The 243,793-nt window shown below is 36.2% G+C and overlaps 3 long non-coding RNA genes across 14 annotated transcripts; all 3 read left to right on the top strand.

The window, feature by feature from the left end:
* The first annotated feature begins 666 nt into the window (after positions 1-666).
* LOC135294981 (uncharacterized) lies at positions 667-167,164 on the top strand. Of its 7 annotated transcripts, XR_010357020.1 has the most exons (9): positions 667-849; positions 73,345-73,464; positions 74,337-74,483; positions 112,262-112,390; positions 116,579-116,655; positions 130,958-131,051; positions 138,097-138,180; positions 164,493-164,860; positions 165,706-167,164. It is a non-coding gene; the product is annotated as an uncharacterized LOC135294981 (long non-coding RNA). The 7 variants fall into 7 exon arrangements; XR_010357021.1 differs by lacking the exons at positions 138,097-138,180; positions 164,493-164,860; positions 165,706-167,164 and adding an exon at positions 135,865-136,190; XR_010357019.1 differs by lacking the exons at positions 138,097-138,180; positions 164,493-164,860; positions 165,706-167,164 and adding an exon at positions 131,570-132,807.
* LOC135294982 (uncharacterized) lies at positions 90,176-92,044 on the top strand. Its single transcript, XR_010357026.1, has 3 exons — positions 90,176-90,266; positions 90,751-91,042; positions 91,219-92,044. It is a non-coding gene; the product is annotated as an uncharacterized LOC135294982 (long non-coding RNA).
* Positions 167,165-222,284: 55,120 nt separating the features above from the next.
* Positions 222,285-235,075, top strand: LOC135295640 (uncharacterized). Of its 6 annotated transcripts, none has more exons than XR_010357776.1 (8): positions 222,285-222,423; positions 224,570-224,630; positions 226,124-226,229; positions 226,920-226,960; positions 227,068-227,142; positions 229,997-230,062; positions 231,830-231,956; positions 234,953-235,075. It is a non-coding gene; the product is annotated as an uncharacterized LOC135295640 (long non-coding RNA). The 6 variants fall into 6 exon arrangements; XR_010357775.1 differs by adding an exon at positions 222,530-222,627 and having other exon boundaries at positions 224,573-224,630; positions 226,920-227,142; XR_010357774.1 differs by adding an exon at positions 222,530-222,627 and having other exon boundaries at positions 226,920-227,142.
* The last annotated feature ends 8,718 nt before the right edge of the window (positions 235,076-243,793 follow it).

The raw sequence follows: 243,793 nt of genomic DNA, 5'->3' as shown, positions 1-243,793 counted from the left end.
AGATGAATATCAGACATAATAAAGTAATTCCAATTCAGATTATTCATCTGGGCCCAATCACAATTTGGCCAGAAGATCTGTTCTGAGGTAGGAAAGAAAAAAAAAGGACATAAGGGAGTTAGGCACTTAACATCAGGATTTTAAGAGTATTTAGCTTCTGTCTGTCATGACAGTATGACTGAGTCATCTAGCAACCCGTGAAAAAACCCAATTTACACTGTATTTCACAGAGCCATCACTCCCTTCTCCAAAAGATCTCATTTTTTCACTTGGATCACCTGCCACGTATCAAAGTACCCTAGCTATCAGCTAATCTTTATCAGCACCCACTGTTCCTGCTCTAAAACTTCAAATATAACAACCTCCCTAAATTCATTCTTGAGCACCTACTATTTTGTCAAATATTCAGACCTATGAATCCTAGAGGTCCTACTACTTTCCACATGTAAAGCCTTTTTTTTTTTAACTTAGTATGTCCTCTCTTTTCTTAACATCCCTGCATGAGCCTTCCCCATTTGCAGTGTGAGTTTCTTATGTTCAATTAATTTTAACTCATTTCACCTTGAAAGGGCATCTGCTCCCTACTAGGCCATGTAGTGCTCTGCTTCTGGTACAGCTGTATTTAATCAGAGAGTGTGAATTAAAACTCAGGGGAAGGGTGGAGCATTTTCACAGCCAGCCTTCTCCAGAAAAGTCTTTGACTCCTTCTCCCTGGGATTGGTTAATGGGCATGTGCTATATAGCAAAGGCTGGAGGTTAAGTTTTATCTCTATTTGCTTGGTGTTCTTGCTGGGATTAAAGCACCTGGAGTTCTGCTACTAGTGGCTTGCAGCACTGCTTCATCTTCATGTAAGTGTTTATGTCCTTTATAACTGCATAGAATCTCTGGCTTGCTGACAGCATAGTATTCTCTTCTTGCTTTCAAAACAGTTTTAAAGGATTGTTGTTGTGGCTTCTTTTTATCTTCAGGTTTCTTATGTGAAACACTTAATCCAGGAGATGGGATAACTAGCCTAAAGCTTGGAGTGTGTATTTGAGTTTATGGCTCTCATTGTGTAGGTGTCTATGTTAAGCATGAAACTGTACATTCATTTGAGAGAAAAGAAGACAGTTATTCCTTTCATGTATTTTATTTTATCTTCTTCCATTGCCTTAAGAAATTCTATGAGGTTTGGATCTGCATGTGGTTGAGCATGGATGTCTTTTGAAGAGAGGAAAGTAATGAGTTTTAGGCTTTCATTTTGGAAGTAGTTGTGCTTTTGGCTACTGACGGAGGACTGGCCTTTTAGGGTGTTAGAACAGTTTTTAAGGTGATGCAGTGACTTCACTCTTAGTAAGTGTTTCATATTTACCACCTACATGTCCTAGCTGAATTGCACTTTCTGTCCTTGCAGTTTTTGTCCATCTCTGTGTGCATCTGTACCTTTTATACTTGATATAAAGTGACAACTGATACCAAATGATATTGACAGGCCTTTATTGAACTTAATTACTCTTCAGAGACTGGCATGAATCAATCCTCATAAAATTCATCTGTCACTTTGTGATGTGCCAGCTTTAACATGGAGGAAATGAAGGTAAAAGTCTCTGAGAAAGAAGCCCATTTTAACAGCAAGTTATTTCTTTCTAAATTTTTGATGGACTCTGTTCAAGTGAAAATTGTCATAAACATTTTTCAGTTAACAGTGAATATAAAGATGAGAAAATTCATCAGTGACATTCAGTTTGGTTGTATTCTGCAGTGTAGTAAATACCAAGAACTTCCGTTAAAATTAGTCAATGCCCTGAAAATGCACTCGCCACTATGGCAGATGAAATTTTTTACCAGTATAAAGTTAACCACTTAGTGATGTAGCAAATATCTTATACTGCTTTGTGTGTTTTGTTGTAGTTTGTTTGTTTTGGTTACACAAAGCTATAGAATTATAACAGGAATATCATGGTTGAATCTGAAAATAAGTTATGAGCTTCACTGAAAAAAAAGTTAATATGTTCCATGCTAATGATAAACTAGCCATTTTTAAGAAGTGTCTTTAGTGTTTCTTATGAATTCAACCAAAAATTTTCCAGTAGCTTAGGGAAAATAGTATGGCTATAAGCCATTGGCAACTTCAGGACTTTTAGTTAGAATATATTGACATTGCTTAGTATAAGCCACTGTTTCTCAAGCTGAGGATGTTAACTGAAGGCAGATTCTTATTTTTCTTCTTAATTTAATGTGGTGTTCTCTCCACCTGAAGTGCTGATATTTGTCAAAACTTTCTTTCCTCATCTTTATCATTACATCTTTCTGTGATGGAGGAGTTAAACCACTGGTTCTCAATGTGAAAGGAGGTAGGAGTATGACTGAAATTACAAGTAATTTGTTTAAACCAATCTGCTTTATTTTTCTGACACTAGAATAATGGAAGTTTTATACAGGCTGAGCACTTAGGAAGTGTGGCCACTCCAATTTCAATTTCCCTGCAGGGCTTTCAGCCTATGTTTTGTAAGAAGTAGTGGAAGGTAGCTCAAAACTGCATCTAAGAATTCAAAGAAAAGTCAAGCAAAAAGAAGCATAACAATATCATTTGGGGAACCACTACTGCTTGGCCTAGCCAAGTAAATGTGTCAGCTGGCATGTAGTCAGCATTAAAGCTATTCATTTGGAGTAGTCTTGTAAAATGGCTGACATGTTTGTCTGCTCCCCTCTGTTCTTACTGAAAGGCTGTTCTAATTCTCATTCCAGTCTTCTAAATACTGTTAAATTTGTGACTTTTTCCACAGACAATATGCTCCCAGTTTTTTCTATTGTCTGTCTTCTTCTTTTGTCCTCTGCAAGTTGGTCTCATTGGGTGGTTTTCTTGGGGTTTTTTTGTGTAGTTAGTCCTCCTACAACTTCCATGCTAAAGAGAAGTATCCTCTCTTGTTTCCTGTTGCTAGGCTACATGACTCATGTTCATTTAAGACACATTTCTATGGCATAAAATTGTACCATGTAGAAATGCCCAGGTTTGATTGCTGTGAGATATTTTGGAGTATTGGAAGCACTGTTTGCCACAACACTGTAATGTTCTATTCAAACTGAATTACCCCACAGAGTAACAATTTCTTTTAGCTAATGTAACTACCTTTATGAGTCATAACAGTTCATATCTTAAGATATCCTTGTGGGTCTGTATCTGTAGATACTCTGCGCATCTTTGAGTAGACCTTCTTGGAACTTGTTCTAATTTGATGACTTTTGTCTTGGACTTAATTAACAACTTTCAATATACTGGGAGCTGCTTCTTAGCCTATTTTCCTGCTAGAGATTAAAGCTCTTTCAACCAGGGGTTAAAGCCTTTAAAGCTTTCATGTGTTTGGCTTCCTTGAAGTGAGGTTCCTTTTCAGAGTTAGCCCATTTTTTATGAAAATACTAGTACAATTTCCTCCAAGATTTTTTTTCTTTCAGGAATTTGGAGTATATGTGGATGGATTAATCCCCTCTGAGTCTTTTCAATAATGCATCCAATAGAATTCAAAATCATGGCCAGGATTTTAAAAAATTGTTTATGTTCCCCAGCCTGATTAGCTACTATCTATTACTGCTCATTCAAGCAATGCATTAAGCAGCACAAGTATTTGGAATTGTGTAATTTGGCCATTCTCTTCACAGCTGGAAAACATGAAAAGTGTCTCTTCAGTAATATTTTGGGCTATTACTTTTTAAAATGTATTAATACTGATTTATGTACTTAATTACAAAGTGAGGAGATGCAGTTTGCACTTGAAGAACAATGGGATTTGTGATGTTCTGATTTCTTAAGGAAGGTTTATATTGCTTTTTCAAATTTGCTCCTGAGAAAACTGTCTACTAGTTCAGGCAATGAAGAACTATGAAAATAAAAGCAGGTTTTGAAATAATTCTAGATTTTCTGAGCAGCACACCTATGAGAAGATAATAAAAGTAGTAAAGAATGTTATGTAACCCTAATTGAGTTCTCTTTGTGATCCAGTGTGGCACAATGTTACCTTCATATGTGATGCAATTACTTGTATCTATTTGACTACAAACAAACTCAATATCAACAAAATCCCATCCAGCTGAGTACATGGAACATATATTGCTAATATAAAGTTGATTTGAATTAAATTGCCATATAAATGAGGATTAGTGGCCTGAAATGGGCCTTATGTGCTTTGACAAAAAGCATGTTCGAGTGCTGTAAGCACAGCAAGTCCCCATCTACAATTGGACAATGCTGTCCATAAATTCAAGCTTTTAAATCTTGTACTACTGCACAGCTCTCAAAGGATTTTTCCACTAATAGTGCTGACTTGCCAGCAAACTTCTGGCATCTCAGCATGGCAGGACCTGAGTCAATTGCTAGTTTCTCATCTGGATAACAGCAAAAACCTGTTGTGCATTCAAGCAGGGAGCTTGCTGGGGTCTGAGAAGGCCAGATAGCAAAGAATCTTAGCAGAAATCCTGTGAAATAAACTTGGAAGAAATTTTGGAGAGGTAATTTTTCACTTTCAGCCCCAAGGTAGAATTGGGTCTTCCTATGTTATTCCTGATGCATATTTATCTAGCTTGTTCTAAATATAATAATGGAAATTTGGCTGCCTCCATAGGCACTCTCTTCCAGTACTTAGCCATCTGTAGTGCTACACACTTCACCTGAAAGTCTCTTGCTGCTATTAAACCCACTACTGCTTTCCTTATCTTCATCAGATGTGAAGAACAGTTTATTCTCTACTAATTAATAAAGTTTAAAAGATAAAAATGTTGTTGGTCACATCTTCCTTCAGTCTTTGTTAGACCAAATAATATAATTTCTTTTCAATCTTGATCATGCTTGTTACTCTTAAAATTCTTTCCCCCTCCAATCCCAACTGTTTTGCATTTTTCTTGAATCATGGTGCCCAGAAACAGAATGGTGATTGCTTTGGAGCTTTACCAGGAAGTAATGCCACTAAAAAATGTCTTCACGTGTCTTACAGCCTATAATTGTACTTTATATTTTGCAGTATATCAATTGAAAAGAGGAGAGATTATCTTGGACTAGCAAGTAGTAAAGTTTCTTATCTGTTTTCTGGGACATCATTCTGACAATATTAAATGGAAGATTTTACTTCCAATTAACTTGAGACAATGCTTTCTGAAAAATAGGTTATTCCAGGTTGTTGCTAAATTTAGACTAAATTTTTGGACACTTGTGATCAACAGAATGTATCTGTTTAATTTATGATGCTGCTGATATGCTGCTTAATTCATCTTGAGCAAAAGTATTTTATAAGAGATCTGAGACCACAGTCTTAGAATTTTTTTTCCTTAATGGGTTTTCAGGTTAGCCTAAATTGCTCTATCTCCGAAAGGTATGGATGATGTTTGGAAAACAGGTTCCCCTATAACAATATAGGTAGCATGGATGCCCTATAAAAATTCCCAAAATATCATGTGGCATGATGGGCTTCACCACATGATTAGTTGTACTGTGGATTACCATCACTAAATAGTTAAATAATTCCACAGCGCCTGCAGTATTCCAGGTTGAAAAACTGGGGCACTTCACAAACTGACACCTTGACTGAGCCCTTCATGTGCCATCTTTCTTGTTGCATTGGTCTTTTGAGTTGGTCATCAACAAGATGTAGGGAGGAAAAAACCCCAATAGGATGGAGGTAGCAAAAACTCCACGGTAATTCACTTGCACAACATGATACAAGATGCTTTGTGCTGGAAACCAATATTCTGCTTCTGTAAACAGTATCTCAAAGTAAAAGCCTACATTGTTTTCCTCTTCCTTTTAGCCCTCCTCACCCCTTCTAATGGGATGACAGAAATAATGACTTGATGTTTGGCTTTGGTGGATCATGGCCTTGGTAGCAGAAGTGCTATAATTATCTCATTGCTACTATCACAGCATTGTAAATATTAAATGCAAAAAACAATGTTTCAATAGCTTTGAGGTTTTGACACTTATTGAGAAAAGCCATGGAGTTCACAGCTAGTATTTCCCCTCTTTCAGTTAATCCCTTGAGTATTTTTAGTACAGTCCTGCTTTACAAGCCACAGATTGTCATTATTAGTAGAACAAGCTCCTGGAAGTCCATCTCTGTGCTGCTGATTTCACTCTATTGTCAACCATGAGCCAGGATTCACTTAGCAGAAAGGATCCTCTGATTAGGTTTCCCTGCATGCCACCTATCTAATCAAGCTTCCAAGAACTGCAATAAGCTTTCCCATCTGCTCGGGTAATGAGATAAGGTGCACACACCCCCCAGCTTCAGCAGCAATGGGAGGAGAGATGGCATTCTGGTTGAGCCTCTATTATCTGTTTCTTAGAAAGGTGGATCTCCATAGCTGTATTAATGCATGGAAATTAGGAAATTAAATGAGAAGTTGAGAAAAGAGGAAGTTTTCAGGCTTATCTGAGTTTTATCTGTCGATATTTGGAATGAAAGATTATATTTGTAATCATCTTAGAAAAGCTTTGTGGTACCATTATTTTATGCTTGGCTTTTGTTCCGTGCTTACTTAAGAAGACTTGTTTCTGGCCTACTCTGAAGAAACCCCTCCCTAATCCATGCCGCTTGAATCACTTTTTCCTCCCAATTTAAGTGGCTTCAGAACTTGTTCCCTCTAAACATGATTATTTCCATTCAGAAATATTCATTGTGATGACTAAAGTCAGGCATGGAGACATCTGTGGTGGTATATTAGGAACAACTTTTGGCACCTAGGGTTTTTAGGGCACACATCTCTGCTTCCTCCGTTTTTATGCTGAAGAATGGGGGCTACTCCCTGGTATGTTTTTATTGAGAAGAGCTTGGAATAGTATGCGTCTTTGAGTCTAAACTAAATTTAAAAAAACCTGCTAAATGATACCCTAAGGCAAGGAAAATGAGCTGAGAAAGAGCTACTCCTTTTTACTGAGTACTTGTATTTGATCTGAAGGTTAAGTCTGAAGGATTATGTTGTCTTTGTGTGTTTATTTAGAATAAGATTAGGACAAATGTTTAGTTTATTATTGAAATGTTCTACATAGAATTTTCCAAAGGACACTTCATAGTTGACCTCCTAAATATTTGTAAACCAAGTGCTGCATCTGACTGAGGCAAAATTGCTAAAATTAACCACAGCATAAGGTCCTAAATGTGTTTATTGGTCTATCAAAATGTTTTCATCTGTGGTGTTCTGACATTTGCAGTTAGTCTTAGTCCTAAACTGCATTTTCTATTCAAGACTAACCAGATGATTCATATTTTGCAGTTCAGTACAGTGGAAGTAAACTTAGATTTTTTTTGTGGATGTTCCTCCTTCCATTTATATTGTGCATATTTATTTACTTTTTACTATTACCCTGGTATTTAAAATCCAGCAGGAACATACCCAGACATCCCCCCTTTACAACATGCAAGAGAATGGGACTTTGATTGAAGAATCTAGCTGACAAAATGACAGTGATGTATCCTGTTGCCTACCTATATCTGCAGGACATTTTTTGAAACACTAGGTTAATTAAAAAGGAAATGTATACTTGTGAATGCTTTTTATGAATATCCCCCCCAAAATTATTTAGTAATGACTTTATATAATTGAAAAAAAATCACAGGTCTCAGAAGAAAAACATCTTTATTCCTCTTTTCAGGGCCTGCTCTGAAATCGGTATGAGATATTCCCCCCCCCCGACCCCCCCCTATATCTTCTTAGTTGCAGCTTAATAGACTTGCTTTCATTCTGTGGCCTAAAAAAAGGACAAATGTCCGTGCATGGGCAGAGAGAGGGGAGGCAAACACCAAATCAAACACTTACTTAGCACTTAATGGCAGAGCTGTGGTTTCAGAGGGGCTCAGGCTATTAAGCAGCTGAAAGCAGTGGGCAGGTATGAACGTCAAAGTTCTAACAATATTTCAAATGTATGAAACTTCTGTTTAGAGCTAAGTTAAGGATGGTTGTTCATGGAAAAGCTAGGAATAAACCTGTTAGGCTTATTGTAGAATCATGAGGCAGTATATTTTGAAAATCAGTATTCATAGCATGCTGATTAATCTCTTAGTTATTTCAGAATAATTCTGCAGAATAACAGAGGAATAAACCATTAAATATAAAGCAGAGAACAAATGTGGAAGCCATGTCAGGTTGCTGGGTTTGGCAATGTCTAGTTTAAAGTGGGGCTTCCATACATCTTGAAACATAAAGGAGTACCACACTATACCTCTTTTGTGTGAATCTCTATGGCTACGTTATTTATTGAAAAAAAAAATTAACATTCAAAATTAATGTATAATATTTAATGGAAAGAAAAAATCCCTCACCTAGACTACTAAATACACGAGAACTGGCCAGGACATTGTGGGAATTAATAGAATCTGCCTTCCCCTGCCTTTAGTGTGGCAGTAGCAGGAAGTGGAGGAAAACTCCTTTGCAGGCTGAGAACTGCATAGGTGAGGCTGAAGCATGGAACTCTAGCAGCTGCCAGGCTTGGATCTCCTCGGTGATGGTCACATAAGAACTTCAGAGAATTGTAAATGTTGTGCTCAGAGACACAGTTTAGTGGTGGGCATGGCAGTGTTAGGTTAACAGTTGGTCTCAATAATCTTATGGGTCTTTTCCAGCATTAATGATTGTTTGATTCCTGACCTGGATGTGTGAATGTGGGTGTGTTACTTCTCTGCAGTTAATAGGTAAAAAAAGTGGGAGCTCATAAAGTGATGATGCTTTGGCGGGTGGGCCTGCAAGACTTGTGCACCTCAGTGGACAAAAAGGTCCTGCCTAAATTTCCCTGCCGTACTTCTCCCCCATTATCCACTAGCTCCAAAGTACTTGGCTAGAATTTCTAATGTGGGAACTTCATTTTTTCTGGCCTTGGATACAACCTTTTTCTGTAATGACTGAGGACTTGACCAGGGTTTGAGTTATAACATGATGTTTGAAGGGGAAACAGCAGAAAAAATTATGGGAGGTGTCAGAGAAGGAACTCTTGTTCCTCTTTATTCTCCCAGGTTTAGTGTAAGAGAAATCTTCATCTAACCTGCATTTTCAGTTCAGTTACTCTAAAAATGGAATCTTGTTTCATATTTGGTCTCGTTTTTTTTTCTTTGGCAAATCAATATGCTTAAGTCCATTTGTGTTTTCCTCCCACTTACTTCCTTTGCATACACACTACAAAAATAGCATGCAGAAATCATCCTTCTGTTGCTTCACTTACCCATGAAGACTGTAATTCTGCTTTAGAAGACCCTCCATGGCCAGAACTGCTACACTACTGACTTAAAAGGGCTTGTAAGAGCTTTTCTTGTAAATGAAATTTATAAAAATGATGCCTGGTTTGATATTCACTTTCTACTTAGGCTGGATAGGACACTATAAAATACATGATAGATTTAATGGTATTTTGCAAGAAAAAGATCATTTGGATAAAGTGCTCCTAGCTCCTCTTAGGCTTACACAGTTGTAATTCCTAGTTACTGCTATTTAAATTTATACAAATTATCCTTTGCTTTGTAGCACAGGATATTCCAGTCTCAGATTCTTTACTGGAATAAAGATTCTACCTCTAAGATCTAATCCTCTAGAATTTTATCTATGTGAGTGCTTATTCAATGAGTCCAAGAAGATCAGAACACACGAAAATTCTATTAAGCTAAAGTCCTCTAGAACTGAGAGAAGATTTTTTTTTTTGCAATACCCTTATAGTTACTTTGTAGAGTTCTTAGCTTAATTTTAGTATTCTAAAATAAGTATTAATAACCCATCTGATTAAAAATAATTTTTATTTATTCTTTCCTATTTTTATCTGCTCTGATGAAGCTCAGTACTTTACCTCATTTCCAAGAGAAAAATTGGATCATTTTAGGGCTGTGTTTTTTTTAACTCTATTACTATAAAACAGATAATTCTCTACAAGATGATAGCACTCTGTCCTGTATTCCCTAATGTCTCACTCAGATTTAGTGCAGGTAGTAAAGGCAGAAATTTAGGGATACACCAAGAGCCTGGACAGTGCTGTAGTTTAACCCCAGGCAGCAGCTCTCTCTCTCCCACACCAATGGGAACAGGGAGAAAACTGAATGGCTTTCCAGTTTTTAGCCTATGATTTGAGGTAGTTTAAGAGGGAAAGCAAAAGTCATGCACACAAGCAAAGCAGAAAATGAATTTTTTGTTTCCCATGAGCACCCCCAGGAGAGCAGGCCCTATTGCATGTCATGGTTACTTTTGAAAGTAAATGCCATCACTCAAACTCATAAGTGCCCTTATTCACTCCAGTTTATATACTGAGCATGATGTCACGTGGTCTGAAATTTCCCTTTGGTCAGTTTGGGTCACCTGTCCTGGCTTTGTCTCCTCCCAGGCACTCCCAGGGCCCCTCCCAAAATGGCAGTATGAAAAACAGGAAAGGATTTGGCTCTGTGCAAGCTCTGCTCAGAAATAACACAAACATCTCTCTATTATCAAACCTGTGTTCAGCACAAATCCAAAACACAGCCCCATGGCAGACGCACTAAAGAAAACTAACTCAGCCTCAGCCCAAACCACCAAAACTGATGTCAATTCAATAACAGAGCATGTCAGATTTTTGTTATGTTGGGTGCTGAAAACAGCTTCCAAAATCAAGGCGAATACGTATTACTTATGCCACAGTGCTTTCCTAATTTTCACATTGATATCCTTGGCCTAATTCTATCAGTAAATAGCCTATTTATAACTAGTTTTATTTTTCCATTTGAAAGTTTTACTTTGGCAGCACTAGCATGGTTAGGAGGGTGTTCCTTTGCTCAGTGGTTTTAGTCTCAGTCCCTAAGATGGTGGCACCCTTCTGGCACATGCTGGTAGAGTGTTTGAGGCAGGAGCTGGTGTGCCCTGGTCCTTCAAATTTTACACAATGGAGCCACTGAGAGCAGACAGTGAGCCAGGATCTACCACAAGCTGCAGGCCCTAAGTGAGGCACTTAGCAACTCAGCCGGAGTTAATCAAACCATCATTTTCTGCAGTAAAAGGTCAATTTTAGCTGAATTGGATGCTTCTCTCTGCTTGCAGGAAAATGTGAGATGACTGTAGTAAATTGAGGCTTGTGGTTAAATGTGCAAAACTTTTGACTTTGGTGTTTCACTCTGTAGCTACTTTTTTTTTTTTTCTGATTTTATTGTTTTGTGGAAACTTGTCCCTGAGTCATGTTTTCTGTTACTCAGCATTAGCTTATTTATGTCTCTTATCCTTTCTGTTACAGAAGATTTCTTGCAGGCTATAAAAAAAAAAATGGGGCAGGGAAAAGTATCTGCAGAAATGTAACGTATTGCTTTCCATTCTCTCTAGTTCCTTTGCAGTAGTGCACAATAAAACTCATAACTGAAGTATGTTCTTGTAAGCTGAGGGTGATTTAGTCTTCATGTTTAAAAAATAAAAAAACCCTAATAAATCTTCTTGGTAGGAGAGCAAGAAAATGAACAGGGGAGCAAGATTTATCTGCTCAAAGAATGTGGGACAACTGATGTCTTTCAAGCAAAGGCAGATGACAAAGACCCTATAGAACTCAAATAGGGCTCTGATCATTCACCCATCTAATATTTAAAAAAATTGTAAGTACTCATCTGAAGAGTTTAGATTGGACATATAACAACACTAAAAATACTCCATTCACTGACTAACAAGCAGAGAGCCTTGACATTTAGATTAATTTGAAAATTACAGCTCAGGATTTATCTTGTGTATGCTTAAAACATTAGCAAACCAAATTTATCCAGACCTGGTAAAGAAATTGGGAAACTGGGGAAAGGGTTTTCACATTTTATATTTGATTAACTTTGCCTCTGACAGTGTTAAGGCAAATCCATCTTTAAGTACATAATTAAATATGTACCAGAAGTCACTTTCTGACAATCAGAAAATCAGATTTTATGTCATCACAACTAATATTAGCAAAATGTCATTTAATATGATAGTATTCAAGAATAAGTTTCACCTCTTACATTTCATATAATGTAAAATCATCCCCTCACCCATTGCACCTTTTAATCTCTTTTTCTTTATTTTACCTACAAAAGCATCTTTATTAATAGTGCTATAGAAGTTGAGCCAGCAGGATTTCTTAGATCTTTTAATAACCCTCTGAATTTCAGCTTTCTTTACCTTCTTTTATGATGTACCAAGTCTAAAAACTTTAAGGTTGATCTAACTTTACTAAAGGCCTTTCTTTTTCATTTTGACCACCATATAGGAATGAATATTTCCTAAGGGGAAAAGGTGTTTCTTTCCTACCTGATGAAGCTGCGCTCAAAATCTGTATTAGAGCAATAGCATCCAAGTGAGGTAGTGTTGCTGACCAGTGGGCTTATTCCTCTTTTGCTCTCAGAAGTTTACTGGAAAACAAAATGAGGATCCTATTTTTAGCTGATGGATCTAGCACCTGCTGCAATGTGATATTTCTTTAGAAGCAGACTTAACAGTCAAAGAAAAGTAAAAATCATCAACAAATATTGGAAGGAAGCAAATATATTTTCACATAAAAAGGTTGTCTTAATTTCAGAGAGCACAAAGGAACATTGAATTCAAATATTTGGTAGTCATGTTTAATATGGTTTTACAACTGAAAACAAGTTGTACACCTTGTCTATAACATTCCCTATAAATGACTTGTCTAATCAAATGGATGCAGGGGCAATAACAGCCTTAGAGGAGAAAAAAAAATCATTGAATGGGAATTGATTTAATGCAATTTTATGAGTAGGTAGAAGATAGAGGCCTGTTCTGCTCTAGGTTGCCTGCCTCACTTGCCCCATATAATAACCCCTGCTGCCTTATCTGTGGCATCAGTGTCTCAGGGGCATTTTGGGCTGTGAGCTTCAGCTAGCTCAAGAGGCCAGCAGGGCTGAAGGGAAAGCCTTGTCCTTGATTTTATTACTGATCTTCCCTCTCATGTAGTAGAAGGACTTGAATCCTCCTGTGATTTCTGGAGTGTCCCTGGTGGGTTAGGGCTCTCCCATGCCTTGGTACAGCTCATCTCTTTTTCCCAAAGCCCTGTTCCCAGCAGCTCTGTCTCTCTGCTGGCAGCACACGCTGTTTGCTGTCTTGCAGCTTCTCACCTGCACCAGGTTCAGGAGGTAGTGCCAGGACAGTGCTTCATCTGTCACATTCAGAGGCGGCTCCACAGGCCCACAAGTCTGCCGTGTCTTTTGCTGTGAAAGCTCCAAAGTGACCCTGGAACAGGCAGAAATTTGTTCTGTTATGCTGTAATGTCACTCTTGGGGTCCTAGGGCTATGTCTGACCTTTTCCTCGTCCTAAAGGCAGCATGTTTTCACATGAAGCTGTGGTTGCCCTCACTGCACTCTATTGTTCAGACTTCTGCATATTGTGGGGAGCCAGCACGGGAAGTGAAGGTTTAAGGTAAAAATTGTCAAAGGTTATGTCAAAATTGCTTACAGCCATATTAGAAAATAAAAAGCTGCAGATGGGAGAGATGATACTGCAGCTGAACTGAGAGTAGTATTTATCAAGTTGTTCTCTTATCTTGAATGAGTGTTGGAGTCTGTGAAGTGGCCATTAAGGACCCATGGCAGGAACAGTGGGATAATAATCCTCTTTACAGATTGCAATTTAACTTAAGTCATGGTGTGCTAAATGGTATTGTAGGTTTTAATGAAAGTAGAACAAAAACCTTGGTTTTCAAACTCCATACTGAGTATGTTACTCTGATTTTTTTTTTTTCCTTGTTATTGAGAAATAGGATTTGGACTCTTCTTTGAGTGCTTGGAATTATCCAAACAGGTGAACTAGTTTATTGAAATTGATAAATTTAATATGTTGAGTTGATAATGTTATCTGTGATAATATTATCTTATTTCTTATATGTTATTTCTCTTAAGAATGAATAACATTTATTTTTAACTTTTTACTTCTGTATACCTGTATAGTTAAATTTTGACCAAATTTATATAAATCCATAGGAATATGTGACTATTTTTATGTATCTTATCTCACAAAAAAATATAGCTTTTCCTTAAAATACTGGAATCACTAGAACTGTTTCAACTATGCCAGAAAGAGATCATCTACTGATATGTCTGCAGTGAAATGGCTGTGGATAATGGCTTCTAAAAATGGTCTCAATATGTGCAGCGATATTTTGCAGGCTTCCTGGTACACAACAATTTACAAAAAGAAATACTATCATATTTGCTAGGTATGTTATAACAACAATAAGAAAATAAGCACGGCTTGGATCCTTGCTAGACTAGCAAGACTTGAGATATTTCAACTGTTAGGAACTATAGGAAAAACCAACAAAATACCAGGCAGGCTTTTCCTTTCAGTTATAAAATATTTACACTGTGGCTGCAGTCAAAAAAGCTACTGCTCATACTCTCTCAACACATCATTCAGCACACAAAAGTTAAAACCACTTTTCATTGTTAGACAGTGAAAGATTTGGGGGGAGGGTGTTTTATTTTGAGGTTTTTTGTTTTGTGGGGTTTTTTTGTTGTTATTGTTTGTTCTTTTTTTTTTGTTTGGGGTTTGGGTTTTTTTTGTTGTTGTTGTTGGTTTGGTGTTGTTTTTTTCCTTTTCTCTTCAGAGTTAGGTAAGGGAAATGACCAAGTTTTGCTTGGGGTGCTTGTGCCAAGCATCCTGGATGAAGAGGCTTCAGGGACATAGAGTGAGCAAATTAAATAATGTAAAAGTTCTGAAGCTGAGACAGTTTTGACCACAATACATGCTGATGGTTAAACATTTTGACTTGTTGGACTTTGATTCCTTTATGTATAAAACAGAATTGGAAACTTGGTCAACAAATTAAATGTTTTGTCTGCAGTTGGACTCTTACCTCAGGTCACTTAGGAAACAAAAATGTGTTATAGTTACAGAAGTATTTAGAAGAGTGGATGTTTAATTGAAAAACTGCAATTAATAGGTCCTCGTTTCATTTTGTAAATGGATGGGCTACTTCTACCTATTATTTATTGTAACTGAATAATTATGTCAGTATTGTTGGAGGAAGTTCATTTTCATGAGCAGATAAAATCTTCATGAGTTCTGTCATATTTTTCTCTGCTTTTGTGATTTTTTTGTTAAGCTACATAGGAAAGTTAAGTGAAAATGTTTCCTCTTTCAAGAATTTGAAGCAGCCTTGCTTCTTTGCAAATTTTGTTGTAAAATTCTTTGTGAGGATCAAGACTAAATTGTCAAAACTTTTAATAAAGGGAGGGGATTATACCACCATACATCACGAGCTTAAAAGCAAATTTCTGGTATCTTTGAATTTATGGCATGAACCTACTGCTTTTCAGCAGACAAGTTTAGTCTACCACTTCTATATTTTTTTATTGCCTCCCCTTAGGTGCACTCAACACTATACACACACACACACCCCTTTAATATCCAACAGATCTTTAAAGTTGGGAATGAAGGAGGAGAAGTGCACTCGCTTGTTGGGCAATGCTGCTTTCAGCTTAGACAGGTAGTGATGTGACATTAAACTATCCTGTGACTGACTGGAGAATCCACTCTGAAGTGTTAATAGATGGCTTCAAAATGAGAGAAAGTTGATTGTAGGGATGGAAATCCTAAATGATATCTACCAATGCGGTTTACTGTGAAATGCCTTTTTTCCTGAAATATTACCTAGAGATTGTGGTCCAGTTTTCAAACCTCCACAATAAAATGCCCCAGAAGAAAACTCTTCCCAAATTTGTCAGTCTTCCCCTGTTTTAACGTGACTGTGTTGCTCTTCATGGAATCATAAATAGTAATGGACTCCAGAAATAACATTACAAAAGAAAAATAGTCAAATGAGACAGTAACCTAGGGTTGCGTTACTTGGGGCACAAATTTTGCACAATTTCTATACCAGTTTGAGACAGAGACCTTGTTTGCCTGCATATCTGTGATTTCAGCTGTACAAAGTGCTCTTACCTAAAACTTCATTTCTATTAAGGAATGGGTGTTTGAGAAAACTTAACTTTGCTCCTTAAGTAAATTTCAGTTTAATAATGAACCAAACTAAAAGACTTTGTCCTGTCTGTTTCACCTCCTGATTTTGTCTTTTAAAAGACTGGGGGCTATATTAACATGGGAAATATTTCTGTGATATAGTTACAGTAAAAGATAAATAATTTCACTTTCTGAAATACTAAAGTCAAGTGAGATACTTTTTAGTTTCTCATCTCTCTTCTGTCTTTAGATGAGTGCATGTCTGTTTTATTTACATAAATTATGCAAGCTTATGGCTGTTTTGGGTTGATTTTCTACATTTTTCTTTAGGAACTCAGGGAGAAATAAGTTAATCAAGCTACATGCTGGAATAAATAGCAATATCAGCAAAGTGTTATATGGCAGCCATGACTAAGCAGCCTGCATTATTTTGCTCATGGAATACTTAGAGATAATTCAAAAGCAAAAAAATAACTAGACCTTAAAAATTGTTATGATTAGGTGTAAAGCTTTCTACTGAAAATTTTTGACCCAACAAAAGCAACTTTTGGATATGTTCTTCAAAGCTCCAAAGTCAGTACAAAGCTCTTGCTGGAAAGTTACTATGAGTAAAAAAAGAAAGCAGGTTTAAAACAGCCCTTAAAAACTAATGTATCTGTCTTGAAAATGGCAAAACAATAATCCAAATTGGCAGTAATCCAAAAGGCTTTGCTTGGTAGTAGAAAGCTCAAAGGCTATCACAACATGAAAACTTTAGTGATGGTTTTTGAGAAGTAATTGTTTAGTACAGTGTGTGATCCTGAAAACTTACAGTAAGAAGCAGCAGTAATAGTTGAGAAAATGTATTATGCATTTCCAAGTAGAATTCTGAAACATCTGAGATTACTGCAAGGAAGGGTGGTGGTTTTTTTTCCCCCTTCCTCCCTGACAGTCCCCTTAAAATTACCGTATTTTAAAGAGGATTGTCAAAATCATCCTCTACTCTAATGAAATATTTACATGAGCTCAGATACCAAATAAACAATTCAAGAGAACTTAAACATTCACTTGGGTGAAGGAAGATATAAACCAAACTTTATCATAGCCTCAGTACAACACCACAAAATAAATATGCATAATGAACATCCTTTATATTAGCGTTATGAGAATTAGTAAAATGTAATGGAGCAAGACAATTTATTTTTTTTTTGCCACTACTTTCCAGGACTTGGGAGACATTTCTGAAGTGGAAAAAATTTTATGTTTTGGGATCTGTTTTGAAGGCCTGTGAGATTACAGGGTATAGCAGGGAAAGGTGAGAGACTGAGCAGAAAAATTTAGAGTAGTAGGTAGTAATTTGTATGTTTCCTTGATTTAAGGTCTTGCTAAGTCTACTCACCTGACTCCAAACACATTCATCATCTAAACTTTTTTGCATTCATAATAATAAATAAAATGTGTTTATAGTTACCTATTAAAAGAACAAATTTATGCTGGCATTTGGTTTTGATGCTTTAATTGATGGTGCTGGGGCTGCTGGTAGTACAACTGAGATGGTCTGAAACCCTAAAATGTTTCTTTGCTGAAATTTTGGGAAAGTTATAGTGCACACATGCTGCTACGTGCACACATGCTGCTACCCACACACAGACAGAGTGAAAATGTTTTGCCAGTAATGGCAGCATATTTTTGAATTTGAGGAGGCACTTGCAAAGTTGGGGTTTTTGTCTCCTCTTGCCAACCAAACTTCAAGTCTTTAATAACTCTTTGAGGGGGATCATCTTTTACATATAAAGTAGCAAGGAAATGTATTGTTCTAAAGGTATTGCATAAACTACTCTTGCATCACCATCCCTCCCCATCCTCCATGTACTGAATTGTTCCTTTTTGGTGATAAAAAGTATTCTCCATTGAGCAGTTTATTAATTTTGATCCTTTTTAACACTAGCAGGTAAAATAGAACTCTGCTCCCAAGCCAGCAGGTAGAGGTGAATGTGGTTTTTGGGGGTTTTGTGCTGAATGCTGAAGTGGAGGCAGGATGCTTTGTTATATATTGATGCCTCTATTAGGCTAGAATGTGCTTCTCACTGTGGGGAGTTATGTGGTTTAAGGAGAAGATCACTGCTTTAAATTATGAAGCTTTTTATACCTTACTTAGGTATACCTACTTCCATAAGTTAGTGTTTGCCTTTTGCATATTTTATAAAAAGAAGGAAAGCACTTTGCAGCAGGAATTCCTTGTGAGATATTGTCCAGTATATTACATAGTGATGACCTGGTCCCTAGGTAAAGCTTTCTGTGGTTACTGCAGTATCAGTAATACTGTGGTGATGTGGAAAACCCCCATGTATTGGCCAAGTCTGGCTTGTCAGATAGGATGCGTTCTGTATGTAACTTCAAATTTTTTCCAAACTTTCAATTGTTTGAGATACCACTCTTCCTTCATCTTTGGTAACTGAGATAGTAAGAAGCCAGAAGGAAGTTCCTCAAAAATTGAAATGTGTGTTAATTAAATCAAGTCCCTGTAAAAGACAGGGACAGTCTCTATGGCTGAAACACTCTGTGTGTCAAGCAAGAAGTCTTTTGAGTTCTGTGTTCTATCCTGATTAAATGAACTGGTCTGTGTGCCATCCATCCCACCCTTTTCTATGAACAGCATATCCCTGTTGCCTCAAGTACAATTAGATGCTCAAAGGAGCTCTTAATCTACGAAAGAAGGACTTGTATTTGTCCCTGTATTCTGTTTGTACTTCAGTAATCTGCCATTTAGCATCTTCTGATGCTGGTATGAACTACTGATTTTCCCATCTGGCTAGAAGAATGCACTCCCTTATCCAATGTTCATTTTTGGGTTACAGCGTCCTTATTATCTTGTGACTCTCCCTTCTCTCTCCCACTTGCCTATTCAGGATAGAAGTTAATGTTCATTAATCAGAAACAAGAGCCTGCATTTTCAGTGCGATGTTCAGTTGTCTGAAGACCAAAGAAGAAAAATAAGCCTCTTTTCACCAGCCAAAAATGTCATGGGGAGCAACAAATGAATCCATACAAAACTTCTCTGCAATGCAGTAATATAGTATCTGAATTTAATAATATGTGAATTGTTTCCAAGCAATAACATAAGAAACATATCTTATCCTATTACCTAAACAAGTTTAGTCCGTGCTATCCTGTTGTAACTTATTGTGTGCCCTTGCAGTTTTCCAGTGGTTTGGTCAGCTTTAAACTAAGAAAGCTGCTGGAAAGAGCCAACAGAGTATCCTTTTTTTCTGTGCTTGTTTGTATGTACAATCAGTAAGAGATCTGGAGACTATTAGATGTGTTGAAATCAAATTGGCAACCAAAATTATGTCTATAAGCCACTGAAAAGACTTTGTACCAAATGAGGTCCAAATGTCACAATGATTAAGTGGTGAATGAACATTGTCAGAGATGCGAGGAAGAGGAGGGAAGGTTTTCTTGTGTCATTATTCACGTTGGATTAATCAATTAATGCAGCTCAAAGGATAAAAAGGATGCATTTTGGCCATAGTGACTGATAAAGTATGAAGTGGAGGATAGAGAGGCTACATTTATTTGGGTCTGCAGCTCTTCCTACCAGAATTGTATTCCAGTGTGTAAGTTAATTGAATTTTGCATTCCCTTAAGACCTCTATTATCCTATTAAAGTGAAAAAAGTTATCAAAATTTCCAGACCATTATTCTAGTATGTAACCTTCAAAAAATTTTATTTTCACTTCTGCTGTGCCTCAGCTAAAAGTGACAAGATTTTCTTATGCAAACCATTGTCTACTTGGTGTGTTGCTCTCAGGAAAATACACTGTTAATGTCAGTACTTGCCTGTATTTGCAAGGGTGCTGTTCTCTTGAATAACAGCAGCCACAAAATTTAATTCTTTTTACCTTGTGTGAATTTGCACAGTTAGTTTATGAAATGCACATTAAAAAAGAAAAAAAAAATCAAGGAGAAAGCTTATCACCAAAATATTTAATATAAACAGGTATTATTTATTATTTTGGTTTTTTTTCCCCTGACAGTTTAAATGCCACAGTTTGTGTAACATAATTTTCACTTTAGACCTCTGAAGTGCTGTTTTTTATCTTGCTGCCTGTGAATACCAGACTATTACTGTTTGGTTCAATTTGAAGGAATGGTTGTGCACTGTTTTCAGGTACATAGTGGAATTCCTGTGATGGTTAGACAGGGATGCCAATGTCGATCTTTTTCAGGATTGGAATGTCAGGTTTTCTGTTAGCATGCAGTTGGGCTGCTGACCCCTTTCACAGAAGTAAACCCAAATGAACTCTTCCACACAAGTTCCTTGCCATAGCAAGGTACGACTAAGACTTAGGATTAAAAAAAAAAAAAAGAAAAAAAAAGGAAAGAGTAGTAACTTCCTCAAGAATTTGATCCTGTCTTCAGTTTGGGTATAAATATGTAGAAGCACATCTGTGCATGTAAAGCTGATTCTGACTGTAAGAACATCATTCAGGTGTCTCTAATTAGGAAGATTTATATGGAAAAAAATGTTGACTTCAAGAATAGCCTACTTTGAGGATAAATTTTTAGAATGGTACAAGAATACTTAGCTGAAGTCATTGTACTAATCTGGGGGATTTTTGAAGTGTTTTAGTGCTTCTTTGGTTTCAAAATATGTGCTTGTAGCCTGATGTATAATCCAAAATGGGAGGTAAAAATAAAAGAGCAGCACAACAGATGGATGGTGAAAGTCAGAAGAGCCTGACTATTATCTTCTTTCCACCTTTCTAACAGAAATTGGAGGGATTGATGTAGTGAATTTGTAATTGCTCTATCTGATTTTTCACTGATAGGGCTCCAAACCCCTATCTGCTTTGTTCTGAACTGAAGAATGGCTTCTCCTCCCTGAACAGTTTTCCTACTGTTCAGTCAAAAGAGAACTGAAAACCAAACCATGTTTAGCTGAGGAGATCTAGATACATCAGGCAAGCATCCTGAAAATACTGCAGAGCTTCTTTTTGAGCATGCTCTTGAGAATATTCATTTGGAGAAACTCTGGAGCATCTGACAGATGCTACACATTCTCATCACACACACATTCTGTGAAGGTTGCCTGCTATCATGGGCACAAATGTGGGAGTAGAGATGCAGGGACATATGCATCATATTTAGATTTCTACATGTGCAAATCTAATTATAATCAGAGAAGCACAGTACATTTTAAACTGGATTTTTTCCCCCTTTGCTATTACATTCCCATCAGATACATCTGTTAGAAGGAGATGTCTGTGGGCAGTTACTTAACCACAGCACAGAGAGCAAGAGAATTGGAAGGCAAACAAAACTTCTGACTCTATAATATTATGGCAAGTTCCTAAATGTTGGTCTACTACATGGTGCCTTAGCAGGCTGTTTCTCAGGAGATGGCTAAACAGACCAGAGGATTAGATGGCTAAACAAATATTTCAAAGACCTTTAAAATCTGACACAAGTGTAAGTGGGGGAAAAAAAAAATCATTATCTAAAAAATAAAAAAAATTTCAGTTGTAACTTAATACTGCAACAGTTAGAAGGAAGGAAGAGGAGATAGGTTTCCCTATTTATTTAAAGAATAACAGTGATGAGCAAAAGGTGATTATTTAAGAAACAACATGCTATCTGACATATTTTGCTTTAATATCCTTGTCCTGCTTTGACTTTTTTGCTTGCTCTGTTCAATGTGTTTCTATTTTGTTCATATTCATTTCTGTATTATTTACCGCCAAACTTAAAATATTTTTCTACCTTCTCTTGCCATTAGTATGGGTTAATGGTCTCAATTTCTTGTTTCTACTTGGAATTTTTTATTTCTTAAATAGTGGTTTCCTCTAGATGTCAGGACTACTGTCATTTTTGTGATGAGGTTATATCACATGACTTAAATATTGTCCTTTTGTTCTACTAACTTTGAAACTTCAAATTTGACTCCTTTTTCTGTTAATAGTGTTAAAAAACCCAAACAAACAAAAAAAATGCAAAAAACCCCAAAAAACCTAGAAAACAACAATCAAAAAAAACCCACATGATTCATTAGTCTCCTACTTTGTATTTGGTAAACATATTCAGATTAAAGTTTCATAGATTTGTGTTTGCAATCCTGATATTAATTTGAATTCTCACATTTTATTCTGGTTTCTTAAGCAGAGTCTATTCTGTGAATAACTATATCTTTTAATCAATTTCTCATAATCTTTTAAAACTCTTCAGAGTTTCACATTACTTTATCCCCTGTAGGACTCACCTCATCTCTTTGAAAAGGCATTTCTGTATTTAAACCATGACAAATTGGCTATGCTTGCACTTCTAGAGCACCTGAAGCCATGGAAATATCTTTCTTAATTCGTTTTGGTTTTTTTTGCTTTTTTTTCCACCCTCTATTTTAAAAGGAAAAAAGGAAAATCATCTTGTAGTGTAACAAGCGGCTGTCCTGAACTAGCACTGTGTCCTTAGCCTGGCTTTGCTGTGTGCTTTGCAGCATTTGCTCTGAAGCCTGCAGACAAAAAAGTAGCAGCTGCCTGGTGCTCTGCTCCCAGTGAATGGGCTCCCTTGACAGCCTGCAGTACATCCTGTACCCCTGGGCTTCTTCAGGCCCGCTGTTCTCCAGGACAATCCGTACAAAATCCATAGTGTGACAGCATCTCGGTGTGGGAAAATCCTTCAGCCAAGCTGAGCGTGTTCCTGCCCCTGCAGGAAAGTTCTGGAATGATGAAAGCTTAATAAATTCAGTTTTGTACTGCAGAACGCTGTGAAACAGAATTGGAATTTGATCAGATATATTCTGAGTGTAGTAAGATAGCAATTGGCTTGAAACTCATCCGCCAAAGCTGTTAATGTAATTAATTGAGTAATTGAACAGTTTAAGATGAAAGAAATTTTTTTTTGTGCTGCCCGTTATTATCACACTAGAAAATGTGTTCACCTTTCTAAACAAAAGAATGCTCTATGATGGGTAGACTGAGTTTGTTTTCATGAAGCAAGGGACAAAACATTGAAAGTATGGTTAAACAGAGAGAAAAGCCTTTCTTCAATGTTTATTTCTTTTTGTTCAGTACTCCTAGTAACACTTTCAGATGTAGTATGAAAGGGAAGTGTGGCATCTCTTATTACCAGTTGTTTGCTGAAGAAGACAATACAAGAAGGCAATTTCAAAGAGGGTGTTCAGCATACCCAAGTTGATAGGAGGAAATGCAGATAAAATTCAAAATCCTCTTCAGAAACACACCACAGACATTGTGCCCTCCGCAGAAGCTAAACTTCAATGTGAGTACCCCAGCTGCAAAAATAACAAGTGTATTCACATGTAAAATGGAAAAAAAAACCCATCACCTGTTGATTACAAATTTCTTTTTAATGCAACATTGAATGTCTCGTGGCCAACTCTTAGCTAAACTAATAAGAACTGGTTTGGCATACTGGGCTCTTCTGTGTCACTTACAAATTGCTGAAGTTGTGACCAAACTGGTTAATAGGTCTCACCCATATCACAGCATGATGGAGAAATGCCTGCCCTTCCTTAGGAAACTGTTGTCTTTTCTCTGTAAACCTGTTTTAGCTGCTACATTTTATTAGATAAACTGAATATTAATGAACATTGTGACAAACTAGCTGGGCTTCCATATTTTTTGTGTGTTGGGGTTTGACTTTCTTTTGGTTTAAGTCTTGAGTCGTACAGTGTTTAGCCTTTTAACCTCATTACTCAGATCAGGACAAGATTTTAGCCTGTTTCTCTGCTAGTGTCTCTGAGTCAACACAGGCACCCAGAACACCCACAACCCCATAGCAAGAACACAAACAGTCAATTTATTTCTGTTGCCTTGCTAGCAGGGGCATCCCTGAGGCAGCACCTGGTCAGAGGAACATCAGCTGAGACACGGGCACTATTGCACTCAGTCCATGCTAGAAGTCACTGTCCTGCTGTTCCCACAGATTTATCCATGGTTATTCCCAGCTGCAAGGCCACTTAAGCCATTTACAACCCTCCTGACCAGACTTGTGCTTTTTAATCCTTCCCAACAATGTCTAATAGCACAGCCAGTGGTGTTGCACAAAGAAAGACTGAATAAAGAATGAGAGGGGGGAAACTTTTTCCACCTCAGCTTTAAAGATGACTGCAGAGATGGAGTAGCTTTTAAAATGTGCCTGCAGAACTGGAGAAGCCTGGTTGATTCTATCATGAGATAAAATGTCATGTTGATACGTTTGACGTGTTTAGAATGATGTCACACTGAGATGAAGTAGCAGCACATTTGAGGTTCCACTTGCAAGCTTCCATTAATGCTTTAGCATTTGGGCCAGCAGCTGCTTCTAGTTTCAGTTCATGTCTTTTATTACTGGAATAAGATGGCTCCCTTGGAGAATGAACAGGCACCCTGGGCTTCCTTTTCACAGCACAGTGATGGCTTTTGGAAAGGGCAGTAAAGAGTTTTTCTCTGCCATTCCAAGCAGGGCTGCCTGGTCACACCCTTGCCCTACTGTGAAACTTCAGTTATTTTTCAATAATAATGTATCTCAGAAACTGGATGCTTTGTCTGAGCTGACTTAGTGATGTTTTCTGTAGTTTTGGTTGCATACACCTGCATCCTTTTTTCCTTTTCCCTTTTTCAGCCTTTTTTAGACTGATTTCTCACCCCCTGCTGTAGCATTCTGAAAATGTTTGCTTGCATTTAGCAATTAATAAAGGCAGGATAGTGATCAGTCTAGAAAACTTTGTTTTATCCTTCATTGTTCCAGGTATCATCTGAAGATTTTCCATGTGCTGTATGGGAATTTGGGAATTTCCATTCCATATTCGGGAATTGGACTATTAAGCATTTTCTTCCCCCTTTTCCATACTTGATTATGTAAGCTGCTTTAGGGGGGCTCTGTCACAGTAATATAAGCTAATTTAGGACTCAAGTTGAAACACATTCCCTTTATTGAATAAGGATCTAGATGTAGGTATTTTTAATAGATGTCTTCTAATTCACATTTTGAATTTTCCATTTCTAATTTCATTATCTCGCACTTAAACAGTCATAAGTATAATGTTTATTCCTCAGAGTACTGCTAAATCATCCTCAGTGTGCTCTAAATCTTATTTCATTTCGAAGTCCCATTTTTGAAATGTTAAACTATTATCTAGAACACAATATAAGTATTCCCTGCATGAAGATGGTAGTCTTTTTCAAAAGAATTGTTCCTGAGATTGCTAGTTGTCAATTCTAATGTTGCAGCTCTGAATCTTGAGGCTAAAACTGGATTTACTATTAGCCTAAATTTCCAAAAACCTCCACTGCTTTGGCTTCTGTAGGTGTGGAGGAGGAAGAGAAGAAAAAGAGGGCAATGTGTTGCAATCAGGAATTGCAAGTAATTATAAAATGCTCATCTTGATCTGTTATCTTTGGATTTATTGATGCTTTTGCTTTCTTGCTGCAAGGGACAGACAAGTATTTTCTTTTGCATACCTTCTACTATATATTATTGTCCTTCTGTGTGGCGGTGGAAGTGGCCATACTTTATACACAAGCTAATAAATTTCAGGCTGCAAAATTGATTCTGCCTGAAAATCTGAATCTGTGCCATTGCCTGACTGGATAGTAAGTGCCAAGTCACAAAACACGTGTTTATCCCTGCTAGAGGCTGACAGCACAATTGTCAAAAAGACAGAATGTTACTAGCAAATTGATAAAAGTACATATGTGTGTATTAATGCATGGCATGACTTCTTACCTTAAATAAAAATTGGCTAGGAATGGGGAAAATTATGAACAGCTAAAACAGGTTAATTATATTTCACATTCATTATGTATAAATGAAAAGCCCAGCATTATTCAAAAGCTTCACTCAATTAAATCTTCATGAACTTAAAATTCTTATTGGTCCCTAATTAAATTAGGGGAATTACTGGCAAACTGAATTGGAGTTGATCTGTATTTAGGGACCTCTTGAACAAGGTCCCTCATCAATATAGTATCTCGCATATCGCTGCCTTAAATCTACCCCTGTGATACCTCCATCTCAGCTGATCTAATTCACGATTTTAATTTTGTTTCCTTCTCATGAATTCTGTATCTGTGGGTCCCAAAGAAGGAATGATTGTTAGTTGCTTAAGTAAATCTTTCATTTTTGTGGCACTGCTAGGGTCTTAATGTGGGACTCTCTAGGCTTCTTGGTTGTTGAGTGAAAATGTAGTGTTTTCTAAGCTAGGCAAACACTTAGAAGACATTAATAAGCAAGCCAAGAGAAACTCGCTATTCAAAGGTGATTAAATAGGAATTTGGCAACTATATCTAACAGTGGAATGCCAGGGTTTTTTTTCCTAAAGTAATTGTCTCCTAAGTTCTGAATACACATACACTAACAAAAGAATATACTCCCATAACAAGATATTAACACTTATCATTGCCTTTAGGCCAATCTGTAGAATAAAATTTAGAGTTCTGCTAAATAAGGTAATTCATACTTCTCTCTGGATTTAATAGCAGCTCTTGAGTATTTCCTATATGGATTTATTCCCTCTTTCATAAGAAAGCAATTAACATGGAGTTATATTCCAGGATCAAAAAATATATAACTTAATGCTTGATATTTATAATTTAAATTATAAGGCAGTTTAGTTTAAATGTTGATGAGATAGCTAAGCAGTCATGATTGTTGCCATTGGGTGTCTCTTAGAATAAGGAGACAAAGACTCCAGAAATATCCCTTCATTCCAACACCCAAGTTGCTCTTTTTTTGTACCTGCTGCTATAATATCAGAGGTGCAAGCCTGCATTTGAAAAGCTGACATATGGCTCTCTTCCAACATTTCCTGCCAATATAAATTAATGCTTACTATAAGACATACTTGGATGGTACAAAAGGATAGTCCTGTGAGAAATGCTTGAGGAACAACTGAGTAGTTCTGGCTCTTACACATCAAATCTAAGGGTATATATTAATTAATTACAAAACAATCCTGTATTGTTCCTTGCCAGACCTTGTGTTTTGCATGTCCACAGTGATAGCATCATATTTGTTTAGGAGGGAATATCTGTCTCACAGGACCTGGTGTCTAGAGGAAGATTAATCACTCTGCTAGCTAATTAAAGTAATGACACTTAATGCTGTATAGTTTATTTCATTTGTAAAGTTAAATGGATATTATTACTCTCTTTTTATCCCCTACCATTTTCAAACCACAAAAGAGACATACTATCATTTATTTAGTTATTTAATTTTTCTTTTCTTTGACTAGGAAGATATTAGGGTTTACCAATGTAAAAATGTGGGATTTACAGAGCTTAAGTGGATATTACTCCATCTCTTGAGTGCCTGGATGTTAAACGTCAGCTACTTCATGTCAAATAGAAACCAAATAAAGAGCTGATGCCAAAACCTGTCCTTCACAAAGTTTTTCTTGGTAAATGAGATGATTGTGCTAAGCAGAGGACTGTCTAGGAGTAGAAAGTAGGTGTCAGAAGCAGGTACCTAATAATTACAGATCTCCTGTTTGTAGCTTGTTTGTCAGCTGAAGGAAGTAAAAAAAAAAATCCTTTCTTAAGAGGAGGTGCTGAAACAATGAAGCAGAGAAGACTCAGTAGGTTGGTGAGATGAGAAATGGGGATTTGTACTGCAGTCACGTACTCAGCAATAAAAAGGGCCTAAGTGTTAATTTCACTAAAATCAGAAAATCACTAATATTTCAAGCAGATGTGTCAGATGACATTTGGTGCTGGATTTCTTGCATGTGTAAGACTGTGCTGTATACCTATGATCAGTGGTATAACATGTGTGTAAAACTGAATCATGATTACTTTTGGACTCAAAGACCTTTTAAATGTACATAGTATTAACTTGATTTTTAATAGTAATAAATGTTTCTGAAAGGAAAACAGTAAACATTTGTTTAATTCATCTGTCAGATATTATGGAGATCTCTGACAGAGTCTGATAGAGGTGTCTCTACAGGAAAAAGGAAAAAACTGTGCTGCAGGATATTTTAGGTCTCATGTCCATGATTTTTTTTTGTTAATATTCTAGGGATTACTATTATTTTGATGGTGAATATTTCTTTTGCTTTCCTTATTTCAATTTTTTTACATTTGGTAACAGACTACACCTTTCTCATCCATAAAGGTTATATTCACATTGAAAATATTATCAGTGTCAGTAATTTTCAGGAAGTATGACTTTGTGCTCTTCCTATGGGTCAGAGACATCCAGTTATAGAACAGAACTGATACTCTAAGTATCAGTCATACATGTGAATGAAAACACTTAGAGGAAATTGTAGAGTTGAAATCCATCCATGTTCAGAAGGCCAATGTGTAATTTTTCCTCCATTTCAAGTTCAACTTCTGTCATTTTAACCGTTCTCTGTGATATAATGCTTTATTCTCAGAGAAAAAGGGAAGCAATCGTGAGATGCTTTCACAGTACTATTTTTTTCCATAGCATTCTTCTATACTTGAATTAGTATCACAATGTGCCAATAAAAAACCCCAACCAAACCCCCAAAAAGCTACTTATATCTACAGATGAGTGAGAGAGAATATATTTAGCTCGTTTTAACTTCTGAATCAGCAAAAACTTAAAACCTTTGTCTTTTTCCCCATGTCCACAAAGTCTTTGGGCCCTTGTCAGAAATGTGTGTTGGTACAAAATTTTGATTTGCATATCTGGCTTTGTTGGCATGGCTTCTCTCTGCTATCTGTGTAGCTTATGTGCTGTATTAGCTCTGAAAATAAATGTCAGGGGCTGGGATATTGAACATGGGATGAACTTGGAAAATATTGCTGGGGTTTTTTTCAGTGCTTCCCGTCGTACCCAACAGTACAACAGCCTGTGTGATTTTTGGATGCTGAGACTGCGATTGGAACACAAAACAAGCAAATAGGTATTAAAATCATAAGGATTTGGACCTTTTGGGTTTAAACATGCTTTCTAAAAAACCCAATATATTTATAAAAACAAAATATTACAGTGATACTAAATAATCAATGTAGAAATGGTAAAGGAACAGAACTGAACATGGTTCCAAATTTCCATAGCCAATTATTCCAATGGCTGCTGACAGGCTTGGGACTTCCTTGCCCCTGTTGAGCAAAGGTGGCAGTGGCCCTCCAAATGTTATCACCACATGATCAAAAGATAGAATGAAACTGATCCCTGGATGCCTTTGTTATCAGTCTTGTCTGACCTTTCTGGGTGACTTGCTCAGACCACTGCACTGGTGAATTGCCAGTCCAGACATGGCTCTTGTGCTGGTTACGTGGTGGGAGACCAGCTTAGAAAATTCTTCAAATTGTTAAATTACATCTGTCTCTTGAGCAATAGGTTGGCAGACACAGACCTAATTAGAACTGTAAAATGCTTTTAACAAATTTGGAAGTTTTTGAATACAGAAAATGAACCTGGGCATGCTTTGATGTGCCCAGAAGATACGTGCCAAGTCAGTGGCCATGATTTTGCAAACCAATTTCCTATGGAAAAATTAATGAAGAGGGGTTATTTTTCAGGTGTTGGTGACAAGGCTCTGTGCTATGTGATAACATGTGGTAAATGACAGGTATTGGATGAAAATATTTCCACTATGAAGGACTCCAGAAGGAATTGGTTCATGTATTAGTACTTGTATTGTAGTTGAGACTTGTCAAAACTGCTGTGGAAAAGGCACCAAGTTTTGCACTATTGTTGCTTGTTACTGGGATTGCTGCCTCTCTGAGCAGGGCCGTCACTCTCAGGCTTCTTTTTGCTGGCAGTATGCATGCAGAAACTCTTCTTTCTGCCCATCTTCTCTTTTGCTAGTTTGAACTCCAGCTATGCATAGCATCCTACTCCCACCTATGCAGCCAGTATCTGTATTTCTCTCAAGCAGCTGTCCCTGCTTTTGGATTCTGTGTCCTTTTGTTTTGTGCCTGAACTTGTCCAGGAGCTCTCCTTTTTATCTGTGCTGGCCTTGCTGGATTTCTGCCAAGTGGGATGAACTGTCCTCCTGCTCTGATAAGGCTGACCTTGAACTTTAGCCAGCTGAGTTCCTTTGCCCTGGCAGGCAGTTTCCCATGGGATCCTTCCAAGCAGATCCCTGCAGAGGCTGAAATTTTCTATTTGCATTCCAGGACCACAATACTGTTGATTCTACTCATTCCTTTTGGTATCTTGACCATCTGGATTTCCTCTGACCTAGAGCTAGTATTGACCAGCAGATACCAGAGGCTCATGAGACACAGATCCTGTGACAGACTTTTCCCAGCTGCCTCAGGAAGGCTTTATCTGCCCCTCCTTCTTGATTATCAGTCTGGTATTTACCTGGAGCTCTGAAAGACTGCTTTTGCTCAACAACAGGCTTGAGAAATTTACTACCTGGGACCCCATATTTCACCCTTGCCAACAGTGTGTCCTGCTTTTTAGTACAGTGCACATGGGCCTTGTCTACTTATTTGATTCTGGTGTAAGCAATGGGGATGGGAGTGAATTTACAATTTCATAGTACGTTTTTGTGGGACAGGTTTGATATTGGTACTCATATGTGGTGGTCTTTTTCTTTCTTTTTTTCTCTGCCTTGAGAAAGATGGCTTCTCCTGTGCACTGTATGCCAGGAGTTCGTGTACCTGTATGTCCCAGAGTATTCTTAGATAAGTGCTTAGGGGCAAGGGAGCGAAGCAGCAGGTAATCTCCAAGTTTCTCATCACAGAAGCCCTAGAGGATCCCTTTAACATAAAACTACTTGTACTTAACATAAAACAGAGTAAATGAAATGTTCCTTCAGGTAAAAAGTGTGACCATTTAGGAAACTTACCTCATTCTATCACTTAGCCAGTTGCTCTACTGAAGAGGAAGGAATTGAAGGGGGAGTTGGTGTGATTAGCACATCAACTTGAAATCTTGAACAGTAAAATCCTCATTTTCTCAGTCTTGTCTTTTCTTGTCTTACTTGACAAGTCTATATGAGATTATCTTTATAACATTTTAAATAGTAGTAATCTTCCTTGATTCTGAATATTTGCTTCAGCTGCAGAATGTACAAATAAGCTCTGCCTTAATGTGCTTGAATAGACTTCTTTAGCTTAATGTTCCCTTCAGGGATTCAGATTCACAACTTTCAATCTTTTCTTCTTCCTACTTCTCTCTCTGGAAACATGAGCATCTCTTTAAGTATCTCCACTTCCTCCTCATGCAGTTTGTTGTGAGGTATTTCTTTGGGTCTGTGAATTCCCTTTAAGCTGACTTTATTTCTTTGCCTCTTTTAGTTGTGGTGGTGGTTTTTTGTTTGTTTTTTTTTTAGTGGAGGCGTGGGATGGGTTTTTCTTTTATTTCATTTTATTCTTGGTTCCATGTGACTACAGCATTGCCCCTTTTGTGATGCTGCTGTTTGAAAAAAAAAGTGTTCGCTGTTCCTAACAATTGTCTCTTCTATCAGTTCAGAAATTGAGCATGTATAAAGAAAGAAACTTTTTAGAGGCTGAGGCTCTGCTTTGCAGATAGCTCTTTCCAGTCTGTAACTTAAACCATGATAGTGGTATCGCTGACATGCTGATGTTGGGCATATGTCCAGTGCTTGCAGGGTGAGGAGCCTTCAAGTTCTCTTGAAAAAACTTGTCAGAACTTTTCTAATTGCTCATAATCAGAAAAAACAGATACAGAAGAAATTGCGCAAACTGTAGGGTTTTCCTAGGAAATTGATAGGTTCAGTCAAGTTGTGCTGGTGTAATTTTAGATGTCCTTCAGGATTTCAAGCCATTTTCTTTGGGTCAGGAAAGATTTCTCTGTCTGTACATTGGTAACTAGAAATAAAGAGCACTATTCTAGTGTTCCATGAGCATTAGTCTATGTGCTCATTTGTTTCAGTAATAAAGAGTATAAAACTATTTTATTCATATGGCTGATGTAAATGACAAAGTAAAATCTGGTAATAATTAGTTTTTTTAGTACACCTGTCTTTATTTTTCCAGATCACCTTTGTCTGTCACTCCTTAGAGTCTTTGTTCCACTCTCTCTGTCTTATACCAGCATCAGAAAATATTGCCAACAATTTGGAACTTCTTTCTTAGTTTCAGGAGTATTTCAGTACAGTTCTTTTCCATCACTAAGCATGATAAAATGCTGTAGTAATACCAAAATTACTGGTTTATATTTGCATTGTCTTATTTACACTCGTTTCTCATGTATGTTAGGCTACTGTTTTGGCTTGAAAAGACAGGTGTCTGCTAAGCAAGGCAGGAGCCTCTCTTGAATGGAAAATGGAAACCCCCTCACTCTGAATTGTTATAATGAAATTAAGGGGGCTCTCAGGCGAAGATATGGGAGTAGGAATAACAGTTTTTTATTAGGAAAAATAAAAAATGCAGTAATACAAAACAACACTGACAGAGTCAGAAATATGACCTGACACACTGTGGGTCAGGGTGTTGGTAGCAGTCCCATTAAATGGTGGCTGGAGTGACAGATGTGATTCTGTTGGAGCAGTGATCCTGTAGAAGGGTGGAGTTTTCTTCTGAAGGTGCAGTGGTGGTGTAGATGGGCCTGGTCTTCCTCTGGGAATCCAGTGTAAAAGAAAGCTGCTCTTCTGACAATCCAGTGGGAAAAGGCTGCCTGTTGTATTCCAAGTCTCAGATTTTATCCAGGTAGGAAAGCTTGGCTCCTCCCCCTGGGTGGAGCTTCTCCCAATGGGATGCTGTAATTTTTATTGGTCATGCAGTGACACTGGATGGCCCGTTAACAGAAGACATTTCTTGAGGGAGGATGGGTTGTGAAAGAGATAAAGAAAAACTGCCCCACCTGATTTTAGCAGCTGGCCCAATTAGCAGGAGATAACTGCCCCACCTCTAAGAGGTGGTAATAGAATGCACACCCCTGGCCCCATCTTGCATTTGTAACCTAAGACGGCTCCTGTTCCTGGAAATGAAGTCAACAAATGTTGTTACCCAAACCATTAGTGAGTAAGTATTTTGGAATAATTTTTTAAGTATCAAATACCAAATGACATATTTTAGGGAATGTTGAGGAGCAGAAAATGGTTGGTGTTCTTTACTTGAGAGTTGGTTGTTTGCTTTTACTCCAAAACCACCTGCTTGCTGACTTTTTCGATCCAGTATTAAAAAGTATTGAGTTCATTATGATCAGATCAAAACAATTTTGACTGTCACAAGTAGCATCTTAGAAGGAGCTAGGTATCATAACACTGGTTTAACATTATAATTAAAGTACTGAGTTTTTCAGTGGTGGTAGTAGAGAATTTTATGCTTCTGACTTGGCTTATCGATGATAAGAAGTGCTGTTTGCCATTTGTTGGTTTTCTGCTTGGTCAAAGAAAACTGTCTACTTCTGTCCATCCTCTTTTCCTTGAATTAATGTCTAGTTTCTCAGAGTTGTGCTTTTGCTGATGCTGAGCACCCTCTTTGTAAAACACAAACTAAATAATGGTTCTGAAGTAAACAGGCAGTATCTGCAAATTTGCCTCTAGGCAAAAGATGTACCCATGGAAATTTAGAAGCTTGAGGGGACTGGAGATAAGACTAGAATGTTACATGAACCAGGTACACAGCATGCTCAGCCAAAGGTGAGGAGGTGGCTCTTCAGACAAAGGGTTGGAAGCAAGGAGCACAGAGAGTGCTCTGAATGCTCAAGTTAGCAATGAGCCAAGCAGGAGAAACGGGGAACTTGTGGGATGAGAGAATCCATCAAAGGTTCTCAATACAGAGATGCCACCTTCAGTTGAGGAAGTCTCTCTGTTGCAAGCTGAGGGAGTACTTGAGGAAACTAATTTCTCACAGCTGTTGTTTCTTTTTTTGCTTCCCCAGCTAGTCTCTACAGTTTGCTATGAGAGGCAGTATGCTGTGCTGGATAGATTTTTGAACTGACCCTTATGGCTATTCTTGTGTGTATTTATTTTCCTATTTGCATTTTAGTAACCTCACTCTGAGACAATTAGCTTCCACCAGCTTCTCCTGTTGCCGGTGAAAGGAGAGGCTACAGCTCTGGTGAAGTTTGGTGTTACTTCCAGAGTAGGAGGGGATTTTAAACCATTTTTACCTTTTCACTGACAACAGGGGAAACATAGAGGGTTTAGTTTCCTTATGCTAATGTACTCTGTGAATATCCACTGTGCTACTTCCCCAAATTGCTTACAATTTAATTTGAAGCAATGCGTAACAATCGACTGTAACCAACAAATAAGAGGAATGATGAGAACTGCAAGAACAGAAGTGCCTGTAATAAAATCATTACATGGTTCCAAGTGACTTCTGTCATTGGACTTGGGAACAGAATGAGGCATTAAAAACTAAGCAGTATGAAATGTAACCTTCTAGCAAATTTGAAAGCACTGTGGGAATACTGACTCTCTCATTCAGACATTGACTTTATGAAGGGTGGTTATTTCTGCACTGAAACTCATAAAACAAAATGTTTTAAAATATTTGTCTGTTTTAGTCTTTTTATATTGCGAGGTCAATGTGTTGGTCTAAAACGTTAACAAAATAGCCATTTAGCTCTGAAAGCTCCTTTTTACTAGAACAATTCACAACTTTATTGTGTGGTCCTGCTCTCTGTGCTGCAGACCTCCAAAGACAAAAAAAAAATACTGAGAAAAGAGAAACTACTGGAATAAAGGAATTGTCTCATGTATTGCCAGATGGAGTCACTCATAACCTGAATAAAATAGTCCACTAGTTGATAGAGCAGAGCTGCCATCCTATGTTTTTGGGGTTTTTTTTCTCTGTGTGTATATATACATACACACTGATCCCTCAAATTGTTTGGGCTACTCTTTCTAATATGGAAATGAGAATATTCTTTCCTTATAGCCTCAGTGTGAAAGTAATTACTTCCAAATCTTCAAATTGCACCTAATTCACCCAAAGGAACTACGTCAAGATATCCCTTTAGGTTCTTTTTATGTTGTTCAAATGTTGTGCAAACTTGGAGTGGTTCTTAACTGTCCATTTGTGTTGAAGTTACATAGAGGAACTTCAGGAAATGAGAAGTTGGAATGTGTTCCTTCTCCCTCACTGTGGACAAAACAAGCCCAAAAGATTTAAATGAAACTGAGTTCTAATACTCAATCAGACAAAATATGGTATATGCAGATCTGTATATATGCAGTTAGATATATAGACGAATGCACAAGAAATCTGGAGTGGATTTCATAGCTCTTGGGAACAAGGGGAAACAGCTGAGGCTTTATTGCTGCAGTTGAGCTTTGCTGAGCATTGCAAATATAGAATGTTGAAAGAAAAGCTAATAAGAGGATAGCTGTTAGCAGAGGAGGCTCACATTTATCAGCAGTTTCAATTAGAGTTAGGTACTGCACTTAGAGAAGCCATAGCAAATGTGAGGATCAAAGAAGTGATTTGATTTACAATTACCTCTGTGCCACTGATGTGTTTATCAAACAATTCAGATAGAGTAATGAGCAAAAATACTAATGTGAAAAGAGAAGCCCGATCAAATCTATCTCCCAAGTGTAGTGTACAAATGTTGAATGAGAGAGGAAAGAAATAATGAGGAAGAATGGAAAACTTGTGGAAGCTGAAACCACATCATAATTTAACATCAGTGTTAAGATTCACAATGCAGGAGATGATTGAAAGAGTGCCATAGTTAAATGACATTAGGTCTTTACTTCTAGAAGTTAATCATAACCAGATCTCTGTTCTTAAATAGTAATCTAAATAGAGAAAAAATTGTTGGTACCAGTAAGAAATATTGGAACAGTAGCAGTGTATTTCCAACACCTGATTCTATGAAGATCAGAGAAAGTTTGACAGGGAGTAACTTAGAGCATTTGTGCCCATTTTGTTCAGAATATGAAAGATCATTCATCCATCTCTGTTGAAAATGTCATTAGAGTCTATGGCAGGTGGCAGAGAAATCTGAATGTCTGTGAAATAAAGCATAAGAGATTTTCCTGGTGAGGCATGAAGGTTGTCATCTGCAAGTCCTGTTTCTTTGAGCTTCTTCCTTTAGCTGGAAGAGAGGGGAGGATAAAAAAAAATCTAATGGAATCAAAGACACTGTTATTTCCAAAGATCTTATGTAAATATTACACTATTGATACTTGAAAAAAATAATTCTTCTGTGGATCTTGTTGTTACTTTTTCAAGAGTCACAGAGGTCTGTCAGGAGAGACTGATCTGCAGCTCTGAGGTTTCAGCAGACTTTCTGGCAACTCCCCTTTGCTACAGTGTGTTATTATCTGTTTATTACCTTGTTTGGATGGCACTTCCAACTGGCTTCCCCTCAGCAATGTCTTTAATGCCAGAACACTTCTGAAAGAGACTTTCAGGCTGTGTCAGGCTTGCCTGGGTTTCTTGGCCATGCCTATGGTATGATGGTTTCCAACACAGCTAAAAATGAATGCAGTAACTACCTGCTGTTTGAGATGTTCCCAGCAAGTTGGACTGGCTGTAAGAGAGGAAATGTGAATTTGAATTACAGCAGATAAAACTTTAAGGTTGCATAATTCACAAATGGTGCTCATCTGAAATTGAACAAGTCTTAAGAGATGGTTTGGGGGCAAAAAAATAATATTAGAAAATGATGTGGGGTAGAACGTTTTGTGAGTGAAAGCAAATCAAATAGCTCAACTTTGCTGTGTAGTACCAGTGTGGAAACTCCAGGGTAAAAGGCTAAGTCCAAGCTCCTTGCCTCAAAAGTGAATAGTTGTGCTATAGCTCCTTTGCCACCTGCAACTGTCCTGTGAGCCTTGTTCTGAATACAGAGTACACCTAAAATTCCATTATTAGTCCTAGCCATTAACAACAGAATATAAGAGTGAACACAGAATCAGGAATACAAAAGAACTTCATAGAAAGTTATTGTAGTTTTTTTATGTTTTGGTTTGGTTTTTTTAGTGAAGGACTTTCATAAACTCTTTTAGAAATTTGACATAAAAGTATATCTTGGAGGCTGTTTTGTATTTTTTTTTTTTCCATGAGACTGTTAGCACCCAAACCTGCTTTTATAGGTTTACTGAGATTTTTGCCTCTGCCTAAGCAAGCTATTTGTGATTATACTGCATTCAAAGAAGATTGTGATGAAATTGTTAAATATTGTTTCTCTTGTCTGTAAAGAATCAGTTTAAACAGTTCAGTAGTTCATTGGAGTTTATGGACCTTAGTCACTTAGGTGTTCTTGTCATCTTTTTACATCTGAAATAGAAAAAAATATCAACTGTCATAAGTAAATATTGAGGAAAGATAACACACTTTTTTTAATTCATGTAAAAATATATGAAGTTTATAAGTGGGAAAAAATCTATATTTTTAAAATTCTTTCCAATTTGATCCCAAATTAAGGCACCTTCAGTATTCTGTAATGCTATATGTGCTTTGCTGATTGATTCATCAATGCATTAATAAGCTCTTTCTTCTCCTCCTTAATAAGTTTTTAGTCTGCTTACTTAAAACAGATTATTTTATTTTCTTTTTCAGGGTTCTCAGCAGTGAATGGTGCAAAAAAATATTTAATGCTTACCCATGGCAGGGACTTTAGAACTAGATGACTTTTAATGTCCTTTTGAACAGAAACCATTCTGAGATTCTATGGGTCATGTCAGCTGAAGTGTTAGGTGCCATTGGCTGTTCCATCAAAGACTGAAATACTCACTACAAGAATGAGGATTTTGTTTTCAGGAATATTTGATCTATGTTCTATAGAAGTGAGTTTTAGAACAATACTTCTCACTATGATTGTGTCTCTTAGTTCTGGAGGTGAAAGTGAATTTGTGGAGGCAAATTAAATTTGGGTAGGTAAATTAAGCAAAATATTTTAGTGAAACAGAGTAAATCGACTATTAATCCCATTTGTTGGCCTAAAATATTTTTATTCAACTCTATGATATATACTACCATTTATCTGTTTTATTTTCCTCTGAAATATTCTTTACAGAGATGGAGTATTGAACTATACTTGCTATATTTATAGCTCTTTGAATTCTAGAAGTGTTCTGTAGTATTTTGATCTTTCAGGATTCTCCTGTTTAACTGATAGACTCTTTCTCTGATGATTGTTAGAAAGTTATTCTAGTTTCCCAGTTACAGTTGTTATAGTAATCTTTGCATGGCCAAATTACATTCAATTACATGGAATTACATCCCAATACCTCATTCTTGCAATAAAAGTTATAATAGAATTGAAAAATAATGTAATACTTGGGTATTTTTTGATGTTTGTTTGTTTTCTTTGTTTTGGTTTTGGAGGGGTTGGTTGTTTGGTTTGGTTCTTCCTTCTTTTTAAGTTTGAAGAGCCAGCTGTAAAGAGAAGTGGAGGGAGTACTTGCAAGAATAAGAGCAGGATCTCTTATGGCAGCTTTCTTGTATGGTACTATTTGTTGCTGCAGAAATGAGGCAAGAAGACAGCTGTTTATGCAAATAAAATGTCTGACAAATCCACATGAGAAGGTGTGCACAACATTTATAAGAAAGAAATGTTCCCTCATGCTCATATGGCGTCTGTTTCCTGAATAAATCCCACACCAGCCTAAATTCCTGTCTGCCAGCTTGTGTTAATGAATATGGAACTTGCTGAAGAGCCAAAGCATAATGAAAAAAAAAGAGCATAAACATTGCTTTTATTTTGGGATGGATGCATGACTAATCCAAATTAGACATACAGCACTGTCCATTTCAAAGGGCAGGCTCTCTGGCTGGCTTTGCTTGTTCACTTGCTCTAAAGAGAAAAAAATACACTGAGAACTTGGTCAAATATAATAGCAAGAGAAAAGGATAGAACTGGATTATAAAAGTTGAGGGGAAAAAAAAGGAAAAAACTTTACTACAGAAGTGCAGTGTATGTTGTTTTAATGTACAACTGAAATATTATTTTTATTAGAAAGCACACTATTCCTCCTGGCAGAAGAAGTGTAGCATATGGCATGAGGAATTTGGTGAGGTTTGGGGTGGTGTTGTTTTTTTTGGGTTTTTTTGGGGTTTTTTTTTTGTTGTTGTTTGTTTTGGGGTTTTTTTTTCCCCCAAGAACTGGTTATAATGTCTAACCATTTAATTTGTAAGAGGTACAACACAACTGTCTCACTCAACTTCAAGTACTGTTAAATATAAATTATTAAATAACAAGTTGAATTTCTTCTAACTGGCTTCCATACAAATATTTCTGTGAGAAAAGAGCCCAAATGGTTGGACACCTTATGATGGTAAAGCGTGTAGAAACTTCAGTGTTGCCATGGCTGCATTGCTTGTTGTGCCTATTAAGTTCCCAGTTTTATCAAAGTTAGACTAATTAGTTGGACTTGGGCAGATCTGCTGGATCTTTATAGTTTTAAGTACTCCATTTCACCATGCTGGCTTCCAGATGTGAAGGAAATAGAAGAGGAGCTGTTGCTCCTCTGACTTTGAATGAATCCTAGTTTTCATTTGCATATTGAAATTACAGGGCTGATTATTAGGTCTTGGTTCCTGAAATCTGTCTGTAGCATGGATGGTTAGTTTATGGTGCTTTGGTAGTGTCTGTCTTTTTTATTTATGGCAACAGCTAAGGAATCTGATATTTTATCATTTCATGTTAATCTGTTGGTAAGCTGAGCTGCATGGCAAATAAGACTGCAATTTACAAATAAAAAATTATTTGTAAAATTTCATTGTGACTTGGTATTTTTGAATACATGGAGTTGGCCAGTAGTGACTCTTGTAGCAGAATTTCTTACAGGTAGGAATATAGAAAAATGTTACTAATCTTACATAGTATTGAAACTTTCTATAAGTTGTCTTTAGTTTTCCTAGTTTCCTAACAGTGGCTAAAAAAAGGCAAAAAATATCCATCTTGACGGAGAAGTAGATACATAGGAGAAAAAACAGCTTTGAGCTCCAAGTGTAAGACTTTCTTTGTACACTCAAATATGTGTTATTTCATTGCTTAGGAAAGCAAACTAATCCCTCCTAGAAATTCTATTATGTGGAACTGTATTGCTACTGATACAAGTCAACAGCAATTTTGTAACTGTGGAAACCAATCATATTTATTTCTGTCACCTACAGTATGTTCCAACTGACTGATGATAGTAGTACTCAGTCCTTTGCGAGGACTAGCTGCTGTAATAAGGGTGAGAGATAAACCTCTGAAACCTATTGACAAAGTATTTGTAACAAGAAGATGATAAAACTCAAGAATTTGGGTTTCGTTCCAACTTGCTCTGGGAAGGTGCTCTTGTGACCCACACTCTACATCTTCCTTCTGTAGAGGGGACTGTTTCTAAAAGATGTGGTGGTGATTATGCCTTTTTCACTGCAGTGAAATGAGGGGAAAAGCACATGTGAAGAATAACAGAGTTGGTTTTCTTGTTAAGTTCCATTGCAGGTGTTGCAGAAGTGACAGCATCAGTCTCTTTTAATTTGAAAGGTAGTCCTACTGAGATGCTACAGATCTGGGATAGAACAGATACAAAATCTGACAGGATTTAAAGTGACTTGCATTTTTTTTCTGCTAAGTTCAGTAAATGTCATCTCCTTAGCATGTAAAAATGGAATTTTTTCAGTCTTGATTTCATCAACTGTGGCGAACAAATCTGTGCTGAATTTAGAAAGTGATCCAATCTTAATATTAAAGAAAATTATGCTAAAACACTTCCAAGCTTATTACAACTGGAAAATGAATTTTAAAAATCTAGAAATTCAATGTTATTGTGATTTTGGAAGACATAATAATTCAGCCCACAAAGATAAGGGCTAAATAACAAAAAAAATCACTAAGGGGGGGGGTGGGGTGGGGAAACAAACAACAAAAAACTTCCAACACAAACAACCTCAATACCCCTGTGGCTTTAATTTCTATTGCTAATGTATTGATGAAATGACACACTCATGAAATAAATCCATCCCCTCTGACAGCTGCCAAACTTCTACCCATGATTTGCTGCTAAAGATACTACTTTTAGGAGAGTTTCTGGTCACCTGCTCCTAGAAGGCCTTTTAAATATAGCTTCAGGAAATCTTTCATAGTACAGAATATCTAAGAGAGTGACTAAGAAGGATGTATGTGGTAGGACTTGCTACCTGGAGGAGAGGAAGATTTATTAGATTACAGTTGCTGCTAATTTCTGCTTCAGAAGAAAGTCTAATTAAAAAAAAAATCACCAAAACAACAAAACCAACCAAAAGAACCCCTGACTTCCTTATATAAAAGAAGTTTATGACAAGTCTACAGCAGCTATCAGCTAAGGATAATCAAAGATTAATGTTGCCAGGGGTTTGTATTTCTTCCTTTCTCCCACTTTGACATCAAAACCTGTTATTCCTTTGCTCATTTATTTGGGAAAATGATTATTGTCTGCTGCTTCTCTATAAGGAGAACTAAGTTTAGCACTGTCAGGAAAAATCACAAAGTCTTCATGAATTGGTGAAAAGGCTCCCCTTCCCCCCTCAAAGGAGACACTTTAGACTCCAAGCAGTAGTAAAATACTCATTCAGAAACCAAATTAATTTGGCAGCAGAAGTTATCCTGGCATAAGAACCCTGACAAAGAATCCTGAAGAACTAGAGTTTATGAATGCCTCGCATCAAATGGTGACTTGTACAGCTTGAACCAGGGTCTTAGGGAGGAGTTTTTTGTTTCTTTAGTTAGGAATAACTTTGTGGCAATATTGACCAACAGGCATTTTTTTTTTCTTTTTTTCTCTAAACCCATCTGGTAGCAGTGCATTTATTTCAGTTCCCTCAGTGATGCTGCAAAGGACTTGTGTACACTGTCCTCAGAATCATGGATTAGTAGTGAGATTCAATCAAGTCCTCATATTAATGATTTTCTGCTCTGGAACAGCTGCTGCCACCCATGGAAATGCGATGGATTTCTTCCCCAATAATTTTTTTTTTTTTTTTTTGTGTAAAGCCTCCTGCTTTCTCTTGGAAAAGAAAAAAAAAATTACACAGATGGCATGGTGACCACTGATATTTTAAGACGTTCCTTGTACTTAGGACTGTCTAAATCCCGAAGAGTGGATTGTAACTCACTAAATAAACCCCTACAATGGGAGAAGGCTCAGTGGAGAGGGATAGGGTAAGGTGCCCACTAAACTCGGGAATAAGGTTAAGAAGCTGAGTATCCCAACAGCAAGGAGATCAGAGGGTGGCCTTTGTTTTAGATAAACAGCTATCAACATCTGAATGGATCACCTAGTGATGGAATTGTCTGGCTGAATCAGCCAGACCGGCAGGGGGGTTGTAAAGCTCTGCTGAAAAACAAATTCTTCTGAAAAGAATAAAATAAATAGATGAGAGAGGAAATGTTTGGTTTTTTGTGGGTTTTTTTGGTTGGTTTGGTTTTTTTGTTTGTTTTTTTTGTTTGTTTTTGTTTGTTTGTTTTTGTTTGTTTTTCTTTTGTTGTTTGTTTTTTTTTGTTTGTTTCTTTTTGTTTGGTTTTTTTTGTTTGTTTTTTTTTTTTTGTTTTTTTTTGGTTTTTTTTGTTTGGTTTTTTGTTTGTTTGTTTTTGTTTGGTTTTTGTTTGGTTTTTGTTTGTTTTTTTTGTTTGTTTTTTTTTGTTTGGTTTTTTTTTGTTTGGTTTTTTGTTTGTTTGGTTTTTTGTTTGTTTGTTGTTTTGTTTGTTTGTTGTTTTGTTTGTTTGTTGTTTTGTTTGTTGTTTTGTTTGTTGTTTTGTTTGTTGTTTTGTTTGTTGTTTTGTTTGTTGTTTTGTTTGTTGTTTTGTTTGTTGTTTTGTTTGTTGTTTTGTTTGTTGTTTTGTTTGTGGTTTTGTTTGTGGTTTTGTTTGTGGTTTTGTTTGTGGTTTTGTTTGTGGTTTTGTTTGTGGTTTTGTTTGTGGTTTTGTTTGTGGTTTTGTTTGTGGTTTTGTTTGTGGTTTTGTTTGTGGTTTTGTTTGTGGTTTTGTTTGTGGTTTTGTTTGTGGTTTTGTTTGTGGTTTTGTTTGTTGTTTTGTTTGTTGTTTTGTTTGTTGTTTTGTTTGTTGTTTTTTGGGTTTTGTTTGTTGTTTTGTTTGTTGTTTTTTGGGTTTTGTTTGTTGTTTTGTTTGTTGTTTTTTGGGTTTTGTTTGTTTGTTGTTTTTTGGGTTTTGTTTGTTTGTTGTTTTTTGGGTTTTGTTTGTTTGTTGTTTTTTGGGTTTTGTTTGTTTGTTGTTTTTTGGGGTTTTTTTTGGATTTTTGTTTGTTGTTGTTTTTTTTGTTGTTGTTTTTTTTGTGGTTGTTGGTGGTTGTTGGTGGTTGTTGGTGGTTGTTGGTGGTTGTTGTTTGTTTGGTTTGTTTGGTTTTTTTGGGGTTTTTTTTGGAAGAAGGATCTTTCCAAAGAAATAGCTGTTTCTTGCTTCAACCTAACAAATGGCTCAATTTAGACAGGGATAATAAAGATGCTGAGCTAAGTATGTTGCTCTTGAAGGAGGTGTGTAGGAAAAAAAGACAGTAAACTGGGTCTTTTTAATATAGTAGTCACAAAGAATAGAATATTTTAACCATTAAGAGAATTTAGCAGTTAAACACCTGGGTATCACTTACTAGATATTGGATGACTTACTTGTGGTTATCCAGGTGTATTCAATCTTGGATCCATTTGCAAAGAAGGATATCTGAGCCTATGTTGGATACTGTGCTCTCAAATTATTTGATTGGTCAAACCTAACTGCTAACACACCAGAGCTGATCTATTGATTTCTATTCCAATACCTATTTTCTTCAATAGCTTGCAACACTGTCCAGGAGTGGCACGTATAAATATATGTAGCAATTCAGGCATTGTATTGCAACTCTTTTCAGACTTTTGTAAGGACTTTCATATAAGAGACTGAACTAGACAGGTGCTGCTCTGACCATTTAGAACCTACGATTTTCTACAACAGCTGTGGCAGATATTTCATTCTCCTCTCTCCCCTTTATTATATTTACTTGATAGTTAGGGAAGGATTTGTACTTGGAATATTGGATAGTGATGCATTTTTATCTCTGAAGAAGTCCTTTAATGAGAATAAGCTTTTAACAGAAAATCATTACTTAAACAATTTTAGAGCCTTTTGCTATCTGTTGGAACTGAAATCGATGTGCCAGGACATAGATACTGAAATTAAGTGCAAACTTGATTTGAGTATCATATTAGTTTCCAGACTAACACTTCAGAGCTATTTAGCTAACAAACTATTTTAACTAAGTGTTTTTCATTGATATTTTCATAATGCGTTTTCCATGTATTTTCATTACATTTATGTATTGGCTTCACTCAGAAAACTTGTATTTTGCAAACATATAACAAGATTAAACTGAAGTGTTGCCTGCCAAAAAAAAAAAAAATTTAAAAATAAAAGATCTTAAACCAGGTCTATTTCTTAAATATGCTATGGGCAACAGTTAAAGCATAAAATAAGCATATAACAAGAACTAATAATGTCATATGGGCTACTGTGATGACTCAAAAGTCTAATTCACTTGCATATTCTGGTGTTAGGCAGATATTTTATGAAGAATTTAGTTCTAAGCTTTTGTGTGACATCTTAAAGGTGACTTAGTCCTCTATTTGTCACATCTTTGCATAATGTAGTTGTGAAAACAAATTTTTCAGTTTTGTCTTAAATAGGTACAGATTTATTTGTCCTGTGTTTTTAGTGTAAATGTAGTGCTCTTGCTTTTTTAAAAATGGTGTAATGGTATTAAGCATGATTTTAAACCACAATGAACAAATTCTAAGATTTCATCCCACTCAATGAAATCATGTCCTAGTTTCTCCTTCTCATCACTTAAGGCAACTTGAAATAGTTCCAATGTGAACGACCTCCAAAAAAGAGGTTCTGCTGAAAAGTCAGGAAGGTGAGGCTGAGGCAGAAAAAGCTAATGGATGGACATATCCAACAAAATGAGACTCGGGATTGAAAATAACTTCATGTATGCATGGTTTTGTTATTTTTTCAGAAAAAAAGGACAAAACAATCTTACACTTAGGTGTGTTATTTCAAAGATATCACTGTTATATTTTATTTTCTTTTTTCCCCAAGATATTATTAATGTTAAATCTGTAATTTAAGAAAGTTACAAAAGAGATTATTTATTTTGCATAGATTGCTTTTGGCATCAGTTTTCGTAATTTGGTCATAGATTAGGTGAAAATTGCATTTTTAGTACATGATTTTTTTTTTTTGATAACTGAACAAAAACTAGTTTGGTTTCCTGAAAGTAATAATAGAAATTTTGACCAATAATATTTCTTATCAATATTTTACCCAAACAGAGACAAAATGAGAACCTTCTCTTTAAGTTATTTTTTATTGTTATTTATAAAATAAGTTTTCATTTTAGGGGGAAAAATGTAGAGGCAGAAAATTTTGTTTAAATTTAGTATTTGCAAATTTATAGACTTTAAGCCTGTTACAATGGTGTTTTTTGTTTTTGTTTTTTTTTGTTTGTTTGTTTGTGGGTTTTTTTGGTTGTTTTTTTTGTTGAGCTTTTTTTTTTTTGAAAATTCTAGAAGAAAGAGTTAGGTTCCTTACAAAGAATTAGTTTTACTAGGAGCTTCAAAATAATGATGAAGTATCTTTTATTCTATTTTAGTATAGCCTTCTTACACTTCCGTTTATTAATTCTGTGTTGGGACTTTTAAAAAATTTTATTTAACCTAGGTAATACTAAAATGTTAGCCCATATCTTATATGGCTGGTGTTTGTATTTCATAAATTCTTATTCCAGGACACAGTTTAGTGCCTTGGCTGTTATTTTTATTGTAAATAACTTCAGTCAATTATCCACGGAATAACTCAAGTTAATGTAGGAACAAGCATTTAAGTTCATGAATAATCTTGTTCTCCAAGTGAGTACATGTTTAATATTTCAGAACACTGTTATAACATTTGTTACAAGCAATTCAAGACGGTCTATGAAATCAGCTCCTTATAAGCACTTCATGCTAGAGAACTAATTTTGGAGGATGTCCTCTCTTGCAAAACGCTCTGTGCATCTTTCCCGGTGTTTACTTTGCACCCAACTGCTAATGGCAGAGTTCCGGTGGATGTTTGAGCTGCCCTTTCTCTGCTCCATTGCCGCTGTGGATGGACCAGACTGGCTTGGAAATTCTCAGAGATAATGAGGTTGTAATTCCACTACAATTATGCTTTCAAGGATGACTCGGAGCTCCTTGCAGTTAGCCATCTAACCTGCCCAGAGGCTGATAAAAGTGCCCCTGGGGCACGGCGGTGTGCAGTGCCTGCCCAAGCCTGCCTGGAAAGCTCCCCAAGAAGCAGTGGCACTGGGCTCTCCCGAGCTCACTGCTCTTGTCTTTCCAGCCATTTCTCTTCAGATGGAGGAAACGTCACTTGGTGCTGGCAGAAGCAGGAACTTTCACCTCTAATATTTATGGATTTTTGCACATGGGTTGCACTTCTGTCACTCTTAGAGAGTTAAAAAGCTGCCTTTCATTTGTGCTTGCTAGCAGAACACCACGTGTGATGCTTCTCACCATAAGACTGGTTCTTCTGATTTGTTTCTTCAGGTTTATTTCTGTTAGATTAAACCTAACAGTTTGCTTGGTCTTGTTAAGATATGTTATAGCCTCCACCTACCTTCCTGCCCCAGAGCTCTGATCAGATGTGCATCACAGCTGCAGGTATTTAAAATTCCCACCTGAAAGGAACTGGAAACCTTGTGTAACTCTGTGCTTATGTGCAAGCATACATGACTGTCATTTAAACATTTTGGGCAAACAAAAGGGAGATGGAGAACTTTAAAATGCAGGTCTATCTTTAGTTGATACATTATCTTAATTATAATAGTATGCACCTTAGGAAAAAACCATCCGGAATTTCACCTGTATGTGTTTTGGAAGCTAAATTTTTTTTGCTTGAGTTGGTGATGATCAGGAAACTAAATATTTCATGTAGAAATCAGTTAATCACAGTACACACTGAGCAAAATTTAGCTAGTCTAGCTGACTGAATGTGAGAGAGCCTGGGTTTGGTAATAGCACCAAGACGAGTATCAAGCTGATTGGAAATTTTTTTTTTCCCCTTGAGAAAGGTAAATCTTGGTATATTTATGACATTAGAGTTTTGGTTGAGTCCTATCTGCCTGCATGGATTTGATGTGCCTTGGGCTCAGTACAGCACATTGGATTTTACTAGTTGATAGGATTTCTAAAGCCTTCAGAAACTCAGGTGATTTAGTGGTAAGGATCTTTCAGTTTGTTTTTGCACTGTCACATTGCACACAAGCCACTGGGAGAGCCCTTCACTTTGTTTAGGTAGAGTTGTTTTCAATAAGAATGAGATTTTCATAAGGTATGATGGTGAAAAAAATTTTTATTGCAAGTCTTATTTTCCACAAGCACAACTTCTTTTATGGTTATATATTTACAGCAAATATCTTTTATTAAATAATTAGTTTTATAATTTTATTACAAAACAAAAGACAAAATTTGAAGAAGTATCTGCATTTTAAATTTAAGCCAGTAAACCTTAATTGTGAAAGGGACTAGCCTAGATTTAGGCTTACTGTGCGCATATTGAAGCTACTACTGATTTGAATGCCTTTTTTGTCTTGATAACTTGCAGTAAATTCTGATAGTTACTAAGAAGTATTTCCTCAGGAGGATACTCAGTGTGAGTAATAATGTCTCATTTTCTTCTGGACATGCTCTACACTTAAATCATGATTCATAAATAGCCTAAAAAATGAGGTCCATTTATTAATGTCTAAGTAATCATAGAAAGAATTGCTATATTGCATCAAATTCAAAACATAACATCAATGTTTATACTAAGTTGCTGATTTTCTTTTTCTTCCCAGAAAGAGCAAATCATTCCTTCAAGTATAACTCTCCTGCCAGTTATTAATGCTAACAATATCAGCTATTTAAAGCTAAAACTTTTGAGCCTCTTCCAGAGCTCTGCTGTCTTTTCCAAATTTTGTATAACTTTCTCTTTTTTTCTTGTTTTACTTTTTTTTTTTACACAAAACTAAGTTAAGCCCATTTTTCCACTTTAGTAACTACCTTTTCTCCTAACAGAAATACACTGCACCCTTTCCATCTTGTGAATCACAGTTCATTATTATTACTACTGTTCCTTTTTTTACTTTAGGCAAAGCACGAGGTGTTCAGAACTGCCATGCATGCACACCAGGGTGGGTGGGTACAGAGAGGGAAGTGCACAATTTGCAGACAAACTCATGAGTCAAATGATTATGGTCATGAAATTGCAAGCAGGGAAGGGAACATCATGCCGTGTCTTTATGCAGATAAATACCTTTATGTATTGCTTTGATGTTGAGGTGCTTGATCTAGTGATCTATTTTCTCTTCCGTTGCTGCTGGGCTGGTGGAGTGAGGGATTTGAAGCCTGTGTCATGCTGCCCATCCAGCAGACTCTCTTGTGATGATGTTCATGCAGCCAAATCTCTCTGTCAGGTGTCTGTCAGGCTTTTACACTGTAGGTCTCAAGCTGGGTGTCAATGGATACTGCTTTCATTGAAATTAAAAGATTGGAGGGATAAAAAAAGGCCTCTTATATAGATGTTTTTGCTTTTCAAACACTTTTATATTATCAAAGTAATTTTCAGATTTTAATTTCAAAGTTCTGGTGTATTAAAATAGCATAAAAATGTGAATTGAAATAAAATGTTTCCCTTTATTAAGTCAATAACACTTTATTGATCAGAAACATATTTTTGTTTCTGAGAATATTGATTTACTATTATGTTGAAATTCAATGCTTGATAAGGATTGGAAATCTCTCTGTACTTTTGGTAGAATTAACCATGAAAAAGAGATGGCAGCTCTCACTAACTCCTAAAACAACTCAAATCAACCTGAACAGGCTGGCTTATAAACCTTCTTTCATTTCATAGATATACATTGCTCCAACTTCCATTCCTAAAGCCTCTTTTTTCTGTGTGCACTTCTTCCATTTCCTAGAATACTAGGGCTGTTCTCACCAAGAAAGGGTGAAGAGTTTTTCCATGCTAATTTTCTATGTGTAAACTCTTGTCACTTAATATAATTTTAACTGGCCACAGCTTTCTGTTGCCTAGTGCTGTGCTGTAATTCAAACCCTACACTATCCTTCAATATCCTTCCCAGGCAAACAAGCCCTTAAAACAATTCACCAGAGGAGAGAAGTCACCAGAAAGGAAGAGGTTGCTATCCTGCAGTCCCCAAGAGGTCACAAACATAAACACCTTGGTGGACATAATCTATGGGGTTTAACTTGGTGAAGGTATATTAATATATATTTTAAAAGCATATAGATTTGTAGGAAGTCACCACATTGACTGTGTTTAGCTCCAGGAATCTTTAGTGAGGTTATTCACTCAGTGGCTAAAAGTCCTTTTCATGTATCTAATCAACATAATGAGCATTTTGTGATGTGCAATTAACTCTGCAGTTGCCCAGGGGTCTGGGGACAATTTTTTTGACAGCTCTGTGTGTATATGTGCATGTTTCTGTGTGTGCAAACAATGAAGGATGTTGTGCTCATTAAACAGTACTTTTAGGAAGTTTCTATGTATTGTTGCAGTACTTGTGTTCACCAAAGCTTTAACTGCAGTGAAGAGTTTTGTAGTCTTTTAGGAAAAATATACAGGCACTTGTCAGTAGAAAAGATCTTTGAGGCAGCCAGCTAGACTTATCCCTATTGCCACAACAGATGGACACACTGTAAATCTTCATTTGTTTTGGGTTTTTTTGTGAAAAACTAATTCTTAGGATGTAGCTTTTTAATCATGGTATGTGGGTGTTGGTCTCATTTATTAATTTTTGTGTGCATATCTTGGAAATAGCAACTTGATGTACAACTATCAGAGAAATTTTGGACTCCAGACACTTAAAAAGGCAAGGTTTTCTCTCACTGTCATGCAGTCACATTATTTTTATATAACATCAGGAATTCTGGGTTAAGCATCATTGTTTTCACTTTGTGGATGCTGGGCAAACAGAACGTTTTTAGTTTTTCTTTCTAGCTTTCTCATCCTATGGAAATGTGAGACCCACGCTCGCGGTAATCGGTAGGAGCGTTTGTTGGTCTTGCCTACCTTGGGTCTCCAACAACCCCTTAAGAGGCCTCCTCTGCGAGCCTATGAGCACAAAATCGATAAGATGAACATTTCAAACAAATAGCTTACCTTTATTTTTGATCCAGCCATCCATTGTGGAGGTGCATTATGCTGCAGCTGGCGGCGAGACAAGCACTGTGGGAGCTGTGGGCAGATCAGGCCTGACTGCTGCCCTGATTAGATCACCGACAGAGCAGCAGTGATTTAAACAAAATTGGCTGGGCAATGGCTGCTGAGGCAGTAATTTTTTTAAAGGCCACAGAAGCATGGTCAGGTGGTCAGAGTGTGAGTGTGGAAACCAAGTGTTTTGGGTTCTGTTCCTGCTTATCGATACGTCTAATTTGTCATCTGCATCAACTAAATTTTCCTCATCTGAAAAATTGAGATAAATCACTTATTTCTCACAACCCTAATGTAGCAAAGTGCTATTTGGAGCAAACTTTGGTTAGATTTTTTGTTTACCAAAATGACTAACTTCTCTAGCATCTCCCAGATGATTTCACTTATGTATTGTTCTCTCCTATTTTATGTTACCTCAGTTTGAAACCTGCAAGTGGAGAAGTGCAGAAAAGGTCATGGAAATAAATGCATTTACATATTACAGATAAGAAAACTTCTTGTTGCTTTCATGTGTAAAGATGTACTAGTTAATAGCAAAACTGGACTACTCGACCTGCTGTAACCTACCTGTTTTATCAATTTACTTTATTCTTCTGAAAATCATTTAGCAATCGAGATGACTAATTTTCTTAAAGATGCCTAGATGATAGGATTAATCCTTAATAAGATGGTTACAAAATTATAAGCAGTGTGCTTATGGAATACTATTATTTCAAGTTTTTTTTTTAATGAGATGTCTATGAAAAAGCATTCCTCTCTAACAGCATCCAGAGCCTCGTAACAGGCTTTTGTCTTAATTGTCTTAATCTTTAAAGTATGGAATTTCCTTCTGAAATTCGTGATTGTTAATTTACACAAATTTAGCATGTTTTACATTTTAAACTGTGTTAGAAAGCAACAATAGGGTTGCTGTTATCTATTTTCTTTCTTGAAGTGTAAAATCTACTTTTCTGTGAATGTGGTACAGCCAGAAATACTTTTTGGAAAGGTACATTTGCTCTCTGCTTTTAAAAAATGAATATTTGGGCAAGGTTTGATTTTAGGGCCCTGTTCTGCATCTATATGCCATACTTGATCCTCCAGGATTTGTGCTTACGATCTCAGCAAATTCTCAGTTTTATTGAGAGGGGTGCATTAAAAAATAATAAATAAATCCTAATTCACGCTCTAAGCCTGAAAAAGTAAATTTCTACCAATAGCTTCTATCAACACTTAAATTCCAAGTTGGTTCAGACCACTATTTACTCATATATTTTTGTATAAATTATGACAGTCTAGAAATTACTTTTTGTTGAACTACTGGGCATTCACTGTTTTTTAGTCCCCCTTTTTTTTTGTGGTTTTTTTTCTTTGTTTTTTTTTTTTTTTTTTTTTTTTTTTTTTGTTAGTTTGAGGTAATAGCAAATATAACTGAAATGCAAAATTCTCTTAGGAACTCCAGATGAATATTTTCTTGCCTAAGGTAGCAATGAGTATTTCTGCCTCAAAACTGAAACAGCCCCTTCTTCCAATCTTGAAGCAAAACATTAGGTGCCATCTCCTTTGTTCCTTCTATAAAGTTTTTCTGTACTATTGCTGTCCAAGATTGGATGCAACTGCTTTGCCTCAAAGGTTGGTTTGTCATATTTGATAACCCTTAGGCTTCATACTTAACCCTGGTACACCTGACTCCTCCATCAGTGTGCTTTCAGCTCAGGAGCTTAAAAATTTAAGGGGGTCCTAGGAGTCATTATGTCACCCTGAGTAAGATATTTTATACTTGGGAAATAAACCAGTTGCTGACATGAACCAGGACCTCAGGTGCCACACAGAACACGATTTCTGTTGCAAGGCTTAAAAGTATCCTGCCAAAAACAGATGGGGAAAAATAAAATCTCTCTTCAACAGCAGTTGGCTTAAATCCTCTGACTCCTCTGTAGCATGTTGTGCTGTAGCACCTTCCTTGCTTTAATAACTATCTGTCACATCTGAAATAGAGCATGTGTTTTGGGGCTGGGATGATGCTAGTGTGGGCAGAGTAAAGGAAGAGGATTGAGAGGAGTTTCTGCAAGACTGCTGGTATTATAGTCCCATGCTGAAGAAAAAAGAAAATAGAGAAAAAAGGATATTTTTTCCTACCGTAGGTACACAAAATAAAGCAGCCGGGAACAGGAGTAGTTTTTGCCACCATATATAATTTTAACCATAGCTTCACCTCTCTAAATCTGCAAGCATAAACCTTTCCAAACAAGTATTTCTATGTACAAACGCTCACACACACAGTCTCAAAATAGGTAAATTATCTTTACAATTACCACAACATTTTGTTGTTGATGTTTCATGATGGTGTAACAAGCAGATTTTCCAACCATTTTGTAAATCAGGGTATTTCATTAGAGCCAAAATCCTCTAAAAGTGAAAATAACTTCTTGTGAACAATCTCAGGGCAGTGTACATGATTTTAATGAGTGCATTATTTTAAACATGGCCTACACCATCTACTCCACCTTTTTCACAATCAGTAAAGAACATAATGCATGACTGGATTCTGAAATGAAAGATAAAAGTGATAGATGGTCCTTAATAAAGTTTTAATCTCTTATGATTTTTTTTTCTTTCAAATTGTGGGAGGACTGGAGGATCGCTGGACCTGGAATGCTTTCTGTTTAGTCTTAAGAGAAATGTGAATTGAGTCATAATTTCTGGGTAAATTCATATATTTTGGCAAGATAGAGGGGGTTTTATGTACGAAATCAAAAAAGTAGTAAAACAAAAGGACTATGTTACAGGAAAGACTGAAGAAGTCAAGTTCTGTGAATCCAACAGGAGGGATTAGGAAGATAACTGTGGTCTGTGAGAACCAAATCCTGCTCAAGCATTTTAACAGTTCTTAGTGTCTCTCTGCTGGTTCTGGTACAGACTATCCATGGGACTTGGTTTGGGAAGAGTAATTCCTGATAAATGTTAGCTCTGCCTTGGTCTAGTGGGCTTTTGGTTTGTCTTTTTTTTTTTTTTTTCCCTCCTAGAACCCAGTTGAGTCCAGATTGGTCAAGTCTGGTCTATGTCCAGGTCTGTCAGGTCCAGCTCTGTTCCTGTTGAGTCCAGGTCTAAGTCTCTCCCTGTGTCTGGGTCAGGTCAAGTGGAGTCAGATTCAGCTCCAGGCTGCCAAGTCCCTCCCCAGTGCCAGCTGCTCAGGGAGAGGAGATAAGCTGGTAAACAGCTATTGGCTGAGATAAGGCAGTTTACTGAAACAAAAGCTAAGTTTACTCATGCACCAGCAAAGAGAAAAAGATGATGTTATTCTCCATTTCCCATCAGCAAGCAATGTGCAGCCATTTCCTGGGGAGCAGGGCTGCAGAAGGGAATTATTATGCACAAGAAATATCCTCCCTTCCTCCTCCTTTACTTTTTTTTTTTAAAATACCTGAGCTGCCATCATACAGTATGGAATATCCCTTAGCTTTTCTCTTGGTGAAAAGGATCTATGTAGTCACTCCAGTCCCATTGATCATATGGAACTTTTAAAAGTACAACCTTAATCATTTCACTGGAGATTATGCTACAAATCCTGAACAGATCTTGAATAGAGATGTAAATTAGGCATTCCTTACCCACAGAAAACTCTAAGGACTCTGTCCAGAGTGGCATCAACATGTTTGGCATTGAAGTTTGAGAGTTTGTATCTAAGCCTTTAGGGTAAATGTGTACTGGGAATGTAAATATGAAAAGGTGAAGAAACTCGCTTTGCAAGGAAAAAAAAATGCATTTGTTTGGGAACCTGACTCTTTGTAAACATCCACACAGTCTGTCTGTGTGCACATGGGCTCAGGGACTCACAAATATTTCTTGAACAAGCTGAGTTTCTCACTTGCAAAAGCACTGCAGAATTGAGTTGTAGAAACACATGACCATTGTTTGCACAAAGGTTCAAGAATACAAAGAGATTAGGTTGAAGTCCAGGACAGTGTGATGGTTTAGTTTGAAAAGAAAAAAGAAGTATGGAAATAGGAGATGAAACCTGTCTAATTACAGCTGCTCACCTCTGCTTTAATAGAAACTTGAGTTTTGGATAGAAGTATGAGTATCAAATATATGCATTTTAAAAAAATCCTTTAAAGAAATTACTACTGTGTTTGTTGAAGGTTGTTTGGATTTTCTTAACTCTCTTGTGCTTGTTTTTTTTTGTTTTTTGGTTTTGTTTTTTTTTTTTTTTTTGTTTGTTTGTTTTATTTTGGTTTGGTTTGGTTTTTTTGGGGTTTTTTTTGTCATGGGTGGCCAGAGGAGTTTAACAGAGCTGGGGGGGAAAGGGTCTGGAGCACAAGTCCAGCAAGGAGCAGTTGAGGGAGATGGGGCTATTGAGCCTGGAGAAAAGGGGGGTCACTAGAAACCTTATTGCTCTCTATAATGACCCTCCCAGGCAGCCAGAAATAGGATAAAAGGAAATGGCCTCAGATTGTGCCTGGGGAGGTTCAGGTTGGACCTTGCAAGGATTGTCTCCATGAAAAGGGCTGTTAAACATCAGAATGGGTGACCAGTTGGGCAAAGAAAGTACAACAGTCTGGAGATCAGGCTGGCAATAGTATGGTGATTGCCTCTCTGTAGAGGACAATATCAAATGTTTCCTACAGACAAAAACGATCTTGTTTCTCTTGGTCTGAATTTGGCCCACATGTTGGTTTACGTTTGTCCCCATCTAATCAAGTGGCTTAACAGAGCCACCATGAACAGGCAATTTCCAAAAACGAATTTATAATTCATTCTTACTTAAGACTTTTGTGGGGGAAGGAGTTAAAAGTGTCGTAAAAACACAGTGTTGTTTTTTAAGGATCACTGTGAAAAGGAAAGAATGAAGAAGTTCACTGAAGGGACAGGGAAGTGATAGATTCATATTGAGGAATTTTTAAGTGTTTCATTGTGCAGGTCCTTATGTATGCATGATTTTTGACTCATTAAATATATTGACCTAAGTCTTCAAATATGTCTTTAGCCAGTTTTATGAAATACACCCTCAGTAAAATCACAAAATTATTTCATCTGACTTGATAAGGCCATGTATGATGCAAGGATAGTGCATACGTTGACTTAATAGAAATGGCTTATCTGTATTTAGTTAACTTGTCTGTTTAAATATGTCTAGATTTTAAAGTTCTGACTAATTTTTCCCTCTTATATAAAAATATGCAAATAAGCAGTCAAAAACTGAACATCAATAGAATCTCCTGTGAACTGCCTGAACAAAAACATGTCACAAATCTGACTCTACACTCAAAGGTGAGGAAATAGCACCACGGATGGATTTACAGGATACCAATAAAAGCCTTTTATATAAGAACATCCCTAGAGACAAATCTTTTATATACTCTCAGAGGTGCATAAATCACTGACAAATCTGTCTGGCAAGCTTGTTTAGTAATTTCATTTATTAACCAAACCAATTTAACAGTTTATAGACTTGTTCATTCAAACTTGTTAGAAGCATTCTCTGTATTTTAAAACGCCACTATGTGTGTGTGCGCCACTAAATTATAACTAAGGATATCATCAGTTTGCACTCCTCCTATTCCCTCACTCTTTATGTAGTGTGATGAAAATGGTAATTGTGTGCTATAGCATCTTCCCTGAGCATTTTATTTAAAAACATCTTAGGGATTATCACAGCCTTAGAAATGTCTTTATTTTCAAGCAAGAAGAGCTTATTCTTTAAAGGGTGTGTTAATATTGTTTCATTCTTTCTCTTAAATTTCTCCCTATCCCTTCTGATATATAGAACAAACAGGTTAGAATTTACAGATGGACATATGTGGTCCTCTCTATCACGTAGCCTTTTCCCATTTTAATAAATCACCCCAATTTAATGATGATTGTCTCTCTCAACTTAGGTTGGCACAAAAAAAAAAAAAAACCTCTTGCCATCCCTTTTCTGAAAGGAGGTATCCTGCTCTGTTAAATATGGCATTAGTAGTCATGTCCAGAAACAGGACATTTCTGTCTAAATAAGATTTTATTAAAGAGGGAGGGGAAAGTGCTCTCAGTTACGGCAGACTGAGACTCCAGCAGTTGGATGGTGTTGAAGGGGGAATGTAAAAGGTGAAGAAAACTGAGCTCTAGAAGTAGTCTGGACAGTAACAGGCTCTGTCAGCTGCACTATTTTTGTAGGAGAGGTGACTGTAGGCATTGTAACAGAATGAATGCACATTAATTTTCTTATTACCCATGCTTGCAGTCACTGTAATTAGGAAGGCAGGTGGAGAAGGGGGCACTTGTCTACCAGCACATACTTACACTTCAGTCTTTAAGTTTATCTGTGTAAACTAAGCATGCAGATAGGAATTCTTGCTCTCAAATTATCAGTTTCTAAGCATCCTCTTCGTTACTCAGAATGCTCTTTCAAAATATGACATAATATGCTGGCCTGGTTTTTATGCTATTAAAATGTATAGATCTTAATTATTGTTTACCTTTTAAATGGTATTCATTGGTATACAGTACTCCAGGTACAAATGGTTATTAGCATCCCTCTTGCTGGTGAATTGTTAGCCTGCCAGTCTGAGGCCTTCCCTAGACAAAAATATCTTGATGATGCAGAGAATTCAGTAAAACTGATTATAAAGATAAAACTGACATGACAGCAACTAGAAATGGGAAATCTGAAAGTAAAAAAAAAAATCTGATTTGTACAACCATTGATATGGTTTGCAGTTTTGGTCTCTTTGTTTACCATGGTGTAACTTAGTATGTGACCCTGAAGGTAAAGTTTACTTTAGCGGACTTTGTTTCACAGCTTGCTATTTGCTCTTAAAGGAATTAGTTCAGAACTAGGATAAAATGTGTGGTCTCATAAAAACTGAGTGGCAAGCTGTAAGAAAGAGGGTAAATTAACACCAGACCTCCGTCTAATAAATCTTCTCTAAATTAATCATAGGCATTAATTAATAGATGGCAAAGTATATCTTTTCTTGTTAATGAATAAGAGAAATGTCTTATAATACCATGCACTTAGGATAATAAGGATAAAGACAGTGATGTTAACAGAAGGCTTTTTCCTCTGCCATGAATTTGGGAAATCCTCTCCTTATTTTGCCACCCACTCCCTAGAAGTGCTGTGACTGTGGCTGGCAGAAGGAAAAGCAAACAGTGCCGAGCCAGCTATTCGCAGCTGTATCTGTGTCTCAGCTGTGCCCATCCATCTGCAGTCGTTGCCATCTGCCAATTGCTGTAGTTGGGGAGCATCTGGAAGGCGAGCAATTTTAAAGGTAATCTGCTGCCCAGCAAAGAAATTATTTCCTCCTTTTTCTTTTTAATCTTACTTGCTTCTCTCTCCTCTCTCATGACTTGTGTGCGTGGCAGTAAGGTACTGAGAAACAGTGTTCCCTCCAGTATCCCACAGAAAAAGGAGACCAGTCAGAGTATCCATGATGGGCACAACACGATGAGATGCTCCTGTCTTCCACATTTTAATCTATGAGTAGATTCTGTGCAGGAATTCTGTGTTATATTAAGTTCTACAGGAGAGGATAGGTCCATGTGTGTGCACTTCCTTATATTTATAAAGAATTAAATAGATTTAGATAAAATAATTATTTAGAAGAATTAGGAAGCTTAGATAGAAGTAGATGATTCAGATAATTAATCATCTTCATAGGTTTGATTTCTAGGGCCTTAGTTTTAACAATCTGACTCTTCTGTTGTATTTTCAGCTAAAAAGGTAGAGACACAGACAAATGTCTTGTGCTCTGGTCATATCTTACAGCTGTACACAGAATAATGCAGAAAGACTTATTATAGGTAAACAAGAATGCTGATTGCTTCATAAGTTTGTGTGAAGAACCCCAAAGAATCATGAATAAAGGATAGACTGAAGTAGAGCTGGAAATATTTGCAAAGAATGATAATCCAGCTACCTTTTCTTACTTATGTTGATATTGTTTGTATCCATTCTGGAATTTTGAAGCTACATTTTTTTGGATATGTTAGGTGCTGTTGCTTTGGAGCTTTTTAATTTTTTGATGAATTGAGAAGAAATTGAAACTGGACTCCTGGCTTGGGGTGGATTTTACCTTGTGCAAGACATTTTTTTTATTGTTTTAATACTAAAACCCTTGGATAACAAAATTATCCATTCCCACAGAAAATATGACTTTTTATTATTAATTTTAATTATTTTTTAAATTTTTTAATTATTTTTTTACCCATATACCCTCCCTTTAAAACTACTGTCCTGCAGAAACAAACTGATAAGCAAAAACCTATTTTCCCCTTCCTCAATTATAATCTCTTATTGGAATCAGTGTTTAACAGTGAAACAGGCAAGAAAGCTCTTTAGATTTGTGCAAGCAACAGGAAACAAATGCACTAAAATGGCTGTTTACTTCTTTGCATCCAGATCTTACCCAGGCTCTGACTGAGGCAATGCCAGAGTGTCACTTTCACAAGGCATCTATATCAGCAGCTTTAAGCAGGAGAAAGGGTTTTGTCAGAATAAAAGAAAAATATTGGGAGCCTCTATCAACTTTATTTACTGGCTCTGTGGGTTTCCCTCAGTTGGAATCCACACTATTTTCTTTAAAAAAAAAAACAAACCTGTAAAATTCTTCTTGCTCATGCATTAGTGTCTTATTTACTGTTGCTTCTGAGCAGGAGGTTGTCATTCCTCCTTTTTTCTTCTTTTCTTTTTTGGTTTGGTTGTTACTTTGTTGTTTTGGTTTCGATTTTTTGGGTTTTTGTTGCTTTTCTTTCAGTCCTCCAGTCATGTGCTTTGAAAATGAACTACTTCTTTTCTATTCAGTTTGTGTTGGTGCAATAAGAATTTATTTCTGGCAACAGGATCTGTAGGACTCTGGTTCTTGGCTGTGAATCTTGGATTCTTACCAATTGCTCCTGTTCTGGGCCTGGTGGCTTTAGCTCATTAATCTAATGTTCTCTAACTTCCTGCTGCTAATCCTGGTTGTTGGGCCCCGTGTTCATTAAGCTTGTTCCTGACTCTCATGTATGACATGGGGTGTGAAATAATCTGTAACAACAAGATACATGGAAGCACAGCCTTGCTCCCCAGGCAGCCCTCCTGGCTTCTGCAGCATCATTTGTGCTCCAAGGACTGGTCAGCGAGGGTAAAACCTGTCCTGTGCAAATGCTAACACTTGTTAGTGTGCACAGAATAAGTGCTCCAAACTTCTTGGGTTATTTTGGTTTTTTTTGGTGTTGTTTTTTTTTTTTTTTTAATTTTCCCTCTTGCTGGATAAAAGCAATGAGGCGATGTCAGTGTGTGATGGGCTGCCAGCTTGAGGCTTGGCCCAGGATTAAGTGGGAAAGAGCAGGTCAAGTTGCAGACAGCCTCCTTTTCTCCACCTAAGATCAAGGCAATTTTTTTGTCCTTGTGATTTGAATGCAGAGTACCTCATGGCTAATGACTCTGAGGCTAATGCCTTAAAATGGGCAAGAATTCCCAAGTATTTTTCCATCTTTCATAAGCTAAAATATCAGTCATTTTTCTGCAACACACAAATGCTCCAGGATGCAACTAAGAGTATAATTTTTACTATTTAAAGTCCTGGGAGGGGGTTTGAATCGTCTTTGAGTTCATAAACTCATGTCATTGTAACTTCAAAATTAAATGTCTAGTTTTTTGTGTTGTCTTAGCCCCTGGTGAATATGGGACTCTTTCATGTGTGTCTGGCTCTGTGACAAGGGGAACAGCCACCCTAATATTTCAGATCTGGGAAGAGTTAGGGTGGTTGACTGTGTAATGCTCCTTTTCATGGACCACCCAGACCTCCAGCTGGTATACAAAGCTAGGAAGCAGCCAGAAGCAGCAAGTTTTCTATACACTCCCTTTGTATTTCACACCAAATTTTTCTGCCTGTCAAGTAGTTTTTTTGTTGTTGGTTTTGGTTTGTTTTTTTTTTTTTTTTTAATAAAATATCATTTCCTCATGAAAGCCAGTGAGTTATTTCCTGGGATATTCTCCTTCTAAATTTTGAGATTGGTAATTAATTTAGTGTAACCTGAGTTTGTGTGGCAGTCTACTACTCTGAAGAGGGAAATCTTCTGACTGATGGTTCTGAAAAAGTTGAAGGTTACAGTAAATCATAATGGCAACTCTGTTAGAGAGTCCATTTGCTGATATTAATTCTAGCAGTGATTAAAGAGCTTGGCTGTGTCACCAAAAGTGAGAGAAAAACAAAAAATATTCTCCAATAACATTTTTAATATTTGAGAATTAAGGCATCATTTTCTTCTAGCCAGGATATGCCACAGAAATAATTTCATCCACAGAGTGCCCGGGTTATGCAGTGAAAATAATTTCATCCCACATAAATTTTACTCAGTTTTTCACATATTTTATACAGTCAAAACCCACAGAAATTCATTGGTTCAATGTTCATTGGTCCCAAGTTGCACACTTCTTAGTATTTGGGTTTCTACTGGTTGTAAATTTCTTAGCCCCTGATGATAATTAGGTCTTTATTCTTATCTCTCTTTTCCCAGACCAGGTGTCTCTGACCATGCCAGGGGGGATGCTTGGAGTTGGTGTTCCTTCGTGGTCATTAATGGTGGTTTGTGGTTCTTCTGTGCTACTCCCAGTCTGTTGGTTAATCTCATTAGACCTCACCTGGTGGAACAGTCCCCTGGAAAGAAGCCTCAGTTCCCTTCCCCTGGGGCAAAAGTGAACAAAACTAACTAAAATTACATTAAAGAAATTAAACTTTGTATAATTCCCAACAGCTGAAGCCTTGCCTTGAGAAAGAAAGTGGCAGCTTATGTAGGTGTGATAGAACTTCTGGTAATTCTCAGGGAAAACTTATGAGCTATGCCAATTTACTGCACAGTGAGAGCCAAAACTGGTCAGAATATTGTGACTGAGACTTTATCTTTTACCTGAACCAATTTAATAGCAAGATTACTTCATAAGTTTTGCTGTAAAAAGGTTTTGCTTATTTGGTTGTTTTTAGTTTTTTTGTTTCTTTTTTCCTATGCTTGTGTTAGGGAGCCTAAGAAGTCTAGGTTTAAAGTACAATAAAGATTCAGCATTGAATACTATGAGGAAAAATAAATAAGTCATGGAAAGGGGACTGGAGCTCTGCATAAGTTTCCTGGAAAATTGCAGTGTCTTTGGTATGATATGTTTCTAAGGGAGGTTTACATAAAACCAGGTCAGATAGGACCAAGGTAGATGAAGTTGCCTTACTGTAGGGGAAGGGGCTGAAGGATTTTTCTAGGTCTCATCTAGTCTTATAATTATCCAGAAAATACTTAGGAAATTAAATCACACTCCTTCACCTCTGCCCTGGGTTTGTGCTATTTTCTTTTTCCTGTAAAGGTGAGCTGCAACCTAAGCCATGTAACAAATCATTCCAAATGTATTTCTGGCCACTGCTATTAAAGAATCCCTTGCAGGAAAAGTCTTGAATTGCATAGTCAGCCCCATTTGTCCCTTCTTACCCCTCAGTGAGATTCTAATGCCCTTGCCTTAAAATACATTGAAAATAATGAATACAATGGTGTTTGTCCATATTTCCCCCTCCTGGCTACAAAATGCTCAAGGCAAGTTTGTGCTGCAAGCTCAAATCATTAAGGGCTGTGAATTTGCTGGAATAAAAATAATGATGATAATAACAAAGCAATACCCTAGTATAGGGAATCATTTCCATTCTGAGCAGTGTGTTGGCAATCAGGGTGTTTGTAACTGCAGTTCATAGTGAGTTTCATGTTTTTATATGTCATTCTTGGCATGAATCCTAGGAATGGTTATAGAGGATAATACGATGTGCACATTGACATGAATAGGTATAACACTTCATCTTAGTGACACCTCATATCTAAAAATTCAGAAGGATTGCTGTACTAGAGGCAGCTGAAAGCAGTTTTTAAAACAACAAATATAATGCTTTAGTTTGCAGAATTCCTCAAGTCTTGTAAGCATGAGTGAAATATTGATGTTTTTGAGAAGTGGGTTTAAATACCTTCATCTCTATCTATGAGTTACTGTGCAAGACAGCTCATTCCCGAAGCTAGGAGTAAAAATTAATTAAAAATTCTGCAAATGCCAAAAATCTTATTTCATATGATACAGAGGCTCAATAATTTTCATTGAAAAGCAATCTACAAACAGATCTGCAGGCATTTTCAACCATGTATGCATAGAACAGGAAAAAACAGAACAAAGTAAATGAAGATACAAGTCTATACTGTAGAATCAAGATTTAATTATTTGCTTTTTGTGTTTAATTATTTGCTTTTTTGTTTTATTTTTCTCAATGCATTCCCTAGCTTTTTTTAACACTTCTTTACCAAGAGAGTGGTCAGACTTTTGGAACACACTTCCTGGAGAGGTGTGGCCCTATCCCTGTCAGTGTTAAGGAGTATTTGGACAATGCCCTTAATAATGTACTTTAACTTCTGGTCCCCTGACTTGTATCAGCTGATCATTGTAGGTCCCTTACATCTGAAATACTTTATTTTATTCTAATTTGTCAGAGACTGTATTAGTATCTCTTTTAAAATAATAACATACTTAAGTGGCATTCAACAGAGAAAGCAATCCAGCTTGCTTTAACAGGAAAGGTGGCTCTGTTGCTTCAAACACGACCACATTTTGAGCTCATATTTGTGCGAGTTCTTGGGAATTCTCCTTGAAGGTTATAAAGTAATCTCACGAGGTAAAAATTGAGCTGAGAAAGCTCATCTTATTAAAACAAACTAAAAAGAGCTGTTTCTGTGTTCCCTGCTCATTTACGTGGAATAGACCTGACATACACATCTTACAGCAGTCTGAAGAGGCTGTTTCCCATCTCCCCGGCTACTTTTTCAAAGTTATTAGCATATCACATATTTCTTAATAAACTATGCATTTTCTTCTCTGCTGCTGATCTGGCACTTTAGTATGTGCTTTGAGAATATAACAGAATCAGTATAAAACCTTATTTATTTACCCTGGCCTTTTATCTTTCCTGAAGTGTCTCTGCAAGACCAGAGGCAGGAATGCAAGTGTCCTGTTCCCCACAGATGTGCCCTGTCTGCCTGACCACTTGAGCCTACTCATCTGCTGACATCTGTTCAATGTGGTCCTGAGCTCACAGACCTTCTTCTTGAGATCTGTAACAAAGGTGGCCATAATTAAAAAACATAAGAACAACCAAATAAGTAATGCACCTCTCCCTTCTTTTCTCCATTTTATCAGAAAAGATTTGTTCAGGAGCAAACAGGGTTGCTCAGAAGCAGAGGGGCTTATTCCAGTTTCAGCAGTTTTTAAACCAAGATAATTAGTGGTTCATAACCTTCTTTTGGTTTTGTTCAATAAAAAAATGGGAAAATTAGGAAGGCTTTTAGCTGACCAGGCTAAACAATGAGGTATAAAGTGACAATCCTGTGCCCTACAGTACAGGAGGGTGGTATATTGTGCTAATTGCCCACTTGCTTGACAATTTTAATGCGCTCTGATTGGTGTAGAGTCTGTGACAATTCTAACAGGCGTCTTGTCCAATTAATGCGAGTCCTTACCTTTTCCCCCTTCTGAAAAACAAACACACTGCTTCACCATCTCTGTGACTTCCCACAGGAGCCTTCTCTACATCTATATGCCCTTCTACATGGTGGGGGTGAGACAGAGGAGAAGAAGCACAAGTAGTAACTTAATTTGTACAGAAGAGATCTGTCTGGAGGGTCATTGCAGAGGGACACAGAGATTGTAACAAAAAATGAAAGAGGTAAATCTACGCTCTGTGAGCTGTTTAAAGTCAATCAGTCTGAGCTTGGATAATTTATATATGCAAAATTAAGTTTGTCCTTAACAGATTTTGAAGAGTAAGAATACAAGATTATAAAAATAAACCCAAACCTCACTGGTAAAATTTTGAATTAGGATTTGGCTTTTATCTTAACTTGGATCAATATTTAATACTCTTTTCATTTGGATTTCTGCCATAGGAAGGGTTTTAGAAATGGGGCCCAAAGTGACGTATATATGTAGGCAGACTGAATAGTTCATACAAGAAATAATTCTTAGCCATGAGATTCTTTTATTTCATTATGGTTCTTTGATACAAAAAGTCAAACTCTGGATTGCAGTTGTTTTTAAAATTAAAGTTGCAGAGCTTAATTTTTTTTTTTTTATGTTTTGTACTAAAATTCTTCTAAATTTCGATAATGTGATTCATGAAAGGGAAGCTGGTAACAGTGAAGAAAACACTATTCTGGAAACAGCTGTAGTGTTTCATGTTGATGTTATTATTGGTAGGGGATTGGTAACACTTTAAAAAAAAGTTGTCAAAAAACTATTAAACTCTGAGTGTCTAATTCCCATTTTATAACTTTTACATTGCATTAGCTGGGCTTTTAGGATAAAGAGCTACAATTTTCTTTACATCATTCTTATTGCTGTCCTAGCACTGTCTCTCTTAATATACAGCATTTGTAGAAACAACAAGTATTTCTGTGTCTGCATTTGTAGAGTGGGATAGCTTTAGGAGAGCCATCACATTCAATAAGACTAAATTTAGTAAGTCCTAAAGACTAAACTAAAAATTTTAAATCTGTGGGGAGGAAAAACAAAATAAAACATTGTCTACTCTGGAGACTAATTTATAAGTTTGTACTCACAAATAGTCTAATCAGTTGCTGGAAGACATGCAGGTCTAAGACAGGTCAATATCTGTTTGGGAGATCTCTTAATCTCAAATTTATATAGCATAACATGGCTGAATAAGCTGTATGTTCATGGTAGAGATTAATGTCTGTGTACAGTTCTCTTTATTAAAGACAACTTAGCAATATCTGCAGAAGTGTGGATGGTACACTAATTTCTGTTTTCTCTCTCTTTGGGGCACGTCAATCTGTCTACATAAATTGGCTCCACCATTTTTGTGGTGGAACTTTCTTCTCATTAATTTTTAAGCTGTTTTGCCAGTGGCTTTGCAGCATAAATACCACTGCCATATTTAATCACAGATGTGCCTCTCACAGCACCTGAGTCATTCTTTCCTTCAGCAGTAGAGCAGAGCACTCAGAGATGCCACATATTAATGCGAAGCATTAGGCTGAAATTGCATTTGAAAGCTTCAATACAATAGAGCTCAGTGGTCTCTTTTTGCCTTAGAGGCAACAGTAGGGAAACCAGCACACATAATAAGAATTTTAACTACAGTTCCACTTTGTATTATCTGCTGCCTTGTAGCATGATGCTGAGAGAGACAGGCATACCTCTGGGAATCAGCCCCCTGGACTGACTAGTAGATAAAATATAGGTGATGATAAACATAAGTTCTTCCAGTCAAAGCCAATAATCTTCTCATCCTTCATCTGTTCGCTTTTTTTTTTATTCAAGATTGATTATATTTGTTTCTCTCTTGCAGTATATTTTCTGATTTTTTTTTTTTAACATCTACTAAGCATCCTCAGGAAGGTTTTAAGTCTACAGTTAGAAATTAATTGTTATCAATTACCTTGTTAAAAGAAAACCAAGGTTTTTTTCCATCCTCTGAATTAATTAGCTTTTCACAGTAGAACAACATTGGCAAAACTATACAGTTCAGTAAATTACATATTATATAGGGAATTAGAAGTGAGGTTTGAAGTTGTACTGAAATATGTGATATACATGATAGGGTTTGTATCATTTTTTCTTACACTTGAAACCTACAGTGTTTAAAAGATAATTGTTGACACTTTAAAAAAAAGTAAAATATTTCTGGTTTTACCCACTAACTGTATTTTTATTGCACTGATGGGAAAATTGTACATTCCTTAACTTGCAGAAGGGAAGACATCTATTTGTGTTTGAAACTATTTATTGATGTATACATAGAATGGATTTTATTTTATTTTCACAGCTCAAGCAGTCCACTGGGAGCAAAGACAAATGCTGTTTAAAAAGAAAAAAAAAAGAACAAAAACAAAAAAAAACCCACCAAATAAACAAACATTACCCTCCCTGTCCCCTGACAACAAAACCTTTAAGGAAGAAATGTTTTGGGATAGAGTAAGTTTATATTTGGTTCTAAGTGGTGTGGCCAATTTAAATTCACTTTGTAACCATAACCTTTTTTTTTCCTTTTATTTTTTTTTTTTGTGAGAAGGGGAAAAAGTTAATAGAAAAAGTGCCCTTAGTTTTCCTTCTGAGTTTCACTTTACTGATCCTATGGCTTCTTTTGAGTTATCCCTTGAACTTAAGAGAACCTTTTAAAAATTTTTCTGGATGTATGAATTTAAGGTGTTTGGAACTCATTTTGTTCTGTAAGGACAGCTACATACTGTAGTGTATTCTTATGATAATTTGGCAAGTCTTGATAGCAAAGGAATAGAGGTTTTTATCCATCACTATTGCAAGGAAGAACAGCAAATGGAGCACAATAAGTCTTCTAGGATTCAAAGATAATTAAAACACGGGGTTTTAGTTGTTGCAGTTTTTTTTCCTGTACGTCAAAAAGACTTGTAAATCCAATGTATATTTGTGTGCTGTTCTCCCATGCATACATTCACACTTCTTTCAGGAAAGATGTAGTGCCACCTTTTTCATTGTGCTTGCAAGAGCACAGTGAGCTCTGTTCCTGACTGAGATGCCCATTTTCAAATATCTAAGAGCAGATGCTGTTCATGGGTAGTGCCTCCGTGTCGGTGTGCAACCAAGTCACATGATTGCCAGCTTGAAAATTATATATAGAGAGAGCCAAGTAAGGGCATGGTGCTTTGTGCCCACTTGAGATGGACGCTGGGTCTCTCATCTTGGCCAAAATGAAACTTTAAAAATAGAGGCAGAGAGAACGAGGAAAGCGTCATGGGCTGGAAAGGGAAAGAAGGATTTTTGTGTTTAGCACTGGGTTTGTGAGCATGGGTCTGTGTGAACACACACAGAGAAACGATCACCTGTGCTCATCAGAAGTACAGCCCCAGCAAGCTACATCCTGAATTATTCTGATGCTCAGTGATATTAACTAAACTACCTCTTAGAGGAGTCAGGTTTTGGCTCAGACATTAAGCCTATTATGGATGAGGATTATTTTGACTACTGTCAATGGTTGTGGACAATAGTATCTCAACAAAACAAATGTGAGGAAATCCACAAATGATCTGGCAGAACTGGCTCCTGGAGAAACACAAACTCAAGCGCTTTTTTGTTCTTTTATTTTTTTTTTTATTTTTTTTTTTTTTGGCTTTTTTTTTTTAATCTCCATCTGTTTTGTCTGTGCCTATCTGCCAAAAGTACATGCTGAATTTCAGTTCATGAATGAATGAGGGTCTGTTTGGTTTCTTTGAAAAGACATTTGAATCTAGGCAAATTATCTACAGAAAGGCTAAGCATAATTTACTAGAGCCTTAAAGAGCACCACTCTTGCATGGTGCAAGTTAACTTGTTAGTTAAATCAAGAAATATGACTAGCAGCTGTGAAGAACAACTAATGAAATGAATTTCTGTGACTGCTAAAGTGGTGGTTCTGAAGTACCATTGTGAAGAAGCATCACCAATAGAGCTGAGAGAGCTCTGAGTTTTAGAGTGGGATTGGTTCATTATTAAATTTTTTACTACAAGTAAGACAGTCAGCTAGCTAGCTAGACACTTCCAGACAGGCAAACAGCACTCCACAGAAAGGCTATTTCTGATGTGGCTTCTGTTTATGTGTAGGGTTTGTTTTTTGTTTTTTGGGGTTTTTTTTTGTTTTTTTTTTGTTTTGTTTTTTTTTTTAATTAACAAGTTATTTGAGTTTAAGCAGAAGAGTGTTTTGTTTGGGGTTTTTTTTTCCCCATAAGGACAATGGAGCAGTAACAAGTATTTTCTACTTCAGCAGAATTCAATATGAAAGTGTACATCTGAAACCTGGAGTTTCTGTAAGCTGAAATGTTAGCCATTAAGATGTATGTCCAAAAGAAATTGGTTTGCAAAACAAGGAAATAAGGTTATATTTAGTATGAAATAAGATGATCATTGAGAAGGTTTTGTGTTTAGCTGTTCAGGAGGTTGCTCTGATGGGAATGTTTGACCTGCTTGGCACAGCACATAGAGCTGAAAACACAGGAACTGGAAAACCAGATGTGTAGGTCAAGGGGGATGGACACAAAAAGAAACCCCCAAAACTTGAAACCTTAGCATTTAAGTGTGAGGATAATGAAAATTGTTATGGAATAGTAATGGTTTGATTTGATATTTTATCCCCAAATGAAACACAATTTATGAGAGCGCTTTGTATAAAAGCTAAAACTCAGGGAACAAAGGAAGGCTGGTCTGGGAAGAATTATTACAAATCTGAGAATGATAAACAGGAGTGCATCAAGGACAACTGAGTCCCTGTTTTCTTCAGTGCAAAATCTTCCTAACACATAATTAGATAGGTAGCTAATATAGCTAGCTAATAATAGTTTTCAAGTTAATCAAGGGGGAATAAATCACTAAGTAGACTTGATAAGAATGTAGAAGACATGGAATTAATAATCACAAATACATACAGTATTTTTAAATCCTTGCCTTTGGCAGAGGAATGCAACAATAATCAGCATCAAGGTCATCAGGCATGTGAGGAAGATGTACATGGGGAGACCCAAATTCAACACATTCTTTACTGTAACATATTTTGCAGATATTAGCCATGTGAAAGTCAATGAAATTGGGAAAAAATTACTGTGGTTTGAGAGACCTCTGTGAATTAGTTGTTACAGTCCGTATTACTTCTTCCAGTAAGTGAAGTTGAATTAAGTTTTGCATGCTAATGAGCATAATGGTGCCTAATTTTTATTTGATACAGGAACTGAGAGTAGCAAGCTTGTGTGTGTGGTGATGTTTTTTAACCAAAGAAGATCTTTAATTACATGTGACTTCACTCTTGGTCCAAATGTGTAAGGTTCCATTTTCATAATTCCACCTCTATCTGTAGCATGGCTTCTTTATAGAGTGGTGCCCAAAGGATTAGCCTTCAAATTTGCTAAAGGGACTAAATATTAATCAGAATATAATGTAACTGAACTGGCCAGAGTGAAAACCCTATGTGCAGTCGGTCTCATGAGGAGAAATGTTGGGATGGAAGAGTAAAGATAGACTCCTGGGACAGGGAATAAAGATTTGGAATATGATTCTTTCAAAGATGAACAGTGGTGCTGGACCTGCTTAGTCAAGGGGAGGAAACTATGTATAACCAGGGGCAGAGCAGAGTCATGGGAGACAGTGCCACGCTGGCAGCTGCATTGAGCCTGGTGGAATTGCTATGTATGGCAAAGTCAGCATTGTGAGCTGATCCAAACTGAGCAGAAACAAGCTGACTACAGCCAGCTGAAGAAAAAATATACAGCAAAAGAGAGTTTAATCTGCTTGACGTAGAAAAAAAAAAGAAGAAAATTTACATTTGATTGAAAGTTAATGAATTGGAAGATGTGCTTTTTGGGTTAAGGATAGGTACAGGTTGTATGCAGCACGACATGTGGGAGATGGAATTCTATAAACTACAGTTTACTTTACTATATTTGCATTTATCTCCCTATCCTAGCCTTCACTCTTCCCCTGGGTCACTGAGAGGTGAACTGGTTGGATGGTCATGGTTCTGGCACTACTTTGTTAGCCTGGAATTATAAAAGCACATTGGAATTATGAAAGCAAACTATGAAGAAAACTGACAAGTTCCATGAAGGAATTTGCAGCTCTAAACAGCAGGATGAAACAGAAGAGTCCTCGCCCAACTGAATGACCTTAGTTTTTCTCAACTGCTTTCCAAATAGTATCAGGTTTTTTTTGATTGATTCTAATTTCTGTCAGAAGTTGCTGCCTTTCACCTTTACCCTTCTGTTTTTTTCTAACTAGCTCAGTTTATTAAATTTTATTTAACTCTGCCCTCCAAGTTTGTCTGCTTGGAATGGTTTCTTGCTAGCTTTGCCACAATAAATAGACAAGGGGAAGAATCAAGGCTGCCATTGTACTGAATCATCATCTAGAGATTTGAATTCCAGAATTTTTATGCCTGCTTTGCAGCTGCTTCTATTTGTGTTTGGTGTCAACCTGCAGAATGGATTAGTTGAGCAAGTTGGCAGAGACATAAGCAGCATTGGTGAGAGTGATAAGAGAGGTGCTCATCTGCTCGCCTTTTCTTTCGTCTTCATTTGTGTTCAACTTGAGCTTATTGGACAAATTTTGCCCATTTTCACCCTTTTGATCTGTCCCTTTTTTTACTCTGTTTGGCATTAACTTTTCCATAGGAAGCAGATCATTGTGGCACGGGAGAGAGTCAGTAGCAGCTTCAGCAGATGTTGCCCAGCATGAAGGAACTGCAAAAGCATTCCCTGTAACAAGAAAAGAGCAAAGTTGATACCTGGTACTTTGTCAGTACTGAGGGGGGTCAGGGATGCTTTGGGACTGCCTGCCTGTACCAAGAAATTTAAAACTCGGCACTTCTCTCTAATGGGACTTGGAAAAAGTTGGTCTTGGTGAGATCAGGGAAATATTTCTTCTGTCATACCTTGGTTGAAGCTCAATTAAGATTAAATGAAAATTTTATGATGCAGCTCTTCCAGCTCCAGAAGATTTAGGGAGAGGGGCAGTTGTACAGAGCACCAGTGTACACTGAGTGCTGCTTTGTGCATCAGATGAAGTGTAGAGTAGTTCTTAAATGTGTGGTTGGGAGCACCCAAACAAAATAGTTGGGAGATTAATGAGTCTTGTGCTGCAAGGCATTCTTCCAAGAGAATAAGGTACTTTGCTATTTTATCTTTTAGCCACAGGTGTATATTTGGTGCTAATAATGCTCTTGAGATCATCAGGAGGAAAATGCCAGAGGCACGGCAGGATTTGGAATGGCTAGTCATTTATTATCCTTGTGTACAGTCACTGTGAGAGAAACATGTTAAATCGTCTAGCGTATAGTGAGGGTGGGGAAGAGCATCTAAAGCTTGTGAGAACTGCCTGCTGTGACAGAAACAACTCGATTTCCTTACAAAGGAATGGGCATATGTCCAGCTCCAGGAGGAGTACAGTTAATAAAGAATTCTGGAAGACTGCTACTCTCAGAATGATTCAGTGACTATCATATAAACTTCTTAAAAGTAGTGCAGCTTTTGAACAGCCTTAGAAAGTGAGAACCTGTTCTTGGAACCAGTACAAACAGCTTATATGAGAGGGAAACCACTTGTTTTTTAAATCATCATGGCTATCTGAAATGATAGCTGCTAATAAGTGCTGTTATTAGGAGGTGAGGATTATGGGATGTCCTACTGCAACAGCATGCCTGGCAGCTGTCGCCATCAGTGGATGACTCAGGATCAGTTCACTCCATCCAGAGAGTGCCTTTTTGCAGTAAAGGTGAAAATTGGGTGTGAGAATTATCATTGAGGTCTTCTAATTACTACAAACCTTGGATCATCAAAAAAAGCGTTGAGAAACACAGGCAGCAGGGAAAGGGGGAAATTAATCAGTTCAGCTTTATGGCACAGTATTGAGGCACGTGTTTTCCAGACTTCTTGATGTTCAACTTGATGAACAACTTGGGAATGCATGTTGATATGAATTTCTGTGACAGATCAGACCTTGATCTCTGTGATTTTTGTGAGGGAAACAGGATCATTGCAGGCAGCATTGATCGAGGGTGATGGAGTCAATAAAAGAACTCTGCATGACTTGAGACTAATACCATAGCAGATCTGTGGGAAGTGACAGATATGTGGTTTTGGTATACTCACGTGGGAGGGAGAGGACTGAGATGTTGTTCTCCAATTGCAGTTGTTAAAAACAAGGTAAAAAGCCCAAATAATTAAACAAACAAAACTCCCGTAAGTTAATAATTTGCACACTGGCAGGAAGAGAGAGTTGAGGAGATAGGGGAGACTGGGTTTCACCACTGGGTCTTCTGGAGAAAAAGGAGGGCAAGAAGGCTGGTGAGGGGCTTGGAACACAAGCCCTGTGAGTAACAACTGAGGGAGCTGGGGCTGTTTAGCCTGGAGAAAAGGAAACTCAGAGGTGACCTTATCACTCTCTTCAACTTCCCGAAAGGTGGTTGCAGTCAGGTGGGGGTTGGTCTATTTCTCCAGGCAGCAAATGACAGAACGAGGAGACACAGTCTTAAGCTGTGCCAAGGGAAATTTAGGTTTGATGTTGCAGAAAAATTTTTTGCAGAAAGAGTGATAAAGCACTGGAATTGTCTGTCTGGGGAGGTGGTGGAGTCACCATCCCTGGATGTGTTCAAGAAAAGACTTCACGTGGCACTCAGTGCCATGGTTTAGTTGAGGTGTTAGGGCATGGGTTGGACCCAGTGACCTTAAAGGTCTCTTCCAACCCAGTGATTCTGTGAAAAGTGAGCAGCACTGTCACTGTCTCCTCAAGGAATATTTAAAAGGGAGTGCCATCATGATGGCTGCACTTCAGGGGGCCTTGCAAAGTGACTCGGAGGCTCATCAGGGAGAATCAAAGCCATGTGTCAGGAATCCTCTTCAGTGACAGTTTGGTCAGCACCATTAAACCCTATCTGCCTCTAGTTGTGCCAGCAAGGAGAACTTCCCAAGAAATGTCCCTGGTAAAATCTTCCCTGTGTTAAGTGTGGCTAGGAAATTAAGATGAGAGCACTGGTGTTTCTCTGGCATAGGCTTGTAAGTGGTTGTGTGGAGTTTTGAATATTTCATTAATCATACAGAAGCTGATAAAGCCTGAGGACTCAATGTATGTGAAATAAAAGGAAGGAAATATTTAGTTGTCAACAGCTTCAGGTACTTAAGAAATAGCTTTGCCACATTTCAACACCCTGAAGACCCAGTACCATAAAAACCTGATGTACAGGAAAGATCTTGGGACAAACATATCAAGGAGTGATATCTACTATGCTCATCTACTTTCTGTCACAAGAGAATATGATTTTTCCATGGATTTTTTTCTGTATTATGATTTGTTCTGTGAACAGGTCTGCACTCAAAAGGATCCAGTTCTAATTCTATTAAACTGTTCAATCATGAATATACTTGAGAATAACTGTTACAACTTTGGCAAATAGCACAGATTAGAGCAAATGAAATTAACTCCCTCTACTTTCCAATTTATTTGTTAATAAATTTATATATAAATACATCAGACAAAACTGAATTGATGCAAAAATGTATACAAAGGCTTTAAAATTTTGTTTGATATATATAATAATAATATTAGCATCTCATTGAAAAACAACAGGATAGAAAATATGCTGCAGAAATTCTTGCAGCATTTTCATAAAGCAGTAAACTTTTCAACATCACAACATTTTTTATAGTAGAGCACACTGTGTATAGCAGGTTCTCTCAATTCTGTTGACACAATTCAGAGATGTACAAGAATCACCAATGCTGCTGGAATGACAGTAAAAAAGACCAATATCTAATCTCTCATTTAAAAGCACTAAAAGCTATTATGTAGGACTTGCTAAATATTAAAAGCTGCTTTATATAAAACTGTTATATAATCTACAGAGCCAGGCAGGAATAACTTTTCCAATTTTTATTTTAGCTATCGGAGCAAAATAAAAACCAAAAAAAGACTGCTTTTTAAAAAGCTTTCTGCTGTTCTCAAATGACAAAAAGTGGATTATAGAAGTTGTCCCCATAGTAGAAGCAGAAGTACTTGGAGGTATTGAAGTTTTTTCTTTCCCATAAAGTAACAGAAGAAAGTAGTTTTCCCCTATTGTGTCTTATAAAATTGTTAAGGCTCAGTTGAATCCAATTCTTGGAAAAATTAGAGGCTGTGAAATGTTTAACTTTTTTTTTTTATGTTTCCTTAGACATTGTATTGAAAAAATGCTTTTAAAGTGAAAGATCTTTCAGAGTATGTCAAAGTCAGAATATAAACTGTCAGAATTTCTTTATAGTTTACATTCTCCACACACTAACCAAATTGCTTTCCACAGCAGGATTGCTGTTATGAAGGGTGTTTTCAAATGCTAAATTTATGACAGAAAACATCTTGGAGGTGGGATAGGTTCAGCTGGCTGATATTTTGTTCAGCAGGACTTTGTGTCCAGACTAATACAGTGGAGGTTTTTTTGTGGCTAGTACTACCAACACATTGCTAGTGATGAAGGCCAAAGTGTCTGCATTGGGAAGAAGGCAGCAGATAGTGTAGAGTGGACGTGTTTAGTTAAGTTTGTAAAAGTTATAAACAAAATTCAAGCAATTTATGACATTGTAGTAGCTTGGTAGCCTCATAAATAATCCTTTATTTTATGAAACTCATTCGCTTTTGGTATCCTTCTTCCATTTCCTCCCTTCTCCACTTGAGAAGGAAGGCTGAAGTGATTAGTTTAAAAATGCAGAGGTAGTGTTAGTTTATTTGTATTATTGAAAATCTAGTAACAAGGTGGATGTTTCATTGGCCTTCATCAAAGGAGTTAAGAAATTATGCTTTATTCATCTTGTTGGGGGGGATTTATTACACTGAGACAAGAACATTCAAAGTGATATTTTCTGCCATGTCCCAGAAATTTATTTCTCTCCTTGGTTTAGATGATACCACGTTCAGCACTGATGAGATGTAAGGTCCAATGTTCATGTCTCAAAATGAGATGGGAGAGAAAGAACTGGGTCGCACAGATGATGTGAGACGAACAGACATAGCAGATGTTGTACATCTATCACACTTACACTCATGCAGTACATATTCCATGACCCTAAGGCTTTTTTTTTTTTACTTGTTCTCTTCAAAGAACTGCATAAGATTTCTGAAACAATGGAATAAAGTGATTCTGTCATGCAATGTGAGGTAATAGGTCTTCAAGATAAAAAAATAGGCAAATAGAAAAAATAGGCAAATTCATATGTCTCATATTGACAGAATAGGAAAGAAATAATTTCAAGAGTTTTTTTAAATGTTATACTGCCTGTAAAACGATGATTTGTTTTAGCAGCAATGTTCTCTGTAGACATTTTATACAAAATCTATACCCACTACAGTGATCCAGACTTTAGGCCTATTTTGCAGTAATCTAGATAGATTGAACACAGCAGACACAATTTGAAAAGGAAGTTTCTCAGCCTTCCTGTGGAAGTTCACTGAAGACTTGAAATTGCATTGATTTCCCATGAAACTTCAATTTCTGGTTGTTCAGTTACTTACCAGAAAAATCTGTTTCTCCCCTCATGCCTTTCTTGTGTGCCATCTTGATATAAATTAAAATACTCTCCACAAGCTGGATAAATCCAACTGTCAGGACTTCCATTAAGTAAACACCTGAAATGAAAAGGATACCATGCACGTTGTTCAGATGTCTTGCTGTGGTTTGACTCTGCCTTCTCAACTACCTCCACCAAACAGCAGTGTAATCTCACTTAGACAGTGAGTGTCTGAAATTAAGGACAAGAGTAGAGGGCTTCTGAGCATAGTGGCAATTTTGGTTTTGCTAGAAAATATTACTGAAATTATTTCAAAATATTGTGGTTGTGATTCTTTTCTTTTTCTCATTGTGCTTCTGTTGTCTTCAGTTGAAGCCCCTGATATTCCCAGGTAAAGAATTCTTAATATTTATAATTTGTAAAATTAGCCTTTATTTTTGTTTGTTTTCAAATAAAATTGGTAGGCTGTGTCTGTGCTATAGCAGTAAGGTTAACCAGTACATGGATTCTGACTTTTCTGTGTTGTGCAACCCATCTCTGCAAATATTATTTTCTGTGATTCTGTGAATTGCTCACAGGTTTTGGTTGATGTCACAGATAAAGGACAGCGTAAAACATTCAGGAGTTTGTTTTTTTTTTTTTTGAACTGAGAACATTGATTTTTAATTCTAAATCAGGATATTTTGGTTATGGTGGTTCTTTCTATTTAGTTAGAAAAAATATATGAAAGTCTTAAACAGTGAACAAAAATAAATTGAAGTGCAGTTTTTTGGCAGTAGAAAATACACTTTTCTTTCTAATACTGGCAAAAATGTGAGTTCAAAGATTCCAAAACCACCCCAAAAGTTAATATAAAAAAATTAATACAAACTGACTTAGGAGTTTCAGCAATGAAAGATCCTCATGTAATGTTCATTTGTACTGAAAAAATGTGCCTGTTGTGCCTCTAGAATTTGATGGGGCAGCCATGGAAACAGTAATAACTTTGTGACTGTTGGCTAATTATATGGAAGTTGTACCAAAAAAGGTTATACATAGCCTAAAGTATTAAAGACTTAATGAAACGGTCATCGCTGTAGTGATAAATATCTGTTCCAGAATGTCTTCTCAGACAGTACTCTAAGCATATCAGACTAAATAGTTGGCCATAATTCTGTAATGCCACCATATTTTTAAAGAAATTATAGGCCTTCAGTAGGCTATAAGTAATAATTAGGGATTTGTAGCAAAGGCAGTTGGAACCAGTTGTAATAAGTAATAATGACATCATTGAATCCTGGAGTTCAAAGCACTGATAATTTTGTCCAGTTACCTCATGGAATAGATTGGAATTCCCTTGAAAGCCTCCAAGTCAAATTCAGCCATTACATAAAGGATGGCTTAAACTGATCATAAAAGTGAGCACATATAGAAATACAGCTTTTATTTGTTCAGCATTCAGTAGGTCTGAAAAATGGATAGAATAGCCAAGGCAGAAACCAGGAAGGAGTAATAATAAATCAGAAACTTCCCTGTTTAGTGCCTATTTCTGCCAATCCTAACAGCCTGACTTGATCTCAAATCACTGGCAGTTGCTATATACTCAATTTAAAGTGTCTACTGTATGCTGAATTGGTGTAATTTCATGTGCACTTGTTACATGACTTGGTTTTCCCTTAAATGCATTGCATATTTAGCATGCAAAGAATAAGAACTAATTTCAGTGATGTATGTTGATTAGGCTCTTGTTAGGCATAAATAAGGGTTATCTTGTGCTATACAGTACATTACATGTGAAAGCACATAGCTTTCTCTGTCTTCTTCCACTTCCACCCACAGACATTTAGACAAAGAGCAGAGGCTGAAGTGTGAATCTCTTAGCTCTGAGCAAAGCCTGATACAAGAAACAGCAATGTTTATTGATTACTTGCAACTTTTTGACACTGCGAAACAAGGAGAAAACAAGGGTATAAAAATGTCAAAACTAGAGATAAAACTACCTCTTCAGAGCAAACACATGAATTTTGCACTAAAATATGGACAATATGTGTGACGATATATAGTTGGTAACTTAAAAGCATGAAAGAAAGTAATTCACCTGGATTTATCAAAGTTTTGTAAGAAGAAAAGACGATGTTGATTTATTGTATTTGACTTGCTGCTGTTGGTAAATTTAGCAACTAAGGGCAAAAAGAAAAGCACTATTAGAAGGCCGATTACCTATGAAAGAGCATTTGTGAGCAGGTCTTCTGATGCTAACACAGTGTTCAAAATGAATGAGATCATATGTTGAAAAAAAAGAGGATGAGAACACTTAGAGGGAAGGAGAAGAAATTTAATCATCTTAAAGAACACCCAGGAAGGTGTTCAAGGAAGATAAAAAGTTGGAGAAGGAAATTTTCCACTCTGTCAAATGGGCTAGATAAAATGAGAGGGTAGGAACAGAGGAGTAAAATTGGGAGTTCAGGAATTAATGTGCGCATAGGTACTCGTGCAAATATAAAAGCTGCTCAAGTAAAGAGGAAAGAGAAATTGGAAGGCATCTGGAGAAGGAGCAGTGGTTAGAAAAATGCTTTTTTCTGGGATCAGTGAAAATTGGATATTTCAAAGAAATAGACTGAACGCAGTCATACTTTCAATCCAAGAAAACCAAATCCTTTCATCAGGACTTCTAACCTAAGAAACAATTGATAACACTAGTTGCTATTGAAGAATTAAAATTCTCCTGGTTCACTCAATAAATATTTGTCTATAATATTTAAGATTATCTTCATGTCTTGAAGACACTGCAAACATGTCTGGAAATGACACACTCCCACAGTTTCTATACAGCAGAATATGATGAAACCAGCCACCAAAAAATATTACATTTTCCACTTGCATTCATATCAGCTAACAGAATAATATCCATGTGATTTAGAACTAGACATTTCAAAAGTCTTTAAAGGATCTGAAAATCAAGTTATAAACTGTGGTGCTTCCTAAAGTTCTCTAATAAATATATTATTTCTGTATGAAGTGCAAAGGAGAGGAAAGAGATGTGGTGACATAGAATATTTTGTTCTTTTATTTTTCACTGTTTTTCATGCATATTTTGTACTTTTTTTTTTTTGGAGAACAACATAAGAAATAGTATTTCTTGTCTAAAATGTGAATACTGAGAGTCTATGTAGAGATTGCTGAGGTGTGATTATTTTTTCTTGAGCAAACTCTAGGTTTCTAACCCAGTTCTGTCACTTGAATATTATTCTGAGACAGGGTCTATGATATCATCGGTGTTTATTTTCATGTTTAAGTTATTATAGTAGCACTTAAAAAATTAATTGTGCCTTTCACAAGTCTCTTCATGGTACTGATTGCCATGTGATTATCAGTTTGGTAATTTTTAGTGAGGCTGGGTTCAGGTAGCTAATACTGATACCCTAAATGCTGTTGAATTTCACTGAAAGCAAATAAGCAACTCAATGGAAACAAGATATAACTCAATGATTAGGATTACTTATTTCGCTTTTTTTTTTCAAAACTACACCACAAAATGATGAATGATAATTTGTGTATGTTCTTCTGATGGACCTGAGAGTTGGAAAATGTTTATTTCCTGTAGACCCATACCTTTATGATTTTATACTTCTTGCACTTGGTTGCAAAGGTGTTACAGGAAAGTACCTAGTAATTTGTGACATCTAATAGAATTATTGCACATACATTAAAAGTATATATATAAAAACTTCTAAAGTGCAATTTTTGATGTGCTAGACGTACCTGGCAACTCTGACACTACTAAAAAACTGACATATCAAAACTTTTCTCTGAAAACAGGAAAACAAATTCCATTAAGTTCAGTAAACAGAAAAAAAGAAAATTAACATGTAAGAGGGATGAAATTAAACCTAAGTAAAGGGTGGGACACATGGAAGAAACAAGCAGGGACATCCTGGGGAAGGATAGCCTATGCCTATATATTATATATTTAGTACTGTACATTCAGTGTCAGTGTAAAGCAAGAAATAGCCAACTGCTTTGAATACAGGCCTTGGGAGGACTGCACCAAAAAAAAACAAACCCAAAAAAGATGAAAAGCCAAAAGAATTTCTCATCTTGTTTCCAGTTAGAACGGACAAAAATATTCTTAGAAAGCTTCCAAACCACTCAAACTGTAGTGATTCACTGAAATAGAACTGAATTGAAAAATATTCCTTGGGAATAGCAATGAACACCTCTCTTGCTGCTTTAAATGAGCACAAATAGCTGAAATGCATGGTGGCGTTATGAAACATCTAAGGATGTATTAATGAGAAAGCTCAAACTGGACTTCAGCTACAGAAGTGCATGCAATGTCTTTGAGAAGGAAGTAAGGAGTAGTGAATTCCTGTACTCTAGATTACTTCATAACTATAAACCCAAATATTTATAATAAGTATAGGTAGAAGTAATTATTTAAGTAGGGATAACATCAGGAGATTTTTTTCCAAGAAATCAAGGTGTGCTGAGAATATAGAAGCCATTGATTTTTCTCTCTTAATCACAAGCCTTTGAAATCTCTTGTAATATGATTAAGAAAAACTGTTTCTTCTCAAGTGCAAGACAGATCTGAATGATCATTTTATCAGTTAAAAATGCCTGGTAGGTCAAGTGCAGTAAACATTGTTGTGTTTGCACACCAGGATTCTGGACTGAGGAAGTGCCATTCAAGGACATGCATAAATGAGATAAAACTCAGCCATAAAATCAGGAACACAGAATGAGGAGGAGGTGTTAGACAATGAGGCAAATTAACAATTGCTTGGGTTAAGTTTGCATTGCAGATACAACTTAAACTTGTACTTACAAGGAGAAACAAGACAGAGAAGTGTGGTGATGCTTGACATCTAAGGCCAAGTGATACTTTTAGAGGGTTTAGCATAAACCTTATATTTAATCATTCCATTTTAACAGTGGTTTATAATAATACAAGGTGAAGAAAAACTGGTAAATGGTTCACCTGCACAGGGAATTTGTTTAGCTGCTACACAATGCTGTATTTTCCTAAAAAGAACTTCTATTTCTAGAGCTACCTGTCTCATAAAGCTTCACATGAGCATTGCTGACCCTCAAGCACTGGAAAATCTTGTGGCTTTTCAAACACTCCTGTTTTGCTCTGGTGGTTTTGTCATTGGCACACTAAGGAAAGTGGGAACTCACATAATTCTCTGACCCTCATCTTGAAGGAAAACCACCATTTACTCTTGCAGCTGTTATAAAGCCATGAGAGTTGGAAACAGTGTGTATATAGTTTTGTCTTCTACCTAGTTAGGCTGGAGAGAGAATTTGATTTAGGTTTTGCCTCAGACAAAATTTTAATTGATAATGACACTAAAAGCAGAAAATATGCTTTTGAGATAATAAAAGCTCTACAAGCCATCACAAACATAACAATGCAAGCTTGCTATACTTCTGTACTTTAATCTGTGCAATTAATATGAAGACCAAATGTAATTCACATTTTTCTTTAGGTAAGAATTCTTTTATTTGCAAAGCTGCATTCAAATCCAAGAAAGCTGTGAAGGACAACTTAATAGTTTATTAAAAATAAAAAGCTAGCATTGTTTTTAACCTGAATGTACTTCTCAACAGTGATTTGCACAAGCCCTTATGGATTCATTAATTCCCACCACTTTAAGTGATTTTCTACTCTCGTACTTAGATTATTAAAAAGTTCATTTCTTTGTAAAGTTGTTGTCACAACAGGACTGTGTTTTTATTAGAGGTTAAGACTTTTCTTACTAAATTACAAAGTTTGGGGTAGCTAACAAATAGAAGCATGAAGATAGTTTGCATGACCATTTCAGTTTGTGATTTTTTTTCCTAAATTGAGAGAGATATTACACAGTGGCCTTTCATATCTGCTGACAATTTGATATTTTGTTTATCTAGAGGAGTAACATGCCCTTTCTAGAAAAATCAACTTATACTGAGAATTAGATGAAGAAAAACTTTCTTGCACATGCAAAGTGTGGCCCTCTTGAATCCAATTTCAGCACTTTATTGATGGTTCTTAATGCATTTCAGGAAGGGAAATAATTTGGCTCTTCTGTAGGTGAAAGTAATGTGAATTCAAAATGAGAACTTAGACTACAGTGGATGGAGTGTTGTTTTTTTTTTTATCAACATGTAGGAGTGCTTTCAACTTTAATGGAGGAGGATTCACCTTCAAAGATGTGGATTTCTCACAACAGAAAGTAGCATATAGTCAGAAGTTATAATTTTATAGTAAGAATGGCACCTATTTTATTTGCCATTTTCAGGCACTAGCATTCAACAGGTTATTCTTTAGCTGAATTAATTTTTAATAGTTTGTCAAAACAGGTATTTGAAAGGTTCTTGTTTTACTTATTTAATATGTCTGTTACTGATATTTGATCAGATTTTTTGTAGGGTTTAGAGTAATTTTATTTTCATTTTCATGTCTAATGCCAGTTCAGAGTTGCTTTGAACTGAACCACAGAGAAGTAAAAATCTGTTAGGACTTAATTCTATATTTCAGTTACTTTATATTTTGGTTTTGCAATTATCATTAACACTTGTTGTGCCTTGACAGGTAGTAGAAATGTATAATCTGTTTTATTAATTGTTCTTGAACAGTTGCTTTATTGGAGTGAGGGCCACGTTGGTTTGATTTTTGAATTTTATCTCTGAAAAAACCCCGTTTGTTTATATATATGTATATTTCCAGTTTGTTTTCATAATGCTTGTATATATTTCCTTTGAGTATTTAGAGATTTTCATCAGAAAATTTTATTTTGGGTAGGAACAATATTAAAGTACTCTGAGGCATGGAAATTAGCCTATAAACTATTTTGAATTTATTTTGTTGCATTCCACTCATTTCAATGAATGTGTTCTCCTTTGTTGGTTTTATTAAACTCGTGTGTCTGAAGCTGTTTGGAAGATATTTATTTACTTACTTCTGAGGTATGGAAAGTTCTTGATAGATTGGAATACAAATCTAAGAAGAGGATTTCTGCCTTACAGTGTTTATAAGTTGTCTTCTAGATCCTCTCATATATTGAAGTACACTTTCTGCTACTAAAAGTGCAATAATACTACGTTGATTGTTAACATTGCAACATGTTAAAAATTCTCAGTTTTGTTTTAAAACTTAACGATAGCATGAATTTTTTTAGAAATAGTTTTTTGTCTCTAATCTCTAAAGTTAAAAGAAACCTTGACCATAATGTATAAAAATGTGTTTCAGGACAACAGTTCACTACAGTGAAGCACTATATTGCTTTGTCTTAGTAAGGAAATTAGTGCCTTTGGTACAATCCATTTTGCTCCCCCCTTGTGCTACCTTGACATATGAAGTTAAGTTAAATAACTTCAAGTTTGACATGGTGAAGATGAAGTGAAAATCTTGCATGCAGTGAAAGTATAGCTGTAAGTGTTATTTCAGGAAAACTGAACATTTGTGTCAGTTGTAAAATGCAAACTTGATTTACTACCAACTAGCTAAGCATTTAGCAGTGTACAGCTCATGTTACTGTTGATAAGCCAATTTATGAAATATAAGGAAGAAATTTTTTTTGCAATCCTTAAAGGATGAAAACTGAATTATTTTCAAGAACATGAGTTAATTTAGAAAATCATAATTTTATTTTTCTTCCCAGAAGAAAAAAGATCCTTATTGTAGTAAATGTTGGAAATGCAACTTTGTCTTTTCAAACAGTAGGTAGATAAACAAATGCCTAACATGGATTTTGATTTTTTTTTTCCCTGCCTAAGTAATGCATCAAATATCCTTGCTCTTCTAGAACTGTCAGTTCTTGAAAGTCAATCCTAACAAAATTGTCACCTTCTGGTGAAAATAAAAGGCAAAGTTAGTAAGAAGATGGTGTAGGAAGTATGATACTTAAAATAACCAGAATGCAAGAAAAATAGATTGCAAGAAATAAGTTGCAGAGGAAGAGTCAGCTCTGAGATAAACATCTCTTCATGTTAGCTCCAAATAATAACAGTGAAAGTGGCTGACAAACCTCATGTGATCAACTCATTCAGCTGATGTTTGACATGTCTTGAATTAGGGAACCACAACATGCGCAGGTGGTCTAGCTAGAAGAAGTGCACAATGCACTTCACTAATGTGCATTATTAATTTATTTATTCATCCCAGTGAAGGTGATCCATTTCCAATTTAAAATCTACAAATAGATCTATAAAATTCAGACATTCTGATTCAACACTCAGCATTTTTTGTGAAAATCAAATAGGTACATATCTGTGGTACAAAAACCAGCAAAGTTCAACATCAAATGAGAAAAATCCACAACTTTTAACTGAAAAAATGGTGCCTCTTTGTGACTGTTTTCCATTAACAGTTGCTGTTTTCTAAACTCGATTACCAACAGGTCATTTTTGGAAGATTCCTTTGAGCTATTATAGATGTACATGGCAACTCTGATGTGTTTGGGGTGTGTGCATTACTTTGGCATCTGATAGCTCGGATGGGACCAGAGCTTCTCAGAGTTATTGGATATTAGTAACAAGAACTTTCCTTAGTGATGGGCCTGTCCAAGAGTCAAATCAATATTGCCATTAATATTAATGTAGTAAATGCACCTGCAACTGAGTGGAGCATATAATAAATGGGTTTAGGTACAAGTGGAATTTAGTGCTTCAGTTCAGAGAATGTGGTATTAAGAGAAATATCTGTAGTTCTCCTAATGCCTTATATTAGTACGTACAATATTTTTCTCTTTCTGAACACTTGACCTCTTTTTTTTTTTTTATGTGAGCTACTGAAGTTTTGAATACTTTCCCAAGTGAGGAATTGGAAATGTATTTGTAACAGCAGACCAAGCTTAATGTAGTGATAATTCTGGTAACAATGTTGAAACAAGGTCTTCTGACAGGGGAAGAGTGAGAAAAAGCATTTTAGAAGAGGCCTAAGGAACTATATGTATAACCTCTTTGCAGCAGCAACCCCAATGAGATCAATGTGTTGTGCTGTATTTATATTACTTCCAGTACAACATTGATATTCTGGTAAAAGATTGTAGGGAAAAGTAGAGCAAATAGCTTTTTAGTGATTATTCTGTATCCCTGAGTATTCTGGGTCATATGTTGTATCCGAAAGCAATTTGTCTGCATTAGAAACATATAATTTTTTACCTCCCTGAAAGCAAATAGTACCAGTAGCAGGATTACATTTATTATGCTGCAGTTAATGAGATTTGGAAGTGCTTAATGTAAAAGTGCGGCATCATATATATTTCACTTAATTTGAAAAATATGTAAGAAAAAGGGCTGAGACTATTTACTGATGAAAACCAAAACCATCCCTTTCACCACTGGAATGAGGACACCAACCAAGAGAAAAGTAATTTAGCCACCTACCATGCAAAACACCACTGAAAGTTATCATGGCAAAACTTAAACCACAGAAATCTGGAGACTTTTGAACTCAGAGGCTGGTAAGAGCAAGTACTAAACAACCACCCTATAAAGTCTGTTTGGTTTGTATCACTGTGTAAAAGAGGATTTGTGCCTTTGCATTTCCCTTCATGTTGTGCATCATGAGCAGAATTTTGATTCTTTGACAGTGCTTAATGCATTTGGACAATGCCCTTAAAAGCAAGCTTTAACTTTTGGTCACCCTGAAGTTGTCAGGCACTTGGACTAGATGATGAGGGGTATCTTCCAACTAAATATATTCTGTACCATTCTAAATACATTGGCAAGTACTATACATTAAAAGGACATCATCTTTAGGAACAGTTTTCTCAGGTATGCTGGGGACTCAACCAACCACTCTTACATTTATATATTCACTTGCTTGGTTGGTTTCAATTTTGTTGGTTGTGTTTTGTTTTTTTGTTTGGTTGGTTGGTTTTTGGGGGTTGTTTGTTTTAACTATTTTTATTTTTATTTATTAGCCCTATTAAGGCTTCATGGACTGAATTAAATCTATTAGAGATGCCTCCAGAGTGCATCTTCCACTTTTTTTTTTAATGTGAAAGGTTCCCAAATCATGTGCTTTGAAACCATTTCAAGAGAAAATCGAAACAGAAAATTGAGATGACAAGTTGTTTTTTTCAAAAGCATCCTTCAGTCAACCTAGAGAAGCTATAGGCTCAACCCATCTAATTTGGCTTATCTTTAGAACTAATGCAGTGTTTCTTGTTTTTACTGTCTGTTTTCCCCTTCATGAATAGATTTGACACTTTTGATTCAAAGTAATACAGCAGTTAATCCCCTGCTATCCCCCCAAATTGTGACAAAAATATTTGTTTGTTTCCTTGACAGAGGGAAAATGAATATATGGCTTTAACACCTGCTCATTTTCTGTTCCCTTAATCTTTTTATTTATAATGAGGTCAAAGTGAAGCAAAAATTACTGCACTTTTCAGTAGGTGTGCAGCTTTTCCCAGTTTTATCTCAATTTTTTTGTATTTTTTTCCTCCTTTTTTTCTTTTCCCTTATACAAAACTAGTATAATTTTATTATAATACCCCTTTCCTAAGAGATGTGTCTTTTTGTATGCATACAAGCTCCTAAATCTTCTTTTTTTAATCCCCCTAATGTGTTGCAAGTCTACCTTATTTAGTGGAACTCAGAAGTTTTTCTGAGGGAGGCGTGCATGCTGGAATATTGCCTTTGTATGGTAATTAATTGAATATGATAATGAGGACATGATGACAAAGTCAAAGCAGAAGCAGAAAACAAGTAATCTGTCTATTTCTTAACAAGGAAACTGGCTTAGCCAGACTGCCTGCAAATTTAGTTTGCTTCATGGGAATTGAGTTTCAGGGTGCAAGTCCCATGGGAAAATCCTAGGGGATAACACTGTGTATGGCTGCTTTTCTGTAATAAAACTGGCACACTTGACTGTAGGAAGGATATTTCTTATGGAGGAGATGTCAGGACAGGCTCTGCTGTGCAGGACTTTATTCTGTGAGGTCTAGACTGAGATCCCACTCTGCCAAGAGTTAGAGGACTTGTATCACCCAGCCTGAAGTGCTCAGAAAGATCCCAGCACTGCCAGGGGTATGTGCCTCAGTCACTTCTGTTTTCCTCCTGCTAAAGACAGCAGTGTGGATCATTGTTGAACGTGACCAAAGGACAGTCTAGGTGGCTATCAAATAACCCAGCCCAGGGAAAGAAGCAGCAAGTGAATGCTCACAAGGCGTTTGCAAGGTTTGTATGAGCTGTAGATTGGAAAATCCTCATATAATAGTAGTAACTCATGTAATTTTGTTAAAGTAAATCCAATTTTTGCACCATTGAGACACTGTTGCTCTCCTGAACTATTTTATGTTTTGGGAACTTTGGAAAATTTTCCCAGACAGCAAAGTTCTACAAAAAGAAGAGCACAAAGATAAATTTTATTCCCCCTTCTAATTTCTACATTTTGTTTACATTTTACGCTGTGTTAATCCTATTCTCCCAGCTGCTTACCAGCATGTTTAGGTTGATAAGAAAATGTCCTGCTTTCTGATTCAATTTTCTCCTCTGCTTGCTGTTGTGTACCACTTCACTTTTATTCTCTTTTTTCTTCTCTCATCCAGTCCAGAAATATTTCCTTTACATTGATAGCGCATAGCTACTGAAACACTTTGGGATGAAAGGTGTCAGCATCACATATTTGCAAAGGACATTCTTATGCCTGTAGACTGCATGTACTGCCTGGAACAGGCACATGGAGCTGTAATTGCCTTGATTTCATTTGTTCTTGCACTTCAATTTTTCAGTAGCAATATAAACTGTATATTTTAGGCAGTCTCAGTTGTACAATTTTATAAACAAAAGGCTTGGTGTTGAAGCTTTAAACCTAACAAAGTTCTTAATCAAGGCTACATATCTGTCATTTTGTTCCCTTTTCATATATGCTAAATAAAAAAAAGGTGTTCCTATTTTAGTCTATAGCTCACACTCTTCTTTGGTAAATGTGAGCTTTACAGACCCCTCTTTTTGCATATAAATACTATTTATATCTCAAGGTAATTACTGTGAGGAAAATGGATGTTGTCTCACCTCTGTGGAATTTGTATGAGATGAAAGAAGTAACATTTTTAGGATGTTGGCTTTTTCTTAGCAAATAACCTCAACAGGGTTTTGTGGTACCAATGACCCTTAAAATTTAACATTTTTGAAATGAGAAAATTACCACTTAGCAATAATGTGACATGACTCAGGCAGCTTGATGTTGTCTGTCAAAATCTACCATCAGCAGAAAGATTTGAAAGAACTGGAGATGATAGGAAGAAAACAACCACTTGCCTTATTTTCTTCCTCTCATAATTTTATGTGGGTAAGCAATTAAAAAATGAAAGGAATTGTATATTGACATAGTTTTAAAATTCAGGCATTTTTTATACTCTCATGTGAACACTTCTAATTTCATTGAAGATAGCCAAATTACAGTCATGTAAGTTGAGAATACTCTTGCCTTGTGCTATAAACATTAATTTGGTAAATAAAGCATAAGACTATGTGCAGTCAGAAATAGAGCATGTAAAAATTTTGCATTTAGGAATTTATTTTCAGCAAATGAAATTTGGCAGGAGTTCTCTTAAACCATTTTCAGTGAAGATTTCTTGATGTTATTCCTGGCTTTTACACACTTTCTCTAAAATATCCACAAGCTGTTCCATTTTTTTTTTCTTTTTTTGTGATTATGGATGCTGAGTTGTATTCCTTAATGCCCCATCTTTGGACTTCTAGAAGGGACATCCCAAGAGGTTTTGCAGAATGGACAGAAACAGAAAGCGGAGAGTATGTGTATGTGTGTATGACTGATAGATGGGTTAGAGTAACATCTAGACAAATTAATAGGAGAAGCAGACCAGTAAATAAAAGAGAAAAATTGAGGGTAACATTTGGGAGGTGTGGAGCTGGAGAATGGAAGGGAAAATGAGCAAAGAGAAAGCAGATGCAATGAGCATTGCAATATAGAGACCACTCTTTTTTGTTTGGAGTTGGATATTTCCATTTGGTGCCAGTGTAGAATATTTTTGATTCAAATAAATGTAAATATCATTACAACTAATGTTGTAACTAAAATATTACAACTCCACTTGTAGCACTTCTCAGAGCTAAGCAGTATCAGCAAAGTGGACTGTTTTTAGAATTATGGTATTAAGTATTTGTAAATGGCTATCTGGTATCAAGCCCAAATAAATAAATATATGAACATCAACATAGGCTTAGGAAGAATTTAATTAAGATTTTTTTCAGAGCTTTCTTTATAGTTAGAAAAGACTCTAGAGTGTTCTCCTAGGGCTACATTCATTCACTTTCTTCACATTTGAGGAGCAAGCCATCACAAACCAAAAAATCTACACTAGACCACAAAATCAATCTTGTTTGTAACACAGCTTGTCAGAGGAAGCATGTTTCACTGGGAGCAGAATCTCATGTTAAATATAATAGTTTTTTTCCAGCTTTGTCTTCCTCACTAACTTCTGTGTACAGCTAGAAATCTTACCCCATTAGCCTGAAAGTACTGATTTCTCTGATGCCTTGTGAAGGCTGACCTAGAACAGAGACTAAACAGAGTTAATGAATAAAGTAGGTATTTATTAGAAGGCCTCAATGGATTTGCCTTGGGCAGCACAAGAGCCAAGCCAGGGGTACATCCAAGATGAACCAAAATGGTCACAGAATGGACAACCGGTCATGAAGTCTCACCCTTTAAGAAGTTCTGGTCCATTTGCATGTTGGAGTTAATTGTCCAATTGCAGCTTTAGGTTATGAGGTCCCATTCTCCTTGTTTTTCTCACTTCAGTCCACATTGTTTATGCTCTTGGTCCTGAAATTTCAATCATTTGTCCTTGGTCCCCAGCTACAGAAGGTATTGTTTTGTCTCCCTACTCTGTGAAGAGAGCTTACCAACACTTTATATGAAGCTCTGAACTACACACTAAAGCAGTACAGAATCTGAAAAATATCAAAGTTAAAATTTTAGGAATCATTTCCCTGTCCTTTTTCTTGCCTTCTTCCTGCCAAGCAGCTGGCAGCCCCTTGGTGGGACACATGCTCAGTTTGGGCTCCTCACTTCCCTCTGGTATGTGACTGTCCCCTTTCATTTAGCTCTAAAAGGTTTTCTCTATTGCCTGCTCTTTTTAAAAAGCTACTGAAGCAAGCTGGCTATGGCCAGCTGCCTGTTGTGAGTCCCCTTCATCAAGGACATAGGGACAGAAAATAAGATGTCAAAGCTCAGGGGTCAAAGGCTCAAGGGCTGCTTCTCAAACTGTTCTCCTCAACACCAGACAGGTTCTGCCCTTCCTTACCTTGATGAGATTTTGATCCTGGCATGCACTTTATGGCCTCAAGAGAAGGATATTAGTAAGACAATTATAATTCTTAAATTTGCTCTATTTTATGGAGTAGCAGCATTGTGTGAATTGCTTTAAAAGGATTACTAGGACTTTGTAGAGGTAAGATTATAAACTGTTCTTTCCCCTTCAAGAGTCAGAGAGTAATTTGCAAATATGAAGCACATTCAGAATAAATAGACATGGAAGTAAAAAAGAATTTCTAACTACAAGAAAAAAGCACGCAGTCCCAGCCATTTTATCAGTGATGGTTTGCAAGGAGTGGCACAGCCCTGTGCCTTTCATTAAAGGGCCTATTTAATTGACCTGGGCATATGTGATATCTGTAACAACCTGCACAAGACACTCAAATCCATTCATTCTAGGAAGCTGTGCATTTTCTAAGGTCAAAATAAAGCAAATCTAGGTGAACGGAAATGATAGCTATACTTCTTTGAGGAAACAGTACAAGTATTTTCTTTTATTCAATCTCCTTAGTTTACCAGGGAGACGGGACTTCTGTACACCTCCTCACCTATAAAGTGTGTATGTGTGTGTGTATATACATTTGTGTTACAATTTCTTGGATTTTGAATGCCTGAGTAAGGCTGAGTAGTATACAGACTTGGTGCCCACTTCCTGTAGTCACACTGCAGAAATCTCTGTGTGTTGATTGATAACGGGTTTTCATCAGCATGCAGGGATTTATTAATAATTTGCTAATAACCACGTATCAATTACACATCTCTCCTCCTTTTTTTCCCCTTTTAAATGGAAGCTTTCTCCAGGACTCTGCCTGTATCTGAACTCTTTAATATCATAGCCTCTGTGTTTGAACCCTGATCTCATTTTATCACTCTAACCAAGTCCAAAGCTCAGGTATGATTTAATTCTGAAAAGAATGGTATTTCTTTGAGAGAGGGAAGTATGACTGAACCCTTACTATCTCATTTAATCTTGTTATGCATGCACCACTGGTATCTGAGATACTTTCTCAGGAGGCTGGAGGGAAGACAGATATGGCCCAGATGCTTAGGAAGAGGGGACAGACAAGGTGAGGACATTACTGGTGCAATGACTACCTGCTGTGGTGTATTTTATGCATGTAGGTGGATAGGAGTTTCTGAGGCCGACATCAACAATAACTAAAATTCACTGTTGTACAGATAACTCACATTTCTCTCTTCTCTACTTCCATGCTCAAAGTTGAGCTGTAAGTGGGGCACAGCCATGAGACTCTAATAATCTGACTATCATTTGAAGTGCTTTGAACTTTGAATTTCAAGATGCTTGGGAGTCTGAAACTGCAACTGCAAGAAACTCTGGCACCATATTTTAGCACTTTTTGTATTCCACAGATACTATTTGATTTTTCTGCTTCTTATAGGCAGTCTTCTTAAAATAAGACGATTTTTTTATTTAATAGAAAAAAGTAGAGAATGTATTTTTAAATAAAAAGTAAAAAAAAATAATCTGTAAAATATTTGACAAAACATATAGGCATGTGATTAATTTAGCTTTTTTTCTTTTTTTTTTAGAGTAAGCTAAGCTTCAACAAGTTATGTGGGGCATGTATTTTAAGAACAAAATCAACTGTAAGGTGAAGCTGAATAATCTTGCAACCACATTTTGGCTGTCAACACAAGTTTGGTTCTCAAATGTTTTTGTGCAAAGAATTTCTTTTGAAAACAGCTTTAGGTTGGCCTCTAACTACAGAGCTTTATAGGCAAATGAAAAAAAAAAAAGTAAAGCATATGGAAGCTGTATAATTCTGTTCTGGCACGTAATGCTGTCCCTGGATTGTAGTAACTTCCTTCTTTATTATTCAAGGTGTGTGTTTAGTTTCCTGGCCAAAATTTTTGTTTCTTTAATTTCACAACTGAATTTCATCCATCCTTACCAACTTCTAACAACTGAATTAATTTTGACTGTTCTTGAAACAATCTCTTTTGCTTTTCTACAATTTGTTAACTGCATCTTACCTTTCATACTGTAATCTTTTTCAGGAGCAGTGTGGTTCAAGAATTGAACAAAAAAACACCTCTGCTAATATATGGGCAAGGACAAGGAAAGCACTGCAATTGCAGTAACTTTTTTTTCACACCATAAAAATGAAGGAGAAAGACAACTTCTCTGGGAAGGCAATTCCACTTGCTCACTCACATAATCACAAAGAAACGACACAGATCAGCCCTGGCTCCAGGGGGATCTTCCTGAAGTTCCAAGTTTTGTAGCATAAACTAAGTATAGTGATCTGGTTTTATATGTAGTAGAATAGATGCTGGGTGTGCAGTTGTTGGGAGGCAACAGAAATTCTGTGAAAAGCAACATGTGACAGGAGTAGCCTGGGAGGACAGATGACAACTTTATGTGCAGCAGCTTTTCTCTGGCTCCTTGTTTCCACATGCCAGGCACAGCTGCCATCCAGAGCTGCATGTGCCAGGTGCCAAGGAGTGTGTTCCCCTCTCCCATGAGAGCTTTGCCCCCTTGCATACTCTGGTGTTCTCTGACCTGTTGCAGGTGTGTTCCTGTCATGTGGTTTTGCTGAAGGGAATGGTTTCATAGCAGTTGGACAATCCCATTGCTTTTGAGTGATACCATCCCTGCTGCATCAGGTGTTATAGAGTTTGCTGGGGAAAAAAGTCACACTAAACCCCCAAATACAAAAAGACAATTCAAACAAATGACTACGTTCAATTTTTTCATACTATAGGAGGAATATTTGTTGGCACTCACTTTTTTGGTAGAAAGATTGGGATTTTTAGCATTATTAGTGGTGCTAATTGAAGCTATGTTTGGGTTATCTAGCTCCCTAAATTCAATACATTATTCCTACAGCCATATTGTATTGGTGCATGCAGGATGTGAAAATGGGAATGAAATTATACTGCCCTGAAGTTAAACAAGCTAAAATAGAACCAAATCAAGACCAAAACAGTATTTTCCATGTAGCTCTGAATGAAGACAATGTCATTGAAAATGAACCTGCCACCTCTAATATGATGCAGCAGCTATTTTACAGGCAAGTCACTTCACAAATTATAATGGTACTTGAAATGGCATATCTAGTGGCTGTATAGATGCCCAAGGACATCCCACACCTCCACCTGGTGCTGCAGAAGAGCAGGAAATCAAGCTCTGTGTTGTACTGTCTTGTATCCACTTGGGCATTTAAAACGGCACCTGATGCTTGTGTTTAGTACATGAATCACTCCCTTGGTATAAGACTCAGTGTTGTGTTTCTAGTTCCAAATCAATAATACAAGAGTTTATTTACCATGTTTTGCCCTCAGCTCTTTTTTCTCAGCTGGGGAATCTTTTATGCTTTATTCTTGTCTTTACAAATTGTATGTAATAATTGTAAAAAGGAGAAGGTGGTATAGTTCCCCCCTTAAGTTTTTACTTTTATTGGGAACAAACAGGTAAATTAAACGATATCTGATGGAAAGAACAGGTAGTTGGACAATGCTACTCATTAAACAGACCTGACTCTGTTAAATTTCTGAGGCAGATGTTCAGTGAATCTCTTTCATTGGGTTTATGCATCTGATGGTGAACATTTACATATAAATGAATCTCCAACATAATTAAAATAAAATTTATTGTTGGTAGCAGCATAGCATAGTAGATTTTGGTAGATGATTTAAATTAAGAAGGCTAAGTTAAACAGCAAACCTCAAAGCTGAATGAATTTTTATAACCTTTTTGCTAGTGACTCCTGCCCTTTCTAAAAGTTTTTGGGGGCTATTTAAAATGAACCTATCGTTCCCCCCTCTGCATTTTTCCTCTTGCTTCTTCCCCATATGTGCACTTCCACTGGTAGTGCACATATACTTCTGTGCTGAAATATTTCTGAGTTTCTGTGACAGTTTGTTTAGGGGTTCTAATGATGATAAGAGGATCGTGAACTTTAGTTCCTATGGCCAGTGTTATCTAGTTTTGCTTCTTACAACTACCTTGTTAAGAACAACTTAACTGTATCTTTCACATTGTCTTTTATAATGTACCTTGCTGAGATTTTATAGTGGAATCATTAATTGCCAAAGACAATTAGATAGAAAGTTTGAAGAAAAATGCGATTTCTTTAGCCTAAAAACAGCGCAGTGGGTTCTAGAACTTAGTGACTGTTTCTAGCATGTGAGGACTATGGCAATTTTTTTCCCCTTTACATATTTCTCTCATTCTTGCAATGTGATTAACATTTCTTTAAACACATCCTGCAGGAAATTTATCATTGGCTTTGAAAATCCTGATAAATTTCTGGTTTGAAATTAGCATTTGGATTTCTTCGGGTCTTAAGTACACTAAGCCTCTATAGGCTGAGATCTGCATGCAAAATTTATGCAGAATAAGAGTTGACTTTCTCACAGGTCCTGCATCCAGAATATTTAATGTGCCACAATGCTTTAAGCATATATATGGATGTTTAAACAAGAAAACATCAAATCTGTATCATCAATGCTGTATCTTGTGATACAGCAAATGCAAGGGCAATTAAACACTAATTTTACTGGAGAATACTCACTTTCCTGTGAAGGCATAAATGCAAGAAGGGTACTTTAATGTACTGGCATTCAGGAAATAGGAAATCTTAATAAGCATACTACAAACCTGTCACAATTATATTCATTATGTTCTTGAGCATTCTTTAATATATTAAAATGTATATTGTACTTAGCCTGTTTGTTTAATTTTTGTCAGTCATGGAGAAAGTGTCTCAATAACTGGTTTTCTAAGGAATAAATAATATATTTGTCCTGGATACACCTTATTATAATTTCTTAAGTTAATCTCTGTACTTCATATTTCTCTGGTTTACTTTCAAGTATCTTGGACCAAGGTGCAGTGAGTTCCATATGGGTCTCCTCTTGGGCTTCACAGTCTTTAAAAAAGACTGGAAAAAATCTCCTTACCTTGTCTTGGCAAATATTTGCTAATAAGGTAACTGTGACCATGCAGCTTACAATTTGTTTCTGTCCTCTGGCAGGGGAACTGTTTGAGGAAAAGTAATTAAAGAATCCCTGCCCACTAACTGCTTATAAAGGTAAACAGTGTCAGAGTGGAATGTTTTTACCTCTATTAAGTGGCAACTTTAAATTATTGCTAATATGGACAGAACATACAGAACAACACCAGGCATTAATTGATACATACAAGGCTGGGCTGCACCACTGTTACATTACACAAGACACAACTAGACTTAAAGTGACTTGGAGAGACCTATATAAGACTTTGAGTCTTGTTTCAGTCTTACATTGAAAGATGAAAAAAGAGTATCTATGGACTGAGTAACTGATTTTCAGGAAGTGTTACTGGGAGGTGCAGTCAATGCAGTTTTATTGATCCACTTGTCTGCCCCCCTCTCTTGATTCCATTTTGTAGTCCTGTAATTCATACACAAGTAAAGAGAATAGTTTTCAATTAAAACTCCTTGCTTGAACACCAAGAAAAAGGTGTTTTAAAATCTTTGTGCAGAAGAGATTGATGAGAGATGGAAAGGGAGGAGAAGAAATTTACTTAGAGTTTCTACATTAGAGAGTCTTTTTGCAGAATACAATTAATGACTGTTAGTAGTGCCAGTATTTATTACTGATATAGGGGTCTTTGCTTATATATTCTATAATTACCAAAAGCAGAAAATACATTATAAGTAGAGAAGACAAGAAGAAAGCTGGAGAGAAAAGAGGGAGAGGGACCTAAGTTAACCTAACAGTAAATGAACATTTAAAATGTAAAGCCAGGACTAAAGTCAAAGAATCACAGAATGGGTCAGGTTGAAAGGGACTGTAGGGGATGATCTGACCCAACCTCTCTGCTCAAGCAAGGCCATCCCAGAGCCCAGGGTATAGGATTGTGTCCAGGTGGTTCTGGAAAATCTCTACTGACAATCATTGATGAGGTTCCCTCTCATGTGTCTCTTCAGGCTGAACAGTCCAGCTCCCTCAGCCTTTCATCACATGAGAGATACTCCATCCCCTTAATCAACTTTGTTGCCCTCCACTGGATTTGCACCAGGATCTCTGTGTCCCTCTTTGACTGAGAAACCCAGAACTGGACACAGCACTCCAGATGTGGAAAAGTAATTAAAGAATTCCTGCCCACACCAGGCTGAGCAGCTCCCCTGTGCTGTTGGCAGTGCTCTTGCTAATACATCCCAGGATACCTTTGGTCCTTCTTTGTCCCCAGGGCTCTTCTGGCTCATGGACAGCTTGGTGTCCACCAGGACCCAGCATTTTCCTTTGTGTTTCAGAAAGTTTTTCTCTGCCTGTGACTCCAGCCTGCCAAGGCCCTTCTGAAGGGCTGCACAGCCCTCTGGGTTATCAGCCACTTCTCCCAGCTTTGTGCTTTCCAATTCCCTGTACCCTCTATCTGAGGTGCTGAAATCCCTGTTTTAACGCCTTATGAGTTGTCGCTATTCAGAAGAAAAAAAAAAATAGAGTAAAGGAAACTCATTAATAAAAAATTAGGAGATGAAATCAGCTGTTTTTTACAAAATTGCTGCATTACCAAATCTGTTTTAAACTTGATCGTCTAACTAGATATGTGAAGGAAAAAAAAAGGTTGTGAGAAAAGTATAAATAATTAACTTGAGAGTATCTCTGATGGAAAAATACAATAAACTAACAGTCTGATTTTTTTAACATACAATATATAGATCAAGCACTTTTTGCACAAATAGGCAGCAGAGATATAAGTATTGCACTTAACAAAACAATAGGGATTAACTGTTAAAAATAAGAAAAATTAATATGACACTGTGAAAACTTCCCTTCCCCAAGAGAAACATACTGAAAAATTAAGGAAATTCTCATTTACCACTTCCCACGTTTAATCTCTGTGGAAATGGAGATACAATAATCCAGAAATAACTGAAAGAAGCATAAAAAATATCTTAAGTAACATAATAAGTTAACAGTTATTAAAAAAAAAAAAGTCTGCATCAACATAGAAGAACCTAATTAAAAATGCCCTTTAAAACTCACAGGAAAACTTAGTCGTGATGAAATCCAGCAAAGCTTTTCCAGGCCAGTGTGGCAGTGGGTCTGGGTTCCTGGAAAGCAGGTTACTGACAACTGACAAAGGAATTTTATCTGTAATGCTTTGCCCCTGAGGCTTCAAAGTGTGGAAGATGCAGCTTATTGTCCCCTTACAATATCAGGAATATCAAAACAAAAATAGTAAGAGGTTTTCATTGTCGTGTTTGATGAAATAAGCTTTGGCATAGCATGCTACTTCAGCATTTATTATTTATGTGATTTTTATCGTGTCAGGCCTAATCTGCAGTATGGCTAATCTTTAATGGATTTAATGCTGCCCGTGAGGTGCTGGGAATGCTCTGTAAAAAGAAGAAAATATGTTGCTGTTGTTACTTCCCTCAAGGATGATGTATCCATAGTTTAAGTATTCCAATGAAGGATATACAGCCCAAGGAGTATGTTAAAATCAGATTGAGAATGGTTGCTCCTCTTGTCACTTAGATGTCCTGGACATTCAGTCAGACCAGATTATGGATGAATTAAAATAATTTTTAGTTGCCTTCTCCATCAGACCACACTACAACTCACCTTACAGAGAAAAGGCACTGTTGCAGTCCACTGCAGCTTCTGTGCAGGGATTTGTCCACATTGTTGCTCTGTAAATGATCTCAGAGGAGGAAGAGAGGAGCAGGTCTGTCTTTGTTTTCCACCTGTCTGCTGAAAGTTTTGGGAAGGGGAGGCTAGGCTGGAAATTATTTGTCTTTCAGCAGTGGGCCCCCTTTAGGTACTGGAAGATTGCCCTGGTGCCTTCTCCAGTCTGAGCAGCCCCAGCCTGTGTCCGTGGAAGAGATGCTCCAAAACCCTGATTTTCTCTGTGGTTCTCCTCTGGACTCACTCCAAAAGGTCCACAGCCCTATACTGGATGCCCCAGAGCTGAATGCAGGTCTGTAAAACTCCTAATTTGCATGTGGTTTGCAATACATTCTGGCATATATTTTACTCTCAGGCAAGTTAAAACTAGCTAATGAAAGTTGATTATGTAAGTGTACTTAGAAGAAAGGAAAGTGAGCATTTTATTTCTGTGTTTGGAAAATATCGGTACTTGTGCTAAGTAACAATAGTTAACCTAACTTCTGTAGATGACTGTGTAGGATTTCCTTTTGATAAATCCCATTTTTACATGGCCATTAACTGCAATGACTGTAATGGAGGTTTTGCCAAAACCAGTTGATTTTGCTAAAGCCAGATTTTGACATATTTGCCTCAGCTGCATAATTTTAACCATCAAGCTAACAATACCAGCCTTTGCTAAGCCTCTACTCAAATAACCAGCAAATTTGCTTGAATAATTTTGTTTGCCTTATTTTTCCTTTTTTTAACTGAATACCTACTGCTGAAATCCAGGCTACTGGATGTCCTGAGGCTGTGCACAGCAGTCTTTGTCTACAACTGCAATCATAGCTCACAATTCAGGTTGATTTTGCTGCTGTTTTTGTTTGTTTGTTTTTTTTGTGGGTTTTGTTTTATGGTTTTGGTATTGTTTTTTTTTTCATGTTTTATTTTGCATTATACTTTAAGCTCCAGGAAGAATGACTGACTGTAACTTGTCCTCAATAGCTGTATATCCATTGTGAGACTAAACTCTGAGAAGAAAACCCAACACCTCAACAAACAAGCAAAGTATTTTTCATGCATTAAATTGGTATTTTTAAATAAGAAATAAGTAAAATCTCTAAATTCTAATGAAATGATAAGATTTCCTTTATTTTACAATTGATAGAAGATATATATATATGTAGATAAATAGATAAAGAGGACAATAGCTACCTGTCTGATGCTGTTTCTTCCTTGAGGGCAGAGGGATAGTGGGTTGAATGTCCATAGGAGCACAAGTATAATTTAGAGTTTGTGTACCAGCTTTGTTCTGCATTTTTCATAAAGATAAATACTTTATACCCTAGACTTGAAGCAAGGGAGAAGGAGAGGGGAATGATTGAAGATTATTATGAACAGCAAACTATCATTTAGAGAGCCATTATTCTAAGCCTTAGCTCTCAAGTGCCTCACTGGAAAGTACAACTTATATAAAATTTGTCTGAATGACTTGGTTATTCCTATGACCCATTCTAAGACCACCAAGTAAACATCCATATATCTATAATATTACTTTCTTTTTGTCATTCTGTTTTAAATCTGCTGCTTGTTAGATTGAGTATGGTACTACTACTAAGACAGTTATTTTTTAGCTGAAAAAATATGTACAAACTAGACAGTCAAAGCCATATTTACTTCTTTGTCTGTAACAAGTCTCAGTGGCTTTTTCTTCCAACATGTTCCTCATCCCTTGAACCCGTACAAACTTGGGTAGCCAAGTGTCCAACAGCCACTGGGGGAGGAAACACGGTTTTGCAGGTCTGGAACATTTCAAACAGTGGAAAAAACCCAGCAACATCCTAATTCGATATTTACTTGCTGATCTTTGGATTTTAATGTGGCTTTCACTACCTTCTTGTGACTTTTAGCTCTTTTTCTTATGACTCTTCTCACTGGAGAGACAGAGTGAACATTTAGACCTCAGCCAGCCTATGCTGTAGACCAGCTCTTAGAAGTGTTATGTGGCAACCACATTTAATATCTCCAACATCTGTTTCTGGATGGTGAATTGATGTATTATGGAAAAATCAACTTGTGCTTGAAGTAACTTTTGCTTAAATGATTGGATTGATTTTATCCAGAAATGCAAACTTCAGAAATTTTGGAGCTACTGAAATCAGAGCAGAAATGTTCATTTCATTAGAACCAGAATTCCTTAGAGAACTCTGTCTGTTTCTTAAAAGTGTAGAGAAAAGAATGGAAGTATAACGGGCCTTCCTTCAACACTGTCAGAGCTAGAGCAAGAAGAATCTTAACACAATATTTTCTTGCTCCTTTTGCATTTAGAAAGTAGCGAAAACAATCTCTGCCTTCCACTTTTGTGGCCACATTAACATAATGTAGGTGAATTAGCCTAAGTGATTTATCTAAGGAGGTGCTATACAACACTACCAAGAACTCTACTCTGCCTAATGAAGTGTCAATATGTCTCAAATGGTCCCTCAAATAATTTAAAGGAATTGTCAGATTTAGTCAAAGAAGCCTCCAATGATTTATGGTATTGTATAAAGCTCTTAATCATTTAACTATAGGAGTGCTTCAAATCACTCATCATTTTTTCAGCTACTTATCCTGATGCATATACTAATGTGTAATTTGCTAATTAGAGGAGGAAGATTGCAGTGCTTTGACAGACAAGGCCAAAAATGTATTCTACCCATAAAAGACGTCACAAAGGTAACAAAGACGATTTGCAAAGGAGGCAATAAGGCGTAAATAAAGCAATCAGTTGCAAGACTGGAAATCTTCAGTTAGATAATTTACTATAAAAGATTAAAATGAATGCAGAATTGTGGTAAATGCATACAAAGCCAGAGGAAAATCCTAATAGGTTTCAAAAAAAAAATCTTCATACAAGTTCCTTTCCACAGCAGTTTTAATAGGTTCACTTGTTAAACAATCTTCAAAAATTGTCCTCATTATATAATCTGTTTTAAGAGGAAATATGAGGAATTCCTTAATCATTAGTTCAGAGTGATGTTAAAACAAAGGACAAGACATCATGAAAGACTGCTAGAAAAACTGTTATTAAAGCAGGAATATAATGGAAGAGAGAAAAGTGATGAAATGTTTGAACAACCTCTGTTTTATAAGGAATCTGACAAATCAGAAATACAATTCATTTAATGGAGATCATGTGACTGTGTTAATTTTGCAAGAGTCCACAGGCTCTGACAGACATGTTTCTATAATTGTAGAAGCAACCATAGCTTTGCATTTCTAATTTTCTTTTGTCACATGTCATATGATCAAACATAAACTTCATGGTGTTAACAGCCCAGATAGAGATGGTGGCTAAATTGCAGAGGAATTATGTGAAAATCAGAAAGTAAAATTTGGGATATTAACATTAGTATTTATCCTATGAGATTAGCTACAAAATAAATTCAAACACCATAGTGTAAGAAAACTTAAATGACAACAAATTACAATATAGATAGTATATCACATTAATTTTAATATGTTGAAATTGTAATCAGAAATAATTGGACTTTGAGTAGAAAAGTTGCTGAAGCAAAAGGAAATTAACATTGATTGCAAGTGGAATAAACTGTGCAGATTTGGAAGGCTCTGATTTATTGAGGTGGGAACTACTTCTAAGGTCATTAACATAAAGATTTAATTAATGTGTCATTATTTTTGCCAGATAGTGCAAGGAGTTAGAAGCCATTAAAAATATAATTTCATTTTGTTAGGGAAAATCAATATGAAAATTGCAGGAGTAGCAATCTCAGATTACCAGACTGGACATTAATAAACTTAGCTATTGAAAACAACTAAGAAACAACGAAAGTTCCTAACAAACATCACAATTTCAAGCATGAAAAGCTGTTCTCTTTCACATTCTAATGAAATCTTTGTCTCTTGGAGAAGGTAACATGTCTAGGAAATATATTCCTTACTTATATGTCTGTTTCTGTGCTTCTCAGTCCCTCATGCTCTCAAATACCTGCCCTTTGAGCAGTATCCAAAATGCTCTAACACTGCTACTTTACATGTTTCATCCTCCTTCTGTGCTCTGCCTAGTTTGTACCATGATTCAGAGAGCATTACATAAACTTAAAACATCTCTGCATAAAATGATACTGCCCTAAAAGCAACCCACTGCTTTTGTAAAAGTGACCATAGGTGATGATGAATTGGGATGATTCTGTGCTACTTTATTTCACCAGTACAAATTAATATTCTGTGAACTAGACAAGGATGAAAAAAGTCTTACTGGGTAAGGACTCTCAAATACAGGTTAATTCCTGACTTGAAAAACTATTCTGTTTGTGACTCGGTGAAAGGGGAATACTTCCTGTGCTGATTGAAGACCTCAAGGATAAAATCCAGTCATGATTTTGTAGCTCTCAAACTGTTTCTGAGGACCCTGTAAGCAGGTAGATAAATAGGAAGAGAGAGATTGATTTTTCTCTATTTATATTCTGTAGACACAAACAGAAAAAAAAAATTCTTACCCTCTCTGCTTTCCCATTAACTTGAAAATATCAGAGACTTTGTAAACTACACTCTTGCTTGCCTTGAGTGGAGAATTCTGTGTTACAAGGCTCCCATCCCCTAGTGATTTCTCAATGATCCTTTTATCATGTATGAATCCTTTAGAAGATAAACCAATCACTCTCTTTCTATTATCTAACCCTTTCTACAGTAAGTGGTGTCTTTTAATTCACTCAGTACTGAAAGAGAATGTGCAATATATGGTACTGAAACATTTTGAGACTCAGTTTGTAAATGAGATGTGAAGGGCCTCCTCGTCACTCCTGATGTCTGTGTTCTGAGCACATTGGCAGTAGAACAGTGCAGCCTCTTTACTTTCACCACTAGAAGGGGAGTAGCCCTTTCCTGTGGGGCTTCCTGGGTAAGAATTCAGAAATTGAAGCAGTCTGTCATGTTGTCCACTGGATTCCCCAGATACCTAAGCAAGACCTATTTGAAAACAAATTTCTTTGTCAGATGAAAAGAAATCCTGTCTTGAAGTGCTGCTGCTCTTGAAGGGAACTCTAAACTTCTAGAAGCTGTCATTTTGCAGTGTTCATTATCAGCCTCATTGCTATTCAACAGACAGTTTGGGACAGCAAAAGGAAAGCTGAGGCTCTGTAGGAGTAGGGAAGTCACTGCATTGTGCCTGGATCCTCTTTTCTGTGTATAACATTATCAGCACTGCAAGAAAAGCTGCTGAGTATAACCATGCTGAGGCCTTTCAAATGTATTTTATCAGATGGTCTCTGTCTCAGGGCACAAAGAGCATATGTTAGGATTACTGAAGATATTTCTTTTCATCCAAAGAATGAAAAAAAAAAAAACCAAACACCACCCAAATAAATCCCCCAAAAAACAACCAAAAAAATCAAGTCACCAAATGAATAAAATATAATCCTAACTTGCTAGCCAGAAAAAAACACATTTAATTCTTTCTTCTCCATTCAGTTTTTTTGTCTGTTTATCACAATGCTTAAGTTACCTGAACCTAGATAGCTTCTGTTTTCTCTCACTTTATTATTGTAGCTAAAAGCAATATATATAGAAACAAGTAGTTCAAATATCAATCCTGCAACTGGAACTCACCTAAATAGTATCAAAAATCTTCTGAGATGCAGTTTTTATTTATTTTTAAGTGTCATCCTTTCTTTCTGCATTGTAAAGCTGAGATTTCCCTATTTCCCTCCTTTAGCATCATAAAATCAGTGCTGTAATGGAAAGGTAGTGGGTTAAAACATAATAAACAACTTGATATTTATAGAATATATATTTTTAAAATTCATAATTTAACCTTAACTGTTGGATTATTGCACCAGTTCCATTGAGTCTTATGGAAAAAAGCACTTTAGGTTCCACTATTAGGTTCAAGATGGTAACAATCCACTGTTGAGGCTCTTTAAGAGTTTCATTAACATATGCAGCTTAGAAGTTGCAATTAGCTTCTGCTTCAGTCAGTCAGAGCCGAGAAACAAAGGATTCTGAGATGGCCAGGGAATTGTTAGAGTAACTTGACCTGGCTTTTTTACCTGTGAGGTTCAGGATGTGTCTAGTGTTGCCGAATGGCAACTGTTTGAGGTGCCCCTTACTGACTGCTTTTACAGTGGAGCCAAATGGCTTCTGGGGATATTTCAGGTGGAATTCATGCCCTTACCCCAGAGTACAGCTGAGGTGGAGACACCAATATCTGAAGGTAATTGCTCAGCTACAGCAGCCAAATGCCACCGACATACAAAATTGTTGATTTATGTCACACAAAGGCAGCATGGAAAGCAAGCACCTGGGTCAAGTGTGCTTTTTCAATTTTTTTTCCTTTACTGTCTTCCTGTGTTCAGTCACAAGAAATGATACAGAGCTAGCCTGAAGAGTGGAACTGAATGTTTGTGGGAAGATTGTCAATTTTAAAGCAGACTCAGGTGTAGCTGTAATGGCCATATCAGAAAAGAAGTTTCACTCCCCTCACAGCTGAACCAACTGTGGCTACTCCAAATAGCCCTAGAGGCAACATAAACACAAAGAGGAAAGGCTGTGTCTTAATTTAATACTTGGGATTGGGAGACTTTACACTTATATTTTCCTTCATCAGAACACTTACTATTCTCTTGATGAAAAGAATGAAAGAAAAAAATTTAAAAGTGTGCATTGGAGTCATCTGTTATGTACACACTGTCACTGCTTATAACATTGAAACTATGAACTTCAAAAAATCTCCTTTCTTACACTTTTCAAATAGCTTCCAGCACAACACAGTGTTGGACCAGCTACAGTCAGCATCTTGTATGATCAGACCCTGATGTGTCAGGCAACTTGCAATGTGTAGCAGAGCTGTTCTGTGTTAGAAGCACAGTATCATCTGCTGTCACACTGTGAGGAAGAATGTAAAAACCCAGACGTGAGAACCTCAAAAAACTCTCGAGAAGGAGGAAAAAACATTTTATAACTTTCTAATTGTGGAATTAAATGTATTCTATTGAAGCAGAGGTAAGGATAGTCTAGCTACCTTCCTAACAAATCAGCACCCTTGTCATCCTCTACAAAGGCTGAGGCATGGCTATTGAGATTTTCCTGTTTGTCCCAAGGATTTAATTGATTACTGAAGAGATACTGCAGTGACTTGGTGTTAGGCTTTTCTGCTCATCAAACTTGTCAGGACAGGTTTTGAAAGGGTAAGGGTAGACAAAATTCTCAGTTGTTATCTGTTGTGACTTCATTTCATTCATTTATAATAAAACTAGTATTTTAAAGTTTACCTAAGATTCTTCATTTTTTTAAAAAAAATGTCACTGTCTACAAGTAAAAAAACTAAAAGCTATGAGGTAAGTTCTTTCTATTTATCTTAAGCATAAGTTAAACTTTTTGCCACATAGAGAACATGAAGGTGCATGTTTTAACTGAGAAGCATTTATATATCCAGAGGATAGAGTGATCATCTGATTAATGCCTGTAACATCACATAACATGAATGTATGTTCCAGGACTTGAGACAGTGTGGATTATTTCTTGCCTTTCATACATGGAATATTAAACACTCAACTTCTTTCTAATGTTCCTTCAACTATAAACAATTTTACTTTTAATTAAAACAGCATATTAAGGATAAAACCAAAGGTGTAGAGATGAGATACAATTTCCCTTCTATAGTTATCTTCCAGGCATTATTACTAGGATTTTGTGAGGAAAGAATTAAATAGAAACTAGGGTTTAGTTTTATTATAAATGTGAATCACATCATTAGGAGATAATACTATATTATTTTTCTGAATTGACAATGAACATGATCACCTTAACAGGCTCCTTTTGATGCAGTATTTAAAATGATAAGTGAAGGATGTGTAAGGAATAGAATAGAACCACAGGTGGTGTTTTGGTTTCCCTGTACCACACTTCAAATACTGAGAATAAATTCACAGATAACATTTTCTACCTGAAGTTTGGAAAGACTTTATTAATTGCTAAAATGTTTAACTTCTTGGTTTGAGTCTGAATTAGAAACTTCAAGTCATAACTCAAATATTTCAAAACAGCTAGATTGTAAGTTAAATGTTAACTATTGTTTAATCATGAATTTGCTTCAAAGTAGCAATAATACTGAGACAGGCTGTGAAGTCTTTCAAATTCCAGCATAAATTAACAGATTTATTTAACTCTTAGATTTAATTTAATAAATAGATTTAATTTAACTTTTTGTCATTCTCAGACTCGGTTCACTTTATTGTTGACACGTACACGGCTGCATCACTTGGAGAGCACAAGTGGGTGGGTGTCGCTCGCACAGCCGCGGCCTCGCCGCGGTGGGGAAGGTCTCAGCCCCAGCGGGGTTCTGCTTGTTTGACAAAGCCACCTCTGTGGGCTCCTCCGTGAAAGGCTGGAGCTAATTTGAAAAGTCAGACAAATGACAGGCAGGGGAGAGCGCTGTCCTCCCGCTGTGCCAGCGTGGCACTGATTCACAAGGAGAACAGATGACTTTGCTGAGGCTGGAAAGAAAATATGTGGCAGAGCTGATCCCTGGCATGAGAGCGGTGCAATGCATCAGCTGCAAAAGCGTCAGTGCTGTGTTTCTGTGGTCTTTGCCTTTGACTGCAAACTATCTGCCTGTCTCCTGTTAGGGCTGAAAGATTGGGATTCTTGCCTTCTGCAGGAATTAGTGTCAGCTGAGCTCCGAGCACTGGCTGGCATTGCCTTCCACATGAGCTGTCAGTCAGACAGTGGAGATCTAACTGATTACCTCCTTAAAAACACATGGTGATCAAAAAACCTGTACAACCCAAGTCCTGACTCAGAATTGCTTGTTTGGAAACTAAAGAGTTGACACTATGCCAGTAGTTTGACGAGACTAGGTCTCATTAAAGTGATTATTGTCATGTAATGATTAGGGTCAATTACATTTTCAGGCACTCTGAGATGTCTAGTTGCTGCTTAGATATAGAAAAACTTGTATAAAGCTAAGCCTTGCTTAATGAAAAAGTAGAGTTCAAAGTAGCATATAGAGGAATAAAAAGGGCATTTATGCAAGAGGCAGTAAATTAAAAGAGCTGAGAAGATATGAAGATAGATGAAAATGAGTATGGGAATTGCTTCTGAAAAAACATTAAGGTATGGTAGCATCTATATCAATTGTAACAACATAAATTATGTTTTCAAAATTCTATTCACATTTATATTCATCTAGTTGTATTTCTTTTTCTAGTATGAAATATTGAATTTTTTTTTACCAACTGTTCCCTGTAATAAGACATTTGCCATGGTATTACAAGATAATAATAGCTTTCTCTGACAATGCCTCTCTCTCACTCTCCATGTTTTGTGGGTGTTTTGTTTGCCCTTTAATATTTTAGGCAGGTGGATTGAGATCAGAATAATAAGTCTGCATAATTCAAATGAGAAGGTCATGTCCTGCTTCCCCAGAGGGGAATCCCCAGAGTGATTGTCCAGCTTGAACTGCATAGAGATTTGAAAACAAGTCCCATTCAGTTGGTTGAAGAACTAAAGGACTTGAACAATGCATAGTCACTTCTTTTTCACCTGTCCTGTAAGGAAAACTTGAAAATATACAGTAACATAATGGTGTGTTACACTTATGTATTTGTATATAGGTGGCAAATTAGGAGGGCAGAGAGAAAGTCAAGGCTTTCATCCTAAAGAAATAGGAAGAATGTCCAAACAAATGGTCCTGACTATTTAAATACATGTTATTACCAGGGTAAAAAGACAAAAAAATATTTCCTTAATTTTGTGAAGAAGGAAGAGATGATGACAGGCTGAGGAGTCAGCACAGCTGGATGGGCCAAATACAACAGCAACATCTGGCAGATACATCTACACTGAGTGCAGGTTCACTGCTGAGCTTCTTAATAGTTCACACTTAGTAACTAACATCTGGGTTATGCCAGCTGTTCCAAGGCTGTTTGTGTCCACCAAAGATGCTGCTGGGTGGCAAAGGCAAATATAGTGTGGGTGGATTAAAGAGCAGGTGCTGCCTTTTCCTCAAATGCAGCAGTATCAGCTGTATGAATGTTTCCTTTTTTGTGCTCCAAGTCAAGCAGGGATTTCCACAATTATTCAAGTAATTTGAGGCAATTCCAAAATATTTCAGATCAGTGTTTGAAAGCGCTGGTGGGTGTGCTGATTGTGTTTTCCATTATTTAAGGGGTCAATTAATTTTCTACTTGGTTACTTGTAGAGAATTGTGTTGTGCCAATGATGGTAAGATGTTGATGATTTCTCAATTCAGACAAAAATATGTTTTGATGCTTGGTTTTGTTAAAAGTCTATTCTTCACTATATCTGGGGCTATGCATGCTTTTGTCTTTATTGTTTCTTTTAAAATGAGAATAAATAATAAATTATCATTAATAAATTAGATGGAGTTGACAAAAGTGTAAGTGCAAATGATGGATTTCTATGTAACCTGTAGGGAATAATTCTGGATCCACTGAAATAAATGACAGAAGTCTGAAACTTGAATGGAAACAGTTTTATAAAAATATTTCATTATCTTAACTAGACATTAAACTAACAATGACTTCAGCCTTCCGTCACTGAGCTGAATTGAAATTAATGTGAGTGAGAATAGAAAAAATCTACTATTGAGGAAAAAGATTCCTTCAGTTGAAATTATAGATGTGGTCTCATGCATTTTATGGGTTATGCTTATGTAACACATTACCAGTAGAAATAGAGGTGATGGAATGGCCATCAAAGTTATTAGGGCGCTGTTTGTTTTATTGCTCTGAGTAGATTGGTTGATTTCAGAATAACCCAAGTTAATGGAGCTGCTAGTGTAAGTACAGTGAGCATGATTTAGTCCTTGAGACATACATATTTATGTATTGTTATGTTGTGGGGCACTTCAAGCTGTGATTATTCTATTAAGCCCTTGCATTCACTTGAATTTTTCACATGCTGCTTCTTATTTACAAAAAGCTATCCAGGCCTTGCAAGACCTAATGAATTTTTAATTGTGACCAAATGATAAAGGTTTCTGCAAACACTCTGAAGTCATCCATCATTAAATACATTTTACAAAACAATTTTCTTTTGCTTACCTGAATGTTGCCACCGTATTTCCATCTTGTCATTTGACTTCATCAAAATATAAGACTATATACAATATAATGGATGTGGATGGATCCAGAATATAAATTACTCAGCTCTTGAATGTCCTCTGTATTATCAAAATTTTGACTGAATGCTTGTTTACATACAGTCAAATCTCAAATTGATTGCCATCTCTTTAGGGGTCTTGAAAAACCTTAACATATGCTTCTTCCTTTACATTGTTTAAATTGTTTAATTTATAATGATAATCCAATCTTCCTTACTGACTTCACCATTCTATTTTTTTTTCTATTGAAATTATCTTTATATGAAAAAATATTGTTGGTGAGCAGTAGTGTTAGAGAATCTACACTTGCACTTTATTGATGTTGTTCTTTTGCTATTACTCAAGTAAGATGTATTTATATTGCATTTTATTCCTCAGATGCTGGGCAGCATATATGAACATCAAACATTCTTCTTACATTTTGAAAGAACAATGAAACCCGACAAATTTAGACTGCGAGATCATCAGGTACATTCATGTTCAGGATTATAAAAGCAGTTTATGAAAAATGAGGTATTACTTCTGAAATTTGGCAAAATGTAAATTAGAGAAAAAAAAGTTATCTTTTTATTTTTTGGCCATGATACATAGTGCAGTGAAAAGTGATACTGTTAACATGTAAGGAAGATTTACCAGTGAAAAATTATAGCTTTTCCATAAAGTTAATTGATTTTTAAGTTTTTATATAGAACCCCCACTCCAATGTCTGTTACATTTTGAAGCCTTCTTCCAATAAGTGAGTGTGAGAATGCAATTTCACTGTTAATCAGCTTTCCTAAATGAAAATATTAGCCTGTGAGTTCTTGGTATTGACAGAAAACAAAACATAATAATTTTGTTCTTTTAATATTTTTGGAAAATTTCATAACTAAAGCAGAGATTAGAAATTGTTTAGTCTTTGAGAAAAAAATTGGTACCAACCATAGTTGCTAAAGGATAAAGAAATATAGTCAGTTATTTTCCTTTTTTATGTGAGTTATGGTGTTTTGATTTTTTGGAATGATGGTACAAAATGCTCTTTGCAACTCAAAGTGTTTGATGCTCATACTTGTAATATTGACTAATAAAAAATAGATTAAGGTGCTTGTAAAACACATCAGCAGTTTGATTTTCCTGAATTGTTATAAAAATTGTGTGAAATAAATGATCCATTGATATTTTGAGGACTAACTTGTAGAGTAACGTGATGGGATATAGAAACTTCAGGGTGAAGGCTTTTTTTTGTAGCTCATATTACCCTTTCAGGGCTGAGTGAAGCAAGCAGATATAATTCTATGGTATAATATATAACGAGGATATAGAATTAAAATGTCATGCTTTGGAATACCTTTGAGAAAACAGTTAAGAAAGTTCAGCAGAGGACCTCAGTGCCTGAAGGGACATTTCCTGTGGGTACCCAGCCAAAAGGATGGCTGTACTCCAAGGCTTTGTCAATCTTTCAAGGGAGAATTCTCATATGTTCTCAGCTGGGTAGAACCTTTGACAGAAAACAAGGGGATAATATGGATTTATACATTAAAAATATATTTGTTTATGCAAAATAAGGGAATAATTTCAGATATTAATTAAAGCTATTTATTTAGACGCTCTCCTTCTTTACTTAGACTAACTGCAATGTCTTCCAAATTTCAGCCTGAACCCAAGATTCAGTTGGGCTTCAGGCTCCAGAGGTTCACTGAGATCTAATTCCTCTTTGTGGACAGCTGTTATATCCTTGGCACTCTGAAAATCTGGCCATGTATCACAAGACATGTTCAAAATGTCTTTTTTTTTCCATGAAATCGAGCATGGACTTCATGCAACTTCTGCATGGACTCATTTCTGCATGAGTCCATGCAGAAAAAGGCTTTTTAATGTGCTATTCAAAATAATTGAAAAGGAATACCTCTCCAATTTACAATGCTGTCTGAATCTGGTTTTGAAGATATCAGCCTTTGAAAAACAAAATTCTTTCTTTTCACAAAATTGGTAACTCACAAAAGCCAACCAACCAATGAAAATCCTTAATGAATTAAAAATCTTTTGTGAGCAAAGGGACTTGCCCATAGAATAGTAGTATTGTTTTTATCCCCTTTGTTTTACACTAGAGATTACCTTTTATTAGCTTGTGCTAATAGATATTTTGGTGAAAATCCACTGAAGTGAGTGGGTTTTTGACTTTTAAATTAGTATTGGAAATATCCAGTATGTACCTAGAAATTTCACTATGGAAATGGCCATTGGGTTCTTGTTTAGATAAGTCAACAAGATTCATAGAAGCAGAAACAGGGTTAATTTTAAAAACCTCTTAACTATTATCTTTCTCTTGAGAAAATACCTTAGACCGTGCCCTTGGGTACAATAGAGAGTGCTACAATATTACATTGAGAAAACCCTGTATTACTTTATATAACATTTAAAGCCAGTTTTTGTAGATATAAAGGTGTAGCAGAAATTCAGTTAAGGTTGAAATATCCTTTGAAATGTGTCCTTTGAAATGTGTCTTCAGCATTTTTGACTAGCTGTAACATTTAATTTTTTTTAAGACTATAAAAAGATGGTATTTTTCAAATGCCTGAAGTATAGGGGGAAAAATTAAAATGGTTCCCTTTTCAGAAAGCTTTCTCCAGCCTTTTCATTTAGCCTTTTAGAAAGGGCAGGGTTATGCAAACTCAAGATACTAATAACAAAGGACAGCAGAAATGATCTTCCAGAAGGTAAAGAGGGGGATATACTCAGTCCTACACTCTTTACTTAATGAGGTGATTATTTGTTTTTCCCTAAATAGGAAAACATATTCCTGAGAAAAAGCTACATTTTAATATATTGGGTAAAAACTTGACTGACACTCTATAATATTTGAGGAACAGTAACTAAAAACTATAAATGACACATTTTTGCCTTGGACAGATTTTCTACTAGATTACTACAAAATTTGGTGTTTATATTGGAGATTTAAAAATATTTATGTAAGTTTTTTGGGTGAGGAGTCTGAAATGAAAGGGAACAAAAAAAAGCTCTGAAGAGAACACTTGATTGCATAATGGCATGAGTAAGTATCTCAATATTATGCAAATAAGGTTTGCTGTAGGTGACTACAGAATAATTATTCTAGTGCTAAAATCGGTGATGACAGCTGTATTTTTCAGGAATTTGACTGCAAACCTTGTTTCTTGGTGCTGACCTTGTGTAAGTGGTGACTAGTGACACAAAAACTTCACCATTAGGTAAATGTTCCGCTATGGAGAGACTCTAAAGCAATAAATTGTGCCAACACAAGTCCATTTCAGAGATTCTGTAAATTAATAGACTGCTTGAGTAATTGAACAACATGGATAAATGTCCATTTGTGGAAAGTTCTTGAAAAATGATGGCAGCATGAATAAAATCTAAAGAACAAGCAGTGCAGCACAAATAATTTGTGATAGGGTCCAGTGTGAATCTCGAAGTATAATCATTTTATTGCAGAAAAGTCTGTGATGCAAATTCTAATAACAAGAGAAATTAAGCTCCAGTAGTAGACACATGAAGATTAAGCAGGTGGAAACCATAATATGCCAAGGGATATTTTTTTGTTTTCAGAATGCCCACACTCCTAGTAACTGATATTAATCTGTATGCAGGAAAATTGTCTTTGAAAGGATTTCACAGAAAATTTATGTTGCCTTTCTGCTGTCTTTTCTGATATTAGTTACATGCTATATTTTGAAAATAAATAGTCTGTGTGACAGAATATGATTTTTTCAATGTAACAGTAATATGTAGCAGTGACACAATGAAAGTAATGGTTTGATGTTTCCATGTTATTAAACTTCAACTTAGTTCTTAAAAGTTATAAAATACTAAAATTCTCCACATATTTAAAGCCTGAACACTTAAAAAGTATCTTATTGATGAATAGCATCAGTGTATTAGACCTTTTAATCAAATTTAACAAAATGTGGAGAAATTCGAGGAATTAATTTTCTCACATTTTAAATTACTCATAAACATTTTTACTATAAATATTTTGTCGTTTCATAAATTATCTTTTATAACATAGCAATATGAATAGATTTCTTAACCTAGACTAAGTGAATGTTTATGCTTGATAGTCCATACCACTTAGCAAAACTCTAAAATCTCAGAATTTTTTTTTTTTGTGGATAGTCCAAAATATTTTTGCAATATACTCTAGCTTGAATTTATATGTTTTGTTGAACACCCACTTTTCTCAACAGGTTTGCAGCTGTTTAAGGTTGCACTCCTGCCGTGCAGTTCCCCTTGAGCTTCAATTTGTGACATTTGATGAGAACTACAGAGATACTCTTTAGGGATGGATTTCCAGATGCATCTTTTCTTTTGTTACATCTCTAGGTATGTGGAACCAGTCCTGTGAAATGCTGTATTTCAGTGGGATTTGACAGTGCAAGCAGGCTCAGAAGTACCTCCTGAAACAATGGATAAAGTAGAAAACATCAAATTACTCCAGAGTTCCTGTGACTTGTGAGTATGACTCAAGTGTTCTAAAAGAAAAAAAAAAAAAAAAAAAAAAATGCATAGCTTTATAGGTAACACCAGGTTCCCCTGGTGTTAAATCATCAAGGTTCCTTTTATCCAAGTGTTGTGTTTCTACTTATCTCACTATGCTGGTACAGATAAGTTATGCTTTTCCTTATTTTTAGTAGTACTCACCATTTTCCCAGGGTTCACTCAAAATGTCTCAAGTCACTACACCTTATAAAAAATCCTTTAGAATGCTTAATTTTATCTTAATTTTTATCCATATTAAATTAAAAAAAATCTGAAAAAATAACAACGACTTAAAATACTCAAAGATTTATTTTAGTGACAACTAGAGAGTCACAAGGACCTTCATGAATCTGCTTAAGTTTCTCAGGGAGATTTACGTTGTTTTCCTCTGTTTTTCATTTTAAAAGTGCATGCTGTGTGCCAGGAGTAGAGAATTTCTTCCAGTTAATTTTAAAACCTTGAGAAGATTTTTGTTGTTTTCTTTTTAGATGCCTGTAAAACTTTCTGTTAGTCTGGGTACTAGACTAGGTACAGCCATGGGATTGAAAATGAGTTTTGATTATGTACACAAAGTAATGTCATGACACAGGGCTGGTGATTGTTTAGTCTTTGTTATGGTATAAAAAAGGATCACCCTCATCAGTGAACTGATGAACGGGGTAATTCAAGGAAGAATTGACATTGCTTGAGGCCAAAATGGTGAAATGTTCTTCACTAGAATTATAACCACATGAGAGAATTTTGGAGAATGAATAAAGGTCATTTTGTCCATCAAGACATATTCTCTGTAGTAAGCTGTTTTCCCAAGGATGATATCTAATTGTTTCTTGAATGACACTGGTGCTTTTTGCCTCCACAACTTTGTCTGCAGGCTATTCTATTTATTATTCTCTGCATAAAAAGGTGGTTTTTGATATATATATATGCTGAATTTATTTTTCAGTTTCTAGTTAATTTCTCTTGTCCTATAATCTGTGTTGGAATGGAAATAATAACCTGAATTAGCATTTTCTGTGGCAGATAAGAATTTATATGCTTGAAAGGAGACAGTTCTACACTGTCCTTAAAATTAGATGCCCAAATTTACAATCTAGGTAACCACAAGTGCATATCAAATGGTGGCAGGGCTCTCCCTTGAAAGATTTCACATCAGAGTTAGTCTTATTTCTCTGAATGCACTTTACTGATGTTGTTGATGCTTCGTCCCTCATTGACTAAAAACCTGTCCAATACAGAACATCTGATGACACTTGATGTCTCTTTTAACATCAGCTAAAGGGAAGACAAATGTGAGATGTACTTTAAACTTATTTCAACAGGCAGAAAAATGAGAGGCAGTAGCTGGGGACATGAGAGTAAGAGCTCACTAACTCCTCCTTTGCTCTTTTTTCAAACAAACTCTCTCTTACTTTAGTTTTGGAAAATTTAAAGATAAATCAGATTGACTACACTGCCTGACTTTAAACAGTATCAAAGCTGGGTTACTGGCCTTAATGGAGGAGTGCCTAATCTTCCTGGATCTTTACAGTTTTTGCCCAGTACTGGCCAGAGGAGCCAAGCATCTGATTAGACAATTCAGTCACAATATATTCATGTGGAGTTTTTTACTCTGTCAGGCTCCAGAAAAGCATCCAAGACAGTGTTTAGCTGGGTGTAGCATAAACTATTTTAGCAACAACAGCATCATGGTCTGCATGCCACATTTCTTTTTTGTCTGGAGACAGAGAAATCAAAGATTTTTTCCCTCTCGCCATTCCCCATCCAACCACCAGGCCCTAGGTCCATCCATAAATATTCTTCAGTTGCAGATTCCTTACTGGGCTTCAGATGGCCCAAGTCTACAACTCCTCAACAAAAACAAGAAGAAAAATTTGTTTTTCTCCCACTTCTGAGAAACTTCTTGAACTTTTGTACTGCAAATAGACACGATATCATCTCATGTGGCAGACCCTGCTAGCACTCTTCTTCCAGCAGCCTGTGTTTCAGATTAGTTGAGGGTCTGTATTATCAACACCTCCACAGATGTGAGAGCCAGGTTTCATAGCTGATAAGCTGCACATGTTTAGGAAAGAAAAACTGACTGCCATCACTTAAGCAGTGAGATGTTACTGTGTACATTATGTGAAAAACTTTATGGAAATGCGACAAGTGCCTCCAATCTGGCTCTGAGACACTGACCCTCTTTGGAAGGTCTATAAATCAAGTCCTGTTACTCATGGACAGCATTGTTTAAAGGGAGCAAACAGGTGTCAAAGTAGTAATAAAACATGTTTATTTAGGGACTTAAAAAATACCAGGCTTTAGAGAGGACTTTGACATTTCTAGGACTTACTCTTTAGAACAGAATGAACATTATACACCCTTGCTTTCTGCTGGATAAACAGCACTCAAAACAATGTCTTCAATTTGTAAAAAAATTAAAAAAATTTAAAAAGGGAAGAAAAAATCATGACAAGTTTCCAGTACTGAAGGAGAATTCCTTCCCTGACTATAAATGCTTGTATTAACTAGTTTTCCAACATGTATTCAAGATAAGACAGTTTCAAGCTATTTCTGAATAACCATTTTATTGAAGTGATTTCAGACACAAAATCTCTATTGAGACTTTCTTATCCCCCATTGAACAGCAAGAACAATCATGATAATTATTTCAAATCACAGTTAAGTGGGAAGAAAAAAGACCCATGAATATATCCATGGCAGAATTTGTGCTGTCTTCAATACTTTAATTATCTGCTTAACCTAGAACGCTCTGCAAAGCATCTTTGTAATGTATAGGTCACAAAATATTCGTCTGAGCAGTGTGAGTCTTGCATATCAGTGCCCATTTCTGGTCGTGGGAATCTGGCCTTACTTCCTTGCCAGTAATGGGTGTGAACATGGGTTAGAGTTTGTGCCAGAACACGTCTGTGGAACAAATTAGTTACAAGTTATAATGGCATCGACTTTAATTTATGCTGCCATCATAATAGGCCTGTGCTTGATGGGAAGATCCTTTATTGCTTAAAACTGAGGGGGATGATGGACAATCTTAACCAGTGTCTTGAAGGAGTTCTCCTTCAGTACTGGAAACTGAGTTGCACCACACAACCTTCTTTCCCCACCCATACTAAGATGTAGGGAGGCCCAGGTACAAAGTAGTGTACAGATACCTTGTAAGAGCTTTCTCGGTGAAACCATTATCGCTAGGTGTGCAACAAAACTAGTGTAAAAAGAGAGAAAAATTGGATGTATAGGACATTGTTCCCTTGTTTAAAATTGGAAAATAATGTGAGATAACAAGAGTAATTATTTTATTCCAGCTAGCGAAATTCAGTGAAATTAAATTTGCAGAAATTTCTTTGCTGTTGCAAGAAAGAAAGAAAAAAATAAATAAAATGAATTATGAAAAATATAGAATGGATAAAACTGTGTAGTGCATTCCAGCAGAGATTAAATACTCAATGTGATTTTTAAACTTACTTTGTTTTATTAGGCTTCAGGTTACTAGAGACTCTTTTATTAAAAAAAAAAACAAACCAAACCTCTATGAAACTGATTTTGTTTAAGCTCTAAATTAGTATCATAGCATGAGACACATGGTTTTAGCTTATAACTATATTTTCAAGATATCTTTATATTTGCTTAGGAGAGGGTAACTGAATTTCAGTAAATAAATATTTCACATATATCTAGAGGCCATGTTTTTACTGAATATGCATTCTGTTTAGCCATATTAACAAAGTGTGCTTTCACAGGTGTAAAACAGGGTCAGTTATGCTAATAAACCCAGAAATTATTCCCCTGTGAAGACCAAAACACTGCCAGAAGCAAAGAAATTGATAAGATTTAGCCAGAAATTGAATATGACATGTTTTTTGCATCCTAAAGTGATGCATTGACCTTACTTGTTCTTCTTGAAGTCTAAATATTTAGAGTCTCTTCATTCACTTAAATGCAATTCCTTATTTTCTTAAATTTTATTTTGTTTTGAGCTAAAGCTAGAAAGGAGATGCTTCAAAATAAGATATTTTTTTTAGTTTATTCAAGAGAATTGTGATTTTACTGTTTTTAATGGCTGCTTTGTTTCATAAAATACATTTATGCTCTCACATCGGAAGGATTTGTAAGGAGTCACCTCACTTAACAATAATCTTTAACTTTGTATCCTTTTACCTTCAGGTAGGGTGGAATGACTAGTGCAGATTTCAGTCTGCCTAAAATAATTTTCTCTGCTGGATGGAGCAGATTATTACAAGGTAATTTAAAATATATATAGAAAGTGGGGAAAAGTTGTTTACAGCAAATGCATTTGTTAACCCTCTGATAATTGCCTACAGTGTTTTGAAGATGTAAACACAAATATGCCATATGAATGTATGCATGAATTTCATCTAAGAATATCTCAGACTTGTCCTAATAACTAGAAATACATTTTCTAAAGCAAATTGTTATCTGGGAATAAATTGCATGTTGTCTACATCTTTCCTCCCACAGTCACTTGCATATCTCCAGTTGCTCGCTCTTTCTGCTATTCCCCCTTTTTCTCTTTTTTACTTTTATTTTTTAATTTTTTTTTTGAGCAAACACATTTAACAGCTGTGGAAACAAACAGGGCATACTTGGCAAAAGTAGGGACCAGATGCCAAACTCTGCAATGCTTGTTCTCACAGCATCAGGCAGGGCTGCTGCTAACTCCTTGGTGTCACCTCTGCTGGCTTCTTTTCCAGTTTCACTGCTGGCAGGCAGCAGAAGGTGCATCTGGAGATGTTGTCGAGGTCCTGCAGCTGTGGGTCCATCTTGGCTCCTGTGTCCGTATTTCTCTTTTATATTTAAATGTTATTTTTGCATGAAATAACATTAATTACTTGAACATAACTAGCATTTCTCTCAGCATTCATGGAGATGGGAGAGAAAAGAACTTTGTTTTCTGTAGGAGTAGAGGTTTTTCTGTGATTAATTAGTGTCTTGAATTTTGGGGGAGATTGGGCTTGTCTTTAATGGGGTGCAAAAATAGCAGTTGGCACTGCTGATGTGCTCTGAGAATTTGTGTCTGGATGTGATATGGGGTCACATCAGTGTGTGGGGAAAGAGAAGGTGAGTGGGCTGTGAGTTCTGCTGTGGCCTTGTTCACTGTTGGTTTTGCTTTAAATTCCAAGCCACCCTGGAGGGGTCTGGAGAGCAACTAATTCCATATGCTATTAATAGCCTGTAAAATAAATCTGGCATCCCAGACAGAGAGAGGGAGCAAAAGTGGAAGCTGAAGGGAGACTACATTATCCTCGTCAACCAGTGATAGGACACAAGGAAATGAAATGAAGTTGCTTCAGGGGAAGTTGAGATGGGACATCAGGAAAAGGTTTTTCACTGAGAGGGTGGCCAGTCATTGCAGCAGACTCCCTGGGAAAGTGGTTATGGTACCAAGCCTGCCTGAGCTCAGGAAGTGTCTGGACAACTCATTTAGTCAAATAGTTTCGTTCTAGTTAGTCCTGTGAGGAGCAGGGAGTTGGGCTTTGTGACCCCTATGTGTCCTTTGCAAATTCAGATGCTCAATGATTGCATGCCAGCTAGAGTGTGTTGGGGAGCATAGCCTTGGCGAAGACTGGACTCTAAATTCAGATAATGCTTCTGTATGCTTCCTCATTTATACTCACATAAATGGAAGTTTAGATCTTTATGGGTTCAGTTTCATGCTATAATTTGCTATTGTTTTGTGACTAATGCTGGATCTTATTTGGGTGCTAATAATCCTTCTCTATGGAGCGTTTGTTCTGACTGGAAGTCTCTTCTTGTTCCAGAAGTTACTTTCTGTTTTTCTATGGCTCCGGTGTCCATGGGGCATGGCTCTTATTTGCAAATTAGCTCTTCATAGTTAATCCTTGCTGCTCTGTGGCTTTTTATCTTCCTCCCCACACCATCAGCACCAGTCCAGACTTCATCAAAGCATTAGGCTCCCAGACTGCCATATCAACTACTGATACATGAGCAGATATAAATTTCATCACTCTCCTGGGTTGTGGTGGTGGTGGTAGGTTCTGTCTACCACGAGGTGAAGCCCAAAACCTTGCCTTCCCTTCAGGTTTTCAGGTTTAGGGAAAATTTGGAACAAATCTGGGGAAAAATGTGAACATAGAAGGTGTGTTCATCAGATGGGTGAGGAGATGAATATATATACTAGGCTTTGTGGTCAGTGAAGGTATCCAGAAAAAAAAAAAGGATGTAGTGCTGGTTCTGAGGAGACTGAATGGACAGTGGGAAGAGGAGTGTCTGATGATCAAGGGGCTTCCATGGCAGAAGGAATTTAGGGACCCCTGTCCTTGACTTGCCCTTCTCACAGCAGCTATTAACCAGAAATTGGTGTGATTACTGGTCCATACCTATCTGAAAGATTTATCTAAGTCACAAGGCTTTGCATATTTGTTTTCACTGCTAATTTTCATTGTTGCAACATTTCTTACATGTTGTTACATTTCTTTTTGCAGTGAGAATGTGATTATTTTTCCATATGCAATCGTTCAAATTGTCAATTTTACTAAAACTCAGCATCGTTTAAAATCAGAAATGGAAAAATACTATTGCTTCATAGTTAACTTTGATGTGTATTAGTATTCTGTCTTTCCCCAATAAAGCAGCCGAAGTTAACATTGTTCTTTTCAGCAGATATTTCTAGTAATTTCAATGACTTCTTTTGCCTAGCATTTTTTCTTATAGACAGATAGTATAATATGAATTTACTTAGGCAGCACAATTTTGTAATGCATTGTTGAAGGTTTTAGACCATTCTCTATATTTTTCCTGTAAAAGGGAAAACACCTGGTTCTCATATAGTGTTTATGACGTGCATCAGCAAGCTACTACAAAGAACTGAGATGCTGTACAACTTAATATGTACATTTGCTGTCATTTTAGGAGCTGTAAGGTGTTGATTTACAATGCATTTGGTTCCAGGTTAGATCTATAAACTGGGGTAATGAATAGAGGGACCATGTCACCTGGGAGACACAAACTTATTCAGGAATGGGTGATTAAAGAGCAAACAAAATACCACCTTACTATATCGCTAAACTCCAAAGCTGTGAACACTAATCAAAACTGTATTTGAAGTATATTCATTTGTAACTTTTCCTTGAGATAATTTCCATTTAAAAATCTAATTCTTACTTCACAACCAACAAGAAGATTGCCTATAATAAATAAGCCCTTTGCCTAAAATCTGAGGACATAGCTGGTACATATCTCATTGATCCTGCCATGCATTCCCTGCTCCTAGCCCATGGTCAGGTACACGTGGATAACTAAGGATAACAGGAACTGGTGCATGCAGCATCTGTTTTCCTCATGGCCTTGCCTCATTCAACCAAATGAGTTTTTATCAAATATGATAAAATTTTCATGAGATGAGGCAAAAAATTTTAAAGTCTATCTTTTCCTGCTGCTTGTGTGCCAGCTAAAGAGACATACTCATTGATAGGCCATATTCTGGCATGCTTTTTGGAGATTTTTTTTTTTTAAATCAGCTTTAGTTATATTTAGGCATAGGGGCTGATCAGGTATAGGTAGTATCTGTCCTGGAAATTTTACAATAGAAACAGACATGGAACATGCAATGTGTTTGAAATGTCTTTTCATTCTTTAGGAGTTCAAGTTTTGCATTTGTCTTTTTATAGTTGGAGTCATTACAATGAATTTCAGAGTTTGTACATCAGAATTTTTAATCATGATTCAAAAAGTTACACAATGAATAAAAAATAAACACATATTTACACATGAGGAAGAGAATATACAAGCATTTTAGGAATTCTGTTTCAAATGTGAAATATGGTGATACTACAGACCAGTGGTGTCCCCTGTGCACAAATGGGTAACTTGTATATCAACTTATTTGTTCTTGTGCAGCTACTGAATTGTGCATGGCAACAAATGTTTCTAAGATTGAGGGGGAAATAAGAAGCTGTTGTAAACTTCTCAATACATGTCCTTGTCATGACAGAAAACCTGTACACCACAGCAAGCAGTCATGTGGCAGTTCTCAAACAGGAATTTAAGTTATCAAATGATTAAGAATTGAATGCTGAGGAATGTAAGCAGGAAGAGCGGATGTATTGGATGTGAAGCCAGTCATATTTGAGAGCTGAAAGCAATTAACAAAATACCCCAGAAATTGTCCAATACCAATAGAGCAAAACTGTGACAGAGTGTATGGATATGAACAGAAAGAAACAAAACTGTTCAGTGTAACCTTATTAAACTTTTTCTTAGTAGGTTACTGCAATAAAGTTTCAGGTTTTGAAATCAGGATTCATACCTGGGTGGAATGTACAGCAGTTGGACAAAATCCTTAATTTTATGTGAATGCTGTGTGTTTGGTATCTTCTTTACAAATAAATATCAACAGATTAGGATAGAAAATCATTCCTTAAATCACTGTGATTATTTTCTGTAAGTGGAGCATCATCTGGAGAAAGCATGCTGTGTAGTGGCTATAGAGTCTGTCTTGTGTAATTTTTAGATAAATTGCTGCAGCACTCTGTATCCTGGTCACAGACCTGCTATGGTCTATCACAGCAGCTATGCCTTACCCAAGTTAAAAAATTGAGACCAGTGCATCACACTCCAGTGACAGTTCTTCCAGCTACTCGTCCTCTTCTACTACATCTTGGCCCACTGAGTAAGAACGTGCCAAGTTCTCCTTCCTCTGTAATCTGTCTACTGGCCTTTCCTCCATGTGATTGCCATGGAGCAAAATATCACACAATTGAATATATTTATACACACAAATATTGTTTTCAGATTTTTTTATGCTGTTGTGAAGGTTATCTGTGTAAAGGAGAGTGGGAGAAATATTTTTTTATTTACATCACTTATCATTTTGACAGTAACCTGCATTTTTTTACAGAAACCGTACTTGTGATCTTCATCTACAGACAACAAATGAAATTAATTGCATTTATGACTTCCTACCTTTTTTGTCTCTTGGTTGGATTGTGTTCTGCATGGAAATGTGAGAATTCCAGCTGGGGTTTGGTTTTTGTGTGGGCAAAGGCATTCTTAATATTTTGTTTGGACGTTGATTCTTTATACCAGGACAAAGCTGAATATATTCTGCTGTATTTTGCTTATGAAGAGGCATTAATTAGGTATTTTTTCTTCACTGCTTTAGTGGAAACAGCAGATCTGTGAGGTCTATCCTGCTGTCTCAAAATTGGTTAAAGTTATTCAAGCAGCTCAAAGTTCAGAGTGAGGAATTAAAGGATTACCAGACTTTTGTATTCCCCAGAGGCGAGAAAAAACACCAAAACAAACAAACAAAAAAAAAAAAACACAAAAAAAGAAGAAAAGGAAACTCAACAACAACCAATCTTCATTAAACATATCTTGTTTTCTTTGAAATTGAGGTAAAAAAAAAAAATCATTCAATTATTTAAGTTACTGTCCATCTCTGCAGACTTTTAAAATGTTGTTTTGCTCAATGTGAAGTGTATCATGCTCCATAGTTCTTCCAGTTCTATGAGGAGAGGACAATGAACCATTGAAGAAATTGGTGTGACTTCCGGTTGCCATTACTGGGGATCTGCTGGTGGTAAATATCTGGCACTGGCAGAGGGATGATTAAAAATACAGTCAATACAAAGAGAGACTTCTTTCAGAAAATCATGCAAGCTCTGTTATCCACAAAACAGCTTCATGATCACAATAGTAGTAAACAGCTGGCTGTAAAGCATCTTGCTTATTATTAGTGCCACTTTTTCTCTGAGTGTATGATCTGATACAGGTAATGTTCTTAAATGCCATTTCTTTTGCATCATCCTCCAGTGAAAGTATGTTCTGCCACAGGTGAGAGTGATGTGATAGAAAATGACAAGGGAAATTTTAGTCATTACAATAGTGTCCAGTGTCAGAACATTAAACTAATTCATCTTGAATATATTCCATGAGATAATTTTTCATTTTCCGTTCTCCATGTTTCTGTTTTGTACTCACCATGGTCAAGGCAATTGGGTAAAAAAATGCAGGGTCTGTTATGCATGACCCTTGGGTAATGTGGTCCATAATCCTATGTTCTACCTTAAATTCATTTAAATTATTTGTATTAATTGCCAACTTGAATTTCAGGTGACTGCAACCACTGCAAAACAGAAGCTCTGACACAGTGAACTGGAATTTCAATAACTTTGGGGCAGTGTAAAAGAGATATTGAAAGTGCTTGGTGGAAATGCAGAGATTTCTAGGGTCTCCATAAAGTAAGGGAGTTACAGAGATTTTTAGGACAGTATCACTTATGCTCAAGAACAGAGTGAAGACATCCATTAGAGGGCAAGACCATATGATTTGTTGACTTTTCTATTAGTTTTAAAGGTATCTTGTGCTGATGTTTCAAATTAATATCTAAAAGTAGTTCTATATGGTAATCAGTAATGAACCAATGATTACTGTACTGAGATCAACACAGCAGTTGAAACATGGTGGAAGTTGTGGTTGATTTGAAACAAATAGGGGGAAAAAAGCAACTGTTAAGTCTTATTTAAGGACTCTTCAGGAGTGTTACTTCAGGATACGTGTAAATTAGTGGCTAAAATTCTGTTACAGGGTTGATGGGGAAGTAGAAAACTTAGGCATTTGCAATTTAATGTCATATTAAACATTTCTGTACACAGAAAATTGTCTGGCTCATTGGTTTATATTATTTTTCAGAGAATGCAAGTGTATACATTTTTGCACACACCGTGTTACAATTGTATTTGTCCAAAGATAATTTACACTGAAAAAAAAAGCAAAGGAAAATATGTAGCTCACTAAAAATTAACTGTTCTGTAGCATGCAAAATCATACGCTGATATAGACATTTATAGAAATGGGTCTTGTTTTAGTTTTGTATTTCTAAGCCACCTGCTAAAAACTGCAAGTGCATTGAGAACTTTTTCAATTATGAATCTGGGCTGAGATCCTTATTGTTATTATGTTCATACATAGAAAATGCTGCTAGAACTCGTGAGATGTTTTCAGTTTTGTTTTGTTGGGGTTTTTTAATGAGGTGTTTGATGGTTTGCAAAACCATTAGATTTGATTTTTTTTTTTTACTGCATTACTTCTACAGCCTCTTGAAGTGAGTGACTGTACTCAGCTTTTTCATATGCAGTATGAAAGGCAAATGAAAATAAGGGAAATAAGATGTAAGCTGAACTTAAGGTAGCAAGTTTGTTTAAAAACAAAACAAAAACCAACTACTTTCATATCTTTTCAGTTTTCCAAGTATTTTTGCTCTTTTTTTTTTTCCTCTTTTAACAGACATGGAAGCACCAAAAGTTTGGAGATGCAGTTTATATTTTTGGAAGGAATACACTGGTTACAGCTCTTGCATCTTTCAATGTCTTTTGTCTTTCAAAGTGTTTCTGAGTTTGCTTTTCAGACTTTCAGGCTGCGAAACCCAGCAAATGGGAGGTGGCATTGCTGGAGCTGAGGACATGGATAATGATCTGAGAGTATTTTACATTTCCTTTTGGAGACATAACTCAGTAACCAGACCCTACCCTTCCTTCTTGTGGTGAGAATTCCCGAAACACTGTGAGTGGTTTGAATCTGTAATGCTTTTAGTAGAAGACAGTGTGACATGGCAATGTTTCACACAGAGAAAATTCAGAGTGAGGCAAACCTGTTTGAAGCCATTGCATTTTTATCTGTGTTTTCCCTCTGCGTCCCTGTAGGACTGAGATGTTTTATTCTCTGACCAGCAGTAATTTTCAACATCTCAGAGCTAAGACATCCCTCTCCAGGCCCTTCAGAGAAAATGTTTTCCGTCCCTCAGCTCTGATGTCTCTCTTACGGGTGGAGTCCTGGCTCCTCTCTGTCCACCTCTGCCACCATCTCTCCCTGCTTTGAAAGCTTTCTTGGGCTCTCCAGTAATTTTTCCCACTTCTGCATGATCAGCTGGGTCCAGATAAGAGGACAAAATCCTGCTTCCTCCAAGGGTTCTCACCTTCTTGTAACAATTTACTTCCATGCTTCCAGACTCTCGGTTTATCCAGAGTAACATGATGCTGGAAGCAAACAAAAACTCTGGCCTGCTTGTTATGGGTTCAAAGAGTGAAGGTAAAGGATTGCCTCTTCCCATGTTACACTCAACATTCAGGCACTAGTCAGCTCTTCAGTAAAAGATTTTCCTTTAAAATTTGAGCTGCAAATAAAGAAAATAAGGAGGTCTTGTAGAGCAGTAAAAAATGAAAATACTGATAGGTGATTGCTATAAGAAATAATTTTTCCTTTATATCTTAATAACTGTCAAGTTATTTTGTATGTAAATAAGGAAAAATATTCCAAATTCTGGACAACTGACTTGATGTTCAAAATCACCTGTTGTGTCCTTTATCAAATTTTATTAGAAATATTTTTACTTGCAAAAGGATGGAACACAATCAAGGTACTGGCAACTGATTGCTGCAAATTGTTGCTATCTCAAAATAAGAAAAATCACAAATTTGTATTTTGTTTGCAGTTTTTTAGATTATGCAAATAAATGCAAATTATTTACTTTTAAAGATACAGAATTGCAGTGTCTTAGGAATTGTAGACAGGAACTGGAAATTAACTGCATAGATTGAGAAGTTATATCTCCCTTTCTAGCAAGTTATTGGCAGTCTAAATTAGTTTAGAAGTATGATTGGAACTGTACCACTATGAAAACCTTGTGTATGGGGAGTTCTTTGTTTTTCTTTTTTGATTATATATATGTACTAATTATTGTTTAAAGCTAATATCAGAGAAAGAGGGAGAAATTGAAAATATTTATGCAAAAAAGGTTGAGTTTGTCTAGGTTCCATTTTCAAAAGCAACTTACAAGAAATATTCATATAACTTTATACATTTTAACAGTAGATTTTGAGAAAGAAATCAAAATCTTTCCATCTTGTTTCCTTGTCCCTTATTCATCTCTGTGCTCCCAGTTTCTTCTTACAGCTTTTTATTACAGTTGACTATTTTTGGAATTGATTGAGGAAGTCCTTTTATTATTATACATTACTTAGTATCTCAGTTTTGTCTACTTTACATAATGATAAAGTAGTTTAGAAATTCAGAAACATCAGTAAATCAAAGTAAGCAAATAATGCTGTATAAGAAATGGGGAAAATGTTAGGAATTTTAAATAGTTGTTTTTACAGAGAGTGGGAGTGAAAAGTTGTGACATGATTTTCTTCTGCAATGATGAAGAACTGATATTGGGCATACAAATACTGTATGATGAATGCTTTCTGTTCAAAATTCTGGTCTGGAACTCTGAGCCTTGCATGTTTAGTAAAACTGGAGTTAAACAGATGCCAAGGAATCAGGAAACATGACTGCATCTAGATCACAAACATTTCTAGGTCAAAAAATGGACTGTATCTTCAGAAAAGAAATGTCATGTATTAAGAGTCCTTCGCAATCCCTGAAAAGGCTGTAAGCATTCAAAGGATTTGTATCCTTGGATACTTTCCACTTCCTTTTCATTTGCTGTATGCTGTTCTTCTGAACACCTCAAAGTAGCTTATAAATAATGAATTAAGCCTTACAGAAAGTTCTATTTTGTATAGACAGTGTTGCAGCCCATTTGCTAGGAAGCAAAGTGAAACAGAGGAAGAGAACACTGGCACTACTGCTTAAGAGGTAGAAAGAGAATGGAAAAATTAGGAATTTGATGACCATTTGCCATGACCACATGACAACTGGTTTTCTTTAACTATCTTTCAGTAATCAAATAAGTAGCATTACCTCTCCTTCCTCCCCAAAAATCACTTAATAACATTTGCTACGTATGCTTTCACAACCCAGCCCATGTTTTGATCTGTAAATGTATGTGGAAAATAATATTTGAACATTCTTTTAAATTATTAAATGCTCTGCTTGTCTGTTATATTCATGTTGATCATTAGCTACTAAAATCTGCGTATCTGTGTATCAGGTATGTGCTTGGGAGAGAACAACATTTCATTTATTCTTTTTATGTTCATAATTGTACTCTTCTGAAGAGATAGCTGAAAATGCAGCATATGGTTTGGGTGAAAGCAGTTGATCTGACTATTTTTAAAAGATGAAATTCCACAACTTTTTGTTCTAGTTTTTTGTGAACTGGAACATATCTTATATTTGAATGTTAAAGAATTTTTTATATAATTGGACTATTTGTTTCAATTTTTTTTTTCTTAACACTGTGGGACATAATTAACTGCTATTTAATGATGAAAATATTTGAAATGTTTATGGACAGTTCTGTGATTTCATTATGGGTGCAATAAGTATTCATAGATTATGACAAATTTCTGTTGTTCCTATTTTTAATGAAATAACCCTCAGTGATGTTTTTTGCTTGTGTTTTTTTAAATTTATGTTGGAGGGACTTATCTAAAACTGTTGGATTTTTTCTTTAAATTGTTGCAAGAGTCCTTGAAAAAGGACTCTTGAAAACAAATCAGTATAGTGAATTCTGCCCATTCAATGAGTAATATATTAGGCCATAGATTTTTCTGAAACAGGAGATTTTGATAATTCAGGCACCATCTTTGTTACTCTGTTCTGAGATTTTGATATTGCAAAAGGTGTGTGCTGCAGCACTTTTAAAGTATTTTATTTGCATTTCAATCAAAACCAATGTTCTTTCTACGTGCCATTAGCTACTTCTCCTGATGTAAAAGTGGGAACAAGATAACATTTATCTTCATTGCAGTGAATGGTCAAAGAGACAAAGCATGAGGGTAGATGTAAATCCTGATCCCCTCCATGGATCACTTAACACTCAGTGCTCCTAAGCCCTGCTTTTGTTCCTTTATTTGCACACATAACATGTGCTTTTCCCACTTGGAATTTGGCTTTGTGTTTTTCAGTGTAGACAATCAGCAAAGAGCTAAAACCTCCTGTGAGCTCCATGTGCCATTATGATAAGAGCCAACAAACCCTTTCCAATACCTTACCATGGCACATTTGTGAGAGGTAATTCAATAAGTAAACTCCTCTCCAGTTGGTGTAGAACAGTGAGAGAGTTTATGCCATTGAGTTTCAAAAGTGCAGGCTTAGGGCCTACGAATTTTTGAAGATGTTAGGGGGTGTATTTTTTTTAATCCCTCTATTTGTAGACTTCTTCCCAATCAGGATGTGCAAACCACCAAGAAATAGTTTACAATGTTATCAAAAAAACCCCTTTAAAACTCTAAGATCCTGTTCTCATGCTAAGTATTTTAGTACCATTAAAAGTTACTATTTTCAACAGATGAAATGGGGTTGATTTCTATTAGAAAGGACTTCCTTTTCTGTCTTCAATTTCTATCCTAACAGGTCAAAAGATATCAGTCTTTGACTTGTCACAGGTGCAGGACTGCATATTGCCATTTCTGGGCTTCAGGCCAGTGTAAATTTCCAAGTAGAGGGAAAAGTGAATGTTTTTCAGGCAGTCTGGCCGTTATGGTTGCTCTTTTGTTTGTTTTCTAATTTTATTAATTCTTGCTTGTCTCAGTTATTTGCATTCCAGTTATTGGTTGATAAAACTTTGAAAGACTTAAGGTAAAGCAGAAAAGTTTATGTGATAAAATTAATTTTATTCTTTGGCACTGATCAATAGTGGGAACAAAAAGTTCATAAATTAATATCTGTATGCACAGAACTGACAAAAAATGCAGTTTTGTTGTTCAATTTCATTTATTTCCTGGATTGTCTCACCCATGCTAATAGTTCTTATAAATTTGCATTTATTTCCTCTCTGTATTACTTAAAGGAGAGTATGCTAATATTTTCTCCTCTTCTCCTACCACTTGTATTATTCAAGCACAATGTGTCCCATTTGTACTTAGCTTTTTAGCTACATGGTGATTTTTATTTTTAGCCAAATTTGACTGCATCAAATAATTTATGTGATTAAATAAAATTTTTTAAATAAATATTTCTTTTTTGTGTGAGTGTGTGTGAGTGTGCATTTTTTGGGGGAACAGCCCCCAAATGTTTTACGTTTATCACTCTTCTCAATTCTACAGAGTTTGTGAAACATAGCAAGGTGAAGTTCTATTAAATTTCTGTCTAGAATTATTTTTATGAAAATATTTGGCTTTCAACCCTAATATTTTCCAGTTGGAAAACAAAAATTACTGGTGGCACTCATGTTTGCAGAGTGTTCAGGAGGGGAGGGAGTGGGGCTTGTGCCAGCTAGGAGAACAGTACATAGCAGAAAGCTGGAATTCCACATCAGCCTAGTCCAATTTGCTCTTGTTTTAGAGGAATCTGGTATTGACTAGACAATTAGCATTGTTTGAAATGCTCATCTATATCGTGCATTGAATACATTATCCTGTGAAAAAGTTATTGTTCCCTCTGAATATTCTGTCTCCGGAGTCTATTTGTGTTTAGATAACCACAATCTGCAACAGATTTTCTGTCTCTTTTGTGTAAGAGATTAATGAGGTATTGGATCAAGTGCAATGTAATAAAGGCTGTTGTTTTTATGCTTTTGGTCAAGCCCGTAGCAAACTGTCTAGAACTAAATTTTCACAAATGTACCTTGACAACTTCTGTCATGTTTTAATCATTAGATCACTCTTTTCAGTACCTTGGGTTTCCTGCTTTTTTTGTTCCCCCCCAGCCCCCAAGATATAAAGTAATGATCCCAGGAGGCAAGCTCTCTTTGTTATATTTCTATATATATTTAAATTATTTTTATGACTCTGCTTCTAAAACATGTTTTACAATTGTTTTGATGCATTTTTTTCCTTTGAACAAAGCATAGCATTTTATGATCACATATATTTTTATCATCAGTTTTTAATTGGTACAGGAACAAGATATTTATTCCTTTCCATATAGAGTAAAACAATATTAGACAGAAATGTACCTATATTCATGCAGTTTTTAATTGTTTTTGACCTAGAGCAAAACACATGCTAAGCAAGTTCTGATTTTTGAAATTGTAATGCCCTGAAATCCAAAACAAAGATTTCCTCTTTCCATAAGTCAAAATATTCCTAATTATCTCTTAACTTAAAGTTTGTGGAAGAAAAAAAGTTTTAAGGAAGATATTATGTGAAACGGTTAAAAAAGTATAGGTAATTATAATCTGTTCATTATATATTTCCTTTTCTGAACCTCTGGATTGTTTGTCACATATATATTTTTGCTATGCTTTTGGTAGTATTTTAATGTGAGAAAAAGACTTCTGTCCTTTTTTTAACACACATACTAATTGCTCAATAGGATTGGAACTTGGAAGGGTGGGATGATGGTCCTCCCCTGTAACTGCCTTTAAGTGTGAGTTATTCCCATTTCATGCATCAGTATAAGGAAATAGCCATTTTTCTCTGACAGAGAAAAATTCTGTTGGATTGCAGTCAGCCTGGGCTGGTGCAGAATGTTCATAGACATTGCAGAGTGTTCGCAGGCATGTTCTCTCCTTTTCCCTCTCAAAGCAGAAGTAATTCACATGAATAGAAGTACAATGTGCCTGAGGCCCACGGAAAGAAAAATTTGAAATATTACTTAAAATATACAGGTGCATTTATATTGTGTCCCTCTATTACTATTATTCAGCCATGTAGCCTGAATTTAACTTTCTTAATATTATCCTAGTCTAAATTTAATGTAGCATACATATTGCCAGATTACAAAGGGGATATCCCTCTGATTGTCCTGTGAGATCAAAATCTAGCCAAGCCTTTGAACTGGACATCATCTGGCAACTTTGGGGAATTCCACATTCTCCCTTGGGGTCATTTGGGGTAAAAATTCAGTCAGTGCGGAAGATGAATAGCATTTAACTTGTGTTTCTAATTTATGTTTCCAATAATACCTTGAGGCTTTGTTCACTTCTTAATCTTCTGGCTCCTCCTCTTATAATATTTTATTTTATTTTAGGAACTGGGCTGGTTTCCCCAGCTGGTTTCCCACATTTAATACTGGGATGTGCTCAAGTTTTGTGCTGCTTCAACAGCAGCTGAAATATTCTAGCTCTCTGCGATACCCATAGTGTAAGGGAAACCCCTGAGTGACATGAAAACCACTGAAGCTTTTCTCAGCTTATTTAAGGCAGGTGAAAAAGTGCATGGCAGGAAGACCATGGTGTGCTGGTGGCTCCTAATTAGCACGCTTGCAGTGAGACCACAGTACATCAACTAGACAGGGCTGGTGAGTGGCCAAAAGCTCACTGTAGCTTATTTTTCCTCATTCACCTTCCAGAACTATGCATTCACTTGAGTTCCGTTTTTTTTCCCCCCTTCAATTTATTAATGAGAGACTTAAAGTCCTGCAACCCTGAGCCATAATTTCTCCTGATGTCACTGGTGGTTAAAGCCTGTCATCAGGTGTTTTAGCCTGACTACACATCAAGATTTGCTGTGTGGGAAAGAGCAGCTCTCAAACAGTAAGATTAATGCTTGATTGGTCTCTTGTCCATCTAAAAACCTTAAAGACAGAAATAAACCACAAGAAATCAGAGAGAAATAGTGTGGTTTATGTGTAGTTTTGAGTTCATAGAATTCCACATGCTGTTTTTTGTGTGTGTTTCCACACAAGCCCTCACAGGTGGGCACAAGCATGCATCAGTGTTTCTTCCCACAGGAAAACCTCTCAAACCCATTGCCATCGTGCCAGTTTCAGTGGGAGAACCTGATGACCTGAACCTCCTGACCAGTCAGGTGTTCCCACCTCTTAGGTAAGTTTTGTCATTCAGTGGATTATTTGAATTGTTGTGAATGCTTTGTTTCACCACTTGTCCTGCTTTGACCAAAAAGGTAATCTTGTTCAGAATCCCTCTCCCAGAGACTGATCATTCCACATGGAGTCATTCCTTACCTCATGTAATAAATGCATTTTCCTATTAATATTGCTTTTTGCTTTTTCAATCAATGAGCAGTTGTTGAGAGAACACCTAATCTAGAGCCTTCAGCAGTTACTGCTTAACAAGTACAAGCCTTCTGGCTGTGTGAAAGATTCACCTCTGAGTCGTTGTCTCAGAAGGAGCCTCAAACTCTTTTATTCTTTAAATTATCATAATTGTGTGTCTTGTAGCTGCAGTATTTTCATACTAATGTTATATTTTTCTCCTTTGTTTTTTGGTTAGTTCACTGAATTGGTTTCAATGCCCTTTGAAGTGTTTCCTGTTAAATAAGATGGGAGTGGTTTTGTTGTGTTTTTTTTCCTCATTTGGTTGTTGGGGTTTTTTCACTCCAGGTGCTAATTTCAGATGACAGCTGAACCAGCTTTGGTGATAAATCTTCGTTTCAGTGTCACACTCAATGGATTGTTAGGAGAATCCTGGTATTTAAATGACTGTTAAGTGATAAAAATCTAAAGGAAAAACTTTCCAGTTTATAACATTTAATAAGCCTATTTCTACTTAACCTCCGAAATTAACACATATATACCTTTCAGTGTTATTGACATTTTTGAGTTGATTTATTTATGAAAATGTATAAGATTTAGCCTCGTGTTTGACTATTTACCTAATAAAAAATACGTAATGATGTTGAGTTAATCTGTCTTAAAAAAAAAATATACTGTGCTGTTTAAAAACTTGGCCAAGGTACAGCAGAAATATTTTGTTTTACAATCCAACTGCTTAGAGGGATTATTCAATTCATATTCACCACTGCTGAAATCTCTCATAATAATTCATTACCTAATAGGATTACCTTAAAAGAGAGCTAGATGGCACAGTTAGTCAATAGAGCACGATACATTTTTGGAGGGTTAGGCTTAAATCTGACCCTGGGACACAAATGCATCATGTTTGCTGGTCTGACTATAAGCCCAAGGAGATGTTTGTTTATGTTGCATACAATCTGGCATAACTTCATGCAGCTGGCAGACTGCTCAGTACAGACCTGAGACTCAACGAGCAGTTTTGGACAGAGGAGCATTGGCACAGCTGTTTGGAGAACCTGATTTAGCACATCTGAACTGTTCTTGGCTTTAGCCAATGGAGGTAGTTTTTAATTTCCCTGACTGCTAAAATTTATAAAATTCATATAATAATTTAGTAGAAAATTGAGAACAACAGTGCCACTTGAACTCATCTTTAGCTGCTGTGTCTAGGTGTTATTCCTAATTATAATCGGGATAGAAAAACTGGCTTACATAAAATTTTGTAATAAAACCCTCTGTTGCAATACTCAGATAGCTTAGCTGTCTCTTAAAATTAGGAAATATCAAAGAATAGACCTCCTATAACAAGAGCCATTTCTGAGTTTTTAGGACATAATCTATAATTACAATAATCAGTTGGTAAAATCTGTGTCACTTTGTGCTGGATAAAGTCTAATTATATTTTACTTCTCTGTTAGTAGCTCAATTAATAGTTATTCCTGAATTAAGTTGTATGTACATTAAAATGAAGTATGTTATCTAGGATAAAAATATCACATCAGTGAAAAGACTAGTTGTGAGAAATAATAAAAATGTCAACTTTTCTTCTGTTTTCATTTTTCCATGTTGCCATACAAAGGAAAAGTTTGTATTGTAGCAGATTTCATGCAAAAAAAATTCAGTGCTTTATTCTGACATTGTGCTACATCTTCTATAGGCTAATATGGGAATACTTTTCCAACACATGCAGATTTCATGTAAAACTGTCTGGAAAATTTTGTTTGTTTGTGCTATATAAGTTTCTTACTCTTTGTTTCTAATACAAGGGTTGTATTATCATTTCCTAGAAGAAATTCTAGTGGAGAAAATTCTCCACTAGAGTAGTGGAGTACATGAGGTAACACTCAGTCTGTTGCTTTTCCTCAGGAACAATAAATACGTATTATTTTGTGCTAAGACAGGCTCTAAGTTTCTATGTTTTGCTTTTAGAGTATCAGAAATCAGGTAAGCTATTTTAGTATTTGTGTCCATTGTCTTTATCAATTCTATTTGAAAATAGCAAATTGATGATAGAGCTGCTGTGTTACTAAAGGAACCACTCTAATTTATTTCTCATATATTGAGAAATTGACTTTCCTTCGTAGCTTCAATTTTCTTTGCTTCCATATGTTGTCTTTGATAGACATGTAACATTAATATGTTTACCATTTCCACCATGGACATCTTTGTGTGAACTAAGACAGGAGATTAAAACTTTGGTTTGTAGCATATAGGTGAGTAGAGCTCTCCATCTTAAAAAGAAAAAATAAAAGGAGTAGAAATGTTTAAATATAGTGCCTTATGATAGATCTGTTGCATGTATGGCATTTGTATTGGAATAATTAAAGAATGCGGCTCTACAAAAGTTTGAAATTTATAGTGATAAGATCTAGAGTGTCATTAACATTCACATATTCCACCACAACTTCAGCTAGTCTTTAATTGAATATGTGGTGCATTTCACAAATCAAATGCCATTAGATATAAAAAATGACAGTGTCTCTGTTGTTGAGAAAACCTCGGATATCTATGAGCAAAAATCAAAAATGCCATACATTGTATCTGATCATACTTTTACTCTGCAACCTAATGAAGTGCATTTTGTAGTGGCTTTAATTGCTATGAATACATAACTTGCTATCTGCGAATGGGAATCATTCAAACTTAATGATGACCATGAAAATCTTGAAATTCTCTAACACTGTTAAGATAAACTTAGAGAGCAACATGTTGTCTGAACAGAACAAGAAGAACTAATTTGAAATTAGTCAATTTTAGAAAAGGAGGCACTGTAAAACTGGGCAGATTGAGTTGTTCCTTATTAGAGGAATTGTTCCTTATTCTTAAATAATATTTCCTATACTCTTTTTGATATATTATTAGGGTTTGGTTTCATCATTTAAGAGAAGTGCAAGTGGATAAAATCACTCATTCAGAACTATTCTTCATCAAAAGCAGACTGGAAAGAGTTCCCTGTATCATTTTGTGTTAACATTGTCCGTGTTGTGTTAACATTATCTGTAAAGAAAAGCATGTGTCTGACTTAATGTTTTACTGAACATTTGAGAGATGTTAAAAATACCTCTTTACCTCTTTGAAGTACGGCCTATATATGAATTTCGTCACCTGATGGGTGCTCCTGACCACTGCTGAATTGAAAGCATAATAGTAAAATTTTTAGGCTGGACATCATGGAAAGTGCTACATATAAGGCACAAAATTCCAAATCATAAAACACTATGGATATTCTAAATTTTAACTACCAGAAATCTCAAATTAAAGTTTGGAGAACAATTCACTAGGTACATTAGGTTATACCAGAAACCAGTGGAGTATAGCCAGGTCTGTATTCTTTACCTGAATGCCTCATGTTGTATGCAGTGACCCAGCTTTTGGCAGCCACAGAAAGCCAATGATTTTCTGCAGCATGCAAGTTCTCCTGGGGTGTCTAAAAAAGTGCAAACACATGTAAAAAAAGATCGTCCTCAAAATTCCACGCTTTTGATCTCAGATGAAAAGTAGAGATACAGAAAAAATTGCAATACCTCCCCTTCGTATTAATGTATGAAAACCTATGAACATGTGGACTTTGACTTACAGCAGCCATACTTCTATGTATCTTTGAGCTTTTGCTGGAATACATATTTATTTGTTATTTCCCAAGTGGCTTTACTTTGTGTGTACCACCAAAATGCCTGTGACTATATGTGCAACTGAGAAATACAGGAAAACCAACTTCAGGTTTGGTGGTTTGGGTGTGGGTTGTTTGTGGTTTTTTTCCATTTGAAAGTATAATTTAGTGTTTGTCTTTGCTGTCATATGTTATCATCTAGGAGATCCAGTCTTGAATCCTGTTATGACAGGTTATGACTATGTTCTATTGACCCTATACTATTTGTAATGCATAATAGGCAGTGTAAAATATCAATTATTAAAAACAATTCAAATACCAGATTCTTTGCAGTAACAGTAGTTGTGAAGATTTTTAGAAAATGTTGTCCATAATTATTGCAAATTTACTTTTGCTGGTTCTGAATTGTGAATTATGTTTTTGAAAATAACCCATAGGTATTAACTCATCAGTGGCTTGGAAGGTTCATCATTTATTTGGAACATGAGGAAATAAGGATATGGTATTGATCAGAGACTGCATGTCTGTGAGGCATCTTCTTGTGGCAGAGAGTATGCATTGCACTAGAAAATGCTAATAGACTATGGCATTCCCCCATCCCATTAAGCCTGAGGGAGTGTCAGGGTTTACCATATGGCTCTCCATGTGCACCACTTTTGTCAAATTCACTCTTCTCACTCATTTTTTTTGTCCTTTTTTAATATTTTTTTTCTTTTATGAAATAGAAAAGAAATAGAAAATTCTTTTCTTAATTTTTTTTTTCTTTTCTTGCCCTGCTACTACCAGTCCTTTCATCCTTCCTCCCGTTCAAACAGAAATCTTCATTTAACTAGGGGTGCTTTTCTCGCTTCTGTTTCTGCCTGCCCACTGTTGCTAATAACAGCTCCTTCTGTAGTCTCTATAGCAATCAGGCAGCAGAAGCACTCAGCACTGAAAAACAGGCAAATCTCGGTAGCAGCCTCCCATTTTTTTCTTTTTATTTTCTCTGCAGCAGTTGCCACCTGCCTTTACCTCTGCAGAAATCTGTGAATATGCTGATATTCATTGAATAGAATGGACCAAGAAGAGGGAAATAGCAGCATATGTATCAGTTTCCTAAAGTAATAAACTGGATTAAAAATTAGTGTATTTTACCACACTTTGTGAAACTAATGAAGCTTCTCAAATGTACATAAATATTCTGCTTCTGTTCAGTGTAACTAAAATATCTCGAGAAAGTGATATAAACAAGGTTAACCTCTTTTGATATTAAACATAGAATAGTGGAATAGTGAATAAAGTGTTACCCTCTATATTTTGAGTGAAAATACAATAAATATTCTAATTCATACAGGAAAAATTCTCAGACTGAAAGAAGAAAAAAATATTTAATTTTCTATGTATGAATGTCTGTGCAATATTCCAGAGAAATGGTGAATTAAGTAAAGTTTGCTTTTATTGCAAAGACAAGGTTTGGGTACTGTATGCTGTGCAGGAAAATCAAATAAGACATTCTGTCAGGAAGGCAAAAAATAAATAGCATTAGTTCTCTAGGCTGATTCTGAGCTATCAAAAATATGTCCAGTCTAACATAGATGGCATTTAGTTATAGTGCAGATGAATATTTATTAATATTCTTCAGAGACTGAAAGGATGGCTTTTGTTTTACTAGACACTTGAAGACATGATATTCAAAATGATTCCTTTGTTTGGAGTCAAAAAGTATTATTATCATTTTGGCAAAGATCATTCAAACAAAGCTATCAGGCAATGCACTGTACTGACAGGCTTTGAGTTAGAAGATTAGTGTTGAATGAACAAAACTTCAAGTAATTTGCAAGGCCTTTCAGTCAAATGTAGGACAGGTGTTTTATAAATAGTGTAACACATAACAATACGTGGCTTTAAAGATTTTCAATAAGGTCAGAGAAAAACCTGTTTTGAGGTCAATTGGCAGGTGACAATAAGTAAAGTATAAATTAAATCTCAAAGCTCTTTTTCAAGACAAAAACAAGGGTGATTTTTATTTGGTAATAAGTGGACAGTGTGGCAGTAGAATTAAAAAGCAGCAGCAATTGTGCATTTTCATAAGCAAGAGAGTGCAACTTTAATTGTTCCTTCACAGTGTCTTTGTTGAATTTGTCAAGAGATGCCAGAATAGGAGAGATTGTCCTTTATAAATGATAGCCACACTGACATGACCCACTTGTGGGAACATGGGGAACCATCTGTGTCAAGGTACCAGAATATTTTGTATCCTCTTATATAGGAATGACTCATCATGTAAAGATGATCCCATTTGCATCTGCACCTGGGGAGTCATTTGCTTTACAGAAGCTCATGTTCAACACAGTTCTTCTGGTGCAACAGAGGCAATGAGTGAAGCAGATTTCTGTCAGAATTCTAGGTACGAGAGAATAGCAAACAGTGCAGGTGATGCTGTGCTGACTGCACCAGCCTGGTTTAAGTGAGGTGACTTTCTAGCAGAGAGAAGGCCTCAGAGTACCCTGCCTGTGCAGTTAATAGTGCAGGGATAGCTCCCTTCCACCTGCTTTATCCCACTGTGCCTTCCAAACACTAAGGGTCAGCAAAGGGTCTGAGCAGAGGATAAACAGACTGTCTGAACTCTTCAGTTCAAAAGCAAAGGGCTGTAGTCTCTGTTGAACCATGGCTGACTGGTGCCACTATGGAAAATTAACTGGCTTTGTTAGCAAATGCAGAGGAGAGATGTTATACCAGCAATGTTGAAAGCAAAATTGACAAAACAGTGGAATAAAAGCTCTTGAAAAATGCCAGCAGGGCATGAACAGGATGGAACACACTTTAAGAAGGAAAAAACTGTTTCTTGAAGTCAAATGATTTGTGCACCAGTCTTAGCATTCATTTAATGGGAAAGTAACTTCCTGTGTGATAAAAATGCAAAGAATAACTTGAAAGCAAGAACTAGCTGGTGAGTGATGTACTTTGTTAGGCTTCAGCAGTAAAGCCTGAAAACTGCAACCTTTGTGTATTCTAATAATCCATTCACTTCCGTGCTGCATTCTTCTGGCTACCAAACAATGACACCTAAAAATGTTCGTCACTGCTGGGCTCTAATTCAGCAGCAGCGAGAAGCAAAAAGATGGCTGATTGCAGTACAGAGGGAGAATGCCTGCAGGGAGTGACTTCTTGGTTGTCACAGAGAAGATGACAGAAAATTTGGCAGCTGAAAAGAATGACCACTGATTTTTTTTTGTTATTTCAGGAGAAACAAAGCCCAAAATTCTCAGTAGGATGAAGATTGTCATTCTGTTCCAATAAGCACACAGGGCAGCACAGAAGCAAAGAGGTAACAACCCAGCATATTAAGTCTGTAAGAACTTACTAATAATACCACTTTTAATATATATATAAATATGTATGTAAGTTGTACTGATTATGGCTACATCTTGGCAGTCAGAGTCAGCAGATCAGGAAAAGTATCCTCAGTATTTTTCTTATCCCATGCCTCATGATAAATATTTAGTTGTATTTTTAATGGAATCTACTTTACTTAACTCTTGTCATCCTTTTACAACACCTATTGTTTAAAAACTATTAGAAGATCTATTAAGAGCTACTCTTGTGTGTCCATGATCCCAAGCTACAGTTATCTGTGTGTGTGGACTATTCCTCTAGATGTGCATTTGCAGAACCAGTACAGAATACAGAGTGAGATGGGCAGGTGGTTGAATGATTAATCTCTAAATTTATTGCAAAATCATGCAGCTTCACACTTTGATCTTCTTGGCTGTTAGGATCTGATTATTAAAAGATGCCTCTGCCCAAATTAAGGTGGAAATGAGACCATATGCCAAAGTCAATAGTACAGATTTTATTAAACACTAAATGAGAGAGAGAGGGAGATTAAGTAGAAAGTCACCACCACATGGATCCCTGTGGTGTCTTCCTGGCCTTTTTCTCCTGGTCTTCTTGGTGCTGGGGATCTCCAAGTGGTTTTCTGGAGGTACCATTTTTATACAGGCCTTTTTTGTATATTCTGTGCTTATCACAATTTCACTCAGCAGAATTTATCCAGTGTGCTCATTCCAAACTCTCACCTTCATTAAGCCCTGGAAATAATACCTTCCTCTTTTCCATCTGCACCTGTTGTAGTGGCTTAACTTAGGGGAAATTGCTTCTTTGACAGTGGTTTGAAACGTTCTTTAAGTTCTCATAATGGTTTAATAATCTGTCTCTGGAAATAACAATCTTTAGAAGCATCAAAGAAGAACCACAAACTTTATAATATTCAGCACTTACTTTCCTACTATAATCTTTTTGATCTTCAATTATTATTGCATTTAATAATATTTGTTTTAGGCTGTGACTTCCAAGCTTTTTTATTGTGGTCCATTTTTTCCCTGTATTTCTATTTGCAACTAGAAATATAAATCAGTGAGCAAGTAGCAGAATTGGGGAGCTAATGTTTTAGGCTCTCAATTTGAATTTGTAGGACTTCTAAAATTATTTGTTACCATTAAATTTTACTGTTCAATTTACAGTATTGTTAAATGAACAAAACTCTCCTGTTTTAACAATATCCTTCAGCAATATGTTCTATCTGAGGAAAAAAAAAAAAACAACCAACAAAAATCCCTACCCTTGGTTATAAGTTTGGAACTGATGTTCTTTCTCTCAGTATGCATTACTGAATTGTAAATCGGGGAGAACAGAAACTCCCAGTCTTCTCACTTTGTTCTAGTCAATATTAATGCTTGTTTTTATTATGCATTCATGTATTTTCCCTTTCTTGGAGGGATTGAAATGCATTGCTGTATATTTTAAGGAGTCTTTTGTGTCTTTTCCTATTCCTCTTACTCCTCTTTGACTTCCTGTGCTTTTTCTTCTCAACTCCTTGCTGATACTCAAAGTTTTTACTCTTGAGTTGGGCAACTTGATATTTCTGTCTTCGAGATTAACATATGGTTTTGTGTTGGGGTATAGCAACTAATATTTTCTTCTTTTTGGAAGCTCACCTGAAGAAAAAATTATTTGAGTCAGTCTGAAGCCAAGAATTTTCCAGATTTTTAAAGAAATCTACAATTTTTTTCTGGATATTTTACTACTAGCATAAAATTATATGAGTAAAGGGTGTTAGATGACTCTCAAAAAGTCCATCAAGTATTAGGACTAATTGTAGTTATCCACAATCTAATTGCATGGTTCCATACCTCTTCCTTCTGGTTTTTACTCTTGTGTATTTTAAGCAATTTTTTAGAAAACAGAATTTCTTTAAAGGGAGGCCTGCTTTCTTGAATATTTATGACAATCTTTAGACAATTAAAGATTACCTTCTTTGCCAAAGCCAAAGATCAAGACTAGGAATTTTCATGTGAATATCCTAGCCACAGGACTTCCATAAAGTGAAGGGCAGAAAAGGGAACATGAAAGAGATGCAAGCTAGAAAAAACTGTCGCCTGAATTTTGCTTCAGTACTTGTTATAAAACTTGTTATTTGAATTTTTTTTGGAAACAAAATTAAATAATGTATTATAACACTTCCCAATTTTTGTTCTCATTGAAAATGTTTGGATTTGGCATAACTACGAACTCATTTTCCAGAAAACTATTACCCAAAAAAGTATGTTTTATCAGTCTGTTCTAGGTTAACATAAAATGCCTCGTGTGTGTACTCATGTGTAAATATGCTTTAAAAAAAAGCTAGGAAATTTTCAGAAGCTTAACACAACTTGTATGTTTTATCATTAATTCATTATGAAATTAATCAAATGTTCATGTGGATATAAATGGGAGATACCTGCAGATTCTTTTGCTATGCCACACTCATGTCAGATTTAGTACACCACAAAAATTGTTCCGATCAGTCTGCAACATTTTCTCTATAACAAGAAAACAAATGAATGGTTTGGAGTACAGTTGAAAGAACAAGCCTGGTGTTGTGTTGCTTTATGATCTGTGCTCAGAGTCTGTGTAATACATTCTTGACCTTTCAAGGAACGGCGTTTTTCTTTCAAATGTAGTTTCCTTTTTTTGAGTCTACGTGTCTTTGGGTCGAGCAGGACAGCGATGGAGCACTGTGGTAAATTGACCAGTACACAATGCCACTGTCCCTGCAATTGAATCAGAGTGGTTCAACATATCCCTTCTGCTAAAATAACTGAGCAGTGTGTTTTGCTTCACGTGGTAGAAAGCTGGATTTCCACAGGGAAAGGTTTCTTATCTCTGTTCTTTCTCCAATTGTATGTCATGATTTTAGTGAATGTTCAAGCGTGCAAACAAACAATTTTATTGGCCAACTTCTTCTGTTTGTAAAAGAGACTCCCATCAAAACCAAAAGGGAAATGGTCAAATGCAAGATTATATTGGAACACTTTTGCATGTAGAAATACAAGGCAGTGGAATGATGATAATGACTGTTAAAGAAATAACTGACAAACTTCAGAGAGGAATAAAAGAGGGTCACTACTTTGGTGTCTACTGCTGCTGCCTTGGCATCTGTGGCTCTTCAGCAAGCGAGTATTAATGTTCACACTGCTTAGGTGTTTGCTTGTCAGTCTGTAGGGTATGTCAAATGATAATTTGGGAAAAAAACTCCTCAGACTAGTTCCTTGGATGTACAAGTTAAGAATTTGAGGTAGTTTTAGAATAAGAATTGGAGGAAATTATTATTCTGGTGGGTAAAGTTGAAGCTCCTGAAGCTGAAAGATCATTTCTTTTTTCCTTATTCAGCAGAACTGGAAGATTTTGTTTCTGATGTTGAAATACTTTAAGTGATGAGAACTAATTTTCTTTAGGTAAACATTAGAAATGATCAGATGAGCTTTTGTTATTTGCCTCCAGTGCAAAGCACAATTTATATAAGGAAGGCTGGTGGGGGTTTTAAGTGATGACTTGTTCTCCTTAAATGCCCATGAAGTTGCAAGTGAGAATATTGATTGTGATATTGATCAGCTCAGTGATGGTGATGAGACATCACTGTATTAATTATAAGGTCCTATATTTACTGAATAACTGTTCATTCCTCTCTCTCTTCTTTTACTTCTTTCTCATAGCTATACAATGTAGGCGGCTAAGAGTGTGTTTTATTTTGTGGTGCTCTTGTTCAGGTGTAATCACAGCACAAAGAGCAAATGAGAAATTGTGAATCCTCATCCAGTAGCCATTTCAAAGGAGAGTTGTTGTAGTTTTCTTTCCTCCTATAAAGTTCAAATGCACTTTGCTTCATAGCCAATGGGAAGCAAGGAAACAGAGTAAGAAGTAATGAAAGGCATGTTTCCTGTATTCTCTGTCAATTCTTCAAATAATTTAAATTATTATTAGTAGCATTATTATTCTATGTCTGTGTGCGCGTGGTAGTTTAATAGCCTGGCCTACAGAAGAAAGGGGAAAAATGCTTTGCTATCATGAAAATGGAGGAAGTGGCTGAATTAAAACTATGAGCTGTCAGAGGGGAAGAAAGGTAACTTCTAAAACATTTTAGTGTCTCATGTAGAAATACAGTATGGTTGGCATGTCACTTTCATTTTGGTTGTTTCAATGGCTCCAGTACTTGAAAAAAATCAGAATTCCTATCACATCGTGTGACTTTTTCTCACTGTTTACTTTTGAGTTCACTTTCCCACTGTGTCCGGCTGAATCATTCAAATTTGTGTTGAAGTCTAGTGGACAAGTGACAGGGAGTGTATAAGCCTAGGGGATACTTATACTAGAAATAACATAGGCAGTGTGAGCAGCTCACTGTATCTTCGGGTCACATTATTTATTGATTTTATTTTAAATGTTGTTCCATAGAAATAACTTTACAAGGTTCACAAAAGATTTTCTTAGGGCTTGAATAGACATCAGTATGATACAAACAAAATAATACAACAGCTGTATGTCATCACTCTGCAAAGATATCACTACCTACAAATCCTTATAAAAAAACTTAAGTGTTTCAGTATTTGAAAACCAGACAGAAGATAGATTGCTGCTTTTATTCCTACTTAGGAGAAAGCCAGGGTACCATCAGACAGTGAGAAGCAGCTGAGGAGATGGAAAGCTGAAATTAGTTTACTTTGTTACTGTTAGACAAATTAGTTAGACTTTGTTACTACACCTCTTTTTTTAAACATTGTTCTACTTTTTAAACTTCTAAGTGTTCTCTTAATGATTGGGAGACACTGAGCATGGATGTCGTCTTCCTGAGGCACTGAGATCACTGTGGGGTAGTGATGGAGCTGATGAATCTTATTGGAATTAGACGATGTCATGTCCAACATTTTTCATCCTTGCCCTTTGTGGAAGTTACCTTCTGTGTAGTACAGTTGTAGTAAAGCTGACAGAAGTAGGTGTTTGCCTCTGCTTTGCTGCATTTTCACGTGGCTCAGTAAAGACACTGGCCTTTGAACTGGAATGACTGAAGAACGAATGAAGAATTGTCCTTTTTACCAACTCTGGCATGTTAAGAAAACGGATAAAAATTGAGAAGCTGGAGAACTAGTAGCTTCTGAATGTTCATGGTTGTGGGCTTCAGGGTTAAGAGTCAATGCCTCTGTGTCATAAATGGTACAATTAATAAATTGTCTGATTTGAAGCTGGCAGCTTCACTGGGTCCTCTCTTGATGGGATGTGAGGCAGCGTCATCTCCCCCAGTCATGGATTTGAGTTGATAGGCAAAATACAGCCACTGATACAAGGCCAGTAAATGAAAAACAAGCTTCCTGATATGCTTTCTTGATATTCAGCTCTAGAAATGCATGTAGTGGAGTTGTGCCATCTTATGTTTGGAACAGTGATAGACTAATAAAAAGTTTAAATTTCCCTTCATATCAGTCCAGAGAGGAGTAATCTGAATCAGGACTTTTCACACACAAATCTTCATCAACCCATCCCTTGTGTGCAAATGAGTACAGTAATAATATGCCTAAGTGTTGATATGACACTGGCATACCTTGTTATAAATTATTTCTTCTTATGTGGCTATCCAATGGATATCTCAGTATAAATTTTTAAATGCCATGTTTGGGGCCTGAGGGAAAATGGGATTTTCTTCATTTTGTTTGCTTTTTTGTTTGCTTGGTTTTGACTTTTTGTAATTTTCTCATATTGGGAAAGAAATAAAAAAGCCAACCAACTATTTCCTGCTTACCAGGAAAAAGCATAGAGCATAGATACAGCATATTGCTGTCCAAACTGAGATCAGAAATGGAGAGTTGGAGTGGTAGTCTTAGAATTGAGGAAAATTCTCATTCAAATCTGTCCTTAGCAAGCTGCATACATTATACATTCAAATATATGTATATACATGAACATATAATTGAGATGGATGTACAGGTGGTATGTTCCAAAAAAGAGTCAGAAAAAGAGATTAAGGTTAAATGTGTATTTAAAAGTAGGGTTTTAAAAATGCTTGCTTTTCTCAAATTCAAATTCACATGTTTTGAAAAGTTAAATAGGATTCAGTTGTTTGAGGATTACTTTGTGTATGACTTGGATTTAAATCACAGGGCATTTCAGATCAGCTACTCTGTTCAAAGTGACTGTTGTTAAAGGATTTATACATGATATTGCTTCCAGGGTATTAGTAAAGCAGGTCTTCTAGCTGGTTTTGAAGTGAAATGTAGATTTTACATTGTCCTTGTCTAATGTGTATTTTTTTGGAGTATTCTTGATCGGCTGTTTAAGGGTATTAACTGCTTGAAAATCATTGGCATCATTTAGAGGATTTTAAATAGAGGAATAGAGTTAAGCTATGTGAAACCATGCTTTCTATTTAACTGTAAAAGTGTAAAAATAAAGTCTCTGGAGTGAAAAAAGTTCTTAGAATCATGCATTCAGTGATTCAGATCCTAAAGAAACACACAGATGACACTTCAGTAAGGGTAATATGAATATCTTGGATTATCATTATATAGCATTCAGCCCAACAGGCTGAAAAGAACATAGAGTATTTATGAGGGAAAAAAAATAGATAAGATTTTTGTAAGCTTTTTAAGCAAAGTCAAAAGAAAATGAAATATGCCTACACTATTTCACCCACAAACAGATGGCCAAACATAACAAACCAATAGTATGTAAATATCAGTGTTAAGAAGATCTGTTGCAATGCATGAAAAATTACTGGTTTCTTGGCTGCTATATTCATACAGACTAAACCTTCACACAGAAGAGTAGGATATATGTTATTTTTTTCACAGAGACAGATGTAGTTGCTCAAAGTTGCCACCTTCATTTAGAAGACCATTTTTTAAGAAGTGCAATGTGGAATCAAGAGATGCCCTTTAGAACTTGTAAAGGTGGTGAAAGAAATACCCAGAATTCAAAAGTCTGAAGATGCAGGCAGTGTTGGAAATGTTGTTCTGTTTTCACAAGGCCTGGGAGTCCCTTGCACCCACGTAAGTCTGTGAGAGAGAACTTGTGAGGGAAATGGAAAATTTGAGCAGAGTTGTTGCAGCAGGCAGGCTGTGAAACAGTGAACTTCTGGTTCTGTGTCACGCAGTCATCAGAATGCTGGCACCAAAGTGTCTCTTCCTGTTTAAATTCACAAGAAAAACAATGATCTAGAATGCATCTTAGTGTGCTGCTCCTGGATGCATGGTTTATTAACTACCATCAAGACCTACAGTTTTTTACCAGGTGTGTTTCAAATAGCATCTCTAGTATTTGAAGACACATTTCTCAACTAAAGTATGCTAAGGGTGTTTGCTTTTTCAAATTGCAGTAAGGGGGGTTTTCATTTAAATTTTAAAAAAGGGCTGCACAAGTGACTGGACTTGTGACCTCAGGCAATTGCTTTAAAATTTCCCTCTGACAATGGTTTGTCTTCTCTGGAATGTGAATGATGCTGCTTTACTCCCCTGCCCTAGTAAAATGTTTTGAGTTCCTTAGATTAGGAACTTTTGTCTGGTCTAGGTTCTGTACAGCATTGTGCAAAGCAGAAGTTAAACATTACAAAATATGGAAGGGGCAGAGATCCCAGTTTTAAACTGAGATTCTTCTTACTATTATTTCAGCAGAATCAGAAAAATGTACTACAGTTTTCTGAAAATAATTAAATATTATGAATTGAGTATTGATAATGTATAGTCTAAATGATTAATCATGAATGAAAGTGCTTAAACAAGCTATTTTTTAAAGAAAGCTACCAGTTTCAAAAGATTACTTTTTGTGCAGTTGATCAAAATATGTTTTTGAATATTCTCTAAAATGAAAATACAAAAATAACATATATATTTTTGAGATGAAAGTCTGTTCTCATTTTTTCCCTATTGTTACTTGTTGCTAATAGAATAAGATTTTCTGGAACCCTCTATTATTGTTTAAGCTTTTATCAGGATCAGGGAAAGAATTCTCTGGTTTGAGATTTTCATGAAGTGCTACTTGTAATATGTCCTTTCCCAAAACAGACTAAAATAGCCCAATATCCTTTCACCTCACCATTTTCAAAATATATTTTCCTGATATTATACATCTTGGAAGCATTAGAAATAATGTGTAGCAACAGGATTTTGGGAATTTGCTGTTGACTATAGGCATGCCTTTGTAAAAAGCAAGTCTAGAGACGTGTTTGCTGCTATGTTTTTATATCAGTGACATGAATTATTTCAGTAATATTGTGACCAAACCAAATTCAAGAACTTCTGAACTTGAAGGTTTAGGTAACAGATGTTAAAATTAAGTGCTAAGGTGTTTAAACTTTCTTTATCTTACTCTATCACCATGTGATGGTTGTTGGGAAAGATGGGTCCTGTCCCTGTCACCAGAGAGCAGTGCCTGCCCTCCTCTTTCCCTCACCAGGAAGCTGTAACTGCAATGAGATCTCTCCTCAGTCTCCTCTTCTCCAGGCTGAACAGAGCAAGGCACCTCTGCTGCTTTTCATATGCTTCTTCTTCAGATGCTGTCTAAGGGAAAATAAAGCTTTTTTATGTGCTACAGATTTATTAATCAGGAACTGTATATAAAAAACACAGGGGAAGAGAACAGGTACTTCTGTATAGGTCACAGAAAGAAAGATCATCTCCGAGCATGCAAAAGTGGCTGTTGTGCAAAGAGAATGCTGGTTCCTGAAATTGTAACAAAATGTTTTTCATGTTTCCTTCCTCCTCTCCCCAAAAAATCATGTATTTTATAAAGGTAATGCATCTTGGAATTCCTGTTGTGTCAGTATTCCTTCTCTTAATCCTAAACCATTTTATCTAGTATGGAAGTGCCATGGAGGGATGTGGGTCAGTAGCCATTAAAAGGTCTAACTGGGTTTCTGATGTAAACAGAAGAGGAATACAATGAATGAAAATATTGTTCTGAAGTAGGAACTGAAGTAGTCTTTCAAATTTGTCAGCATTAGTATGTCAGAGTAAAGCATCAAGTTATTAAAAATGCATTTATAATTTTGTCTCAGTGTTGATACCATATATATTCATTGTTCAATTTGATTCATGTCTTTAGTTCCCTCAGCTCTGTTCTCACTCTGGGTAAGACATTCCCTTGCCTCCATTCTCTTTTCATACTTTGCCAACTTTCCTTGTAGACAGCTGAAAATGTGTTATAGATCATGAACATGACTAATCTCAACATACTTTCACAATAAACATTGCTAGCTCTAGCAAGATAGACCATTTCCCTCTCTATGTTCTGAAATTATAGAAGTTAGCTCTGAATTCTGTTGCTCTCAAATGTTCTCCTATTGCTGCCTCTCCATCTGACTTTCCTGTATGAAATGTATGTTAACTCTGGTATGACCACAGCCTGGTAGCAGAGATTGTTTTGTCTGTCAGTGTGTTATCACCTGGGTTACATGAGAAAGAGCAAAGCTGGTGGTGGGAAAATTGAATTAACAACACAAACATCAGTTTTGTAATGGAAATTATTGTTTACATTTAAAGTGCAAAGTATAGCAAATACAATGCCAGTCTGGTTACATTAATATGAAGAGAAACAGAGAAACATTATTATAATAACAATTTATTACTTGTACAATTTAATAAGGAACATTTTCTGGTGACAAGCTGGTTAATAAGAGCAGGCAGTCAAAACTGAATATGCTTAGGGAGCAAATGATAGTCTTTATTCCTATGGGTTTAGTTTCAAATTCTCCAGGTTTTCTGCAAATGGGAAAATGAGAAACCATCCAGTTGTAATTGTGAAAAATTTCCCTCTCCTGTTTTATTTAATCACTTAATCAGTTTCTTATTGTTGATTCATTTACAACTTTCTCAGGTTTGTATTACAGGAGCAACCATTTAGTTTTTTTCTTAACAGACTTGGGCTTCTGAATTTTTTTTGTTGCAATTCTGACTTTCTGCATTAATATTTTTCCATTCCCCCCTCTTTATTTAGTTTTTTGAAAATAAAAAATCTATCTGTGTTGCATGATATGCACTATTATAAATTTCCCATTTACTTCTACTCATCTTTTTGGTGTCCCATCACACAATGAATATCTTCTGTGATATGGAAATACCCACACGAACTGACAGCTGATCCAGGAAAATATAGATTAACATCAAACCATGCATGTTAATGGAAAGGAATTTATGCTGTTCTCTTAGCAATGACTACTATGATGGAGTGAGAAAATGCCATAGGACAATCTCAATGCTGAACTTGCTAGAAATTGTTGCCAGGGTAGTCTATAAGATGTTTAATTTTTAAATGAGTTCCTATTTGGATTCTTTACTTAGAAGCTGGTTTCATGTTTTCCTGGAAGGACTCAGTTTTCAGCTGTTAGCAGTTTTTATCCAGCTGAATTACAATAACACACAAAATGTGAGTGGTGCATTCCAACCATAAAATGATACATCCTTTGCTCAGAGGGTTTGTGTTCCATATCACTGAATCAGGGGAGCTATGCCAGGTTATGCCATCTGAAGGTTTGGCCTTCAGTAGCACACAACATTCTGTTTCCAAGGACCATTACTCAAATAGAATAACCCAATCACACTACAGGCCAAGTGTCTGCTTTGCCAAACTTTGGGACAGGAACTTCCTTAATCTAATTGTTGTGATAGAAAATGAAAGTACAGATGAGTAAGTAGCACAAAATTTATATGGTATTTCCTTTTCTCTCTTCTAGAATTAATTTGATGTCCTGTGGAAGTAAGATGTGACTTTCAAAATGGAGAATAATTTTGTTTATTCAAATTGCCCCTGTTAAAATTTCTAATTTTAATGGCGGTGGTTAGGGTGTTGGTTTTAAATGTACTGAGGGCTAGACTTGGGCCAGAACTTAAACACTGACATGCAAGCAGCCAGAAACCTCTGGCTCTCTATTGCCTGAACTGTGATAGCTGCATAGGTCAGACTGTGTAGCAGAATTATTTCTAAAATTGCATAATTTCTGTTAGTAATAGTGCCAGGAAATGATATGTAAGTGAGGAAATGAAAAAGTACTTATAGCAAAGTTGAAATAGAGGCTTCAGGAACTGTATTTGGCTTTGAGAAGTCAAGGAAAAGCAGACAGATTTCCTCAGTTTCAATTTATATTTCATTAACACACCCATAACAGCAATAAAAATGATAACAAGGTACCATTTTGATGACTTAGCATTCACATAGAAGTAATTAAGAAAATATTTTGTTGATATAAAAGAATTTCTGGGGCTTTACAGTGAAAGAAATGTGTTACACTTGATAGTGAGGAAGGTTGGCTGGAACTACAGTGTAAGTAAATTCTACTCCATTGTATCTGTGGGTAAAAACAGATTAGAATATACAGGATTGTTACATATAAAGAGGTTATTGTTACTAATGTGCATTCAAATGGTGGGGGATGACCCAAAATCCTAGTTTCAGGCATGGAATAAGTCCCTGATGTTTCTGAAATGAAGGGTTACTGATGGCAGTGGTTTCTATTCACAGGGAGAGCTCAGGTGGCTGCTTGTGCTCAGAGCCTTCCTTTTCCATCTCCTTGGACAGCATGAATGCCTTGCTCAAGGAAGTCCTGGTTGCAGGTGTTCAGCCTGTGAGCCCAAGTCATTCATTGCCTCATGCCAGGCCACAGTGCTGCAACTGCAACTTTGAAGTTTAATTAGAGCTAATGCACAGAGTTACAATCTGCCTGGTTTTGAGTGTTTATGTAAAAGTAACCAAATGTGTCAAACCCAAGAGTTTTTCAGACTGCATGCAAGAGAGTGCATTTTCCCTGTGAATTACTATATTTGGAAAGAGGCGGTTTTTTAAGATCATTAGAATAATATTAAATTGATGAGATGTTGAAAAATAGTTTTTTCTTTATGTATTTGATATGAAATAAGGGAAGATAGCTAAGATTAATTTCATTATAATGCAGCCTTTGTTTTACTCAAAGTCTGTAGAGGATGTTTTTTAGCTGTGTTACCTGAATGAGTGGTTAAGAATGTGCTGAATGTTGTAATCTCGCTTTAAATCCATCTGACACACTGATAACTTTGAAAGCTTTTGGTATCTCAGAATGGTAAGAAGTGCGAAAATAAAAAGGGCATTTTTTTAGGGGAATTTAGCCAAGTGGCAATATACTGGGATGGAGTGAGTTGTCCATGTGTATCTCCTATCTTGCTTACTCTCTTCCCAAGCTGTCAGCTGGTTAAAGCACAAAATGAGAATATAGTTCCCTGATACCACAATGACAGTTTAAGTAGTACCTTTCCCTGACCATATCTTCTATTGCCAAGTCCCTGAAAATTGCTTGCGAGGGTGTGAAGTGCATCAAATCAGATCAGGGAACCGATTTAGATTAAAAATAAAGCCTCCTTCTCCTCACCTTTATTCTTTCATCCCATTTCATTCCCTGGCCCGGGCTGACAGCTGTGCCGGAGGCTGAGTTAGCACAGCACAGAGCAGAGGAGGGAGGCAGCAGTGACAAGGGGTAGGGGGTGGCTGCTGCTGGCCAGAATGAGTATTGAACGCCTCTTCTTATTGACCTGTGGCCTGTGTGCTGGCAGACTGGATGTCTAAGGTCAGGGTTGCCAGCAGAGGAGGGAGTAAAGTTTCTGGACACTTTAATATCTGTGCAGGTGCAATTAGTAAGGAATTGGGGCTTGGTCATACCACGTACCTTGGGAAAGTGTCTGAAACCTGTTGTATGAAACTATTTTAAACTAAACCTCTTAGGAAATCTAAGACTTGTTTGAAGTAGATGCAGGAAGTAGCACTGAATTAAGAATGAATTTTCCAATTTTGTGTTTCCCAACTAATTAGGAGTTGTAAAGCACCTTCTCTTTTTGCAAGAGCCCCTCAAGCACACACAAAGTAGATCTCCAGGGAATTAAAACTTCCGCTGTTTTTCAAGTGACTCTCTTCCTGCAGCAGGGTGCAGCCCTCTTTGATTTGATCAAGTTGGCCAAATAATTTATAATTTTGCATCATTATTAAAATGTTTTGACAATACTTTGCGCATAATTTACTTCTAATAAATATATGTGGGTCTCTCAATTTGGAAATCACCCATAAATCTATTATTGACAACTTCAGAAGGACTAAGTTATCTGATAGCTCAGGTAGGATATTTTAAGACCAATTCAGATAGTGTGCTATGGATTATTTCATTACTACAAGTTCTTATAAATGGCTGTTAGAAATTAGTATGAATATGGATTTTTCTTTCCCTGGTAGTTCCCCACTGTTGCAATATGTGGTCCAAGTTATTTGTACAAAATTATTTATCTGTAAGTTGGGATACTGACATGTCTCCATGTGGTGTTTATAAATGCACTTATATGCAAGCTACATATATACACACATATATTTCATTATTATACTATTATCTGTGAGTGCAAAAGGATTTTGGAATGCATATTTCACATTAATTTTTAAACTGCATAAGTCTAAAAATTTTGAAAGAAACTGTACCATATTTGTTAGCTTGTATCTCTTGCGCAGTATTCAATTAAACACTTAACTTGCCTACTCATTGATCCCATGTATTTATGCAGAGCTGTGCTCACTTTTAAATTCAATTTCCTCAGGGAGAATACAAATATTTTTAATTTTGTTTTGTGAGCCATATGTTCAAGAGCCGCTACTAGTTTGCTGTTTCAACTTTCTTTGCCTTTTTCTGCCTTTACAACATTCCAGACATTCAATAGTACAGTCTAAATAGAGCACTGTAAACATGCCACTAAAAAAAGTTTCTTGTGCAATGTAATTTTATTATGAACTCAGCACTTATTTAGTTTTATCCTAATATCCCCTCAGTTCTTCTCTGAAAAGCCATCCCTCTTTCTGTTTATTTTGTGAGTCAGCTTTTATAAATGTATTGCTCCTCATTCCTTTTATCTTAGCTCCAGCTTTGTGGGTTTGCCACAGGACTACATTAGGGTGGTTTTTATTTGTATTTTTAATGTGTTTCTGACCACCAGACCATAGTAAATGTGTCTTTATTGAATGATGGCTATGCTTTTTTCTTTATGCAATATTAAATTTGTCTCTCTCTTGTGGTCATCTACCCATTTTCATGACTCATCTCTGTTCTTCTGTTTGGTCTTGACAAGGAGGTAGAGCCTCCAGGGATCAGAGGAAGAGCAAGTGAGACCCCAGGAGCAAATGGGCAGGAAAGGGCAGGAGCTAAAATGCTGCAGTCAGACTGGATGTCAGTTTATGCCTGCTGGCAGTGGGGGAAGGCTACAAGGAAAACAGCAAAGAGGCAAAAGTGGCCTTGTTTCATAAAAGTGACAAAAGGTGTAACTAAACCTGTGCAAGAAGAAAAGAAAAGAGACAGAATCTGGCTTTATCTTGAGTGTATTTGTCTTGAGAACTATGTATGCTAAATTTCGGTTTGGGAAATAACCAAAATTACTTAATTGCATCATTAAATTTTGCCATCTGCAGATTTTAATTGATGCTTGATTATTAAAGTGAGATGTCCTGTGAACATTTTGGGTAGTAAATTGAAAACTTGAAAAACAGTTGCTATTCCAGTGATGTGGATTCTTTGCAGGATCGGGTTATAACATATTTGGATGCCATCTAAAAAGTGTATTCTCTCCTTTGCCACATAATTATGTTTCTGTAACCAATGGATTTCCTGTATCAAATTGTGAGGGTTCTACTCTAAAACACTTGCATAGATCACATTTCCTTTCTGTTGAAGTGCTTTTCTGGCCTATAAACTTGACATAGAGGATGAATGGTCTTAATTTCTTATGAACACTAAAGAGCTCCTTTCCATCTTGTAGGATTTTTTTTATCAGGTTCTAGCTATGACAACATATTTTTACTCCAAATAATGCTCTGCTCTGCCTTATCATTAGTCTTGGCATCTTGCTCACTGTAATCTCTCTCTCTTCCCCTACCCCCTATTACTTGGTATTTTAAATCTTCTAAGTGTTTCATATATGCTATTATTCTCAAGATTCAACTCAAAGTTCCATGATATGCTGCTTATCTGTAAAGGTCGATACTGATTTGATATATCTTGGCAAGCATTTTTTGCAGCATGAGGTAGGGGAAAGGGATATCAGAATTCTCAGTCTTTGCATTACAGAGTCCCTGTGGAGCAGCTGCATCAAATTTTTCACATTATTTATGACTGAAGGAAAAGTAACTTTCTGATTGTCCTCATTTTTGTGATTTGTCCCCTACTCAATGTCACACCAGCTTCCCTCTGGAAGAAACGTTTTGGGATCATTAGTCAGATGGAAGATCACATACCTTTGTGTAATTATTTGAGATGGTTAGATGCCATCTAACCATCTAGGTAATTCAGTCGTACACTTTGAGCTAATTTAAATATAAAGTGCACTAAAAATCACTACCCACTTCTGTACCAAAAAAAAAAAATCACCACCTACATTTTAGCTGCTGCTATTGTGAACTCCTGGGATCACTTTGTGTTAAATTTAACTTTGAAATTGCTAACTTCTTTATACTCTTTGTACTGCAGAGTCTTTTCTCATTTGATTATGATTTTTTTTTTCTTTCTAAAATAAGATTGTATCGAAGTGGGGGTTTGTCTCTTTTTGTGAGTAACAGATGATAGGACAAGAGAAAATGGCCTCAGGTTGTACCAGGGGAACTTTAGATTGGCTATTAGGTAAAACTTTTTTCACCAAAAGGATTTTTAAGCATTGGAACAGGCTGTGCAGGGAAGTGGTTGAGTCACCATCCCTGGAGGTGTTTAAAAGGGGTGTAGGTGTGCACTTGTGGACAGGGTTTAGTAAGAAACTTGGCAGTGATGGGTTTAACTGGTTGACCTGAAAGGTCTTTTCCAACCTAAATGATTCTGTGATTCTGTAAGCAATTTTCTCTGCATTGTAGGAGAATGACAGACGTTATGGCTGTTGGTCAGTGGGTGGTAAATTCTATGCCTGAATAATATTGAGGTAGCTGAGGAATATGTCCCCTTTTCTAGAACAGAGACTTCCTAAGCTTAGTCTGAAGAAAAAAATAATGCAGTCCATGAAGAATTTAATGTCTATTCCTGTCAGTGCTAAAGGAGGAAAAAAACCTCCAAAACAGGGCAGTGTGCAAGCCCTATGATCAAGCCTTTTTTAAGAATCACAGAATGACTATGTTGGAAGAGACCTTCAAGATCATCAAGTCCAACCCATGCCCTAAACACCTTAACTAAACCATGGCACCAAGTGCCATAAGCATTCTTTTTTTGAACACATCCAGGGATGGTGACTCCACCACCTCCCCAGGCAGGCCATTCCAATATTTTATCACTCTTTCTGTGAAAAACTTCTTTCTAATAACCAACCTATATTTTCTCCTGACGCAGCTTAAGACTGTGTCCCCTCCTGAATGCAAGCATACAACCAAATAAGGAAATTATTATGTGCCCATAATAAAGAATTGCTGCTGATATTAATTTTTTCCTCCCCTTGAATTGTTCCTCTGTTTCCTGAGATGTATGGTTTGGTTCTTTACTTTTTTCTGGTGACAGATCAGTGTCTTAATCTTTTTCTTCCTAGGTTCATAATTAATTTGAGCATCTTTCTACTTCTATGACTTGGAAAACAATGGCACTTTGTTAAACTCTGCCTTTTAAGAGAGACCATTATTACTGTCTTAAGTTGTGCTCTATTACCATTTTCTAAGCACTTACTGACTCTGTACTAAGCACTTTGAAGGCTTAGTAAACACAGAAATAATAATAATTATATTAAAGCTGAAATTACAGCTGGGGCCATGAACAGGAAATCCATTCCTAAGTGCATTTTCATCCTCGTTTAAAGAAAATGAGTTTTGGGGAATTGGTTCTTAACATAATATTGTAGCATGAAAGTAAGTTATTTGGTGAAATATTTTCAGGCAATTGTTATGCCCACTTAAAACACATTGAAAACATGAGATCAGTGCTATCTTAAACAACTGGGGCTGTTTGATGAAACCAATCTTTTGTTGAAGAAATTGGGAAGCTGAGTAGGAACATTCTATAAAAAGACAAAAGTGAGAATGAGACTAACAGTGGCATAGAAAACTATTTGTTTTAAATCACCTAGTCAAGTAACTACATAATTGAAGTGGAAAACAGAAAATTCATTAAAATATTTAGGGGCATTAATTTAAATATTAGAGGTAATATTGAAAGATAATAAATTCAGACTAAATATGGAGAATATGGTCCAGAGACTGATCAGTGTTGTCACCACTCAAATGAATGTGCTGGCTTAGTGCACCACAACCCTTGCACCTGCTCCATGTGGCTATTTTCATGCATCCTTACTTATTTTGTTTTTTCAGTGGCCTGACATTCACCTCTTATATATCCAAACTGCATGGCTGTAAGATGGGTTCTAAAACTTTACCCCATGAATAACCAAATTTTAGTTTTTCAAATGTGCAGAGGAGGTCACAGAGTAATTTCAATGCAACAGGCTGTATAGATTCCAGCCCCTCAACAATCAAAATCTTAGTGATCCTCCACTCCTTTGTGAATTTAACTGTGTTTTAAAATAGAATTAGGGTGCTGTTTTTAATAGAAAACAATGCAGGATGTATAAACACAAAGTGTCAGATATAAGAAAGTGCAGTTGCTAAATTTTAATGTATGTTTCTCTATACAGCTTCTTTTTTTGGTTTTATTTTTTTCTTTTAAGTTTTATTTGGCTTTCATCATTCAAATAATAACTACTGTTAAGTACATTTGCAAAATAAAATTCTAAAGAGAGAAATTTCATTTGTAAACAATGAAAAAGGGAGTGCTGAATTTTTCCATTTTATACCTAAAAACAGTTATTCAGGAGGCTATTGTATGTATGATTTTTGCTCAAACAGTTTTATTGCTTTAAAATCTTATCATTATTAATAAATTATTATATACTGCTTTAAACACCTTCTCAGCTACTGTGTTCCTGAAATTTCAGGGCTGTATTTAATTTGCTGAATTTCTAGCATGTATGATGTAATGACTTGAAATGTCTCTCTTGTGTACAAAGGTAATGCCAGATAATTGACTTTATGCTCCTGAACCTAATTTTCTTGAAGGAAAATTATTTAGATTAATTCAATAAAGACTAATGGGCCTGTTAAAATTAGTTGCTTTCAAAACAGTGCATTTATTGTCATAAACATCCCTGCTTTCTCCAGAAGCAAGGCTCAAGGTCTTAGTTTTCTCCACAGAAAGAATCTTGGCTGCAAAATTGTTCACATTACACACACAACACCCTAGACAGGTTTTGTAGAACTATATAAAACCATTCTCATTATTTCAATTTATGGTGTAACTGGGTGCCAAAGCCTTTGAGCTTTGGCTCAATGTGAGCACAATGCAGGTTATGAAAGGACAGTATAAATGAAAAATACCTGACCATTACACAAAGGATACTGACACTATTGTGCTCTATCCAGTTGTTTACTGTGCAATACTATGGAAAGTCTATTATACTAGTTTTATAGTTACAGATGCTCTTTTGGGACATTCATCACATGGTCCTGAACAAACATGGGGAAATAACCAGTTGCCTGTTATATACTATATTCTCAAGACAACAGCCCTTTTCCCATCTAGGGGAGTGTATTTTCAAGCAATATTGATTTTTCTTTCATTCTTCTTTCCTCTTCTCTCTCCTTAAGAAGCCAGTTTTAGAATTATCTTTGGTCCTTAAACTTGTTTGTCTCTTGTCTCTACATGGATTTGTGTTTAGTCTTTGTAGTTTTTTGTTTTTTTTTTTTTTTTTTTTTTTTGTTTGTTTGTTTTTTTTTTTTTTGTTTTTGTTTTTTGTTTGGTTTTTTTTTTTGTTTTTTGTTTTTTTTTAAACAACCTTGTATTGGTGGAAGTTATATGCTGGACTGTGATCACCAAAATACAGTACTTTAGTGGGTCAGTCCCCTTCAGGACATGTGTCACCTTTGGCTTATGCCATCAGACAGCTGAAGGGAATCTGTAAAAAGGGATGATTTGTTTTGAAATGTTACTTAAAGGCTGTTAATCAGGCAAAAGCCTTCTGAATTAAAAGTTCTCTCCAACAGGTCCTTGGTTTGATTCGTTGTCACTGATGTACCTCAGACAGATCCCAGTAAAAAACAAACTGAAATGGCTGCCACCATGAAATTGCCAATTAATAGCATTCTATTTGTGACTTTAAGACAAGGAGTAAGAAATTTGGGTTTTTAAAGCCTCTTGTCTGTGCTTTGATGAAAACTCACATGGATGGGATCCCCATGCACAAAAAAGCAACAAGCTTAAAAATTCAAGAGGAGCTAGCAACATGCCCTCAGCAGCCTTCTGTGCAAAGAGACCTTTGACCAAAGTATTGAAGCTCAGTCCCCTTGAAAATGTTTTGATATAAATCTGGCCTTTTCCAGGTAAATGTAGAAGTCTTTTGAACAGTATTGCTGTAAATGTGATTTGTGAGAAGAGCAAACACAGAGTTTTGAGCAACCTGTTTGAAAGGTAGTGATTCATTTGAGGTTTGCTGTTTATGTATTTGAAACATCTTCCTTTATCCCACCCCTTTTCAATCTTTCTCACTTTAAATTTGGAGGAAATCATGCCTACATATATCAATGTGAAAAAAACCTTTGTTTTTCTGCAACGCATACTCATGTAAATTTCACTTTTCTATGAGAACAGTCTGTGTAGATGAAGGCAAGTGTATGTCAAAATAGGATGGAGAAAATGTTTCCTCTTGGTCTCTGTTTCAGCTTTTTTTTTTCAGTTGTTTTTTTTTAATAGTTATTATAAATCTTACCTTTATCATTTGAAGTTTTACCTTCCAAAGTGACTTATGAAATAAATCCCTAAGAACTTAATAGGGTTAATTAGTACGTTCCAGTGATGGATTTAATTTAAAACAAAATATATCCTATGTGAGGTTTCATTTAGCTGTAGACATGGCTTCTTATTTTTAGATGCCAGTTTCATTATCATGTGTTTTGACTAAATGCTCTGACCCCTATATCAAAAGTATAAGTAAAAAGAAATGTTATAGGAACTTCATATGGGTATTCATAGGACAACCTATAATTTATGACTTATGTTTGATCGTAGCCTTTTTAATTAGAAACATATTGCATCTGCTTAACACTGCTACTGTTTTGTTGCAAGAGATTTTCTGTATCAATTAATCTAGTAATATCCCTGAGCAATCTGAAATTGTTGAAGAAGATGGAAATTGGCTGATGAATGTATTGGTCACTTCAAAGGCATGTTCAAATCTATCTTCTTGCTGTCCTAATGAATATGGAAGCCTGCCCAGTGTGTGATTGGATTTTAATGACTTCAAGGTCAGGGACTTTGTAAGGTGTGAATCTGCTTGCAAGGTCACTAGTGGCAAACAGTGCATGGATCTGAAAATAAACAAGGAGCTGTCAGGGATATTAACTTTTTGTAGAAAAACCCTTGGGATGAAAAGGTTAATAGGTGATTGCATTGTAACTTGTTTTGAAACTCAAAACGAGCTGTAAAGTTACGTGCATTATCCTACATTATGCCTTGCATAAGAAACAGTGATAATTTAAAATGTGGGCAGTGTTTGATTGTAATAGTACCCTAGCTTATCAAAAGCTTGCATTTGCCACTATATAAACTGGTCCACATAATCAACATATGCTCTAAATCCAGACCTTTGGAGAAAAAGGTGAAATTACCTGGATGTGTAAGTATATTTTTTCCTGTAGATAACTCAGACTAGCAATTGCCCATAGAAATTTAGGTTGCATGTGCAGCAGTTATACCCCATATTAATTTGCTATTCTGTAGAGATTGTTCAAGATAGAGGAAAAAAATAGGAAATTACTCTGAAAATACTAAGAAGGTTTATAAATTACTTGTCCTAAGGTACTTGACTTCTGAGGGAACAGCACAGAAATGACTCCTACATGAGGAAAATAAAAAAGAAAAAAAACCCCAAACAAACTATGAATGGGGAGAAATTTGGAGGGCTGGTGACATTTTTTTTCTTTTTTTTTTGGTAGGATAAAAAATTAATTTACTAAGAACAAAAACTCAGAGCTGTTGGACAACTTACCCTGCGCTGGTTTGAGGCAGTGAGTAGTTTCAGGCATGGCTACCATAGCTGCAGTTTCTCTCAAGCTGTTTGTACCAATGGGAGGTTTCATCTGATGGGCATGTTCAGATCTCAGCTAACATAATAATGTAGAATAGGGTTCAATATAAACTATTTCCTGTCACTGGAAGTCTACAGACTTAGTGATTAAAAAAAACAGGAAAAAAATACCACAAGTATCCCCCAGCTATGGGGCAAAAATCAGTTTTACTGAAGCCCGAAGGTTCTGTAATTTTCCTTTTTTTTTTTCTTTTCACAGAAAGTATATGTATGTATGTGTGCATGCAGATTTTTGTATGTTTTCTACTCCACATCTGTGGATTTTATGTCTATGTGGAAGTTGCTAACAGTGTTTTGGTCTGTGTGAGTCATGATTAAACTTATCAGTACATCAGCAGTAAATGACCCAAATTTAGTTGCAAATTCAACAGCAAATTCAGTTGCCACAGAAGTTCTACATTTAAAACAAGGACTGAAATTTTTTGCTGTAAATGAAAAATGTTATATCCTTCTCAGAATAATGCTTAGTCTTTGCATTCTTTATGGTGTAACATAACCAGCAGTCATATAAAAAATAAAGCAGAAGAGTTTTGCCAAGATGGAAGACTTCCTTGGTTTTGAATTCATCCTACATATATTCACTGTAGTCTTTTATGGTGTGCCACTGTTTCATTGATTTCAGTCTCCTGAATGAGTAAGCTCAGGTTTCTATTTCCATCTGGTTTTGGAATATAGAGGATGAGAAGAAAGGTGTTTTGTTCTCACTTGCTCACTTATTGATCATCAAGAATTCCTTTTTCTTTCTGCATCCTGCCTTGCTACAAGAAAGAGAGGGCATAAACTGGTTTTTCTCTAAATGTTGTTTTGGGCTGATAATAGGTTGAAAACAAAAATTAACTCAGTTTCAATTTTCTGTCTTTAAGATAAATTGAAAATGTCAGCATTGACATTACAGGATTTTGAAAAAGAATAAACTTGAAAGTAATAGCTTTCTGCAGTTTTTTAGTGAAAACAGTGAAACCTGTTAATAGGATGAATATTAGCTTTGGGAGTGCCTTTGTTTAATGACTCACTCTAATGATTAGAGTAACTGTTTATTCTCAGTGTTGACAAGCATTCTTTGTGTAATCTGTAATGGATTTATAGGAATATGAACTGAATTTGTTTTTTGCGGCCACTTGAAGCTGAAGGCATTTCAGAGGAAGGCATGAAGCCCATTTCTTTAAGGCAAAACAATCTTATACTAATCTCTATTAGTTGTGATTCTATAATGTCAATTTTCAAACCATATATCACATGTTAATATCATTGTATATATGAACTTATTAGCATCCTGTTCTTTTTGTGTTGTTGCTGGTTTTAATTTTTGAGGTTCAAGACTGCAGGCAAGTTTGTCAGTTTCTTCCCTACTGGCAGTTTCTGCTTTGGACCTCTGCATTGCCTATTACATACACACATTGACAGTAATTTTAGTGTCTAAGTTCCCTTCTGTTCTTCTACTCTTCTTGCACTCTCACTAAATTTTCTCATATTCTAGATATGTTTCACTGTAGCTTTAATTTTCACTGATTTGAACAACTAATCAGTCAAAACGATCTCTTTTCACTGGTTGTCTATGCACTTTTTGATTAAGTGATATTTCTGAAATTCCAGCTGTTTAGTCAGCTTTGGTAAAGCAAAATCCTGAGATTGGGAAAAAAAAAAAATCTATCTGCTACACTTTTGGATAATTTTCTGTTTCAGCTTGTCTGATATTGAATTATGCAGTCATTCTTATTTAAATGCTGTGTTTTAGGGACACACATCAGAGCTTCATGAGTGGTTTAATTGAAGTGCTGAGTTATATTTTGGAATTCTATACCACCAAATCTGTGGCTTGTAAAATGGCAATCCTAGAAACAAATGACTTTTCTCATTAAAAATATCTGCTAATTTTCTGCAAATTGCACTAATTGCTCATTCAACAGTGTAGTAATGCACACAGCTTGGTATAAGAGGAAGAACTCATCTTCAGTGGATTTCTGCTCTCTGTACAAACTCCAGTCACACACAGCAGAGCTGAAAACAGTGCCAATGAATCAAAGAAATCACTGGCCTCTTTTATTCTATTTTTAGTGTCCTCCCTGTTGCTAGTAGAGCCTTTGCTGTGAAAACACACTGTTGTATTTTTCTGAAAATATGATGAGTAATTTTTTTTTAAAGCATAGCCAAAAAGGAGAATAATCTAAGGCCATCCAATCCAGAGCCTGTTGGAGTGGGTAATTAGCAAGCCACCATGGGACAGTTCTGCTTGCATGACTATTAAACATTTATGCCACTGACAAGTGATTGAGCTCTCTCCATCCCAGCATGAGAATAAGAGGCCACCAGGTCTCTCCATCAAGAGAAGGCCCAAAATGTTACTGTATCCCTGAGGAAACACAGTGGGAAGGAAAAATGAAGAGAGCTTGGTTTTAGAAAGGACGCCTGCTTCTTTTCTCATTTTCCTTTGATAGCTGAGCCTCCTTAAGAGCAATGAGTGGTGAAGATGTGACAAAGACAGGGTTGGGGGAAGAAGGGAGCTTATTTGAGAAAATCAAATCAGAATGCAGATGCAAGGAAGATTGACACATAAAGCACTGTGGAAAGCAGAATGCGTTGCTGCTAAACTGTGTGACAGGAGAGTTTGTAAAACCTAAAATCAGCTGTGAGAAGAATAGAGGAACATGATCAGTCCTGACTGAGTACGTGACTGAAACATTCAGAGCTTTCCCAAAAATCCTTTAATGTCTCTGCAGTTGTCAAGCCCTTCTCACCTCACACTTCTGAGGTGGTCTTACCTGGTGTAATATAGTATAGTCTCAGCTGATTGCTGGTATGTTGCAGAAAAAGAAGCTTTATTTTTCATTTTGTCTGTAATGAGAGAGTTGTGCTTAGCAGTCACTGCCTTTATGGTTGTCTAAAAATCAAAAGAAGATAAGGGCTGCTTTGTATATACAAGTGGCAAAACAGCAATATTAGGAAATTATTGAAGGTAGCTATGTCAAAAAGTCTCTTCATGTTGAATGTTCTACTGTTGTAAGCTTGACCTGCTTGTTTAAGTTCATAAACTCTGGAGGAACAATACTGTGTTATCCATTTGTTTGTATCCCTGTGCTGTAACCTTCAAACTATTTTTTTTTTTTTTGGTGTTTGAGTACATTTGGAACACAAACTCAAAATATAAATCAAAGGCCATCCAATCCTGCAAGCAGAATACCTTGGGTGAATAGACAAGAGTCTTCTCTGGTAGTGCTTCTGAGGGGTAGAGGACCTTTCCCTGCACCACTGGTAATTTGGTGGCTGAATTAGCACTGCCATATGGGAGGTCTGGGCTTCAGTTGCAGCCAATGCCACAATCATCTACTTGGCTTGTGAAATTCCCAGTGGCAGGTGGATGTTGCCGGAGATTTTTACGGAACATTGCTTTTCTACTTCATAACCAGAAAAGGCTTTTATTTTCCTTTACTTCCCCACCATCCCCACAAGGTTTTCACTAGAAATGAATCACAGTCTCAGGGGGGACGAGTGTGTTCTGTCTATCTTCTGAAAGGTTCAGCAGCCAAGGTTTGTATGAGTTTGTCTTTGATAAGAAAAAAAAAAAGTAAAAGAGAACAAGACATTCCAGAGATTTTAGGAGATGTAAGAGCAAGCTTTCTCTCTGAACTGACTGTCCCATCAATTGCAGAATGAAGAAAACAGGGTTTGATATCTCACCGGACAAATTTATGCTTTTGGAGATCTATTTAACTTTTCTTCCATTCTCCACTGAAAAAAGTAGTTTCAATTTCTGAATGATGAGGGACATTAATATATATTTTTAAATTTACCAGTTTCTCCTAAAGACTAGTGCCACTGATGTTGTCTACGATCAAAGATTTATGAGGACAACTCACTCTATCAAATATGCTTCACTATTAAAGAAAAGTGTTCAGAAGCTTAATGTCAAGGGTCAAGAACATGGGAATTCTGGTCTGGGTCCACCCACTTAATTTGAGATGTTTATTTGTGAGTTTTGATATTTTGACTCCTTTTCTTGCCGATGGAAAGAACCTGGTGCTTTTCAGACATAAATTATGCTGATCTCAACTCTAACTTTTGGGTAAGATATCTGACCTCTAGATGCCTGTTTTCTTTCTCTAGAGTACTCTCTAGCTCAGATGCACTTAAGTAGAAAGAAACTCATCCTGAATCCTAATTGGATTAGGATTGCTGACAGTTTAGGATTTTGTTCAAACATGGGAGCATCTCGGATATGTAAAATATATATCTTGTCATCAAGCTAACACCCCAAATTAGATTTCTTAAATGTTATATTTATATATGACTCAGTTTCCCATCTGTGAAATATTCACAGAGTGCTTCCTCACTTCAAAGACATGCTGTAGATTTTTAGAAAATAGTAAGAGAAGCCTTTTAAGGTGATAAAATATTCTATATAGAGATAAAAAGTGCTGTTTAAACCAGGCTTCAACAAAATAGGGCTTATAAGGAATTAGGCCACGCCATACTTAACAGAGAAATAAAAAAAAAAGGAAGAAAAAGAAAAGAGAAGAAATTAAAGAAACAGAAGAAAATAAACTGAATAAAAATACTATTCACTGAATATCACTCATTTCTCTGCATAAATATGATAAAAGTTCTGTAGATGTCGGAATATGATATCACACTGCTGAACTGTACTATGGTCAAGAGGTTAGAAATCAGATTACATGAGCAATTTAATTATGGAGGTTTTGTCAGGTTGTAGTCTTTGAATTTGTTGCCTTCATGCTATTTTCAGTGAAACATTTAATTTGTGGTTTGATCAAATAATTGGCAAATACTTCTGAATACAATTTCAAAATTTAATTACTCATTAGATTTATGCATAAGTATGTCTCATAATTTTTTTTTAATGAGCATTTGAACAATCTTTTTTTGAACTTGAAGGAATACTGGTGCTCATACAGATCTTCATTTTCTTGGGCAAACAAGTGTATTTATCAGCCAAAAAAAGAATGCTTGTTGTTTGCTATTCAATTAATTAATATTTGCTAAACATTTGACTCATTTTTTCTTATTAACAATATTATGTTGCCCTAGCATACAAAAATAGCTGCTGTGGTAACACTCTTACTTTTATAAACTTGAAATGATAAATTACTTTGGCTCGCACTCTGTCTAGATATTGCAATTCCTAATCCCCTTAAAGCTGATTTAGAGTAATTTTATCATCCCTCTTTTACAGACTGGGGTCTGAGAGTTACACAGACAAAGCAGAGGAAAGGATGTGAGAAAACAGCAGAGCCAGCCACTGAAACCTCACAGACACCTGAAAGGAGGTTGTTTGTAGCCAGGTGAGGGAGAGCCAATTCCCCCTGGCAGCCAGAGACAGGACGAGAGGACATAGCCTTAAATTGTGCAGGTGCTGGTTCAGGTTGGGCATCAGGAGGAATTCCTTCACTGAGATGGCTGCTAAACAGTGGAATGGGCTGGAAGTGTTTAAGGAAAGACTGGACACTGCACATGGTGGTGGTGGTCACTCAAAGATTGGACTTGGTAATCTCAGAGGTTTTTTCCAACCTGATTGATTCTCTGTGGGTGACTGTGTGTAAGGTAAGTGCCACAATGGTCTACCAACTTGTTGCAAAGGCAGCTTTTAAGCAGCCTCAAGCCAGGGAAACTGAGGTAGCTGAGGTTAAGATGAAGCAGTTCCCATAGTTTGTTGTGCCAGCAGCACTGTGGATTTGGCAGAGAACAGCTGGATAATTTCCTCTGCTGGGTTTTTACTGACTCTTGCATGCATGCACACACATGCACTGCTGCTCTGGACTGAGTTTGTGTTGATTTAAAACTCTGGTTTGTGGAAACAAATGTTTTCATTAACATTGTAATAAGAAGAAACAATACTATTTTTTCCTGACTTGCAGATAAGGGCATCATATGTGGTAAACAGCTGGAGTAGAATGAACCAAGTATTACTCAGACTTAAAAGGGTTATTTGTAATTTTCTGCCCAAGGTAGAATTGATTCCAGTTGGAAAGTAGGAGTCATTTTTAATTTTTTTTTCTTTATTAGAATACGGGATATAAGCCAAGGATGTCTTGGGCTGTCAGATGCAGATCTATCATGTCATATTTTAATCATGTTTGCCAAAATTTAAGGATGATAATTTTTTTCCTTTGTTTTTACTGTTTTCTAATAGAAAGGAGTTTTAGAGTCTTCCTTCCCTGAAAGTGTGAAGCCTTTTTTCAATATTCAGCCTGGATTTATTCTCAGCCAGTTCACATGCATTTGTTTCAATGTCAGAGTTGCTAATAACATGGCTAGGGTGAAATAGCTCATTTTCTTGCTTTATATTTAGGGATAGCAGCTTCATGTCTTCCGGCTCTTTATTTTGTTTAGGCAAATACTTCAAGCCTTTTGTTATCCTTTTGTAAAATAAGTTTTTCACTTTTCAGCTTGTGCAAGGCCAGCAAAAAAAGGACTGACTTCATAACTTGAGGCAAAACTAGTATGCCAATAATGTGCATTCCTGCTTGCAGAAACTTCTGTAGCTATTACATCAGGTTGGAGATTGCCATGAGGTGAATGAATTTGGGGTCAGAGGGAATATGGCTACTTAAGTCTCTGAAATACATCATCTTCATCTCTGAATCTGGGAAGATTGCTGTGAGCAGCTTCTATAGAGCAGAGCTGATAGTCATCTCACTGAGTCAATACAAGTTCACCAGTTTAGAGAAGCTGAAGATCAATCTGATACATTTATTTTTCTAAGTTTATCTGTGTTTACCCTCACACCTCTTGCGTACCATATGAATGTCCCAAGTGACAGAAATCGTTGTAACAGAAAATGGAAGAAAAGCTATGGGCAAAATATATGTTGAACTCTTTCTAGTAGGTTTAGGTATACTGTATTCTTGAATAAAGCCACAGTATGTTTTAAACCCAAAATATGACATCTTCACTGAAAAAAAACCCCAAAACTAAGAAAATTCTTCTGTCACTCTCCATATTTTATTTTCAGGAAATAAATACAATAGTCTTCTAATATGCAAGAGTATTATGCATTATGACTATAACTTCATACTGTACCTATATTAGTTCTAGGTGATCTGCTTTCTATCAGCTTCCAGGGCAAAGTGGTTTTGGGTGATTTTTCCCCCCATTAGTATTTCCTAAATTACAGTAATCTAATTCTTGCTAATTGGTATCTCATTTGAAGAATCTTTTCACAGCAGCTCCAGGACTCCTGAAGGTTGCAACTATATAAAATATTTGCTTAAACCAAGTTTTCAAAGTTTTTTTTGTCTAACCTTTTAATTTTTTGTGTCTTGTATTATGATTATGAAAATGCTCTGATTAATTTCTGAGCACTTAGTTTTTTCTCATCCCTGCTGGGTCTTTGGTTTGTCGAAGGAATTTCTGCACAGGAAAAGGTTACATAAGAGGGCAATCCAAATTGTGGATACTTTATCTTACACACAAGTTTATAAACTCAAATTTGGAGACTATGTTTTAATTATAGCCTTTTAAGTTTCTTTACCTTTCTTGAGAAGATTAATGTTTGAGATTGTAATGAATAATATTTGAATTATTCATTTTAATTAAAATTGATCATGAGAACTAATTAAAAGACACGCAACTGGTTACTGGAAGCATAGTTGGACTACTTTTCAAAAATACCATTTGGTGTTCAACATTAGGCTCATGTTGATTTTAGAAATTATATTCTATAAATAATAAGGAGCTATAATTAATTCTGCATAAGAATTTGGAAATCTAATCTTTCATAAAAAGATATTGGGCAGTGCTATATGGTTTTGAAAAATCATGAGTTCTTTTTTCATATAAAGCTTTATGCAGCACTCAAAAATGTCAACTGAAAAAAGATTTAAAATGACCTTTTAATTTCTTTTTCTCTGTATTCTAAAGTGGGATTCAGCAGCCTTCCCATTACCCTTGTTGGAATATTGTGGGAAGGAAGATACATAGAATCATAACAAATAAATCATCTTGCAGAAAAAAAAAATATGAGAGTGATCCACTGGATCACCAAATCCAGAAAATCAATACTTGCTATTATAGCAAATCTGATTACAAAAATCAGGTTTTACCTCAGCAATAAGTAGATTGTTGACTTCATTGTTATTCCTCGGGAAATTCTCGCCATTCTTATAATTAGCAACTCTCAGATTTCCAGTCTAAATGTATTAATTGTCAGTTCATGCTCATTTTCTTTGAAAAGCTCTTACTTGACCTCAGATTGTGACTTGATGACTAATTTTGAGAGCTATGATGGGAATCCATTATCACCTACTCAGTGAGATGTTCTTAATGCATTGCCTAATTTCTACTACATGAAATATAGTTTCACCATTTCTGTTCTGTGTCTGACTGAGGTTGTTGAAAGGAATAGAACCAAAAGAAATACTTTAAAAGACTTTTTAGCCACTTTAGCCTAAGACTTGTGCAGTGATTTCAACAGAATGGAGAGATGCCAGGGACTGTAAAAGTCGAATTTAATAGCTGAAGGTGAACTTAGATGTACTTATTTCTATTTGTGGTGAAAATATTGCACTGAACGGAAACAGATTGTGCAGAGGAATAAATGAGGCATTATCTAGAAAACTTTCCATCCTATGTTTTAATTTCTTTGAAAATTTTCATTTGTCTATTATTCAGAGAAAATTTGAAGGTCTGACTATGCAATTTTTCTTTTTTTCTGAAGTGTCACATGTTCCTGGAACTCTTACATAGCTGTTTTTCCTTTGAAATAAATTCTACTGGTATCAGACAAAAGTTGCATTATTCTACATCCATACTGAGAATCAATTTCTCAAAATAAAAACCTTTCAAAACACAGGAAGGTTTTAGGGCTAAGTTTGACATACTTGTGTTACTCACCTAGGCTGAAAATGATTGAAGAACACTTACAGGAAAGAGTCCTGGGGGTTGCTACTAGGAAAGTGTTACTGGGATTTTGGGATCTTTACGTAAATTTGAATTTAAAAATCTTTGATTGTGATGTTCATGTTCATCACTTTTTTGAAGACCGGATCTGTTCCCAGTAGAACACATAGACTTAAGAATTTTCTTGTCACCCATGTGGCCCATATATTTTTTTTCCCCTCTCTATTGAATGAACTAGGTTGGAAACTTTTCCAAAGCAGGGAAGAACTCTGACCCACATTTCCATGGCATCAAAATATTATTTTTCAGACAGCATGGCAAGGTTCTGCCTTCCAAAAGATGAGCAACCTACTGAAGACTTGTCTCAGGACACTTTCTGCTAGGAGCCAAGGACAGCTGGGTTAGCAGAGTCAAATGCTAAGGATATTTGTAGAGGGAAGAAAACACTGGCTAATATCAGCTCTGTGCTCCCTGACCAGGAAAAGGAAAGGCAGAATGGAAGAAACAGGTTTTCAGATTTAGGCAGTTCTGAGTAAAAGCTCTAAGAGATGAATCAAAGGTCGGCCATCTTTTTATTGAAAGATGAAAGACTCCATAAACAACTGTAGTGGCAACAAATACTGTGTTGAACTGTGAAGATCAAAAAGCTCCAAGCAGGAGTAAAGTCACAACGATCCACAAATTTGAGTAAAGTCAAAATTGATCACAGTGATAAATTGCAAAACGGCCACACTCTTGTGACTCTGAAGAAGATGGAGGTAGAGGATGTTATGCTCCTATGCTTCTGCTGTATTGGAAGAATAGTGAATGATTTATCTTCTGCAATTGTAAATGGATTTGAAGCAGAAACATTCTCTGAAAGGACAGTAACAAATTAAGATGACCAGAAGGCTTTATATTAAAAAAAGAAGGGTAAATTTTCAGGTACCCTAAAGTCTCTAAATTGTCTTTGTGATTTAAATTTCTTACACACAGAGATTCCATTAGTAACTGTTATATTGTCACAGATTAAAAGTACATGTGAACAATTGGAATCTCTCAAGGCATCAGTTACTCTTCAATAACAAATATTTTCACTGACTTGGGAGACAGTTACAGCGGTAGGTTTTAATTTCTAAAGTACCTACAGTAATTATCCATGGTCTGCTGATGGTTATTTATTATTGAATTAAAATGTATTTGGGGATAAAAGCCCATTAGGATAAAGCATTGTGTCAAACCCAAAAAGTTGTGATGAAGTTTGAGTATGGAAATTCCTGCTCCTGGCTCCTGTATATTTATGGCCAGGTAGCAAGCTTCAGAGAAATAGAATATTGTGTTAATCTAACAGTAACCACCTGCTTCTATAAAATTAGAAAAGAATTTGAGTTATTCATCCAGGAAGCCTAACCAGAACAAAGAATATTCATGGACTAGTAAGCTGTGACATTAGGTATCATGCCCTTCTTAAGGAGCAGTTTTCTTTCCAACCTTGATTCAATATCAGTGGGGAAGAACTGATTAGAAAGAAAAGGTTCTTGTAGTTAGAAATGGCAATAAATTTTTCAGGAACTCTATCAGCTCATACATATGCCTAATAAATTAACTCGTCTTTATGGAAAAAACCTGCAAATATATTTTATTCAAAGGTACATTGCTTGTTTTGAATCTTAAATTCATTAATCTCTGTGAATTTTTACACTTGTCTGATATGGTTTGAAATGCTTGTTCTGATATATCAGCTGAGGGTAATAATCTGTTTGAATTTATGGGGAACATTATCACTGTGAGGTGTGGGAATTTTCATGTGTAACTTGAGAAACAAGTAAACTCCTGTGCTCTGGGATGTGTGAGTGAAAACATTCATTTTCTTTAATAAATCATAGTTTTAATTATAGGTGACTTAGTTAAATTCAATTATATGATGCACCTCATAATTTCTGATATTTTATTTTTTTTTACCTTTCCAATATAACAAATCCATTCTTATTGTGTGTCTTTGGAAGGTGCAAAATTTTCTCAGAGGCAAAATCCTTTTACCTACCAATTCCTTTCCCTGGCTGTGTTTCAAATTGGTGATTTTTACATCACCCTTGCACCATCTCTTTTCCAGTAAGAGTTGCATATGGGAAGACTGACTTCAGGACAGTTGCTTTTTTTTTTTTTTTGTGGTTTATTTGTTTGTTTTTACTGTGGTAATCCCTGGATGAAGGTTCCTGGATAAGTTATGACAGCTCAATCACATCTCTAAATTGTGCTAAACTGTGGTGGAAGCAAGGGGGACACTCTGCAGCCAAGAGTTATTGGAGAGCAGCGTGCTCTGATTAGGCCCTGTTTGTCCCTTGGCAAAGCCTGTGCGTTGGTGTTATGTATGTGTATGTCCTTTCTGTCAGCTGGTGCTAGGCTTTCCATGCCAGAAATATTTCTGTTAGGTATCCAGGTCTTCCTGCTGTTGAAATGGCACAGAGGGAGTAGATTTTGACAGGGCAATTTTCTGGACAGCTATTAGAAATTTTTTGGAGGCTGTATCCTGGATGCTGCTTTATTCCAAAGTGTGGTTTTGTTTGTTTGTTTGGTTTTGTTTTGGTTTTTTTTTTAAATTATTCATGACCTGATTGTAAATGCTGTGATACATCTAGAACAGTGGTCAAATTCATATTACCTGAGCAGAGTTGCCTAATTCAGGAGTTGGGGTTTATCCATTGCATCAGGTTGGTGGGGATGGAGGCAAGGAAAGGATGTGCTCCTCAGCAGCATGGGTGCTCAGGGTCTTATGGAAGTTTTATGCAAAAAATCCCCAATTAGTGAAAGGAGCATGTTCTCTGGCAGTGCACTTGACTTTTTCTGCCCTTTTATAACAAATTGTAGTTGTGAACTTGCGACCTCTATTCAAATTTTAAAGTGTGTGTCAAAGTATCATAAGCTGTTAAGTTGCTCACAATCATGCTAATCATAAGTAACTCACACTGAATTGGGTGTGATGGTGCTTTGTGGAGTCTTTAAAATAGACATTTCATTGCATTGCTGTCCTCAGCCATGAGACACTGAGCTCAATGAACTCCCCTGATTGTTCGTAACTCTCTACTGGCACTTCTATAGTGAATGGAGAGAGAAATGGCCATATTCAACCACTCATGTCCTAAATTATCTTCTGAAATTTGCTCCACTGACAGTGCAGAAGGAGAGGGGCTCAAATTTGTGTTAGAGCCTAAAATCAGATGGACTTGGGCATTCAAATGGCATCTTCTTTCCTAAATACTGGATATTTGGCTAAATTGACCTAATGAAATCTTGGTTTCTTGGTGTGAAACATCTGAAGTCTAAATGGCAACCTTGCACACCTAATGTTAGTCTTTTACATTTATCTTTCTGTTTCTGAGTCCACAATGGTGATCTGCGTTATGTACCCAGTTATGCTGCTAAAATTGATACTGAGAAGAATCATGTACCACTCTGTCTCTGAAGTGTCATAACAATATTCTTTGATAACCCTGTTCTCTTCCTTTGGATAAAATGCTTTTACTATGGGATTTTTTTCAGATTTCATTGAAAATCCTAAGGGATTCAAACTAACTGCTGCATGGTACTTCTTTGTAATGCAGCATCTTGAAGCTGGTGTCACAAGTAAGAAGTACCCAGTGACTAATCTCTCAAGTAAACCTGTTGGGTTTTTTTATTTTTAATATGGAAAGCTAGATTGTCATGTTCCTCTTGCCAAATTACAGAAATAGCTGTTTGAAAAAGAACCCACTGTAGAAGGAAGGCATCTGTTCAATTTCCTTTGTACTTTTCCACACTGGATAATGTTGAAAACTAAAGATGTTATTTTCCCCCCTTGTTTGTCATCAGGCAGGATAAAACACACTTTACTTTTCATTCCACCATTCTTTTTCTGTAATCAAAAGAGAAACAATTTTTAAATTAAGAACGTCAATATTCCCATCCTACACAAAATTCTACAAAGCTGGTATTTTGCTGACTAGTTGTTTTCAAGCAAGGAATCACTAGGCTTGCCCATGCACAAATGCTGCTTAGGAAACAAGTTCTCCTAGTATGCAACCACTAGTGAAAATAATGATTGTCTTTCAGGGTTGGCTGGTTTGGGGTTTTTCTTTTATTTCAGTGACAATTCTGTATAGGTTGCCAGGCAATTGTGAGTCACTGTATATTTGCATGTGCTGATATTCCTTTAGAATCACAGAGCAGTAGAATGGTTTGGGTCAGAAGGGACCTTTAGAGATCATCTATTTTAACTTCCTCCCACAGGCAGGGGCAACTAAACTCAGTTGCTCAAAGCCTCATCCAACCTAATCTTGAACACATCCTATGATGGAACATCTTCAGCTTCTCTGTGTAACATGTTCCAGTGTCTTGCTACCCTCATCATAAAATAATTCATTTTTATACCCTACCTACACCTGCCATCTTTGGGTTTAAAATTGTTGCTCTTTGTTCTGTCACTACAGACACTGGTAGAAAATTTGCTTCTTTCTTTCTAAGAAATGCATTTGTATACTGAAAAGCTGCAGTAAAATCTCCCTGGAGACTTCTTAAGGCTGAACAACCCAACATTCCGCCTGTCTTCATAGGAGAGGTGTTCCAGTTTAATGCCTTTACTTTTGATATTTAAACAAGGCAAATGTTCTGGACCATCACCTGCCTTGTAATGAGCTACCAAATACCACCTACCCAACTGCCTTCCACCACGACTTCATTGCTCCCGTGCCCAACCATTAAACCTCTTTTGATTGAATCCCCAGCAATATAGGTCATTCAGAAGATCACATTTATACAAGGGCTGTGAAGCACAAGATGTGACTGAGTACTTTTTTCTGTATTTCATCTTTTATCCTAAAAAATGTATTGAAATAATTTTTCTCCAGCAGTCCTCTACTTCATCGGTCGAAGGTCTCTGCAATCCCAGGATTTGGACTGATTGAATAGTGTTACAGACTTTTGCAAGAGGTGGTAGGGAAGGCTGGAGTTCAGCAGGAAAACTCAGCTTACTTTTTTGTCATATTTTTTTCCCCTACAAAGTTGTCACGTGAAGGAAACAACTATATATTAGGAAAAAACTCCACTGCCATATCAGCGTTACCCATTTAGTTTACAACCTGCTGTGAAATTTCTACCTCCCTTATAAATTACTTTGAAGAAAACCAGAAATTCCTCTCAATTTTTAAATTTATTTTAATGGAAAGCCACACCATTTATACATTAAGTTGACCTGACATTATGCTTTCTGCCTGACTCTGATCAGTACTGGATGCTCAGAAATGAAGATAAGTTATACACAAATTTAGGAAACAACAGAGGAACAGTGATCCTGCTTGGGAATGCAGGTTTTTCTCTGACTGTTTTAACTCTATCTTATTTCCATTTGTTGTCTCCTTGAAGGGCTAACAACTATTTGTGTTTACTGTCATTATTAAGAGGTCATTAAGCACTTCTAATATTTTAATATTTATACCTGCTAAATTATTTATATATTTTATTTTGCTGTATCCTTTTGGAGGTGGGCTGACTAAACTAGTATTTAACACTCAAAAGAGTGGATGCACACTGTGTTTATAAAGCACTAAAGTTACATCTGCTGTTTTTTGTTTGTACCCAGTATTCCTAACATCCTACCTGAACACAGATGAGTGTCAAGTTGGTGTTGTTAGAAAAGTATGTATAGTGACTCTTGGGGGACCTACCCAAATGTTTCTACAGACTTTCTAGAGGTCTCTGCTATTCCCAGCTGTATCTTTTGATAGCTTGGTTGGTACTGTGATTTTACCAACTGGGCTTTAAGTAACAGATTTGTGGGTTGTTAAAGGCTGAAGAAGAACTGAGAAAATATTGCCATGTGCTTGTCCACATACTACTGCCTTCTCCTATTTTCCCATGTTCTACCTCTGGGGCATCCATTGTTAGGTGCCTGGGAGTAGGGTGAGGCTCAAGGTGGATGGGTTCAAGGTCCAGCACTTCAGACTTGTGTGTTTAAAATGTCACACAAGCAGTATCACTTTGGGAAATCTACTTATTGCTGCAAAAAATCCTTTCATGAATTATTTTGTGGATTTAAAATATGCGTTGGTACTATTGTATGTTGACAGAAAATTTCATTTTCCTTCATTTTGGATGCAGTTTTATGATTCTCTCTTCTTGTAGAGGGATCTTCATTCACCTCATTGACTCAATTACATAGTGATACTTTCTTTTCTCCTTAACTAAGTCATTTTTTAAGGTGGATGGCTTCTAAATGTATTCCAATTTATGTGTTAGGAAAGAAATTATTTACTTCCAGACTAACAAGAAACTTGGTCATTGTTAGACTAAGCACAGCAATGCAAGGACCCTGAACTATAAATTTACCAAGCCAGACCAGGCAGCTCATAAGCATACAGTGAATAAGGAAAATTAGATGCCTGTGGCTGAGCTACAGTAGCCACCACACTGATGATTCACACTTCAAGAAACAAGAAGCAATGCTGGACTAGGGGGAGTGCTTGAAATCCTAATTGTGTCTTGGTCCAGAACAGCCAGATTAATCTAGACACTGATCTCAGAAAAGTGGTTGGGTTTTTTTTTTGTTTGGTATACATCTAGGCAGAGCAGTTTGTCTTTGACTAGATTACCTCATAGTGTTGTGTTATGGGAAATGAATTTTGAAAAAGAATGTCAGCATTTCCTTACATCACCAAAAAGATAACTCTACATGACAAGGAAGAAAAGTTAAGAATATATGTACCCGTAACCTGATAACAGTTTGTGTAGACAGATCTGACATAATATTCAGCAGATTGCTGTCAAGTTTGGGTACTGAGAAATTTTTTCTAGGCTCTGTATTTCTGTAGAGCATGTAGGGCTTGATAGCCATGCTTCAGAGGAATTCTTTTGCAAGGGTGTAATATAAGCATTCTTTGTGAGCAGCAAAGGCAAATACTGGTCATAGGTCAGAGCCTTAGAAATCAAGGTGATAACCTTCAAAAGGAACTGCTTCTGCAGCAAATGAACCGGCACTTTATGCTCTATCTAATTAATAAGCTTGCAATGTTCTTCCAGCCCTGATGTTGGAGAGAGATGGCCATTAGCCATACAAATCAGCAATGCGGTGATCAGGGTGACAAGGCAGGTCACCCCCACCACCCTGCACTGTGGTGGAAAATGCATTTTCCTTCAGCCCTCTTGTCAAGCACTGGAAATTCCCCAGTGGATCCAGTTTATGGCCAATTTATCTCATTAATGGGAGATCCCATGACTTTTTGTACCTCATTAGAGTTGCCACACTTTTCTTGGTGTGCTGGGTTTCACTGGGGTACAGTTAATTTTCTTCACAGTGGCTTGTAAGGGTGTGGCTGTGTTTTGGATTTGTGCTGGAAATAGGGTTGATCATACAGAGATATTTTCTGTTATTGCTGAACTGGGCTTATAGAGAGCCAAGGACTTTTCTGCTTCTAGCAGAGACCCACCAATGAGTGGCTCTGGGGGGTTTGGTTACTGGTTGGGTTTAAACCATGACACAGAGGTAGAGTATTTCAGTAGTTGTATTATTATGTATATTTTTAACATTCTTTGTCCTTTCTCATCCCTGTGGCAAATCCCCATTGGACTATTACCAGTAAGATGGGAACAGACTCAGCTCCATTAGATTAATAGAAAGCTGTGATCATTCCAAGTTCCATCAGCATTTTGAGATACAGGTTATTCATTGTTTTGTACATACAAAGTAATTTCACGGAATACTTGCTATAGTTTCTTAACCTTGCTGCAACATTTCTGATACCCTGGAGAAGGAGAATATGCAACCAGTGCTGTATTTGAGATTCTCATAGACATGCAAAGCCTTGAAATACAGCTCCAAAATAGTGTAAATTCCAAAGTAGTAAGGTCAGCTTAATTTTACTCTTTATTTTGCATCTCTTGATAATGTTAACATTTTCTAAATATTGCTCTTGCTGAAGCAGTTTAGTATTTTAAAAAATATTTCACGGAAAAAATTCTCTAGTTTAAATTTGGACTAACCCTTACCAAGACATATATGCACATATATATGTTAAGAAAATTTTCTTGGTTTTAATAATTTAAATCTTTGTTAAGATCATCTTCACTGACTTTTAAAGTTCCTAAAGAGGTGTATTTATAGCTTATTTTTGCCCCATATTTTTACTCACTAGTTTTAGTGAGAAATGGCCTCCCTTCCCCACCAAGAGCATCAGTTGGCAACTGTATGAAAAAAATGGGACAAATTCACCTGTTGTGTTCCTTCACTCTGAAACACTGCAGAGTTTAAATACTTCTGTTGCTTTGTTAATTTTCTCTCTCACTATTGCTGTTCCCCTCTTGTTTTTTCTTTCAGTATCTTTCTTTGGTTCCCTTGCTTCTCTATTCTGCTGGGTTGCAAAAGTGATGGTTTTGTATTTGGGGTTATATTTCTCTGCATGGAATGTTCTAAAACATAACAATTCAGCATGCTGGACAAACACCAGGATTTATTTTTCTCAGTCAGCTGGATCCAAAGCCAGTTGTAATCAATGGAAATAACACAGTATGATCCAGTAGGATTAACTCCAATATGAGTAGAAGCTAGGGAACATAATTAAAAAGCATGGCCATCCCATAAAAGTGGTGATGACTTTCAAAGTCTGTCTCCCTCTTTACTGGGGAGTGGTGAAGGTAAATTGCAAAAGTAGACCTGCTTATTTGTCTTCTCTGAAAGGTGACACTTGAGATGACTTAAAGTGAAGCCCATGGGAGTCTTTTTGTCTATAAAATCAACATTTGAGGAGCAAAAGCCAATGAAGTTTCAAATAATTTGAAGAACAGATACTGAAGAAATTGTTTGTATCATTTTCTCTCTGCTTTTAGCTTAAAGGGTAGTATGAATACTTCTGTCTACCTGAAAATTCCTAGCAAAAGAAAGAATAAAGAATAAAGAATTTTGGTGGAGTCCTACTGAGAGATTTTAGCACAAGATTATGTATGACCCAAGAATAAAGGATAATGAAGAAATTGTTGGGCATCATTAAGTATTACATTGCTGTTTTGCTCTTTAATAGAGGACTGTAACTCATTCTGGATCCTGATTTTTTAAACAGAATGAACATAAAAAACTACTAGCTAAAGAAGTAACTGATATGTAGAGGTACCTATATGCTATTCCTTGCAATTCTGACTAAGCAGGTAAAAGTGTTTGAAATTAATATCTAAACTATTTGACTTTTTGATCCAGCAGTATGACTGATAACTATGGCTGAAATCTAAACTGAGAGGTTAGGAATTCTTAAAATATTGGGTTTTAACTTATTCATGTCTTTTTCCATCATCTCTCCTCTTCATTATGAAAAAAAGCAACACACATGTGCAATGATTTGTGGGTGGCTGTAAGCAATGACTTACTGTAAGCAATGACAATGTTGGATCTGTCACTAATTTGCTTCAGTGCTTCTGGAAAACGAGTCCTTTCACCTCTCTCATGCTTGTTATTTGGGTGCATGTTCTATATCATGTAATCTGCCTAGTCTGGAAAAAAATGTGAAGAAGAGAAGGTAAATGTAAGGCTGATGTAAGCATTTTAGAGAAATCATCCTTCAAACAAGTGGATCAAGAAAAGCTAACGGCACCTCATTATCCCATTCATATATTCCATTGATTTGGGTGTTTGAAAGGCATTTAGCTTGCTGAGTTGGATTTAGATTTGCTATGACAGAAATGGCATTGCCTTTTATTTTGATACTTGCAGACTTCAGTCAGATGGGATAATGTTATATCCATGCTTTCCCCAAATTCCTCAACCTTTAGCTTGGGCAATTAGCCATTGAAATCACTGTTGTTATTATTACATTGTCTTGGTGCTAGAACTGGAGTTTTTCTTTTCCCTATGAATATTATTTCAGTGCTGTCATTTCCAGATATTCCCCACACTTTTGTTAGATAACACATGCTCAGCAGATGGAGGAAAGGACAAAGCCATTGATTCCCTTCAGCAGTATAAGTGAGGAAGAGACAAAACCCAAGTGCCACTGTCACCAGCCATTAAAAATCTGGAGATGGAGATTGCTAACAAAGCACTGAGTGGTGAGTATTAAACTGTACTGCAAATTTTGGCTCTTTTAACTGTGGATGTTTTGGCACCGTGTCCTCTGAAACAAATTCTCAGCAGGATCTTCTCTTTAAGAACAGTTGCCTTTAACTGGGCTCTTACTTTCCGTTGTCTTGTTAATACTGTCCTAAAATTCTTGTTTCTTCTTTAGCTTTATGGATAAATATTTCATATGTGGATGAATTTTGAACAATAACTTCTGCCAAAAGCATAAGATGTCAGTGTTTGCCAGGTTTCAGATTTTTAACAGCATCATCACAACAGCAGACCATGGTCTTTTCCAATATATTCTTTGATTGTCAACAGTATATAAGGAAAAACAATTTCTGGATGCTCTTTAATGTTTTCACTGAGGCTTGCAGACAACACTGACACTTCAGTGTGTTTTCTGAGAATAGAGCTCAGTGACAATTGACAGAAAAACATCTACAAAACTGAGAAGTAATATATTTATCTATTTCTGATATTTCTGGGAACCTTACAGCTCAGTCTCAAGGTCATAAAGTCCAAGCTCTATTTTGGCAAATACAGAACTGACTCCCAGAGTGTAGAGCTCTGCAATAAACTCAAGGCACTCTGCTGTTTGAACAATGCTTTCCAAATTTAGATGGCATGGGTTCTTCTCTTGATAGCAGCCTTCAGGTCTGTGTCAGGCTGTCACACGGAGGCGGTAGCTTGCTTCAATCCCTTCCTGTCCCTTCCCCAAGAGCAATGCCTGGCTCCTGAAAACTTGGGCTGCTCCATAGTTCATACCTGCAGGCTACAGCCACTTAGCTCCTTTTGCATCTGCTGCTTCCCAATACTGCTGCAGAGTCTGCACAAATACCATCCTCTGCAATTTACCTTCCAGCTTCTCCACTCTTCTGTTGCACAGTCACAAACTGGGATCACAAAGCATTTATTTTCCCTGCTTTCAATCCACACATTCGTATTCCTGTAAATCTGGGCTACAATACTGTGCCTACCAACAGAGACTTCATCTCCATGTGGACACACTTCCTATTTCCCAACACCTGGGGCTTGATCCTGCAGACCAGCTGTATTATGGGGGAAATCGTGAAGCCTGCAGGTCTAGGCTCCCATAGTGGCAGAACAGGAACCACCAGGTGAATAGTTTTACCCTGCCTCTGTGGCTTTGTTCCTGTGTTTTGGAATAAACTGAACAAAATGCTGTAGCTAAAGCTCCTGTTTTTGATACTCCTCACCAACCAAGCTGGAGTGATCAGCACTGTCTGTAATGCTTATGGCTAAAATTAAGCAGCATTTGGAGGCAAATGATTGCTAACAGAAAAAAACAACAACAAAAAAAAAAAGGTTAAGAAAAATCATTTGTCCTGGATCTGTTCAAATGTTCAGTCTTAAAACTGACTTGTGGTTTGGTTTTGTTTTTTTTCTTTAGGAATTGGAGCATTTTGTTTCATCATTCTTAGATGAAATGTTTTGATGCTTAGTTTTGAAACAACAAAGACATGTATCTTCCGATTCATGTTTATAATTGGCATAAATGATTTCTTTGTGAAAGAACACTGAGATCTTGACTATATTATTTTCTCTGAGGGTGTCTTCATTCATTGCTAAGTTTTTTAGGAATCTCCTTGAGTTGCACGTCTGCTGTGATACAACACTGAAGCCTCTGTTATTCTGATCTACCATATGCTTATTTCTTCTGAAAAAAATCTGTTACTAACTTCATATTCAGAGACATTCTTTGTCTCCATGCTAATTCACTTTTTGGCTATTTAACTGGCCCACTGAGACTCAGTTGCAATAGATTTTACATAGACTGGAAACAAGACTGAGACCCACATTTCCTTTTGCATAGACCTGTAAAGGAAGTGGAGATCTAATGGTGAATACAATTTTGGACAAAAGTTTTTCTCAATTCTAAGTAATTTTAACACAAGGGGAAATGAAACTTTGGACTTAAAACACTAGCTACACATAGGATTGTGAAGAAATAAATTAGAAATATTAATATCACACTGTCAGAACTAAGCTCATTCTTTTGTCAGACACACATATCACACTCTATCTCATGGTGATCTCACGTTGCACTTAAGGAATATTTCTATGAAGTATTTGTCCTGTCAATTCTGTCAGAGAAATATTAAACTTTATAATTAATAAATTATCTCTTTTGGGCCACCAAAACTAAAGAATTAGGTCTAGGGCTAATAATATTAGCAGAAGTAACCTTCAGACATTGGACTGCGCTACTTTTTGTCTTGCCAGTGTGATGAAATATCTTTTGTTTGGAAGAGATAATTTTAATATCCTCCATCTATTCCACAGATAGAGAAGGCAAGCCAAGAACCCGTTTATCTTGCCTGAAATTTGCTTTCAGTGGAATTATTTATTTTAATAGAAAATTGATCCTAAAGGGGAGATCACTTCTCAGGAAGCAAGAAGTGGGATATCGCTTTACCTGTTTAAAAAACTGGTACTTACCACCTCCTAAGCAACACTTATTTCTCAGCCCACTCCCAATAAATCTAACAATGTGCACTAGCTAGCAGCCTGTTTCCCCCATAAGTGCTGCATGTGATCATGTACTGAAAGGTCTTTTTAAAAAGTATGTGCATAGGGGAACAGAGTTAAAGCTTCTGTGGGATCTATAAATTTAAACATCTTTCCTTTGCAATATTTAAGAAGCCAAGGTACACTTCTTTCACATAGATTTGTCTTAAAAAGTGATAAATATGAGCCATATTGAAGATAGATTTAAATTAACTTTAATATAGCAATGCCATATTTTTCAACATGTGCAAATGCTGAACTTATTTGCCACAAGGCTAAATGATTGTGTCACTTCATTTCCTTTTAAATTTTAGATCTAAGAACTAATTTTAAAATAACACAGACTGAGTTTGGGAAGCAATGTCACCAAGTAAGAATCACACCAAAACCATGTGTGAACAAAGATGACACTGAGGTGTCTTTGTATCACTCTACTCAAATGGTTGTCTGGGCACTGACTCTGCTCCTTTAATTACCAGGACAAGTCTCAGTGCTGACAAAGGATGCAGCTGAGGTTCAAGTAAATCAGTCCAAGAAAGATTTAGTCCTAAATTAGTATAGCTACTGGGAAATAGTAAAGACACAAATACCCAATTAATCTATTTAAAACTCTTCCAGCTCCAGAGCACTGTTTTAAAGCACTCTCTTAAAAATGGATGCTCTATAAGCAGCAAGGAGGAACCAGCTCCCAGTGCTACTCCAAGAGAACTGAGCAAGAACTGTGTCAATCTCTTCAGGTCTTAAAATTTCCAACTGAATTTGAACAGAAATTTTAGATGCTTCTGGGAGGAACTATCATTAACAAAACGTAGACTACATTAAGCATGGCAGGAGCAGTTGATCTCTTTATACAGCCTTGATTATATTCTTGTTAAACGCTTCATGCTGAAGATTTTTCATGCAGAAATGCCTACTATCACAACAGAATGTTCAAACTGATATGCCTCTGAATGTTGCAACAGGAAAAAGCAATTCAATAGTGTGGGTAAGCTTTGAAGTTTTGTAAGAACTCCTGTGAGTTTATAAATACCTGTCTAGATATATTTATACAGAAGTAGCGCAAAGTTGTACTCTTATGCGCATTGTTGATTTAAGACTCAAGACATTTCTAAGTCACCTGGTCACTAGTGCAATCCTCTGTCCAGGGAGAAAAAAAAAAAAAAGATGTGAATGATAGGCCAAAATCATTCAGGAAGATACATGACAAATTCATAAAAATATTTTCTGACTGATTTTTTTTTTACCCTCTGTGGAGAGACACTTTATATGGCTGGAGTTGGTTGTTTGTTTTTGGTTGCAGATGTGTGTGGATTTTTGTGGGGTAGGGTTTTTTTGTTTGGTTGGGTTTTTTTATGTTTGTTTGGTTTGGTTTTTGTTTGTTTTGGTGTTTGTTGTTGTTTTTTGGTATTGTGGGTTTGTGTTTCTAGGAATAAGTGAGACCATGTTGTGAAAATGTGACCTGTTGTGTGAGAGGTAAGCCTGTGCTATTGTCTTTAATCTGAAAGGCAGAGGTGCTCTGATGATGCAGTTGTTTCCAACTTAATTCCACTAGTTCTAATGAAATTGGAGCTAGTGGAGAAGATGTACTGCTGTCCCTTCCCCAGATATGTGGCTGGTCCTAGCTCATGGTACACAGGGGCTCTGCAAGGCAGCTCTGACCTCTCTCTTGGTGCAGTTGGGATGTTGAGACTGAGCATCAGAGTCACCTACTATATCAACCAGGAAAAATGACAGGTTTGAACAGAAGACAATGTCTCCTTCCATCCAAAATAGAAGGTTACAAACAAAAAAAAAATTATTGCATGTCTCATCCCTCTTCATTTCCCTCAGTTCTCTCTCTCCTGCTCATATACACTTTCTTGTTCATTTTCAGAGTTTTCCTTCCTCTCAAATTCTTTGAACTCAAGCAAATTGCCTTTGATTCCAACATGGAAAATGAAATATGGAGTTTCTTAAAACTTTCAACTGCAGCTTCTGGGTTTATCTGTCTAACTCTGTTGTTGTGTTCAATTACATTATTTTCTCTAGGACTTATAACATGATCACATCTTTAGAGCCATTTTGAATAGATTTCAAATGATTTTCAGAAGGTTTGTTTGCTAATACATGGAGCCACCTGCACTTGTGAATGTTCTCCTCCCGTTATGACCAGGGAACAGAATTAACTTCTCTGACATTACTCTTTGCTAGTGGTAGGTTCCTTTGAGTGTGTCTAGGACAAGCATTTCTCCTTTCTGTTAATAGCACACCTGGTCACCTATTGCAAACAACATTCAGCCAATCCTTCATTAAATCTTTAGACATCCATCCTGGTTTTGGCACCTAGCAATTATTCCAGTAGGCAGCTGTTCCTTCAGCATTGTTTTATGCTTTGGAATCACATATGGTGGCAATTTCATGCCATCTGCTAGCACTGCCAACAGGACTGTAACATGCAGTTTTTCATCCCCCCAAGTTTTTTTATGATGACAAATTCTCTGCGTGTTTCTTCAGAGGTGTAACTGGGTGGTGTGTCAAAACAAACTGGAGCCTCATTGGCATTCCCCATTTGGCTCAGCAAGCACTGAAAGGCATTGATTTTTCTGGGGAAGTTGGAAAGTAGGTATGGGTATAATAAAGTTCTTCACTGTAGGCAGAATCCATTGTGCCACATCATTTGTACACATTGACTATGACTTGCCTTGAATTCCCTCTATGCAGCATTTTGTGCTTGTGCTGTTTCTTGATCTTTCAATTTAATGATTTCCTATTTTAAAGGAGTTTCTGTCTTTTCTTGGAGCGTGCAACAATTCTACAACTTGTTCTTCTACTTTGTGAGTGTTCTATTTTAGGTGCACTTACACATATATAAAAATATAGTATGTCCTCCTAACACTATTTTTTTTTTAATAAGAAGTACCACCAAAATTAAAATATGCATTGTATACCTATTGGTTCCTCCACTGTTGCACTCCTTTTTCTCAACTCCATACAGTCTGCTGTTTCACACATAGCTTACAAGATTTGGGGAGACTCAAAACTGTGAAAGATCACCGTGGAGCCTTCTGAGTTACAGTACAACACACAGCTTCACGAGTCAGTGAGAAAAAGAGTTAACATGCTAACACTGTGTTTTATTTAAACTTAAGAGTTGCTTTGGGCTTATTTATGCTCCTTCACTAGGAGACGTCCCACAATGCACACTCACTTTGTCTTCATTAATGCTAAAGGAAGAGGAACTATTTTTTTCAGTTGAACTAACTGGGGGGAAAATTTATATTTTTTTGCTGAGTTTTGCTGCACCACTTTAACACACGAGTCTGCGGCGCAAGATGGGATCCACCCAAGAGTGCCAAAAAAACTTCCAGAACAGGTCACCATGCAAAATTCAATCATTTACCAGCAGCCCTACTCTAGTGGGAGGGGGGTCCCAGTTAATTGGAGGTTAGCAAAAGTAACATACATCCAAAAGAATGGCTGGATGGGGAATCTTGACAGTTGCAGGTCTCAGCTTCATCTTGGTGCCAGGGAAGGTCATGGAGCAGATCATCTCTAGTGCCATCACATCTTGAGTGTACAGGATAATCAGAGCATCGTGCCCAGCCAGCTTGGAATTGTGATCAGCAGCTGAGGCCACACCTAAAATTGTGTGTTCAGTTTTGGGCTCCTCACAACAGGAAAGACACTGAGGTGCTGGAGCAAGTCCAGAGGAGGGAAACAGACCTTGTGAAGGGTCTGGAGCACAAGTTTTATTAGGCTGAGGGACCTGGGAGGGTTTAGCCTGGAGAAAAAGAGGTTCAGTGGAGACCTTATCGCTCTCTACAACTCTTTGAAAGGAGGATTTGTCATATGGGGGTTGGTCTCTTCTCCCAGGTAATCAGCAATAAAAAGAGAGGAAATGGCCTCAAGTTATGCTTAGGAGAAGTTCAGATTGGATATTAGAAAAAAAATTATTCACCTAAAGGATTGTGAAGCATTGGAACATGCAGCCCAGGGCAGTGTTGGAGTTACCAACTTTATATGTATTTTAAAAAAATTAGATGTGGAAGTGAAGGACATGGTTTAGTGGACTAGGCAGTGCTGGGTTAATTGTTGGACTTGATTGTCTTACAAGTCTTTTCAAATGTAAATAATTCTGTAATTCTACTGAGGTGGAGATCAGTCTTCTGGGTAACGAGTGACAGGACGAGAAGAAACAGCCTCAAGTTCCACCAGGGAAAGCTTATTTTGGATATTGGGGAAAATTTCCTCACTGAAAGGGTGGTCAGCCATTGGAACAAGGCGCCCATGGAAGAGGTGGAATCACCATTCCTGAAAGTGTTCAAAAGGTGTGTGGATGTGGCACTTGGTTTACTGGTGAGCATCGTGATTCTGGGTTAGTTGTTGGTTTCAGTGACCTTAGAGGTTTTTTCCAGCTTTCACAATTTTATGCTTTTCCTTCTGCCTTTGTAAAAGGAATAGAGTTTTGGGTAAGAGATCTGGAAATATAAGAATTAAGTGAGAAAATAATGGAATCATTATTCAAGGGAAATTTTAGGGAGTAATTAATATTGAAATGTTAGGATCTCTTCACCCTTTTCCTTTGCTCAAACCTTTGGTTCTTTTCTGTTCCCTGAGTAAATTAATTCAAATGCAAGCCAGGATTTTGTGTCTGTAAATATATGCCAGAGTGTTTATTGTTTTGTTGCCAGTAGGTTTGCCCACTGAGGCCTCCCAGCCCCTGTATTTATACACTTTTCACACTGTAAAGGGATCACAGCTCCTTGAGAGACATAGTGCTAACATTTCTGTGCTGCAGAAAATAGAGAAATAGTGGTAGGCCAGCGCTGATGTATTGTTAAAATTCCTAACTTCATTATGTGGGAGCCTACTAAATCTTTACTTTGCAATCTGAATTCAGAAAGAGGAAAAGTGATGCTGAATTACTTTCTTTCTCACCGGGAGCAGTCTCACGCTTGCTGCCTGTGATTTGTAAGGGCTGCATACATAGTTAAACACCTTTTGCGTTTACAGATGCCTTTACATTTACAAATGCCTTTATCTTCAGAAGCATATTTGACACACTAGGCTGGCTTACAGTCTGAAAAGCCAGTGAATCATTCCGTGAATAGCTGAATACAGAACGTTTGAAACAATCAATGACAACTTGCCAGGGCTTGGGCAGAATGCTCCCTATTGTAAAAAAGAGCTGTAGAGCAGCCTGTGAGACTGGAGTGGTCATCTGATAGGAAAAGAATGCAGCCAATCTCCAAGGACCTAAGCAGATTTTAGCAACACCAGTTGCCTGTAGTCATAATGTAAGTTATCTCCCTGCATTTCACTGAGATTTCATGTTCTGCTTAGGAATGAAAGGATTGCTACTTTTGCCAGTCTTCATATCTTAAATATTTTCATATTTAGCTAAATGTGGTTGGATTTTTTTTGTCTGTTAGTTTATTTAATATTTGATCTGTTTATACAAATGTGCTTTTATTCATGAATTTGTGAAAAGCTACAAATACAGATAATTCCTGAATTGTGTGACGTTATGCAGACTTGAAGGCAAAATCTTATTATGTGAACATTTCACACTTATATTTTCACTATTAGACTCTTAATACCCCACAGCTACTAGAAGAAAACAAAATTAGAAGCTAGTGACTTGACTTTGCCTTTCTTCTTTATTCTGTACATCCAGTTACAAAAGGGTGACATTTGTGTGGGAGGTGTAAAGAGAGAGTATAAATGCATGTGGGGATGGGGTGTAAATATTTTAGCACTGCTAGACAACCTAGTTTATTCCATTTACTGTGAATTGCACTGTTGCATTGCTTAACATTCAGTTGTTCACATCTCAAAAGCTCTCGTTTCTGGCATTCCAGACATATCTACAAGGTTTATGTGGGAGAAAAGTATTTTCCCAAATCTATTGAATATAGATTTTGACTTGCAACCTTGCTGAAATCCAGTGTAAACTATTTCTTTGACAGCAATGCATTTTAGATGAATACCATAAAGAATTAAACCTAAACAAGCCTTCAGATGATCTGTACCATCATTACTCACTGCTTAAATGGAACTGCTTCTCCAGTAAAACAAACAAAAACAACAGTAATCCAAGTTTCCTCTGTAAGTATTACAGACACCCAAAGAAAGTAAGGAGGGTGAGCTCTCTTACACTTTTGAACTTAGAAGCAGAGTAATAGAATTTTGCATACAGTAGGAATGGTATTTGTTATTACCACATATTTTCCTCTTTATTTTCATTGTGCACATAATTATATACTTGGTGTATTTAATAAGTCTTACTGTGCTACAGTGCAATTCAAGAGAGTGCTCAGAGATTCAAAACACAATGTCAATGAAATTAGATGCCAGTGCTAAGGAGCTCTTCTATATTTTATTTCTTTGTGGTTTGTGTGAGTATAATTCTGTGAATACATAGGAAATTATGGCAAATCATAACAAAAGACACACTGTGCCAATGGTGATTATATTTCTCTGTTATCAGTGTGTCTAAAAATGAGTAGTTATTTATTCTACATTTTGCTCTACCACATTGTTTGAATTATAGACATTTGGGGGATATTTTCCTTCTGTGGAAATTGGTCTAAGTCATTGTAGTAGAGGGGGAAGAACTAAATGGATATTTTTTTTTTTTCTGTTCTGGTGTCTTTCCACCTGAGGTCTTGGAAATTCTTTCATGGAACTTATCTAAATTGGCAGTAAATAATGTGCTTTTCTACCAGGTGGATGTTGAATTTATTCGAAGGTGATCAGGTGCTGCATCATCTTTATTTTCACACATCAAAGGTAGGCATATTGCAAGCAATTAATCATGTGCTTGTTTATTGTTTTGGAGTAAATGCATTTTACACACCTTTTATTGCTGATTTTAATTTAATTACAAATCATCCCTATGTGTATCTGTCATTACTGTAGTGAACACAAAAGTGAAAGGATGAGAGAGGAAAAAAAAAGCTTTTGCATCTGTGATACTGGTTACTTTTGAAACAAGAGACATAAAACAAGTTACTCATCACTGGTATTTTTAAAACTAATTAACTATTAGAAGTATTTGCAAACATATTTTGGTACTAACAGTAAAACATTTGTGTTTTACATAAAAACCTTGTCAGTTTTCAGAAACCAAGTAATTTTGTTCTGAGGGCCCAGTTTCATGAGGTGGAATTTATCCAAGATAAGCCAGCATGGTTAGTTGTCATGAGAAACATCATGTAAAAAATAGGAGAACAATAAAATGAATCTTAAAAAACCTGAGTTTTACCCTTTTCATCTTTTCTACCTACTAATGTACACATCAGTCCTTAGTAGGATAAATATTTCTTTTCACAGTCATTCCCCCAAGGCTTTTTGCTAATGGCTCTGGCAATAGGAATTGTAGGATATTTCCAAACCTCTGAAGTTTGTATTTGGTGTATGGATATGATTTTCACTGTAATATATTTAATGTAAATATGTTAAAAAATATATAGGTGTTACTCTGTGAGATCTTTTCAGTTGCCCATTGTGATTTTATTGAGAATAAGGATTGATGCACTTGGGTTTTAAACTTTTAAAATTGTAATAGATAGGAATTCTTTACAAAAACCCACAGGCAGTTGTACAGTTTTCATCTGTTAAGAGTAAAGCAAGGTTTCTATATGAAGTCTGTAAACCCTTGTCTATATAGAGCAACCACACTTGAAGCTCCTATGTCATCCTGTCTTCATAAAAAAGAGTAATTTACAGACAAGGGAAATTTGAAAACATTGAAAGTAATGGTTGTAGGACATGCCAGCATAGGTGTGTCTGTAGTTGCAATTAAAAAGTAGTAAAGTGCCTTTGGGGAACAGTATTAACAAACTGGGCAAACAAACATAATTCCTTCATTTCTCTTTTTCTATACTTCTCATCCCTTCCCAAAATGGCTCTGTTGGTCATGCATGGTAGGAAGTATTAATTATTTACATTTTCTGGTGGATTTAAGTCTGTGGTTTTATTTTGTCACAATTGCAATAATGCAACCCTTTACAAAAGGAATGGTAGGTGGTTTTGGATAACTTCTGGTTTAGAGTGCAGAGACAGGAGGATGCAGTAGTGTGACATCAGCATTCACATTTGCATCTCCCATTATGGAATTTTATTAACTTAATGGGTAAGTCCCATTTCTTGCCATTTTTTATTGTTTCTAAATCCTGTCCTCTATCCTTTGTGCGTTATATACATTCTTTGAACCCCCTTTTAAAAGGCTAATTTCTTTTTAGTTTTAGATGGGTTATGAACAATCTCTGAATTGAATTGGGGCAAACTGATATAACTCAATGTCGAAGCTGGCCCTTGGAGTCTTAATACTAATATTCCCCTTATAAGCCAAGATTAAATTGTTAAATATTCAGAAAGCTTCTAATCAGTAGACACTTTTTTTGGGGCAAGGGAAAAAAATGAAAAAAATCCATACAAACCCCAAAGAACGCCCTTTTTCCCATGTTTTTTTCAACAGTAGTGAAATTTCCATGATGCTTTTGCAGTTTCAGACACTCAAGACTTAAAACCCAAGATCCTTACAAAAATAAAATGGGTAAGACCTTCATTAGTACTTTTGCTCTTTGATTAGAATCACAATGAGTTTCAGATTTTAAAAGTTTTTAAACAAATTCTGCTCTTGGTCTCACACTGTAACATCAGTGAATCTTTGCAACTAAATTCTCTTAGAGAGTAAAATGTAGATTCTTTTCCTCAAAAGACTCATGTTTAGATTGTTGTTTGTAACTGAGAAATCTTGCATTAAATTTATGCAGCATACAAGGAGGAGGATACAAATCCAAAGTAACAACAATGTCAGATGTGCTCAAGCTGCAATGTGTACTATACATGGAATCTTGAGGCTGAAATGTTGGATAATTCTGGGGACTAATTCAGTGAATTAAGTACTTGTATAACATTGCATACATAAGCCTGGTTATAGTACTCAATGGGTCCTTTGCTCTTCATAACACTAGTATATATTATTATACCACAGACTAAAAACAAATTGAAAAAAACACTGATTTTGTTAGTGGCAAAATTCTGCACTCTGGATAAAAATTTTAACAGCTGTTTTCATGTCATAAATGGTGGTTTTAAATAACTGTGAATTGCTGGCCTGAGCAGGCAAAAAAAGAAATAACAACTTCAGTATTTCTTCAACAATGAAATATTTAACAATGCAACAACAAGTATTTCAGAACAATTAAACTCTTTTATAGACAAAGAAAGTTCTTTCACCATCCTGCACACCCTCAGGGCAAGGTGAAGCTCTGTCAAATGTGAACCATTCTCCTAGAGCAAGGATTTGATTGCACCAGATCCTGAGCTTCTGAATTTGGGTTTTAGACATTAAAATGTTTACCCCTGTTTACTCTGTGTTCTTGTTAGCAGAAGAAGGCACCAGAGTGAGGTGGGTCTGGTGCATCACATGGACGAAGAGAACAGCACAGCAGGGAAGGGAGCACTGAGTTTTAGTTTTGTGATAGCTCCACATAAATACAAGTGCAAGGCACCAGCTTTTATGGCAAGGCACCATATCTTGCTCAGAACTGCTAGCACATGCATTTTCACCATAATCAGCTACAGCTGACACTAACTAAATCTTAGCTCATGTCCCTGCTAATCTAGGTGCCAGGCAGAAGACATATCACTGGGCATCACCACACCATCATCTCATAAAATGTCAGACACAGGAAGATGTAACCTGTGGAAACTGATTTGTTTTCTGTAGTGTAGAAGCTATTAAAAGGTTTCCAAAATCCCAGCCCTCAAATCCTTGTTTATAGCATGATCTGACTATACAGGATTTTTTCTTCCTCAGTTTAATGACTGGGAATGTATTTTGGAATTAATTGGATTTAAGAATGGCTATGGAGTTAGCTTAGGATGGAAACTGCAGGCTTCATACACTAAGAGATGAACTCCAAAATTGTGCGTTGTGAAGTATCCTTGAAAAGTGACTCTGTAGAGGAAACAGACTTGTTCTACAGGCCACTTAAATGAGTGAAATAGGGGTAGTATAAATATTGAGCAAGTAAATTGCTAGAATATGGAGCAATACTGTTGACCCAGACCCCTTACCTAGAATAGGAAATAAATTTACTTTATTATTTCAAGATTGATACAGGATATATCCACATGAAAATTTTACCTGATAGCTGGGAAGACCAAGAGGTGTCATAAATCCTGTAAAGATGTTATCTGATTCCTGAAATCTGCAGTGATGTGAATGTTAATCCTCCTTATAACACCTCCAAAAATATGTAGACCATGCGGGCTAAAAGAATTCCAGTCTTATCTTCACTACCCTTCTTCCACCACCTGTAAATACTTTTCCCACCACCATGACCTCCAAAATAGCAAGTTGAGTGCAGTGTTAGTACATAGTATGGGAGGGGATTTTGGGAACACAAAAGAACATCTTTGTACATTACAGACACAGTAATAACAATATCTGGTTACCTTCATTAGAATCTAAATATAAATCAGAGCTTATTTTGCTGAGTCTCAATAAAATCAATGAGGATACAGAATGCTTGTTTTACTGTAAATATGCAGCTGTTGAACTGAAACAAAGTTCGTTCCCCAATGCCAATCTGTGTTTCTAACTACAAACAAGTATTTGCTTAACTGAAGTGGAAGGGCACACACTATTTATTGACCTATAACTGTCTTAAACTTCATCAAGGAATTTGCAGAATTTTTCTGTTTCTCCAAATGACAGATCTGGATCATGAGAATATCATTAAATATGTGCTCAGTCATTTTAACTGCATTGATTCCTTATCTTTGGATTGTTAATTCATTACTCTGCAGTGGACTTTTGCTGCTAGTCAGTGAATAATATATGTATTGAGCATTAGGCATACAAATGTGTGATACTGTACATATTTTGTATGCAAACTCTTACCAGGCAACATCAATTAATGTTGCAAGTAAATTAAAACTCAATTTGTTATAAAGATCGTATTTTATACTTTAACAACAACAACAACAACAAAAAAAACAACAAACCAAAAACCAATTAGGTTGACTTGTATGGATTTTACAGTTCCTATTTCAGAAACAGGAACTTGAAACTCTTTTAGTCTCTGAACAATGTAATATTTGCCAAAAATTGCTTTACTAGTTGGGTTACTAAACTTTACAGAGGTCTATTACAGAAGAGTTTAATCAACACTACTGAGTATTTTGGCAGTACTATCCCAGCTCATAGAATAACACTTTTTTTAAGTTCTAAGATTTGCCCTCATTTATTCCTAAGAACTATTGACTAGCACCAGTCTACTTTAATAGGTGACAAAAGAACAGCAGTGGGATGTTGGGAGAATGAGGATGGTGGGACTGGACCTGTCTCCTACACAGGTTCTCAGAGTGAGCTCGAGGAGTCTGGAATTTTTCATCTACACCTACCATAATTATCTAAACTGGAGTCTTGTCTCATACAGTTCGTGAAACACTCAAGGCAAAGGGAAATTTTAAGCAGTAGAAAAATGTGCTGGATGCAGAGTGAGTAAACCTGAACTCTGATGTGTCTGTAATTGATCTAAGTCATGAACACCACAGAATGAAATACTACTCATAAAGAAAGTAGCAGATATTTTTTTTGTTTTCTCTTTTATACACACCTCAAAGGGAGAGTCTTCTAAAGGAAGTTGTTTTGTGAGCATTGCAACTCATCATTCTGTGTTTCTAAGGTTTTATATCTAATAGGTGCTTTTTTTTTCCTGCTCCTTTTCCTTTTCTTTTTTTTCCCCTCTTTTCCTCTACTCCCTATATTCTTCTACTGTACCTTGACCTTCTCAGGTGTCTGAATCCCCAGATGGATAGAAAAGTACTTTGTGAATTCTTTCAGGCTGCTACAGATCTAATTCATTGAAATGAATATGTATGGCTGTTTGATTGACCAGCTGATGAATGAGAACTCAAACAGTCGCGCATTCTGCAGGGACAAAAAACTTTTTCCTACCTAGAAGCTGATTTTCTCAGACTTAATGTTTCTGATGCAACCAGACTTACATAGTTGGATTTAGGTGATTTATTGTAAAGGTTTTCACTGAGAAGGTAGGCAGCAAGCCTGTGAATAAGCTTTGTTTCTTAGGGTATCCAGGTGCAATTTGAAGGAAGGATATTTATTCTGGGATAAATTTTAGACTTTTTCTGCTTCCCAGAAAATCAGGGAAGATACAACAACACAGTAAGATTTACTTGAGCAATATGTCTTTGTAACACTAAGTCTGATTACTGGATACATTCCCAAGCTATGTAGTAATCTGAAAATTATATTTCCAGAACCAATTTATCCTCGTCCTTTCAGGCTTTTTTCCCCCTGCCCCATAACCTCTATAGCATCTGGTTTCCTAAAGTCTGTCTATCCATCCAGAATTTAATTTTCTCCTGTACCCTTCCAAATTCTATATTTTTTTCTCATATTGATGGAATAGCACCATCTTTACCTGTCAGTCAAAACCATAGTACGACAACTTTCAGTATTAATCTTGTTTATTTTTATTACCTTTTCAATAATATCTGCATTCCTCAAATCCATCTTTTGGCTTCCAGTTCATAGCAATTTCAATTCAGATCACTTTTCCTTATTTTTAAGGTCACCCACAGTTATGGTACTCCCTGCTTATCTGACTTCTGTACCAATGTTTTTCATGTCTTTGTCCATCTCTATCACAACTTTGTTCATGATGTTTCCTAAAGAGATGTAAAGCTTAAAGATTTATGTTTTCTAAATCAGTTTTTCAGGTAAATTTCTCTTATGAGGCCTGTAAGAAATTCAAAGTTAACCATAGCTAGAGAAAACACTATTATTATTTAGAAGGAGAAAAGAAATAATTTACATATTAATAAATACAAGCACATGTGTTTGTGTGTATATATGTGTATAGATATAGAGTGTATGTTGGAGCCTGCTATTTAGGACAAGGATGGTCTCCTAGGTGCAACAGCAATCCATTAAACCATAAAATTGGTGCTCCTCTAATATTGTATACTTGCTAGATCCTCTCAATTTTTTAACCCTGATTCAAACTCATCTTCACTCAAGCACTCAACATGCTTTAGCATTGTGTTTCCATCTGTATATCTGATCATAACTACACAAATGGAATAGCTGACAAAAATCCTTAATATCTATATGTCCCATATATTTTGTCACTTTGCCAGACTTGTATCTCTTTCTTTCATCATGTCCTGAAATGATAGGAGGATCTGTGCTTTCGTTGGAGCATTATCATTCCACAGTTGTTCCCTGCTGCTTATGGAAAAGGTGGTGTTTCCCCTGGGCCCAAACTTGTTCTTTACTATTCCTGAAAATACCAGGAAAAACACGGCAGATTTTTTTTATCAGCTTTGGATTTATAGCAAAAATATTGGTGGTGTTGTGCTTTTTCACTTCACAGGAATGGAGACTTTCAGCATTGACCTAATTTTATCTCATTAAGGATCGTGGGAGTTCTGTTTAGCATTACCTTTAGTAGGAACAATGATGACAATCCTGATTCATTTTACTAATCCATGCTTTGAAAATTTGAATGCTTAGGAATTTTTAAAGTTATTACTTGGCAGTATTGAGGCTGATTTCTTAATATAAAATGCAAAAAGTCAATGTGATAGAAAACAATTCTTTATCTTTTAGAAATAAAAAAGAAAAATGCTCAGAAAAAGTAAAACTATCCATTCAGAGCCTTAAAAATGCTTTGACTTCAATTTGAAAAATCAGCTGTGTTTTTTATCAGATTGCTTGTTATGAAAGGGTTAAGTGACATTAAATTTTCTTGTTCTTGCCGTTCAGTCCTATATGAATAATGTTCATTATGTACCTGTCTATTCAGACATATGGTCGTCTTTGTGTTCATCATGGAATCATATTCCCAGATGCTTTGAAATGTGAGTGCTTGTTGCTTTTGGGGTGTGTGTCTGGATGGGGAGTTTGTTTTCTTTTAGGATCAGGGGTGTTACAGTCAACAAGTCAGGAAAAGCCCCAAGAGGTAATGGTTACACTAGGGTGTGACAGATAGTAAAGATCAAGGAATTATAAAATAAAATGTTATCCTTCGTATCCTTCAGGAGACTGAAAAATGCGGAATTCTCATTGATTTCCCTACTTTCCAGGTGGAAGGGCTATGTGGAGCTTTTGCTGATACGAAAAAAAGAGTGGGACTTTATTCTTTGTTTTGGACATGTATCCTTAAAAGAGTGTGTATGATCTGTATGTACCAGGAGAATGAATATGCTCAGCATTGTCCCATTTTCCTTTTTAGCCTAGTCAGTATTTCATTCACACGCACTTTTAATATTCTTGTTGCCTAAATCATATATTAATGTTCTTGGTCTCCATAGCTGAAAGGCATAATTCCAGTAATGAGGGGAAATAAGCAGAATGCTTGATGAAGTAGCTAAGCTACCAAACAACAAACAGAATGTTTCATCAACTCTGTTTTAACAACTGCTATGTGAAGCTGCCACAGCTTTGTCATTTCCTCACCTAGAAATACATCCCTTTTTATTGCAATGTGGTATGGTATCAAAAGGGTCAAATCAACTAAAATTTTGTGAAAGCATAAAATGCAGCATCAGTAGAAATAAGTTATGATGAAATCAGAGAAAAAAACAAACAAACAAACAACTAACCAGCCAATGTTTTCAACATTATTTCACACAACGATTTTATTGTTTTGTTTTTTTTTTTCTTCTGTGAAATCTCCAGCACACCTCCTAAATCCCATGAGAACAGCCAGAATCAGCAGTTACCCCAGGGTAAGTGATACAGTCTCGGGGCTAAATTAGTTATTTTGTTCCTTGCCCTTCCAAGATTTCATATTGAAGAGGAAGTTTGATTTTTCTAAGATTGAACTCTTTTAAATACTTCCTTTTTTGGCCCATTTTCTTCTTAAATTCTGAGAGATTTACAGAATAGAATTGTACAATTGAGAGGAAGAGGAAAAATCAGAGATGATGGAGTTAGCTTCTAAGTTACTAATAGGTGAGTTCCCAAGGTTGTGTGCTTTCTTCATTATTTGTAATATATCTTTTCTAGCTGTAGAAATATAGTTGTATAATACTTAAAATAATTACTTTTAAATTAATTTCTTCCATAATTTTATCATTCATTGCATGATAAGTGCTATTTTAAAAAATCTAATAAAAGATTCTTAGGATTTCTTTTTTTGAGCCAATACATTGAAGAGTACTTTAAGTGCCATCTATTAAAACTTTTATTTTCCATTTTCCCTTATGGCTAGCGGATTATGATAGCCTTTCTAAGCAGTTTTAACTGTCTCTACAGAAGCATTCATATATATGGGAACATCTGTTAAGAGTTTTTGTTCACAAGTACAAAACAATGTGATGCAGATGTTAGAGTGGATAACCTGAACATTCCTATTTACTGTGAATTTTGTCAGCTCCCATAGTTTTGGGAGCTCATCTCACCCTGTCAGAAGCACAGTAACTCTGAACCAATGAAGTAAAAATCAGACCTAGAGAAACTGGAGGGTAGATAAAAATAGCTACAGAATTTTGTAAGTGTACCACTGATACGTGAAGAGAGACAGGATCCATTTGGAAACTGTCTTGATTCTGTTAATTGCTTGTTCATTATTCCATAAGCAAGCTTACACATTATTTCCTGGTTTCAGATAAAGCACAGCTGGTAATCTGTCTGATGCTATCAGCTCTTTTGAAGTGATTGGGCAATACCTGACTGATTAGAAAGAGATTTTCAGTAAATACATTTTACTCATTGTGCAAACTGATGTGAAATATTGTTTCAGCCATTTCTTATGTATTTAGTCAAATATATCTAGTGCTGTCTTTTTTCTGAGTACATTAAATGTACAAAGAAGAAAACCCACAGTCCTGGAGGCTAAAGTCAAATACTGCATTCAGTTTGGAAGTAGTGAATGGCCTTTTTTACATGACTGACATGAGAGAGACCAAATCAGTTCAGACCATGTCTGACAGTCTGCTGTCTGACACAGGCCAGCAGTGGATCTCCAGGATACGACAAAAGTGTAATGGCATTCCCTGGAATGCTGTCCCAACATCCCATGGCCTCTGGCCAGAGGCTTTCCTAGAGATTTGAATTTAATCATCTTCAAAGGATTTTACTTTCCCTTTAGCTGTACACCAGTTTTATGCACTGCAGCTCTTCCTGGGGTGAGAGCAAGGTCATTACTTGCTCTGCATGTTCTGCTCATGGCTGCGTGTGTTTGTGCCATGTACCCCTCACCCTGCTATGTCTTTTTCAGGCTGAAGGGTCCTAGTCTGTTTTGTCACTTCTTGTACAGAAACATTTCTTACCTTGATAATCACTGCCATTCTCCTGTAAAATTCTCATTTTCAGTGTCCCCTTTTTGATGTGAGAACTTAGAGCATTTAACAAGAATGTACAGCATAGTTTTCTACATAGACATGATGAAATCTGATTTATTTTCTGTTTCTTTCCTAATTATTCACAAACTTCTTTTTCTCTCTCTTTTTTTTTTTTTTTTAATTTTCCATTGATAATTTTATTGATGTACATGATTGGACAGAGCTTTTAAATGTATTTGTAGAGTTTTGTTTTTTTAATTTTTCCATGTACAAATAGCTTTTTATTTACCTATGATGAGTTTTATTGGTCCAAAGCAGAACCTTCTAAGTTTCCCTGTTTATTAAAAGCAGGCATTGGTTTTGCTGTTGTGAATATGTCAAGATCATAAACACACTACATCCTTCATTTTTCATCCAGGTTTCTGTATCAGTTTATGAATACAACTCATAATTCCCCACTAAACACTTCTGACTCTGTAAAATCTAGTCACTTTTCTTTAAGTTTCTGTTTCCCAACTGTGTGAGGATATTTGTTTTCATCCTATGCCTAGAAGTGTTCAGTTTTCAACCTGTGAGACACATTTTGGCATTCCAAGGGGAAGAGATGCAAATCTGATTTATCACTATACTTGATCATTTCTTCAAAAGACCCCTGTAATTTGGAAGGAAGTATTTCTCTTTAGAAGAGCTTTATTGAACCTTCATGATGTATTTTATTTTGAAATTCACTAATTCAATTCTTTATTATGAGCAAAAGATACGCTATTTAACCTTTGATTTCCTTTTGAATTCTATGCCATCAATTACTGAAAAATCATTTTGTCTTAATAACTTCTTATAAATGAATAAGTGGATGCATAGATTAAAAACATAGCTTTAGCATTATCTACTTTGCATACTCCTGTTATGCTTAAATGTTCTACTTTTTCTGTGGTCTTCTTGCAGGCATCTTTCTTCTCATGTGTTTGAAAATTTTAAAATATTTTAATCTGTATTATCTGGTTTTAGTTCTTTGAAGTTGTTTTTCAAGCTCATGTTTAGCCTGCTAAAACCTGCTAAAGATTAAGAACCTTTCTGTCTTCTTTATTTGCACACATCTTCACTATTTGAAAGCAGACTTATGGATTTTTACTGCCTTCTCCTGCTTTGATATTTAACTAGATTTTCTCAACTTCATAATTTATTTTTTTTTTACAATCAGTGTGCCTATAATGTATGCCTCTAATATGGTTTTAAACAATTTTGAGCCTACTGCTCAAAACTTTGACTGTCCTTCACAGATTTTAACAACTTCCTTATTTGTTATTTCGCTTTGCACATTTTGTAGTACCAAGCAACAGCAGACTTTGCAAGTATGTTTGCTCCTATGGATGCTTTTGTCTGCTTGAGTTATGCAGGGCAGCTCTTTAATCACAACTCTTGAGCCACACCTTGTTACGAGTAAGGACCTGGTTAGAAGTTTATTCTTTTACTTCTTGACTAGGGCCTCCATAAAGCATTCATTTAACATGCCTAGAATTTGAACTTTAACTTTCATTTTAATGAAATATTTTTCAAATTCAAAGTACAGATGGTCTTTCTTATCTATTGCAGATACCACTCTTGGTGCCTCTCTGATTTTGCCAAGAAACCTGAATATTAAATATTTTTTCCCACCATGCTGACTAGGCAGCAGTACACTTTAAATTACATGTTATCTTCCAGGATATGTGGAGGTAAGTAACTGAAAGGTACAATTCAGTGAATAAAATGTGTGTATCTTCCAATATCTCCAGTGTATTGGGACTTTAGAGACTCTCTTTGAATCTGTATGACATCAGCATATGTTGTTTGTCTGCAGTTGACTGTCTAAAAGATAAATTTCAAGGACATGTTGATTACTGGGTTTAATACTTCCTTTGAGCTTTGAAAAGACTTCTTGCATACAAATAATTAACTTTAATGGAAAAGAAATGATGTTGTCTCTGCAAATGCTAAGTGTTGGATTTGTGAATCTGGTTTTCATGTTCAGGCTTGACTTTTGATGAGTTTCTAAATTGAACCTCACAATGATTCCATTTTAAATGATTCCTTAATAAAGGATGTTATCTTGACAATGAGTTAGCTAAAAACTAAAATTTAAAAAAATCACTTCTTTTAAAACTGGGATCAGCCTAAGCAGTCATTAGGGTTGGACATACTAGTTTATTCTGCTTCTGTACCCACCCAGTTCTGACATTGCGTGAGGCCAAGACAAAGTTTTCCATAAGAAGCAAGTTACATAATGACACAATACTCTTTATGCTGTTAATTTTTTTAGTGTTGTATTTTTATTGGCACTCACTTTTTTGCTCTTGACCATGAGCTTTCTTAAAAAGCCATCCTCTAGATATTTTGCAGTCTTGACATGTTCTGATGGCATGGAGGACAGTGATTATAGGTAGTACATTCAATAGGCCCCTCTGAATGAGACTTGTGTAAAAGTCTTGTTCGCACTGTTAACAGGCTAAGAGTGTTTGGTTTTGCCCTTCCTACACACTGCTTGTAGGTCAGTGGCACATGACACCCCCTAGAAAGTTTAAAAGTGGCTAAAAACTCAATAAGCTCTTACTGGATACATGGTACAATATCTTCAGTTTCAACGCTGCATTTGTTTAATTTTGAACTCAGCTGTCCCTGCTGGCTCAAGCTCAGTTCTTTGGGTGGGACTGGGATAATTATCTTCTGTGCCAATGACAAGGCAGTTCATTCAAAATGATGCTTGGAGCTGAAAACAACATTTTCAGGAAAGCAACAAACTAGGCTTTTTAACATGGTTCTAATCCTTCCCTAAACAATTGCTGAGAACTGACCTTTAACTTCTCTCTCAAACAATTTTGGGTTTACAGTATATGGCTGGGTTTTCTAAAATGAGGTTTGAATATCCCTCTCTCTAGAAAAAAATAAATGTGCTACAGAAAATTTTGCAGAATAGCTGATTCAGTTTATTTTACTGGAAATAATAAAAGCCTCATTTTGCAATACAAATATGCATTGTTAAAAGGAATTCCACTTGCTCTGCTGTTTGTGAAAGAAGGTAAAATGGTAGTTTTGAAGCTGAAGATGTTTGTTTATAACAAAGCTATAATAAAAATAGCTCTAGTGCAAAAATTCGTTCTTCATCATACGAGTACTGCTCTGTCCATTTTGTGAATGGGCAGTGAAAAAAACCAAGAGCTAGAGGAAAGATTAACATAATTTATCAAGCAATTATCCACCATTGCAACTCTCAGATGCTTGTTCCTCTTACTTTAAACTCTAGCCAAGAAGATAAATGTTTTGCTTCTTCAAAAAGCAACTCTTGTCGATCTAGAGTAAAATTTTCATCATTTGTCTCTTAACTGCCAGAAAAAGGAAAGGACTCATGGGTTGTTACATAATATTTTACTCTAAGCCTACTCCAACATGTTGCCCTGCTGTGACAATATTTCTTAGTCATTATTATTCCACCTGGCAGCAGTATTTCTTAATTTATTGTGGGCAACCTGCTCTTCTTGTCAGCTCATGTCTGAGATTTTAACGTGTGGCGGCGCAGGGGAAGCAGGTTTTCTGTGAGCCTTGGGATGAAAAATGCTAAGCTGTGGTTATCTGTAGAAACACCTTCCACATTGGGAAATTGGTCTAAGTGATGTGTAGGTTTTGCCACCTCCTGCTACCACCTTCTAAACTCTTGTAGGACAAGCAGAAAATATCCACCTGACACGTCTCTGTCAGCCTTCCAAAAGGTGACCTGTGCACTGCTCACAGAGTGAAATAACTAGGGCAGGATGGAAGATGACCATGGATATGGATACATGGGACAAGTCTGAGTGAAGGGAAGTAGTTGGATGTTGGGGCAAGTAACATTTTGGTTATAATAGTCTTTGCATGGGTGTTAGCTTTATTCTAGTTTCCCTACATTTAAACCAAATTAGGTATGTGGAGTTCTGTAGCTTATTGCCATTTCTGAGCTATCCACTTTCTCCTCAGGTTAATATTTTTATATAGGTGACATAATTTTGCAAAAAAATAATTACTATGTACACCTCCAAAATTAGCTTAGAACAGTCATCAAGGTACTGCAAGCGGTTATACTTCCTACATTAGAATTGCAGAAACTGATACATAATTAGCCCTTTGCATAGCGTTTCAGCAAGGAAGGAAATGATAGTAAGTAACAATGTACAAGCAGCTTTGGTGATGATTGTCTTTGGCAAAAGAGCTGAAGGACAAAAAAAGAAAAAAAGAAAAGAGTCTGTGAGACAAGAGCCATGCCAGCACAGCGGAATAAGCTCCTTTCCCGAGTGTCTGACTGCAAGGATGTGAGGAAGCTTTGGTTCTCAATCTCTGCAGGCACAGTTGATACTGACTGAAATATTGATCCTACTAACTCAAGTTCAGGATTCCCCAAATGTAGATACGTGTCCTCTGAAGCAGAACAGCTCTGAGCAGAGGAGATTTTGTCAGTATCTACTTGTTCTCTCTGATCTAAGAGAAAGAGGTCCAGAAATGTGCTGCTTAAGTGGTATGTGAAAACTGTAAAACAATAAAATTAAACAAATAAAAGTTGTCCTAATAAAATAGCATGTTTGGGCACAGTAGTTTGGCTGTGTACTGCAGATACTCCCTGAAGATATAATTCAATTTTCATTTGTTGCATATTCAATGTATTTCTCATTTTGTTCTTGCAGTGATTGGTTTTGTGCTAAAAACTGGCAATCATGCTAAACTGAACACAATTAGTTTCCTTTTCCTGCAGTATTAAAATCTTTCACAAAATAGAAAGAAATCCTGTTCCAGACTTGTGCTAGGTGTTGAACAAAGGAGCTGCACAGTCAAAACCTGAGAGAATGCTACCCATTTCTTTATAACAGAAGAATTAATTGATTTATCTGAAAAAGGGATATGTTTGCATCCTACTCGAAGATAAGAAAAAAACCCAAACAACCAACCCAAGGAGGTATGTCTTTTCTTTGTTGGGAAAGTACCTGTGCCTTAAAAAAAAAAAAAACCACAACAACAAAAAAAAAAAAAAAAAAAAAAAAAAAAAAAAAAAACCCCAAAAAAAAAAAACACCACCACCAAAAAAAACAAACAAAAAAAACCCCAAAAAACAAACCACCCCAAAAGACAGCAACTTTATGCATTGGATAAGTAGGTGTAATAATCTACAAATTAAAGAGATGGATACAGTTGCTCCCCCTATGGTGCGGTTCAACTAAAAGACAGACTCTTCAAAGTGATGTGTAAAGTTAAAAGAAGAACCAAAGACTTTCTTTGCAAGTTTAAGGCAAAATTTAACATAAACAGGGAATATATATCCTATGAGATTTATTTCCAAGCAGCTGTGAAGGAGAGCTACCTAGCTTATCCTGTTGTTAACTTTCTCCATAGCATAAAAAGGGTGAGGAGACAGCTGAAGGAGATAGCTGACTCAGTTGTCATAACTCCTCAGTTGGGAGGCTGCTGTGCCCTCTGGAAAGGTGAAAGGAAAAGGAGGCACTGTGGGTTTGGACACTTGGGGATCCAGCCTTTGGTTGTAGGATCTGGCACCAGGCTGCAGGACTTTAAGCCATATCCAACTGCCTGAAACACTGGATATAACATCTGGATTTTGTGTCAGAATGAGCAGAGAGTCCTGCATGAAAGGAGGCTGAACTTCATGTACACGGTGAGTAAAGCAGCCTCAGTATTTTCACTGCAATATAGTAATCTTGTTGGGTCCATGTTATTGTGAATGGTTTCCATCATATGTCTGGTGAATAGAATTCAGGCATCTACTTTCAGGTCAAAATCCTTATCATGTCCTGTGAGACTTGTTCAGCGTTGTTGGAGTGACCTTAGAAAGCTGGACTTCAACTGTAAAACTTGAATAATCACTTTATTTTATTAATGTAAGACACTTCAAGATGATTATGTGACAGTGTAGATGATTGCTTGTTTGTGTTCATGTAAAGAAAGCTGGCTTTGGGTTTTCATCTACTTTGATTCTAAGATCTCTATGGAGCTTTAGAATAGGAAAGGGTAGTTCCAGACCAGTGACATTTGTTGATAATACCTGTAAAGTGTTATAAATTCTTGCATGTCAAGGTCTTAATACAAAATTAAAATGGTGCAAGTATGTATAATAAAACTACAGTTGAAATGCACTTCTCACCAAAAGCCAGAGCAGACCTGAGCATATCCAGAAAGCAGGATGCTCTGTAGACCAAAGACATTCCTTCTGCCATTCTCCTGCCTTTTGTTTTTTTGACATCCATCTGTACCCATCTGTAATGTGCTTTCTCAGTCACTTAGATTCAGCATCTGAATGCTGAGCTCCCTATCATTTCACTTCCCCTTAGTCTTGCTATGTGTTATAAATATTGAAATGTCTTGTTAATATTAATAAAGCAGTTGCTTGTTTAGACTGTTAAGACTACAGATTAGGTGGCAGTGGGATGCTCAGGAGGAAGAATACATTAAAGATGTCTGTTTAAGAGAAAACCAAAGGTAGGATAATAAATTTTCATCCTCGTGTAGCCATCATTACGTCTTCATCAGAAAGCCTGGGCCTCTCATTTGTCACACTTTTTAACAAGGGTGGAAGAGGGATGGAGTAGAAGGAACAATTGCAACTTCTATCAACACTTCCCATTACAATGATCACAGATAATGCTGCATTTGGCTCCTGCTGTGTGCTCCATAATTCTGCCAGGGAAGGAAATGATCCTGTTGAAACATGCAATTCTTATGTTGCAGGGATATTTCACAGTTTTACCTTGTTGTGTGCTGTAAAGTATAATTTTCCAAAACATGCTGTATTATGGTTTCATAGTATTTTAAAGATATCTTTTTTGGAGGAATTGAAGTTGGAACACAGTAGTGTTTATCACTTCTGCTTATTTTTTTTTGAACCATCATAATTTTAAACTCTTCCCACCAGCAAAAGACATGTTTTGAACTATAAAACCATTCCTCACCGGAGCGAAATTCCATTCCTAATGATTTTCACAAATAAAGTGCAATCATTAATTGACTTTATCAGTTTTGTGATATGTCAGTAGCAATAGAACATTTCCTAGCCTTTGATGATGGTTTGATACAGGACATTTATAAATGTTAATGTTATTAGAGTACTTGTCAATATATTTATATGTTATAGAGACAATATCAATTTTTTCAAAGTTTGTCTGGGAGGAACACATCAAAATATTTGTGGAATCAATTGAAAAATACAGAATCAAGTAACATACTTTTAAAATTAAGAGTAATGTTAATTTTATCATTTATCAATAAAAAATTTTCTAATATATACTTTATGAAAAAGAATATTCTTCAGTTTGTTACAGAAGAGTCCATGCAACTAAACATACACAGAAATCTGTAAGGTGGTGATAGAATTATTGTGTCACACCTGATGATCTCATATTTGCATTGCTGCTAGTGAGAAAAAAAGAGAAAAAGATGATAAAATACTCCTTGAGATTGCCTTGTGGTTCATAAAACCTGCATATTTAACAACTGCAGGTTCCTGAACTCCATGATTTTTTCTTCAGTCATTTTCTAAAAGGTTCATGACAGAGAAGAAGGTGTTAAAAAACTAGCTGTAATTAACCACAAATTGGAGGTAAACATATGGAATTGTTTAATATCAAATTCACAGTGTGTTTTAAGAAACTCCTCTGAAAAGTGTCACAGCTTATGTGAGATATTTGTGCTATTTAAAAAAACTTGTTCAAGTACCTTGTACAACAAACCAAAGGTGTGCTCAAAAAAAGTTTCCATCCATAAAACTGTGCACAAAGACTCTATAAAAGGAGATAGCTGTGACCTTTTAGTTTGTATATAGCCTACAGACCCTAATCATAACCATATAAATTGAATAAGTGCTGTCCCACTCAAACAGGACAGGATCTTATGTGTTGTGACTCTTATGCCACTGTTTATTACCACTGATCTTTAATTTTGGGTCAATATTAACATAGGTGTGAGTTTGAAACATTTTGTGTTTCAAAGTGAACATCACTGCTCTGTGGAAAGATGTGGCAGGAGATCATCTTTAATGTTATTAACATTATACAGGGTTTTGGTTTTGTTTTTTTTTTTTTAATTTTCACAAACTCGTTTCAGGTGAAATGCGTAATAGCCTGAGTTTGAGGAGGACATTTAAAAATAATAATTCTAAATTAATACACAATGTACTCCTCAATTGCATAGACTCTTATAATTCATCAAGATTGCAAATGAAATGCTGGTTTCAAATTAGAAGTTTGGTTAGATGTACTTGTATCAAAAGTCTCAGAAGAAAACAAAAATTCATTTATTTCCTACCTCTTAGACATTTAAAGATTTTCTGTCGCAACTCAACTGATGCTATATTATCTCATCTGTTCATGATCACCGACACTTTAGAAGTCAGTGAAATTCATGTTTTCATCAAGTTTTTCCTCATGTTTTTTTCTTTTTCTGTGCAAAATATGAGGTTTGTCTGATATTAAGGAGGAAAACAATGTTAAATCCTAAGAATAATCTCACCTCTATTCTTTTTCTCATACACACACACGCACAAAAGCCTTGAATTATTTCCAGTTCAGCGAAGTAGTTTAAAAATATGAATACTAAATAGAATTAAATCCAAACACTTAATTCAAAGCTAAAGAGCAATCAGAATATTTTTAAGACTTAATAAAATTGTGAATGTCTTTATAATTTCTTTGACCTTCAAAATCAACATTGTTTGCAAAGCTTTCAGCTGGATACTCCTAGTATATCAGAGCATAAAACGCTCCAGATCTGTCACGTGGCATCAGGAAATAGGCATAAGCCTGGAAAAAATCTGAAAAACACTATGCCATGCTGATCTCGGGTGCTTGTCTGTTCTAATGTGGATAACTGTCTCTGAAAACAAATAAACATGCAGAGAAGCCAGATTAATGATCAAAAGATAATTAGCTTTGCGGATATATTTGTAAATAGTTTAATTGGAGGACATTGTATTTAACATTCTATAAAAAGTAATAGGTAACCATCAAACTATCATCAAGGAAATTATATGCTTGTTTAGTATATTTTCTATGGCATGATTATTCTAATGACTGATTTATATATATATATATCTCTGCCCTCTTACTCAGTAATGCTAACAACTGACAAAACTTTTTTTTTCTTCCCATTTTGAAGAGATATATTTTATAGCCTGTGAAAATTTGCTGGACTAAGCTCTTGTGAAAAATAATTTGAGTGTTTTACAGATCCAGCATGAATTTGCCTAGAGGTTGAGGCATTTATCTATGATCTATCTATGACCTACCCTAGATTCATTGTGTTGAGGAATATTTGGTGCTTTTTCTACATTATTAAAAAAAACCCCAAGAAAACAACAAAACAACCCAATCCTAATTTTGTAGTGAGGGATTGCATAACAACACAGCCAGCAGCTGGGTCTGTCACAGCAGTCAGTGCAAAGGCCACATTTTCAATGTTTGGTTTGATTCACAGCAGGGACTTCAACCTTAGTATCCCGTGAAGTTCTCATAACCATGAGGTTCCTGGTTGCTTTTTGTTTTGTGAAAGTTCTGTTTAAAAAAGAAGCAAAAAACCCCCCTTCAAATAAATTTTGATTAAATCAATAATGAGAAGAAAAAAAATCAACAGCTTTAACAAACAATAACAGAAAACAAACAACAAAAAGATATCCCAGCATTATTCAGGGGGAAAAAAATCAATCCAGTTAGTAAAATAATTTCAACATCTTAGTTTCAACAGATATACACTAAAAACATCTCTAAACACTCTTTAAAAATAGTTGCCATTTTCAATAATGAAAGACTTTTTAAGATAAGGATTTCTGACTGAGCATAACTGCAATGTTTATTCCTTGCTTTATGGTTGTTTGTTTTCTTCTTTTGCTTTGTTTTTCTTGGTTTGAGCTGGTCTGTTTGCTTTTATAAAAATTTGTTTTGTTTGAAACCATCAAACCTGACTGTAAGAAGAGTCTCCAGCAGTCTTGTGTATGAAAAGTTCTGCCAGGTATAAAGATTCATTTTCAGTTGTCAGGCACTTTCAACTAGAACAAACCATATTTTTCAGGTTTTGTTGTAGATGTACCACAGGCTCTGGCCTGTGTGACTTCTGTTTTAGCCTGTACTTTACAGCTGGTGCCATGATAAATCCCAATTTCTGTTGGATGTCATGGTTGCTGCTCTTCTCATTGTCTCTGCTGCACAAGTGGTGATAGTCCCCTTTTTCAGTTCTCATCAATAATCCATACAAGGTTTACTTGGGAGCTGTGCTTTGTTATGATCCAGCATGAACTAAGCTGGTGCTCCTAGATGAGCAGGTTTAAGTCTCTTTGTGATGAATTTTTGATAACAGTCCTCAGAGAAAGTACCTCTGAAAAGATGGTGAACTCAGCTGCATATAATGAGAACCCTGTGAGGATGAGGATTTGGGAATAACTTGGAAATGTGGTTTTAATCTCAATTAACTGTTTACCTAAATGTGTTCCTAATGTTAAAGCATAAAGTATTACGAATTAATTAAGTAGGGCAAGATGTTAGCATGTGCTGGGATTATTGCACACATCTGAAATAATTATTTACCTTTTTGTGGAGTATTTTGGATTTCTTTTGTTTTCTTTTTATCAGAACACTTTGGAGTCACAGTATGTTCTTTTAGTCATTGTTGGAATTCCTTTGTGATTAGGTAGCTGTTGCTCTCCATGTTGCAGCTGGCTCTGCGGGGCACGGAAAGAGATGTAAGTGCAATCTGTAGAGACATAGGACACCTCTAAAAATGAGAAATAAAATCTAGATTTTTTAAACATAATTTTTGTAAATTGGAACAGTCAAACTCTTTTTTCTTTAGTATGTTCATTAATGAGTGTTCATTAATGAGAACTTTACTGCACCAAACCTAGGCACCTGTCCTATGCCTTTAAAACCAGGGAACTTGCCTAAATGTTGCCTTTGATTTTGCAGCCCTAGTAGGAGTTGATAAGCTTTACAGCTTTTCTGCAAGTCACTATTCTAATACTCTGGGAATGGAAAAACAGTCAAAATGACAGGAATCTTGTTCCTTCTCAGTGACTCTGGAATATTTATTGTGTTAGAGAAGCATATCATCCTCAAAATCTCTAATGGCCCTGTCTATGTGGAGTCAACAAAAGTTATACCAATTCTTCAGCCACTCTCCTTGACCTTCTCATTATCATTACTTCTGTCTGGTCTGAAGCAGGATTGCAGCTAATTAGTGATATCAGTGTTACAGGTCACCCAGACATTTGTGGTTTTTGTAGCAGGTTGGTTCAAGATCTCAGAGATGTAGGCTGTTTTAGACAAGATTAACATTATTGCTACTCTTACACCCTAAATATAAAATATTTTATTTCTTGAAAGATTTTATTATTATTTTTTCTAAATCTCATTTTAAAAGAGAAGTGTATTCTTCTGTTAGATCCTTAAGCTAAATGAGAATAAAGAAATAGCAACTGTCACTAAACAGTTCTTTTCAAAGCTCAAAATGATACAGAAAGCCACAAAAAATTGTAAGAATAGCAAATCATAAGCAAAAATCTGAAAATAAAAACACCTCTGAAAGCTGTAGAGATTGTTTTATTACTATTTATTATTATTAATTTATTATTAGTAATTTATTAATTTTTATATTTTTATTATTATTTTACTATTATTAAATTTTTTTAAGATCATGTCATGATGTTTTAATTTTGTCATCTTGCTGAAATGGGATCTATTAATTTTTGTTGTATCTCGACCTGTCTAGATTGTTTCTGCCAGCTGGTAACAACTGAAGAGGTTTTTCTCAACTATTCTGCCAGTTTGCCAGGTTCAGAAACTGGAAGCAGGAAGACAAGAGTTTGTGAGAGCTTATCGTCAGCCTGCTTCTCCCTTGTTCATCTCACTCTAATGACATCTCTCAGTCCAAAAATCTGAAATCTTATCATATTCTGCTTTTTATTATCCATATAACTTGGTTTTGTTTAAGGAAAAGACATTACTCAGGGAGTTCTAACCACTCATAAGAGGTGAAATATTGAGAGGGTCACTTCTGGTCATAGTGGTTTGGTTGAGGTTTTTAAAAGTCTCTGAATGACCTGCTATAAATGTAATGTGCTAAGTGCAGTTGCCTTTACTTAAAATTGCTTTAACTGTAGGATGAATTATAGATGCTGTGTATTCCCTGACACGATATTTGTTTGTGTTTCCTGTGTGGAGAAGCGTGGGCTTGTCAAACCTTTTCCCCAGTATCTCTTACACCAGGGTGGCGAGGGCAGACTGGCTCGCTTGGAGCTGGCTGTCAGCTCTGAGCTACAGTGACAGCTCTGGCAAAAGTCCTTCCCTGTTACAGCAGCTGCCAATGTCATCTGTCATCCTCCAACATGTTGTCAGCACAGCTACTTAATATTTAGGTGGAATATTGGTCTATACCTACAAACTTTGGGCCTAAGCTATATATAAATATATTTATAAATAGACTTTCCTTATTCATACTTGTCTTAGCTTGTTTTCCTACTGGTCCTCAAGGAAGTAGATCAATAATGTGTGACACTTGGATGCAGAAATACAACAGCACAGGTTTCTCTTCTTGCTTCCTCTTTCTTTATATTGTATAATACTCGGAGAGAAGCTGATAGCAGATGTCTCTCATCTAATCCTAAATCTTTCCTTCATTGATTTCCAAATGTAAGGTAGAACAGCTCTACTAGATTTGGCAGTGCTGGGTTAATGGACTTGATGACCTTAGACATCTTTTTCCAACTAAAATGATTCAATGATTCTGTTATTTTATCTTAAGTTACTGAACTATTTCAGTGTTACATTTGGACTTTCATGAGTTGTAGTAAAAATAAGATTTTTTATAAATCTTGCTGCTTTTTGTCACAGATTCATGGGATAAGCTGAGTTGGAAAGAACCCTTCAAGGTCATCAAAGTCCAGCTCCTGGCCCTGGACAGGACACCCCAAGAGTCACACCATGTTCCTGAGACCTTTCTCCAAATGCTTCTTGAGCTCTGTCAGGTTTGGGACTGTGACCATTGTCCTGGGGGGCTGTTCCAGCGCCCAACCACCCTCTGGAGGAAGAACCTTTTCCTGATACCCAACCTAAACCTCCCCTGACACACCTTCAGCCATTCCCTTGGGTCCTGTTACTGGTCACAGAGTGAAGAGAGAAGTGCCTGCCCCTCCTCTTCCTCTCATAAGGATGTTGAAGATCACAATGAAGTTCCCCATCAGTCTCCTCCACGTCAGACTGAAAAGACCAAGTGACCTCAGCCCCTCCTTTTCAGGCTTCCCCTCTGGTCCCTTCACCATCCTAATTTTTTCAACTTGGAATGAGTTTCTGAGGGAAAACTTAAGGGAGTTTTTCCATTTCTTCCAACTTTTTGAACTTGGATCTGCTTCTGGAACAGCTAATAATAATAATTTTCTGTGAGATGGATTTCATATTTGGTAATACAAATGGGAGCATGGCATTCTCACAGTAAGGCATATCCTCATAAGAAAATCTGAACTAAAAAGATATTTGAAAAAGCTAAGACAAGCCAGAATTTTTCTATTTAAGGTTGAAATCTGTGCTCCCCAGGCATAACACAGTTCACACTTAGAATACATCACCACAGGGACTAGAAATTGATTTCTTGATTTTTTTTTTTTCCTAGCAGCTTTTCCAAGTTTGTAATATGTGACCTAACAAGCAGTTCTACAGAAGCACAATAAATTTCTTATTAAATAATCTAATCCCCAGCTAGCTATAAGTCAATGAACATTTGAGTATTTTCTATGCCATTTCACAATTTATTTTCCCTTTTAATGTACATTCTGTGTGCATTAGGAGAGAGAGTCTAATGCTTAGGCCAACAATTGGGTGTCAATGATTGAGGATTTCATTCTCTGCATCACAGGATAGTCATCTATGTTTACTATGCAACACAAAATTTAAACAGAGGTGCTGAGCTCTGCTGGGATCACAGATTGATAGAAATATTTGGGTTGGAAAAATTATTTTAAGTTAATAGACTCCAAGAGTTAACCCAGCACTGCTAAGCCCACCACTAAACTGTGTCCCTAAGAACCACATTTGGAAAACTTTCAAATACCTCCAGGCTTGGTGACTCCACCACATTCCTGGGCATCTTGTTCCATCACTTATTAACCCTTTTGGTAAAGAAATGTTTTTGTAATATCCAAGCTAAACCTTCCCTGGCACATCCTGAGGCCATTTCCCTTGTCCTGTTGCTTGTAACCTGAGAGAGAAGAGACTGACCCTCAACTCATCAACCCTCAACAACTTTTTTCAGGTAAGTTCCTCTCTGCGCTTCCTTTTCCCCAGCTAAACTCCCTCAGTTTCCACAGCCAATCCTCACAAGTCTTGTGCTCTAGACCCTTCACAAGCTCTGTTTCTCTTTTCTGGACATAGCCCCTGTACTTTCATGTCTGTAGCTATTTTTTTTTTGTTTGTTTGTTTTGCCAGATGGTTGATTTATGTAATTGAGAGTATCTGTAACTTGACATGTGATTTTGTAGCTGGGAACTACATGTTTCTTTAACAGGTCTCTTTGCATCATAAGGACACATCAGCACTTCTTCAGGTCTCCACGTGTCATGTAGAAGGTCAGTGGATGTCTTTGTGCACACCAAGAGCTGCTCTGCAGAGGCACGGAGCTGAAAATGTCTGAAAGGAGCAGGTAGCAAACCTGATTGGGTTGACTTTTCTGAAGAAAGTATTAGATATCATAAGTTTGGTGATAATATTAATTTGTTGTAATATGAGGTTCAATACATTAGTAGGTCTTACTCTTTAATGTAAGTGTAAATCTTTATTTTGGCTGGGAAATTTATATTAGCTCAAGTGGTAGGGGGATTGTGTTGTGCAGCTACAAATCCAATAACTGAGCAAAAAGTTCCAGACACAAACCCTTATAAAATTCATCTTGTAACATCAGTAACAGTAAGAAAATACAGTCCTTTCTCTGCTTGGAAGACAAAAGATATCATAAACAGTTTGAATTCCAGATCTATGGCATTGCTTGGAAATAAAACATAATATAATCAGAACACTTTCTCTCATATGGTTAGTCTTGTAGGAGAGCACTGCCTGCTACTTTTTTTGTAGGTAGATGGGGTTAGAAATTATTGTGAAATATAATCTGTGAAAAGGCTTATTAGAATGTGTTAAAAAGCTGTGTGACAAAAACTTCCTCCTCTTGCTGAGGATGTGAGCTTTGGGACATCTGCTCTTTTAGCTCATAAACATGTTTCCTTAGAAGCCAAAATCAATATGAAGCCCAACATGCAGAATTTTCTTTCTAGCCAAAAATGTTTATTTGAAATAAAAATTAATCCTAAAATGATTTTTATTTTATTTTACAAAAGTATTATAGCCTTGCAAGTACTGTTCTATTTAGTTTTATTGTCAGTCTGGCAGCACAAGAAGGGTGAGCTAGTGAATAAAAGTGTGTTTGCAATTTTTGCTGGGAAACACCTCACCTTCCACTCTGGAACCATATTTTTTCCAGGAGCCCTGAACTCAGCCTATCACAGAAGATTAATTCTTGTGAAGATAATTTGATTAAATTGTATTTGGCTCCATGGGCTGGGTGCCATTCCAAGGCCTTTCTTTTAATCCCTCATATCTGACTCTTTCAGAGCACCTCAGCCCTGCTCCCTGCAGCACCCCATGGTGTGGCACCTGCTGTGTGACTGGCACTTCTGCCTTTCTCAGCAGTTACATGTGAATATACCAGTGCAAACACCCCAATTTCTGGATAACTGATCTCTACTGCACCTGGTTGCTGTGTTAGTTTTAACCCTCATTTTAATCCCACAGCCAGATCAACTTGGTTAGCACAGCACTGCTGAAATGCAGTCAATGGCGCTTAACAACTTTTATTTCCTATAGTTTTTTGTTTTCTTTTGCAGAACGATGGCCAAGTTTATCTTTTAAATAATGCCATGAAGCATTGTCCATTGTCTCACAAATTTAAGCATGGTTTTGTGTGGTTTGTCTAATCAAAAGGGCTGTTGGTAGTGCAGATGGTCATAGCCCCACTGATAGGGAGGGTGCTGTCACCATTTGCTCAGAGAATTAACTCATGTATTTGTATTATATGCAAAGGAGTCGCCTACAGTTAATACTTTGACATTTTATTTCTAGCTTTTCAAACTGATTGCTATACAACAATATTAATAAGAAATTGAGTTCTCAAGTTGAGGTCACGATTCAAAGTTCATTGAAATCAGCAGATAATTCTCAGAGTTTTTAATTTATTTGGAAAACATTAAAATAATTTTAAAGTTACTATGGTTTAAATACATCTTTTAAATATTTTCCCAGGTGGATGTTGAGCTGAGCATTTGGGCTTCAGTCTCTTGCAAATAGAAAATAATGATGTTCATAGATGTTAAAAAATAAAATTGATATTTTTGTAATTTAATAATTTAAGTAAGTGTCTCAGGTAAAGACTCTTAAAATGTGATTTATTTTAATAGCATAACTTAACGTGATTTGATCTCTGTAGGAGGAAAGCAGTTCATTACTGAGGTCTCTATTTCTCAGCTGGCTCCACCACTTTGCAGCACAGCACTGTTTATTTTTTTTTACTAGGTCATTGGTTTCCACAGTAGGTCATACTTTCTGCTAAACAGCTTGGCCTCCTATGGAGACAGAATCTGTGACCTTCTAAGGCTTCCTTGCTTGGGAGGTGTCATTTCTGCTTTAAAGAATAACTGTTTAATCAGAAGAAAATTTTCACTGCTGAAGTGTTAGGATGTACAGATTATTTCAAGGAAATTTCTAACCTCAGCACTTCACAGGAAAGTACAGCAAAATATTGTTGAAAAAGGTGTTTTCATATAGAATGCTGACAAATAAACCAGATCCTTTCTGTAACTCCAATGCCACTTTTAAGTGCTTGAGGTTAATTGAATTTTTGCATTTTTATGGAATAGAAAAGGAATGAAGGAGATTTCTTTTTTCCTTCTTCAAGCTTCCTCATCTGTTCATATATATTTTCAACATGAGCTTTCAAATTTTTCTCAATTATTTTTTTTTTTAATGAACAGGAGAACTGTTAAAACTCTCTTTCTTTCTCACCTCCGCAGTGTTTGTTGGGCTTTGTTTTGTTTTCTTTGAGCTTTGTGTGTGTGTGTACATGTTTTATTTGTTTTAATAGAAAATAGCTTTTAATTAATCAAAACAATGGGGAAAAGAGAATAAAATGAGATCCCTGATTAATTTCCTAAATTTTGTCTGCAGTGCTATTTGTCTTTTCATTTCTGCTTTCATATAATCCTTTCTAAAATACCCTTTAATTAGAAAGGGTGGAATTTCATTTCTTTGCTAACATTGCATACAGAAGTGATATGTATGCAATGTTAGGAAGAGGATACTCTTGTATTTACAAGACATTATATATGGTAATGTAATTAATCCTCTGTTTTCATGTGTCTGTTTATTAGCCAATACAAATAATTTAGAAGAGATTTTTAACTTATCTCCTGGAAACTGACTGTATGAAATCGTGAAATTAATCTGCTCTTCTGATCTCCTTTACATCTTGGTTGCTTTTTATTTGCTGCATTACATTACAAGCACATCTTTCTCAGGTATTAGGAGACTTCACAGCTAAGTGCTTGAAGAAGCAAGTACTTCTTACAAACCTTCTTAGAGAACCTTCTGCATCAGGACTCAGATGACAAACTCTACTACAAAACAAAATCAAATTCCAGAGGACAAAATCACCACCCACAAAATACTTTCTGATTTTTGCTGGTTTATACTGTCATATGGCATTTGTTCACATTGAAAAAATTCAAAAGCAGTAAAATGAGATGCTTTATTCTGCAATGTATACATATTTGTCAAGGTGGATTACCGTAGAGAATCAGAGTTTTATGCTTCTACAGTGGTTTTGTTTTCCTTCAAAGAGTGTGTCAATAGGGTTCCTAGAAAATTTACTTTAGCACTTTTTACTACTGTTTGCCCCTGAAATATTTCAGAGTGCAGTCAGAAAATTTATTGGTGTAGGGCCCAAGAGTACACTACTCCCTTTTTCATATCTAGACCCATCTAGGTCCCCGGAATATGTGTTCAACTGCACACCTTCTGTGAGAGTTTAATTTTAAAGAGAAATGTGTTTTCCAGATGGGGATTTCATTTAAGCAGAGCCCCTTCCACTCAGCATAGTACACTGAAATACTCCATCCTTTTGTGTTGTTTTTCATAGCTGGGAATCTAGTGCAAGATTCATCCCATGCTGAATTCCCATATTTCTTGAGGAGGGTTCAAACCCACCTTATCCTTCAGCAAAACATTAAGGTATTTAAGAGTGTGATTAAGTTTTTCTTATTATACTTTTCCTTTCCATCTGAAGGTGGACATTTTAACAAGTCCATTGCATCATGTTCTGTCAGTACATACCTTGGGACAAATGTTTTCTGTTTCATTGTACCTTCTCTTTGCATGTTTATGCATGAGCAAATTATTTTTCAGCCATATCAATTCTATAGTTAAAATTTGATCCATTTGAAAACTACCACAGGTACTGATTCTTTTCGTGGATTCTCTCTCCCTTTTGCAGATTTTCCAAAGAAGCAATGTGCGTTTTTGTAGCATGTAAGTATAGCACTAGATGAGTCCATTGCAAAACCATATTGAGAATTTTGCCCATTTCTGGTGGAAAACCAAATATGACTCCTCTGAGATATATTAAAAAAAAAAATCTAAGGTTTTATGCTAGGTGTTATTGTATTTTATAACAATAACATATGCCAAAGTAATCCTAAAAAAAAATAAAGTGGAAAACTGAGAATACAGTAATAATCTTAATAAAAGTATGAGATAATATTTTAAAGATGTTTGTAGAGAATTAACTGACATTTAGGAAATTATGTATAAAAAATAGTCTTATTAAATATTTAGAAGTTATTTGAAGAGACACCCAATACAAAGGTAATTTAATTTCTGGAAATTGCTGCTCAGACACTTCTGGAAAAGAGTGAACTGTTAAACTGCCTGCTTAACAAGTGCAGTATCTTCAGTAGCTATTTAAGTTATTTAGGTTCAGTGTTGCACTGTAGAGGAATCCAGTACTATCCATACTTAGATGCATCCTTTTATGGAAGTGATAGCTATGAGATGAGCATTATAAATATTTACAACCATAAATAGTTATTAGTGCTGCCATATGCTTGGGTTTCCCCACACATGCTCTTCTTTTATCTTCCCAGAAAGTTTCTCTCTAAGCAGAAGAAGCCCACCTTGGCCACCAGTTTGGCAGTCTGGATGGAAAAGTGGTGTTGAACGAGATACTGGGAATCCCAGGATCAGAAATAAAAACACTGAGTCTAAAATCAGGATTCCTATGTGTCCACATCCACAAAGGGCCTGCACAGCATGTTTGAGGTACCTCCTGCATGTCTTTAGAAGCATCTTGCCTACTGTCTGGGGACTTTTCATGAATAGTCATAGCAGATGATTTTGTCATTTCTCTGCAGAAAATACTTGGTAGAAATTTGAGCATCTTATTAGGTCTTAATGTCCACTCTACCTATCAAGTTATAACTTAGAAAAGTTCTTTGGTTGGCCAAATCTCAACTCATATATCATTAATTAAATGAGATGTCTTATTTTATTTAAATAATCTGGTTAAAGACTGGTTAAAATCTGGTTAACTCTATGCTCTCTATCCAAAAATTGGTTCTTGTCCTGAAATTGTATTTGTAAAAGCTGCAGTTTCTCAGCTAGTACAGATATTCTTTACATAGACCACAGATATAAAGTGTCATGTCTTTCTGCTAGTATGAAAGTGGTACATTGGGTTTTAAAAAAATTTTTTTAATGTCTTTAGGGATTATATGATAATGGAAATTGTATCCATGAGTGTTAACAGTTTTATATTCACAAAGGCTTGAATGTGTCTTCTCTGAATCTTTTATCAAGATTTGACAGGCTGAGATATGAATCATAAATTCTGTCCTGTCATCACTATTTCAAGGCTTAAAGACCATCTTGCAAACCCAACTCAGATAGGTAATTTTATTACTATTTTCATCAAAATTATGTTTGATTAGAACAACATTTGAAAATATTTAGGAATTATCAAAAATCAAATAGTTTTAAAAACAAGTGATAAAATGTGTCAAATGGTACAAGACACTGGCTCCCTGTCTTAAGTCATAATAACTAGGGAGGGATTGTATGTGTATTTTAGTAAGCAATATTTACTTGCTAAAACAAATTATTTAGAAAATGAATTTTTAAATATGGTTTAAATGAACATATTTGAAAATTATTATGTGTCATATTGTGATGATTTATAAGAGCAAAGGATATTGAATGTTCTCATTAAGAATCACGGTAGACATATAATGAATATAACCATTCATAATTAGCTTCATTACCTGGATGCATTTTTTGTACATTTCTACTGTGTGCTTTTGAATAATTTGAAAATATGTTGGATTTTATTAGGAATTGTGGTGTTTTGCCTCAAAATAATTTTCCCTAAATTGCAAGGAATATGTACTTTTTGAGGTGTTTTATCTCTAGTACTAGTGAGAATATTAATGAGATGTTTATCTGTCTTTTTTATTCTTGTGTTTTTATTTCATGTAAATAGAAATCTTTGTGGTGTAATCTAGTTGTAGGAGCACAAATGAGAGACACTACTAAATTTTAACCCTATTTTGCCCAGTCCTAGCTGTATGTCCTGAAGCAAGGTGCTTATCTCAGTTTTACAGACAAGAAAGGTTTTTGCCTATTTACCCAACACGGATGTTAAGGGTATTAATTTGTTAAAAGCATGAAAATTCAAGCAAAAGTGAAACATTGCTATTAATGCATTAGACTCCATTTTGAGTACAGAATCTTAAAGAAAACCAAGTTTTGAAGACTCAAGACAAATGCAATGTAGCATTACAGATGTAATGACAAAAAAAAATCTTGTTGTTTCTAAGAGGTTTAAGACTTCAACATATATTGGATTTTGTTGCCACCTTTGGACTTGGTTGCTTTAACTGGTGACTCTTAGTCCACTTCAGTCCATGAAAGAATTGGTGGTTTTAAGTTTTTCTGGAAGGCCTTTTAAGCTATTTTACTGTATCCCCACACCCTGAATGATGAATGTTCTTGTATTCACTCTCTCATTCCTTCTTTCATTCAATTATTTCATTTCAGCCAAAGAGTTGGTACACTGGAGTAGTCAGAGGATAACTTCTTGAGGTGTTTCATGATACTGTAGCAGTCAGTCTGACTGATTTGTTTTGTTTAGAGGAGTAGTAATTGTTTTTGTTTAGTAATTTGTTTTGTTTAGAGGAGCCCATCCAAGGTCTGGCAGGTGAAGGTTCAAGTGTCAATGGTGTCAACAGTGGTGCTCCTTCTTGCCACAGCTATTTGAGGTTGTGGGGTCTGGCAATCTGAAAGGAATTACTCCTGTCTCAAGGAACATTTTTTTCTTTCTCTTCCCACTTGGCTGTGGGTGACTAGCAGAAAGTGTTTTTAATTAGAAACTCTTATTTTATTTAGTATGAAGCTTTTGTTGTGGCAAATCCTTTTGTTTATATGAACTCAGGATTGTGGTTCAGGTTTTCTTTACCACCCTTCCCAAGTGTGCCATACTAATAGTTTTCTCAAGTTTTTCTTGTGCCTAGGAAATTATCTGTGATTCTACTCTGCCTTCCAATACACGGTTTTTGTTCCCTTGCCAGTTCCAGTCAGCCAGGCTGGAGTCAGGCACACACACATCTGTTTTAAACCATGCTCAGGTTGGACTGGCACAGCTCTGTTGACCAGAGCTGTTAAGAGGGGTGACCCAAAATAACCTACAGGGTTGTGGAGGGTTGAGGCTGAGAGCAGCAGTTCAAAATGATGTAAACAAAGTTTATTGAGTGTGGGAACTTCCTCTGTGGGCAGGTATCATCCTCCTCTGTGATACTGATGGAAAGCCAAGGTAAATGCATTTATGCATTTTCCTAGAAAGCAAACAAACAAGAAGGATTTATTTCATTAAGATTAGTAGTAATGTTGACAGACTTGAAAACAAGATTGAGCTGCTAGATTAATTTTTGGCAAGGAAAAAGAAGAAGCCACAAAGACCCCAAAATAATGTATAGTTCATTATTTTGGTTTTACCCTTAATGTATCTACAAAACAGTCATGTGCTTGAGTTGCAGTGATTAATTACCTCTGGTCCATCAAAACCCAAAGAAAGAGCAAATCTTCATTCTTGGTTAGGGTTGATTAGACTCAAGTGACCTTGCATTTAGCTGTGATTTTCTTACTACATGAAAATCAGGATATTGAAGAACTTAGTATTCCTGTGGGAGAATGGAACAAAACAGAAGTAATTTACAATATTTTTTAGCAAAAAATATTGCTCGTGCACAAAACAAGATCTCAGTATCATTTTGACAGTCCCAAAAGATTTTCAGTGAGAAATGAATATGGCTTTAAAGATTCAAGAAGAGTGGTTTTGATGTACACTTGAGTGTCTTCTCTTAATCTTTTGAGATCACTTGTGCAAGATGAGCACTTTTTCACTTATGCACATGGAAGCCACTGTTCCTGCAGATTTGCAGGCTGAGAAATGTGTCTTTGGCTGGCCTGTGCTCATTTTTTTATGTGACTGATCTCAAGGGCTATGCAAATAAACAGACAAGAAGATGGTACCAATGCAATGTTTAAAAGCACATGTATAACATAGAGGTTTAATATAATTTTGAATACTGAATCAATAATTACACTATGAGTGAATTTGAAAAGATCCAAGAACAATGTTTACTTAATTTGGGTGAAGTGAGTTTTGGCAGACTATCAGTTAAATTTCCAGAGGGATTTTGCAACAATATTTTTATTTGTGCATTGCTCAGAAAAGACCTCACATAATAATATGCTAAGAAATAATAGATATTCTCTCCATGGCTGAGTGCAACAAAGTGTAATTACTGAAAAAATTGATCAAAAGTCTAAAACTTGAGGTTGTAGTTCAGAGTAGTTTTCTTTTACTATTCCCTTAAAAATTTTGGGAAACTGGTTTTAAATTAAATTCTCTGTTATTTCTTCTATGAACTTCCAGACCGTTTCCTCCTTCCACTGAATGAGGACAGTTTCAGCAGGAGTGATATCACCCCTCTGGGCCTGATACTGTTCCTCATTTTCTGTGTTTATGTGACTGCCCAATCTATACCAAAGAGACTGATGGACTCCTGCTGGTCATAAGTGCTGCTAGCTAAGGGAGGAATGATATCCAGCTCCTTTCAGCAAAGAGGTGATTAATCCCTCTAAGTGTAGTTCATATTTCTCTCTTGCTAGGGATTTTTTGAGTGGGTCTTGCTGTCCCAAACTGTTTCTTGTTTCACCCTTGCATTCTTTTTATGTCAGGAAAGAATAAGGACCTGCATTTTTTCCCTGCTGGGGATGTAGTAAGTTTTATATTTCCCAAAATGAACGGCTGTGGGTGACCATAAGGTGCATAAAAACGTGTATCTCAGTGTTTATATGTGCTAAAATCAGGCTGAGAGTTGCAGACGAAGGTGGAGTGGTGAAAGTGAGTCTCCCTCTCTACCCATTGGTGGTGGGGGAATCAAACTGTCCCAGGTTTGGTTTTCAGCACTCCCAGCTTGAAAACCAGGTGAGACTGGACTAGAATTTCCCAAGTATAGGATGTATCTTTCCATTAGATGTGTTGCCTTTAGAATGTCTTCTCCAAATTCAGTCAGTGACAGCAGTTTTAATTTTTTTAGAATAGACTGGAGTGAGTGCGTCCTAATGATACTTAGCATGTACAGAGGTGCTCTGTATCCAGGGCAGGAATTGTATTATTTGAAGTTAAGTGATCATATTAATCTGTGAACTCTAAAACTCCAGATTCTTGCATCACAGAACAGGTTAAATCTTGTTGGTCTGAAGTATTTTCTTACTCTATTTTAATATTCAGTTTTAATCTATTACTGCTCCAAATTTATTATAATTAATGCTGTTTTTTCATTAACCAGCCATGATACTATTTTCTGAAGATAACAATCTGTTAGTAATGCATTATTTAAACGTGAATAACAATAAAATAATAGAGTTTTACTGTACCTTTATTATTTATTTGCATATTAATTGTTATTTTTGTTTTCAATAGCTTGTGATTTAAAAAGTACTCTGGGAAGTGAATGTAATTTTAAAATAGTTATCATAATGTACTGAACATTTGCTACTGATTAAATGATTTTGACTATTGAAAAGAAGAAAACACAATTAATTTTTATTATTTAATAACTAGTGAAGAACTATTGTTTAATAAAATATTTACAAACCTAAATGCTTAAATGCCTCCAGTAAAATGTGACAATTTTAAACTTAATATTGTTACAATGTGTCATTCTTCCTATGTCTACAACTATGTTACCATAGCATAAGTTAATCACTGTTTCAGGATCTATCAAAATATTTATATGTAAATTACCTCTTTATTTTTTTTTTAATGAGAAAGGTTAGTAGATGTCTAAAAAAATATAGAAATGCACCTCAGTAAAATATTCCAGTTTTACATCTGTTTTATAGCATTACCTCCTTTCTTATTTCTAAGAATCTGGTAGGCTAAAAAACTGTTTCTTTCTATTATTGCACAGATATTTTTCAAGCGGCTTCTTAGCATGACTGTTTCCACAAATATATATATAATATTTTTTTATATATATATGTGCATATATATATATACATATATAAAGCATACACACACCTTTCATTTCCTGTTTTTTTTTTTTTTAGTGTGTAAACAGCAGATTGCATTGCTGATGCCTCTTTGATGAATAGACAGTGAGCTCCTCAAAAAATGAAGCAGGTTCTCAAGTGAGGCTTTTCTATTTGTTCTTTCTCGTCCTTTTTTTTTCCCCACTCAAGGGATGATTGTTATCAGCGTAAGTTATGGACTGGCTCTGACCCTCTCTGGTGTCTTCCATTTTCTGTAGCACAAGCAGACTGAACAGGGTAACAAACAGCTCGACTCTTCAGCATGCATTTTGGGTAACAGGTTTTTGAGAACAACAGAAAGCAGTAAATCTAAACTCAAAAAACATTAGACACATAGTTAAAAGCTGTGGAAAAATGCTTTCCCTTCACTGTCAGATTGCCCTCCTGTCCTCATGGTGTCTGTGAATTACCTCTCTGCCCAGTCCCTCACCTCATAAGGTTTTTCACTGGTGTCATGCCTGCCACATAATGGACTCAGGTGAAGTGTTGGTGCCTCTGTGAGGATCAGTGTGAAATTCAACTGGGAATCTAAAATATTGTGCCTCTCTTCTCCCAGTATATTAAGAAAATGGTGGTATGGAGATAACACCTACAAAGTCACTTCACACACATAAATGCATATTTTTCCATATTTCAAGGTGAGTAATACCTCATCTGGTACACTGGGAGTCACTGGAGAAGAGGCTGAGCTTTGCAGTATAAATCTACAGCATGTAGCTCATACCCAGCTTGCTTGGACTGCAGCAAAATAAATGCACAACTGTCTGCACCAGTCCATGGAGAGAGAAGTGTAAGATCTTGGAGCTGTACAATGGAACTTGCTTGCCAGATTATTTTTTTTAGTAAGTGCCTGCACCTTGCAAACTTCATCTTACTGAATATAAATTTTAGATTGATTCATATGTTTCTTTGGATGTTGTACAGATATTCCTCTTTCTGGACACAAAGAATGGAAGTTTAAGGTTTGAGATGCTATGCCTTCATCAGAAATCAATATAAATATGAAGTTCAAATGTTTATTTTAATACACCTTACATCCATATTTAAAACTAAAAGTAGATGGAGCTATTTCTTGCCTACCTTGCTGTTTGTAAACTAGACAGGACTGTATTAGACTGATAAAGGTTTGCAGAGCGTATTATAATAGTGATATTTATATTTTCCTTGCATCCATATCTAAAAAGGAAATAAATCAGTGAGTTATTTTAAGCACTTTTTCATGTTTTCTCTAGTGTATAAGCTCTGTGATGAAAATTATTTTCTCAATCACTGCTACTGCAGCTTCATGTATTTTAGTAGGACTTGCTCTTCACCTTTGATAAAACTGCAGAATATATCTCAAGTACAAAATAATTTCTCCCAGTATAAGGTAGAACATTTTTAAACTATAAATTCAGTAGTAATTTCACGGTAGATGTGAAATTTTTCTTGTCACCCCCTCCACTCAATATCTTCAGTTTTTAACTCTTTAAAGGTCAGATTTTCTGTTTTCTCATGATTTTAAAAATGGATTTTAAAATTTTAATTAATGAGCTATTAAAACTATGATTGTTAATAGTAGTAAGAATTTTAAGGTGCATTCATAGCAACCAGAGTTGGAAGACAAATTTATAAATGCCTTCTAAAGTTAGGAAATATGAGAGAAATAATTCCCTGGTGGACACATGTAATATATTTGAAATTTAATCACTTTAAATCAAACATATACATAGTAAAGAATATGGCGTGTTTTTGCATAAATATGTACTGGCATCAGAATTTCATAGTGAATACATTGTCCATAATAATGTAGGGACATAATAATGTCCATAATAATGTATTAATCTCTCTTATGAGAGTCATTACAACTTGTAAAGCTGAATATGACCTAACAGTCCCTAGATTCTATTATGGTAGGGTTACCAGGCAACTGCTGGGGAATCTGCTACTTTATAAGTATTAAAATAACAATTTTTGAAGGTTCTGATTAATTTTAGATATTGCCAGATTGGTTTTAGATTTGCAGATTTATTTTACTCATAAAATAGTATTGCATATATATGTGCATTTGTTGGGTCTAGTTTTGAAAAGTCTGTGAGTTTCCACCCATGAGTTAGACCATTCACTTCAAGAACCTGTTGGATGAATAATGGAAAGATATTGGTAAACTTGATCCATGTCTTTTTATATATCCTCCGGTACCTCCTCTGCAAATCACCTTAGTCATGTGATTTCCCTTGGTTTCTTAGAATTTTGATTTAGTTCCTAAATCTTACACAGTGAGAGTCTTCATATCACTTCTGGATGATAACATTGTTTCTTTCTTGAAGGCCTTTTTCCACTTTTTCTCTTGAATCACTCTAAAGTACTTAATACCTTGTTTTATGAAAAAAAAAAAAAATCCTCTCCTGAGCCTCAAATGAGTAAAGAATCAGTTACCTGTAGTTGCCCAATTGTAACTTGCACTAGTTGAAAATGTTGACCATGTTATATTCAGAAAAAATTATTTAAAGTATGTATCCATGTCTATCATTGTCAAGCTGAGATCAAGTTTTGTGCTCAAGTTTTGTATATGAGCACTGAAAATCTGTAACATTCAAAGGTAAATATTATCGGAGTTGGAATTCTGGCCTCTCATTCCAACATTGCAGTCTGCATCTATCTCATCCCAGTCAAAGCTGCTGGGTGTTGGTAGACAAATCTCTGTTCCAGATACCTTCTTTTTGCCCAGTAGACTCTGACATGCATGTTCTGCTCTGGAGAGAGGCAAGAAAGGAGGGCTGACAGAGCCATTCTGTTTTCCAGCAGACAGCAGAAACAGGCAAATAAGGCCAAGATTAAAATTTTAACAGCTCTTCATCCTCAGGTATGTATGTTTCTCCTTTAACTGCTTAAACCTTGCTGCCACAGTCAGCTAGGTTCTTGCTCTTAATTCTCTGATAACTGAAGAATGAGAAGAGCTGGAGAGATAGATGGGCTTAACAGTAAGCCAAGGAAAAGAAATGGTGAGAAACTTGTTCTGTTTTTCAGAAAATAAAGACTGTTCAGGCTTCAAAATACGTGAAATTTATTTTAACATTACTGATTGATATTAAATAAAAAGATATCATGAGGCACACCCCGTTAATTCCTCTGATTTCCTGAAAGAGGGGATGCAATAAATTTTGTACAATCTGGTTCAGCAGATTGGCTTATATCAGTGCAAAAGCTGTGTTCAGCTCTGCAATTGTTCATGACCAATGTACTCAGATGACAGCAAAGATTAGAGTTTGGTGAGTTTATTGGCTAGGAAATATGTTACCTGAGTATCAGAAAGGCATGTGAGTGTACTGGCTTAGTATTTTTTTCTCACAGGAAGCAGAGTCCAGCTTTCTCTGAAGTGACTACATGGATTATTTTATTGTCTTGCTATAGGACCAATGATGAGTATCCTGAAAGGTCATTAGTAGTGAAATCTGTTTTCACAGTATTATAGGAAGTTATAGAGATTTCAGATGATTGGTTCAGTGCCAAGACATGCCTCTCAGTTTTGTTGTTGACATTGGGACTTAGTAGAGGAGCAAATATTTGTTCTTTCAAGAATTCGTTCCATCTCTTGCATTCAAATATAACTATGAGTAGCCAGACAAATACAAAACTGTCATTTACCCTAGCTGACTGGAAGTTTGTTTTCCCTCTCCTGTTCTTCCCCCATGACATTTCTTCCCCTCATAAGCTTAATTCAGCTAAAAAAACAAACAAACAAACAAACAAAAAAACAACAACAAAAAAAAAAAAAAAAAACCCCACCAACCACCCACAAAAAACTAAAAACAAACACCTTTCTGAAAATGAAGAGATATAACCCAAAGATAGCAGAGCTGTTCTACAAAGTCTTACCTGCCCCTCAGCTCCCACTGGCATAATTTCTGCACACTCTGTATGTATCTTCTCTGTAAATATCTCTGCTCAGAGAGGAAACCAAAGAAATTCTTAACTATCTTTTAACCTCTCTGTTGAGTCCTGTTGGTACGAACCGAGGTGTTCAGTGGGTTCCAGTATCCAGTATCAGGTAAAGCTCACACTAATAGGGAAAAGATGTAGGTAACCAGGCAAATTCAAAGACTCAGAACTCTGTGAAATTCTCCAGGACTGGTTATAGGGTAAACAAAAGCAGAACTCAGGTAAACATGGGGAAGCAGAACTGTTCTCAAGCATTATCCCACCTTTACACCTGCAGAAAATTTTTGGTGTGGTTTCAGTTCTGAAATTGAAGTTTTCCTTTCTGTTGTATCATTGCTTTTATAATTGTTTTAAACACACATGACACAATTCAATTATAATTATAATATTTTTTGTTTCTCTTTCACTGATGTAAAGAGAATAACAGCATTGTCTGAGCTGGAAGGGACCCAGAAGGACCATCAAGTCCAACTCTTAAATGAAAGATCCATACAAGAATCAAACCCACAACCCTGGCATTATTGTAAGTATCATGCTCCAACCAACTGAACTCATCTCAGGGTCGTGCTATAAAAATACATAGAGAGAATAGATTATTAGAAATACCTGCTGCTTCTATGTGAAAATAGTTTTTCCCTTTATGGGAGCTCTCTAGTTAATGCCTTCCATTTCAAGGGATGTCAAAATTTTCTTGATAGGCCTGTTTCTTCATAAAATAACAACAACAACAACAATAATAATGATAATAATGGCAGAATCTCAAAGGCAAAATCTCTTCTTCATGTGAAATGGCACTCAGAGGCAGAGGGCTGAAGTCCCTCAGCATGGTGGTCTGGCAGAGCTCCTTAGCAGAGTTTCGTGCAGCTGGGAGCTTGTTTCCTCAGCTGTCAGTCACAGGCTGAGCTGCAGTGTGTTATTACTTGATCACTGGGGTAACAAGTTGGAAAATGCTGCCTTTGCTGCTTCACAGGCCTGGCTCGTGTATTTGCACTGTCAGACTGCCACGGCCACTGCCTCTGCTTGTTTTACCTCTCTGTTTACCTTCTTCCCTGCAGGACCTGTAAATTTGATATGAAACTAGGAAGAAACAGAGCCCAAACTCTGCTGGAGAGAAATCCTGTCGAGTTGCTTTATTTTAGCTTAAATCCTTGTGGGGGTGGGAGAAGAAGGAGGAAGTTGCTGAAACAGTTCATGCTGTTCCATTTTCACACAGATTCCTGGCAGTCTGTTCTCCAGGCCTGGAGGTTCAAAAGGGTAACAGAAAAATCTGGAGAAATGCCAACAAGAGAGAACAAGGGAAATCCTCACTACAGTGTACCAATGAAAAGAAAAAATGTTTCTATAATTTCCTTATAATACAGTTTCTATACAGTACTGAGAGGCTACTTACGTGATCAGAACAGAGAAAGACCCTTTCCATCCATGCAACAGTATAGGTAAGCTATATTCTTTATTTCATTTAAATAAAATATATTTGGAAGTAAAATAGTCATTGAGTAACAACAGATATTCAGATATCTATTCAGAATAGATAATTCAATATTAATTATTATATCTCTCGAGGTCTCCTGGGACTAAGAGAGTAAAAGATGCAAATTTCAGGTTAATGAGAATCCAAGGGCTCACCAAAACAATTTTATTTATTTCCCATGAACTGAAATTTGTTTTTAGAGAAAGATAATCCCTTTCACACAACTCTGTCCATTCTCAAACTTGAGCAAAATTAATTTACAACATGCACTGTTTTTGTCATAGGACCACCACAGTATGGAAGTCCAGACATCACAAAAGGAGGACTTAGTATTACAACTAAATTTTATTTTTTAATATCTAAGAGTTAGGTTCAGACTGATTCCCTATATGATTTTCCATCTCTCTGTTGTGCCATAAGGCCATTATGTTCCTGCAAATGTGGCTACATGGGCAGCTAAAAGAAAGATGTTTAAAAATCCTCATCCCCTACATCAGGAATATTGAGCTCTGAGATGTTTTACTGCATATTAATGTTATTTCCAATAAACAGGAACAAAAGTCCCAATTTTAATAGTGTTTGCATATTCAGTGAGAATCTCTACATAATGAAGCCAAAGCATAGATCTCCATGGATTTGGTGTGCTTTAATTAGGCATTTCCTGAGCATCTCATAATGCCTCGGTACTGTAAACCCAAGGAGGTTAGAGTGTGAAAAGAGGCAACAAACTTAACAATGATTTTACTGGGGGGAAATACCCTTGTAGAAGTTAGACCAGCTCAGTAATCTGAAGGAACTTGAAAATTAAACCCGTGCTTTAAAAGGATCATTGTTTTGCACACATGCATGATACTGTGCTGCATGAGAAATAGGTGTTCCTTTTCATACTTTTTATGCACTTTGACCTGTTACTTTCAGGGGTTTTTTTCCTTTGTTTTAAATTTGAAATTTGTTGGTTTTGGGTGTAATTTTTTTTTGTTTTGTTTTGTTTTAGGGGTTTTTTTGAGTATTTTTTGCTTTGTTCTTATTTTTTTTTATTTTTATTTATTCAATCTCTTTAATTACAACAAATCTTGATGCACAGGCAGTAGCCAGGAGATTACTGCATCCTGTATAGTACCACTTGAAATGAATTAGACCTCAACTCTCAATTAACTCTGCTTAAATTGACCAATTCATGTTCTCTGTAAAGGAACCAAAATGTTTTGTGTATGTTTCGTGTAGGTCATTGTTTTCTTCTGCCTTGGCTGCAGAATCAGCTAATGCAGACTCTCTCTGATCTCAAACTTCATTCAGTCTTAGCATAATTTAGCAATTTGTTGTCTAAGAGACTGTAACTAGAATACTCCTCTTCCTACAAAGAGTTTTAAAGTACTTCACTGATCATTTTCTGCTCCTCATGCTAATCTCTGAGTTCCACTGAATTACTGCTGTTTGTACAGGAGAAAAAACGAAAAGGAAAATTATGTTCCCACTGCACTATATACAAACAGAAATTGAAAAAGGGAACAATGGGTAGAAAAACTAGCATTAACACAAGTAAAGGCTGTCTAGTAGAGGGTGTAGTGAAAAAAAGAAATTAAAAAAGAAAACATACATAGTCTCATTCCTTCAGAACCCTTTATTTTCAATCAACTTCTTGTATCAAGCTCCCTTTGCTTCTGAAGCACAAACTGATATCATGACATGTACTACATTTCAGGATAAAGAAAAAGCAGAGGGAGAGCTATGAAATGCAAGATTAAATTGTAGCTGTTAACTGCATAAATTAACATGAATCATAATATGTAATTAATATGTATCCCCAAAGCAGAGAATGTTTGCAGCAACCAGCAGTGGTCTGGTCTGTAATTGCTATTCCAAGAAACAGGTGAGATTGTATTAAGGCTCTGGTGGGTGATTAATGGAAATTTCTCACATACTCAGTTATCACCTGGCTACCAAGAAAGAGAGAAACATCTTTCTATCACTCCATGTTTAAAAATAGAAATTTGTCCCAATTCTGTTTCAATACACCTTTTCTCCATTATGAAATCAGAATATAGTGTCTTGAAAGACTTTTGTCGTTTGATCAACTGTAATCTAAACAGTCAGAATATGTAACAAGCATTTTTTTGGTGTTGCAGTTGTCAGCCTCTCCCTTCACATTTTTACCCATGCTATTTTCTGGAAATAACACAGAAGCTACTAGTGAACTTTGAAATTATCCAGTTTTTTAATACACATCTCATGTGGTGTTATAATTTAAAAAAATTGCCTGATTTTCTTTCATGAAGACCTTTTTTATACATATTTTCTAGGCCTTTAACACATTCTTTATTGTTTTTCCCAAAGAAAGAACTTATTTTCTCCAACTTCTGTAGGGAGGAACTTTGAGTCAGTCTATTTTACTTAAAACCTATTTTTAATTTCAATCCTGAAGCAACATAAATTATACTTTAGTTTTCTTCATCTTCTGCCCACAAATTTTTTAGGTCTTTCTCCATGTATTTAATTTCAGTAATACAAGAATTCCTTACAAGCTGCTGGGGAGGGTTGTTTCATTATTCTAGCTGCTTCTTTGTAAAGTAGAACCTTTTCATTTGATGAAGCAAAATAATTGTCCATCTGACTTAAAGAAAATTCCCTGCCTGTGAACAGGTCAGTGATTCATATTCCACAGGAGCCAAGATGGAACCTATTAATGAACACGATGTCTCACTTCTGAGCCTGCTTGATGATGCTCTTCAGAAAGAGATGCCTCATGAAAAGAGAGATACTGTTCTTAAAAGGATCTGGGAAGCTCACTGTGACATTATTAAAATACTCTATTTTTACAGGAGGGTCAAGTTGGAACAGCTCCAGTGGTAAGGCTGTGGCAGTCATCCTGCAATGAGCACAGTTGGGTAGGAAATGTCTCCTGGACTTCAATCCCATTAATAACCTCCCACATGAGGGAGGCTTGCCAAAGGGTCTGTAATAGATTCCTTTTAGTTTTATTTTCTGTTGCTCCTGTCATTAACTTGTGAAACTTCAGATCACAAGGTCTTTTGAACACATCTCAGGTGACTGGCTCACAATTCCTTTTTGCTTTGGATCTTGTTTGCTCTACTAATAGCAGTGTCTTTAAAAACAAAGTCATTTCTTCCTGCTCAAAAGAAATATTAGCCTGCTTGAAGTACTTGGTTCAAGAGTTGTCATCTCTTGCAGATTCATGGGTTTTTGGCATCAAATGCTAAAGCTTTAAAACCCTCAATTATCACTGTTAAATGTTCATAACATTTAGCTTGGTAGTTCAGCAAAAGTGCAAATATGGATGTCACAGAAGTTGTTAATAATTAATGCCTCTTAATACAAAAATGTTAGAAATTGGCTTGAATTTATTAAAATCTGCCCCAACTTTAAAACTCCTTTTATGTAGCAATCTGATCCAATATGACCAAGAACACTCAGAATTTTAACAGACCTAATTTCATGATAAAAAGCCCTGGTTAATAATAGTGTTCACCCTTTAAATTGCCAAATAAGAAATACTGCTAGGATATTAATTTTTTTTTAACACTGACTGATGTCACATGCTTTTAGGACTTCAGTTATTGCAACTCATTCTTATTTAACTTCCTCAGTTAGATTCTGCTGTCTCAGGAGATGGCAAAATGCTGGTATTAAGTTATCACTCCATGGATTATCTCTGTCCATCGCTCTTCCCTTGTATTTAATTCTCTTCAATTAATCATTGTACCTATTATCAAGTGCTTATAGGCATTTGTATGTACCCTTTTATATCAAGACTGACTACATTATCTCTATTCCTGGAATAATTTTGTTTATGTTTCTGTGTTCCTTCAATCACATCATTTTAAAGCGCCCAGCTTTGAATCACTTTACATCTTCTTCATAACACCCAAGGCTCTTCTGCTTCCTTGAACCTCTCCTATAGTCTCTGCTCTCTCACCTTTTAGGTTGTCTTCTCCTTCTCCCTAGAAGTGACCACGTCCTCCTTTTGTGCCGCTTTCCAGTCTGTTCTGATCCCTCCCATCCACTCCACTGTTCATATCATCGCATCAAATCAAATATTCTTCCTCTACAGTCCCACCTCCTTCCATTTGCCATCCTTCTTCCAGTCTGATCACCTTGCACAACTTGGATTGAAACCAAAGCTTCTTGGTCTGTGTAATTCCTAGGCTCTTTCTCCTGTTTGTTGCTGATTTCTCCCTCCTTTTTTAAGTTCTCACCGATGCTGCTGTCACCCTTACTCCAGTACTGATGTCTTGCTTCCTTTGCTGGCCACATCTGCTTTCACACCACAAGGCTTCTGCTCTAAAACAGGCTTCAAAATAAAAAGTCTCAGTCTCCTGACCAAATCCTCCCAGAGGACTAGGACACGTTTCCTAAATGGATTATAGATTACCATCTCTATTTTTGACTCTGCAAAGAAAGGAGAGATTCCCTGTCATAAAATGACTGTTTAAATGACTTCTGCAGTTCTTGAAAAGAATAATTCACATGGAAACCAAACAAGAGCTTTGCCTCACATACACTCCATTATTTAGAATTGTAAGTCTGATAAGAATACCTAATAGCCAGTCGGAGTTCCTGGTGTAAATACCATTCTAAGAATACAGAAAGAAGTATTGTAACAATATGAGAATGACAACTATTTGTGGCCACAGGGGAAACCTGCTGCCTGTACCTTCAACCACATTTCCTCACCATCTCCTTGCTGATCTCCGCTCATTTCTGGAGTGCAGGCAGACTTTTCCCCACTAGAGGTACCAGCAGAGCATGCTGATAATTGTTGTAAGTATTGTAGGACGTTTTAGTGGCTGCCAATCATTCATACCCTTTCCCATTATATGTAAGATAGGTAAGAAGGAATATCAGTGTGTCTTGATTTAAATACTTACTACCAAATATCCCAGAAGACACAATGACAATTATATAAATATTTGTATTTTGGCATTTCTTTAGGGAGTTATTTAATATATGTGTCTTAACTTGTTTGCCCAAGTCATATCAGAGTAAAATAAGAGGTAATATGGTTTCTTGACTCGGTTTTGATGATTATCTTTGGTGTGGTCTCACTTGCTTTTCAAATAAAGGTGACTCTTTTCTAAATTATAGATGTTTGTGATTTGAGTGACCAGAGCCTTAAACAATAAAATCCTTCTGGATTCATCATAACAGCTTTTTAGCAGGAATATTTCTCATAAATCCATTTGTTGTAAAGATGTAGAGAAGTTCTTTCTTCCTATTCTCTGTATCCTCAATTGTGTTACTTTTGCTTCAGAGTAGATAATTACTTCCACAGATAGATAGCAAGCATGGAAGTAAGAGGGTTTTATGGCCTTGAAATCTGATTCAAAACTATGATTATAGGAGTGTTAAAATCAATTATCATTTATATTTGCAGGATAACATTACTAGGTAAAAGCTGTTAGATTTTAGTCAGTAATCAGCATCACCATAATATTTTCCTTTATTTCTTGTAAATACCAGTTGTATCAGCAAGCTACTGGCTTAGACACTACTTTTACCATCCTGCAACCTTTGTAGGGGCTCATCAGTGGTGGGATTTGACCTTTTTGTATCCAATGATAGATAGAGATAGTGCAGGAACAGGCTATAAGGCACTTCAGAAATGAAGACTAGGGCTTATGTTTGTAATGTAAAAAGAATGGAAACCAGTCAGTACATGGCAAAGACAAAGCAAAGGGCTTACAGAAACGATCTCTTGAGCAATTTTTTCTGGAGAAGTATTGATTATGTGAGATTGCCTTTGTGAAGACCAAAGGCAAAGGATTGCAGGTATTGATATATGGTGAAACTTTAGACAAGAACTCTGTCTGTGAAGGCAAGATAGGAAAACAGGTTCTAAAATGTCCAACAGAGCATGAGAATTCAGGGCAGTCAGAAGTCACACATGGCTGAGTGACAGACAGGGTGTTGTCCACAGAAAGAAGACAGTGGAAAGTCTGGTAGAGTTTTGAGTTACTGTGGGATTGTGGTCTGACACTTAGAAGACCTGAGATATATAACAGAATATTATTATTATTATTATTATTATTATTATTATTATTATTATTATTATTATTATTATTAATAATAATAATAATAATAATAATAATAATAATAATATGCAGCACCAAATGTTGGTGTATCTGGGTTCCAATTGTTTGGTTTGCAGCTCTGCAACAGGTCCCCTCTGGGCTCTTTGATAAGGCGTTGAACCTTTCTGTGTCTTTGTTTCCCTATCTGCCAATGAGTGATAAAAATCTACTTCACAGGTGTATTGTGTGGCTTGGTTAATGAATATTTTGAAGGATTTTTTGTAGTCATCAGATGGCACAACTAAAGGAATGCTAAAGCTATTAGTTAGCAATCACCACTGAAACCACAAAATCAGAAAAGGCTCCAGTTTCTGAAGCTCAGTGTACTTCATATAAATTACTTTGTGATATATATAAAAACTGTTTGGTAACATAATAACCTGGGACCAGAATTTTAAAAAAAGATTGAACTAAAAAAAAACTTCAAAAAAGATAAAGTGCAACTGATTTTTAGTTCGTTCTTCACACTGTGATGACAACAAATCTAGAGTAAGGAGAATGCTTACCTAGAAGAATTAGGACATGCAAAATTTGTGTCATTTATTAACAGAAAAAGAGCCTGACAGAACTCTGAAATCCACGTAGATAGAATCTAAGGTCATGTTTCAGCTGAAGGAGAATGCTGACTGTAGCAGGAATTAGGCACAAGTAATAATAAAATGAATATTCGTAGTATGCAAAAATACATAAATAGACTATTTTTCTAAAAAAATGAATGAGAATGGGGGGAAAACCACCAGCAGTGCCGGTGTCACATGAGTGCTTCGCACATTCTGTATTGACTGAACTATTATGAATTTTAAGTATTTTAGGTGTTGATAGAATGTCCATCCTCATCAATCATTTTAAAGTGTTTATTGCAAAGTGCAGATACAGAGAAATGTATTCTAACCCTGAGTTGCTAAGTCTTTTTTTCATGATTTTCTTTCTTATCATCCTTGATCTATTTCCTCTAGCATCTTTTCTCCCGATTCGAAATCCTTATTTCCAGTAATTTATAGTGCAATATAATTATGAAAAGAATTTTTAAGATTGATGTTATATATTATTTGTTGTGGCTGTTTAACAAATCACCCAGTTCTATTTGGATTTATTGTTGGGTACACAGTTTTGTGAGGAGTAAATTTTCTCCTTCATGTTAGCTGCTCATAACCTGTATTTCATGTATGCTCCCATATGACTTACTCCAGACTTTAAAAAATACAAAGCAAGTTTTTGTTACCTCATTACAGAGATAAATCATGTTCCACTCCTTTGACAACAAAATATTTGGAGGAGGCAGAACTGGAATAGGGTGAAACTAAAGGCTGTGGTACCAGAGCAAGAGCAGAAGGTGGCAGAACCAGGGTTTCTTAAGAAGCATGACCAGGAACATCTCCAACAGCAGCCTAAGGAATTATTCACTTCCAGAGAGTGGGTTACAAGGAGAGGCCTGTAATTTGACAGATTGATTTGACACCCACTTTCTTTAAATGGAAAGCAGATTCCTTTCTTTCCATGCACTTTAATCCTTCCTTAAATTCAAGTAAAGTTGTTGCAAGTAGCTCTTTTTCCCCTCTGTTGTTGAATCAGACATTTAATGTTTTCACTAACCTTTCTTTATAGGCCCTGCCAGTGTCCACAAAACTAAAAACATGGTTCCTGAAAATAAATGTAAAAATTTAAAATAATTTTTTTGTTTAACAGATTTCCTGTATTTGCCAGAAAATCAAGCCTAACTTTGTGTTGTGGGAGACACACTGGAATGAATCTCTGTGTATCATTTGCCAGCCCTCAGATGAGCAACTGGAAATAAAAGCATGGCTGTACATTAGCATGCTGGCATCTTGTTTTAGCTAATGAAACAACAGTAAAACTCAAGGTAAACTATGTCTGCCAAAGCTACCTGAAGTTCATAAGAGTAATTAAGTTATAAACCCAGAAGAGTAATTAAAATATGCAAAACATCTATTGATCTTGAGCATCTGGTGACTCGTCAGTAACCACAGACACTAAACCAGCCTGTTTTAACATGCTGTTAATTTGCAGTCTTTGATTAGATAGATTTTTTTTGGTATGTATCCATGAAACTACAAGGATCTTCCCTGCCATTCATTATATTCCTTTTAATAAATGACCTCGGTTTTGTATGCCAGCAGGGAGGTTTGCAACACTGAATGTTCCTGTCAATTGAAAATTGATCTTTTCCAGAGGATGTTCCAAAAGATTAAGCAGGTATCTTTAGGCATGAGACCCAGGTCACCTCCATCCTGTAAGTAGCATGTGTAGCTTTATTTTTGGGTTGGTATTTTTTTTTTAGGTCTGCAACTTCAGCCAAGAACAGTGTCTTTGAGATGACAGGATTTCACCTCTTCTACTCAGAGAGGTTTTAAAACAAAAATGTAATTCATCAAGTAGATAGATACTTGAAAAAATAAATAGCCTCAGTAGAATATGACTCAGTGGAATAGTCTCAGATGGATAATGACTACACTTGCATCAAGTGGAAGAGAGAAATACCTTTCTCTATAGAGATGTTTCATAGTATATTGATCTTTCTGAGATTATTTTTTTCTCTGCCTCAAAACCTACTGCCAAACAACCGACCTTTTTGTTTCAAATAACATATATAGTTTGTGTTCTGATGGACTAGAACCACAGGGCTAGGTCATGCTCAGTTAAATGCCTTCAATGGCAGCAGAGTAGAACTTGAAATAATGTCAGCTGAAATATCTTGCTGTCAAATTACCATTTCCAAGTATGAATAAACTCTGCAGTAAAAACTCCACCAAATCCTACAAGGCATCCTGGGGAAAAAAAAATCAACAAGAACAACAAAAACAACCCAAAAACCAAACAAGGCCCCCTGCCCAAGGAAAAAAAAAAAACCAAAACCAAAAAGCTCCCAAATAAACAAACAAACAAACAAAAAAAACCCAACAACCAACCAAACAACAAACAAACAAAAAGTCATAGAAAATCTTATATGCAGTGTGGTTATCTGGAAATTGCTGTAGTTGCAGACTGCATTACAATTTGCATGTGGATACAGATTCACAGAAAGGTATCTAAGCTCAGGAGACCTGAACAATTTTAGGCCATTTTAAGATATTTTGCTCATGAAACACCACAATACTTCTAAATGTCTGTCTTTAGTGAGAAATCCAGAGATCTCTCTTTTCAGCCAAGGTGCTTTGCAAGCAGAGCACATTCACTTGGTGCTGTCTGAAATTCTGGATCCTGGGAATGGTTGCACTTAGCCCTGGAGAGCAAAACCACTGGGCTTTGCAAATTCCAAAGTCAGCACTGTGTCAGGAGAGTCTGAAGGGCAGCACCTGCCCAGGCACAGGCAGGAGGCACCATCAGTCACATCCACAATCCTCTTTGCAAATGTCCATGCAAACCTGACTGCTCTGTGTGTGTAATGTGTGTGTAATCTATCATTTAACACTCTAAACCCTGGCAACGACTGTGCCTATTATATTGGATTCTTTTTGAGAGGTGTAGTTTGAAATGCAGGATCTAGTCCTGGAACTGCCGTGGGGTAGAAAGTAAAGAAGTGATGGAAGCCACTGCTTCAATCTTCTCTGGACTCATTCCATTTTACTAGTTTAATATTGTTATATATCAGATGAGTATCATTACATGACGTGAAATGCTGCAGTTTGTTTCCTCTTATGGAGGCACTCATTTTCTTAAACCTTTGCATTTCCACATGGTGTACTCCTTGACCATTTTTAATTCAAAGCAGCTGTATTAATTCTTTCCACAGCAGTTCTCAGCTCTGCAATTACAGCATTAACATTGAGCTTTTCAGACTTGATAACAGATTCTAATTTTATCCCATCTGGTTTATTGTGAGGATTTTTTTTGTGCCTGGAGGTGACTTTTCCTTAATCATTTCTTCTGTACAAAATTGCTAGTAGGAGCTTAAAAGGCTTTCTTTGTTGCGAAGACCAACTGCTGGTTTCTTCTCCACCAGGACAATGTACCAGCAGTTCTCTGGATAAATTGTCTAGAAGGCAATCATTTGGAAGCTCTTGCCAAGCTAGAGAGGTTATTAGCTTTTGATCTCTTTTCTTAAATAATATCACTGTAAAGTTGCCCAAGTGTACTGACATTAGATCTCTACTGGGTTTTCTTCCTGAGAGGAAATACAACAGAAAGCTCCTAGTTTCATTTACCAAACTAAAAAATCTTCAAAACTAAGGCCTCAGATATTCACATGAACCTCCCACTGCAGGTACTGGGGTTGGGGGTGTACATGTGAAGGAACAAATGGGTCCAGCTGCCAAGTGGGAGCGAACAGGAAATTAAGGAATACTGAGGGAAAAAAACACAAAAAATAACAAAAAAGCAAACAGAAAACCCACAAAAAGCTAACATAACTTTCCTTCATCAGTAATTTTTAAAAATTCTTCTGAGACTGCATTTTATCTTTGCACTTGTGTTGGCAATGGTATTTCTAACAGTGCCATAATGAGATGCTCAAAAAAAGATGAAGTGGTTTAGCTCAGGTTTAGGCTTCTGATGTACCTAGGCAGCCACCTAAACAATGATAAAAAGATGCGAATTTTATGATTTTTTTTTTAAATATAAGATTTTCTCACGGTTTTTATGTCTCACATGTGCTTACTCTGAAAGTAGAGTTTCTGTGGGCTACCACACAGTCTTCAGCTATCTTTGTGAACTTGTAGGATCAATGAACTTTGTAGGATGTTACCCATCCATTACACTAGATGATACCTTAGGGATACTATGCCTAGGGAATGAGGCCTGGCCTGTATCTGCATATATATTCTTTATATTATATATAATCGCAGATAGATTTCCAGCCATTTTATTGTCAATATTAATGAACTGGCAAATAACTTTATGGCTGTATAATCAAGGAATATGCATATTATTTAGTTATGTTGAATTGTAGGCATACTAATAAACATACCGGGTAAAAGAAGCCATAAGTCCTTGTGAATTTATTGAAAACAGGTTCAGTATTTCTACCTTAGCCTTGCAACAGAATATATTACAGTATGTGTGACATATGTAAGCTGGTATTTTATCAGTTTGGACATCACTAGAGTTGGTGATTGCTAGATCTTTAACTAAGTATAGCTAAGGTCATGACTGTATTTTTTATGTATATTTCAAGTTTGTCTCATTGAAAGACAGTCAAATTGACACCATATCTAGAACCTGTCTTCAAAATATGGGGACATAGATCACTGTTTGGTTCAGACTTTATCACTGAGTCAAAGCAAATTTCTTTTTCATCTAAGAAAGTCTTTGATATTTTGGATGAGACTTCTTCATTTCAGTTAGCTGGCATTGTAAAAGTACTTTGGATTGTTATTCAGCGTTATGCACTCTTTGGGAGTTTGAAATAAACTACAGAAGTTATTGCAGTTTGTTCTTTATATTTCCTGTGGATTCTTAAATGCTCTGAGTTTCTTCCTGGTTCTCCCTAGTTGAACTGTAGCTACCAATATTGCAATATTCCTTACCTGTTGGAGTGAGTCCCAGCATAACTACAATAACTCCACTGGCTTTTGTGCTTTCTCTGTACAAATCTGTTCAGAGGAGGAATTTCTTAGAGAAAAGCTTTTAATGCCTTTTTTGGTTTTTTGACAAGGGACTATGTCTCATTGCAAATGATGTAATTTGTGCTTTTCATTATATATCTTTCTGACTATAATTTTTTAATAGTTTTATCTAGTTCAAATAATTCTTTTCAATGAGCTCTATAATGTCTAAAGTCCCTCAAATGGATACTCAGTCCTCATTCTCCCCCTCCTCTCTCCCTATTGGGCTTTGGTAACCTATACTTTCTTCAGAAATTAAAGAATATTTTTTTCCCATATCTAACTGCCAGTATTCCAATTCTATACCATACCTAGTCTCCTAGCTCTAGTTTAGGTGAAATTGTTCTATCCATGCTATCACCTAAAAAACTGCATTTGACGTTATCATTCATATAACCATCTCATGCATGTTTTTGAAAAGAATTTTTAGCTTTCTTTTGACTATATGTTTAGAGTCATCCTCTTGTCATACTTCCCAACAATATTGCTGTTGCAATGCAATACCTTTCATAACTGAAGACTAAATTGTTTACTTTTTCTTATATCTGTCAATGTATGAAAGCAAACGTCAAAGCCTGTAGTACCCCCAGATATCTCTGTCCTCCACTTCAATCCTCAAGTGGTTCTCATTTATCATCTTAGAACTATTTAGACAGATTTTCATTAATGTGACAATGTTTTTTTTCTGAGTGAATATTAAATTAATTTCTTGCAAATAAATTTTTGCGAAGCACCATATCAAATGTTTAGCAAAATCCAGAAACATTAAACTTACTGCCTTCACTTTACCACTAAATATTTTACTGTCTCTCTTCACATTATCTTCCTCTTCCAAGTTTACCTCTAATATGGCCTGTCTTCTGCATGGTAGATAATGAGCCTATTTAATTAGTGGGACACATCAGTTTTGAGAACAGGTGGTCAAGCATCTATTCCACTGACACAAGGAAAAAGCTGTCCTGACTAGAAAATAAGTCTGTGGTGTAAAATACAGTACCTGCCACCTCAAATTGAATGGAAAATGTTCTGTGTCACTTCAGCTGTGGCTCTAAACCCAAATTGTATGAGCATAGCTGTTTTGTTTAGACTTTTCCCTTTATATTGGCAGCTGCTAAAGAAAGGTTGTTTCAATTTCCTTTTTCTGCTGATTGAGTGGCTAGCTCTAAGTCCAGTTTCTGAGCAGCATCTGGCACTTTTTATGCAGCCATAAAATATTTAAAAATAAGGTGAACCACTTTTGGCAAGCCTGTTACTTGAAACCCGAAGGGAATTCCAGAATCTATAGCAAGCTTTATTATCTCTCTGCCAATGCAGCACATCTAGTAATGTGATACTGTCTATTGTGCTAATACCAAGCAGGAAGAGAGAAACAGATGACCCTTGTCACAGCATCCTGCCCTGACTCTGGCCTGACAGGTACTGAGGATCTCCCGATTAAGCAAAATTCTGAGCAATTACAGCTGAGATGCAGAGGGACACCTCGTTGTACTGTCATATTTTTTGTGATGGATCAAAGTATGACAGATTGTATATGAGCTGAAAACTAAACCTCAGAAGGAAGTTGGCCACCCTGAAAGCTGAAATGCATCAGCTCGGTGATTTCTTGGCAGGCTGCTACTCAAAATGTGGAAATAGGAATTAATTTAATTTTCACAGCATTAATTTTAATGCTATTTAAAAAGTCCAAGCCCTTTGATTGTTTACTGTTAGAAAGATAGTTAAGGCCTACACCAGTGATGGAGGTAACACAAATAACACACCAGGAAGCAGAGAAATATAAAACATGAGGTTCTTGTTGCAGTGGCACCAGGTGCTTAGAGTGATGAGAGACCAGGGAGAGAAGATTCTCCTCTCAGGCAAAAGCTACCCAGGAAATGTGTCTCTAAAATGCTTTATGGAGCATTAGCAGGGTGTTGCCTGCTGGAAAAAGTTCTTAGATGTAAAAGCACAGCAAGGAGAAGGTTTGATTTAATAAAATGTTTATTTCTGTTTGTGAAGAGTGCAGGCCTGATGCTCAGCTGGAGTAGGCTGGCATGTCTCCACTGAACTCCAGTTGCCAGCTTCAGGAAGTTATCTACGCTTTCAATACTTTTGTGCTTTTATAAGACATCTCTGTACATTTTTTTTCTGCTATTCCAGCTTTTTGGAAAAGCAGAAAATGGTCCTTGCAATTTTGTTTGTCTCAGAAGAAGCTGCCGTGTCCCTTTTATCTGTGATGGGAAAGTGAGGCTAGCCCTCACAAAGATGGCAATTCTTAAGGCTTAAATATAGTTATCTGTCCCCTCTGTGATTCTTTCAGAGTCCCTGAACTGAGATAACTGTGGCACTGGCAGAGAAAGGAGGCTGCAGCAATCCATATATGTTAGTGCCTCTGACACTCTCGAGGGGATGAGAGAATTTTAGATTAGTCAGATACATAGCTAGCCTGAAGCTGAAAGGAAAGAGTCCAGGGACAAGTAGTCTGATGTGTATCACCTTCTCTATTGTATCCTCCATGTTATAGCTTTTGAAAGCTTTGGGCATAGGTATTGCCCTTGGAAACTGCTATCTACCACTGTGCTATAGACTTTATCTGCTGGCTGATAAAAATATGGTAAATTAGGTTTTAAGCTTTGCATGTAAAATGTAATTTAAGCTCCTCAAGATTCAGTTTTGAAGTCCACAGAGACAAGGGGGGGAAAAATCATTTTAAGTCAGTAAATTGAAGATTCTTCTTTATTTTCCTAATATGCTCTCAGGTACACTGTAAGTGCTGGTTAGGGGCTTAGGGCATGTATTCATTTCTCTCCAGCGTGTTTTCTAATGTCCCACTTTACAGGAAAAAAAATGCAGCAGTGAAGTCGTTATGCCACTTCACTGTAGACAAGGCAAGTAATTCTGAGGTTTATTAATCCTTCGAGTAACCTAATGGCATATTCCATGTCCTGTAAAAATGGACATTTTGAAAAACCATTGGTTTTCCCACAAGAAGCACTGCTTCACTACCATGCTGGCATGAAAAAGTTCAAGACCAGGATAATTGTAAAAAATGCTTCCTCTTGGTGATAGCACTCAACAATTCATTTAGCACAGCTTTTAATTCAGAGTTTAAAATAGTGGAAAACAAATCCTTAGCAGCTCTGCCATTCCTTTGTGTATGGGTGCACACAAATCAGAGAGGTCCAAAAAGAGAAGACAATACAGGCTGCTATCTAAGAGACTATCATATCTCCTATTGAGGTGAGAAAATGAGACAGAGGGTGAGTAATGAATGAGCACCCAAGTGCATTTGTGTGCGCTATTTATATGGATGCTTTGGGGTTTTTGTGTTTATGTTTAGAGGAAAAGAAAGAAAGGAGAGAAAAAAAGGAAAGACACAAGGAAATGTAAAGCTATGCTGTTATAGCTGTAGTTTTAGAAATGTTTTTGATGCAGATACCTGATTTTACATTCTTAAGACCATATATGAGCAAAGAAAAAAGCCTCTTTTGTAGACTGCTGGCAGAATCAGAAGACAAAAAATGATAGGACCAGAATCTACCCCAACTCAACAACTGGTTTTTCTGTCACCCTTCCTGGTACCTCTATCTGTGTCTTTCCCTATGACTGGTGCTCAGACACAGGTGCCTTCCTGTCCTCTCCTATCTCCAGGTGACCCAGAGACTTTAAAAAGAAAAAATCAAATCCACTTCCATTCCTAATAAATGTTTCAAGTCATTAAATGTCAGCTTTGGTCTCATCCTAGTGCAATCTGTCTTCTGCTTGAACTGATCATCTGCTCAGAAACAATTTTAGAACTGACTTTCAGTCCAGATTGAAGACACAAGTCCTGATCCAATGGCCTTTGAAATTACTATTTTCTGTGCTGAAATAACTTTTTAATGCAAAATAACAAAACAGCAAAATTAAAAAGCTTTTGCCTCTCTCAACCAAAGGCAAAGAATATGTCTTTGCAAGGAAATGCGAGGTGTCTGTGTCTGTGTATAAAACATACTTCCACATGCTTTATGAAATATTTATAAATGTTTATAAATAATTTAAATATATGTCTGTAAAGTATCACATATATATATCTTTATTTTGAGTTATAAATGGTGAAGTTAAAAACCTCATGGCTAACATGATTTTAAACACTTCTGAGATTAAGTTCTTCATTTGCTTGTGTATGTTCAACATATGTAAAAAAAGATTTTGCTCTCTTGCAAGACAGAGTACCACTGTCATACAGCAGTGAAATTGGCTCTTTTTGCAAGTGATTTTGAAATGGGTGAAATTATATTACATCTGGTTTAAAGATAATAAATCTTTCTCTGTTCAAAATCCTTAAAAACTTCTTAAGAAACTATTCTTGTTGAACAGTGTATGAAGGAATATACATGTTGGAAAGGATCTTCAGTTTACTGAGGAAATTTCATGGACTATAGACTCTTGATATGCTATTGTAAGATTCTCTAACAGGGTTATCTGATAAAACTGTGTCAGTAAATATTGTAGTTCGCACATTTTTATGTTTGAGATTAAAAAATAGAAGTCTTATATGTTTTCTGCAAGTGTTTCAGACAATTCTTTAATATTTCTTTCTGAGAGCCATCTGGGAGATGCATGCAGCTTATTCAAGTCTTTGAAATTATTCACAGAAGTAATTTGTTACTTCTTTTGCACAGGGATACAAGAAATCTCCCCCTTTCTCATTTTGATTGCTTCTTTTCCTTTATTATTATTCCCTTGTTGCACAGTTTTTTGAACTGCTACAAAATATAAAACTATTTTTATCACAAAAGAATATGCATAATGATATAAAACATATTTCAATTTATTTAGCCTTTTCTGGATAAAGTCCAATTACAATCTTTAAAGTATACCCCAGCTGATATTATTCTTCCATAGAAATTTCAAGATACGTTTTTTGATAAAGACTAATTTAAATAATGTATCTTGGCTTTTTGCTGATTTAAATGTTCTGTAAAATAGATGCAGCATTGTCAGT

The sequence above is a fragment of the Passer domesticus genome, chromosome 2, assembly GCF_036417665.1.
Source record: "Passer domesticus isolate bPasDom1 chromosome 2, bPasDom1.hap1, whole genome shotgun sequence".
Taxonomy (NCBI): Eukaryota; Metazoa; Chordata; class Aves; order Passeriformes; family Passeridae; genus Passer; species Passer domesticus.
This window is presented reverse-complemented; position numbering and strand designations above follow the sequence as displayed.